Raw genomic sequence first — 288,358 nt, 5'->3', positions numbered from 1 at the left:
TACACTGCACACACTGATACATACACTGCACACACTGATACATACACTACACACACTCATACAGAGACTACACACACTGATACATACACTACACACACTGATGCACACACTGATACATAGACTGCACACACTGATACATACACTACACACACTGATGCACACACTACACACACTGATACACACACTGATACACACACTACACACACTGATACATAGACTGCACACACTGATACATACACTACACACACTGATACATACACTGCACACACTGATACATACACTACACACACTGATACACACACTACACACACTGATACACACACTGATACACACACTGCACACACTGATACATACACTGCACACACTGATACATACACTGCACACACTGATACATAGACTACACACACTGATACATACACTGCACACACTGATACATACACTGCACACACTGATACATACACTGCACACACTGATACATACACTGCACACACTGATACATAGACTACACACACTGATACACACACTGCACACACTGATGCATACACTGCACACACTGATACATAGACTACACACACTGATACACACACTGCACACACTGATACATACACTGCACACACTGATACACTGCACACACTGATACACTACACACACTGATACACACACTGCACACACTGATACATACACTGCACACACTGATATATACACTACATACACTGCACACACTGATACATACACTGCACACACTGATACATACACTGCACACACTGATACATAGACTACACACACTGATACACAGACTGCACACACTGATACATACACTACACACACTGATACATAGACTGCACACACTGATACACACACTGCTCACACTGATACACACACTGCACACACTGATACACTGCACACACTGATACATACACTACACACACTGATACATACACTGCACACACTGATACACACACTACACACACTGATACACACACTGCACACACTGATACATACACTGCACACACTGATACATAGATCACACACACTGATACATACACTGCACACACTGATACATACACTGCACACACTGATACATAGACTACACACACTGATACACAGACAGCACACACTGATACATACACTACACACACTGATACACACACTGCTCACACTGATACACACACTGCACACACTGATACACTGCACACACTGATACATACACTGCACACACTGATACATACACTGCACACACTGATACACACACTACACATACTGATACACACACTACACACACTGATACATACACTGCACACACTGATACATACACTACACACACTGATACACACATTACACACACTGATACATACACTACACACACTGATACATACACTACACACACTGATACATGCACTACACACACTGAAACACACACTACACACACTGATACATACACTGCACACACTGATACACACACTACACACACTGATACACACACTGCACACACTGATACATACACTGCACACACTGATACATAGATCACACACACTGATACATACACTGCACACACTGATACATAGATCACACACACTGATACACACACTACACACACTGATACACACACTGCACACACTGATACATACACTGCACACACTGATACATACACTACACACACTGATACATACACTGCACACACTGATACACACACTACACACACTGATACACACACTGCACACACTGATACATACACTGCACACACTGATACATAGATCACACACACTGATACATACACTGCACACACTGATACATACACTGCACACACTGATACATAGACTACACACACTGATACATAGACTGCAAACACTGATACATACACTACACACACTGATACACACACTGCTCACACTGATACACACACTGCACACACTGATACGCTGCACACACTGATACATACACTACACACACTGATACATACACTGCACACACTGATACACACACTACACACACTGATACACACACTGCACACACTGATACATACACTGCACACACTGATACATACACTGCACACACTGATACATAGACTGCACACACTGATACATACACTACACACACTGATACACACATTACACACACTGATACATACACTACACACCATGATACATACACTACACACACTGATACATGCACTACACACACTGAAACACACACTACACACACTGATACACACACTGCACACACTGATACACACACTGCACACACTGATACATAGACTACACACACTGATACATAGACTGCACAAACTGATACATAGACTGCACACACTGATACATACACTACACACACTGATACATACACTGCACACACTGATACATACACTGCACACACTGATACATAGACTACACACACTGATACATACACTACACACACTGATACACACACTGCACACACTGAAACACACACTGCACACACTGATACATACACTGCACACACTGATACATAGACTACACACACTGATACATACACTACACACACTGATACACACACTGCACACACTGATACACACACTGCACACACTGATACATAGACTGCACACACTGATACATACACTACACACACTGATACACACACTGCACTCACTACTGCACACACTGATACACACACTGCACACACTGATACATACACTACACACACTGATACACACACTACACACACTGATACATACACTGCACACACTGATACATACACTGCACAGACTGATACATACACTGCACACACTGATACATACACTACACACACTGATACATACACTGCACACACTGATACACTACACACACTGATACATACACTGCACACACTGATACATACACTGCACATACTGATACATACACTGCACACACTGATACACACACTGCACACACTGATACATAGACTACACACACTGATACATAGACTGCACACACTGATACATACACTACACACACTGATACATACACTACACACACTGAAACATACACTGCACACACTGATACATACACTGCACACACTGATACATAGACTACACACACTGATACATACACTACACACACTGATACACACACTGCACTCACTGATACACACACTGCACACACTGATACATAGACTGCACACACTGATACATACACTACACACACTGATACACACACTGCACTCACTACTGCACACACTGATTCACACACTGCACACATTGATACATACACTACACACACTGATACACACACTACACACACTGATACATACACTGCACACACTGATACATACACTGCACAGACTGATACATACACTGCACACACTGATACATACACTACACACACTGATACACACACTACACACACTGATACATACACTGCACACACTGATACATACACTGCACAGACTGATACATACACTGCACACACTGATACATACACTGCACACACTGATACATACACTGCACACACTGATACATACACTGCACACACTGATACACTACACACACTGATACATACACTACACACACTGATACACACACTGCACACACTGATACATACACTGCACACACTGATACACTACACACACTGATACATACACTGCACACACTGATACATACACTGCACACACTGATACACTACACACACTGATACACACACTACACACACTGATACATACACTGATACACACACTGCACACACTGATACATACACTGCACACACTGATACATACAGTGCACACACTGATACATAGACTACACACACTGATACACACACTGCACACACTGATGCATACACTGCACACACTGATACACTGCACACACTGATACACTACACACACTGATACACACACTGCACACACTGATACATACACTGCACACACTGATACATACACTACACACACTGATACATACACTGCACACACTGATACATAGATCACACACACTGATACATACACTGCACACACTGATACATACACTGCACACACTGATACATACACTGCACACACTGATACATAGACTACACACACTGATACACAGACTGCACACACCGATACATACACTACACACACTGATACATAGACTGCACACACTGATACATACACTACACACACTGATACACACACTGCACACACTGATACACACACTGCACACACTGATACACACACTGCACACACTGATACATACACTGCACACACTGATACATACACTGCACACACTGATACACACACTGCACACACTGATACATACACTGCACACACTGATACATACACTGCACACACTGATACACACACTGCACACACTGATACACACACTGCACACACTGATACATACACTGCACACACTGATACATACACTACACACACTGATACACACACTGCACACACTGATACACACACTGCACACACTGATACATACACTGCACACACTGATACACACACTGCACACACTGATACACACACTGCACACACTGATACGCTGCACACACTGATACATACACTGCACACACTGATACATACACTGCACACACTGATACACTACACACACTGATACATACACTGCACACACTGATACACTACACACACTGATACATACACTGCACACACTGATACATACACTGCACACACTGATACACACACTGCACACATTGATACACACACTGCACACACTGATACATACACTGCACACACTGATACATACACTGCACACACTGATACACACACTGCACACACTGATACATACACTGCACACACTGATACATACACTGCACACACTGATACACACACTGCACACACTGATACACACACTGCACACACTGATACATACACTGCACACACTGATACATACACTACACACACTGATACATACACTGCACACACTGATACACACACTGCACACACTGATACACACACTGCACACACTGATACATACACTGCACACACTGATACACACACTGCACACACTGATACACACACTGCACACACTGATACGCTGCACACACTGATACATACACTGCGCACACTGATACATACACTGCACACACTGATACACTACACACACTGATACATACACTGCACACACTGATACACACACTGCACACACTGATAAACTACACACACTGATACATACACTACACACACTGATACATACACTGCACACACTGATACATAGACTACACACACTGCACACACTGATACACACACTGCACACACTGATACACACACTGCACACACTGATACATACACTGCACACACTGATACACACACTGCACACACTGATACACACACTGATACATACACTGCACACACTGATACATACACTAAACACACTGATACATACACTACACACACTGATACACACACTGCACACACTGATACACACACTGCACACACTGATACATACACTGCACATACTGATACATACACTACACACACTGATACATACACTGCACACACTGATACACACACTACACACACTGATACAAACACTACACACACTGATACATACACTACACACACTGATACACACACTGCACACACTGATACACACACTGCACACACTGATACATACACTGCACATACTGATACATACACTACACACACTGATACATACACTGCACACACTGATACACACACTACACACACTGATACACACACTGCACACACTGATACATACACTGCACACACTGATACATACACTGCACACACTGATACACACACTGCACACACTGATACACACACTGCACACACTGATACACTGCACACACTGATACATACACTACACACACTGATACATACACTGCACACACTGATACACACACTACACACACTGCACACACTGATACATACACTGCACACACTGATACATACACTACACACACTGATACACACACTACACACACTGATACATACACTGCACACACTGATACATACACTGCACACACTGATACATAGACTGCACACACTGATACACACACTGCACACACTGATACACACACTGCACACACTGATACATACACTGCACACACTGATACATACACTGCACACACTGATACACTACACACACTGATACATACACTGCACACACTGATACATACACTGCACACACTGATACACACACAACACACACTGATACACACACTACACACACTGATACATACACTGCACACACTGATACATACACTGCACACACTGATACATAGACTGCACACACTGATACACACACTGCACACACTGATACACACACTGCACAAACTGATACACTACACACACTGATACATACACTGCACACACTGATACATACACTGCACACACTGATACACACACTACACACACTGATACATACACTACACACACTGATACACAGACTGCACACACTGATACATACACTGCACACACTGATACACACACTGCACACACTGATACATACACTGCACACACTGATACACTACACACACTGATACATACACTACACACACTGATACATACACTGCACACACTGATACACTACACACACTGATACATACACTGCACACACTGATACATACACTACACACACTGATACATACACTACACACACTGATACATACACTGCACACACTGATACACTACACACACTGATACATACACTGCACACACTGATACATAGACTGCACACACTGATACACACACTACACACACTGATACACACACTGCACACACTGATACATACACTGCACACACTGATACACTACACACACTGATACATACACTGCACACACTGATACACAGACTGCACACACTGATACATACACTACACACACTGATACACACACTGCACACACTGATACATAGACTGCGTACACTGATACATACACTACACACACTGATACACACACTGCACACACTGATACACACACTGCACTCACTGATACACACACTGATACACACTGATACACACACTGCACACACTGATACATACACTGCACACACTGATACATACACTGCACACACTGATACACACACTGCACACACTGATACATACACTGCACACACTGATACATACACTGCACACACTGATACACACACTGCACACACTGATACACACACTGCACACACTGATACATACACTGCACACACTGATACATACACTACACACACTGATACACACACTGCACACACTGATACACACACTGCACACACTGATACATACACTGCACACACTGATACACACACTGCACACACTGATACACACACTGCACACACTGATACGCTGCACACACTGATACATACACTGCACACACTGATACATACACTGCACACACTGATACACTACACACACTGATACATACACTGCACACACTGATACACTACACACACTGATACATACACTGCACACACTGATACATACACTGCACACACTGATACACACACTGCACACATTGATACACACACTGCACACACTGATACATACACTGCACACACTGATACATACACTGCACACACTGATACACACACTGCACACACTGATACATACACTGCACACACTGATACATACACTGCACACACTGATACACACACTGCACACACTGATACACACACTGCACACACTGATACATACACTGCACACACTGATACATACACTACACACACTGATACATACACTGCACACACTGATACACACACTGCACACACTGATACACACACTGCACACACTGATACATACACTGCACACACTGATACACACACTGCACACACTGATACACACACTGCACACACTGATACGCTGCACACACTGATACATACACTGCGCACACTGATACATACACTGCACACACTGATACACTACACACACTGATACATACACTGCACACACTGATACATACACTGCACACACTGATACATACACTACACACACTGATACATACACTACACACACTGATACACAGACTGCACACACTGATACATACACTGCACACACTGATACACACAATGCACACACTGATACATACACTGCACACACTGATACACTACACACACTGATACATACACTACACACACTGATACATACACTGCACACACTGATACATACACTGCTCACACTGATACACACACTACACACACTGATACATACACTACACACACTGATACATACACTACACACACTGATACATACACTGCACACACTGATACACACACTGCACACACTGATACATACACTGCACACACTGATACACTACACACACTGATACATACACTGCACACACTGATACATACACTGCACATACTGATACATACACTGCACACACTGATACATACACTGCACACACTGATACATAGACTACACACACTGATACACAGACTGCACACACTGATACATAGACTACACACACTGATACATACACTACACACACTGCACACACTGATACACACACTGCACACACTGATACATACACTGCACACACTGATACATACACTACACACACTGATACATACACTGCACACACTGATACACTACACACACTGATACATACACTACACACACTGATACATACACTGCACACACTGATACATAGACTACACACACTGCACACACTGATACACACACTGCACACACTGATACACACACTGCACACACTGATACATACACTGCACACACTGATACATACACTACACACACTGATACATACACTTTACACACTGATACATACACTACACACACTGATACATACACTACACACACTGATACATACACTACACACACTGATACACACACTACACACACTGATACACACACTGCACACACTGATACATACACTGCACACACTGATACATACACTACACACACTGATACATACACTACACACACTGATACATACACTACACGCACTGATACATACACTGCACACACTGATACATAGACTACACACACTGATACATACACTGCACACACTGATACACTACACACACTGATACATACACTACACACACTGATACATACACTGCACACACTGATACATAGACTACACACACTGCACACACTGATACACACACTGCACACACTGATACACACACTGCACACACTGATACATACACTGCACACACTGATACATACACTACACACACTGATACATACACTGCACACACTGATACACTACACACACTGATACATACACTACACACACTGATACATACACTGCTCACACTGATACACACACTGCACACACTGATACACTGCACACACTGATACATACACTACACACACTGATACATACACTGCACACACTGATACATACACTACACACACTGATACATACACTTCACACACTGATACATACACTACACACACTGATACACACACTACACACACTGATACACACACTGCACACACTGATACATACACTGCACACACTGATACATACACTGCACACACTGATACATACACTACACACACTGATACATACACTACACACACTGATACATACACTACACACACTGATACATACACTACACACACTGATACATACACTGCACACACTGATACACACACTGATACTCACACTGCACACACTGATACATCCACTACACACACTGATACACACACTGCACACACTGATACATAGACTACACACACTGATACATACACTACACACACTGATACATACACTACACACACTGATACATACACTGCACACACTAATACACGCACTACACACACTGATACACACACTGCACACACTGATACATAGACTACACACACTGATACATACACTACACACACTGATACATACACTACACACACTGATACATACACTGCACACACTGATACATAGACTACACACACTGATACATACACTACACACACTGATACACAGACTGCACACACTGATACACACACTGCACACACTGGTACATAAACTGCACACACTGATACACTACACACACTGATACATACACTGCACACACAGATACATACACTACACACACTGATACATACACTACAGTCATGGCCAAAAGTATTGAGAATGAGACAAATAGTAATATTTCCAAAGTTTACTGCTTCATTTTTTGTAATGCCAATTTGCATATACTCCTGAATGTCAAAGAGTGATCAGCTTAACAGCAATTACTGTACTTGCAAAGTCAATATATGCCCAGAAAATGAACTTTAACCCCCAAAACACATTTCAACATCATTGCAGTCCTGCCTTAAAAGGAGCAGTTAACATTGTTTTAGTGATTGATCCATTAACACAGGTGTGGGTGTTAATGAGGACAGGGCTGGCGATCAATCAGTCATGATTAAGTAAGAATGACATCACTGGACACTTTAAAAGGAGGCTGGTTCTTGGTATCATTGTTTCTCTTCAGTTAACCATGGTTATCTCTAAAGAAACACGTGCAGCCATCATTGCACAGAACAAAAATGGCCTAACAGGGAAGAGTATCGCAGCTACAAAGATTGCACCTCAGTCAACAATCTATCGCATCATCAAGAACTTCAAGGAGAGAGCTTCCATTGTTGTCAAAAAGGCTCCAGGGCGCCCAAGAAAGACCAGCAAGCGCCAGGACCGTATCTTAAAACTGTTTCAGCTGCGGGATCGGACTACCAGCAGTGCCGAGCTTGCTCAGGAATGGCAGCAGGCTGGTGTGAGTGCTTCTACACGCACTGTGAGGCGGAGACTCTTTGAGCAAGGGCTGGTTTCACGGAGGGCAGCAAAGAAGCCACTTCTCTCCAGAAAAAACATCAGGGACCGACTGATATTTTGCAAAAGGTACAGGGAGTGGACTGCTGAGGACTGGGGCAAAGTCATTTTCTCTGATGAATCCCCTTTTCGATTGTTTGGGACATCTGGAAAACAGCTTATTCGGAGAAGAAGAGGTGAGCGCTACCACCAGTCTTGTCTCATGCCAACTGTAAAGCATCCTGAAACCATTCATGTGTGGGGTTGCTTCTCAGCCAAGGGAATCGGCTCACTCACAGTCTTGCCTAAAAACACAGCCATGAATAAAGAATGGTACCAGAATGTCCTCCAAGAGCAACTTCTCCCAACCGTCCAAGAGCAGTTTGGCGCCCAACAATGCCTTTTCCAGCATGATGGAGCACCTTGCCATAAAGCAAAGGTGATAACTAAATGGCTCATGGAACAAAACATAGAGATTTTGGGTCCATGGCCTGGAAACTCCCCAGATCTTAATCCCATTGAGAACTTGTGGTCAATCATCAAGAGACGGGTGGACAAACAAAAACCAACAAATTCTGGCAAAATGCAGGCATTGATTATGCAAGAATGGACTGCTATCAGTCAGGATTTGGTCCAAAAGTTGATTGAGAGCATGCCAGGGAGAATTACAGAGGTCTTGAAGAAGAAGGGGCAACACTGCAAATATTGACTTGCTGCATTAACTCATTCTAACTGTCAATATAACCTATTGGTACTCATAATATGATTGCAATTATATTTCTGTATGTGATATAAACATCAGACAAACACTAATAAAAACCAGAGGCCAGCAGATCATGGGAAAATTTAATTTTGGTGTCATTCTCAAAACTTTTGGCCATGACTGTACACACACTGATACATACACTACACACACTGATACATACACTGCACACACTGATACATACACTGCACACACTGATACACACACTGCACACACTGATACACACACTGCACACACTGATACATACACTGCACACACTGATACACACACTACACACACTGATACATACACTGCTCACACTGATACACACACTACACACACTGATACATACATTACACACACTGATCCATACACTGCACACACTGATACATAGACTACACACACTGATACATACACTGCACACACTGATACATACACTGCACACACTGATACATACACTGCTCACACTGATACACACACTACACACACTGGTACATAAACTGCACACACTGATACACTACACACACTGATACATACACTACACACACTGATACATACACTACACACACTGATACATACACTGCACACATTGATACATACACTGCACACACTGATACACTACACACACTGATACATACACTGCACACACTGATACATACACTGCACACACTGATACATACACTGCACACACTGATACATACACTGCACACACTGATACATACACTGCACACACTGATACATAGACTACACACACTGATACATACACTACACACACTGATACATACACTGCACACACTGATACACACACTGCACACACTGATACATACACTGCACACACTGATACACACACTGCACACACTGATACATACACTACACACACTGATACACACACTGCACACACTGATACATACTCTGCACACACTGATACATACACTACACACACTGATACACACACTGCACACACACTGATACATACACTGCACACACTGATACACACACTGATACATACACTGCACAAACTGATACATACACTACACACACTGATACATACACTGCACACACTGATACATACACTGCACACACTGATACATACACTGCACACACTGATACACACACTGCACTCACTGATACACACACTGCACACACTGATACACACACTGTACACACTGATACACACACTACACACACTGATACACACACTGCACTCACTGATACACACACTGCACACACTGATACACACACTGCACACACTGATACACACACTGCACACACACTGATACATACACTGCACACACTGATACACACACTGATACATACACTGCACACACTGATACATACACTACACACACTGATACATACACTGCACACACTGATACATACACTGCACACACTGATACATACACTACACACACTGATACATACACTGCACACACTGATACATACACTGCACACACTGATACATACACTACACACACTGATACATACACTGCACACACTGATACATACACTGCACACACTGATACACACATTACACACACTGATACACACACTGCACACACTGATACATACACTACACACTGATACACAGACTACACACACTGATACATACACTGCACACACTGATACATACACTGCACACACTGATACACTGCACACACTGATACATACACTGCACACACTGATACACACACTGCACACACTGATACACTACACACACTGATACATACACTGCACACACTGATACACACACTGCACACACTGATACACTACACACACTGATACATACACTGCACACACTGATACACTACACACACTGATACATACACTACACACACTGATACACACACTGCACACACTGATACATACACTACACACTGATACACACACTGCACACACTGATACATACACTACACACTGATACACAGACTACACACACTGATACATACACTGTACACACTGATACATACACTGCACACACTGATACACACACTGCACACACTGATACATACACTGCACACACTGATACACACACTGCACACACTGATACATACACTGCACACACTGATACACACACTGCACACACTGATACACACACTACACACACTGATACATACACTGCACACACTGATACACACACTGCACACACTGATACATACACTGCACACACTGATACACACACTGCACACACTGATACATACACTGCACACACTGATACACACACTGCACACACTGATACACACACTGCACACACTGATACATACACTACACACACTGATACACACACTGCACACACTGATACACACACTGCACTCACTGATACACACACTGCACACACTGATACACACACTGCACACACTGATACACACACTGCACACACACTGATACATACACTGCACACACTGATACACACACTGATACATACACTGCACACACTGATACATACACTACACACACTGATACATACACTGCACACACTGATACATACACTGCACACACTGATACATACACTGCACACACTGATACATACACTACACACACTGATACATACACTGCACACACTGATACATACACTGCACACACTGATACATACACTACACACACTGATACATACACTGCACACACTGATACATACACTACACACACTGATACATACACTGCACACACTGATACATACACTGCACACACCGATACACACACTGCACACACTGATACACACACTGCACACACTGATACATACACTACACACACTGATACACACACTGCACACACTGATACACACACTGCACTCACTGATACACACACTGCACACACTGATACACACACTGCACACACTGATACACACACTGCACACACACTGATACATACACTGCACACACTGATACACACACTGATACATACACTGCACACACTGATACATACACTACACACACTGATACATACACTACACACACTGATACATACACTGCACACACTGATACATACACTGCACACACTGATACATACACTACACACTGATACACAGACTACACACACTGATACATACACTGCACGCACTGATACATACACTACACACACTGATACATGCACTGCACACACTGATACATACACTGCACACACTGATACATACACTACACACTGATACACACACTGAACACACTGATACATACACTACACACTGATACACAGACTACACACACTGATACATACACTGCACACACTGATACACTACACACACTGATACATGCACTACACACACTGATACACACACTGCACACACTGATACATACACTACACACTGATACACACACTGCACACACTGATACATACACTACACACTGATACACAGACTACACACACTGATACATACACTGCACACACTGATACACTACAAACACTGATACATACACTGCACACACTGATACATACACTGCACACACTGATACACTACACACACTGATACATACACTGCACACACTGATACATACACTGCACACACTGATACATACACTGCACACACTGATACACTGCACACACTGATTCTTACACTACACACACTGATACATACACTGCACACACTGATACATAGACTACACACACTGATACATACACTGCACACACTGATACATACACTGCACACACTGATACATACACTACACACACTGATACATAGACTGCACACACTGATACATAGACTGCACACACTGATACACACACTGCACACACTGATACATAGACTGCACACACTGATACATAGACTGCACACACTGATACATACACTACACACACTGATACATAGACTGCACACACTGATACATACACTGCACACACTGATACATAGACTGCACACACTGATACACACTGCACACACTGATACATACACTACACACACTGATACATACACTACACACACTGATACATACACTGCACACACTGATACATACACTACACACACTGATACATAGACTACACACACTGATACATACACTACACACACTGATACATAGACTACACACACTGATACACAGACTGCACACACTGATACATACACTACACACACTGATACATAGACTACACACACTGATACACAGACTGCACACACTGATACATAGACTACACACACTGATACATACACTACACACACTGATACATAGACTGCACACACTGATACACTGCACACACTGATACATACACTGCACACACTGATACATACACTGCACACACTGATACATAGACTGCACACACTGATACATACACTACACACACTGATACATACACTGCACACACTGATACACACACTTCACACACTGATACACTGCACACACTGATACATACACTGCACACACTGATACATACACTACACACACTGATACACACACTGCACACACTGATACACTACACACACTGATACATACACTGCACACACTGATACACACACTGCACACACTGATACATACACTACACACACTGATACATACACTGCACACACTGATACACACACTGCACACACTGATACATACACTACACACTGATACACAGACTGCACACTCTGATACATACACTGCACACACTGATACACTACACACACTGATACATACACTGCACACACTGATACATACACTGCACACACTGATACATACACTGCAAACACTGATACATACACTACACACACTGATACATAGACTGCACACACTGATACATACACTGCACACACTGATACATACACTGCACACACTGATACATACACTACACACACTGATACATAGACTGCACACACTGATACATACACTACACACACTGATACATAGACTACACACACTGATACATACACTACACACACTGATACACACACTGCACACACTGATACACAGACTGCACACACTGATACATACACTGCACACACTGATACATACACTACACACACTGATACATAGACTGCACACACTGATACATAGACTGCACACACTGATACATACACTACTCACACTGATACATACACTGCACACACTGATACATACACTACACACTGATACACACACTGCACACACTGATACATACACTACACACTGATACACAGACTACACACACTGATACATTTACTGCACACACTGATACACTACACACACTGATACATACACTGCACACACTGATACATAGACTACACACACTGATACATACACTGCACACACTGATACATACACTGCACACACTGATACATACACTACACACACTGATACATACACTACACACACTGATACATACACTGCACACACTGATACATACACTGCACACACTGATACATACACTGCACACACTGATACATACACTGCACACACTGATACATACACTGCACACACTGATACATAGACTGCACACACTGATACATACACTGCACACACTGATACATAGACTACACACACTGATACATACACTGCACACACTGATACATACACTGCACACACTGATACATAGACTACACACACTGATACATACACTGCACACACTGATACATACACTGCACACACTGATACATACACTGCACACACTGATACATACACTGCACACACTGATACATACACTGCACACACTGATACATAGACTGCACACACTGATACATACACTGCACACACTGATACATAGACTACACACACTGATACACAGACTGCACACACTGATACATACACTACACACACTGATACATAGACTACACACACTGATACATACACTGGACACACTGATACATACACTACACACACTGATACATACACTACACACACTGATACATAGACTACACACACTGATACATACACTGCACACACTGATACATACACTACACACTGATACACAGACTACACACACTGATACATTTACTGCACACACTGATACACTACACACACTGATACATACACTGCACACACTGATACATACACTGCACACACTGATACATAGACTGCACACACTGATACATACACTGCACACACTGATACATACACTACACACACTGATACATAGACTGCACACACTGATACATACACTGCACACACTGATACATACACTACACACACTGATACATAGACTGCACACACTGATACATACACTGCACACACTGATACATACACTGCACACACTGATACATACACTGCACACACTGATACATACATTACACACACTGATACATACACTGCACACACTGATACATAGACTGCACACACTGATACATACACTGCACACACTGATACATACACTGCACACACTGATACATACACTGCACACACTGATACATACACTGCACACACTGATACATACACTACACACACTGATACATAGACTGCACACACTGCTACATAGACTGCACACACTGATACATACACTACACACACTGATACGTACACTGCACACACTGATACATACACCACACACTGATACACACACTGCACACACTGATACATACACTACACACTGATACACAGACTACACACACTGATACATACACTGCACACACTGATACACTACACACACTGATACATACACTGCACACACTGATACATACACTGCACACACTGATACATACACTGCACACACTGATACATACACTACACACACTGATACATAGACTGCGCACACTGATACATAGACTGCACACACTGATACACACACTGCACACACTGATACATACACTGCACACACTGATACATACACTACACACACTGATACATACACTGCACACACTGATACATAGACTGCACACACTGATACATACACTACACACACTGATACACACACTGCACACACTGATACACACACTGCACACACTGATACATACACTACACACTGATACACAGACTACACACACTGATACATACACTGCACACACTGATACATACACTGCACACACTGATACATACACTGCACACACTGATACATACACTACACACACTGATACATAGACTGCGCACACTGATACATAGACTGCACACACTGATACACACACTGCACACACTGATACATACACTGCACACACTGATACATACACTACACACACTGATACATACACTACACACACTGATACATACACTGCACACACTGATACATAGACTGCACACACTGATACATACACTACACACACTGATACATACACTGCACACACTGATACATACACTGCACACACTGATACATAGACTGCACACACTGATACATACACTGCACACACTGATACATACACTGCACACACTGATACATACACTGCACACACTGATACATACATTACACACACTGATACATACACTGCACACACTGATACATAGACTGCACACACTGATACATACACTGCACCCACTGATACATACACTGCACACACTGATACATACACTGCACACACTGATACATACACTACACACACTGATACATACACTGCACACACTGATACATACACTACACACACTGATACATACACTGCACACACTGATACATACACTGCACACACTGATACATACACTACACACTGATACATACACTACACACTGATACACAGACTACACACACTGATACATACACTGCACACACTGATACACTACACACACTGATACATACACTGCACACACTGATACATACACTGCACACACTGATACACACACTACACACCCTGATACATAGACTGCGCACACTGATACATAGACTGCACACACTGATACACACACTGCACACACTGATACACTACACACACTGATACACACACTGCACACACTGATACATACACTACACACACTGATACATACACTACACACACTGATACATACACTACACACACTGATACATACACTGCACACACTGATACATACACTACACACACTGATACATAGACTGCACACACTGATACATACACTACACACACTGATACATACACTACACACACTGATACATACACTACACACACTGATACATACACTACACACACTGATACATACACTGCACACACTGATACATACACTGCACACACTGATACATACACTACACACACTGATACATACACTACACACACTGATACATACACTACACACACTGATACATAGACTGCACACACTGATACATACACTACACACACTGATACATAGACTAAACACACTGATACACACTGCACACACTGATACATACACTGCACACACTGATACACACACTGCACACACTGATACACACACTGCACACACTGATACATACACTACACACACTGATACACACACTGCACGCACTGATACATACACTACACACACTGATACACACACTGCACTCACTGATACATACACTACACACACTGATACACACACTGCACGCACTGATACATACACTACACACACTGATACACACTGCACACACTGATACACACTGCACACACTGATACATACACTGCACACACTGATACATACATATTAAATAGGGATAAACCGTAGAGATAAAAGCAGAAAAAGCAATGGAAAGGTAGTAAGGAAAACACCAAACTATACTCTTGTGTTACACTATGATATTGTGTGTAACTATGTACTTGTGCAGCCTCTTCCGTACTTGTGCAGCCTCCTCCGTACTTGTGCAGCCTCCTCTGTACTTGTGCAGCCTCCTCTGTACTTGTGCAGCCTCTTCCGTACTTGTGCAGCCTCTTCCGTACTTGTGCAGCCTCCCCCGTACTTGTGCAGCCTCCTCTGTACTTGTGCAGCCTCCTCTGTACTTGTGCAGCCTCCTCTGTACTTGTGCAGCCTCTTCCGTACTTGTGCAGCCTCTTCCGTTCTTGTGCAGCCTCCTCCGTACTTGTGCAGCCTCTTCCGTACTTGTGCAGCCTCCTCTGTACTTGTGCAGCCTCCTCTGTACTTGTGCAGCCTCCTCCGTACTTGTGCAGCCTCTTCCGTACTTGTGCAGCCTCCTCCGTACTTGTGCAGCCTCTTCCGTACTTGTGCAGCCTCTTCCGTACTTGTGCAGCCTCCTCCGTACTTGTGCAGCCTCCTCCGTACTTGTGCAGCCTCCTCCGTATTTGTGCAGCCTCCTCTGTACTTTTGCAGCCTCCTCCGTACTTGTGCAGCCTCTTCCGTACTTGTGCAGCCTCTTCCGTACTTGTGCAGCCTCCTCCGTACTTGTGCAGCCTCCTCCGTATTTGTGCAGCCTCCTCCGTACTTGTGCAGCCTCCTCCGTACTTGTGCTGCCTCCTCCGTACTTGTGCTGCCTCCTCCGTACTTGTGCAGCCTCCTCCGTACTTGTGCAGCCTCCTCTGTACTTGTGCAGCCTCCTCTGTACTTGTACAGCCTCCTCTGTACTTGTGCAGCCTCTTCCATACTTGTGCAGCCTCTTCCGTACTTGTGCAGCCTCCTCTGTACTTGTGCAGCCTCTTCCGTACTTGTGCAGCCTCCTCTGTACTTGTGCAGCCTCTTCCGTACTTGTGCAGCCTCTTCCGTACTTGTGCTGCCTCCTCCGTACTTGTGCTGCCTCCTCCGTACTTGTGCAGCCTCCTCCGTACTTGTGCAGCCTCCTCCGTACTTGTGCAGCCTCCTCTGTACTTGTACAGCCTCCTCTGTACTTGTGCAGCCTCTTCCATACTTGTGCAGCCTCTTCCGTACTTGTGCAGCCTCCTCTGTACTTGTGCAGCCTCTTCCGTACTTGTGCAGCCTCCTCTGTACTTGTGCAGCCTCTTCCGTACTTGTGCAGCCTCTTCCGTACTTGTGCTGCCTCCTCCGTACTTGTGCAGCCTCCTCTGTACTTGGGCAGCCTCCTCCGTACTTGTGCTGCCTCCTCCGTACACTAACAAATTTCTTTTGTCTGTTAGTAACGTTATACGGCAGGCCATATCTTACCTTGTCATTTAGTGTCGCTGAAATTCAGGTGTGTGCTGAACTATTGCACAGAAAAAAATGTATTTTTCTTTAGTTAATTGCGTGATCCTACCACTGTATCTGACCAACATGAGTGGGAAAAAGAAAGGTCGTGGTGGAAGGGGGAATAGGCTTGGTGTTCAAGGTGTACGTGGGGTACGTGGTAATGTTAGTGAAAGCACTAGTGAACCAACACAAACCTGTCCTATCCAAAGACAACTGACAACTTCTGTTACTGTACGGGCTACTCCATTCCCTTCCTTTGGCAGCCGCACAGTGATATGCCTTGTTGATAAGGCCGAGAAAGAGCAGGTGTTCCAGTGGATGGCAAGCTCTGCTTCCAGTGCCCTCTCCTCTTCTTCCTCCACCTCCACATCACACGCAGTACAGTCCACAGAGGTGGCACCCCAATTACCCATGCTTCCCCCTCGTCACTACTGGCCAACTGCCCAACTGACTGTAGCGAACCACAGATGGGCGAGTCTGTAGAACTCTTCACCCATTCTACACCATGGGCATCAGAAGTGTACTCCAAACAGCCACAGAGTCAAGGGGAGAATGAAAGCATCTGCACCGATGGCCAAAATTTTTTTAGCTTGGATTCGGGGCAGGACGGAGTAGGGTCAGAGCAGGTTCCTGACCCTCGTCACCAGACGGTAACCGCAGGGGAAGGAGGTGATCCCGATGAGACTCAGATATCTGAGGCTCTTGCGGACTGTACTATGCTGTCAGGGCAACAAGAGGAGAGGGGTCACTCTTAGGGCGAGGAATGGGTTAACACATTGGATGATGACGAGGTTTAAGATCCTACTTGGTGGGAACCCAGAGTCACGCAGCAGAGTAGTTCATCGGAGGAGGTGGACAAGGAAGACGAGGAGGTAACATTTTGCCCTACGGCACAGACACGGAGTGATGCAAGCACGAGGAGCACTGCATCCTTAGCCACAACCGAGGCTGTGGCCAGCAGCGGTCACGGGTCTGCTGCTCGCTGGGTTGCCTAGCATGGGCCTTTTATGTCACTGCAAAGGATGAGCCAACGCACGTTATCTGCAAACTTTGCGATAAAAAATTCAGTAGAGGGAAAAGCTGCAATAATTTACTACATGCATGAACGCTCACATGCTCAAACAACATTCTTTACGCTGGAAATCTTACCACGCTGAAATGCGGACCGGCGGACCTCAACAACCATCAGTCGCCCCATCAAACACCTCTGCTGCTTCTTCCTCCTCCTCTGTTACCGTGCCAAGTATTGTCACGCAGGTGTCCGACAGAACCAGCTGTATACCCGCTGCTGTTAGGCTGAGTGACAGCCCGTCAGCTGTAAGTGAAGCGGACATGTCTGCTGTGTTAGTTTCCCTGAGCACACCACACGTTTCTCAATCCACCGTAACATCTCCACCAGCCCCTCACGCCCATTTCACCGTACTCTGCCCTCTCCCAGCACTGCAGCCAGCCCTCAATCCCACTGTTGTGGTCACGTAAAAGATTGTTTCATCCTACACATGACAAAGCTAAGAGGTTGAACGCCACCATCTCCAATCTGTTGGCCACGGAAATGGTGGTCTTAGGCCCTAAGTTTTAAAATGTAAACACTTCCGATTGAGTCTGCATCTCCTGGGTTGGCTGTAGTGGGACAGGTATGGGTCTGTGTTAAACTACTTGTAGTCTGATGACATTGATGCCACTTTGGTGGTGTTGGGCCCTCATTTAGGGCAATTTGAACACTCCTGGTTAGGTCTCCATCTCCTGGGCTGTCTGTACTGGAAGAGATGTGGGTCTTATTTACACTATTTCTACTGTAGTGAAATTGATGCCACTTTGCTGGCGTCTGCCACAAATTTTTTTAAATGTGGGGAATCCTGATTGGGTCACATCTATTGGGGTGGCTGTAGTGAAACCTTCCAGAAAGGGGCTGGAAGCAAGGGAAGCTGGATGGAAGCCCCACATGACCGGGATGGGCCACGAGGGTGGAATTTTTTTTGAGATAAAGGATCAGGATTGGGTATTAGAGCTGAGGGGCGGGCAGTTGGTGGTGGGAGGGTGAGTATATCAAGAAAAAGTGCGGGAAATTAGTCAGTCCGGCAGGGAAGTTACAGGAGAAAGTTCACCAAAAAAAAAAAAAATTTTAATATCTGCTCACCCATTGTTCTGGACACTGACCGGGCGTAATGGAGACCGTGGAATCTCTGTTTAGCAGACTGTGGGATGCGGCTCGATCCAGGCGTGGAGGGTGGCTGGAGGCAAAGCTTTAAGGGTTGCTGCATGGCTCATCCGAGGAATCGGCGGCGGGGTCAGGAAGAAGGGCAAGGAGAACGCGGCCCCCCGAGAGGCTTTTGCCAGAGACTCCCACGTGCTGCAGACGCAGGCTGCGGAGCCCCTCATGGGACCCTGAGCCAGGTGAGCCCGGCGGCGGAACCCCCCTGCCGCTGCGCCCGCCGCTGCAGGAATCCGCCCAGCCGGCCTGTGGGCGCTTCCGTCAGCGGATCGCTAGCAGGGTCTGGACCGAGGGCCCCACCGGAAGTGCGGCCTGCTCCGGCGGCGCGCCGCAGTAATAGAGCCCGGGCCGCGCCGGAAGCAAGGCCCGCACTAGAGCCGCGTCACCAGTCCGGGGGCGTGGCTTCGCCGGAAGTTCGGCCCGCGTCACTTCCTGTACACGTGACCGGGCCGGACAGGAAGTTGTGGGGCAGCGATGACGCTGGCCCCCGTAAACAGGGCCAGCAGCGGTTCACGGCCGTTATAAAAAAAAAAAAAAAAAGAAGGGCCAGGAGGAGCAGCAGCGCGGCAGGCACACCTGGCGATGTACCAGTCGGGGTGCCTGCCAGTCAAATTGACAGTGGAGGACAGTATGGCGTTTTTCGGGCAGGCAGCGGCAGTTTGGAGACCTGTTGCCTGGCCCCAGTCACCGGAGTCACGGTAGCAGAGCGGCGGGGAGCAGCATGGAGCTGCCTGGCAGCCCCCCCCCCCCCCCCACGGATCAGCACAGACTGGGCTGGGGGGCCCAGGTCCAGAGGTCTTGCTGGATCACGGACGGCAGGAAGGATCGGTGCAGAAACGTGCAGTGGACGAGCTGCGGGGGCATCGGCACGTGCTCAGGTCCCCCGTGGTGACGAGGAGGCCAGGGGCGCGGGCGTTGAGCAACAGCGAGAGGGAGGATCGGAATACGGAGAGGATCAGGACGACCCAAGGAATTGGCAGGACTCAGGACGTACGGCTGGCGGGGACACAGCACCTGCGCAGCTCCGTGAGTATGCGTCTATGTTTGTTTTGTCACCCACTGGGTCTGTAGCGGATGGGGTAGGGGATAGGCAGTTGGCAGGGCCCTGTGGTGTAAATGTTAGGGGGAGGCGTGGTTAGATGTCGTGGGGCTCAGGGATAATTTGGCAAACATGTCACAAATTCTGGCTAGTTTAGGCACTGGTGGAGCCAGTGAGGCAGGGTTATCTCCGATGGGGGCTTGGTTACCCGGTCGACGCGTGGCGTCGCAGGTGGGGAGTGAATCGGCAAGGGCGGCGGTGTGTACTGAGGGGGACTTTAGGGGGTATCGGTTTCTGTACAGACAGAAAAGGATAAAGCGGATGCCGTAAAACTGGATGATAGGGAGAAAGGGGAGGTATACGTGTGCTTTGAGGGGCAGCTGGGCACATTTAAAAAAAAATAAATAAATAAAGAGGTTAAAGAAAAAATTGGGTGGGATGAATTTGTAGAAATTTTTTCCCTACTTTCTCTTGAAAAGTTTAATTTGGACAAGGGAGAAAAGGACGACAGCAAAAAAAAAATAAATAAATAAATAAATAAATAAAAAATAATAATAATAATAATAATAAAATGGAGGAAGAAAAGCGTAGGTGGAGGTTCATTCCTCAGACGTTTTGGTAATTGGTTGCAAGCTTTTGCAATAATGGCTAGTGTCATTGGGAAAAAAGCTCCGGATAATTCCTCAGGCTTATTTTGCTACCTGGATGCTATAGGGGAGGCTCATCGCACATAGGGGGGCCAGACATGGTTACGATACGACTATTAATATCGGCAGAGGAAGGCAGTCCGCCCGGAGATTAGATGGGATCAAAGGACATCGGGTTGTGGCTGAAAGTTGTGACTCCGGTGAGGTATGGGCAGTCCTTTCACGGGAGCAGCGGTAGTGGGAACTAATCGGCAGGACACGGGGGAAGTAGTCAGAGTGCACAAAGAAGGAAGCGGGATCTTGCTGGCAATTTAATGATGGCCAGTGTAAGTACGAGAACTCCTGCAAATTTAAACATGTGTGCTCCCATTGCAACGGTATTTCACACGGAGCATCTAAATGCTTTAAGAAGGGTAATGGAAAAATGCCAATGGGTACCGGTCAAGGGGGTGACTCCGGTGAGGGTTCACGAGATGGCCCCCTTTCGAAGTAGGTATCCAGATCAGTTGAAGGCTAAGGCCATTTCAGATGGTCTTTTTTGGAAGGTTTTAGAATTCCTCCTCCTGATCATGAGGTCCCATTTTCTCTTAAAAAAGTGATGTCGGCTTCCCTTCATCCGGAAGTGGTTAGCTTGAAACTGGCAAAGGAGGTGGAATTGGGCAGGATGGCTGGTCCGTTTCAGGATTTACCTAGCAGCAGGGTGATTGTTTCGCCGTTGGGGGTCGTGCCCAAAAAGAGGCTAATAAGTTTCATTTGATTCAGCATTTGTCATACCCTAAGGGGTTTTTTCGGTGAATGATGGCATTGCTCAGGAATTATGTTAGGTGGATTATTCAGCATTCGATGCGGCGGTGGGATGGGTGTGGAGATATGGGCCAGGATCGTTGCTAGCTAAAACTGATATGGAATCGGCATTTGGATTGCTGTCAGTACATCCGGATAGCTTCCCATTGTTAGGTTGTTTTTGGAAAGGGGAATACTACGTGGACAGGTGTTTGCATATGGGCTACGCAATTACGTGTTCCCAGTTTGAAACGTTTAGTACCTTTTTGGAATGGGTGGTGAGGGACCTGGCATCAGTTCAGTCGGTCATTCATTATTTGGATGACATTTTGTTTATAGGCCCTCAGCAATCGTTGTTGTGTAGGACTTTGTTAGGAACTATGGTGTGGGTAGCGGAGCATTTTTGGCATACCTTTGGCAGGAAATTAAAAAAAAAAAAACAGAGGGACCTTGCACCTTGTTAATTTTTTTTTGGGCATCCTAATTGATACGGAGAGGATGGAGTGTCGGTTACCTGATGATAAATTGAGTTTGCTCAAGCAGGAGGTCGATAGAGTCAGGAGGTTGCGTAAGGTGACGCTGAAGGAGCTCCAATCCCTGTTAGGTCATTTGAATTTCGCATGCAGCATTATGCCAATGGGCAGGATATTTTGTCGCGGGTTGGCAAGGGCGACAGCAGGAGTGCGCGCCCTCCATCATTTCATTCGTTTAAATAAGGATCACAAGGAGGATTTGAAGGTTTGGAAAATGTTTTTTTGGAAAATTATAATGGCAGGTCGTTAATTCAGCACGAGTTTTTGAGCAGTCGTGATTGTGAGATTTTTTACAGATACTGCAGGAGGTGCTGGTGTAAAATTTCCATCGCAGATGCCTTGTCTCGTTTTCAGTGGGATCGTTTTCGGGCGCTAGCACCAGAGGCAGAGGACGTGGGACAGGAATGCCCTTCGCATTTGTGGCAGCTGGTTATGGAGGAGTGGGGACGTTTAATACGAGAGTCCATTACGAGGCAGACCTGGTCCTCATACGAGGCATCGTGGCGAGTATGGAAATGTTGGATAATGCAGTGGGGTTTGGTGGAGAATGTCGGTGATGGGGAGACGGCGGTGTTCTTTCTTGTAGGTAGGGCAGCGGAGATTGGATGGTCTGTTTCAAAAGTGGGGATAAGAGATGTTACAAAGTCCTTTTTAGTGTAGCAAGCACTTAGGGGCTTTAGGAGAGGAGATAAGGTGCTGGATAAAAGAAGACCGGTGACTTTTAACATCTTGGAACGTTTGGGTTTAGTGTTAGACGAAACTTGTTGTTCAGTTGTGAAGCTACATTGTTTAGGTTAACCTTTTCGTTAGCGTTTTTTGGTGCGCTGAGATTGTCTGAATCGGTGGCACCAAGTAGACTGGCAATTTTGGCCTGGGCGAGTGGGTTCCTTATTATGTCATGAAAATGGGGACTTTTCTTAAATAGCAGTATTTAAGAAAGGAGTTTGGGAGTTGGGGCTTTCGCCCGGAGGTGTACGGGTCACATTCTTTTAGAATTGGCGCGGCGTCAGAAGCCAATGGCTTGGGCTTAGGCAAGGATGTGACAAAGCGGATAGGGAGGTGGAGTTCTGATCGTTATTTGTCCTTTGTGCGGCATTAGGTACAGGGGGCTGAGGTTTGTTTTTCATCTTGTTAAGTATTGAATACATTGTGGTTGTTTGTTGCAGATGGCGTCCCATTGTTAGCGTGGATTCTGGGACATTCCTTCGTCCACTGGGGGTGTTGCGAGCGGACGGGAGGCCAGACGGTAGGCAGTTGGGTTTTAGGAGAGAGCAAGTTGTGGTTCGGTGGCTCGTCTCCAGAGGCATGGTATGGAGAAGGGTGCTGCCTGAATTTCATAAGGCAGCCCGTTTGGTTCGGACGCTGGATATTTTGGTGGTGCATATGGGGGGGTATGACTTAGGGGCTCGCCCGGTCAGGGAACTGATGAGGGACATTCGATTTAATTTTTTAAGGTTATGGACATCCTTTCCTGTGGTGTTGACGGTCTGGTCTGACATTGTGCCAAAAAAAAAAAAAAAAAAGGTGGAGGGAGGCTAGATCTTTGAAGGGGATTAACAGGGTGAGAGTGAGGTTAAATAGAGCCATATCAGCCTTTGTGTCCAGGAACGGGGGAGTAAGCGTTCGACATTTTGAACTCGAGGCGGGAGTTGGAAATTTTTGGGCAAATGATGGTGTACATTTGAATTACATTGGTACCGATTTGTGGGCATTGGTTATACAGGAGGGGAATGAGAGGGCTTTGGCGATTTTTTGGGGCACTCACGAGCCTGAGGTGGTCAGGGCTGTTCGTTTGTGGCGGGGGGTGGGGTTCTTGGAGTTGGCACAGAAGTGTCGGTGGGAATAATTTGGTTAAAATACAGCCAATTGGTTAATTGAGCGGGGTGATCTGGCATTTGGTTTTTGGGCTCTGGACGGGGTTTTACCCTGGGAGCTTTTGGTGCCCTTGAGCTGGTGATGGACGGCTGAGGGTAATATGGTGGTTCCAGTTCGGTTTAATTTACGCCAGATCTAATTTTTAACTCCAAGAACCCTCCCTTCTTATTTATTTATAACACTGTTAATACGTTAATGTTGTTTGTTAATAAAATGGCCGCTGTGGCCAAATTTATCCAAAGAAATTACAGGTGCAGTGTTTTTATTTGTGGGAAAAGGTGAGTGCTGGAAAATGGGAGGAACAGGTTAAACGGTGGAACCCGGGTTGGCCGTACACGGTCATGTTGTGAAGTCTAAGTTGTGTAAGGTTGCATACCAGTCCTTGCTGCACTCCTGATACGGACTCTGCCTGCAGCACTCCTGATACAGACTCTGCCTGCTGTACTCCTGATACAGTCTCTGCCTGCTGCACTCCTGATACAGACTCTGCCTGCTACACTCCTGATACAGTCTCTGCCTGCTGCACTCCTGATACAGACTCTGCCTGCTGCACTCTGATACAGACTCTGCCTGCTGCACTCCTGATACAGACTCTGCCTGCTGCACTCCTGATACAGACTCTGCCTGCTGTACTCCTGATACAGACTCTGCCTGCTGTACTCCTGATACAGACTCTGCCTGCTGTACTCCTGATACAGACTCTACCTGCTATACTCCTGATACAGACTCTACCTGCTGTACTCCTGATACAGACTCTACCTGCTGTACTCCTGATACAGACTCTGCCTGCTGCACTCCTGATACGGACTCTGCCAGCTGCACTCCTGATACAGACTCTGACTGCTGCACTCCTGATACAGACTCTGCCTGCTGCACTCCTGATACAGACTCTGCCTACTGCACTCCTGATACAGACTCTGCCTGCTGTACTCCTGATACAGACTCTGCCTGCTGTACTCCTGATACAGACTCTGCCTGCTGCCCTCCTGATACAGACTCTGCCTGCTGCACTCCTGATACAGACTCTGCCTGCTGTACTCCTGATACAGACTCTGCCTGCTGTACTCCTGATACAGACTCTGCCTGCTGCCCTCCTGATACAGACTCTGCCTGCTGCACTCCTGATACAGACTCTGCCTGCTGTACTCCTGATACGGACTCTGCCTGCTGTACTCCTGATACAGACTCTGCCTGCTGCCCTCCTGATACAGACTCTGCCTGCTGCACTCCTGATACAGACTCTGCCTGCTGTACTCCTGATACAGACTCTGCCTGCTGCACTCCTGATACGGACTCTGCCTGCTGCACTACTGATACAGACTCTGCCTGCTGCACTCCTGATACAGACTCTGCCTGCTGTACTCCTGATACGGACTCTGCCTGCTGCACTCCTGATGCAGACTGTAACGGGTCTGGGAGGCGGAACCTCTGGGCTACTATACAAGGGAGCGGTCCTTGTAAGGGAGCGGGTGGCGACCAGGCAGGCAGTCACAGCAGGTGACCGGGACAGTCTCTGGGTGTACGGGCAGGAGGTCACGGCAAGTGATCAGGGCAGTCTCTGGAAGAACGGGCTGGAGGTCACGGCAAGTGACCGGGGCAGTCTCTGGAAGAACAGGCTGGAGGTCACGGCAAGTGACCGGGGCAGTCTCTAGGTAAAGGGTAGGTACGACCTGTGATGGCTGAACCTCCAGGTAGGCTAGCAAGGCAGATGGAGGATGTGTGCTCCCAGGTGAGCAAGCGAGAGTCTCTGGAATAGCAGGTGGTCACAGCACGTGACGGAGGAGCCTCCAGGTAGGCAAGCAGGCAGGTAGCGGAGAAGCGCTCCCAGGTGAGCGGGCAAGAGTCTCTGGAATAGCTGGTGGTCACAGCACGTGACAGCGGAGCCTCCGGGCAGGCAAGCAGGCAGGTAGCGGAGAAGCGCTCCCAGGTGAGCGGGCAAGCTGGTCCATAGACAGACTGACCGGAGTTGTAAGGCAGACCGTCGGACCTCAGGCAAGCAGGCAGGTAGCTGATGTGCGCTCCCAGGTGAGCGGGCAAGTTGGTCCTTAGACAGACTGACCGGAGTTGTAAGGCAGACCGTCGGACCTCAGGCAGGCAGGTAACAGGAAATCAGGCAGGATTAGGACAGCAAGCTGGCAGGAATCTGGCAGGTAACTGGCAGGTAACTGGCAACGGGACCTGAGGGCTGAAGCAGAGTAGAACGGTGCAACAACATTGCTCGGGCACCTCCATTTTGGAGGAGGTGCCTTATATATGGTAAAGTCCTCCGGCCATTGGCCGGGGACTCCTTAGGACGGCGCGCGCGGCCCCTTTAAGAGGGAGGGAGGGCGCGCACAGTGGCCGGGAAGGAGCGCGCGCTGCCAGCAGAGCGGGAGAGGGACGCCGGGCACGGAGCAGAGCGGTGAGGGGAACAGCGTCCCTGCCTAGCAGAGGGCAGGGACGCCGGCACTACAGTACCCCCCCCTTTAGGCCCCCCCTTTTTTAGGCCAGATAGAAATTTAGCTAGGATGAGAGGGGCATGGATGTTCTCCCGGGGCTCCCACGTTCTCTCTTCAGGACCAAACCCCTTCCAATCTACCAGAAAAAAGGTCTTTCCTCTTACCCTTTTGGTGGCAAGAATGTTCTCTACCTCAAACTCGTCCTCAGCAGAAACCGGAGCAGGAGGCGTACCTGTAGACTTGGAAAAAGAGTTAAGCACCACGGGTTTGAGGAGAGATACATGGAAGGAGTTAGGGATCCGTAAGTTGGCCGGGAGTTTCAATTTATAGGCCACCGGGTTGATCTGACTGATGACCTCCAGAGGACCGATGAACCGAGGCCCTAACTTGTAAGAAGGTATCTTGAGTCGAACATATTTAGATGAGAGCCAGACTTTATCTCCTGGACGAAATTGTGGAGGATCCAGGCGTTTTTTCTCAGCGTGTCTTTTCATACGCTCGGATGACAGAAGGAGTGCGGACCGGGTACTCTCCCATATGGAGGAAAATTTGCTAACGAGAGATTCCGCAGCCGGGTTGTCCACAGAGGTGGAGACAGGAAAAGGAATCCGAGGATGCTGACCAAAGACTACAAAAAACGGGGATTTGGAGGAGGATTCGCTCTCGTGATTATTATAAGAGAACTCGGCCCATGGTAGGAGATCCACCCAGTCAGAATGGTGGGCATTAACGAAGTGCCGGAGGTAACTGGTCAGGTTCTGATTGATCCGCTCCACTTGACCATTGGACTGTGGGTGGTAAGCGGAAGAGAAGTCCAGGGTGACGTCTAGCAGTTTACAAGTGGCTCTCCAGAAACGTGAGGTGAACTGTACCCCACGATCCGACACGATGTGGAGGGGCAGGCCATGAAGACGGAAGATGTGGCGGATAAAGTCTTTAGCCAGCTCGGGTGCAGACGGAAGGCCTGGCAGGGGAATAAAGTGAGCCATCTTGGAAAAGCGGTCAGCGACCACCCAAATGACCGTACAACCGGCAGAGACGGGGAGATCAGTTATAAAGTCCATTGCTATATGCTGCCAGGGGGCAGCAGGTACAGGAAGCGGAAGGAGGCGTCCGGCTGGCAGATGTCTCGGGACTTTGTTGCAGGCGCAGGACACACAGGCAGAAACAAAGTCTATTATGTCCTTGTGCAGGGTAGGCCACCAATAGTGCCGGGCAATAAGCTGGAGGGTCTTTTTCTGACCGGCGTGGCCAGCTAGTTTAGACGAATGGCCCCAGTGTAGGATCTTCTCCCGATCAGGTACTGAAACAAACGTCTTACCGGGAGGGAGACGATTTAGACTCACGGGAGCCACCTGCATTACTCTGGCGGGATCGATGATATGTTTAGGTTCTTCCTCGAGATCGGACACCAGAAAGGATCGGGACAAGGCGTCCGCTTTGACGTTTTTGTCAGCCGGGCGAAAATGAAGAACAAAATCAAAGCGAGCAAAAAACAAGGACCACCGGGCTTGGCGCGGGTTAAGTCTCTGGGCATGCTGGAGGTAAGCCAAGTTCTTGTGGTCAGTGTAAATTATTACCGGATGAAGAGCCCCCTCGAGTAGGTAACGCCACTCCTCCAACGCCAGCTTGATGGCCAATAACTCTCGGTCTCCTATGGAATAGTTGCGCTCAGAAGAGGAGAAGAGTTTGGAGAAGAAGCCACAAGTTACCATTCTCCCGGAAGATGATTTTTGAGTAAGTACCGCTCCGGCTCCAGAGGAGGAGGCGTCAACTTCCAGGAAGAACTGCTTGTTGCCGTCCGGGCGATGCAGCACCGGGGCGGAAGAGAAGGCCTGTTTTAGGGAAAGAAAGGCCTCCTCTGCTTCGGGCGGCCACTCTTTGGGATTAGTACCCTTACGGGTGAGCGCGGAAATTGGGGCAGTCCGGGAAGAGAAGTGCGGGATGAAGAGGCGGTAATAGTTGGCGAAGCCCAGGAACCGTTGAATAGCCTTCAACCCCTCTGGTCGGGGCCATTTCTCGATGGCAGACAGTTTCTCAGGATCCATTTGTAGGCCGGTCTGAGAGATAATGTAGCCCAGAAACGGAAGCGAGGTCTGCTCAAAGAGGCACTTCTCATATTTAGCGTAGAGATGGTTCTGCCTGAGCCTGAGCAGGACCTGACGAACATCCCTCCGGTGAGTCTGGAGATCCGGAGAGAAGACCAAGATGTCGTCCAGGTACACCACTACGCAGGAGTAGAGAAGGTCCCGGAAGATGTCATTGACCAACTCTTGAAAGACGGCAGGAGCGTTACAGAGGCCAAAGGGCATTACCAGATATTCATAGTGGCCGTCCCGGGTATTGAATGCCGTCTTCCATTCATCCCCCTGACGGATACGAACCAGGTTGTACGCCCCACGGAGGTCCAGTTTGGTGAAGATTCTAGCCCCCCTCAGACGATCAAATAACTCCGGAATGAGCGGAAGGGGGTACTTATTCTTCACCGTGATCTGGTTAAGGCCTCTATAGTCTATACAGGGACGAAGAGAGCCGTCCTTCTTTTTGACGAAAAAGAAGCCTGCTCCCGCCGGGGAGGTAGATTTCCGGATGAATCCCCTGGCCAGATTCTCCTCAATATATTCGGACATCGACCGGGTCTCAGCAGCGGATAATGGATAAATACGCCCACGGGGAGGAGAAGTACCAGGTAACAGGTCGATAGGGCAGTCGTATGGTCTATGAGGGGGTAGTGTCTCTGCCTCCTTTTTATTAAAGACATCAGCATAAGACCAATAAGGAACCGGAAGTCCAGGTAGATTAGCTGGGGTAGGAGAAGGACGGACGGGATGAACGGGAACCAGACAGGTCTTATGGCAGCCCTGTCCCCAGCGAAGGACTTCTCCGGTCTGCCAGTCAAGAACGGGTGCATGTTTCTGGAGCCAAGGTAGGCCTAGCAAGAGGGCGTGAGAGAGTCCAGGCAGAACATGGAAGGAGATACTTTCAGAATGCAGCATTCCCACCTGCAGAGTAACGGATTCGGTGATGAGTTGGATGGGGCGTGGTAAGAGCCCCCCATCCACGGCAGCAACAGACAAGGGTACAGCCAGAGGTTTGGTGGGGATGCGGTATTTCTCTACCAGGGACTGTGAAATAAGATTCCCGGCTGCTCCAGAGTCCAGTTGGGCTAGTTCGAAATAACGGTTCTCCCCGTAGACGATTGAAACTGACAACAGCAGGGATGGAGAGGATTTATTCTTGTCTAGGTGGACCTCTCTGAGCGAACCTAGACACAGGCGTTTCCCGACCTCTCCGGGCAAGCACGGATCTGGTGCTCCTTACTGCCACAGTAGAAGCAGGTCCCCTCGGCACGGCGTAAGTCCTGACGGGTCTTGACCATCTTGGTCTGGTCGACCTGCATAGGCTCAGGAGGGTGTACCTGGTTAGAGACAGAAGGAGTGACGGGTTTCTGAAAAGTAGGAGCTAGACGTGGTAACCTCCTCTCACGGGTGACCTCTCTGGCACGCTCCTGGAACCGTAGGTCAATCCGGGTGGCAAGAGTTATTAAGTCATCGAGAGTGGTAGGAATGTCCCGACCGGCAAGTTCATCTTTAATACGGCCGGACAGACCCTCCCAGAAGACGGAAACCAGAGCGTCGTTATCCCAGGCCAGCTCCGAGGCAAGGGTACGGAACCGTATGGCATATTGGCCCTCGGTGAGACTTTCCTGACGGAGGCGTAGCAACGATGATGCGGATGAGGTCTTCCGTCCGGGTTCGTCGAAGACTTTCCGGAAAGCCGTGAGAAAAGCAGGCAAGTTGGACACCAGGGAGTCTCCCCTCTCCCATAGAGGATTTAGCCAGGCCAGGGCCTCCCCGGTGAGATGGGACATGATGAATGCAATTTTGGCTCGGTCGGAGTTAAACTGGTGGGACAATAGTTCAAAGTGCAGGGTGCACTGATTTATGAAGCCCCGAGCCTGGGCTGAGTCGCCTCCGAAGCGAGGAGGTGCAGAAAGCCGAGGTCCGGGGTAGGATATCATGGTGTTAGTGGACAGCGGAGCTGCCGGATTGCGAGACATGGCACTGGCGGAGGTTGTTGGTGGAGCAGTCAGAGTGTCCAGGCGAGTATTGACATTCCGCAGGTGACCCAGGATGGACTCCTGTTGGGACCTTTGACGGGACAGTTCATGACACAGGTCCGAGAGCGAGGGAGCTTGGGTGCCACCGGGTTCCATGGCCCGAGCAAACTGTAACGGGTCTGGGAGGCGGAACCTCTGGGCTACTATACAAGGGAGCGGTCCTTGTAAGGGAGCGGGTGGCGACCAGGCAGGCAGTCACAGCAGGTGACCGGGACAGTCTCTGGGTGTACGGGCAGGAGGTCACGGCAAGTGATCAGGGCAGTCTCTGGAAGAACGGGCTGGAGGTCACGGCAAGTGACCGGGGCAGTCTCTGGAAGAACAGGCTGGAGGTCACGGCAAGTGACCGGGGCAGTCTCTAGGTAAAGGGTAGGTACGACCTGTGATGGCTGAACCTCCAGGTAGGCTAGCAAGGCAGATGGAGGATGTGTGCTCCCAGGTGAGCAAGCGAGAGTCTCTGGAATAGCAGGTGGTCACAGCACGTGACAGCGGAGCCTCCGGGCAGGCAAGCAGGCAGGTAGCGGAGAAGCGCTCCCAGGTGAGCGGGCAAGCTGGTCCATAGACAGACTGACCGGAGTTGTAAGGCAGACCGTCGGACCTCAGGCAAGCAGGCAGGTAGCTGATGTGCGCTCCCAGGTGAGCGGGCAAGTTGGTCCTTAGACAGACTGACCGGAGTTGTAAGGCAGACCGTCGGACCTCAGGCAGGCAGGCAGGTAACAGGAACTCAGGCAGGATTAGGACAGCAAGCTGGCAGGAATCTGGCAGGTAACGGGCAACGGGACCTGAGGGCTGAAGCAGAGTAGAACGGTGCAACAACATTGCTCGGGCACCTCCATTTTGGAGGAGGTGCCTTATATATGGTAAAGTCCTCCGGCCATTGGCCGGGGACTCCTTAGGACGGCGCGCGCGGCCCCTTTAAGAGGGAGGGAGGGCGCGCGCGCGCGCCCTAAGCACAGTGGCCGGGAAGGAGCGCGCGCTGCCAGCAGAGCGGGAGAGGGACGCCGGGCACGGAGCAGAGCGGTGAGGGGAACAGCGTCCCTGCCTAGCAGAGGGCAGGGACGCCGGCACTACACAGACTCTGCCTGCTGCACTTCTGATACAGACTCTGCCTGCTGCACTCCTGATACAGACTCTGCCTGCTGCACTCTGATACTGACTCTGCCTGCTGCACTCCTGATACTGACTCTACCTGCTGCACTCCTGATACAGACTCTGCCTGCTGCACTCCTGATACAGACTCTGCCTGCTGCACTCCTGATACAGACTCTGCCTGCTGCACTCCTGATACAGACTCTGCCTGCGGCACTCCTGATACAGACTCTGCCTGCGGCACTCCTGATACAGACTCTGCCTGCGGCACTCCTGATACAGACTCTGCCTGCGGCACTCCTGATACAGACTCTGCCTGCGGCACTCCTGATACAGACTCTGCCTGCGGCACTCCTGATACAGACTCTGCCTGCGGCACTCCTGATACAGACTCTGCCTGCGGCACTCCTGATACAGACTCTGCCTGCTGCACTCCTGATACAGACTCTGCCTGCTGTACTCCTGATACAGACTCTGCCTGCGGCACTCCTGATACAGACTCTGCCTGCTGCACTCCTGATACAGACTCTGCCTGCTGCACTCCTGATACAGACTCTGCCTGCTGCACTCCTGATACAGACTCTGCCTGCTGCACTCCTGATACAGACTCTGCCTGCTGCACTCTGATACAGACTCTGCCTGCTGCACTCCTGATACTGACTCTACCTGCTGCACTCCTGATACAGACTCTGCCTGCTGCACTCCTGATACAGACTCTGCCTGCTGCACTCCTGATACAGACTCTGCCTGCTGCACTCCTGATACAGACTCTGCCTGCTGCACTCCTGATACAGACTCTGCCTGCTGCACTCCTGATACAGACTCTGCCTGCTGCACCCCTGATACAGACTCTGCCTGCTGCACTCCTGATACAGACTCTGCCTGCGGCACTCCTGATACAGACTCTGCCTGCAGCACTCCTGATACAGACTCTGCCTGCTGCACTCCTGATACAGACTCTGCCTGCTGCACTCCTGATACAGACTCTGCCTGCTGCACTCCTGATACAGACTCTGCCTGCTGCACCCCTGATACAGACTCTGCCTGCTGCACTCCTGATACAGACTCTGCCTGCTGCACTCCTGATACAGACCCCGCCTGCGGCACTCCTGATACAGACTCTGCCCTGCTGCACTCTGATACAGACTCTGCCTGCTGCACTCTGATACAGACTCTGCGTGCTACACTCCTGATACAGACTCTGCCTGCTGCACTCCTGATACAGACTCTGCCTGCTGCACTCCTGATACAGACTCTGCCTGCTGCACTCCTGATACAGACTCTGCCTGCTGCACTCCTGATGCAGACTCTGCCTGCTGCACTCCTGATGCAGACTCTGCCTGCTGCACTCCTGATACTGACTCTACCTGCTGCACTCTGATGCAAACTCTGCCTGCTGCACTCCTGATACAGACTCTGCCTGCTGTACTCCTGATACAGACTCTGCCTGCTGCACTCCTGATACAGACTCTGCCTGCTGCACTCTGATACAGACTCTGCCTGCTGCACTCCTGATACTGACTCTACCTGCTGCACTCCTGATACTGACTCTGCCTGCTGCACTCCTGATACAGACTCTGCCTGCTGCACTCCTGATACAGACTCTGCCTGCTGCACTCCTGATACAGACTCTGCCTGCTGCACTCCTGATACAGACTCTGCCTGCTGCACTCCTGATACAGACTCTGCCTGCTGCACTCCTGATACAGACTCTGCCTGCTGCACCCCTGATACAGACTCTGCCTGCTGCACTCCTGATACAGACTCTGCCTGCTGCACCCCTGATACAGACTCTGCCTGCTGCACTCCTGATACAGACTCTGCCTGCTGCACTCCTGATACAGACCCCGCCTGCGGCACTCCTGATACAGACTCTGCCCTGCTGCACTCTGATACAGACTCTGCCTGCTGCACTCTGATACAGACTCTGCGTGCTACACTCCTGATACAGACTCTGCCTGCTGCACTCCTGATACAGACTCTGCCTGCTGCACTCCTGATACAGACTCTGCCTGCTGCACTCCTGATGCAGACTCTGCCTGCTGCACTCCTGATGCAGACTCTGCCTGCTGCACTCCTGATACTGACTCTACCTGCTGCACTCTGATGCAAACTCTGCCTGCTGCACTCCTGATACAGACTCTGCCTGCTGCACTCCTGATACAGACTCTGCCTGCGGCACTCCTGATACAGACTCTGCCTGCAGCACTCCTGATACAGACTCTGCCTGCTGCACTCCTGATACAGACTCTGCCTGCTGCACTCCTGATACAGACTCTGCCTGCTGCACCCCTGATACAGACTCTGCCTGCTGCACTCCTGATACAGACTCTGCCTGCTGCACTCCTGATACAGACCCCGCCTGCGGCACTCCTGATACAGACTCTGCCCTGCTGCACTCTGATACAGACTCTGCCTGCTGCACTCTGATACAGACTCTGCGTGCTACACTCCTGATACAGACTCTGCCTGCTGCACTCCTGATACAGACTCTGCCTGCTGCACTCCTGATACAGACTCTGCCTGCTGCACTCCTGATGCAGACTCTGCCTGCTGCACTCCTGATGCAGACTCTGCCTGCTGCACTCCTGATACTGACTCTACCTGCTGCACTCTGATGCAAACTCTGCCTGCTGCACTCCTGATACAGACTCTGCCTGCTGCACTCCTGATACAGACTCTGCTTGCGGCACTCCTGATACAGACTCTGCCTGCTGCACTCCTGATACAGACTCTGCTTGCGGCACTCCTGATACAGACTCTGCTTGCTGCACTCCTGATACAGACTCTGCCTGCTGCACTCCTGATACAGACTCTGCCTGCTGCACTCCTGATACAGACTCTGCCTGCTGCACTCCTGATACAGACTCTGCCTGCTGCACTCCTGATACAGACTCTGCCTGCTGCACTCCTGATACAGACTCTGCCTGCTGCACTCCTGATACAGACTCTGCCTGCTGCACTCCTGATACAGACTCTGCCTGCTGCACTCCTGATACAGACTCTGCCTGCTGCACTCCTGATACAGACTCTGCCTGCGGCACTCCTGATACAGTCTCTGCCTGCGGCACTCCTGATACAGTCTCTGCCTGCTGCACTCCTGATACAGACTCTGCCTGCTGCACTCCTGATACAGACTCTGCCTGCTGCACCCCTGATACAGACTCTGCCTGCTGCACTCCTGATACAGACCCCGCCTGCGGCACTCCTGATACAGACTCTGCCCTGCTGCACTCTGATACAGACTCTGCCTGCTGCACTCCTGATATAGACTCTGCGTGCTACACTCCTGATACAGACTCTGCCTGCTGCACTCCTGATACAGACTCTGCCTGCTGCACTCCTGATACAGACTCTGCCTGCTGCACTCCTGATACAGACTCTGCCTGCTGCACTCCTGATGCAGACTCTGCCTGCTGCACTCCTGATGCAGACTCTGCCTGCTGCACTCCTGATACTGACTCTGCCTGCTGCACTCTGATGCAAACTCTGCCTGCTGCACTCCTGATACAGACTCTGCCTGCTGTACTCCTGATACAGACTCTGCCTGCTGCACTCCTGATACAGACTCTGCCTGCTGCACTCTGATACAGACTCTGCCTGCTGCACTCCTGATACTGACTCTACCTGCTGCACTCCTGATACTGACTCTGCCTGCTGCACTCCTGATACAGACTCTGCCTGCTGCACTCCTGATACAGACTCTGCCTGCTGCACTCCTGATACAGACTCTGCCTGCTGCACTCCTGATACAGACTCTGCCTGCTGCACTCCTGATACAGACTCTGCCTGCTGCACTCCTGATACAGACTCTGCCTGCTGCACTCCTGATACAGACTCTGCCTGCTGCACCCCTGATACAGACTCTGCCTGCTGCACTCCTGATACAGACTCTGCCTGCGGCACTCCTGATACAGACTCTGCCTGCTGCACTCCTGATACAGACTCTGCCTGCTGCACTCCTGATACAGACTCTGCCTGCTGCACTCCTGATACAGACTCTGCCTGCTGCACCCCTGATACAGACTCTGCCTGCTGCACTCCTGATACAGACTCTGCCTGCTGCACTCCTGATACAGACCCCGCCTGCGGCACTCCTGATACAGACTCTGCCCTGCTGCACTCTGATACAGACTCTGCCTGCTGCACTCTGATACAGACTCTGCGTGCTACACTCCTGATACAGACTCTGCCTGCTGCACTCCTGATACAGACTCTGCCTGCTGCACTCCTGATACAGACTCTGCCTGCTGCACTCCTGATGCAGACTCTGCCTGCTGCACTCCTGATGCAGACTCTGCCTGCTGCACTCCTGATACTGACTCTACCTGCTGCACTCTGATGCAAACTCTGCCTGCTGCACTCCTGATACAGACTCTGCCTGCTGCACTCCTGATACAGACTCTGCCTGCGGCACTCCTGATACAGACTCTGCCTGCAGCACTCCTGATACAGACTCTGCCTGCTGCACTCCTGATACAGACTCTGCCTGCTGCACTCCTGATACAGACTCTGCCTGCTGCACCCCTGATACAGACTCTGCCTGCTGCACTCCTGATACAGACTCTGCCTGCTGCACTCCTGATACAGACCCCGCCTGCGGCACTCCTGATACAGACTCTGCCCTGCTGCACTCTGATACAGACTCTGCCTGCTGCACTCTGATACAGACTCTGCGTGCTACACTCCTGATACAGACTCTGCCTGCTGCACTCCTGATACAGACTCTGCCTGCTGCACTCCTGATACAGACTCTGCCTGCTGCACTCCTGATGCAGACTCTGCCTGCTGCACTCCTGATGCAGACTCTGCCTGCTGCACTCCTGATACTGACTCTACCTGCTGCACTCTGATGCAAACTCTGCCTGCTGCACTCCTGATACAGACTCTGCCTGCTGCACTCCTGATACAGACTCTGCTTGCGGCACTCCTGATACAGACTCTGCCTGCTGCACTCCTGATACAGACTCTGCTTGCGGCACTCCTGATACAGACTCTGCTTGCTGCACTCCTGATACAGACTCTGCCTGCTGCACTCCTGATACAGACTCTGCCTGCTGCACTCCTGATACAGACTCTGCCTGCTGCACTCCTGATACAGACTCTGACTGCTGCACTCCTGATACAGACTCTGCCTGCTGCACTCCTGATACAGACTCTGCCTGCTGCACTCCTGATACAGACTCTGCCTGCTGCACTCCTGATACAGACTCTGCCTGCTGCACTCCTGATACAGACTCTGCCTGCTGCACTCCTGATACAGACTCTGCCTGCTGCACTCCTGATACAGACTCTGCCTGCGGCACTCCTGATACAGTCTCTGCCTGCGGCACTCCTGATACAGTCTCTGCCTGCTGCACTCCTGATACAGACTCTGCCTGCTGCACCCCTGATACAGACTCTGCCTGCTGCACTCTGATACAGACTCTGCCTGCTGCACTCCTGCTACAGACTCTGCCTGCTGCACTCTGATACAGACTCTGCCTGCTGCACTCCTGCTACAGACTCTGCCTGCTGCCCTCCTGATACAGACTCTGCCTGCTGCCCTCCTGATACAGACTCTGCCTGCTGCACTCTGATACAGACTCTGCCTGCTGCACTCTGATACAGACTCTGCCTGCTGCACTCTGATACAGACTCTGCCTGCTGCACTCTGATACAGACTCTGCGTGCTACACTCCTGATACAGACTCTGCCTGCTGCACTCCTGATACAGACTCTGCCTGCTGCACTCCTGATACAGACTCTGCCTGCTGCACTCCTGATACAGACTCTGCCTGCTGCACTCCTGATACAGACTCTGCCTGCTGCCCTCCTGATACAGACTCTGCCTGCTGCACTCCTGATACAGACTCTGCCTGCTGCACTCTGATACAGACTCTGCCTGCTGCACTCCTGATACAGACTCTGCCTGCTGCACTCCTGATACAGACTCTGCCTGCTGCACTCTGATACAGACTCTGCCTGCTGCACTCCTGATACAGACTCTGCCTGCTGCACTCTGATACAGACTCTGCCTGCTGCACTCCTGATACAGACTCTGCCTGCTGCTCCATCTAGTCTGTCCTACTGGGTAAAGCTGCTGCGCGTCCGTTGGTCTGTCCTGGAGTGGCACCTGGCGTTCATTGGGAGCTAAGTCTAACCTCCCCATCAGAGGCTCTAGTGATCAGTCCGGTGCTCGCTTAGTCGCGCCCCTCTAGGCTCTCCGGGGTCCGTGGCACAGTGATTCCACAAACCACGTCCGTGACAGTGCGCCCTCGCAGGCAGGGTCCTCTCTCCTGTTGTACCAGTCGGTGACCCCTTCTGACATGTAAAGCGCAACTGAATAAATGTCGCTGTCACAGTAATAATAATAATAGTACTTGTACTCTGGGTCAATTGATGGCACTTCCCTGGTGTCTACACAACGCATAATTTGATGTGTTTTGGCAGCTTTTGGTCCCGTTTCTAGGTGTTGTATATGCATTTTTTTGGTCCCCCCATTGACTCCTATGGGATTCGGAAATGTTCGACGAACATTCGGCGAATAAATTCGGCGATCATCAATTTGTTTGACGAATTTTTTCTAACCGAACATTGAAATGTTCGCTCATGCCTATTAATAAGCATGGAGTCACTATTTTCTCTGCAGCGTTTGTGCCTTCCCAAATACTAAACATACTTCCCTGATGACTTCTCCAAAAGGAGAAAGAAACGCGTTGGGAGATTTCCTCATGTGATAAGCAACGTGGATTCCCATAGAAATGAATTTGTTTTCAGGACAGAGTTCCTTTATACTGGATCCGATCGTTTACTTCAGCACAGATGTGAGTGTGACAGGACGGAGGATCACTCCCATTAGACTATGATATACCAAACTTATGGGACGGAGGATCACTCCCATCAGATTATGATATACTGAACTGACGGGACGGATGATCACTCCCATCAGACGATGATATACTGAACTGATGGGACGGAGGATCACTCCCATTAGACTATGATATACCAAACTTATGGGACGGAGGATCACTCCCATCAGATTATGATATACTGAACTGACGGGACGGATGATCACTCCCATTAGACTATGATATACCAAACTTATGGGACGGAGGATCACTCCCATTAGACTATGATATACCAAACTTATGGGACGGAGGATCACTCCCATCAGATTATGATATACTGAACTGACGTGATGGAGGATCACTCCTGTGACGACACCGTCCAAAGGGCTCCACAACCGGGGAGGCATGTAGACAGACCCAGCAGACCATAGGTGAGGCATACACAGCGGGTTTCAGATGCTACCATGTCCAACCTCACCAGCCCAGCGTTGGGAGGAGGACCGGAGAGGATATACAGCAGCAACAAGAAACGGCAACTACAGGAGCTGTGCCAACTTCAACGGATTGAATTCCAGGTGTGAAAAGTCACTGGTAAAGTGCTGGAGGGGAGATATGTTTCCCTGAGGCTGTTAGCCTCAGTGAACTAAAACCATTAAGTTTCCTCCAGCATGTTATTTGTTGAGAGGGGTTAAGTCCATTTGTAAAAGGGAGTGTTTTTTGTGAATGCCATTGTAAAGGGTGGGTGGTCATTCACCATATATCCGCTTCAAAGTGTGGTCTGGGGGGTTTAAATACTCGGCCAGCTGAGGCTTTCAAAGTTCACTATCTGGAGAAGTAAGTTCCAGAAGGGAGCTTGTGTTTGTTCCTGAACCATGTGGAGTTGCTGTACTCTCAGCAGTAGTGTTGAGCGATACCTTCCGATATCAGGAAATATCGTATCGGATTGGATCGGGCCGATACTCAAAAAGTATTGGGTATCGCCGATTCCGATACCGGAAACCAATGCAAGTCAATGGGACAGAAATATCGGAATAAAAAGAAACCCTTTCTTTCCTTGTAGGTTAATTCTACATGAAGGAAAACAACTAAGAATAATGTAGAATGACATGAAAAGCCGTCAATTCATTAAATAATTTAAAAAAAATTGACGTGGGGCTTCGCACTATATTTGTGTCCAGCCAGGTACAGCAGGCAGGAACGGGCTGCCCCCAACCACCAGCTGCCTATTTGTACCTAGCCGGACACAACAATATAGGGAAGCCCTTTTTTTCTTTATTATTTCATGAATTTCATGAAATAATTTAAAAAAAAAATACGTGGAGCTTCTCCCTATTTTTGTGTCCAGCCAGGTACAACTAGACAAATTGCAGTCCGCAGCCGCCCCGGAAAATGGCGCGTTCATAGAAGCTGGATGCTGTACCTGCTGGCATACAAAAATATAGCAAAGCCCACGTCAAAATTTTTGGGAAAAATTAATTCAAAAATAAATAATAATTTAGGGACTGCATCTTTATTAACTCCTCAAATGTCATTTAGTGTTAAAATAAAGGATTTATTTAAAAAAAAAATTGGCGTGGGATCCCCCATAATTTTAGTCTCTAGCGGAGGTTAAGCAGACGGCTGGGGCAGATGTTTGAAGCCTGGGAAGGGGGTAATACCCACGGAGCTTCCCAGGCTACTAATATCAGCCCCCAGCTGAATACCTAGCCTTTACTAGCTATTAAAATGGGGGACCCCCCAAAAAAAATGACGTGGGGTCCCCCCTATTTTAATAGCTAGCAAAGGCTAGGCAGACAGCTGGGGGCTGATATTAATAGCCCAGGAAGGGTGCCATGAATATTGGCCCCCTCCCAGGCTAGAAACACCAGCCGTCAGCCGCCCCAGAAATGGCGCATCCATAGGATGTGCCAATTCTGGCACTTAGCCTCGCTCTTCCACGCTGCCCTGGTGCGGTGGCAGGGGGTAATAGGGTTGGGGTTCATGTCAGCGCCAGCTGCCATGAAGCCCAGGTTAGTAATGAGGGGCGTCTATAAGACACCCCCATTACTAACCTACAAAGTGTTAAAAAGAAAAAACACACTACACCCAGAAAAAAATAATTTATTTGAAATAAACCACACAATTTTATTTAATTCTTAGTTTACTAAAAAAAAAAAATAGTTACCTGTCCACGTTCCTGTGCTGATCTCCCATGCACAGCTGTCACATCTGGAGATGGTGACAGCTGTGCATGGCTGCTGTAAGCTCACACTACCGGGAACACGTCCGCTCCCGGCAGCGGGAGCCACTGACTGAGGTCACCGGAGTGCATTCAGGCAGCGCAGCTCCGGAGACCTCCTTTACGGCACTGCTGTACCGTGGGAATTTCTCACGATACAGCAGGGCCGTAAAGCAGCTAACCGGAGCAGCGCTGCCTGAACTCCGGCGAACCCGCTTATGCAATGACGGGGCTGCTTTACGGCCCCGTCATTCTAGCGGCGGCAGCGGTTTAGAGCGGTCACATTTTATGTGGCTGCTCTGAACTGGAGATCTTCGTGGGACACTCGTGGACTACTACGGAGGGGTAAGGATAAGGTTGTGGTTTATTATTTTATATTTTATTACAGGAGATCGATGGCTTCGGGGAATTAGGTGTCTAGGTGAGTATAGGTGTAGTTTTTTTTTTTTTACTTTATTTTAGGTGGCGATCGGCGGGGACAGGTAATGTATGAACTAATTTATTGTAGGCAACCACTTGCCACCAATGACATGTATTTAAAATTTATTGGGGACACAGTAGGGCAATTTATATAGCAGGATCAGGCTGATGGGAACTACTGCTCCCATCGAGCTGATCCTGCTGGCACGAGTGGACGGGGGACAGACATAGGCCGATGGGAGTAGTAATGTCACATCGGCCTATGTCTGCCTGCACGCACACACCCGCACACATCGCACAGACACCCGCACACACTAATCATGACGGGCTGATGGTCTGGGAGGTGTGGCTGACCTGTGTGGCCGTGGGAAAGTTCATGTGAGTTCATGCAATGCAGTCAAGCATGAACTCACATGAACCCTCTGAGGGCACCGCGGCTACTTCAAAAGAACAGCTGATCAGCATCACCTGATACCTCAGCTGTTCATTTGAAATAACCGGCGGGAAAGCGCAGCACAGAACGGGAAAGCCGGCGGTGAAGTCTTTTCACTGCCGGCTTCCCCGCCCGGTTCCTTCGCTCCCCGCTCCTTGGTGCTGTGCTCCCCGCCCGGTCCTAACTTACGATTGGGATTGGAGGTGGCGAGGGGAGCGGAGGATCGGGGTGGGAGGCTGCGGGGCAGCAGTATGGGGCTGTGTGATTGTTTAAAAGCCGGCGGCTTTTTACCGCCCGCCGGCTTTTAAACAATCAGGAGAATTCTCCCACGCTGGGATGGCATTCTGATGACAGGCTGGATCTCAGCTGAGCGCTGCCACCCAGCTTGTCATCGTTCAGAGACACTGCAGAGCTCAGGCATTATGGGAACTTCCGATTCCGGTATTTGATATTGTAAAAGTATCGGAATTAAGTATCGGAATTCCGATACCGCGAATATCGGCCGATACCCGATATTTCAGTATCGGAATGCTCAACACTACTCAGCAGACGAATCCCTGCTACTACAAGGACTGTGGTCTTTGTGTGACCGTTTTTGCTTTGCTTTCCTGTTTTGCCCAGCCGGCTGTGTTTATTTTCACGGACTAAATGTTGGTTTATGCCACATTACAAAAAACCAACCAAAGATTTAAAGAGACAGCGTACCTGTGTTTACCTCCGTGCGCAGCCGGGTGAGTGATCTACCACAGGTGCCGGTAGAAGTGTGGGCAAGATCTCCAGGAAACAGCGACAGACAACATGGAGGACTTGATCAAGCACCTGGTGAAAGCTCAGCAGGAGACAAGCAAGCTGCTTTTACAAGAGATCCACCAACAGCAGCAACAAGACCAGATCCGACAACAGCAGCAGCAGATGGAATTGCTCGCAGAGCCAGTTCGTGTGAGGCCAGCAGCCCCTTCCCCAACTCCAGGTGATGACTTATACGTCCAGAAAGTGGTAAGATGAGCCATGCAAAAAAATGACCCCAGGTGATGATGTGGAAGCATTTTTGACTGTGTTGGAGCAGGTGGCAGAGTAGGAGAAGCTACCGCCGGAGTAGTGGTTGGAGGTACTGGCCCCCTATCTGACTGGTGAGCCCCAGAAGGCTTATTATGACCTGGCCTTGCAAGATGCCCAGGAGTATATTAAACTTAAAACTGAGATAGTGGCACGTGCTGGAGTGACTATGTCAGTGAAAGCCCAAAGGGTCCACCACTGGGCATATTGCGGTGATAAACCCCCTCTCTCCCAAATGTTCAATCTCCTCCATCTTGTACAGAAGTGGATGAAGCCAGAGTTCTCCACCACAGCCCAGATGGTAGAACGGGTCATGTTGGACAGGTTTATTCACTCCCTACCTAGGCCGGTGCAGACCTGGGTTGCCCAGGGAGACCCCCAGAATGCGGATGACCTGCTCAGCCTCGTAGAAAGATACCAGGTGGTCGAGAGGTCCCTTCTTAAAAAGGTCGTGGAGAAGGATGGCCGAGACTGGGAATGCCTACTCCCCTACCTGCTATTCTCCATTAGAGAAGTCCCACAGGCCTCTACGGGGTTCTCACCCTTTGAGTTACTATATGGACAGCACCCTTGGGGACTTTTGGACATTGCAAAAGAGACCTGGGAAGCCGAGGCCACACCACACCGGAGCGTCATCTAGCATGTGGCCCAAATGCAAGAACGGATCGTGAGGGTGATGACAATTGTAAAGGAAAGCCTCCTACATACAAAAGAGGCTCAGGCAAGGGTCTACAATCGATCGGCGAGCCTGAGACAGTTCAGCCCTGGAGACCGAGTGTTGGTGTTGATCCCAACGATGGAGAGTAAATTCCTAGCCAAGTGGCAAGGGCCATATGAGCTGGTCGAAATGTTGAGTGACGTCAACTACAAGGTCCACTAATCAGGAAGAAGAAAGCCGCATCAGGTATACCACGTTAATCTGCTCAAACCTTGGCGAGACAGGGAGCCGGTGGAAGCTACTTGCCTGGGAACCCATCCTCAAGAATGAACCGAGGATGTCACATTGGCGGAGACACTGTCATCAGCCCAGAAGCAACAGTGCCGAGAGCTGCTTCAGCGGAAACGGGACCTGTTTTCAGAGCTGCCAGCTTGTATGCAGGTGGTCGAACATGAAATCCTGACAGAGCCACATATGAGGGTGAATCAAAGGCTGTATCGGATTCCTGAAGCCCCTCCCCGAGGTGATCTCCAAAGAGGTGAGGAGAATGTTGAGCCTGGGCGTCATCGAGGAGTCAAAGAGCGGTTGGTCCAGCCCCATTGTCCTGGTGCCGAAGCCAGATGGAGAATGGCGGCTCTGTATTGACTACTGGAAGCTGAATGAGGTGTCAAAATTCGACGCGCATCTGATGCCCCACGTCGAAAAGCTTATTGAGAGGCTAGTGACAGCCAGATATATCATTACCTTGGACCCAACGAAGGGTACTGGCAGATTCTCTTGTCCCCAAGTGCCAAGGAGAATACGGCCTTCTCGACTCCTGATGGGTGCTTTCAGTACACCTGGATGCCGTTCAGTCTGCAGGGAGCCTCAGCTACCTTCCAGAGGGCCATGGACCAGATACTAGCCTCTCACAAGAAGTACGCCGCAGCTTACCTGGATGACATCATAATATTCAGCCCAGATTGGGGAAGTCATTTACAGAAGGTCCAGCCGGTACTGGATGCGCTAAGGAAAGCAGAGTTTAAGATAAGCAAGTTCGTGCGTTTCTGGGAATTGTGGGGTATTATTGGCGATTTATCCCAAATTTTGCCATGACAGCCGCCACCCTGAATGATCTTCTTAAGGGCACGAAGACATTGATGGCCAAGTGGTCCCCTGAAGCGGAGATGCCATTCCAGGAGTTGAAGCTCGCCCTTTGTGGACAGCAGGTTTTAGTCTCGTCTGACTTCACTAAGGAGTTTGTGGTGCAGGCGGACGCCTCCGAGGTCATTTTGGGAGCTGTGTTGTCCCAGGAAATGGATGGGGATGAACATCCAGTCCTGTTCCTGACTAGGAAACGCTCTTCCTGTGAAAAGAACTATACCATCGTGGGGAGAAGGAGTGCTTGGCCATCAAATGGGCAATTGAGACCCTAAGATATGCACCTAGCAGCATTTATGCGGGGTGCATTTATGCATATTTTATCGAAGTACCATATTTTTTCAAAGTGCCTCGGCACTTAGATATGGCAGTTGGACAGGGCAGGAGACAGGAAAGACATGCAAGACAATTAAACAAACTTGCTTCCAGGTCATCTGATTTGCAAACTGTGTTCATCATTTGTATTTGTGCCATTTACGTTCTGGCTGCTACAATCATCCACTTTCACCGTTCTCCCACAAACGCTGAACATTTCATCCATATTAACCCCTCTCTCCTCTCTTCTCCTATGTACAGCTGTCATGGTCTCTTCACAATGTTATACCACACAGACCCATTCATTCCCACCATACACAAGAAACGCTCTCACAAATCACTCAACCATCTGCTCACTATCTTCCTTCTTTTACTCGTAGGTATTTCTCCTAATCCAGGACCTTCTTGTAATAATAAGACTAACCCTTTCCCTGCTACATTCAGAAACCCTGCTAATCTCATTAATATTCCCTGCATGGCTTCAGTCTCTTTCAATTGTGCCCTTTGGAATGTGCAGTCAGCATGTAATAAACTCTCCTACATCCATGACTTTTTCCTCTCAAATTCCCTCAACCTTCTGGCTCTCACTGAAACATGGATCAAACAGTCGGACACCACCACCGCTGCTGCTCTCATATGGTGGCCTACACTTCTCTCATACCCCGAGACCTGACAACAGATCAGGTGGAAGTGTTGTTCTGCTCCTTTCAACAAAATGCACTTTTCAGGTTATCCCCCAGTACCCTCCCTTATCTTCTCTTCTTTTGAGGCTTACACTGTTAGACTCTACCGGCCCTTCTTCCTGCGAGTGGCGGTTGTGTATCGCCCTCCAGGCTCTTCCCGTCAGTTGCTAGATCACTTTGCCACCTGGCTTCCAAATTTTCTATCCTGCGACATTCCCACTCTCATCATGGGGGACTTTAACATCCCAATTAGCAATGCCTTTTCCCCATCTGCCGCTCCTCTTTTATCGCTAACCTCTTCCTTCGGCCCTTCACAGCTTACTAATTCTCCTATACATGAAGATGGAATACTCTGGACCTGGTCTTCTCCCGGCTCTGTTCAACACACGACTTTACTAACTCTCCTCTTCTGCTCTCTGACCACAACCTTCTTTCATTCTCTGTCAAGAACTGTGACCCTACTCAAGACACCCACACTTTCCACACTTATAGAAATATACGTGCCATTAACACCCAGAAATTTCTGAAAACGTTGCAATCATCATTGGCCCCCAATCTCCTCCCTATCACGTCCTGACTCTGCACTGAAGCATTATAACAAAACATTGCAATGCGCCCTGGATGAAGCTGCACCTCCTACACATAGAACAACTCGGCATAGACGGCGACCACCCTGGCACACACCGCAAATACGTTTTCTCCAGTGGTGCTCTAGGTGCGCTGAACAGCTGTGGAGAAAACCTAATCTGGCAGATGATTTCATCCATTATAAATGTATGCTTAAAACATATAACTCTGCCATTCACCTCTCCAAACAAACCTACTTTAACAACCTCATCATCTCACTATCTGTCAGGGTTCCACAGGGACGACACCGGGGAGATCACGCAATATCTCGCTGTTGCCGTCACTCTGTCAGTATTTCGTCCGGAATCGCGAGCACACGATCCAGACTACTCACTCCTTAGGTATCGGCAAGTGACCAGTGAGTGTATGGCGTCACACCTCTGGATTCCAACGCATGGAATCCATGTTTACACCCCCGTACTGTCACTGTCAGCTTCATGATAGCCCGATTAATAATATTATTCTCTGCCACTACCATCCAGATTTGAAATATAATACAGGCCTGGACGGACGCCTGCGTTTTGGTAGCGTATATGGCTTCAGGGGGGGAACGATTACAGGACAAAAGAAACAGCACTATTAAATTTTATATTTAATCCAAAAGAGAGGCAGTGTTTAGGAAAAATATATACAAGGATGTTACAAGGGAGACATTAAAATACATAAGCAGTTACCTAAAATAAACAGGATTAAAGAGGAAACTTAAGCTATACAGTTCACAGGAACAAATCAGCATAGGTGGAGGATGGGTTCCCCAGTTTGATTTGATCGTTATCGAACGCGACCCATTGCTTATAGTCCTTATACCCCCCCTGGCAATGACTGCTCCTCTATTCTCCATGGATTCTCTTATACCTAAGGGGAGAGCTGCCCACACACCTCTTGTGGTGACATCATGTGGGCTGGTCTCAAGCCTGTACATTTTTATTAAAAACGCTAGCTTCTGCAATAACTTATCGCTCGTTGATCGCAGAAGCTTGCAAACTATGCCATTTTTACCGTTCTGATTTTACCTTCATTTACAGACCACGCATGACATATTTGCGACCCGTCATTCTGGTGCTTTTACGCTACGGCTCCACGCAGGCTTTTACAGTGACAGGGGAATATGCATACTGCTCCTTGGCTGATTCTGCCACTAAAAATATAGGTCCCGTTATTATCGGAGTTATGGGACTTACAATATTCCATATTCCGTATCGGAGTCTGTGTGTCTATAGATTTTCTTTTGAAGCTCGGGAAGCAGCCTCAACAGTTACGCGCAAATTATTGCAATCCTGCAACTAATCACCCCCTGCGTCTGCCAGGGAGAAATAGATTTGCGTTTTAATTAGGCTGGTAGCACTTCTTGGCTGGCATCTGCCTACAAGGCATTTCTCAGGCGTGTGTTAATTGCATACAGACAGAGCTCTCAGCTCTCTTCTTGTGGCAAATGGTGGATAAGGGAGGGGTGGAGGGGCTTGGGAGAAATGGTCAATATTCTCGTAATATCTCCCTGACATCAATATCTCCCTGACGCTATCCAATAATCCTAAACGCCTCTTTGACACTTTTCACTCTCTCCTTAATCAAACACCACAGACCCGACCACTGACCTCAGCGCTGACGATCTGGCCAATTATTTCACAGACAAAATTGACCATATCAGACAGGAAATTTTCTCCCAATCCCCAAATGTTACACATGCTCCTCCCTCCCACATTGTATCTTGCTCACTTTTTGACTTTGAACCAGTCACAGAAGAAGAAGTGATCAGGCTCCTTGAATCTTCTCGCCCTTCCACCTGCACCAGTGAACCTATTCCCTCACATCTCCTTCAGTCCCTTGCTCCAGCTGTCACCTCTCACCTAACTAAAATATTCAACCTCTCCCTCTCACCTGGTATTTTTCCCTCCTCTTTTAAACACGCCAGCATACATCCATTACTTTAAAAAAAATCCCTCGACCAAAACTGTGCTGTTAACTACAGACCTGTTTCCAATCTTCTTTTCATCTCTAAACTCCTGGAACGCCTGGTCCATTCCCGCCTAATCCGCTATCTCTCAGATAATTCTCTTCTTGACCCTTTACAATCTGGTTTCCGCTCTTTACATTCTACTGAAACTGCCCTCACTAAAGTCTCTAATGATCTACTAACAGCTAAATCTAATGGTCACTGCTCCCTGCTGATTCACTGTGTCTTTTGCTGGCTCCTCCTCCTCTCTCCTTCCTCTTACTATCGGGGTTCCTCAAGGATCAGTCCTAGGCCCCCTTCTTTTCTCCTTATACACCGCTCCTTTTGGACAAACAATCAGCAGATTCGGTTTTCAGTACCATCTCTATGCTGATGACACCCAATTATACATCTCTGCTCCGGACATCACTCCTGCATTACTACAAAATACCAGTGATTGTCTGTCTGCTGACTCTAACATTATGTCCTCCCTCTATCTAAAACTGAATCTGTCAAAAACTGAACTACTCATATTTCCTCCCTCCACTAACCTACCTGTGCCCGATATTGCCATTCCCACTTGTGGCTCCACCATTACTCCCCAGCAACAAGCCCGCTGTCTTGGTGTCGTATTTGATTCAGATCTTTCTTTCACTCCTCACATCAAATCATTCGCTCGTTGATGTCATCTACACCTCAAAAACATCTCAAGAATCAGGACTTTTCTCACCTTTGACTCGGTAAAAACTCTTATTCATTCTCGTCTGGACTATTGCAACTCTTTACTAATCGGTCTCCCTCTTACCAAACTTTCCCCTCTCCAATCCGTCCTGAACGCAGCAGCCAGGATCATATTCCTCTCCAACCGATACACCGATGCCTCCACCCTGTGCCAGTCATTGCACTGGTTACCCATGCAATACAGAGTTCAGTATAAACTTATCATTCTTACCCACAAAGCGCCCCTTGCTTCAGCACCCCCCTACATCTCCTCCCTTGTCTCAGTCTACCACCCTACCCGTGTCCTCCATTCTGCCAAATGACTTAAAACTAAAATCCTCCATAATCTGAACTTCCCACTCCCGTCTCCAAGATTCTGACGTGCTGCGCCAAGTCTTTGGAATGCACTACCCAGGACAATTTGATTAATTCCCAATACCCACAGCTTTATGCATGCCCTAAAAACCCACTTCTTTAGACTGGCCTATCACCTCAACACACTTATCTAACTGTCCTAGTTGGCCCATATTAAAATTTTCTTCAAATTCATGTTCATTCCATCCATGCACTGATTAGCCTCTGTCTGTACTGTACACATACTGGCTGCGACCAGTTCATGTAGTGTTAAGTACTTACCCTATTTAGTATATTATGGGCTGTATTATACAACATATGTACATGTTACCTTTTGTGTCCCCCCTATTTCCTCATAGACTGTAAGCTTGCGAGCAGCCGGACCCTCACTCCGTTTGATGAGTTATGCTGATTCTGTATTATCTGTTTAAGTCCCCCCTAAAATTGTAAAGTACTGCGAAATATGTTGGCGCAATAAAAATTATTATTAGTTAGGGCGAAAATTCTGGCTAGTGTCAGACCATGCCCCCCAGAGATGGATGAGGGAAAGAATTCCCGGGTAACTAGGTGGTTTCTAGCACTCCAAAACTTAAATTTTCATGAAGGGCACAGGCCCGGGAACCTACATGGAAATGCAGATGCCCTGTCCAGACTTCCCTGTTTAGCTAGTGAAGGTGCCAAAACCTCCGGCTTTGGGCAGGGGCGGGGGATATGTGACAAAGTCACGAGTAAAGTGCTGGAGGAGAGATATGTTTCCCTGAGGCTGTTAGCCTCAGTGAACTAAAACCATTAAGTTTCCTCCAGCATGTTATTTGTGAAAGGGGTTAAGTCCATTTGTAAAAAGGAGTGGTTTTTGTGAATGACCATTGTGAAGGGTGGGAGGTCATTCACCATATCTCCAACTCAGGGTGTGGTCTGGGGAGTTTAAATACTCGGCCTGCTGAGGCAGAGTTCAATGTCCAGAGAAGTAAGCTCCAGAAGGGAGCTTGTGTTTGATCCTGAACCATGTGGAGTTGCTGTACTCTCAGCAGGCGGATCCTTACTTCTACAAGGACTGTGTTCTTTGTGTGAACAAATAAAGTAGCACACTGTAACACTGAGTATATAGATATGAAATATGAAATATGAATAGCTTAACTGCTGTAGAAAATAGAAATAAATGAAAAAAATTTTTTTTTTTTTTTTTCATTTTTTTCATTTTTTTTCATTTATTTCTATTTTTTTCATTTATTTCTATTTTTTTCATTTTTTTTTTTTCATTTTTTTCATTTTTTTCATTTTTTTCATTTTTTTTTCATTTTTTTCATTTTTTTCATTTTTTTCATTTATTTCTATTTTTTTCATTTTTTTCAAATTTTTTTCATTTTTTTCATTTTTTTCATTTTTTTCATTTTTTTCATTTTTTTCATTTTTTTCATTTTTTTTTCATTTTTTTCATTTTTTTCATTTTTTTCATTTTTTTCATTTATTTCTATTTTTTTCATTTTTTTCAAATTTTTTTCATTTTTTTTTCATTTTTTTCATTTTTTTCATTTTTTTCATTTTTTTTCATTTTTTTTCATTTATTTCTATTTTCTACAGCAGTTAAGCTATTCATATTTCATATTTCATATCTATATACTCAGTGTTACAGTGTGCTACTTTATTTGTTCATTATATATGGAGGTAGCTGCTCTTAGTAAGCACCTGTTCACACCTAGTTTTTGTAGTGGAAGTGCCGTCATTTTCTTTGTGTTCTTTGTGTGACCGTTTTTGTTTTGTTTTCCTGTTTTGCCCAGCGGGTGTTATGATCTGCAACATGTACTAAGGAAAGAAGGGGAAAGCTGTCCCTACAGTAAGACTAAGCTGATCCCCAAGATGTAGCGGGCTGCCTGTTCCTAGCGAACAGACCCGCCTAAGTCCTCGGCTAGTCTGAACGAAGACCTATAACGTAAGGGGAGGAGTCCCTAAAAGAACTAAGGACTGGAACAAAAAGGGGACACCTCCTAAACAAAGAAGTTGCTGCAGAAAACAAAAGACAAACTGACAAAAAGGTACTAAAGGTCCCAGAAGGACCAAGCGAACTGACAGAGATAGGCACCGAAGCACCTGGCTAGAGAAACAGTCAAACAACACTGAAGTCCAGCAAAGCCAAAAGGGTGGAGCTGGAATATAAAGGCAGATGGTCAAGTGACCGCAAAACACAAGAAGAAAAAAACAAACAGGAGGGTTCTAACAGCGGGCTGTGTTTCTTTTCACAGACTAAATATTGGTTTATGCCACATTACAATAAACCAACCAAAGATTTAAAGGGACAGTATACCTGTGTCTACCTCTGTGTGCAGCCGAGTGAGCGATCTACCACACAGGCCACCAGCACTCATCGGATTTAATTCAGAAACCACAGCTTGCAAAGGACTGCATGTGTGGATCCAATGGATACCGGTCTGTTTTTGTCAACTACGTGGGAGTTTATTCACAAGGAAGACATGGAATATGCTCTGAGGAAACTGGATGATGCAAAGTTTTGTTCTCGAGAAGGTGTGACCTCGTACATTCGTGTCTGTGCTTAAAGACATGATGAGAAGAATGATTGGGATCCAATCATGTCTGGCTGATTAAGACTGGGGGAGCAATGTGATGATACAGAGTAAAATCTTAATCAGCCAGACAATTAGATTTGTTAAGCCAAGAAAAATACACTATTGTGTTTGTGTTGACTTGTAAATGTATGTGCATTTCTGTGGCTGGTAAAGAAGGTCATACTATTTGTCTAAAACTGAATGTTGATTTCTCTTCATTTGGAAACAATGATGTTTGTTACAATGCTAATGACATATTGCACTAAGCTAGCTAGATGTTTATTTACAAGAGCAGGAAAGATACAAACTATGTAAATAGATCAGCTCAAACAATGAAACCTGAGCCCTGTGGGTAAGCCCTCCCTAATCTCTTACCTGTGAATGTGTACTTGAAAGGACAACTGTACCTATCTTACGGGACATGTGCTTCTGTAGCAGAGAGACTTGAAACATAAATTGGAGAGAAACTTTACAAAGAGAGTCAAGGTTCAGACTCTCTGAGACCATCTGCTTGGTAGCATGGCTTTAACCAAACAGACACAGATTTGGATTCTACATGATTCCGGCCTAAGGGTATACGGCCCTTACTGGACAGATACGGATCTGCTCCATTGACAATCAGATAGCCCATGGATACATTTGGGGAGACCAGGTTGGGACAATAAAGTCACCTGGCCCCATGGATATGTTGTTTGGGGTTGCCAGGTGGGACCCTCCGGTCTCCTGGAGCCCATGGAGACATTCAGAGAAGCCAGATTGGGAACAGTCAGTCATCTGGCCCCATGGAAACTCTCGGAGAGGCCAGGGTGGGACCCTCGGGTCTCCTGTCCTTGTACCTCGATGGACTGTCAGCTTCCTAAGCTTGCCGCCATCTCCCCTCTGTGGGGGCCTGCCAGAAGCAGGGGGCCACTGGTTGAGATAGTTGGCCCTGGAAGTCTCCAAAGTCGCAGCTCTTCTATCCCAGGCGGGCCAGCGGAAGGGTGAGACTGTGTAATGTTGCACCATCTTGGGTATTTGCTGGAACTGTTCTATGTGTTTATTACCCGCTTTGTGGTTCAATAAAAGTATTGCCACGCTGTTTTACCCTCACCCTGTGTTGTCTGAGTAGCGTTACGCCCACCGAAGACCCCGGGACTTTACAACTCCCATCAGACGATGTTATACAGGAATTCATCTGCAGAACTGACAGGGAGTGACTGAGAAAGGAAGGGAGAGTCAGCGACAATGAAAGTGAAAGCGTCCTGTAAGGAGGCAAAGACTACAGCACCAGGAGGAAGAGAGGGGAGAACGCCAGGATCAAGGTGGGTCCTCACTGCAGATCATCTCACCCTGATAATGCTTTGTATACTCTGCAGATCATCTCACTCTGATTGTGCCCTCTATGCTCTGCAAATCATCTCACCCTGACTGTGCCCTCTATGCTCTGCAGATCATCTCACCCTGACACTGCCCTCTATATACTGCAGATGATCTCACTAAGACCATGCACACTATGCACACTACACCCTGCAGATCATCTCACCCTGACTGTGCCCTCTATATACTGCAGATCATCTCACTAAGACCATGCACACTACACCCTGCAGATCATCTTACAGCCCAATAAACACCTGAGTGACCACAGAACTAGATTTTCTCTTTAGACCTAAGACGACAAATGAAGGCAGAGTTGGCGGAGGCCTGAACGTCGCCCTCATCGGTGAGAGCCTCGCTGATCCCCGTATCCCCATCCACATTATTTTTAAATGTGGTTAAATTGGAACCTCGCTGTAAAACTTATCTGTAGGTGTGAACAGTGACCATCAGTGCAGCCTGGTTATTAATCGCTGACCACCACTGCCAACCCCTCACCGGACTGCTCCGTATTACACCTCCTAATGAAAAGTCTAAGGCTATGTTCACACATCTTGTTTTTTTCAGAGTTTTTTGATGCTGATTTTTATGCAAATTGTCAGCTGCCTTTTGCAGTACCAGCAAAGTCTATGAGAAACCAGAATTCTCTGTTCACACATCATGGTTCTTTTGTTCTGTATTTTGTGCCTTGGTTGGTTTTTTGGAAATGATCCTAGTTACTTGCCGGGAACGGGATTTTGCAGAGCCCATGACAGCACCACCTGAGAGAGGGATCCACCCAGGGACAGGAAACTTACTGAATAAAGGGGCGGCACCTCTCCTCCGCATCAGTTTTGCTTCAGAGCATGAGAGGACCTCCAGAAAATATGTTAGTACGCAGCAACCACCAAAACATTTCTTATTAACACCCTTAAAAGTGCTCACCATAAGTGATAAAGGGGAGGGAATTACTAGGGTGCTGTCATGGGCTCTGTAAAATCCCGTTACCGGTAAGTAACTAGGATCTTTTCCCCTTCTCCCGTGACAGCACCACCTGAGAGATTTAGATAGATCAGACACCAGAGGGAGGGATCACCGCTTGCAACACCTTCCTCCCAAAGGACAGATCGGAAGATGAGGAAAGGTCGAGACGATAATGGTTATAGAAGGTAGAGGGTGATGACCATGTTGCTGCCTTAAATTTTTTGTCAATGGACACCTCCGCCTTCTCAGCCCAAGAAGCAGCTACTGCCCTGGTGGATTGGGCCTTCAGGTTCTCTGGAACTGGCACATTGCTAGAGGAATAATCTAAGCTAATGGTGTCCCTGATCCATCTAGCTATAGTTCCCCTAGTAACCTTAAACCTCTTCCTGGCACCCTGGAAGCAGATAAATAAGGCCTCACTCTTTCTCCAAGGCCTTGTTACTTCCAGATACTTAACTAAAACTTGAAGGACCAGATTTAGATCACATGGAGGCATCTTCGGGTGATAATGGGTCTAGATCTATTGCATGCTTTAATGAACCTAATGACCTAACTATTAGCAGCCAAGTTATAGTTATAGAGTGCCCCCAAGGCCGACACCTGCACTTTAAGGGTACTGGTGGCTAACCCCATATCTAAGCCCCTCTGAAGAAGCTCCAGGATGGCCCCGATAGGAATCCTACCCTTAGCCAACTGCCCCGAGGTAGACCGGAATTTTGCCCATATCTGACCGTAGTTCTTGGTAGTCACCGGTTTCCTGCTTCTAAGCAGAGTAGAGACTAGACCTGAGGAGAAACCTTTCATGGGGCATGGAGCGACACCCCGTGCGTGCGCAGCCCCGGCAGCGGATCCTGGTGCACTCCACTGGAGGAACCAGCCTGAGCAGCGTCCGACAACATCCAGGCCCACGGGTCCCTCCAATGTGCGCAGCCCAGGATACGTGCAGGATGGAGACATATTTGAGAGGCCCCATCCGAACGCTACTCCCCACAGCCTCCAGGCCGCCAGGGAGACATCGAACCAGGGATCCAGGATCCGGACCCCCCGCCAGGTAACATGGCACCACCTTGTTCAGAGTCTCCCATCAAGGACAGGAAACCAAACTGATGCGGAGGAGAGGTACTGCCTTTTTATCAGTAGGTTTCCTCTCTCAGGTGGTGCTGTCAGGGGAGAAGGGGAAAATAGAACATGTCACTTCTTTCAGTGTTTTTTCACCCGTAGGAAGTAATGGGTGGTGAAAAAACCGCTGAAAAAAACGCACCAAAATTTGCATCAACGTTTTTCAGTGTTTTCATTTGCAAAATAGAATAGGGTTCTTTTTTTTTCACAGAACTTTATATACATGCATAAATAGAGACAGAAGGACAGTGAAAAAAACTCTGAAAAAACGCACAAAAAACGTATCAAAAAACGCAGCAAAACTGCAAGAAAAATACTGAACAAATGCCCCTGAAGATAAAGTTTTGCTGCAGATTTATGACGCAAAAAAAAAACCATGATGTGTGAACATAGCCTAAAGCCCTACGCTCAAGAAAATTGTCATAAAAGAAAATACCCGAAGGGGAAAAAGTATTAGCGGAAATCACTTCACTTCTGCTCGAGGCTGCGAAAAACGTGACCCCAAAATAATGGTCCTCAATAACAACACTTCAAAACTTAGACTGATCTTATTCAGAAGCCGTAATGTCAGTAAGTAACTGGGCGCCGGTGACCCTGATTAACCCTTCAAAGCCTTAGAAGAAACTGATCACCGACTTTACATCAGACATTTTCTGAAAAAGCGAAATGCGGTGGAGCGTCCGAGCGACTGTGGAGTGAGAATACCCGAATCAATCAGAAGGGAATAAAGGTGCAGAACGATTTCACATCAGAACACCGAGCGCTCCGCCATCAATCACTACGATCACCGCGTGGATGAACTAGAAACCACCGTCATCAGGTCCTAGAAGTCCGGGGCCGGGATGTCCCGCTCCTACACCAACTCCTCAAGAAGTCTCCATCTAAGACTGGATGAACCCGGGAATACGTGTCGCCTTCACCAACTATTAAGCTCCAGGCAGCAGGAACCTCGGGGCTGAGAAGCTTCTATCCATAATGCTCAATAACCAAACAACACCCCAATATTGTCAGAATGCAAGCCAGTCCTCTTCCTAAAACATTGCCCCCACGTTACCACAGCTTTGTACTAACTATAAGTAATCATTCAGTAAAGCACGGCTCAGCCCATAATAGACCAGACGCAGCCACTACCGGAGCAGTGACCGGCCGGAACTCTGCACAGGGACAAGACAACATTGCGAACAAATTCATCTTCAATGCTATGACCACTAAATCCCTTTAAGAAAGAAGCACATGATAAATGCTTGGCCTGAAGTGGGATGTTTAGGAGACACACAGAGACACACACAGAGACACAGAGACAGACACAGAGACACACAGGCACAGAGACACACAGGCACAGAGACAGACACAGAGACACACAGGCACAGAGACACACACAGAGACAGAGACACACAGGCACAGAGACACACAGGCACAGAGACACACAGGCACAGAGACAGACACAGAGACACACAGGCACAGAGACACACACAGAGACAGAGACACACAGGCACAGAGACACACAGGCACAGAGACACACACAGAGACACAGAGACAGACACAGAGACACACAGGCACAGAGACACACAGGCACAGAGACACAGACAGACACACAGGCACAGAGAGAGACACAGAGACACACAGGCACAGAGACACACAGGCACAGAGACACACAGGCACAGAGATACACACAGAGACACACACAGAGACAGAGACACAGAGAGAGACACAGAGACACACAGGCACAGAGACACACACAGAGACACACAGGCACAGAGACACACACAGAGACACAGAGACAGACACAGAGACACACAGGCACAGAGACACACAGGCACAGAGACACAGACAGACACACAGGCACAGAGACAGACACAGAGACACACAGGCACAGAGAGAGACACAGAGACACACAGGCACAGAGACACACAGGCACAGAGACACACACAGAGACAGAGACACAGAGAGAGACACAGAGACACACAGGCACAGAGACACACACAGAGACAGACACAGAGACACACAGGCACAGAGACAGACACAGAGACACACAGAGACACACAGAGACAGACACAGAGACACACAGGCACAGAGACACAGAGACAGACACAGGCACAGAGACACACAGGCACAGAGACACAGAGACAGACACAGGCACAGAGACACACAGGCACAGAGACACAGAGACACACAGGCACAGAGACACACACAGAGACACAGAGACAGGCACAGAGACACACAGGCACAGAGACACACACAGAGACACATAGGCACAGAGACAGACACAGGCACAGAGACACACACAGAGACACATAGGCACAGAGACAGACACAGGCACAGAGACACACAGGCACAGAGACAGACACAGGCACAGAGACACACAGGCACAGAGACACACACAGAGACACATAGGCACAGAGACACACACAGAGATACACACAGAGATACATAGACACACAGGCACAGAGACACACAGACACACAGAGAGACAGAGACACACAGAGACAGACACAGAGACACACACAGACACAGATACACACAGAGACACACACAGAGACAGAGACACACAGGCACAGAGATACACACAGGCACAGAGATACACACAGGCACAGAGACACACACAGGCACAGAGACACACAGGCACAGAGACACACACAGAGACAGAGAGACACACAGAGACACACACAGACACAGAGACACACACAGAGAAACACAGACACAGAGACACACAGGCACAGAGACACACAGGCACAGAGATACACACAGGCACAGAGACACACAGGCACAGAGACACACACAGAGACAGAGACACACAAAGAGACACACAGACACAGAGATACACACAGAGAAACACAGACAAAGAGACACACAGGCACAGAGACACACAGGCACAGAGACACACAGACACAGAGACACACAGACACACAGAGACACACACAGAGACACACAGGCACAGAGACACAAACAAAGACACACAGGCACAGAGATACACACAGAGAAACACACAGAGACACACAGGCACAGAGACACACACAGACACAGAGACACACAGGCACAGAGACACACAGGCACAGAGACACACACAGAGACACACAGGCACAGAGACACACACATAGACACAGAGATACACAGGCACAGAGATACACACACAGGCACAGAGACACACAGGCACAGAGATACACACAGAGACACACAGGCACAGAGACACACACATAGACACAGAGATACACACAGAGACACACAGACACAGAGACACACAGAGACGCACACATAGACACAGAGAAGCACACATACACAGAGACACAGACACAGAGATACACAGGCACAGAGACACACACAGAGACACAGACACAGAGAGACAGACAGACACAGAGAAACAGACACAGAGAGACACACAGACACAAAGAGACAGACACACACAGACACAGAGACACACACATAGACACAGAGACACACAGGCACAGAGACACACAGGCACAGAGAGACAGACAGACACACACAGAGACACATAGACACAGAGACACATAGACACAGAGACACACACAGAGACACACAGACACAGAGATACACAGGCACAGAGACACAGAGACACACACATAGACACAGAGACACAGAGACACACACAGAGACACACAGACACAGAGATACACAGACACAGAGATACACAGACACAGAGACACACACATAGACACAGAGACACACAGACAGAGACACACAGACACAGAGACACACAGACAGACACACAGAGACACACAGGCACAGAGACAGACACAGAGATACACAGACACAGAGACACACAGACACAGAGACACACACAGAGACACACAGACACAGAGATACACAGACACAGAGACACACACATAGACACAGAGACACACAGACAGAGACACACAGACAGAGACACACAGACAGACACACAGAGACACACAGGCACAGAGACAGACACAGAGACACACAGGCACAGAGATACACAGACACAGAGACACACACATAGACACAGAGACACACAGGCACAGAGATACACACAGGCACAGAGATACACACAGGCACAGAGATACACACAGGCACAGAGACACACAGGCACAGAGACACACAGACACAGAGACACACAGACACACAGAGACACACAGGCACAGAGACAGAGAGACACACACAGAGACACACACAGACACAGAGACACACACAGAGAAACACAGACACAGAGACACACAGGCACAGAGACACACAGGCACAGAGATACACACAGGCACAGAGACACACAGGCACAGAGACACACAGGCACAGAGACACACACAGAGACACACAGGCACAGAGACACACAGACACAGAGACACACAGACACACAGAGACACACAGGCACAGAGACACAAACAAAGACACACAGGCACAGAGATACACACAGAGAAACACACAGAGACACACAGGCACAGAGATACACACAGAGAAACACACAGAGACAGACAGGCACAGAGACACACACAGACACAGAGACACACAGGCACAGAGACACACACAGAGGCACACAGGCACACAGAGACACACATAGAGACACACAGGCACAGAGACACACACAGAGACACACAGGCACAGAGATACACACAGAGACACACAGGCACAGAGACACACACAGACACAGAGATACACACAGAGACACACAGACACAGAGACACACAGAGACGCACACATAGACACAGAGAAGCACACATACACAGAGACACAGACACAGAGATACACAGGCACAGAGACACACACAGAGAAACAGACACAGAGAGACACACAGACACAAAGAGACAGACACACACAGACACAGAGACACACACATAGACACAGAGACACACAGGCACAGAGACACACAGGCACAGAGAGACAGACAGACACAGAGAAACAGACACAGAGAGACACACAGACACAGACACAAAGAGACAGACACACACAGAGAAACAGACACAGAGAGACACACAGATACAGACACAAAGAGACAGACACACACAGACACACAGAGACACATAGACACAGAGACACACAGGCACAGAGACACACAGACACAGAGACACACACATAGACACACAGACACAGAGATACACAGACACAGAGACACACAGGCACAGAGACACACAGACACAGAGACACACAGACACAGAGACACACAGACAGACACACAGAGACACACAGGCACAGAGACAGACACAGAGACACACAGGCACAGAGATACACACAGAGAAACACAGACACAAAGACACACACAGAGATACATAGACACACAGACACAGAGACTCACAGGCACAGAGACACACAGGCACAGAGACACACAGGCACAGAGACTCACAGGCACAGAGACACACAGACACAGAGATACATAGACACAGAGACTCACAGGCACAGAGACAGACACAGAGATACATAGACACACAGGCACAGAGACACACAGACACACACAGAGACAGAGACACACAGAGACAGACACAGAGACACACAGAGACACACACAGAGACACACAGAGACACACAGACACAGAGAGACACACAGAGAAACACAGACACAGAGACACACAGGCACAGAGACACACACAGACACACACACAGACGCAGAGACACACACAGAGACACAGACACAGATACACACAGAGAAACACAGACACAGACACACAGGCACAGAGATACACACAGGCTCAGAGACACACAGGCACAGAGACACACACAGGCACAGAGACACACACAGAGACAGAGACACACACAGAGACACAGACACAGAGAAACACAGACACAGAGACACACAGACACAGAGACACACAGGCACAGAGACACACAGGCACAGAGACACACACACACACAGAGACACACACAGACACAGAGACACACAGGCACAGAGACACACACACACAGACACAGAGACACACACAGAGACAGAGACACACACAGAGACACAGACACAGAGAAACACAGACACAGAGACACACAGACACAGAGACACACAGGCACAGAGACACACACAGACACAGAGACACACACAGACACAGAGACACACAGGCACAGAGACACACACACAGACACAGAGACACACACAGAGACAGAGACACACACAGAGACACAGACACAGAGATACACACAGAGAAACACAGACACAGAGACACACAGGCACAGAGACACACAGGCACAGAGACACACAGGCACAGAGACACACAGGCACAGAGATACACACAGGCTCAGAGACACACAGGCACAGAGACACACAGGCACAGAGACACACACAGAGACACACACACACACAGAGACACACACAGACACAGAGACACACACAGACACAGAGACACAGAGACACAGACACAGAGATACACAGGCACAGAGACACACAGGCACAGAGAGACAGACAGACACAGAGAAACAGACACAGAGAGACACACAGACACAGACACAAAGAGACAGACACACACAGAGAAACAGACACAGAGAGACACACAGATACAGACACAAAGAGACAGACACACACAGACACACAGAGACACATAGACACAGAGACACACACAGACACAGAGAAACACAGGCACAGAGACACACAGACACAGAGACACACACATAGACACAGAGACACACAGGCACAGAGACACACACATAGACACAGAGACACACACAGAGACAGAGACACACACAGAGACACAGACACAGAGATACACACAGAGAAACACAGACACAGAGACACACAGGCACAGAGACACACAGGCACAGAGACACACAGGCACAGAGATACACACAGACACAGAGACACACAGACACAGAGACACACACATAGACACACAGACACAGAGATACACAGACACAGAGACACACACATAGACACAGAGACACACACAGAGACACAGACACAGAGATACACACAGAGAAACACAGACACAGAGACACACAGGCACAGAGACACACACAGACACAGAGACACACAGGCACAGAGACACACAGACACAGAGAGAAACACAGAGACACACAGGCACAGAGACACACACAGACACAGACACACATAGGCACAGAGACACACAGGCACAAAAAGACACACATAGAGACACACAGAGACACACAGGCACAGAGACACACACAAAGACACACAGGCACAGAGACACACAGGCACAGAGGCACACACAGAGGCACACAGGCACACAGAGACACACATAGAGACACACAGGCACAGAGACACACAGGCACAGAGACACACAGGCACAGAGACACACACAGAGACACACAGGCACAGAGATACACACACAGGCACAGAGATACACAGACAGACACACAGAGACACACAGGCACAGAGACAGACACAGAGACACACAGGCACAGAGATACACACAGAGAAACACAGACACAGAGACAGACAGGCACAGAGACACACACAGACACAGAGACACACAGGCACAGACACACACAGGCACAGAGATACACACAGAGACACACAGGCACAGAGACACACAGGCACAGAGACACACAGGCACAGAGACACACAGGCACAGAGACACACACACAGGCACAGAGACACACAGGCACAGAGACACACAGGCACAGAGACACACACAGGCACAGAGACACAGACAGACACACACAGAGAAACAGACACAGAGAGACACACAGACAGACACACACAGACACACAGAGACACACAGACACAGAGAGACACACAGGCACAGAGACACACACAGACACAGAGACACACAGGCACAGAGACACAGACAGACACACACAGACACAGAGACAGACACACAGAGACACACAGACACAGAGAGACACACATAGACACAGAGACACACAGGCACAGAGACACACAGACACAGAGACACACAGAGACACACACAGAGACACACACATAGACACAGAGACACACAGACACAGAGACACACACAGAGACACACAGGCACACAGAGACACACATAGAGACACACAGGCACAGAGACACACAGGCACAGAGATACACACAGAGACACACAGACACAGAGACACACAGACACACACACAGACACAGAGACACACAGGCACAGAGACACACAGGCACAGAGACACACACAGAGACAGAGAGACACACAGAGACAGAGAGACACACAGAGACAGAGAGACACACAGACACAGAGATGCACACAGAGACAGAGATGCACACAGAGACAGATACAGATACACACACAGACACAGAGATACACAGACACAGATACACACAGGCACAGAGACACACAGGCACAGAGACACACACATAGACACACAGACACAGAGATACACAGACACAGAGACACACAGGCACAGAGACACACAGACACAGAGACACACAGACACAGAGACACACAGACAGACACACAGAGACACACAGGCACAGAGACAGACACAGAGACAAACAGGCACAGAGATACACACAGAGAAACACAGACACAAAGACACACACAGAGATACATAGACACACAGACACAGAGACTCACAGGCACAGAGACACACAGGCACAGAGACACACAGGCACAGAGACTCACAGGCACAGAGACACACAGACACAGAGATACATAGACACAGAGACTCACAGGCACAGAGACAGACACAGAGATACATAGACACACAGGCACAGAGACACACAGACACACACAGAGACAGAGACACACAGAGACAGACACAGAGACACACAGAGACACACACAGAGACACACAGAGACACACAGACACAGAGAGACACACAGAGAAACACAGACACAGAGACACACAGGCACAGAGACACACACAGACACACACACAGACGCAGAGACACACACAGAGACACAGACACAGATACACACAGAGAAACACAGACACAGAGACACACAGGCACAGAGATACACACAGGCTCAGAGACACACAGGCACAGAGACACACACAGGCACAGAGACACACACAGGCACAGAGACACACACACACAGACACAGAGACACACACAGAGACAGAGACACACACAGAGACACAGACACAGAGAAACACAGACACAGAGACACACAGACACAGAGACACACAGGCACAGAGACACACAGGCACAGAGACACACAGGCACAGAGACACACACACACACAGAGACACACACAGACACAGAGACACACAGGCACAGAGACACACAGGCACAGAGACACACAGGCACAGAGATACACACAGACACAGAGACACACAGACACAGAGACACACACATAGACACACAGACACAGAGATACACAGACACAGAGACACACACATAGACACAGAGACACACACAGAGACACAGACACAGAGATACACACAGAGAAACACAGACACAGAGACACACAGGCACAGAGACACACAGGCACAGAGACACACAGACACACACAGAGACACACAGACACAGAGAGAAACACAGAGACACACAGGCACAGAGACACACACAGACACACATAGGCACAGAGACACACAGGCACACAAAGACACACATAGAGACACACAGAGACACACAGGCACAGAGACACACACAAAGACACATAGGCACAGAGACACACAGGCACAGAGGCACACACAGAGGCACACAGGCACACAGAGACACACATAGAGACACACAGGCACAGAGACACACAGGCACAGAGACACACAGGCACAGAGACACACACAGAGACACACAGGCACAGAGATACACACACAGGCACAGAGACACACAGGCACAGAGATACACAGACACACAGGCACAGAGACACACACATAGACACAGAGATACACACAGAGACACACAGGCACAGAGACACACAGGCACAGAGACACACAGAGACGCACACATACACAGAGAGACAGACACAGAGATACACAGGCACAGAGAGACAGACAGACACAGAGAAACAGACACAGAGACACACAGAGAAACAGACACAGAGAGACACACAGACACAGACACAAAGAGACAGACACACACAGAGAAACAGACACAGAGAGACACACAGACACAGTCACAAAGAGACAGACACACACACAGAGACACACACATAGACACAGAGACAGACACAGAGATACACAGACACAGAGACACACACATAGACACAGACACACAGACACAGAGATACACAGACAGACACACAGAGACACACAGGCACAGAGACACACACAGGCACAGACACAGAGACACACAGGCACAGAGATACACACAGACACAGAGACACACAGGCACAGACACACACAGGCACAGAGATACACACAGAGACACACAGGCACAGAGACACACAGGCACAGAGACACACACACAGGCACAGAGACACACAGGCACAGAGACACACAGGCACAGAGACACACACAGGCACAGAGACACAGACAGACACACACAGAGAAACAGACACAGAGAGACACACAGACAGACACACACAGACACACAGAGACACACAGACACAGAGAGACACACAGGCACAGAGACACACACAGACACAGAGACACAGACAGACACACACAGAGAAACAGACACAGAGAGACACACAGACAGACACACACAGACACACAGAGACACACAGACACAGAGAGACACACAGGCACAGAGACACACACAGACACAGAGACACAGACAGACACACACAGAGACAGACACAGAGACACAGAGACACACAGACACAGAGACACACACAGAGACACACAGGCACAGAGACACACAGGCACAGAGATACACACAGAGACACACAGACACAGAGACACACAGACACACACACAGACACAGAGACACACAGGCACAGAGACACACAGGCAAAGAGACACACACAGAGACAGAGAGACACACAGAGACAGAGAGACACACAGAGACAGAGAGACACACAGACACAGAGATGCACACAGAGACAGAGATGCACACAGAGACAGATACAGATACACACACAGACACAGAGATACACAGACACAGATACACACACAGGCACAGAGACACACAGCCACAGAGACACACAGGCACAGAGATACACACAGGCTCAGAGACACACAGGCACAGAGATGCACACAGACACAGAGAGACACACAGAGACACACAGGCACAGAGACACACAGGCACAGAGATACACAGGCACAGAGATACACAGGCACAGAGACACACAGACACAGAGACACACACAGAGACACACAGGCACAGATACACACAGAGACCGACAGGCACAGAGAGGCACACACAGACAGACACAGAGATACACAGACACAGAGACACACTGGCAAAGAGACACACACAGACGTAGAGACACACACACACAGAGACACACAGACACAGAGACACACACAGACGTAGAGACACACACACACAGAGACACACACAGAGATATACACAGAGACACACAGGCACAGAGACACACACAGACGCACAGACACAGAGAGACACAAAGAGACACACAGACAGACAGAGACACACATACACAGAGACACACAGAGAGACACACAGACAGAGAGACAGACACAGGGACATAGACAGACCCACAGACACAGATACACAGACAGACCCACAGACACACACAGAGACACAGACACACAAAGAGACACAGACAGACACACACAGACACAGAGACAGACACACAGAGACACACAGACACAGAGAGACACAGGCACAGAGACACACAGACACAGAGACACACACAGACACACACAGAGACACACAGACACAGAGACACAGACACAAAGAGACAGACACAAAGAGACAGACACAAAGAGACAGACACACAGACACAGAGAGACACACAGGCACAGAGACACACACAAAGACACACAGACACAGAGACACACAGGCACAGAGACACAGACAGACACACACAGACACAGAGACAGACACACAGAGACACAGACACAGACACAGAGATACACAGGCACAGAGACACACACAGACAGAGAGACACAGACACAGACAGACACACACAGAGAAACAGACACAGAGAGACACACAGACACAAAGAGACACACAGGCACAGAGACACACACAGAGACACACAGACACAGAGACACAGACAGACACACACAGACACAGAGACAGACACACAGAGACACACAGACACAGAGAGACACATATAGGCACAGAGACACACAGACACAGAGACACAGAGACACACACAGAGACACACAGGCACACAGAGACACACAGGCACAGAGACACACAGGCACAGAGACAGAGAGACACACAGACACAGAGAGACACACAGACACAGAGATGCACACAGACACAGAGATACACATAGAGACACACAGACACAGATACACACAGAGACACACAGACACAGAGAGACACACAGACACAGATACACACACAGACACACAGGCACAGAGATACACAGACACAGAGACACACACAGACACAGAGATGCACACAGACACAGAGATACACATAGAGACACACAGACACAGATACACACAGAGACACACAGACACAGAGAGACACACAGACACAGATACACACACAGACACACAGGCACAGAGATACACAGACACAGAGACACACACAGAGACAGAGAGACACAGACAGACACAGAGAGACACACAGGCACAGAGACACACAGGCACAGAGATACACACAGGCTCAGAGACACACAGACACAGAGACACACACAGACACAGAGAGACACACAGGCACAGAGACAGACACAGAGACACACACAGATACACACAGAGACACACAGACACAGAGAGACACACAGGCACAGAGACACACACAGAGACACACAGACACAGATACACACAGAGACACACAGGCACAGAGACACACAGGCACAGAGACACACAGACACAGACACACAGACACAGAGACACACAGACACAGAGACACACAGACACAGACAGACACACAGACACAGAGACACACACAATGTCACGCTGTCTCTGTATACTGGAGGTAGGGGGCCTAAGCTGACCCTAAGCTGGGGCCCTGACTAATCCCTCTACCTGGAGGTACTGTTAAAGGTACAGAGGTCCAGGCCGCCAGCGTAACCCCTACCTCCTGAGGATCCCTGCACCTAAGTAATCTAGTCCTGAGAAGGACCCCGATCACAACAAAAGGGGACAGGTAATAATATGCCCACACACAGTACTTAGACGAATGAGACAGTACAAGGGTAAAACCAAAACCACCTTGCATACAAAAACTACACAACTACAACAGAGGGAACACCAACGGGAAAGGAGATAAATGATAAAGCGAGGAAGGGAAAAAACACTCCGAATACACTTAGCTCTGAAACTCCAAATACCACGATCCGCTCTGTTAGTCTGCATGAAATGCTTTCACCGACACTTCCCTAACAGACCAGCAGGCATTTGAAGGAGTCTCACTACAGCAGCATTGATTGCAGCTGGGCGAGGCTGGACCTTGTCTAGCACAGAGAGAGAGAGAGTTAACTCCCTCACTGCCGAAAAACACAAAGCACCAAAAACTCAGCTGCGAGAAGTCAGGCTGTGTAATCGTGACGATCTTCGTGGCGACACACCCGTGACAGTACCCCCCCTTCTACGAGGGGCCTCCGGACCCTCAGGGCCAGGTTTATCCGGGTGAGTCGTGTGGAAGGCCCGAACTAATCGGTCTGCGTTAATATCCGACGCAGGAACCCACATCCTCTCCTCAGGACCATACCCCTTCCAATGAACCAGGTACTGAAGGGACCGGCGATTAAAGCGTGAATCGATGACCCTCGATACCTGGAACTCCAAGTTACCATTGACCACCACTGGAGGGGGAGGTAAAGGTGACGGTACCACCGGCGCCACATACCTCTTAAGCAACGATCTGTGGAACACGTTGTGAATTTTAAACGTAGGGGGGAGGTCAAGACGGAATGCCACCGGATTAATTATAGAACTGATCCTGTATGGCCCGATGAACCTGGGACCCAGTTTCCAGGAGGGAACCTTAAGTTTTATATTCCTGGTAGACAACCATACCCGATCGTTCACACTTAGGTCCTGACCAGACACTCTCCTCCTATCAGCCATACGTTTGTATCGATTCCCCATAGTATTCAGATTCTTCAGCACCCCTCTCCATACTGAAGCGAGTGATGAGGAAAATCGTTCCTCCTCAGGAACCCCCGAAGAGCCCCCCCTACTGAAAGTACAAAACTGGGGGTGAAAACCATATGCCCCAAAAAACGGGGACTTTCCAGTGGACTCGCTCCGCCTATTATTAAGAGCAAACTCTGCCAGAGGTAAGAAAGAAGCCCAGTCCTCCTGGTTCTCTGACACAAAACACCGGAGATATGTCTCCAAGCTCTGGTTCATACGTTCCGTCTGACCATTGGTCTGAGGATGAAAAGCCGATGAGAACGATAAATGCATCCCCCGCCGTGTACAAAACGCCTTCCAGAATTTGGACACAAACTGAGACCCCCGATCTGACACCACCTCGGAGGGTACCCCGTGAAGCCTCACAATCTCCCCAATGAACACCTGTGCAAGAGTTTTAGCATTAGGAAGAGCAGGAAGAGCGATAAAATGTGCCATCTTGCTGAACCTGTCCACTACAACGAGTATGACCGTTTTACCCGAAGACGGAGGGAGGTCCGTAATAAAGTCCATAGACAGATGAGTCCAAGGACGCTCCGGGATCTTCAAAGGTAAGAGGGCCCCAGACGGACGGGTATGTGAGGTCTTAGAGCGCGCACAAACCCCACAGGACGCGACAAAAGTTACCACCTCCTTATGTAAGTTAGGCCACCAAAACCGACGCGAGAGGAGATCCACAGTTGCTTTACTCCCCGGGTGTCCTGCAAAAACTGAGTTATGGTGTGCCTCGATCACCTTTTGTCGCAACTGATCTGGAACAAACAGTCTCCCCGGAGGTCCAACAGGGGCGTTCCCCTGAGCCTCCAATACCTCCTCCTCCAGCTCAGAGCATACTGCCGAAACCACCACCCCCTCCTGAAGGATAGGAATCGGGTCGTCCGTATTCCCGGCCCCAGGGAAACTACGAGATAAGGCATCCGCCTTTACATTTTTTGACCCAGGACGATATGTAACGACAAAATTAAACCTGGTTAAAAACAATGACCACCTAGCTTGTCTGGGATTCAGACGTTTCGTGGACTCCAGATATAGCAGGTTCTTGTGATCGGTGATGACGGTGACCGGATGGACTGCCCCCTCTAAAAAATGGCGCCACTCCTCAAAAGCTAACTTAATGGCCAAGAGTTCCCTATTGCCGACATCGTAATTCCTCTCAGCGGACGACAATTTTTTAGAGAAAAAGGCGCACGGATGCCACTTACCAGGGGACGAACCTTGTGACAATACTGCTCCCACCCCTACCTCGGAAGCGTCTACCTCTACAATGAATGGCTGTGACGCATCAGGTTGAATGAGTATGGGTGCCGAGGCAAAACATTTTTTCAAGGAGGAGAATGCTTGACAAGCCTTGTCAGACCACCTAGAAAAATCCGTCCCCTTTTTAGTCATGTCTGTGAGAGGCTTAACCATGGACGAGAAATTACGAATGAACTTCCGGTAATAATTAGCAAACCACAGGAAACGTTGTAGTGCCTTAAGATTCTCTGGCCGATCCCACTCAAGAACTGCCCGCACTTTCCCAGGGTCCATACGAAAACCGGACGCTGAAACCAGGAAGCCTAAAAACTGGAGTTCCTGTACGGCGAACACACACTTTTCCCATTTGGCATACAGTTTATTATCCCGCAAGAGCTGTATCACCTGCCTAACGTGCTCCTGATGAGACACCAGATCCGGCGAGTAAATTAAGATATCATCCAGATATATGACAACAAACTGTCCCACCAGGCGGCGAAAAATATCATTAACAAAGTGTTGGAACACCGCCGGGGCATTAGTCAGACCGAATGGCATGACAAGGTTCTCATAATGCCCCTCCGGAGTGTTAAATGCCGTCTTCCACTCATCCCCCTCCTTCATCCTAATCAGATTGTACGCCCCCCTGAGATCCAACTTAGAGAACCATTTGGCGCCCACGATCTGATTAAAGAGATCGGGAATAAGTGGGAGCGGATACGGATCTCGGACTGTAATCCGATTAAGTTCACGGAAATCCAGGCAAGGGCGTAGGCCTCCATCTTTCTTCTTAACAAAGAAGAACCCCGCGGCCACCGGTGAAGATGAAGGTCTAATATGCCCCTTAGCCAGACTTTCTGAAATATAATCCTTCATGGCCTGCCTCTCAGGACCAGAAAGGTTATACAACCTAGCTTTAGGTAACTTGGCCTCAGGGAGCAGTTTTACAGAACAGTCATACTCGCGATGAGGAGGTAGTTCCTGACACCCTTTCTCTGAGAATACATCCTCAAAGTCCGCCAGAAATGGAGGTAAGACCCTAGGAGTAACCGCACCGATGACCGTATTCATGCAGTTTTTATTACAGAATTTACTCCATTGGCTTATCTCTCTGGATTGCCAATTAATAACCGGGTTATGCTTAGTTAACCAAGTAAGGCCCAACACTATAGGAGTGGGAAGACCCTCCAACACGTAGCAAGACAACAGTTCTTTATGTATCGCCCCCACTTGAAGTTTTACGTTATGCACAGCTTGCAAAAAACTTCCCTGACTGAGAGGCCTGGCATCGATCGAGAATATGGGGATGGGTTTAGCCAACTCACTCAATCGCATACCTTGAACCCGGGCAAACTGTGCGTCCACCAGATTAGCCCCGGCCCCACTATCCAGAAGAACAGATATCCTCTCAGTTCTCGTACCCACCACCACCTCCGCCGGTACGAGAAACTGAGACGAACCTAGGGACGAAATACCTACTCCCAGATTGCCGTCCACCACACAACCTGGGATCAACAGTTTTCCGACGACTCTTCACTCTGCAAGGGACGGGATGGACACCTCCCAATAAAATGTCCCTTTCTCCCGCAGAAGAAACACCTTCCTGTCTTATGGCGCACCACCGGTCCCCTCCCCCGAAATGATGTCCCTCCTAATTGCTTAGGCTCCTCTGGACTGACCAGGGGAACCACCATATGAGGGGACCTTGTAGGAGGTGGAGTCATCACAGGGGGTGGAGTTATCCCGCACCTCTCCCGAAGCCGTCTGTCAATGCGAATAGCAAGGGCCATAGCGGCTTCCAGTGACGCGGGAGAGTCATACTGTGCCAACACATCCTGTAATTTGTCGGATAAACCTTGACAAAACTGGCTCCTAAGAGCCGGGTCATTCCACTGGGTGTCAGTGGCCCACCTACGGAACTCCGAACAGAATTCCTCCGCCGGACGATCTCCCTGCTGGATCCTACGTAACTTAGATTCAGCAAGGGAGATCCGATCCGGGTCATCATATACAAGACCCAGAGCAGCAAAAAACCTATCCACTGACTGGAGAGCCGGGGAGCCCGGGGGAAGAGAGAACGCCCAAGATTGTGGGTCCCCTTGTAGGAGCGAGATGACAATTCCCACCCTTTGTTCTTCACTCCCCGATGACCGAGGCCGCAGCCGAAAGTACAACTTGCATGCCTCCCGGAAAACAAAAAACTTGTCCCGCCCCCCAGTGAACCTGTCAGGGAGAGCTACTTTAGGTTCTGGTCCGGCTTGCTCCTGAGGATACAAAACCTTGGACCTAACGTCCGCCAGCTCCATGGACAAACTCTGCAACTGCCGAGCTAGACCGGCTACTGGATCCATGGTAGCTGGAGAAAATCTAAGTGGTCGGTGAAAATGTCACGCTGTCTCTGTGTACTGGAGGTAGGGGGCCTAAGCTGACCCTAAGCTGGGGCCCTGACTAATCCCTCTACCTGGAGGTACTGTTAAAGGTACAGAGGTCCAGGCCGCCAGCGTAACCCCTACCTCCTGAGGATCCCTGCACCTAAGTAATCTAGTCCTGAGAAGGACCCCGATCACAACAAAAGGGGACAGGTAATAATATGCCAACACTCAGTACTTAGACGAACGAGACAGTACAAGGGTAAAACCAAAACCACCTTGCATACAAAAACTACACAACTACAACAGAGGGAACACCAACGGGAAAGGAGATAAATGATAAAGCGAGGAAGGGAAAAAACACTCCGAATACACTTAGCTCTGAAACTCCAAATACCACGATCCGCTCTGTTAGTCTGCATGAAATGCTTTCACCGACACTTCCCTAACAGACCGGCAGGCATTTGAAGGAGTCCCACTACAGCAGCATTGATTGCAGCTGGGCAAGGCTGGACCTCGTCTAGCACAGAGAGAGAGAGAGTTAACTCCCTCACTGCCGAAAAACACAAAGCACCAAAAACTCAGCTGCGAGAAGTCAGGCTGTGTAATCGTGACGATCTTCGTGGCGACACACCCGTGACACACATAGACACAGAGACACACACAGAGACACACAGACACAGAGAGACACAGACAGACACAGAGAGACACACAGAGACACACAGAGACACACAGGCACAGAGACACACACAGAGACACACAGGCACAGAGACACACACAGACACAGAGATGCACACAGAGACAGAGCTACACATAGAGACACACAGACACAGATACACACAGAGACAGACAGGCACAGAGAGGCACACACAGACAGACACACAGACACAGAGATACACAGACACAGAGACACACTGGCACAGAGACACACACAGACGTAGAGACACACACACAGAGACACACAGACACAGAGACACACACAGAGACACACAGACACAGAGACACACACAGAGACAGAGAGACACAGAGAAACACAGACACAGAAAGACACAGACACACACAGACACAGAGATACACAGACAGACACAGACGCACAGAGACACACACGGACAGACACAGAGATACACACACACAGAGACACACACAGACACAGAGATATACACAGAGACACACAGGCACAGAGACACACACAGGCACAGAGATACACACAGACGCACAGACACAGAGAGACACAAAGAGACACACAGACAGACAGAGACACACATACACAGAGACACACAGAGAGACACACAGACAGAGAGACAGACACAGGGACATAGACAGACCCACAGACACAGATACACAGACAGACCCACAGACACACACAGAGACACAGACACACAAAGAGACACAGACAGACACACACAGAGACAGACACACAGAGACACACAGACACAGAGAGACACAGGCACAGAGACACACAGACACAGAGACACACACAGGCAGACAGAGACACAGACACACACAGAGAGACACAGACACAGAGAAACACAGACGCAGAGAGACACAGAGACACACACAAACACAGAGACACAGACAGACACAGAGAGAGACAGAGACACAGACAGACACACAGAGACAGAGGGAGACACAGACAGACACAGGGACATAGACAGACCCACAGACACAGGGACACAGACAGACACACAGATACACAGACAGACCCACAGACACACAAAGAGACACAGACACAGAGACACACAGAGGCAGACAGACACAGAGACACACACAGGCAGACAGAGACACAGACACAGAGAAACAGACGCAGAGAGACACAGAGACACACACAAACACAGAGACACAGACAGACACAGAGAGAGACAGAGACACAGACAGACACACAGAGACAGAGGGAGACACAGACAGACACACAGATACACAGACAGACCCACAGACACACAAAGAGACACAGACACACAAAGAGACACAGACAGACACAGAGACACAGACACAGAGACACACACAAACACAGAGACACAGACAGACACAGAGAGAGACAGAGACACAGACAGACACACAGAGACAGAGGGAGACACAGACAGACACAGGGACATAGACAGACCCACAGACACAGGGACACAGACAGACACACAGATACACAGACAGACCCACAGACACACAAAGAGACACAGACACACAAAGAGACACAGACAGACACACACAGACACAGAGACACACACAGGCAGACAGAGACACAGATACACACAGAGACACACACAGACAGACACAGAGAGACACAGACACAGAAACACACACAGACAAACACAGAAACAGAGACACTGACAAACACAGAGACACAGACAGGCATAGAGACAGACACAGAGAGAGACAGAGACACAGACAGACACACAGAGACAGAGAGACACAGAGTGACACAGAGTCAGAGAGAGACACAGACACAGAGACACACACAGGCACAGAGATACACACAGATGCACAGACACAGAGAGACACAAAGAGACACACAGACAGACAGAGACACACATACACAGAGACACACAGAGGCACAGAGAGACACACAGACAGAGACACAGACAGACACAGGGACATAGACAGACCCACAGACACAGATACACAGACAGACCCACAGACACACACAGAGACACAGACACACAAAGAGACACAGACACAGAGACACACACAGGCAGACAGACACAGAGACACACACAGGCAGACAGAGACACAGAGACACACACAGGCAGACAGAGACACAGACACACACAGAGAGACACAGACACAGAGAAACACAGACACAGAGAGACACAGAGACACACACAAACACAGAGACACAGACAGACACAGAGAGAGACAGAGACACAGACAGACACACAGAGACAGAGGGAGACACAGACAGACACAGGGACACAGACAGACACACAGATACACAGACAGACCCACAGACACACAAAGAGACACAGACAGACACAGAGACACAGACACAGAGACACACACAGGCAGACAGAGACACAGATACACACAGAGACACACACAGACAGACACAGACACAGAAACACAGGCACAGAGAAACACAGACACAGAGACACACACAGACAAACACAGAAACAGAGACACTGACAAACACAGAGACACAGACAGACACACAGAGACAGAGAGACACAGAGTGACACAGAGTCAGAGAGAGACACAGACACAGAGACACACACAGAGACAAACAGACAGCCACAGACAAACAGAGACACAGACAGACACACACAGACCGAGAAACACACACACACAGAGACAGACAGACACAGAGCGACATAGAGTCACAGCGACAGAGAGTGACACAGACAGACACAGACAAACATAGAGACACAGACAGACACACAGAAACAGAGACACCGAGACACAGACACAGACAGACACAGAGACACAGACACAGAGACAGAGACAAAGACACAGAGACACAGACAGACACAGACTCAGAGAGACACAGACGCAGAGAGACACAGAGACTCAAAGAGACACAGAAAGACACAGACACAGAGAGACACAGAGAGACCCAGTCAAATAGAGACACAGAGAGACACAGACACACACAGAGACAGACAGACACAGAGACAGAGACACAGAGCGGCACAGAGAGACACAGACACACACAGAGACACAGACAGACAGACATAGACACACAGGAACAGAGACACCGAGACACAGACACAAGAGAGACACAGACAGAGAAACACACAGACAGAGACATAGACACAGACACAGATGGACACACACAGAGACGCAGACACGGACAGACACAGAGACGCAGACAGACACACAGACTCAGACTCAGGCAGACACAAAGACATAGAGACGCAGACACAGAGAGGCAGACAGATACAGACACAGAGACACAGAGATACATAGACAGACAGAGATACAGACAGGCAGATACAGAGACACAGAGACAAAGACACTGACACACACAGAGACACAGACAGGCAGACAGACACAGAGACCTAGACAAACACAGAGACAGAGACACAGAGAGAGACACACACAGAGAGACAGACAGACACACAGACACAGTGTCAGGGAAATATTAATATCAGGAAAATGTTCGTCCATATCTGCCTGACATAGATGTTCACCCCCCTCCCTTATTCCCCTTCTGCTCAGTACAAAAGCCCCAATTAGCACACGCCAGAGAAATAGCTAATGCAAACAGGGCCAGCCAAGGAGTGTTATAACTTTGTTAGGAAGCAAGCATCTAGTCTCTGAAAGACACAGGGGGTAATTAAAACACAGACCTGAGATAGATTGACACCTCCTCCCAGGCCAGAGTTTGTAGGAAAGAGGAAATGGTTCTGTTATAGCAGAAGATGAGGCCCCTTCAAATTCAAAGACCCCATCTATGCTATATAAGTCTGAAAGTTACTTTAGGTCAAAATAACACCAGCAGTGAATGTCCCTTCTTGAATCAATAATGCGTCCTTGCTAGTCATCAGAATGTATCTGATTAAATGTGTCTAATAAAATGTGTCCGAATAAATGTTTCAACACAAGCATAGACATCACAAGAATAGAAACTAGTCTTTGTGTGCTGAAATTGTATAATCAAACCATATATGGTAAATCCGTTTCCTGCCTTCAGAGTGGATATAAACCCATGCTTTGTAATAAAGTTTAGAGCTTGTTTGACACACATCCTGTCCTGTGTCTCAGTCTCTCCGAGCTCGTAATCCAAAGGATAGAAGACTCAGAATGCAGTGACCACAGTTCGTTAAGTTCAAAGACACTCACAACAATTCCCGGCCACCAGCCATAGCCAGATCGACTCCGATATGAAATATGAAATCTTGTGAGTTCCATAGGTCCGACAGTAACGGGACCCATATGTGTAGTGACCAAATCAGTCCAGGAATGTATAGGTAGTTTTCCAGGGCTGTTACCAAAATCAGGGAGCTGCAGCGCAAAAACACCAGAATAGCAGACTGCAGCTATGTGATGTGTGATATCTAAATAAAGATAAAATCGTAAGGTGGAAAAATGGCGTAGTTTGCATGCTTCTGCGATCAACGAGCGATGAGTAATCGCAGAAGTTAGCGGTTTTAATAAAAATGTACAGGCTGGAGACTGGCCCACATGATGTCACCTCAAGGGGCGTGTGGGCAGATCTCCCCTTATGTATAAGAGAACTCATGGACAGTACAGGAGCACTCATTGCCAGGGGGGAATAAGAATTATAAGCAACGGGTCCTGTTCAATAACAGCATATTCCATCTGGAGAGCCCCTCCTCCACCTATATTGAATCTTCTCAGCGATCGTATAGTGTAAGTAAAGTTGTCTTCTTTCCTCCTGTTTATTTTATGTAACTGCGTATGTATTTTAATGTCTCCCTTGTAACATCCTTGTATATATTTTTCATAAACACTGCCTCCCTTTTGGATTAAATATAAAATTTAATAGTCCTGTTTCTTTTGTTCTGTAATCGTTCCCTTCCCCGAAGCCATATACGCTACCAAAACGCAGTCGTCCGCCCAGGGCTGTATTATATTTAAAACTCGGCCAGTGGTGGCAGAGAGTATTAATAATTGGGCTATCGTGAAGCTGACAGTGACTGTATGGAGGACGTTAAACACGGCTTCCAGGCTGTGGAACCCAGGGTGTTGCGCCATACGCTCACTGGTCGTTTACCGATACATACATACACTGTGTGCAGAATTATTAGGCAAGTTGTATTTTAGAGGATTATTTTTATTATTGATCAACAACTATGTTCTCAGTCAGCCCAAAAGAGTCATAAATATCTAAGCTTAATATTTTTGGATGTTGGAGTGGGATTTTTTTAGATTTGGCTATCTTAGGAGGATATCTGTTTGTGCAGGTAACTATTACTGTGCAGAATTATTAGGCAACTTAATAAAAATTAAATATAATCCCATCTCACTTGTTTATTTTCACCAGGTAAACCAATATCAGTGCACAAAATTTAGAAATAAACATTTCTGACATGCAAAAACAAAAACCAAAAAAATTAGTGATCAGTATAGCCACCTTTCTTTATGATGACACTCAACAGACTTCCATCCATAGATTCTGTCAGTTGCTTGATCTGTTTTCGATCAACATTGCGTGCAGCAGCCACCACAGCCTCCCAGACACTGTTCCGAGAGGTGTACTGTTTTCCCTCCCTGTAGATCTCACATTTTATGATGGACCATAGGTTCTCTATGGGGTTCAGATCAGGTGAACAAGGGGGCCATGTCATTATTTTTTCTTCTTTTAGACCTTTACTGGCCAGCCACGCTGTGGAGTAGTTGGACGCATGTGCTGGAGCATTGTCCTGCATGAAAATCATGTTTTTCTTGAACGATGCCGACTTCTTCCTGTACCACTGCTTGAAGAAGTTGTCTTCCAGAAACTGGCAGTAGGTCTGGGAGTTGAGCTTCACTCCATCCTCAACCTGAAAAGGTCCCACAAGTTCATCTTTGATGATACCAGCCCATACCAGTACCCCACCTCCACCTTGCTGGCGTCTGAGTCGGAATGGAGCTCTCTGCCCTTTACTGATCCAGCCTCTGGCCCATCAAGAGTCACTCTCATTTCATCAGTCCATAAAACCTTTGAAAAATCAGTCTTAAGATATTTCTTGGCCCATTCTTGACGTTTTATCTTACGTTTCTTGTTCAGAGGTGGTGGTTTTTCAGTCTTCCTTACCTTGGCCATGTCCCTGAGTATCGCACACCTTGTGCTTTTTGATACTCCAGTAACGTTGCAGCTCTGAAATATGGTAAAACTGGTGGTGAATGGCATCTTGGCAGCTTCACGCTTGATTTTCCTCAATTTATGGGCAGTTATTTTGCGCCTTTTTTGGCCAACACGCTTCTTGCGACCCTGTTGGCTATTTGCCATGAAACGCTTGATTGTTCGGTGATCACGCTTCAAAAGTTTGGAAATTTCAAGACTGCTGCCTCCCTCTGCAAGACATCTCACAATTTTGGACTTTTCAGAGCCATCAAATCTCTCTTCTGACCCATTTTGCCAAAGGAAAGGAAGTTGCCTAATAATTAAGCACACCTTATATAGGGTGTTGATGTCATTAGTCAACACCCCTCCTCATTACAGAGATGAACATCACCAGATTTACTTCATTGGTAGTTGGCTCTGAAGCCTATGCCGCTTGGAGTAGGACAACATGTATGAAAAGTATCATGTGATCAAAATACTCATTTACCTAATAATTCTGCACGCGGTGTAGAGAGTAGTCTGGATCGCGTGCTCGCGACTCCGGACAAAATACGGAGACAGTGACGGCACGGTGAGATATTGCGTGATCTCCCGGTGTTGTCCCTCTGTGTGTGTTGGAATTCCTGACCCACAGACTCAGACAGACACACACAGACACAGACAGAGACACAGACATAGACACAGAGTGACACACACAGAGACACAGACAAACAGAGAGACAGAGACAGACACACAGAGACACACACACAAACAGAGACACAGAGAGACAGACAGACACAGAGAGACAGACTCAGACAGACAAACAGAGACACAGAGAGACACAGAGGCACAAACAGACACAGAGACACAGACAGACACAGAGGCACAAACAGACACAGAGACACAGACAGACACAGAGGCACAAACAGACACAGAGACACAGGCACAGACACACAGAGACAGACAGAGACTCAGACAAACAGAGAGACAGACACAGAGACAGACACACAGAGACACACACACAAACAGACACAGAGAGACAGACAGACACAGAGACACAGACTCAGACAGACAAACAGAGACACAGAGAGACACAGAGGCACAAACAGACACAGACACAGAGACACAGACAGACACAGAGGCACAAACAGACACAGACAGAGACACAGGCACAGACACACAGAGACAGACAGAGACTCAGACAAACAGAGAGACAGAGACAGACACAGAGACAGACACACAGAGACACACACACACAAACAGAGACACAGAGAGACAGACAGACACAGAGACACAGAGAGACACAGAGGCACAAACAGACACAGAGACACCGACAGACACAGAGGCACAAACAGACACAGAGACACACAGAGACACAGGCACAGACACACAGAGACAGACAGAGACTCAGACAGAGAGACACAGACAGAGACATAGACAGACACACACAGACACAGAGCGACACAGAGACACAGACACACACAGACACAGAGACACACAGACACAGAGCGACACAGACAAACAGAGAGAGAGAAACACACAGACACAGAGAGATAGATACACACACAGAGACACAGAGACACAGATAGAAACACAGACACAGACAGACCCAGAGACACAGAAACACAGACAGACATAGACAGACAGACACAGTGACACAGACTCACACAGAGAGACAGACAGATACACAGACACAAATACACAGACACATAGACAGACACAGAAACAGACACATAGACAGACACAGACAGACTGACAGACAGAGACACAGACAGACACAGACAAACTCAGACACACAGACACAGAGACATAGAGACGCAGACACAGAGATGCAGACAGACACACAGACAAACAGACACAAACAGACAGAGACACAGACAGACGCAGAGACAAAGACAAAGACACAGAGACACAGGCAGACAGACAGACACAGACAGATACAGAGACACAGACACAGACCGAGACACAGATAGACACCGAGACACAGACAGACACAGACAGACTGGCAGATATAGATACAGAAAGACACACAGACACCGAGAAACAGACAGAGACACAGATAGACAGACACAGACAGACAGAGACACAGAAAGACACACAAAGACGCAGGCACACAGACACACACAGAGACGCAGGCACACAGATACACACAGAGACGCAGGCACACAGACACACACAGAGAGACAGACAGATGCAGAGACACAGACAGACACAGAGACATAGAGACGCAGACACAGAAACACAGACAGACACACAGAGACACATACAGACACACACACAGGCACAGAGACACACAGAGACAGACAGACACAGAGACAGAGCGACACAGAGACAGAGAGACACAGAGTGACACACACAGAGACACAGACAGACACAGAGACACAGACAAACAGAGAGACAGAGACAACACAGAGACACAGACACAGAGACAGACACACACAGAGACACAGACAGACAGAGTCACAGACACACAGAGACACACACAGACAGAGACACAGACACACACAGAGATACAGACAGACACAGAGACATAGACAGAGAGTGACACACACAGAGACACAGACAGACAGACACACAGACAACACAGAGAGACACAGACACAGAGACACACACAGACAGAGACACAGACACACACAGAGACACACACAGACAGACACAGAGACACAGACACACACAGAGATACAGACAGACACAGAGACATAGACAGAGAGTGACACACACAGAGACACAGACAGACAGACACACAGACAACACAGAGAGACACAGACACAGAGACACACACAGACAGAGACACAGACACACACAGAGACACACACAGACAGACACAGAGACAGAGAGACACAGACAGACAAACACACAGACACACAAACAAACACAGAGACACCGAGAGAGACACAGACACACAGACACAGAGAGACACAGACACAGAAAGACACAGAGACACACACAGAGACACACACAGAGACTCACACAGAGACTCACACAGACAAACAGAGAGACACAAACAGACACACACAGACACAGACCGAGAAACACACAGACACAGACCGAGAAACACACAGACACAGACAGACACAGAGAGACACACAGACATAGAGTCACAGCGACACAGAGTGACACAGACACAGCGGCACAGAGAGACACAGACGGAGAGAGACACAAACACACACAGAGACACAGACAGAGAAACACACAGACAGACACAGGGACACAGAAACACACAGAGACACAGACAGAGAAACACACACAGGCACAGAGAAACACACAGAGAGACACAGACACAGAGACACAGACACAGAGACACCGATACACAGACACTGAGCGACACAGACACTGAGCGACACAGACACTGAGCGACACAGACACTGAGCGACACAGACACTGAGAGACACAGACACTGAGCGACACAGACACTGAGCGACACAGACACTGAGCGACACAGACACTGAGCGACAAAGACACTGAGCGACACAGACACTGAGCGACACAGACAGAGAGACACAGACACTGAGCGACAAAGACACTGAGCGACAAAGACACTGAGCGACAAAGACACTGAGCGACACAGACACTGAGCGACAAAGACACTGAGCGACACAGACACTGAGCGACAAAGACACTGAGCGACACAGACACTGAGCGACACAGACAGAGAGACACAGACACTGAGCGACACAGACACTGAGCGACACAGACACTGAGCGACACAGACACTGAGCGACACAGACACTGAGAGACACAGACACTGAGCGACACAGACACTGAGCGACACAGACACTGAGCGACACAGACACTGAGCGACAAAGACACTGAGCGACACAGACACTGAGCGACACAGACACTGAGCGACACAGACACTGAGCGACACAGACACTGAGCGACACAGACACTGAGAGACACAGACACTGAGCGACACAGACACTGAGCGACACAGACACTGAGCGACACAGACACTGAGCGACACAGACACTGAGCGACACAGACACTGAGCGACACAGACAGAGAGACACAGACACTGAGCGACAAAGACACTGAGCGACAAAGACACTGAGCGACAAAGACACTGAGCGACACAGACACTGAGCGACACAGACACTGAGCGACCCAGACACTGAGCGACACAGACACTGAGCGACACAGACACTGAGCGACACAGACACTGAGCGACACAGACACTGAGCGACACAGACACAGAGAGACACAGACACAGAGCGACACTGAGCGACACAGACACTGAGCGACACAGACACTGAGCGACACAGACACAGAGAGACACAGACACAGAGCGACACTGAGCGACACAGACACTGAGCGACACAGACACAGAGCGACACAGACACAGAGCGACACAGACACAAAGCGACACAGAGAAACACAGACACTGAGCGACACAGACACTGAGCGACAAAGACACTGAGCGACAAAGACACTGAGCGACAAAGACACTGAGCGACACAGACACTGAGCGACACAGACACTGAGCGACACAGACACTGAGCGACACAGACACTGAGCGACACAGACACAGAGCGACACAGAGAAACACAGACACTGAGCGACACAGACACTGAGCGACACAGAGCGACACAGAGAAACACAGACACTGAGCGACACAGACACTGAGCGACAAAGACACTGAGCGACAAAGACACTGAGCGACAAAGACACTGAGCGACACAGACACTGAGCGACACAGACACTGAGCGACACAGACACTGAGCGACACAGACACTGAGCGACACAGACACTGAGCGACACAGACACTGAGCGACACAGACACAGAGCGACACAGACACAGAGAGACACAGACACTGAGCGACACAGACACTGAGCGACACAGACACTGAGCGACACAGAGAGACACAGAGCGACACTGAGCGACACAGACACTGAGCGACACAGACACAGAGAGACACAGACACAGAGCGACACTGAGCGACACAGACACTGAGCGACACAGACACAGAGAGACACAGACACTGAGCGACACAAACACTGAGCGACACAGACACTGAGCGACACAGACACTGAGCGACAAAGACACTGAGCGACACAGACACAGAGCGACACAGAGAAACACAGACACTGAGCGACACAGACACTGAGCGACAAAGACACTGAGCGACAAAGACACTGAGCGACAAAGACACTGAGCGACACAGACACTGAGCGACACAGACACTGAGCGACACAGACACTGAGCGACACAGACACTGAGCGACACAGACACTGAGCGATACAGACACTGAGCGACACAGACACTGAGCGACACAGACACTGAGCGACACAGACACTGAGCGACACAGACACAGAGCGACACAGACACAGAGAGACACAGACACAGAGAGACACAGACACAGAGCGACACTGAGCGACACAGACACTGAGCGACACAGACACTGAGCGACACAGACACAGAGAGACACAGACACAGAGCGACACTGAGCGACACAGACACTGAGCGACACAGACACAGAGAGACACAGACACAGAGCGACACTGAGCGACACAGACACTGAGCGACACAGACACAGAGAGACACAGACACTGAGAGACACAGACACTGAGAGACACAGACACTGAGAGACACAGACACTGAGCGACACAGACACAGAGCGACACAGACACAGAGCGACACAGACACAGAGCGACACAGACACAGAGCGACACAGACACAGAGCGACACAGACACAGAGCGACACAGACACTGAGCGACACAGACACTGAGCGACACAGACACTGAGCGACACAGACACAGAGCGACACAGACACTGAGCGACACAGACACTGAGCGACACAGACACTGAGCGACACAGACACTGAGCGACACAGACACTGAGCGACACAGACACTGAGAGACACAGACACTGAGCGACACAGACACTGAGCGACACAGACACTGAGCGACACAGACACTGAGCGAAACAGACACAGAGCGACACAGACACAGAGCGACACAGACACAGAGCGACACAGACACAGAGCGACACAGACACAGAGCGACACAGACACAGAGCGACACAGACACAGAGCGACACAGAGCGACACTGAGCGACACAGACACTGAGCGACACAGACACTGAGCGACACAGACACTGAGCGACACAGACACTGAGCGACACAGACACTGAGCGACACAGACACTGAGCGACACAGACACTGAGCGACACAGACACTGAGCGACACAGACACTGAGCGACACAGACACAGAGAGACACAGACACAGAGCGACACTGAGCGACACAGACACTGAGCGACACAGACACTGAGCGACACAGACACAGAGAGACACAGACACAGAGCGACACTGAGCGACACAGACACTGAGCGACACAGACACTGAGCGACACAGACACAGAGAGACACAGACACAGAGCGACACTGAGCGACACAGACACTGAGCGACACAGACACAGAGCGACACAGACACAGAGCGACACAGACACAAAGCGACACAGAGAAACACAGACACTGAGCGACACAGACACTGAGCGACACAGACACTGAGCGACAAAGACACTGAGCGACAAAGACACTGAGCGACAAAGACACTGAGCGACACAGACACTGAGCGACACAGACACTGAGCGACACAGACACTGAGCGACACAGACACTGAGCGACACAGACACTGTGCGACACAGACACAGAGCGACACAGAGAAACACAGACACTGAGCGACACAGACACTGAGCGACACAGACACTGAGCGACACAGAGAAACACAGACACTGAGCGACACAGACACTGAGCGACAAAGACACTGAGCGACAAAGACACTGAGCGACAAAGACACTGAGCGACACAGACACTGAGCGACACAGACACTGAGCGACACAGACACTGAGCGACACAGACACTGAGCGACACAGACACTGAGCGACACAGACACTGAGCGACACAGACACTGAGCGACACAGACACTGAGCGACACAGACACAGAGCGACACAGACACAGAGAGACACAGACACAGAGCGACACTGAGCGACACAGACACTGAGCGACACAGACACTGAGCGACACAGAGAGACACAGAGCGACACTGAGCGACACAGACACTGAGCGACACAGACACAGAGAGACACAGACACAGAGCGACACTGAGCGACACAGACACTGAGCGACACAGACACAGAGAGACACAGACACTGAGCGACACAAACACTGAGCGACACAGACACTGAGCGACACAGACACTGAGCGACAAAGACACTGAGCGACACAGACACAGAGCGACACAGAGAAACACAGACACTGAGCGACACAGACACTGAGCGACAAAGACACTGAGCGACAAAGACACTGAGCGACAAAGACACTGAGCGACACAGACACTGAGCGACACAGACACTGAGCGACACAGACACTGAGCGACACAGACACTGAGCGACACAGACACTGAGCGATACAGACACTGAGCGACACAGACACTGAGCGACACAGACACTGAGCGACACAGACACAGAGCGACACAGACACAGAGAGACACAGACACAGAGAGACACAGACACAGAGCGACACTGAGCGACACAGACACTGAGCGACACAGACACTGAGCGACACAGACACAGAGAGACACAGACACAGAGCGACACTGAGCGACACAGACACTGAGCGACACAGACACAGAGAGACACAGACACAGAGCGACACTGAGCGACACAGACACTGAGCGACACAGACACAGAGAGACACAGACACTGAGAGACACAGACACTGAGAGACACAGACACTGAGAGACACAGACACTGAGCGACACAGACACAGAGCGACACAGACACAGAGCGACACAGACACAGAGCGACACAGACACAGAGCGACACAGACACAGAGCGACACAGACACTGAGCGACACAGACACTGAGCGACACAGACACTGAGCGACACAGACACTGAGCGACACAGACACAGAGCGACACAGACACTGAGCGACACAGACACTGAGCGACACAGACACTGAGCGACACAGACACTGAGCGACACAGACACTGAGAGACACAGACACTGAGCGACACAGACACTGAGCGACACAGACACTGAGCGACACAGACACTGAGCGAAACAGACACAGAGCGACACAGACACAGAGCGACACAGACACAGAGCGACACAGACACAGAGCGACACAGACACAGAGCGACACTGAGCGACACAGACACTGAGCGACACAGACACTGAGCGACACAGACACTGAGCGACACAGACACTGAGCGACACAGACACTGAGCGACACAGACACTGAGCGACACAGACACAGAGCGACACAGACACAGAGCGACACAGACACTGAGAGACACAGACACTGAGCGACACAGACACTGAGCGACACAGACACTGAGAGACACAGACACTGAGAGACACAGACACAGAGAGACACAGACACAGAGCGACACAGACACAGAGCGACACAGAGCGACACAGACACAGAGCGACACAGACACAGAGCGACACAGACACAGAGCGACACTGAGCGACACAGACACTGAGCGACACAGACACTGAGCGACACAGACACTGAGCGACACAGACACTGAGCGACACAGACACTGAGCGACACAGACACTGAGCGACACAGACACAGAGCGACACAGACACTGAGCGACACAGACACTGAGCGACACAGACACTGAGCGACACAGACACTGAGAGACACAGACACAGAGAGACACAGACACAGAGAGACACAGAGAGACACAGACACTGAGCGACACAGAGACACAGACAGACACAGAGCGACACAGACACAGAGCGACACTGAGCGACACAGACACTGAGCGACACAGACACAGAGAGACACAGACACAGAGCGACACTGAGCGACACAGACACTGAGCGACACAGACACAGAGAGACACAGACACAGAGCGACACTGAGCGACACAGACACTGAGCGACACAGACACTGAGCGACACAGAGAGACACTGAGCGACACAGACACTGAGCGACACAGACACAGAGAGACACAGACACAGAGCGACACTGAGCGACACAGACACAGAGAGACACAGACACTGAGCGACACAAACACTGAGCGACACAGACACTGAGCGACACAGACACTGAGCGACAAAGACACTGAGCGACACAGACACAGAGCGACACAGAGAAACACAGACACTGAGCGACACAGACACTGAGCGACACAGACACTGAGCGACACAGACACTGAGCGACACAGACACTGAGCGACACAGACACTGAGCGACACAGACAGAGAGACACAGACACTGAGCGACAAAGACACTGAGCGACAAAGACACTGAGCGACAAAGACACTGAGCGACACAGACACTGAGCGACACAGACACTGAGCGACCCAGACACTGAGCGACACAGACACTGAGCGACACAGACACTGAGCGACACAGACACTGAGCGACACAGACACTGAGCGACACAGACACAGAGAGACACAGACACAGAGCGACACTGAGCGACACAGACACTGAGCGACACAGACACTGAGCGACACAGACACAGAGAGACACAGACACAGAGCGACACTGAGCGACACAGACACTGAGCGACACAGACACAGAGCGACACAGACACAGAGCGACACAGACACAAAGCGACACAGAGAAACACAGACACTGAGCGACACAGACACTGAGCGACACAGACACTGAGCGACAAAGACACTGAGCGACAAAGACACTGAGCGACAAAGACACTGAGCGACACAGACACTGAGCGACACAGACACTGAGCGACACAGACACTGAGCGACACAGACACTGAGCGACACAGACACAGAGCGACACAGAGAAACACAGACACTGAGCGACACAGACACTGAGCGACACAGACACAGAGCGACACAGAGAAACACAGACACTGAGCGACACAGACACTGAGCGACAAAGACACTGAGCGACAAAGACACTGAGCGACAAAGACACTGAGCGACACAGACACTGAGCGACACAGACACTGAGCGACACAGACACTGAGCGACACAGACACTGAGCGACACAGACACTGAGCGACACAGACACTGAGCGACACAGACACAGAGCGACACAGACACAGAGAGACACAGACACTGAGCGACACAGACACTGAGCGACACAGACACTGAGCGACACAGAGAGACACAGAGCGACACTGAGCGACACAGACACTGAGCGACACAGACACAGAGAGACACAGACACAGAGCGACACTGAGCGACACAGACACTGAGCGACACAGACACAGAGAGACACAGACACTGAGCGACACAAACACTGAGCGACACAGACACTGAGCGACACAGACACTGAGCGACAAAGACACTGAGCGACACAGACACAGAGCGACACAGAGAAACACAGACACTGAGCGACACAGACACTGAGCGACAAAGACACTGAGCGACAAAGACACTGAGCGACAAAGACACTGAGCGACACAGACACTGAGCGACACAGACACTGAGCGACACAGACACTGAGCGACACAGACACTGAGCGACACAGACACTGAGCGATACAGACACTGAGCGACACAGACACTGAGCGACACAGACACTGAGCGACACAGACACTGAGCGACACAGACACAGAGCGACACAGACACAGAGAGACACAGACACAGAGAGACACAGACACAGAGCGACACTGAGCGACACAGACACTGAGCGACACAGACACTGAGCGACACAGACACAGAGAGACACAGACACAGAGCGACACTGAGCGACACAGACACTGAGCGACACAGACACAGAGAGACACAGACACAGAGCGACACTGAGCGACACAGACACTGAGCGACACAGACACAGAGAGACACAGACACTGAGAGACACAGACACTGAGAGACACAGACACTGAGCGACACAGACACAGAGCGACACAGACACAGAGCGACACAGACACAGAGCGACACAGACACAGAGCGACACAGACACTGAGCGACACAGACACTGAGCGACACAGACACTGAGCGACACAGACACAGAGCGACACAGACACAGAGCGACACAGACACTGAGCGACACAGACACTGAGCGACACAGACACTGAGCGACACAGACACTGAGCGACACAGACACTGAGCGACACAGACACTGAGAGACACAGACACTGAGCGACACAGACACTGAGCGACACAGACACAGAGCGACACAGACACAGAGCGACACAGACACAGAGCGACACAGACACAGAGCGACACTGAGCGACACAGACACTGAGCGACACAGACACTGAGCGACACAGACACTGAGCGACACAGACACTGAGCGACACAGACACTGAGCGACACAGACACTGAGCGACACAGACACAGAGCGACACAGACACAGAGCGACACAGACACAGAGCGACACAGAGCGACACTGAGCGACACAGACACTGAGCGACACAGACACTGAGCGACACAGACACTGAGCGACACAGACACTGAGCGACACAGACACTGAGCGACACAGACACTGAGCGACACAGACACTGAGCGACACAGACACAGAGAGACACAGACACAGAGCGACACTGAGCGACACAGACACTGAGCGACACAGACACTGAGCGACACAGACACAGAGAGACACAGACACAGAGCGACACTGAGCGACACAGACACTGAGCGACACAGACACTGAGCGACACAGACACAGAGAGACACAGACACAGAGCGACACTGAGCGACACAGACACTGAGCGACACAGACACAGAGCGACACAGACACAGAGCGACACAGACACAAAGCGACACAGAGAAACACAGACACTGAGCGACACAGACACTGAGCGACACAGACACTGAGCGACAAAGACACTGAGCGACAAAGACACTGAGCGACAAAGACACTGAGCGACACAGACACTGAGCGACACAGACACTGAGCGACACAGACACTGAGCGACACAGACACTGAGCGACACAGACACTGAGCGACACAGACACTGAGCGACACAGACACTGAGCGACACAGACACAGAGCGACACAGACACTGAGCGACACAGACACTGAGCGACACAGACACTGAGCGACACAGACACTGAGCGACACAGACACTGAGCGACACAGACACTGAGAGACACAGACACTGAGCGACACAGACACTGAGCGACACAGACACTGAGCGACACAGACACTGAGCGAAACAGACACAGAGCGACACAGACACAGAGCGACACAGACACAGAGCGACACAGACACAGAGCGACACAGACACAGAGCGACACAGACACAGAGCGACACAGACACAGAGCGACACAGAGCGACACTGAGCGACACAGACACTGAGCGACACAGACACTGAGCGACACAAGCACTGAGCGACACAGACACTGAGCGACACAGACACTGAGCGACACAGACACTGAGCGACACAGACACTGAGCGACACAGACACAGAGAGACACAGACACAGAGCGACACTGAGCGACACAGACACTGAGCGACACAGACACTGAGCGACACAGACACAGAGAGACACAGACACAGAGCGACACTGAGCGACACAGACACTGAGCGACACAGACACTGAGCGACACAGACACAGAGAGACACAGACACAGAGCGACACTGAGCAACACAGACACTGAGCGACACAGACACAGAGCGACACAGACACAGAGCGACACAGACACAAAGCAACACAGAGAAACACAGACACTGAGCGACACAGACACTGAGCGACACAGACACTGAGCGACAAAGACACTGAGCGACAAAGACACTGAGCGACAAAGACACTGAGCGACACAGACACTGAGCGACACAGACACTGAGCGACACAGACACTGAGCGACACAGACACTGAGCGACACAGACACTGTGCGACACAGACACAGAGCGACACAGAGAAACACAGACACTGAGCGACACAGACACTGAGCGACAAAGACACTGAGCGACAAAGACACTGAGCGACAAAGACACTGAGCGACACAGACACTGAGCGACACAGACACTGAGCGACACAGACACTGAGCGACACAGACACTGAGCGACACAGACACTGAGCGACACAGACACTGAGCGACACAGACACTGAGCGACACAGACACTGAGCGACACAGACACTGAGCGACACAGACACAGAGCGACACAGACACAGAGCGACACTGAGCGACACAGACACTGAGCGACACAGACACTGAGCGACACAGAGAGACACAGAGCGACACTGAGCGACACAGACACTGAGCGACACAGACACAGAGAGACACAGACACAGAGCGACACTGAGCGACACAGACACTGAGCGACACAGACACAGAGAGACACAGACACTGAGCGACACAAACACTGAGCGACACAGACACTGAGCGACACAGACACTGAGCGACAAAGACACTGAGCGACACAGACACAGAGCGACACAGAGAAACACAGACACTGAGCGACACAGACACTGAGCGACAAAGACACTGAGCGACAAAGACACTGAGCGACAAAGACACTGAGCGACACAGACACTGAGCGACACAGACACTGAGCGACACAGACACTGAGCGACACAGACACTGAGCGACACAGACACTGAGCGATACAGACACTGAGCGACACAGACACTGAGCGACACAGACACTGAGCGACACAGACACAGAGCGACACAGACACAGAGAGACACAGACACAGAGAGACACAGACACAGAGCGACACTGAGCGACACAGACACTGAGCGACACAGACACTGAGCGACACAGACACAGAGAGACACAGACACAGAGCGACACTGAGCGACACAGACACTGAGCGACACAGACACAGAGAGACACAGACACAGAGCGACACTGAGCGACACAGACACTGAGCGACACAGACACAGAGAGACACAGACACTGAGAGACACAGACACTGAGAGACACAGACACTGAGAGACACAGACACTGAGCGACACAGACACAGAGCGACACAGACACAGAGCGACACAGACACAGAGCGACACAGACACAGAGCGACACAGACACAGAGCGACACAGACACTGAGCGACACAGACACTGAGCGACACAGACACTGAGCGACACAGACACTGAGCGACACAGACACAGAGCGACACAGACACTGAGCGACACAGACACTGAGCGACACAGACACTGAGCGACACAGACACTGAGCGACACAGACACTGAGAGACACAGACACTGAGCGACACAGACACTGAGCGACACAGACACTGAGCGACACAGACACTGAGCGAAACAGACACAGAGCGACACAGACACAGAGCGACACAGACACAGAGCGACACAGACACAGAGCGACACAGACACAGAGCGACACTGAGCGACACAGACACTGAGCGACACAGACACTGAGCGACACAGACACTGAGCGACACAGACACTGAGCGACACAGACACTGAGCGACACAGACACTGAGCGACACAGACACTGAGCGACACAGACACAGAGCGACACAGACACAGAGCGACACAGACACTGAGAGACACAGACACTGAGCGACACAGACACTGAGCGACACAGACACTGAGAGACACAGACACTGAGAGACACAGACACAGAGAGACACAGACACAGAGCGACACAGACACAGAGCGACACAGAGCGACACAGACACAGAGCGACACAGACACAGAGCGACACAGACACAGAGCGACACTGAGCGACACAGACACTGAGCGACACAGACACTGAGCGACACAGACACTGAGCGACACAGACACTGAGCGACACAGACACTGAGCGACACAGACACAGAGCGACACAGACACTGAGCGACACAGACACTGAGCGACACAGACACTGAGCGACACAGACACTGAGAGACACAGACACAGAGAGACACAGACACAGAGAGACACAGAGAGACACAGACACTGAGCGACACAGACACAGAGAGACACAGACACAGAGCGACACTGAGCGACACAGACACTGAGCGACACAGACACTGAGCGACACAGAGAGACACTGAGCGACACAGACACTGAGCGACACAGACACAGAGAGACACAGACACAGAGCGACACTGAGCGACACAGACACAGAGAGACACAGACACTGAGCGACACAAACACTGAGCGACACAGACACTGAGCGACACAGACACTGAGCGACAAAGACACTGAGCGACACAGACACAGAGCGACACAGAGAAACACAGACACTGAGCGACACAGACACTGAGCGACACAGACACTGAGCGACACAGACACTGAGCGACACAGACACTGAGCGACACAGACAGAGAGACACAGACACTGAGCGACAAAGACACTGAGCGACAAAGACACTGAGCGACAAAGACACTGAGCGACACAGACACTGAGCGACACAGACACTGAGCGACCCAGACACTGAGCGACACAGACACTGAGCGACACAGACACTGAGCGACACAGACACTGAGCGACACAGACACTGAGCGACACAGACACAGAGAGACACAGACACAGAGCGACACTGAGCGACACAGACACTGAGCGACACAGACACTGAGCGACACAGACACAGAGAGACACAGACACAGAGCGACACTGAGCGACACAGACACTGAGCGACACAGACACAGAGCGACACAGACACAGAGCGACACAGACACAAAGCGACACAGAGAAACACAGACACTGAGCGACACAGACACTGAGCGACACAGACACTGAGCGACAAAGACACTGAGCGACAAAGACACTGAGCGACAAAGACACTGAGCGACACAGACACTGAGCGACACAGACACTGAGCGACACAGACACTGAGCGACACAGACACTGAGCGACACAGACACAGAGCGACACAGAGAAACACAGACACTGAGCGACACAGACACTGAGCGACACAGACACAGAGCGACACAGAGAAACACAGACACTGAGCGACACAGACACTGAGCGACAAAGACACTGAGCGACAAAGACACTGAGCGACAAAGACACTGAGCGACACAGACACTGAGCGACACAGACACTGAGCGACACAGACACTGAGCGACACAGACACTGAGCGACACAGACACTGAGCGACACAGACACTGAGCGACACAGACACAGAGCGACACAGACACAGAGAGACACAGACACTGAGCGACACAGACACTGAGCGACACAGACACTGAGCGACACAGAGAGACACAGAGCGACACTGAGCGACACAGACACTGAGCGACACAGACACAGAGAGACACAGACACAGAGCGACACTGAGCGACACAGACACTGAGCGACACAGACACAGAGAGACACAGACACTGAGCGACACAAACACTGAGCGACACAGACACTGAGCGACACAGACACTGAGCGACAAAGACACTGAGCGACACAGACACAGAGCGACACAGAGAAACACAGACACTGAGCGACACAGACACTGAGCGACAAAGACACTGAGCGACAAAGACACTGAGCGACAAAGACACTGAGCGACACAGACACTGAGCGACACAGACACTGAGCGACACAGACACTGAGCGACACAGACACTGAGCGACACAGACACTGAGCGATACAGACACTGAGCGACACAGACACTGAGCGACACAGACACTGAGCGACACAGACACTGAGCGACACAGACACAGAGCGACACAGACACAGAGAGACACAGACACAGAGAGACACAGACACAGAGCGACACTGAGCGACACAGACACTGAGCGACACAGACACTGAGCGACACAGACACAGAGAGACACAGACACAGAGCGACACTGAGCGACACAGACACTGAGCGACACAGACACAGAGAGACACAGACACAGAGCGACACTGAGCGACACAGACACTGAGCGACACAGACACAGAGAGACACAGACACTGAGAGACACAGACACTGAGAGACACAGACACTGAGCGACACAGACACAGAGCGACACAGACACAGAGCGACACAGACACAGAGCGACACAGACACTGAGCGACACAGACACTGAGCGACACAGACACTGAGCGACACAGACACTGAGCGACACAGACACAGAGCGACACAGACACTGAGCGACACAGACACTGAGCGACACAGACACTGAGCGACACAGACACTGAGCGACACAGACACTGAGCGACACAGACACTGAGAGACACAGACACTGAGCGACACAGACACTGAGCGACACAGACACAGAGCGACACAGACACAGAGCGACACAGACACAGAGCGACACAGACACAGAGCGACACTGAGCGACACAGACACTGAGCGACACAGACACTGAGCGACACAGACACTGAGCGACACAGACACTGAGCGACACAGACACTGAGCGACACAGACACAGAGCGACACAGACACAGAGCGACACAGACACAGAGCGACACAGACACAGAGCGACACAGAGCGACGCTGAGCGACACAGACACTGAGCGACACAGACACTGAGCGACACAGACACTGAGCGACACAGACACTGAGCGACACAGACACTGAGCGACACAGACACTGAGCGACACAGACACTGAGCGACACAGACACAGAGAGACACAGACACAGAGCGACACTGAGCGACACAGACACTGAGCTACACAGACACTGAGCGACACAGACACAGAGAGACACAGACACAGAGCGACACTGAGCGACACAGACACTGAGCGACACAGACACTGAGCGACACAGACACAGAGCGACACAGACACAAAGCGACACAGAGAAACACAGACACTGAGCGACACAGACACTGAGCGACACAGACACTGAGCGACAAAGACACTGAGCGACAAAGACACTGAGCGACAAAGACACTGAGCGACACAGACACTGAGCGACACAGACACTGAGCGACACAGACACTGAGCGACACAGACACTGAGCGACACAGACACTGAGCGACACAGACACTGAGCGACACAGACACAGAGCGACACAGAGAAACACAGACACTGAGCGACACAGACACTGAGCGACACAGACACAGAGCGACACAGAGAAACACAGACACTGAGCGACACAGACACTGAGCGACAAAGACACTGAGCGACAAAGACACTGAGCGACAAAGACACTGAGCGACACAGACACTGAGCGACACAGACACTGAGCGACACAGACACTGAGCGACACAGACACTGAGCGACACAGACACTGAGCGACACAGACACTGAGCGACACAGACACTGAGCGACACAGACACTGAGCGACACAGACACTGAGCGACACAGACACAGAGCGACACAGACACAGAGAGACACAGACACAGAGCGACACTGAGCGACACAGACACTGAGCGACACAGACACTGAGCGACACAGAGAGACACAGAGCGACACTGAGCGACACAGACACTGAGCGACACAGACACAGAGAGACACAGACACTGAGCGACACTGAGCGACACAGACACTGAGCGACACAGACACAGAGAGACACAGACACTGAGCGACACAAACACTGAGCGACACAGACACTGAGCGACACAGACACTGAGCGACAAAGACACTGAGCGACACAGACACAGAGCGACACAGAGAAACACAGACACTGAGCGACACAGACACTGAGCGACAAAGACACTGAGCGACACAGACACTGAGCGACACAGACACTGAGCGACACAGACACTGAGCGACACAGACACTGAGCGACACAGACACTGAGCGATACAGACACTGAGCGACACAGACACTGAGCGACACAGACACTGAGCGACACAGACACAGAGCGACACAGACACAGAGAGACACAGACACAGAGAGACACAGACACAGAGCGACACTGAGCAACACAGACACTGAGCGACACAGACACTGAGCGACACAGACACAGAGAGACACAGACACAGAGCGACACTGAGCGACACAGACACTGAGCGACACAGACACAGAGAGACACAGACACAGAGCGACACTGAGCGACACAGACACTGAGCGACACAGACACAGAGAGACACAGACACTGAGAGACACAGACACTGAGAGACACAGACACTGAGCGACACAGACACAGAGCGACACAGACACAGAGCGACACAGACACAGAGCGACACAGACACAGAGCGACACAGACACAGAGCGACACAGACACAGAGCGACACAGACACTGAGCGACACAGACACTGAGCGACACAGACACTGAGCGACACAGACACTGAGCGACACAGACACAGAGCGACACAGACACTGAGCGACACAGACACTGAGCGACACAGACACTGAGCGACACAGACACTGAGCGACACAGACACTGAGCGACACAGACACTGAGCGACACAGACACTGAGAGACACAGACACTGAGCGACACAGACACTGAGCGACACAGACACTGAGCGACACAGACACTGAGCGAAACAGACACAGAGCGACACAGACACAGAGCGACACAGACACAGAGCGACACAGACACAGAGCGACACAGACACAGAGCGACACTGAGCGACACAGACACTGAGCGACACAGACACTGAGCGACACAGACACTGAGCGACACAGACACTGAGCGACACAGACACTGAGCGACACAGACACTGAGCGACACAGACACTGAGCGACACAGACACTGAGCGACACAGACACTGAGCGACACAGACACTGAGCGACACAGACACTGAGCGACACAGACACAGAGCGACACAGACACAGAGCGACACAGACACTGAGCGACACAGACACTGAGCGACACAGACACTGAGCGACACAGACACTGAGAGACACAGACACTGAGAGACACAGACACAGAGAGACACAGACACAGAGCGACACAGACACAGAGCGACACAGAGCGACACAGACACAGAGCGACACAGACACAGAGCGACACAGACACAGAGCGACACTGAGCGACACAGACACTGAGCGACACAGACACTGAGCGACACAGACACTGAGCGACACAGACACTGAGCGACACAGACACTGAGCGACACAGACACTGAGCGACACAGACACTGAGCGACACAGACACAGAGCGACACAGACACTGAGCGACACAGACACTGAGCGACACAGACACTGAGCGACACAGACACTGAGCGACACAGACACTGAGAGACACAGACACAGAGAGACACAGACACAGAGAGACACAGAGAGACACAGACACTGAGCGACACAGAGACACAGACAGACACAGAGCGACACAGACACAGAGCGACACTGAGCGACACAGACACTGAGCGACACAGACACAGAGAGACACAGACACAGAGCGACACTGAGCGACACAGACACTGAGCGACACAGACACAGAGAGACACAGACACTGAGAGACACAGACACTGAGAGACACAGACACTGAGAGACACAGACACTGAGCGACACAGACACTGAGCGACACAGACACTGAGCGACACAGACACTGAGCGACACAGACACTGAGCGACACAGACACTGAGCGACACAGACACAGAGCGACACAGACACAGAGCGACACAGACACAGAGCGACACAGACACAGAGCGACACAGACACTGAGCGACACAGACACTGAGCGACACAGACACTGAGCGACACAGACACTGAGCGACACAGACACTGAGCGACACAGACACTGAGAGACACAGACACTGAGCGACACAGACACTGAGCGACACAGACACTGAGCGACACAGACACTGAGCGAAACAGACACTGAGCGACACAGAGAGACACAGACACACAGACACTGAGCGACACAGACGCAGAGCGACAGAGAAACACACAGACAGACACAGAGACACAGACAGACACAGAGAGACACACAGAAACAGAGACACTGTGAGCTTACTGACCTCTAGTGGTGAAGCATACTTACTCTATTCACTGTGAGCTTACTGACCCCTAGTGGAGAAGCATACTTACTCTATTCACTGTGAGCTTACTGACCCCTAGTGGTGATGCATACTTAGCCTATTCACTGTGAGCTTACTGACCCCTAGTGGTGAAGCAAATTTACTCTATTCACTGTGAGCTTACTGACCTCTAGTGGTGATGCATACTTACTCTATTCACTGTGAGCTTACTGCCCTCTAGTGGTGAAGCATACTTACTCTATTCACTGTGAGCTTACTGACCCCTAGTGGTGAAGCATACTTACTCTATTCACTGTGAGCTTACTGACCCCTAGTGGTGAAGCATACTTACTCTATTCACTGTGAGCTTACTGACCTCTAGTGGTGAAGCATAATTACTCTATTCACTGTGAGCTTACTGACCTCTAGTGGTGAAGCATACTTACTCTATTCACTGTGAGCTTACTGACCCCTAGTGGTGATGCATACTTAGCCTATTCACTGTGAGCTTACTGACCCCTAGTGGTGAAGCAAATTTACTCTATTCACTGTGAGCTTACAGACCCCTAGTGGTGAAGAATGCTTACTCTATTCACTGTGAGCTTACTGACCCCTAGTGGTGAAGCATAATTACTCTATTCACTGTGAGCTTACTGACCTCTAGTGGTGAAGCATACTTACTATATTCACTGTGAGCTTACTGACCTCTAGTGGTGAAGCATACTTACTATATTCACTGTGAGCTTACTGACCCCTAGTGGTGAAGCATTCTTACTCTTTTCACTGTGAGCTTACTGACCCCTAGTGGTGAAGCATACTTACTCTATTCACTCTGAGCTTACTGACCTCTAGTGGTGAAGCATACTTACTCTATTCACTGTGAGCTTACTGACCTCTAGTGGTGAAGCATACTTACTCTATTCACTCTGAGCTTACTGACCTCTAGTGGTGAAGCATACTTACTCTATTCACTCTGAGCTTACTGACCTCTAGTGGTGAAGCATACTTACTCTATTCACTGTGAGCTTACTTCCCTCTAGTGGTGAAGCATACTTATTCTATTCACTGTGAGCTTACTGACCCCTAGTGGTGAAGCATACTTACTCTATTCACTGTGAGCTTACTGACTTCTAGTGGTGAAGCATACTTACTCTATTCACTGTGAGCTTACTGACCTCTAGTGGTGAAGCATACTTACTCTATTCACTCTGAGCTTACTGACCTCTAGTGGTGAAGCATACTTACTCTATTCACTCTGAGCTTACTGACCTCTAGTGGTGAAGCATACTTACTCTATTCACTGTGAGCTTACTTCCCTCTAGTGGTGAAGCATACTTACTCTATTCACTGTGAGCTTACTGACCCCTAGTGGTGAAGCATACTTACTCTATTCACTGTGAGCTTACTGACTTCTAGTGGTGAAGCATACTTACTCTATTCACTGTGAGCTTACTGACCTGTAGTGGTGAAGCTTTTTTACTATATTCACTGTGAGATTACTGACCTCTAGTGGTGAAGCATACTTACTCAATTCTTTGTGAGCTTACTGACCCCTAGTGGTGAAGCATACTTACTCTATTCACTGTGAGCTTACTGACCCCTAGTGATGAAGCATACTTACTCTATTCACTGTGAGCTTACTGACCCCTAGTGGTGAAGCATACTTACTCTATTCGCTGTGAGCTTACTGACCCCTAGTGATGAAGCATACTTACTCTATTCACTGTGAGCTTACTGACCCCTAGTGGTGAAGAATACTTACTCTATTCACTCTGAGCTTACTGACCTCTAGTGATGAAGCATACTTACTCTATTCACTGTGAGCTTACTGACCTCTAGTGGTGAAGCATAATTACTCTATTCACTGTGAGCTTACTGACCTCTAGTGGTGAAGCATACTTACTCTATTCACTGTGAGCTTACTGACCCCTAGTGGTGAAGCATACTTACTCTATTCACTGTGAGCTTACTGACCCCTAGTGGTGAAGCATACTTACTCTATTCACTGTGAGCTTACTGACCTGTAGTGGTGAAGCATACTTACTCTATTTACTGTGAGCTTACTGACCCCTAGTGGTGAAGCATACTTACTCTATTCACTGTGAGCTTACTGACCCCTAGTGGTGAAGCATACTTACTCTATTCACTCTGAGCTTACTGATCTCTAGTGGTGAAGCATACTTACTCTATTCACTGTGAGCTTACTGACCTCTTACTCTATTCACTCTCAGCTTACTGACCTCTAGTGGTGAAGCATACTTACTCTATTCACTGTGAGCTTACTTCCCTCTAGTGGTGAAGCATACTTACTCTATTCACTGTGAGCTTACTGATCTGTAGTGGTGAAGCATACTTACTCTATTCACTGTGAGCTTACTGACCCCTAGTGGTGAAGCATACTTACTCTATTCACTGTGAGCTTAGTGACATCTAGTGGTGAAGCATACTTACTCTATTCACTGTGAGCTTACTGACCTCTAGTGGTGAAGCATACTTACTCTATTTACTGTGAGCTTACTGACCCCTAGTGGTGAAGCATACTTACTCTATTCACTGTGAGCTTACGGACCCCTAGTGGTGAAGCATACTTACTCTATTCACTGTGAGCTTACTGACCCCTAGTGGTGAAGAATACTTACTCTATTCACTGTGAGCTTACTGACCTCTAGTGATGAAGCATACTTACTCTATTCACTGTGAGCTTACTGACCCCTAGTGGTGAAGCATACTTACTCTATTCACTGTGAGCTTACTGACCCCTAGTGGTGAAGAATGCTTACTCTATTCACTCTGAGCTTACTGACCTCTAGTGATGAAGCATGCTTACTCTATTCACAGTGAGCTTACTGACCCCTAGTGGTGAAGCATACTTACTCTATTCACTGTGAGCTTACTGACCCCTAGTGGTGAAGCATGCTTACTCTATTCACTGTGAGCTTACTGACCCCTAGTGGTGAAGAATACTTACTCTATTCACTCTGAGCTTACTGACCTCTAGTGGTGAAGCATACTTACTCTATTCACTGTGAGCTTACTGACCCCAAGTGGTGAAGCATAATTACTCTATTCACTGTGAGCTTACTGACCTCTAGTGGTGAAGCATACTTACTATATTCACTGTGAGCTTACTGACCTCTAGTGGTGAAGCATACTTACTATATTCACTGTGAGCTTACTGACCCCTAGTGGTGAAGCATTCCTGCTCTATTCACTGTGAGCTTACTGACCCCTAGTGGTGAAGCATACTTACTCTATTCACTCTGAGCTTACTGACCTCTAGTGGTGAAGCATACTTACTCTATTCACTGTGAGCTTACTGACCTCTAGTGTTGAAGCATACTTACTCTATTCACTCTCAGCTTACTGACCTCTAGTGGTGAAGCATACTTACTCTATTCACTGTGAGCTTACTGACCCCTAGTGGTGAAGCATACTTACTCTATTCACTGTGAGCTTACTGACCTGTAGTGGTGAAGCATACTTACTCTATTCACTGTGAGCTTACTGACCTCTAGTGGTGAAGCATACTTACTCTATTCACTGTGAGCTTACTGACCTCTAGTGGTGAAGCATACTTACTCAATTCACTGTGAGCTTACTGACCCCTAGTGGTGAAGCATACTTACTCTATTCACTGTGAGCTTACTGACCCCTAGTGGTGAAGCATACTTACTCTATTCACTGTGAGCTTACTGACCTGTAGTGGTGAAGCATACTTACTCTATTCACTGTGAGCTTACTGACCTCTAGTGGTGAAGCATATTTACTATATTCACTGTGAGCTTACTGACCCCTAGTGGTGAAGCATACTTACTCTATTCACTGTGAGCTTACTGACCCCTAGTGGTGAAGCATACTTACTCTATTCACTGTGAGCTTACTGACCCCTAGTGGTGAAGCATTCTTACTCTATTCACTGTGAGCTTACTGACCTGTAGTGGTGAAGCATACTTACTCTATTCACTGTGAGCTTACTGACCTCTAGTGGTGAAGCATACTTACTCAATTCTTTGTGAGCTTACTGACCCCTAGTGGTGAAGCATACTTACTCTACTCACTGTGAGCTTACTGACCCCTAGTGATGAAGCATACTTACTCTATTCACTGTGAGCTTACTGACCCCTAGTGGTGAAGCATACTTACTCTATTCACTCTGAGCTTACTGACCTCTAGTGGTGAAGCATACTTACTCTATTCACTGTGAGCTTACTGACCCCTAGAGGTGAAGCATACTTGCTCTATTCACTGTGAGCTTACTGACCTCTAGTGGTGAAGCATACTTACTCTATTCACTGTGAGCTTACGGACCCCTAGAGGTGAAGCATACTTGCTCTATTCACTGTGAGCTTACTGACCCCTAGTGGTGAAGAATACTTACTCTATTCACTCTGAGCTTACTGACCTCTATTGATGAAGCATACTTACTCTATTCACTGTGAGCTTACTGACCTCTAGTGGTGAAGCATACTTACTCTATTAACTGTGAGCTTACTGATCTCTAGTGGTGAAGCATACTTACTCTATTCACTGTGAGCTTACGGACCCCTAGAGGTGAAGCATACTTACTCTATTCACTGTGAGCTTAATGACCTCTAGTGGTGAAGCATACTTGCTCTATTCACTGTGAGCTTAATGACCTCTAGTGGTGAAGCATACTTACTCTATTCACTGTGAGCTTACTGACCCCTAGAGGTGAAGCATACTTGCTCTATTCACTGTGAGCTTACTGACCCCTAGTGGTGAAGAATACTTACTCTATTCACTCTGAGCTTACTGACCTCTATTGATGAAGCATACTTACTCTATTCACTGTGAGCTTACTGACCCCTAGTGGTGAAGCATACTTACTCTATTCACTGTGAGCTTACTGACCCCTAGTGGTGAAGAATACTTACTCTATTCACTCTGAGCTTACTGACCTCTAGTGATGAAGCATACTTACTCTATTCACTGTGAGCTTACTGACCCCTAGTGGTGAAGCATACTTACTCTATTCACTGTGAGCTTACTGACCCCTAGTGGTGAAGCATACTTACTCTATTCACTGTGAGCTTACTGACCCCTAGTGGTGAAGAATACTTACTCTATTCACTCTGAGCTTACTGACCTCTAGTGGTGAAGCATACTTACTCTATTCACTGTAAGCTTACTGACCCCTAGTGGTGAAGCATAATTACTCTATTCACTGTGAGCTTACTGACCTCTAGTGGTGAAGCATACTTACTATATTCACTGTGAGCTTACTGACCTCTAGTGGTGAAGCATACTTACTATATTCACTGTGAGCTTACTGACCCCTAGTGGTGAAGCATTCCTACTCTATTCACTGTGAGCTTACTGACCCCTAGTGGTGAAGCATACTTACTCTATTCACTCTGAGCTTACTGACCTCTAGTGGTGAAGCATACTTACTCTATTCACTGTGAGCTTACTGACCTCTAGTGGTGAAGCATACTTACTCTATTCACTCTCAGCTTACTGACCTCTAGTGGTGAAGCATACTTACTCTATTCACTGTGAGTTTACTATCCTGTAGTGGTGAAGCATACTTACTCTATTCACTCTGAGCTTACTGACCTCTAGTGGTGAAGCATACTTACTCTATTCACTGTGACCTTACTTCCCTCTAGTGGTGAAGCATACTTACTCTATTCACTGTGAGCTTACTGACCCCTAGTGGTGAAGCATACTTACTCTATTCACTGTGAGCTTACTGACCCCTAGTGGTGAAGCATACTTACTCTATTCACTGTGAGCTTAGTGACATCTAGTGGTGAAGCATACTTACTCTATTCACTGTGAGCTTACTGACCCCTAGTGGTGAAGAATACTTACTCTATTCACTGTGAGCTTACTGACCTCTAGTGATGAAGCATACTTACTCTATTCACTGTGAGCTTACTGACCCCTAGTGGTGAAGCATACTTACTCTATTCACTGTGAGCTTACTGACCCCTAGTGGTGAAGCATACTTACTCTATTCACTGTGATCTTACTGACCCCTAGTGGTGAAGAATATTTACTCTATTCACTCTGAGCTTACTGACCTCTAGTGGTGAAGCATACTTACTCTATTCACTGTGATCTTACTGACCCCTAGTGGTGAAGAATATTTACTCTATTCACTCTGAGCTTACTGACCTCTAGTGGTGAAGCATACTTACTCTATTCACTGTGAGCTTACTGACCTCTAGTGGTGAAGCATACTTACTATATTCACTGTGAGCTTACTGACCCCTAGTGGTGAAGCATTCCTACTCTATTCACTGTGAGCTTACTGACCCCTAGTGGTGAAGCATACTTACTCTATTCACTCTGAGCTTACTGACCTTTAGTGGTGAAGCATACTTACTCTATTCACTGTGAGCTTACTTCCCTCTAGTGGTGAAGCATACTTACTCTATTCACTGTGAGCTTACTGACCCCTAGTGGTGAAGCATACTTTCTCTATTCACTGTGAGCTTACTGACCTCTAGTGGTGAAGCATACTTACTCTATTCACTGTGAGCTTACTGACCCCTAGTGGTGAAGCATACTTACTCTATTCACTGTGAGCTTACTGACCCCTAGTGGTGAAGCATACTTACTCTATTCACTGTGAGCTTAGTGACATCTAGTGGTGAAGCATACTTACTCTATTCACTGTGAGCTTACTGACCCCTAGTGGTGAAGAATACTTACTCTATTCACTGTGAGCTTACTGACCTCTAGTGATGAAGCATACTTACTCTATTCACTGTGAGCTTACTGACCCCTAGTGGTGAAGCATACTTACTCTATTCACTGTGAGCTTACTGACCCCTAGTGGTGAAGCATACTTACTCTATTCACTGTGATCTTACTGACCCCTAGTGGTGAAGAATATTTACTCTATTCACTCTGAGCTTACTGACCTCTAGTGGTGAAGCATACTTACTCTATTCACTGTGATCTTACTGACCCCTAGTGGTGAAGAATATTTACTCTATTCACTCTGAGCTTACTGACCTCTAGTGGTGAAGCATACTTACTCTATTCACTGTGAGCTTACAGACCTCTAGTGGTGAAGCATACTTACTATATTCACTGTGAGCTTACTGACCCCTAGTGGTGAAGCATTCCTACTCTATTCACTGTGAGCTTACTGACCCCTAGTGGTGAAGCATACTTACTCTATTCACTCTGAGCTTACTGACCTTTAGTGGTGAAGCATACTTACTCTATTCACTGTGAGCTTACTTCCCTCTAGTGGTGAAGCATACTTACTCTATTCACTGTGAGCTTACTGACCCCTAGTGGTGAAGCATACTTTCTCTATTCACTGTGAGCTTACTGACCTCTAGTGGTGAAGCATACTTACTCTATTCACTGTGAGCTTACTGACCCCTAGTGGTGAAGCATACTTACTCTATTCACTGTGAGCTTACTGACATCTAGTGGTGAAGCATACTTACTCTATTCACTGTGAGCTTACTTCCCTCTAGTGGTGAAGCATACTTACTTTATTCACTGTGAGCTTACTGACCTGTAGTGGTGAAGCATACTTACTCTATTCACTGTGAGCTTACTGACCCCTAGTGGTGAAGCATACTTACTCTATTCACTGTGAGGTTAGTGACATCTAGTGGTGAAGCATACTTACTCTATTCACTGTGAGCTTACTGACCTCTAGTGGTGAAGCATACTTACTCTATTAACGGTGAGCTTACTGACCCCTAGTGGTGAAGCAGACTTACTCTATTCACTGTGAGTTTACTGACCTGTAGTGGTGAAGCATACTTACTCTATTCACTGTGAGCTTACTGACCCCTAGTGGTGAAGCATACTTACTCTATTCACTGTGAGCTTACTTCCCTCTAGTGGTGAAGCATACTTACTTTATTCACTGTGAGCTTACTGACCTGTAGTGGTGAAGCATACTTACGCTACTCACTGTGAGCTTACTAACCCCTAGTGGTGAAGCATACTTACTCTATTCACTGTGAGCTTAGTGACATCTAGTGGTGAAGCATACTTACTCTATTCCATGTGAGCTTACTGACCTCTAGTGGTGAAGCATACTTACTCTATTCACTGTGAGCTTACTGACCCCTAGTGGTGAAGCATACTTACTCTATTCACTGTGAGCTTACTGACCCCTAGTGGTGAAGCATACTTACTCTATTCACTGTGAGCTTACTGACCTCTAGTGGTGAAGCATACTTACTCTATTCACTGTGAGCTTACTGACCTCTAGTGGTGAAGCATACTTACTCTATTCACTCTCAGCTTACTGACCTCTAGTGGTGAAGCATACTTACTCTATTCACTGCGAGCTTACTTTCCTCTAGTGGTGAAGCATACTTACTCTATTCACTGTGAGTTTACTGACCTCTAGTGGTGAAGCATACTTACCCTATTCACTGTGAGCTTACTGACCCCTAGTGGTGAAGAATACTTACTCTATTCACTCTGAGCTTACTGATCTCTATTGATGAAGCATACTTACTCTATTCACTGTGAGCTTACTGACCTCTAGTGGTGAAGCATACTTACTCTATTCACTGTGAGCTTACTGATCTCTAGTGGTGAAGCATACTTACTCTATTCACTGTGAGCTTACGGACCCCTAGAGGTGAAGCATACTTACTCTATTCACTGTGAGCTTAATGACCTCTAGTGGTGAAGCATACTTACTCTATTCACTGTGAGCTTACTGACCCCTAGAGGTGAAGCATACTTGCTCTATTCACTGTGAGCTTACTGACCCCTAGTGGTGAAGAATACTTACTCTATTCACTCTGAGCTTACTGACCTCTATTGATGAAGCATACTTACTCTATTCACTGTGAGCTTACTGACCCCTAGTGGTGAAGCATACTTACTCTATTCACTGTGAGCTTACTGACCCCTAGTGGTGAAGAATACTTACTCTATTCACTCTGAGCTTACTGACCTCTAGTGATGAAGCATACTTACTCTATTCACTGTGAGCTTACTGACCCCTAGTGGTGAAGCATACTTACTCTATTCACTGTGAGCTTACTGACCCCTAGTGGTGAAGCATACTTACTCTATTCACTGTGAGCTTACTGACCCCTAGTGGTGAAGAATACTTACTCTATTCACTCTGAGCTTACTGACCTCTAGTGGTGAAGCATACTTACTCTATTCACTGTAAGCTTACTGACCCCTAGTGGTGAAGCATAATTACTCTATTCACTGTGAGCTTACTGACCTCTAGTGGTGAAGCATACTTACTATATTCACTGTGAGCTTACTGACCTCTAGTGGTGAAGCATACTTACTATATTCACTGTGAGCTTACTGACCCCTAGTGGTGAAGCATTCCTACTCTATTCACTGTGAGCTTACTGACCCCTAGTGGTGAAGCATACTTACTCTATTCACTCTGAGCTTACTGACCTCTAGTGGTGAAGCATACTTACTCTATTCACTGTGAGCTTACTGACCTCTAGTGGTGAAGCATACTTACTCTATTCACTCTCAGCTTACTGACCTCTAGTGGTGAAGCATACTTACTGTATTCACTGTGAGCTTACTTCCCTCTAGTGGTGAAGCATACTTACTCTATTCACTGTGAGTTTACTATCCTGTAGTGGTGAAGCATACTTACTCTATTCACTCTGAGCTTACTGACCTCTAGTGGTGAAGCATACTTACTCTATTCACTATGACCTTACTTCCCTCTAGTGGTGAAGCATACTTACTCTATTCACTGTGAGCTTACTGACCCCTAGTGGTGAAGCATACTTACTCTATTCACTGTGAGCTTACTGACCCCTAGTGGTGAAGCATACTTACTCTATTCACTGTGAGCTTAGTGACATCTAGTGGTGAAGCATACTTACTCTATTCACTGTGAGCTTACTGACCCCTAGTGGTGAAGAATACTTACTCTATTCACTGTGAGCTTACTGACCTCTAGTGATGAAGCATACTTACTCTATTCACTGTGAGCTTACTGACCCCTAGTGGTGAAGCATACTTACTCTATTCACTGTGAGCTTACTGACCCCTAGTGGTGAAGCATACTTACTCTATTCACTGTGATCTTACTGACCCCTAGTGGTGAAGAATATTTACTCTATTCACTCTGAGCTTACTGACCTCTAGTGGTGAAGCATACTTACTCTATTCACTGTGATCTTACTGACCCCTAGTGGTGAAGAATATTTACTCTATTCACTCTGAGCTTACTGACCTCTAGTGGTGAAGCATACTTACTCTATTCACTGTGAGCTTACTGACCTCTAGTGGTGAAGCATACTTACTATATTCACTGTGAGCTTACTGACCCCTAGTGGTGAAGCATTCCTACTCTATTCACTGTGAGCTTACTGACCCCTAGTGGTGAAGCATACTTACTCTATTCACTCTGAGCTTACTGACCTTTAGTGGTGAAGCATACTTACTCTATTCACTGTGAGCTTACTTCCCTCTAGTGGTGAAGCATACTTACTCTATTCACTGTGAGCTTACTGACCCCTAGTGGTGAAGCATACTTTCTCTATTCACTGTGAGCTTACTGACCTCTAGTGGTGAAGCATACTTACTCTATTCACTGTGAGCTTACTGACCCCTAGTGGTGAAGCATACTTACTCTATTCACTGTGAGCTTACTGACCCCTAGTGGTGAAGCATACTTACTCTATTCACTGTGAGCTTAGTGACATCTAGTGGTGAAGCATACTTACTCTATTCACTGTGAGCTTACTGACCCCTAGTGGTGAAGAATACTTACTCTATTCACTGTGAGCTTACTGACCTCTAGTGATGAAGCATACTTACTCTATTCACTGTGAGCTTACTGACCCCTAGTGGTGAAGCATACTTACTCTATTCACTGTGAGCTTACTGACCCCTAGTGGTGAAGCATACTTACTCTATTCACTGTGATCTTACTGACCCCTAGTGGTGAAGAATATTTACTCTATTCACTCTGAGCTTACTGACCTCTAGTGGTGAAGCATACTTACTCTATTCACTGTGATCTTACTGACCCCTAGTGGTGAAGAATATTTACTCTATTCACTCTGAGCTTACTGACCTCTAGTGGTGAAGCATACTTACTCTATTCACTGTGAGCTTACTGACCTCTAGTGGTGAAGCATACTTACTATATTCACTGTGAGCTTACTGACCCCTAGTGGTGAAGCATTCCTACTCTATTCACTGTGAGCTTACTGACCCCTAGTGGTGAAGCATACTTACTCTATTCACTCTGAGCTTACTGACCTTTAGTGGTGAAGCATACTTACTCTATTCACTGTGAGCTTACTTCCCTCTAGTGGTGAAGCATACTTACTCTATTCACTGTGAGCTTACTGACCCCTAGTGGTGAAGCATTCTTTCTCTATTCACTGTGAGCTTACTGACCTCTAGTGGTGAAGCATACTTACTCTATTCACTGTGAGCTTACTGACCCCTAGTGGTGAAGCATACTTACTCTATTCACTGTGAGCTTACTGACATCTAGTGGTGAAGCATACTTACTCTATTCACTGTGAGCTTACTTCCCTCTAGTGGTGAAGCATACTTACTTTATTCACTGTGAGCTTACTGACCTGTAGTGGTGAAGCATACTTACTCTATTCACTGTGAGCTTACTGACCCCTAGTGGTGAAGCATACTTACTCTATTCACTGTGAGGTTAGTGACATCTAGTGGTGAAGCATACTTACTCTATTCACTGTGAGCTTACTGACCTCTAGTGGTGAAGCATACTTACTCTATTAACGGTGAGCTTACTGACCCCTAGTGGTGAAGCAGACTTACTCTATTCACTGTGAGTTTACTGACCTGTAGTGGTGAAGCATACTTACTCTATTCACTGTGAGCTTACTGACCCCTAGTGGTGAAGCATACTTACTCTATTCACTGTGAGCTTACTTCCCTCTAGTGGTGAAGCATACTTACTTTATTCACTGTGAGCTTACTGACCTGTAGTGGTGAAGCATACTTATGCTATTCACTGTGAGCTTACTAACCCCTAGTGGTGAAGCATACTTACTCTATTCACTGTGAGCTTAGTGACATCTAGTGGTGAAGCATACTTACTCTATTCCATGTGAGCTTACTGACCTCTAGTGGTGAAGCATACTTACTCTATTCACTGTGAGCTTACTGACCCCTAGTGGTGAAGCATACTTACTCTATTCACTGTGAGCTTACTGACCCCTAGTGGTGAAGCATACTTACTCTATTCACTGTGAGCTTACTGACCTCTAGTGGTGAAGCATACTTACTCTATTCACTGTGAGCTTACTGACCTCTAGTGGTGAAGCATACTTACTCTATTCACTCTCAGCTTACTGACCTCTAGTGGTGAAGCATACTTACTCTATTCACTGCGAGCTTACTTTCCTCTAGTGGTGAAGCATACTTACTCTATTCACTGTGAGTTTACTGACCTCTAGTGGTGAAGCATACTTACCCTATTCACTGTGAGCTTACTGACCCCTAGTGGTGAAGCATACTTACTCTATTCACTGTGAGCTTACTGACATCTAGTGGTGAAGCATACTTACTCTATTCACTGTGAGCTTACTGACCTCTAGTGGTGAAGCATACTTACTCAATTCACTGTGAGCTTACTGACCCCTAGTGGTGAAGCATACTTACTCTATTCACTGTGATCTTACTGACCCCTAGTGGTGAAGCATACTTACTCTATTCGCTGTGAGCTTACTGACCTGTAGTGGTGAAGCATACTTACTCTATTCACTGTGAGCTTACTGACCTCTAGTGGTGAAGCATATTTACTATATTCACTGTGAGCTTACTGACCTCTAGTGGTGAAGCATACTTACTCAATTCTTTGTGAGCTTACTGACCCCTAGTGGTGAAGCATACTTACTCTACTCACTGTGAGCTTACTGACCCCTAGTGATGAAGCATACTTACTCTATTCACTGTGAGCTTACTGACCCCTAGTGGTGAAGCATACTTACTCTATTCACTCTGAGCTTACTGACCTCTAGTGGTGAAGCATACTTACTCTATTCACTGTGAGCTTACTGACCCCTAGAGGTGAAGCATACTTGCTCTATTCACTGTGAGCTTACTGATCTCTAGTGGTGAAGCATACTTACTCTATTCACTGTGAGCTTACGGACCCCTAGAGGTGAAGCATACTTGCTCTATTCACTGTGAGCTTACTGACCCCTAGTGGTGAAGAATACTTACTCTATTGACTCTGAGCTTACTGACCTCTATTGATGAAGCATACTTACTCTATTCACTGTGAGCTTACGGACCCCTAGAGGTGAAGCATACTTGCTCTATTCACTGTGAGCTTAATGACCTCTAGTGGTGAAGCATACTTACTCTATTCACTGTGAGCTTACTGACCCCTAGAGGTGAAGCATACTTGCTCTATTCACTGTGAGCTTACTGACCCCTAGTGGTGAAGAATACTTACTCTATTCACTCTGAGCTTACTGACCTCTATTGATGAAGCATACTTACTCTATTCACTCTGAGCTTACTGACCTCTAGTGATGAAGCATACTTACTCTATTCACTGTGAGCTTACTGACCCCTAGTGGTGAAGCATACTTACTCTATTCACTGTGAGCTTACTGACCCCTAGTGGTGAAGCATACTTACTCTATTCACTGTGAGCTTACTGACCCCTAGTGGTGAAGAATACTTACTCTATTCACTCTGAGCTTACTGACCTCTAGTGATGAAGCATACTTACTCTATTCACTGTGACCTTACTGACCCCTAGTGGTGAAGCATACTTACTCTATTCACTGTGAGCTTACTGACCCCTAGTGGTGAAGCATACTTACTCTATTCACTGTGAGCTTACTGACCCCTAGTGGTGAAAAATACTTACTCTATTCACTCTGAGCTTACTGACCTCTAGTGGTGAAGCATACTTACTCTATTCACTGTAAGCTTACTGACCCCTAGTGGTGAAGCATAATTACTCTATTCACTGTGAGCTTACTGCCCTCTAGTGGTGAAGCATACTTACTTTATTCACTGTGAGCTTACTGACCTGTAGTGGTGAAGCATACTTACTCTATTCACTGTGAGCTTACTGACCCCTAGTGGTGAAGCATACTTACTCTATTCACTGTGAGGTTAGTGACATCTAGTGGTGAAGCATACTTACTCTATTCACTGTGAGCTTACTGACCTCTAGTGGTGAAGCATACTTACTCTATTAACGGTGAACTTACTGACCCCTAGTGGTGAAGCATACTTACTCTATTCACTGTGAGCTTACTGACATCTAGTGGTGAAGCATACTTACTCTATTCACTGTGAGCTTACTGACCTCTAGTGGTGAAGCATACTTACTCTATTCACTGTGAGTTTACTGACCTCTAGTGGTGAAGCATACTTACTCTATTCACTGTGAGCTTACTGACCTCTAGTGGTGAAGCATACTTACTCTATTAACGGTGAGCTTACTGACCCCTAGTGGTAAAGCATACTTACTCTATTCACTGTGAGTTTACTGACCTCTAGTGGTGAAGCATACTTACTCTATTCACTGTGAGCTTACTGACCTCTAGTGGTGAAGCATACTTACTCTATTAACGGTGAGCTTACTGACCCCTAGTGGTAAAGCATACTTACTCTATTCACTGTGAGTTTACTGACCACTAGTGGTGAAGCATACTTACTCTATTCACTGTGAGCTTACTGACCTCTAGTGGTGAAGCATACTTACTCTATTAACGGTGAGCTTACTGACCCCTAGTGGTAAAGCATACTTACTCTATTCACTGTGAGTTTACTGACCTGTAGTGGTGAAGCATACTTACTCTATTCACTGTGAGCTTACTGACCCCTAGTGGTGAAGCATACTTACTCTATTCACTGTGAGCTTACTGACATCTAGTGGTGAAGCATACTTACTCTATTCACTGTGAGCTTACTTCCCTCTAGTGGTGAAGCATACTTACTTTATTCACTGTGAGCTTACTGACCTGTAGTGGTGAAGCATACTTACGCTATTCACTGTGAGCTTACTGACCCCTAGTGGTGAAGCATACTTACTCTATTCACTGTGAGCTTACTGACCCCTAGTGGTGAAGCATACTTACTCTATTCACTGTGAGCTTACTGACCCCTAGTGGTGAAAAATACTTACTCTATTCACTCTGAGCTTACTGACTTCTATTGATGAAGCATACTTACTCTATTCACTCTGAGCTTACTGACCTCTAGTGATGAAGCATACTTACTCTATTCACTGTGAGCTTACTGACCCCTAGTGGTGAAGCATACTTACTCTATTCACTGTGAGCTTACTGACCCCTAGTGGTGAAGCATACTTACTCTATTCACTGTGAGCTTACTGACCCCTAGTGGTGAAGAATACTTACTCTATTCACTCTGAGCTTACTGACCTCTAGTGATGAAGCATACTTACTCTATTCACTGTGACCTTACTGACCCCTAGTGGTGAAGCATACTTACTCTATTCACTGTGAGCTTACTGACCCCTAGTGGTGAAGCATACTTACTCTATTCACTGTGAGCTTACTGACCCCTAGTGGTGAAAAATACTTACTCTATTCACTCTGAGCTTACTGACCTCTAGTGGTGAAGCATACTTACTCTATTCACTGTAAGCTTACTGACCCCTAGTGGTGAAGCATAATTACTCTATTCACTGTGAGCTTACTGACCTCTAGTGGTGAAGCATACTTACTATATTCACTGTGAGCTTACTGACCTCTAGTGGTGAAGCATACTTACTATATTCACTGTGAGCTTACTGACCCCTAGTGGTGAAGCATTCCTACTCTATTCACTGTGAGCTTACTGACCCCTAGTGGTGAAGCATACTTACTCTATTCACTCTGAGCTTACTGACCTCTAGTGGTGAAGCATACTTACTCTATTCACTGTGAGCTTACTGACCTCTAGTGGTGAAGCATAATTACTCTATTCACTCTCAGCTTACTGACCTCTAGTGGTGAAGCATACTTACTCTATTCACTGTGAGCATACTTCCCTCTAGTGGTGAAGCATACTTACTCTATTCACTGTGAGTTTACTGTCCTGTAGTGGTGAAGCATACTTACTCTATTCACTGTGAGCTTACTGACCCCTAGTGGTGAAGCATACTTACTCTATTCACTGTGAGCTTACTGACCTGTAGTGGTGAAGCATACTTACTCTATTCACTGTGAGCTTACTGACCTGTAGTGGTGAAGCATACTTATTCTATTCACTGTGAGCTTACTGACCCCTAGCGGTGAAGCATACTTACTCTATTCACTGTGAGCTTACTGACATCTAGTGGTGAAGCATACTTACTCTATTCACTGTGACCTTACTTCCCTCTAGTGGTGAAGCATACTTACTCTATTCACTGTGAGCTTACTGACCCCTAGTGGTGAAGCATACTTACTCTATTCACTGTGAGCTTACTGACCCCTAGTGGTGAAGCATACTTACTCTATTCACTGTGAGCTTAGTGACCTCTAGTGGTGAAGCATACTTACTCTATTCACTGTGAGCTTACTGACCCCTAGTGGTGAAGCATACTTACTCTATTCACTGTGAGCTTACTGACCCCTAGTGGTGAAGCATACTTACTCTATTCACTGTGAGCTTACTGACCCCTAGTGGTGAAGAATACTTACTCTATTCACTCTGAGCTTACTCACCTCTAGTGGTGAAGCATACTTACTCTATTCACTGTGAGCTTACTGACCCCTAGTGGTGAAGCATAATTACTCTATTCACTGTGAGCTTACTGACCTCTAGTGGTGAAGCATACTTACTATATTCACTGTGAGCTTACTGACCTCTAGTGGTGAAGCATACTTACTATATTCACTGTGAGCTTACTAACCCCTAGTGGTGAAGCATTCCTACTCTATTCACTGTGAGCTTACTGACCCCTAGTGGTGAAGCATACTTACTCTATTCACTCTGAGCTTACTGACCTCTAGTGGTGAAGCATACTTACTCTATTCACTGTGAGCTTACTGACCTCTAGTGGTGAAGCATACTTACTCTATTCACTCTCAGCTTACTGACCTCTAGTGGTGAAGCATACTTACTCTATTCACTGTGAGCTTACTTCCCTCTAGTGGTGAAGCATACTTACTCTATTCACTGTGAGTTTACTGACCTGTAGTGGTGAAGCACACTTTCTCTATTCACTGTGAGCTTACTGACCTCTAGTGGTGAAGCATACTTACTCTATTCACTGTGAGCTTACTGACCCCTAGTGGTGAAGCATACTTACTCTATTCACTGTGAGCTTACTGACATCTAGTGGTGAAGCATACTTACTCTATTCACTGTGAGCTTACTTCCCTCTAGTGGTGAAGCATACTTACTTTATTCACTGTGAGCTTACTGACCTGTAGTGGTGAAGCATACTTACTCTATTCACTGTGAGCTTACTGACCCCTAGTGGTGAAGCATACTTACTCTATTCACTGTGAGGTTAGTGACATCTAGTGGTGAAGCATACTTACTCTATTCACTGTGAGCTTACTGACCTCTAGTGGTGAAGCATACTTACTCTATTAACGGTGAACTTACTGACCCCTAGTGGTGAAGCATACTTACTCTATTCACTGTGAGCTTACTGACATCTAGTGGTGAAGCATACTTACTCTATTCACTGTGAGCTTACTGACCTCTAGTGGTGAAGCATACTTACTCTATTCACTGTGAGTTTACTGACCTCTAGTGGTGAAGCATACTTACTCTATTCACTGTGAGCTTACTGACCTCTAGTGGTGAAGCATACTTACTCTATTAACGGTGAGCTTACTGACCCCTAGTGGTAAAGCATACTTACTCTATTCACTGTGAGTTTACTGACCTCTAGTGGTGAAGCATACTTACTCTATTCACTGTGAGCTTACTGACCTCTAGTGGTGAAGCATACTTACTCTATTAACGGTGAGCTTACTGACCCCTAGTGGTAAAGCATACTTACTCTATTCACTGTGAGTTTACTGACCACTAGTGGTGAAGCATACTTACTCTATTCACTGTGAGCTTACTGACCTCTAGTGGTGAAGCATACTTACTCTATTAACGGTGAGCTTACTGACCCCTAGTGGTAAAGCATACTTACTCTATTCACTGTGAGTTTACTGACCTGTAGTGGTGAAGCATACTTACTCTATTCACTGTGAGCTTACTGACCCCTAGTGGTGAAGCATACTTACTCTATTCACTGTGAGCTTACTGACATCTAGTGGTGAAGCATACTTACTCTATTCACTGTGAGCTTACTTCCCTCTAGTGGTGAAGCATACTTACTTTATTCACTGTGAGCTTACTGACCTGTAGTGGTGAAGCATACTTACGCTATTCACTGTGAGCTTACTGACCCCTAGTGGTGAAGCATACTTACTCTATTCACTGTGAGCTTAGTGACATCTAGTGGTGAAGCATACTTACTCTATTCCATGTGAGCTTACTGACCTCTAGTGGTGAAGCATACTTACTCTATTCACTCTGAGCTTACTGACCTCTAGTGGTGAAGCATACTTACTCTATTCACTGTGAGCTTACTGACCTCTAGTGGTGAAGCATACTTACTCTATTCACTCTCAGCTTACTGACCTCTAGTGGTGAAGCATACTTACTCTATTCACTGTGAGCTTACTTCCCTCTAGTGGTGAAGCATACTTACTCTATTCACTGTGAGTTTACTGACCTGTAGTGGTGAAGCATACTTTCTCTATTCACTGTGAGCTTACTGACCTCTAGTGGTGAAGCATACTTACTCTATTCACTGTGAGCTTACTGACCCCTAGTGGTGAAGCATACTTACTCTATTCACTGTGAGCTTACTGACATCTAGTGGTGAAGCATACTTACTCTATTCACTGTGAGCTTACTTCCCTCTAGTGGTGAAGCATACTTACTTTATTCACTGTGAGCTTACTGACCTGTAGTGGTGAAGCATACTTACTCTATTCACTGTGAGCTTACTGACCCCTAGTGGTGAAGCATACTTACTCTATTCACTGTGAGGTTAGTGACATCTAGTGGTGAAGCATACTTACTCTATTCACTGTGAGCTTACTGACCTCTAGTGGTGAAGCATACTTACTCTATTAACGGTGAGCTTACTGACCCCTAGTGGTGAAGCAGACTTACTCTATTCACTGTGAGTTTACTGACCTCTAGTGGTGAAGCATACTTACTCTATTCACTGTGAGCTTACTGACCCCTAGTGGTGAAGCATACTTACTCTATTCACTGTGAGCTTACTGACATCTAGTGGTGAAGCATACTTACTCTATTCACTGTGAGCTTACTTCCCTCTAGTGGTGAAGCATACTTACTTTATTCACTGTGAGCTTACTGACCTGTAGTGGTGAAGCATACTTACGCTATTCACTGTGAGCTTACTGACCCCTAGTGGTGAAGCATACTTACTCTATTCACTGTGAGCTTAGTGACATCTAGTGGTGAAGCATACTTACTTTATTCCATGTGAGCTTACTGACCTCTAGTGGTGAAGCATACTTACTCTATTCACTGTGAGCTTACTGACCCCTAGTGGTGAAGCATACTTACTCTATTCACTCTCAGCTTACTGACCTCTAGTGGTGAAGCATACTTACTCTATTCACTGCGAGCTTACTTTCCTCTAGTGGTGAAGCATACTTACTCTATTCACTGTGAGTTTACTGACCTCTAGTGGTGAAGCATACTTACCCTATTCACTGTGAGCTTACTGACCCCTAGTGGTGAAGCATACTTACTCTATTCACTGTGAGCTTACTGACATCTAGTGGTGAAGCATACTTACTCTATTCACTGTGAGCTTACTTCCCTCTAGTGGTGAAGCATACTTACTCTATTCACTGTGAGCTTACTGACCTCTAGTGGTGAAGCATACTTACTCAATTCACTGTGAGCTTACTGACCCCTAGTGGTGAAGCATACTTACTCTATTCACTGTGAGCTTACTGACCCCTAGTGGTGAAGAATACTTACTCTATTCACTCTGAGCTTACTGACCTCTAGTGGTGAAGCATACTTACTCTATTCACTGTGAGCTTACTGACCCCTAGTGGTGAAGCATACTTACTCTATTCACTGTGAGCTTACTGACCCCTAGTGGTGAAGAATACTTACTCTATTCACTCTGAGCTTACTGACCTCTAGTGGTGAAGCATACTTACTCTATTCACTGTAAGCTTACTGACCCCTAGTGGTGAAGCATAATTACTCTATTCACTGTGAGCTTACTGACCTCTAGTGGTGAAGCATACTTACTATATTCACTGTGAGCTTACTGACCTCTAGTGGTGAAGCATACTTACTATATTCACTGTGAGCTTACTGACCCCTAGTGGTGAAGCATTCCTACTCTATTCACTGTGAGCTTACTGACCCCTAGTGGTGAAGCATACTTACTCTATTCACTCTGAGCTTACTGACCTCTAGTGGTGAAGCATACTTACTCTATTCACTGTGAGCTTACTGACCTCTAGTGGTGAAGCATAATTACTCTATTCACTCTCAGCTTACTGACCTCTAGTGGTGAAGCATACTTACTCTATTCACTGTGAGCATACTTCCCTCTAGTGGTGAAGCATACTTACTCTATTCACTGTGAGTTTACTGTCCTGTAGTGGTGAAGCATACTTACTCTATTCACTGTGAGCTTACTGACCCCTAGTGGTGAAGCATACTTACTCTATTCACTGTGAGCTTACTGACCTGTAGTGGTGAAGCATACTTACTCTATTCACTGTGAGCTTACTGACCCCTAGCGGTGAAGCATACTTACTCTATTCACTGTGAGCTTACTGACATCTAGTGGTGAAGCATACTTACTCTATTCACTGTGACCTTACTTCCCTCTAGTGGTGAAGCATACTTACTCTATTCACTGTGAGCTTACTGACCCCTAGTGGCGAAGCATACTTACTCTATTCACTGTGAGCTTACTGACCCCTAGTGGTGAAGCATACTTACTCTATTCACTGTGAGCTTAGTGACCTCTAGTGGTGAAGCATACTTACTCTATTCACTGTGAGCTTACTGACCCCTAGTGGTGAAGCATACTTACTCTATTCACTGTGAGCTTACTGACCCCTAGTGGTGAAGCATACTTACTCTATTCACTGTGAGCTTACTGACCCCTAGTGGTGAAGAATACTTACTCTATTCACTCTGAGCTTACTCACCTCTAGTGGTGAAGCATACTTACTCTATTCACTGTGAGCTTACTGACCCCTAGTGGTGAAGCATAATTACTCTATTCACTGTGAGCTTACTGACCTCTAGTGGTGAAGCATACTTACTATATTCACTGTGAGCTTACTGACCTCTAGTGGTGAAGCATACTTACTATATTCACTGTGAGCTTACTAACCCCTAGTGGTGAAGCATTCCTACTCTATTCACTGTGAGCTTACTGACCCCTAGTGGTGAAGCATACTTACTCTATTCACTCTGAGCTTACTGACCTCTAGTGGTGAAGCATACTTACTCTATTCACTGTGAGCTTACTGACCTCTAGTGGTGAAGCATACTTACTCTATTCACTCTCAGCTTACTGACCTCTAGTGGTGAAGCATACTTACTCTATTCACTGTGAGCTTACTTCCCTCTAGTGGTGAAGCATACTTACTCTATTCACTGTGAGTTTACTGACCTGTAGTGGTGAAGCATACTTTCTCTATTCACTGTGAGCTTACTGACCTCTAGTGGTGAAGCATACTTACTCTATTCACTGTGAGCTTACTGACCCCTAGTGGTGAAGCATACTTACTCTATTCACTGTGACCTTACTGACATCTAGTGGTGAAGCATACTTACTCTATTCACTGTGAGCTTACTTCCCTCTAGTGGTGAAGCATACTTACTTTATTCACTGTGAGCTTACTGACCTGTAGTGGTGAAGCATACTTACTCTATTCACTGTGAGCTTACTGACCCCTAGTGGTGAAGCATACTTACTCTATTCACTGTGAGGTTAGTGACATCTAGTGGTGAAGCATACTTACTCTATTCACTGTGAGCTTACTGACCTCTAGTGGTGAAGCATACTTACTCTATTAACGGTGAACTTACTGACCCCTAGTGGTGAAGCATACTTACTCTATTCACTGTGAGCTTACTGACATCTAGTGGTGAAGCATACTTACTCTATTCACTGTGAGCTTACTGACCTCTAGTGGTGAAGCATACTTACTCTATTCACTGTGAGTTTACTGACCTCTAGTGGTGAAGCATACTTACTCTATTCACTGTGAGCTTACTGACCTCTAGTGGTGAAGCATACTTACTCTATTAACGGTGAGCTTACTGACCCCTAGTGGTAAAGCATACTTACTCTATTCACTGTGAGTTTACTGACCTCTAGTGGTGAAGCATACTTACTCTATTCACTGTGAGCTTACTGACCTCTAGTGGTGAAGCATACTTACTCTATTAACGGTGAGCTTACTGACCCCTAGTGGTAAAGCATACTTACTCTATTCACTGTGAGTTTACTGACCTCTAGTGGTGAAGCATACTTACTCTATTCACTGTGAGCTTACTGACCTCTAGTGGTGAAGCATACTTACTCTATTAACGGTGAGCTTACTGACCCCTAGTGGTAAAGCATACTTACTCTATTCACTGTGAGTTTACTGACCTGTAGTGGTGAAGCATACTTACTCTATTCACTGTGAGCTTACTGACCCCTAGTGGTGAAGCATACTTACTCTATTCACTGTGAGCTTACTGACATCTAGTGGTGAAGCATACTTACTCTATTCACTGTGAGCTTACTTCCCTCTAGTGGTGAAGCATACTTACTTTATTCACTGTGAGCTTACTGACCTGTAGTGGTGAAGCATACTTACGCTATTCACTGTGAGCTTACTGACCCCTAGTGGTGAAGCATACTTACTCTATTCACTGTGAGCTTAGTGACATCTAGTGGTGAAGCATACTTACTCTATTCCATGTGAGCTTACTGACCTCTAGTGGTGAAGCATACTTACTCTATTCACTCTGAGCTTACTGACCTCTAGTGGTGAAGCATACTTACTCTATTCACTGTGAGCTTACTGACCTCTAGTGGTGAAGCATACTTACTCTATTCACTCTCAGCTTACTGACCTCTAGTGGTGAAGCATACTTACTCTATTCACTGTGAGCTTACTTCCCTCTAGTGGTGAAGCATACTTACTCTATTCACTGTGAGTTTACTGACCTGTAGTGGTGAAGCATACTTTCTCTATTCACTGTGAGCTTACTGACCTCTAGTGGTGAAGCATACTTACTCTATTCACTGTGAGCTTACTGACCCCTAGTGGTGAAGCATACTTACTCTATTCACTGTGAGCTTACTGACATCTAGTGGTGAAGCATACTTACTCTATTCACTGTGAGCTTACTTCCCTCTAGTGGTGAAGCATACTTACTTTATTCACTGTGAGCTTACTGACCTGTAGTGGTGAAGCATACTTACTCTATTCACTGTGAGCTTACTGACCCCTAGTGGTGAAGCATACTTACTCTATTCACTGTGAGGTTAGTGACATCTAGTGGTGAAGCATACTTACTCTATTCACTGTGAGCTTACTGACCTCTAGTGGTGAAGCATACTTACTCTGTTAACGGTGAGCTTACTGACCCCTAGTGGTGAAGCAGACTTACTCTATTCACTGTGAGTTTACTGACCTGTAGTGGTGAAGCATACTTACTCTATTCACTGTGAGCTTACTGACCCCTAGTGGTGAAGCATACTTACTCTATTCACTGTGAGCTTACTGACATCTAGTGGTGAAGCATACTTACTCTATTCACTGTGAGCTTACTTCCCTCTAGTGGTGAAGCATACTTACTTTATTCACTGTGAGCTTACTGACCTGTAGTGGTGAAGCATACTTACGCTATTCACTGTGAGCTTACTGACCCCTAGTGGTGAAGCATACTTACTCTATTCACTGTGAGCTTAGTGACATCTAGTGGTGAAGCATACTTACTTTATTCCATGTGAGCTTACTGACCTCTAGTGGTGAAGCATACTTACTCTATTCACTGTGAGCTTACTGACCCCTAGTGGTGAAGCATACTTACTCTATTCACTCTCAGCTTACTGACCTCTAGTGGTGAAGCATACTTACTCTATTCACTGCGAGCTTACTTTCCTCTAGTGGTGAAGCATACTTACTCTATTCACTGTGAGTTTACTGACCTCTAGTGGTGAAGCATACTTACCCTATTCACTGTGAGCTTACTGACCCCTAGTGGTGAAGCATACTTACTCTATTCACTGTGAGCTTACTGACATCTAGTGGTGAAGCATACTTACTCTATTCACTGTGAGCTTACTTCCCTCTAGTGGTGAAGCATACTTACTCTATTCACTGTGAGCTTACTGACCTCTAGTGGTGAAGCATACTTACTCAATTCACTGTGAGCTTACTGACCTGTAGTGGTGAAGCATACTTACTCTATTCACTGTGAGCTTACTGACCTCTAGTGGTGAAGCATATTTACTATATTCACTGTGAGCTTACTGACCCCTAGTGGTGAAGCATACTTACTCTACTCACTGTGAGCTTACTGACCCCTAGTGATGAAGCATACTTACTCTATTCACTGTGAGCTTACTGACCCCTAGTGGTGAAGCATACTTACTCTATTCACTCTGAGCTTACTGACCTCTAGTGGTGAAGCATACTTACTCTATTCACTGTGAGCTTACTGACCCCTAGAGGTGAAGCATACTTGCTCTATTCACTGTGAGCTTACTGATCTCTAGTGTTGAAGCATACTTACTCTATTCACTGTGAGCTTACGGACCCCTAGAGGTGAAGCATACTTGCTCTATTCACTGTGAGCTTACTGACCCCTAGTGGTGAAGAATACTTACTCTATTCACTCTGAGCTTACTGACCTCTATTGATGAAGCATACTTACTCTATTCACTGTGAGCTTACTGACCCCTAGTGGTGAAGAATACTTACTCTATTCACTGTGAGCTTACTGACCTGTAGTGGTGAAGCATACTTACTCTATTCACTGTGAGCTTACTGACCTGTAGTGGTGAAGCATACTTACTCTATTCACTGTGAGCTTACTGATCTCTAGTGGTGAAGCATACTTACTCTATTCACTCTGAGCTTACGGACCCCTAGAGGTGAAGCATACTTGCTCTATTCACTGTGAGCTTAATGACCTCTAGTGGTGAAGCATACTTACTCTATTCACTGTGAGCTTACTGACCCCTAGAGGTGAAGCATACTTGCTCTATTCACTGTGAGCTTACTGACCCCTAGTGGTGAAGAATACTTACTCTATTCACTCTGAGCTTACTGACCTCTATTGATGAAGCATACTTACTCTATTCACTCTGAGCTTACTGACCGCTAGTGATGAAGCATACTTACTCTATTCACTGTGAGCTTACTGACCCCTAGTGGTGAAGCATACTTACTCTATTCACTGTGAGCTTACTGACCCCTAGTGGTGAAGCATACTTACTCTATTCACTGTGAGCTTACTGACCCCTAGTGGTGAAGAATACTTACTCTATTCACTGTAAGCTTACTGACCCCTAGTGGTGAAGCATAATTACTCTATTCACTGTGAGCTTACTGACCTCTAGTGGTGAAGCATACTTACTATATTCACTGTGAGCTTACTGACCTCTAGTGGTGAAGCATACTTACTATATTCACTGTGAGCTTACTGACCCCTAGTGGTGAAGCATTCCTACTCTATTCACTGTGAGTTTACTGACCCCTAGTGGTGAAGCATACTTACTCTATTCACTCTGAGCTTACTGACCTCTAGTGGTGAAGCATACTTACTCTATTCACTGTGAGCTTACTGACCTCTAGTGGTGAAGCATACTTACTCTATTCACTCTCAGCTTACTGACCTCTAGTGGTGAAGCATACTTACTCTATTCACTGTGAGCATACTTCCCTCTAGTGGTGAAGCATACCTACTCTATTCACTGTGAGTTTACTGTCCTGTAGTGGTGAAGCATACTTACTCTATTCACTGTGAGCTTACTGACATCTAGTGGTGAAGCATACTTACTCTATTCACTGTGACCTTACTTCCCTCTAGTGGTGAAGCATACTTACTCTATTCACTGTGAGCTTACTGACCCCTAGTGGTGAAGCATACTTACTCTATTCACTGTGAGCTTACTGACCCCTAGTGGTGAAGCATACTTACTCTATTCACTGTGAGCTTAGTGACCTCTAGTGGTGAAGCATATTTACTATATTCACTGTGAGCTTACTGACCCCTAGTGGTGAAGCATACTTACTCTACTCACTGTGAGCTTACTGACCCCTAGTGATGAAGCATACTTACTCTATTCACTGTGAGCTTACTGACCTGTAGTGGTGAAGCATACTTACTCTATTCACTGTGAGCATACTGACCCCTAGTGGTGAAGCATACTTACTCTATTCACTGTGAGCTTACTGACCCCTAGTGGTGAAGCATACTTACTCTATTCACTGTGAGCTTACTGACCCCTAGTGGTGAAGAATACTTACTCTATTCACTCTGAGCTTACTGACCGCTAGTGGTGAAGCATAATTACTCTATTCACTGTGAGCTTACTGACCTCTAGTGGTGAAGCATACTTACTATATTCACTGTGAGCTTACTGACCTCTAGTGGTGAAGCATACTTACTATATTCACTGTGAGCTTACTGACCCCTAGTGGTGAAGCATTCCTACTCTATTCACTGTGAGCTTACTGACCCCTAGTGGTGAAGCATACTTACTCTATTCACTCTGAGCTTACTGACCTCTAGTGGTGAAGCATACTTACTCTATTCACTGTGAGCTTACTGACCTCTAGTGGTGAAGCATACTTACTCTATTCACTCTCAGCTTACTGACCTCTAGTGGTGAAGCATACTTACTCTATTCACTGTGAGCTTACTTCCCTCTAGTGGTGAAGCATACTTACTCTATTCACTGTGAGTTTACTGTCCTGTAGTGGTGAAGCATACTTACTCTATTCACTGTGAGCTTACTGACCCCTAGTGGTGAAGCATACTTACTCTATTCACTGTGAGCTTACTGACATCTAGTGGTGAAGCATACTTACTGTATTCACTGTGACCTTACTTCCCTCTAGTGGTGAAGCATACTTACTCTATTCACTGTGAGCTTACTGACCCCTAGTGGTGAAGCATACTTACTCTATTCACTGTGAGCTTACTGACCCCTAGTGGTGAAGCATACTTACTCTATTCACTGTGAGCTTAGTGACATCTAGTGGTGAAGCATACTTACTCTATTCACTGTGAGCTTACTGACCCCTAGTGGTGAAGAATACTTACTCTATTCACTGTGAGCTTACTGACCTCTAGTGATGAAGCATACTTACTCTATTCACTGTGAGCTTACTGACCCCTAGTGGTGAAGCATACTTACTCTATTCACTGTGAGCTTACTGACCCCTAGTGGTGAAGCATACTTACTCTATTCACTGTGATCTTACTGACCCCTAGTGGTGAAGAATATTTACTCTATTCACTCTGAGCTTACTGACCTCTAGTGGTGAAGCATACTTACTCTATTCACTGTGAGCTTACTGACCCCTAGTGGTGAAGCATAATTACTCTATTCACTGTGAGCTTACTGACCTCTAGTGGTGAAGCATACTTACTATATTCACTGTGAGCTTACTGACCTCTAGTGGTGAAGCATACTTACTATATTCACTGTGAGCTTACTGACCCCTAGTGGTGAAGCATTCCTACTCTATTCACTGTGAGCTTACTGACCCCTAGTGGTGAAGCATACTTACTCTATTCACTCTGAGCTTACTGACCTCTAGTGGTGAAGCATACTTACTCTATTCACTGTGAGCTTACTGACCTCTAGTGGTGAAGCATACTTACTCTATTCACTCTCAGCTTACTGACCTCTAGTGGTGAAGCATACTTACTCTATTCACTGTGAGCTTACTGACATCTAGTGGTGAAGCATACTTACTCTATTCACTGTGAGCTTACTTCCCTCTAGTGGTGAAGCATACTTACTTTATTCACTGTGAGCTTACTGACCTGTAGTGGTGAAGCATACTTACTCTATTCACTGTGAGCTTACTGACCCCTATTGGTGAAGCATACTTACTCTATTAACGGTGAGCTTACTGACCCCTAGTGGTGAAGCTGACTTACTCTATTCACTGTGAGTTTACTGACCTGTAGTGGTGAAGCATACTTACTCTATTCACTGTGAGCTTACTGACCCCTAGTGGTGAAGCATACTTACTCTATTCACTGTGAGCTTACTGACATCTAGTGGTGAAGCATACTTACTCTATTCACTGTGAGCTTACTTCCCTCTAGTGGTGAAGCATACTTACTTTATTCACTGTGAGCTTACTGACCTGTAGTGGTGAAGCATACTTACGCTATTCACTGTGAGCTTACTGACCCCTAGTGGTGAAGCGTACTTACTCTATTCACTGTGAGCTTAGTGACATCTAGTGGTGAAGCATACTTACTCTATTCCATGTGAGCTTACTGACCTCTAGTGGTGAAGCATACTTACTCTATTCACTGTGAGCTTACTGACCCCTAGTGGTGAAGCATACTTACTCTATTCACTGTGAGCTTACTGACCCCTAGTGGTGAAGCATACTTACTCTATTCACTGTGAGCTTACTGACCTCTAGTGGTGAAGCATACTTACTCTATTCACTGTGAGCTTACTGACCCCTAGTGGTGAAGAATACTTACTCTATTCACTCTGAGCTTACTGACCTCTAGTGGTGAAGCATACTTACTCTATTCACTGTAAGCTTACTGACCCCTAGTGGTGAAGCATAATTACTCTATTCACTGTGAGCTTACTGACCTCTAGTGGTGAAGCATACTTACTATATTCACTGTGAGCTTACTGACCTCTAGTGGTGAAGCATACTTACTATATTCACTGTGAGCTTACTGACCCCTAGTGGTGAAGCATTCCTACTCTATTCACTGTGAGCTTACTGACCCCTAGTGGTGAAGCATACTTACTCTATTCACTCTGAGCTTACTGACCTCTAGTGGTGAAGCATACTTACTCTATTCACTGTGAGCTTACTGACCTCTAGTGGTGAAGCATACTTACTCTATTCACTCTCAGCTTACTGACCTCTAGTGGTGAAGCATACTTACTCTATTCACTGTGAGCATACTTCCCTCTAGTGGTGAAGCATACTTACTCTATTCACTGTGAGTTTACTGTCCTGTAGTGGTGAAGCATACTTACTCTATTCACTGTGAGCTTACTGACCCCTAGTGGTGAAGCATACTTACTCTATTCACTGTGAGCTTACTGACATCTAATGGTGAAGCATACTTACTCTATTCACTGTGACCTTACTTCCCTCTAGTGGTGAAGCATACTTACTCTATTCACTGTGAGCTTACTGACCCCTAGTGGTGAAGCATACTTACTCTATTCACTGTGAGTTTACTGACCCCTAGTGGTGAAGCATACTTACTCTATTCACTGTGAGCTTAGTGACCTCTAGTGGTGAAGCATACTTACTCTATTCACTGTGAGCTTACTGACCCCTAGTGGTGAAGAATACTTACTCTATTCACTGTGAGCTTACTGACCCCTAGTGGTGAAGCATACTTACTCTATTCACTGTGAGCTTACTGATCTCTAGTGGTGAAGCATACTTACTCTATTCACTGTGAGCTTACTGACCCCTAGTGGTGAAGAATACTTACTGTATTCACTGTGAGCTTACTGACCTCTAGTGGTGAAGCATACTTACTCTATTCACTGTGAGCTTACTGACCCCTAGTGGTGAAGCATACTTACTCTATTCACTGTGAGCTTACTGACCCCTAGTGGTGAAGAATACTTACTCTATTCACTCTGAGCTTACTGACCTCTAGTGGTGAAGCATACTTACTCTATTCACTGTAAGCTTACTGACCCCTAGTGGTGAAGCATAATTACTCTATTCACTGTGAGCTTACTGACCTCTAGTGGTGAAGCATACTTACTATATTCACTGTGAGCTTACTGACCTCTGGTGGTGAAGCATACTTACTATATTCACTGTGAGCTTACTGACCCCTAGTGGTGAAGCATTCCTACTCTATTCACTGTGAGTTTACTGACCCCTAGTGGTGAAGCATACTTACTCTATTCACTCTGAGCTTACTGACCTCTAGTGGTGAAGCATACTTACTCTATTCACTGTGAGCTTACTGACCTCTAGTGGTGAAGCATACTTACTCTATTCACTCTCAGCTTACTGACCTCTAGTGGTGAAGCATACTTACTCTATTCACTGTGAGTTTACTGTCCTGTAGTGGTGAAGCATACTTACTCTATTCACTGTGAGCTTACTGACCCCTAGTGGTGAAGCATACTTACTCTATTCACTGTGAGCTTACTGACATCTAGTGGTGAAGCATACTTACTCTATTCACTGTGACCTTACTTCCCTCTAGTGGTGAAGCATACTTACTCTATTCACTGTGAGCTTACTGACCCCTAGTGGTGAAGCATACTTACTCTATTCACTGTGAGCTTACTGACCCCTAGTGGTGAAGCATACTTACTCTATTCACTGTGAGCTTAGTGACATCTAGTGGTGAAGCATACTTACTCTATTCACTGTGAGCTTACTGACCCCTAGTGGTGAAGCATACTTACTCTATTCACTGTGAGGTTAGTGACATCTAGTGGTGAAGCATACTTACTCTATTCACTGTGAGCTTACTGACCTCTAGTGGTGAAGCATACTTACTCTATTAACGGTGAGCTTACTGACCCCTAGTGGTGAAGCAGACTTACTCTATTCACTGTGAGTTTACTGACCTGTAGTGGTGAAGCATACTTACTCTATTCACTGTGAGCTTACTGACCCCTAGTGGTGAAGCATACTTACTCTATTCACTGTGAGCTTACTGACATCTAGTGGTGAAGCATACTTACTCTATTCACTGTGAGCTTACTTCCCTCTAGTGGTGAAGCATACTTACTTTATTCACTGTGAGCTTACTGACCTGTAGTGGTGAAGCATACTTACGCTATTCACTGTGAGCTTACTGACCCCTAGTGGTGAAGCATACTTACTCTATTCACTGTGAGCTTAGTGACATCTAGTGGTGAAGCATACTTACTCTATTCCATGTGAGCTTACTGACCTCTAGTGGTGAAGCATACTTACTCTATTCACTGTGAGCTTACTGACCCCTAGTGGTGAAGCATACTTACTCTATTCACTCTCAGCTTACTGACCTCTAGTGGTGAAGCATACTTACTCTATTCACTGCGAGCTTACTTTCCTCTAGTGGTGAAGCATACTTACTCTATTCACTGTGAGTTTACTGACCTCTAGTGGTGAAGCATACTTACTCTATTCACTGTGAGCTTACTTCCCTCTAGTGGTGAAGCATACTTACTCTATTCACTGTGAGCTTACTGACCTCTAGTGGTGAAGCATACTTACTCAATTCACTGTGAGCTTACTGACCTGTAGTGGTGAAGCATACTTACTCTATTCACTGTGAGCTTACTGACCTCTAGTGGTGAAGCATATTTACTATATTCACTGTGAGCTTACTGACCCCTAGTGGTGAAGCATACTTACTCTACTCACTGTGAGCTTACTGACCCCTAGTGATGAAGCATACTTACTCTATTCACTGTGAGCTTACTGACCCCTAGTGGTGAAGCATACTTACTCTATTCACTCTGAGCTTACTGACCTCTAGTGGTGAAGCATACTTACTCTATTCACTGTGAGCTTACTGACCCCTAGAGGTGAAGCATACTTGCTCTATTCACTGTGAGCTTACTGATCTCTAGTGTTGAAGCATACTTACTCTATTCACTGTGAGCTTACGGACCCCTAGAGGTGAAGCATACTTGCTCTATTCACTGTGAGCTTACTGACCCCTAGTGGTGAAGAATACTTACTCTATTCACTCTGAGCTTACTGACCTCTATTGATGAAGCATACTTACTCTATTCACTGTGAGCTTACTGACCCCTAGTGGTGAAGAATACTTACTCTATTCACTGTGAGCTTACTGACCTCTAGTGGTGAAGCATACTTACTCTATTCACTGTGAGCTTACTGACCTGTAGTGGTGAAGCATACTTACTCTATTCACTGTGAGCTTACTGATCTCTAGTGGTGAAGCATACTTACTCTATTCACTGTGAGCTTACGGACCCCTAGAGGTGAAGCATACTTGCTCTATTCACTGTGAGCTTAATGACCTCTAGTGGTGAAGCATACTTACTCTATTCACTGTGAGCTTACTGACCCCTAGAGGTGAAGCATACTTGCTCTATTCACTGTGAGCTTACTGACCCCTAGTGGTGAAGAATACTTACTCTATTCACTCTGAGCTTACTGACCTCTATTGATGAAGCATACTTACTCTATTCACTCTGAGCTTACTGACCGCTAGTGATGAAGCATACTTACTCTATTCACTGTGAGCTTACTGACCCCTAGTGGTGAAGCATACTTACTCTATTCACTGTGAGCTTACTGACCCCTAGTGGTGAAGCATACTTACTCTATTCACTGTGAGCTTACTGACCCCTAGTGGTGATGAATACTTACTCTATTCACTCTGAGCTTACTGACCTCTAGTGGTGAAGCATACTTACTCTATTCACTGTAAGCTTACTGACCCCTAGTGGTGAAGCATAATTACTCTATTCACTGTGAGCTTACTGACCTCTATTGGTGAAGCATACTTACTATATTCACTGTGAGCTTACTGACCTCTAGTGGTGAAGCATACTTACTATATTCACTGTGAGCTTACTGACCCCTAGTGGTGAAGCATTCCTACTCTATTCACTGTGAGCTTACTGACCCCTAGTGGTGAAGCATACTTACTCTATTCACTCTGAGCTTACTGACCTCTAGTGGTGAAGCATACTTACTCTATTCACTGTGAGCTTACTGACCTCTAGTGGTGAAGCATACTTACTCTATTCACTCTCAGCTTACTGACCTCTAGTGGTGAAGCATACTTACTCTATTCACTGTGAGCATACTTCCCTCTAGTGGTGAAGCATACTTACTCTATTCACTGTGAGTTTACTGTCCTGTAGTGGTGAAGCATACTTACTCTATTTACTGTGAGCTTACTGACCCCTAGTGGTGAAGCATACTTACTCTATTCACTGTGAGCTTACTGACATCTAGTGGTGAAGCATACTTACTCTATTCACTGTGACCTTACTTCCCTCTAGTGGTGAAGCATACTTACTCTATTCACTGTGAGCTTACTGACCCCTAGTGGTGAAGCATACTTACTCTATTCACTGTGAGCTTAGTGACCTCTAGTGGTGAAGCATACTTACTCTATTCACTGTGAGCTTACTGACCCCTAGTGGTGAAGCATACTTACTCTATTCACTGTGAGCTTACTGATCCCTAGTGGTGAAGCATACTTACTCTATTCACTGTGAGCTTACTGACCCCTAGTGGTGAAGAATACTTACTCTATTCACTCTGAGCTTACTGACCTCTAGTGGTGAAGCATACTTACTCTATTCACTGTAAGCTTACTGACCCCTAGTGGTGAAGCATAATTACTCTATTCACTGTGAGCTTACTGACCTCTAGTGGTGAAGCATACTTACTATATTCACTGTGAGCTTACTGACCTCTAGTGGTGAAGCATACTTACTATATTCACTGTGAGCTTACTGACCCCTAGTGGTGAAGCATTCCTACTCTATTCACTGTGAGCTTACTGACCTCTAGTGGTGAAGCATACTTACTCTATTCACTCTCAGCTTACTGACCTCTAGTGGTGAAGCATACTTACTCTATTCACTGTGAGCTTACTTCCCTCTAGTGGTGAAGCATACTTACTCTATTCACTGTGAGTTTACTGTCCTGTAGTGGTGAAGCATACTTACTCTATTCACTGTGAGCTTACTGACCGCTAGTGGTGAAGCATACTTACTCTATTCACTGTGAGCTTACTGACATCTAGTGGTGAAGCATACTTACTCTATTCACTGTGACCTTACTTCCCTCTAGTGGTGAAGCATACTTACTCTATTCACTGTGAGCTTACTGACCCCTAGTGGTGAAGCATACTTACTCTATTCACTGTGAGCTTACTGACCCCTAGTGGTGAAGCATACTTACTCTATTCACTGTGAGCTTAGTGACATCTAGTGGTGAAGCATAATTACTCTATTCACTGTGAGCTTACTGACCCCTAGTGGTGAAGAATACTTACTCTATTCACTGTGAGCTTACTGACCTCTAGTGATGAAGCATACTTACTCTATTCACTGTGAGCTTACTGACCCCTAGTGGTGAAGCATACTTACTCTATTCACTGTGAGCTTACTGACCCCTAGTGGTGAAGCATACTTACTCTATTCACTGTGATCTTACTGACCCCTAGTGGTGAAGAATATTTACTCTATTCACTCTGACCTTACTGACCTCTAGTGGTGAAGCATACTTACTCTATTCACTGTGAGCTTACTGACCCCTAGTGGTGAAGCATAATTACTCTATTCACTGTGAGCTTACTGACCTCTAGTGGTGAAGCATACTTACTATATTCACTGTGAGCTTACTGACCTCTAGTGGTGAAGCATACTTACTATATTCACTGTGAGCTTACTGACCCCTAGTGGTGAAGCATTCCTACTCTATTCACTGTGAGCTTACTGACCCCTAGTGGTGAAGCATACTTACTCTATTCACTCTGAGCTTACTGACCTCTAGTGGTGAAGCATACTTACTCTATTCACTGTGAGCTTACTGACCTCTAGTGGTGAAGCATACTTACTCTATTCACTGTGAGCTTACTGACCTCTAGTGGTGAAGCATACTTACTCTATTCACTCTCAGCTTACTGACCTCTAGTGGTGAAGCATACTTACTCTATTCACTGTGAGCTTACTGACATCTAGTGGTGAAGCATACTTACTCTATTCACTGTGAGCTTACTTCCCTCTAGTGGTGAAGCATACTTACTTTATTCACTGTGAGCTTACTGACCTGTAGTGGTGAAGCATACTTACTCTATTCACTGTGAGCTTACTGACCTCTAGTGGTGAAGCATACTTACTCTATTAACGGTGAGCTTACTGACCCCTAGTGGTGAAGCAGACTTACTCTATTCACTGTGAGTTTACTGACCTGTAGTGGTGAAGCATACTTACTCTATTCACTGTGAGCTTACTGACCCCTAGTGGTGAAGCATACTTACTCTATTCACTGTGAGCTTACTGACATCTAGTGGTGAAGCATACTTACTCTATTCACTGTGAGCTTACTTCCCTCTAGTGGTGAAGCATACTTACTTTATTCACTGTGAGCTTACTGACCTGTAGTGGTGAAGCATACTTACGCTATTCACTGTGAGCTTACTGACCCCTAGTGGTGAAGCATACTTACTCTATTCACTGTGAGCTTAGTGACATCTAGTGGTGAAGCATACTTACTCTATTCCATGTGAGCTTACTGACCTCTAGTGGTGAAGCATACTTACTCTATTCACTGTGAGCTTACTGACCCCTAGTGGTGAAGCATACTTACTCTATTCACTGTGAGCTTACTGACCCCTAGTGGTGAAGCATACTTACTCTATTCACTGTGAGCTTACTGACCTCTAGTGGTGAAGCATACTTACTCTATTCACTGTGAGCTTACTGACCCCTAGTGGTGAAGAATACTTACTCTATTCACTCTGAGCTTACTGACCTCTAGTGGTGAAGCATACTTACTCTATTCACTGTAAGCTTACTGACCCCTAGTGCTGAAGCATAATTACTCTATTCACTGTGAGCTTACTGACCTCTAGTGGTGAAGCATACTTACTATATTCACTGTGAGCTTACTGACCTCTAGTGGTGAAGCATACTTACTATATTCACTGTGAGCTTACTGACCCCTAGTGGTGAAGCATTCCTACTCTATTCACTGTGAGCTTACTGACCCCTAGTGGTGAAGCATACTTACTCTATTCACTCTGAGCTTACTGACCTCTAGTGGTGAAGGATACTTACTCTATTCACTGTGAGCTTACTGACCTCTAGTGGTGAAGCATACTTACTCTATTCACTCTCAGCTTAGTGACCTCTAGTGGTGAAGCATACTTACTCTATTCACTGTGAGCATACTTCCCTCTAGTGGTGAAGCATACTTACTCTATTCACTGTGAGTTTACTGTCCTGTAGTGGTGAAGCATACTTACTCTATTCACTGTGAGCTTACTGACCCCTAGTGGTGAAGCATACTTACTCTATTCACTGTGAGCTTACTGACATCTAGTGGTGAAGCATACTTACTCTATTCACTGTGACCTTACTTCCCTCTAGTGGTGAAGCATACTTACTCTATTCACTGTGAGCTTACTGACCCCTAGTGGTGAAGCATACTTACTCTATTCACTGTGAGTTTACTGACCCCTAGTGGTGAAGCATACTTACTCTATTCACTGTGAGCTTAGTGACCTCTAGTGGTGAAGCATACTTACTCTATTCACTGTGAGCTTACTGACCCCTAGTGGTGAAGAATACTTACTCTATTCACTGTGAGCTTACTGACCCCTAGTGGTGAAGCATACTTACTCTATTCACTGTGAGCTTACTGACCTCTAGTGGTGAAGCATACTTACTCTATTCACTGTGAGCTTACTGACCCCTAGTGGTGAAGAATACTTACTCTATTCACTGTGAGCTTACTGACCTCTAGTGGTGAAGCATACTTACTCTATTCACTGTGAGCTTACTGACCCCTAGTGGTGAAGCATACTTACTCTATTCACTGTGAGCTTACTGACCCCTAGTGGTGAAGAATACTTACTCTATTCACTCTGAGCTTACTGACCTCTAGTGGTGAAGCATACTTACTCTATTCACTGTAAGCTTACTGACCCCTAGTGGTGAAGCATAATTACTCTATTCACTGTGAGCTTACTGACCTCTAGTGGTGAAGCATACTTACTATATTCACTGTGAGCTTACTGACCTCTAGTGGTGAAGCATACTTACTATATTCACTGTGAGCTTACTGACCCCTAGTGGTGAAGCATTCCTACTCTATTCACTGTGAGCTTACTGACCCCTAGTGGTGAAGCATACTTACTCTATTCACTCTGAGCTTACTGACCTCTAGTGGTGAAGCATACTTACTCTATTCACTGTGAGCTTACTGACCTCTAGTGGTGAAGCATACTTACTCTATTCACTCTCAGCTTACTGACCTCTAGTGGTGAAGCATATTTACTCTATTCACTGTGAGCTTACTTCCCTCTAGTGGTGAAGCATACTTACTCTATTCACTGTGAGTTTACTGTCCTGTAGTGGTGAAGCATACTTACTCTATTCACTGTGAGCTTACTGACCTCTAGTGGTGAAGCATACTTACTCTATTCACTGTGAGCTTACTGACCCCTAGTGGTGAAGCATACTTACTCTATTCACTGTGAGCTTACTGACATCTAGTGGTGAAGCATACTTACTCTATTCACTGTGACCTTACTTCCCTCTAGTGGTGAAGCATACTTACTCTATTCACTGTGAGCTTACTGACCCCTAGTGGTGAAGCATACTTACTCTATTCACTGTGAGCTTACTGACCCCTAGTGGTGAAGCATACTTACTCTATTCACTGTGAGCTTAGTGACATCTAGTGGTGAAGCATACTTACTCTATTCACTGTGAGCTTACTGACCCCTAGTGGTGAAGAATACTTACTCTATTCACTGTGAGCTTACTGACCTCTAGTGATGAAGCATACTTACTCTATTCACTGTGAGCTTACTGACCCCTAGTGGTGAAGCGTACTTACTCTATTCACTGTGAGCTTACTGACCCCTAGTGGTGAAGCATACTTACTCTATTCACTGTGATCTTACTGACCCCTAGTGGTGAAGAATATTTACTCTATTCACTCTGAGTTTACTGACCTCTAGTGGTGAAGCATACTTACTCTATTCACTGTGAGCTTACTGACCCCTAGTGGTGAAGCATAATTACTCTATTCACTGTGAGCTTACTGACCTCTAGTGGTGAAGCATACTTACTATATTCACTGTGAGCTTACTGACCTCTAGTGGTGAAGCATACTTACTATATTCACTGTGAGCTTACTGACCCCTAGTGGTGAAGCATTCCTACTCTATTCACTGTGAGCTTACTGACCCCTAGTGGTGAAGCATACTTACTCTATTCACTCTGAGCTTACTGACCTCTAGTGGTGAAGCATACTTACTCTATTCACTGTGAGCTTACTGACCTCTAGTGGTGAAGAATACTTACTCTATTCACTGTGAGCTTACTGACCCCTAGTGGTGAAGCATTCCTACTCTATTCACTGTGAGCTTACTGACCCCTAGTGGTGAAGCATACTTACTCTATTCACTCTGAGCTTACTGACCTCTAGTGGTGAAGCATACTTACTCTATTCACTCTCAGCTTACTGACCTCTAGTGGTGAAGCATACTTACTCTATTCACTGTGAGCTTACTGACATCTAGTGGTGAAGCATACTTACTCTATTCACTGTGAGCTTACTGACCCCTAGTGGAGAAGCATACTTACTCTATTCACTGTGAGCTTACTGACCCCTAGTGGTGATGCATACTTAGCCTATTCACTGTGAGCTTACTGACCCCTAGTGGTGAAGCAAATTTACTCTATTCACTGTGAGCTTACTGACCCCTAGTGGTGAAGAATGCTTACTCTATTCACTGTGAGCTTACTGACCCCTACTGGTGAAGCATAATTACTCTATTCACTGTGAGATTACTGACCTCTAGTGGTGATGCATACTTACTCTATTCACTGTGAGCTTACTGACCTCTAGTGGTGAAGCATACTTACTCTATTCACTGTGAGCTTACTGACCCCTAGTGGTGAAGCATACTTACTCTATTCACTGTGAGCTTACTGACCTCTAGTGGTGAAGCATACTTACTCTATTCACTGTGAGCTTACTGACCCCTAGTGGTGAAGAATACTTACTCTATTCACTCTGAGCTTACTGACCTCTAGTGGTGAAGCATACTTACTCTATTCACTGTAAGCTTACTGACCCCTAGTGGTGAAGCATAATTACTCTATTCACTGTGAGCTTACTGACCTCTAGTGGTGAAGCATACTTACTATATTCACTGTGAGCTTACTGACCTCTAGTGGTGAAGCATACTTACTATATTCACTGTGAGCTTACTGACCCCTAGTGGTGAAGCATTCCTACTCTATTCACTGTGAGCTTACTGACCCCTAGTGGTGAAGCATACTTACTCTATTCACTCTGAGCTTACTGACCTCTAGTGGTGAAGCATACTTACTCTATTCACTGTGAGCTTACTGACCTCTAGTGGTGAAGCATACTTACTCTATTCACTCTCAGCTTACTGACCTCTAGTGGTGAAGCATACTTACTCTATTCACTGTGAGCTTACTTCCCTCTAGTGGTGAAGCATACTTACTCTATTCACTGTGAGTTTACTGTCCTGTAGTGGTGAAGCATACTTACTCTATTCACTGTGAGCTTACTGACCTCTAGTGGTGAAGCATACTTACTCTATTCACTGTGAGCTTACTGACCCCTAGTGGTGAAGCATACTTACTCTATTCACTGTGAGCTTACTGACATCTAGTGGTGAAGCATACTTACTCTATTCACTGTGACCTTACTTCCCTCTAGTGGTGAAGCATACTTACTCTATTCACTGTGAGCTTACTGACCCCTAGTGGTGAAGCATACTTACTCTATTCACTGTGAGCTTACTGACCCCTAGTGGTGAAGCATACTTACTCTATTCACTGTGAGCTTAGTGACATCTAGTGGTGAAGCATACTTACTCTATTCACTGTGAGCTTACTGACCCCTAGTGGTGAAGAATACTTACTCTATTCACTGTGAGCTTACTGACCTCTAGTGATGAAGCATACTTACTCTATTCACTGTGAGCTTACTGACCCCTAGTGGTGAAGCGTACTTACTCTATTCACTGTGAGCTTACTGACCCCTAGTGGTGAAGCATACTTACTCTATTCACTGTGATCTTACTGACCCCTAGTGGTGAAGAATATTTACTCTATTCACTCTGAGTTTACTGACCTCTAGTGGTGAAGCATACTTACTCTATTCACTGTGAGCTTACTGACCCCTAGTGGTGAAGCATAATTACTCTATTCACTGTGAGCTTACTGACCTCTAGTGGTGAAGCATACTTACTATATTCACTGTGAGCTTACTGACCTCTAGTGGTGAAGCATACTTACTATATTCACTGTGAGCTTACTGACCCCTAGTGGTGAAGCATTCCTACTCTATTCACTGTGAGCTTACTGACCCCTAGTGGTGAAGCATACTTACTCTATTCACTCTGAGCTTACTGACCTCTAGTGGTGAAGCATACTTACTCTATTCACTGTGAGCTTACTGACCTCTAGTGGTGAAGAATACTTACTCTATTCACTGTGAGCTTACTGACCCCTAGTGGTGAAGCATTCCTACTCTATTCACTGTGAGCTTACTGACCCCTAGTGGTGAAGCATACTTACTCTATTCACTCTGAGCTTACTGACCTCTAGTGGTGAAGCATACTTACTCTATTCACTCTCAGCTTACTGACCTCTAGTGGTGAAGCATACTTACTCTATTCACTGTGAGCTTACTGACATCTAGTGGTGAAGCATACTTACTCTATTCACTGTGAGCTTACTGACCCCTAGTGGAGAAGCATACTTACTCTATTCACTGTGAGCTTACTGACCCCTAGTGGTGATGCATACTTAGCCTATTCACTGTGAGCTTACTGACCCCTAGTGGTGAAGCAAATTTACTCTATTCACTGTGAGCTTACTGACCCCTAGTGGTGAAGAATGCTTACTCTATTCACTGTGAGCTTACTGACCCCTACTGGTGAAGCATAATTACTCTATTCACTGTGAGATTACTGACCTCTAGTGGTGATGCATACTTACTCTATTCACTGTGAGCTTACTGACCTCTAGTGGTGAAGCATACTTACTCTATTCACTGTGAGCTTACTGACCCCTAGTGGTGAAGCATACTTACTCTATTCACTGTGAGCTTACTGACCCCTAGTGGTGAAGCATACTTACTCTATTCACTGTGAGCTTACTGACCTCTAGTGGTGAAGCATAATTACTCTATTCACTGTGAGCTTACTGACCTCTAGTGGTGAAGCATACTTACTCTATTCACTGTGAGCTTACTGACCCCTAGTGGTGATGCATACTTAGCCTATTCACTGTGAGCTTACTGACCCCTAGTGGTGAAGCAAATTTACTCTATTCACTGTGAGCTTACAGACCCCTAGTTGTGAAGAATGCTTACTCTATTCACTGTGGGCTTACTGACCCCTAGTGGTGAAGCATAATTACTATATTCACTGTGAGCTTACTGACCTCTAGTGGTGAAGCATACTTACTATATTCACTGTGAGCTTACTGACCCCTAGTGGTGAAGCATTCTTACTCTTTTCACTGTGAGCTTACTGACCCCTAGTGGTGAAGCATACTTACTCTATTCACTCTGAGCTTACTGACCTCTAGTGGTGAAGCATACTTACTCTATTCACTGTGAGCTTACTGACCTCTAGTGGTGAAGCATACTTACTCTATTCACTCTGAGCTTACTGACCTCTAGTGGTGAAGCATACTTACTCTATTCACTGTGAGCTTACTGACCTCTAGTGGTGAAGCATACTTACTCTATTCACTGTGAGCTTACTTCCCTCTAGTGGTGAAGCATACTTATTCTATTCACTGTGAGCTTACTGACCCCTAGTGGTGAAGCATACTTACTCTATTCACTGTGAGCTTACTGACTTCTAGTGGTGAAGCATACTTACTCTATTCACTGTGAGCTTACTGACCTGTAGTGGTGAAGCATACTTACTCTATTCACTCTGAGCTTACTGACCTCTAGTGGTGAAGCATACTTACTATATTCACTGTGAGCTTACTGACCCCTAGTGGTGAAGCATTCCTACTCTATTCACTGTGAGCTTACTGACCCCTAGTGGTGAAGCATACTTACTCTATTCACTCTGAGCTTACTGACCTCTAGTGGTGAAGCATACTTACTCTATTCACTGTGAGCTTACTGACCTCTAGTGGTGAAGCATACTTACTCTATTCACTCTCAGCTTACTGACCTCTAGTGGTGAAGCATACTTACTCTATTCACTGTGAGCATACTTCCCTCTAGTGGTGAAGCATACTTACTCTATTCACTGTGAGTTTACTGTCCTGTAGTGGTGAAGCATACTTACTCTATTTACTGTGAGCTTACTGACCCCTAGTGGTGAAGCATACTTACTCTATTCACTGTGAGCTTACTGACATCTAGTGGTGAAGCATACTTACTCTATTCACTGTGACCTTACTTCCCTCTAGTGGTGAAGCATACTTACTCTATTCACTGTGAGCTTACTAACCCCTAGTGGTGAAGCATACTTACTCTATTCACTGTGAGCTTAGTGACCTCTAGTGGTGAAGCATACTTACTCTATTCACTGTGAGCTTACTGACCCCTAGTGGTGAAGCATACTTACTCTATTCACTGTGAGCTTACTGATCCCTAGTGGTGAAGCATACTTACTCTATTCACTGTGAGCTTACTGACCCCTAGTGGTGAAGAATACTTACTCTATTCACTCTGAGCTTACTGACCTCTAGTGGTGAAGCATACTTACTCTATTCACTGTAAGCTTACTGACCCCTAGTGGTGAAGCATAATTACTCTATTCACTGTGAGCTTACTGACCTCTAGTGGTGAAGCATACTTACTATATTCACTGTGAGCTTACTGACCTCTAGTGGTGAAGCATACTTACTATATTCACTGTGAGCTTACTGACCCCTAGTGGTGAAGCATTCCTACTCTATTCACTGTGAGCTTACTGACCTCTAGTGGTGAAGCATACTTACTCTATTCACTCTCAGCTTACTGACCTCTAGTGGTGAAGCATACTTACTCTATTCACTGTGAGCTTACTTCCCTCTAGTGGTGAAGCATACTTACTCTATTCACTGTGAGTTTACTGTCCTGTAGTGGTGAAGCATACTTACTCTATTCACTGTGAGCTTACTGACCGCTAGTGGTGAAGCATACTTACTCTATTCACTGTGAGCTTACTGACATCTAGTGGTGAAGCATACTTACTCTATTCACTGTGACCTTACTTCCCTCTAGTGGTGAAGCATACTTACTCTATTCACTGTGAGCTTACTGACCCCTAGTGGTGAAGCATACTTACTCTATTCACTGTGAGCTTACTGACCCCTAGTGGTGAAGCATACTTACTCTATTCACTGTGAGCTTAGTGACATCTAGTGGTGAAGCATAATTACTCTATTCACTGTGAGCTTACTGACCCCTAGTGGTGAAGAATACTTACTCTATTCACTGTGAGCTTACTGACCTCTAGTGATGAAGCATACTTACTCTATTCACTGTGAGCTTACTGACCCCTAGTGGTGAAGCATACTTACTCTATTCACTGTGAGCTTACTGACCCCTAGTGGTGAAGCATACTTACTCTATTCACTGTGATCTTACTGACCCCTAGTGGTGAAGAATATTTACTCTATTCACTCTGACCTTACTGACCTCTAGTGGTGAAGCATACTTACTCTATTCACTGTGAGCTTACTGACCCCTAGTGGTGAAGCATAATTACTCTATTCACTGTGAGCTTACTGACCTCTAGTGGTGAAGCATACTTACTATATTCACTGTGAGCTTACTGACCTCTAGTGGTGAAGCATACTTACTATATTCACTGTGAGCTTACTGACCCCTAGTGGTGAAGCATTCCTACTCTATTCACTGTGAGCTTACTGACCCCTAGTGGTGAAGCATACTTACTCTATTCACTCTGAGCTTACTGACCTCTAGTGGTGAAGCATACTTACTCTATTCACTGTGAGCTTACTGACCTCTAGTGGTGAAGCATACTTACTCTATTCACTGTGAGCTTACTGACCTCTAGTGGTGAAGCATACTTACTCTATTCACTCTCAGCTTACTGACCTCTAGTGGTGAAGCATACTTACTCTATTCACTGTGAGCTTACTGACATCTAGTGGTGAAGCATACTTACTCTATTCACTGTGAGCTTACTTCCCTCTAGTGGTGAAGCATACTTACTTTATTCACTGTGAGCTTACTGACCTGTAGTGGTGAAGCATACTTACTCTATTCACTGTGAGCTTACTGACCTCTAGTGGTGAAGCATACTTACTCTATTAACGGTGAGCTTACTGACCCCTAGTGGTGAAGCAGACTTACTCTATTCACTGTGAGTTTACTGACCTGTAGTGGTGAAGCATACTTACTCTATTCACTGTGAGCTTACTGACCCCTAGTGGTGAAGCATACTTACTCTATTCACTGTGAGCTTACTGACATCTAGTGGTGAAGCATACTTACTCTATTCACTGTGAGCTTACTTCCCTCTAGTGGTGAAGCATACTTACTTTATTCACTGTGAGCTTACTGACCTGTAGTGGTGAAGCATACTTACGCTATTCACTGTGAGCTTACTGACCCCTAGTGGTGAAGCATACTTACTCTATTCACTGTGAGCTTAGTGACATCTAGTGGTGAAGCATACTTACTCTATTCCATGTGAGCTTACTGACCTCTAGTGGTGAAGCATACTTACTCTATTCACTGTGAGCTTACTGACCCCTAGTGGTGAAGCATACTTACTCTATTCACTGTGAGCTTACTGACCCCTAGTGGTGAAGCATACTTACTCTATTCACTGTGAGCTTACTGACCCCTAGTGGTGAAGAATACTTACTCTATTCACTCTGAGCTTACTGACCTCTAGTGGTGAAGCATACTTACTCTATTCACTGTAAGCTTACTGACCCCTAGTGCTGAAGCATAATTACTCTATTCACTGTGAGCTTACTGACCTCTAGTGGTGAAGCATACTTACTATATTCACTGTGAGCTTACTGACCTCTAGTGGTGAAGCATACTTACTATATTCACTGTGAGCTTACTGACCCCTAGTGGTGAAGCATTCCTACTCTATTCACTGTGAGCTTACTGACCCCTAGTGGTGAAGCATACTTACTCTATTCACTCTGAGCTTACTGACCTCTAGTGGTGAAGGATACTTACTCTATTCACTGTGAGCTTACTGACCTCTAGTGGTGAAGCATACTTACTCTATTCACTCTCAGCTTAGTGACCTCTAGTGGTGAAGCATACTTACTCTATTCACTGTGAGCATACTTCCCTCTAGTGGTGAAGCATACTTACTCTATTCACTGTGAGTTTACTGTCCTGTAGTGGTGAAGCATACTTACTCTATTCACTGTGAGCTTACTGACCCCTAGTGGTGAAGCATACTTACTCTATTCACTGTGAGCTTACTGACATCTAGTGGTGAAGCATACTTACTCTATTCACTGTGACCTTACTTCCCTCTAGTGGTGAAGCATACTTACTCTATTCACTGTGAGCTTACTGACCCCTAGTGGTGAAGCATACTTACTCTATTCACTGTGAGTTTACTGACCCCTAGTGGTGAAGCATACTTACTCTATTCACTGTGAGCTTAGTGACCTCTAGTGGTGAAGCATACTTACTCTATTCACTGTGAGCTTACTGACCCCTAGTGGTGAAGAATACTTACTCTATTCACTGTGAGCTTACTGACCCCTAGTGGTGAAGCATACTTACTCTATTCACTGTGAGCTTACTGACCTCTAGTGGTGAAGCATACTTACTCTATTCACTGTGAGCTTACTGACCCCTAGTGGTGAAGAATACTTACTCTATTCACTGTGAGCTTACTGACCTCTAGTGGTGAAGCATACTTACTCTATTCACTGTGAGCTTACTGACCCCTAGTGGTGAAGCATACTTACTCTATTCACTGTGAGCTTACTGACCCCTAGTGGTGAAGAATACTTACTCTATTCACTCTGAGCTTACTGACCTCTAGTGGTGAAGCATACTTACTCTATTCACTGTAAGCTTACTGACCCCTAGTGGTGAAGCATAATTACTCTATTCACTGTGAGCTTACTGACCTCTAGTGGTGAAGCATACTTACTATATTCACTGTGAGCTTACTGACCTCTAGTGGTGAAGCATACTTACTATATTCACTGTGAGCTTACTGACCCCTAGTGGTGAAGCATTCCTACTCTATTCACTGTGAGCTTACTGACCCCTAGTGGTGAAGCATACTTACTCTATTCACTCTGAGCTTACTGACCTCTAGTGGTGAAGCATACTTACTCTATTCACTGTGAGCTTACTGACCTCTAGTGGTGAAGCATACTTACTCTATTCACTCTCAGCTTACTGACCTCTAGTGGTGAAGCATACTTACTCTATTCACTGTGAGCTTACTTCCCTCTAGTGGTGAAGCATACTTACTCTATTCACTGTGAGTTTACTGTCCTGTAGTGGTGAAGCATACTTACTCTATTCACTGTGAGCTTACTGACCTCTAGTGGTGAAGCATACTTACTCTATTCACTGTGAGCTTACTGACCCCTAGTGGTGAAGCATACTTACTCTATTCACTGTGAGCTTACTGACATCTAGTGGTGAAGCATACTTACTCTATTCACTGTGACCTTACTTCCCTCTAGTGGTGAAGCATACTTACTCTATTCACTGTGAGCTTACTGACCCCTAGTGGTGAAGCATACTTACTCTATTCACTGTGAGCTTACTGACCCCTAGTGGTGAAGCATACTTACTCTATTCACTGTGAGCTTAGTGACATCTAGTGGTGAAGCATACTTACTCTATTCACTGTGAGCTTACTGACCCCTAGTGGTGAAGAATACTTACTCTATTCACTGTGAGCTTACTGACCTCTAGTGATGAAGCATACTTACTCTATTCACTGTGAGCTTACTGACCCCTAGTGGTGAAGCGTACTTACTCTATTCACTGTGAGCTTACTGACCCCTAGTGGTGAAGCATACTTACTCTATTCACTGTGATCTTACTGACCCCTAGTGGTGAAGAATATTTACTCTATTCACTCTGAGTTTACTGACCTCTAGTGGTGAAGCATACTTACTCTATTCACTGTGAGCTTACTGACCCCTAGTGGTGAAGCATAATTACTCTATTCACTGTGAGCTTACTGACCTCTAGTGGTGAAGCATACTTACTATATTCACTGTGAGCTTACTGACCTCTAGTGGTGAAGCATACTTACTATATTCACTGTGAGCTTACTGACCCCTAGTGGTGAAGCATTCCTACTCTATTCACTGTGAGCTTACTGACCCCTAGTGGTGAAGCATACTTACTCTATTCACTCTGAGCTTACTGACCTCTAGTGGTGAAGCATACTTACTCTATTCACTGTGAGCTTACTGACCTCTAGTGGTGAAGAATACTTACTCTATTCACTGTGAGCTTACTGACCCCTAGTGGTGAAGCATTCCTACTCTATTCACTGTGAGCTTACTGACCCCTAGTGGTGAAGCATACTTACTCTATTCACTCTGAGCTTACTGACCTCTAGTGGTGAAGCATACTTACTCTATTCACTCTCAGCTTACTGACCTCTAGTGGTGAAGCATACTTACTCTATTCACTGTGAGCTTACTGACATCTAGTGGTGAAGCATACTTACTCTATTCACTGTGAGCTTACTGACCCCTAGTGGAGAAGCATACTTACTCTATTCACTGTGAGCTTACTGACCCCTAGTGGTGATGCATACTTAGCCTATTCACTGTGAGCTTACTGACCCCTAGTGGTGAAGCAAATTTACTCTATTCACTGTGAGCTTACTGACCCCTAGTGGTGAAGAATGCTTACTCTATTCACTGTGAGCTTACTGACCCCTACTGGTGAAGCATAATTACTCTATTCACTGTGAGATTACTGACCTCTAGTGGTGATGCATACTTACTCTATTCACTGTGAGCTTACTGACCTCTAGTGGTGAAGCATACTTACTCTATTCACTGTGAGCTTACTGACCCCTAGTGGTGAAGCATACTTACTCTATTCACTGTGAGCTTACTGACCCCTAGTGGTGAAGCATACTTACTCTATTCACTGTGAGCTTACTGACCTCTAGTGGTGAAGCATAATTACTCTATTCACTGTGAGCTTACTGACCTCTAGTGGTGAAGCATACTTACTCTATTCACTGTGAGCTTACTGACCCCTAGTGGTGATGCATACTTAGCCTATTCACTGTGAGCTTACTGACCCCTAGTGGTGAAGCAAATTTACTCTATTCACTGTGAGCTTACAGACCCCTAGTTGTGAAGAATGCTTACTCTATTCACTGTGGGCTTACTGACCCCTAGTGGTGAAGCATAATTACTATATTCACTGTGAGCTTACTGACCTCTAGTGGTGAAGCATACTTACTATATTCACTGTGAGCTTACTGACCCCTAGTGGTGAAGCATTCTTACTCTTTTCACTGTGAGCTTACTGACCCCTAGTGGTGAAGCATACTTACTCTATTCACTCTGAGCTTACTGACCTCTAGTGGTGAAGCATACTTACTCTATTCACTGTGAGCTTACTGACCTCTAGTGGTGAAGCATACTTACTCTATTCACTCTGAGCTTACTGACCTCTAGTGGTGAAGCATACTTACTCTATTCACTGTGAGCTTACTGACCTCTAGTGGTGAAGCATACTTACTCTATTCACTGTGAGCTTACTTCCCTCTAGTGGTGAAGCATACTTATTCTATTCACTGTGAGCTTACTGACCTGTAGTGGTGAAGCATATTTACTATATTCACTGTGAGATTACTGACCTCTAGTGGTGAAGCATACTTACTCAATTCTTTGTGAGCTTACTGACCCCTAGTGGTGAAGCATACTTACTCTATTCACTGTGAGCTTACTGACCCCTAGTGATGAAGCATACTTACTCTATTCACTGTGAGCTTACTGACCCCTAGTGGTGAAGCATACTTACTCTATTCGCTGTGAGCTTACTGACCCCTAGTGATGAAGCATACTTACTCTATTCACTGTGAGCTTACTGACCCCTAGTGGTGAAGAATACTTACTCTATTCACTCTGAGCTTACTGACCTCTAGTGATGAAGCATACTTACTCTATTCACTGTGAGCTTACTGACCTCTAGTGGTGAAGCATAATTACTCTATTCACTGTGTGCTTACTGACCTCTAGTGGTGAAGCATACTTACTCTATTCACTGTGAGCTTACTGACCCCTAGTGGTGAAGCATACTTACTCTATTCACTGTGAGCTTACTGACCCCTAGTGGTGAAGCATACTTACTCTATTCACTGTGAGCTTACTGACCTGTAGTGGTGAAGCATACTTACTCTATTTACTGTGAGCTTACTGACCCCTAGTGGTGAAGCATACTTACTCTATTCACTGTGAGCTTACTGACCCCTAGTGGTGAAGCATACTTACTCTATTCACTCTGAGCTTACTGATCTCTAGTGGTGAAGCATACTTACTCTATTCACTGTGAGCTTACTGACCTCTAGTGGTGAAGCATACTTACTCTATTCACTCTCAGCTTACTGACCTCTAGTGGTGAAGCATGCTTACTCTATTCACTGTGAGCTTACTTCCCTCTAGTGGTGAAGCATACTTACTCTATTCACTGTGAGCTTTCTTCCCTCTAGTGGTGAAGCATACTTACTTTATTCACTGTGAGCTTACTGACCTGTAGTGGTGAAGCATACTTACTCTATTCACTGTGAGCTTACTGACCCCTAGTGGTGAAGCATACTTACTCTATTCACTGTGAGCTTAGTGACATCTAGTGGTGAAGCATACTTACTCTATTCACTGTGAGCTTACTGACCTCTAGTGGTGAAGCATACTTACTCTATTTACTGTGAGCTTACTGACCCCTAGTGGTGAAGCATACTTACTCTATTCACTGTGAGCTTACTGACCCCTAGTGGTGAAGCATACTTACTCTATTCACTGTGAGCTTACTGACCCCTAGTGGTGAAGAATACTTACTCTATTCACTGTGAGCTTACTGACCTCTAGTGATGAAGCATACTTACTCTATTCACTGTGAGCTTACTGACCCCTAGTGGTGAAGCATACTTACTCTATTCACTGTGAGCTTACTGACCCCTAGTGGTGAAGAATGCTTACTCTATTCACTCTGAGCTTACTGACCTCTAGTGATGAAGCATGCTTACTCTATTCACAGTGAGCTTACTGACCCCTAGTGGTGAAGCATACTTACTCTATTCACTGTGAGCTTACTGACCCCTAGTGGTGAAGCATACTTACTCTATTCACTGTGAGCTTACTGACCCCTAGTGGTGAAGAATACTTACTCTATTCACTCTGAGCTTACTGACCTCTAGTGGTGAAGCATACTTACTCTATTCACTGTGAGCTTACTGACCCCAAGTGGTGAAGCATAATTACTCTATTCACTGTGAGCTTACTGACCTCTAGTGGTGAAGCATACTTACTATATTCACTGTGAGCTTACTGACCTCTAGTGGTGAAGCATACTTATTATATTCACTGTGAGCTTACTGACCCCTAGTGGTGAAGCATTCCTGCTCTATTCACTGTGAGCTTACTGACCCCTAGTGGTGAAGCATACTTACTCTATTCACTCTGAGCTTACTGACCTCTAGTGGTGAAGCATACTTACTCTATTCACTGTGAGCTGACTGACCTCTAGTGTTGAAGCATACTTACTCTATTCACTCTCAGCTTACTGACCTCTAGTGGTGAAGCATACTTACTCTATTCACTGTGAGCTTACTTCCCTCTAGTGGTGAAGCATACTTACTCTATTCACTGTGAGCTTACTGACCTCTAGTGGTGAAGCATACTTACTCAATTCACTGTGAGCTTACTGACCCCTAGTGGTGAAGCATACTTACTCTATTCACTGTGAGCTTACTGACCCCTAGTGGTGAAGCATACTTACTCTATTCACTGTGAGCTTACTGACCTGTAGTGGTGAAGCATACTTACTCTATTCACTGTGAGCTTACTGATCTCTAGTGGTGAAGCATACTTACTCTATTCACTGTGAGCTTACGGACCCCTAGAGGTGAAGCATACTTACTCTATTCACTGTGAGCTTACTGACCTCTAGTGGTGAAGCATATTTACTATATTCACTGTGAGCTTACTGACCTCTAGTGGTGAAGCATACTTACTCAATTCTTTGTGAGCTTACTGACCCCTAGTGGTGAAGCATACTTACTCTACTCACTGTGAGCTTACTGACCCCTAGTGATGAAGCATACTTACTCTATTCACTGTGAGCTTACTGACCCCTAGTGGTGAAGCATACTTACTCTATTCACTCTGAGCTTACTGACCTCTAGTGGTGAAGCATACTTACTCTATTCACTGTGAGCTTACTGACCCCTAGAGGTGAAGCATACTTGCTCTATTCACTGTGAGCTTACTGATCTCTAGTGGTGAAGCATACTTACTCTATTCACTGTGAGCTTACGGACCCCTAGAGGTGAAGCATACTTGCTCTATTCACTGTGAGCTTACTGACCCCTAGTGGTGAAGAATACTTACTCTATTCACTCTGAGCTTACTGACCTCTATTGATGAAGCATACTTACTCTATTCACTGTGAGCTTACTGACCTCTAGTGGTGAAGCATACTTACTCTATTCACTGTGAGCTTACTGATCTCTAGTGGTGAAGCATACTTACTCTATTCACTGTGAGCTTACGGACCCCTAGAGGTGAAGCATACTTACTCTATTCACTGTGAGCTTAATGACCTCTAGTGGTGAAGCATACTTGCTCTATTCACTGTGAGCTTAATGACCTCTAGTGGTGAAGCATACTTACTCTATTCACTGTGAGCTTACTGACCCCTAGAGGTGAAGCATACTTGCTCTATTCACTGTGAGCTTACTGACCCCTAGTGGTGAAGAATACTTACTCTATTCACTCTGAGCTTACTGACCTCTATTGATGAAGCATACTTACTCTATTCACTGTGAGCTTACTGACCCCTAGTGGTGAAGCATACTTACTCTATTCACTGTGAGCTTACTGACCCCTAGTGGTGAAGAATACTTACTCTATTCACTCTGAGCTTACTGACCTCTAGTGATGAAGCATACTTACTCTATTCACTGTGAGCTTACTGACCCCTAGTGGTGAAGCATACTTACTCTATTCACTGTGAGCTTACTGACCCCTAGTGGTGAAGCATACTTACTCTATTCACTGTGAGCTTACTGACCCCTAGTGGTGAAGAATACTTACTCTATTCACTCTGAGCTTACTGACCTCTAGTGGTGAAGCATACTTACTCTATTCACTGTAAGCTTACTGACCCCTAGTGGTGAAGCATAATTACTCTATTCACTGTGAGCTTACTGACCTCTAGTGGTGAAGCATACTTACTATATTCACTGTGAGCTTACTGACCTCTAGTGGTGAAGCATACTTACTATATTCACTGTGAGCTTACTGACCCCTAGTGGTGAAGCATTCCTACTCTATTCACTGTGAGCTTACTGACCCCTAGTGGTGAAGCATACTTACTCTATTCACTCTGAGCTTACTGACCTCTAGTGGTGAAGCATACTTACTCTATTCACTGTGAGCTTACTGACCTCTAGCGGTGAAGCATACTTACTCTATTCACTGTGAGCTTACTTCCCTCTAGTGGTGAAGCATACTTACTCTATTCACTGTGAGCTTACTGACCTCTAGTGGTGAAGCATACTTACTCTATTCACTGTGAGCTTACTGACCTCTAGTGGTGAAGCATACTTACTCTATTCACTCTCAGCTTACTGACCTCTAGTGGTGAAGCATACTTACTCTATTCACTGTGAGCTTACTGACCTCTAGTGGTGAAGCATACTTACTCTATTCACTGTGAGCTTACTGACCTCTAGTGGTGAAGCATACTTACTCTATTCACTGTGAGTTTACTATCCTGTAGTGGTGAAGCATACTTACTCTATTCACTGTGAGCTTACTGACCCCTAGTGGTGAAGCATACTTACTCTATTCACTGTGACCTTACTTCCCTCTAGTGGTGAAGCATACTTACTCTATTCACTGTGAGCTTACTGACCTCTAGTGGTGAAGCATACTTACTCTATTCACTCTCAGCTTACTGACCTCTAGTGGTGAAGCATACTTACTCTATTCACTGTGAGCTTACTTCCCTCTAGTGGTGAAGCATACTTACTCTATTCACTGTGAGTTTACTATCCTGTAGTGGTGAAGCATACTTACTCTATTCACTGTGAGCTTACTGACCTCTAGTGGTGAAGCATACTTACTGTATTCACTGTGAGCTTACTTCCCTCTAGTGGTGAAGCATACTTACTCTATTCACTGTGAGCTTACTGACCTCTAGTGGTGAAGCATACTTACTCTATTCACTGTGAGCTTACTGACCTCTAGTGGTGAAGCATACTTACTCTATTCACTCTCAGCTTACTGACCTCTAGTGGTGAAGCATACTTACTCTATTCACTGTGAGCTTACTGACCTCTAGTGGTGAAGCATACTTACTCTATTCACTGTGAGCTTACTGACCTCTAGTGGTGAAGCATACTTACTCTATTCACTGTGAGTTTACTATCCTGTAGTGGTGAAGCATACTTACTCTATTCACTGTGAGCTTACTTCCCTCTAGTGGTGAAGCATACTTACTCTATTCACTGTGATTTTACTATCCTGTAGTGGTGAAGCATACTTACTCTATTCACTGTGAGCTTACTGACATCTAGTGGTGAACCATACTTACTCTATTCACTGTGACCTTACTTCCCTCTAGTGGTGAAGCATACTTACTCTATTCACTGTGAGCTTACTGACCCCTAGTGGTGAAGCATACTTACTCTATTCACTGTGAGCTTACTGACCCCTAGTGGTGAAGCATACTTACTCTATTCACTGTGAGCTTAGTGACATCTAGTGGTGAAGCATACTTACTCTATTCACTGTGAGCTTACTGACCCCTAGTGGTGAAGAATACTTACTCTATTCACTGTGAGCTTACTGACCTCTAGTGATGAAGCATACTTACTCTATTCACTGTGAGCTTACTGACCCCTAGTGGTGAAGCATACTTACTCTATTCACTGTGAGCTTACTGACCCCTAGTGGTGAAGCATACTTACTCTATTCACTGTGCGCTTACTGACCCCTAGTGGTGAAGCATACTTACTCTATTCACTGTGAGCTTACTGACCTCTAGTGGTGAAGCATAATTACTCTATTCACTGTGAGCTTACTGACCTCTAGTGGTGAAGCATACTTACTCTATTCACTGTGAGCTTACTGACCCCTAGTGGTGATGCATACTTAGCCTATTCACTGTGAGCTTACTGACCCCTAGTGGTGAAGCAAATTTACTCTATTCACTGTGAGCTTACAGACCCCTAGTGGTGAAGAATGCTTACTCTATTCACTGTGAGCTTACTGACCCCTAGTGGTGAAGCATAATTACTCTATTCACTGTGAGCTTACTGACCTCTAGTGGTGAAGCATACTTACTATATTCACTGTGAGCTTACTGACCTCTAGTGATGAAGCATACTTACTATATTCACTGTGAGCTTACTGACCCCTAGTGGTGAAGCATTCTTACTCTTTTCACTGTGAGCTTACTGACCCCTAGTGGTGAAGCATACTTACTCTATTCACTCTGAGCTTACTGACCTCTAGTGGTGAAGCATACTTACTCTATTCACTGTGAGCTTACTGACCTCTAGTGGTGAAGCATACTTACTCTATTCACTCTGAGCTTACTGACCTCTAGTGGTGAAGCATACTTACTCTATTCACTCTGAGCTTACTGACCTCTAGTGGTGAAGCATACTTACTCTATTCACTGTGAGCTTACTTCCCTCTAGTGGTGAAGCATACTTATTCTATTCACTGTGAGCTTACTGACCCCTAGTGGTGAAGCATACTTACTCTATTCACTGTGAGCTTACTGACTTCTAGTGGTGAAGCATACTTACTCTATTCACTGTGAGCTTACTGACCTGTAGTGGTGAAGCATACTTACTCTATTCACTCTGAGCTTACTGACCTCTAGTGGTGAAGCATACTTACTCTATTCACTCTGAGCTTACTGACCTCTAGTGGTGAAGCATACTTACTCTATTCACTGTGAGCTTACTTCCCTCTAGTGGTGAAGCATACTTACTCTATTCACTGTGAGCTTACTGACTTCTAGTGGTGAAGCATACTTACTCTATTCACTGTGAGCTTACTGACCTGTAGTGGTGAAGCATATTTACTATATTCACTGTGAGATTACTGACCTCTAGTGGTGAAGCATACTTACTCAATTCTTTGTGAGCTTACTGACCCCTAGTGGTGAAGCATACTTACTCTATTCACTGTGAGCTTACTGACCCCTAGTGATGAAGCATACTTACTCTATTCACTGTGAGCTTACTGACCCCTAGTGGTGAAGCAAACTTACTCTATTCACTGTGAGCTTACTGACCCCTAGTGGTGAAGCATACTTACTCTATTCACTGTGAGCTTACTGACCCCTAGTGGTGAAGCATACTTACTCTATTCACTGTGAGCTTACTGACCTGTAGTGGTGAAGCATACTTACTCTATTTACTGTGAGCTTACTGACCCCTAGTGGTGAAGCATACTTACTCTATTCACTGTGAGCTTACTGACCCCTAGTGGTGAAGCATACTTACTCTATTCACTCTGAGCTTACTGATCTCTAGTGGTGAAGCATACTTACTCTATTCACTGTGAGCTTACTGACCTCTAGTGGTGAAGCATACTTACTCTATTCACTCTCAGCTTACTGACCTCTAGTGGTGAAGCATACTTACTCTATTCACTGTGAGCTTACTTCCCTCTAGTGGTGAAGCATACTTACTCTATTCACTGTGAGCTTTCTTCCCTCTAGTGGTGAAGCATACTTACTTTATTCACTGTGAGCTTACTGACCTGTAGTGGTGAAGCATACTTACTCTATTCACTGTGAGCTTACTGACCCCTAGTGGTGAAGCATACTTACTCTATTCACTGTGAGCTTACTGACCCCTAGTGGTGAAGCATACTTACTCTATTCACTGTGAGCTTAGTGACATCTACTGGTGAAGCATACTTACTCTATTCACTGTGAGCTTACTGACCTCTAGTGGTGAAGCATACTTACTCTATTTACTGTGAGCTTACTGACCCCTAGTGGTGAAGCATACTTACTCTATTCACTGTGAGCTTACTGACCCCTAGTGGTGAAGCATACTTACTCTATTCACTGTGAGCTTACTGACCCCTAGTGGTGAAGAATACTTACTCTATTCACTGTGAGCTTACTGACCTCTAGTGATGAAGCATACTTACTCTATTCACTGTGAGCTTACTGACCCCTAGTGGTGAAGCATACTTACTCTATTCACTGTGAGCTTACTGACCCCTAGTGGTGAAGAATGCTTACTCTATTCACTCTGAGCTTACTGACCTCTAGTGATGAAGCATGCTTACTCTATTCACAGTGAGCTTACTGACCCCTAGTGGTGAAGCATACTTACTCTATTCACTGTGAGCTTACTGACCCCTAGTGGTGAAGCATACTTACTCTATTCACTGTGAGCTTACTGACCCCTAGTGGTGAAGAATACTTACTCTATTCACTCTGAGCTTACTGACCTCTAGTGGTGAAGCATACTTACTCTATTCACTGTGAGCTTACTGACCCCAAGTGGTGAAGCATAATTACTCTATTCACTGTGAGCTTACTGACCTCTAGTGGTGAAGCATACTTACTATATTCACTGTGAGCTTACTGACCTCTAGTGGTGAAGCATACTTACTATATTCACTGTGAGCTTACTGACCCCTAGTGGTGAAGCATTCCTGCTCTATTCACTGTGAGCTTACTGACCCCTAGTGGTGAAGCATACTTACTCTATTCACTCTGAGCTTACTGACCTCTAGTGGTGAAGCATACTTACTCTATTCACTGTGAGCTTACTGACCTCTAGTGTTGAAGCATACTTACTCTATTCACTCTCAGCTTACTGACCTCTAGTGGTGAAGCATACTTACTCTATTCACTGCGAGCTTACTTTCCTCTAGTGGTGAAGCATACTTACTCTATTCACTGTGAGTTTACTGACCTCTAGTGGTGAAGCATACTTACCCTATTCACTGTGAGCTTACTGACCCCTAGTGGTGAAGCATACTTACTCTATTCACTGTGAGCTTACTGACATCTAGTGGTGAAGCATACTTACTCTATTCACTGTGAGCTTACTTCCCTCTAGTGGTGAAGCATACTTACTCTATTCACTGTGAGCTTACTGACCTCTAGTGGTGAAGCATACTTACTCAATTCACTGTGAGCTTACTGACCCCTAGTGGTGAAGCATACTTACTCTATTCACTGTGAGCTTACTGACACCTAGTGGTGAAGCATACTTACTCTATTCACTGTGAGCTTACTGACCTGTAGTGGTGAAGCATACTTACTCTATTCACTGTGAGCTTACTGACCTCTAGTGGTGAAGCATACTTACTCTATTCACTGTGAGCTTACTGACCCCTAGAGGTGAAGCATACTTGCTCTATTCACTGTGAGCTTACTGATCTCTCGTGGTGAAGCATACTTACTCTATTCACTGTGAGCTTACGGACCCCTAGAGGTGAAGCATACTTGCTCTATTCACTGTGAGCTTACTGACCCCTAGTGGTGAAGAATACTTACTCTATTCACTCTGAGCTTACTGACCTCTATTGATGAAGCATACTTACTCTATTCACTGTGAGCTTACTGACCTCTAGTGGTGAAGCATACTTACTCTATTCACTGTGAGCTTACTGATCTCTAGTGGTGAAGCATACTTACTCTATTCACTGTGAGCTTACGGACCCCTAGAGGTGAAGCATACTTACTCTATTCACTGTGAGCTTAATGACCTCTAGTGGTGAAGCATACTTGCTCTATTCACTGTGAGCTTAATGACCTCTAGTGGTGAAGCATACTTACTCTATTCACTGTGAGCTTACTGACCCCTAGAGGTGAAGCATACTTGCTCTATTCACTGTGAGCTTACTGACACCTAGTGGTGAAGAATACTTACTCTATTCACTCTGAGCTTACTGACCTCTATTGATGAAGCATACTTACTCTATTCACTGTGAGCTTACTGACCCCTAGTGGTGAAGCATACTTACTCTATTCACTGTGAGCTTACTGACCCCTAGTGGTGAAGAATACTTACTCTATTCACTCTGAGCTTACTGACCTCTAGTGATGAAGCATACTTACTCTATTCACTGTGAGCTTACTGACCCCTAGTGGTGAAGCATACTTACTCTATTCACTGTGAGCTTACTGACCCCTAGTGGTGAAGCATACTTACTCTATTCACTGTGAGCTTACTGACCCCTAGTGGTGAAGAATACTTACTCTATTCACTCTGAGCTTACTGACCTCTAGTGGTGAAGCATACTTACTCTATTCACTGTAAGCTTACTGACCCCTAGTGGTGAAGCATAATTACTCTATTCACTGTGAGCTTACTGACCTCTAGTGGTGAAGCATACTTACTATATTCACTGTGAGCTTACTGACCTCTAGTGGTGAAGCATACTTACTATATTCACTGTGAGCTTACTGACCCCTAGTGGTGAAGCATTCCTACTCTATTCACTGTGAGCTTACTGATCCCTAGTGGTGAAGCATACTTACTCTATTCACTCTGAGCTTACTGACCTCTAGTGGTGAAGCATACTTACTCTATTCACTGTGAGCTTACTGACCTCTAGTGGTGAAGCATACTTACTCTATTCACTCTCAGCTTACTGACCTCTAGTGGTGAAGCATACTTACTCTATTCACTGTGAGTTTACTATCCTGTAGTGGAGAAGCATACTTACTCTATTCACTGTGAGCTTACTGACCCCTAGTGGTGAAGCATACTTACTCTATTCACTGTGAGCTTACTGACATCTAGTGGTGAAGCATACTTACTCTATTCACTGTGACCTTACTTCCCTCTAGTGGTGAAGCATACTTACTCTATTCACTGTGAGCTTACTGACCCCTAGTGGTGAAGCATACTTACTCTATTCACTGTGAGCTTACTGACCCCTAGTGGTGAAGCATACTTACTCTATTCACTGTGAGCTTAGTGACATCTAGTGGTGAAGCATACTTACTCTATTCACTGTGAGCTTACTGACCCCTAGTGGTGAAGAATACTTACTCTATTCACTGTGAGCTTACTGACCTCTAGTGATGAAGCATACTTACTCTATTCACTGTGAGCTTACTGACCCCTAGTGGTGAAGCATACTTACTCTATTCACTGTGAGCTTACTGACCCCTAGTGGTGAAGCATACTTACTCTATTCACTGTGATCTTACTGACCCCTAGTGGTGAAGAATATTTACTCTATTCACTCTGAGCTTACTGACCTCTAGTGGTGAAGCATACTTACTCTATTCACTGTGATCTTACTGACCCCTAGTGGTGAAGAATATTTACTCTATTCACTCTGAGCTTACTGACCTCTAGTGGTGAAGCATACTTACTCTATTCACTGTGAGCTTACTGACCTCTAGTGGTGAAGCATACTTACTATATTCACTGTGAGCTTACTGACCCCTAGTGGTGAAGCATTCCTACTCTATTCACTGTGAGCTTACTGACCCCTAGTGGTGAAGCATACTTACTCTATTCACTCTGAGCTTACTGACCTCTAGTGGTGAAGCATACTTACTCTATTCACTGTGAGCTTACTTCCCTCTAGTGGTGAAGCATACTTACTCTATTCACTGTGAGCTTACTGACCCCTAGTGGTGAAGCATACTTTCTCTATTCACTGTGAGCTTACTGACCTCTAGTGGTGAAGCATACTTACTCTATTCACTGTGAGCTTACTGACCCCTAGTGGTGAAGCATACTTACTCTATTCACTGTGAGCTTACTGACATCTAGTGGTGAAGCATACTTACTCTATTCACTGTGAGCTTACTGACCTGTAGTGGTGAAGCATACTTACTCTATTCACTGTGAGCTTACTGACCCCTAGTGGTGAAGCATACTTACTCTATTCACTGGGAGGTTAGTGACATCTAGTGGTGAAGCATACTTACTCTATTCACTGTGAGCTTACTGACCTCTAGTGGTGAAGCATACTTACTCTATTAACGGTGAGCTTACTGACCCCTAGTGGTGAAGCAGACTTACTCTATTCACTGTGAGTTTACTGACCTGTAGTGGTGAAGCATACTTACTCGATTCACTGTGAGCTTACTGACCCCTAGTGGTGAAGCATACTTACTCTATTCACTGTGAGATTACTTCCCTCTAGTGGTGAAGCATACTTACTTTATTCACTGTGAGCTTACTGACCTGTAGTGGTGAAGCATACTTACGCTATTCACTGTGAGCTTACTAACCCCTAGTGGTGAAGCATACTTACTCTATTCACTGTGAGCTTAGTGACATCTAGTGGTGAAGCATACTTACTCTATTCCATGTGAGCTTACTGACCTCTAGTGGTGAAGCATACTTACTCTATTCACTGTGAGCTTACTGACCCCTAGTGGTGAAGCATACTTACTCTATTCACTGTGAGCTTACTGACCCCTAGTGGTGAAGCATACTTACTCTATTCACTGTGAGCTTACTGACCTCTAGTGGTGAAGCATACTTACTCTATTCACTGTGAGCTTACTGACCTCTAGTGGTGAAGCATACTTACTCTATTCACTCTCAGCTTACTGACCTCTAGTGGTGAAGCATACTTACTCTATTCACTGCGAGCTTACTTTCCTCTAGTGGTGAAGCATACTTACTCTATTCACTGTGAGTTTACTGACCTCTAGTGGTGAAGCATACTTACCCTATTCACTGTGAGCTTACTGACCCCTAGTGGTGAAGCATACTTACTCTATTCACTGTGAGCTTACTGACATCTAGTGGTGAAGCATACTTACTCTATTCACTGTGAGCTTACTTCCCTCTAGTGGTGAAGCATACTTACTCTATTCACTGTGAGCTTACTGACCTCTAGTGGTGAAGCATACTTACTCAATTCACTGTGAGCTTACTGACCCCTAGTGGTGAAGCATACTTACTCTATTCACTGTGATCTTACTGACCCCTAGTGGTGAAGCATACTTACTCTATTCACTGTGAGCTTACTGACCTGTAGTGGTGAAGCATACTTACTCTATTCACTGTGAGCTTACTGACCTCTAGTGGTGAAGCATATTTACTATATTCACTGTGAGCTTACTGACCTCTAGTGGTGAAGCATACTTACTCAATTCTTTGTGAGCTTACTGACCCCTAGTGGTGAAGCATACTTACTCTACTCACTGTGAGCTTACTGACCCCTAGTGATGAAGCATTCTTACTCTATTCACTGTGAGCTTACTGACCCCTAGTGGTGAAGCATACTTACTCTATTCACTCTGAGCTTACTGACCTCTAGTGGTGAAGCATACTTACTCTATTCACTGTGAGCTTACTGACCCCTAGAGGTGAAGCATACTTGCTCTATTCACTGTGAGCTTACTGATCTCTAGTGGTGAAGCATACTTACTCTATTCACTGTGAGCTTACGGACCCCTAGAGGTGAAGCATACTTGCTCTATTCACTGTGAGCTTACTGACCCCTAGTGGTGAAGAATACTTACTCTATTCACTCTGAGCTTACTGACCTCTATTGATGAAGCATACTTACTCTATTCACTGTGAGCTTACTGACCTCTAGTGGTGAAGCATACTTACTCTATTCACTGTGAGCTTACTGATCTCTAGTGGTGAAGCATACTTACTCTATTCACTGTGAGCTTACGGACCCCTAGAGGTGAAGCATACTTACTCTACTCACTGTGAGCTTACTGACCCCTAGTGGTGAAGCATACTTACTCTATTCACTGTGAGCTTACTGACCTCTAGTGGTGAAGAATACTTACTCTATTCACTCTGAGCTTACTGACCTCTATTGATGAAGCATACTTACTCTATTCACTCTGAGCTTACTGACCTCTATTGATGAAGCATACTTACTCTATTCACTGTGAGCTTAATGACTTCTAGTGGTGAAGCATACTTACTCTATTCACTCTGAGCTTACTGACCCCTTGAGGTGAAGCATACTTGCTCTATTCACTGTGAGCTTACTGACCCCTAGTGGTGAAGAATACTTACTCTATTCACTCTGAGCTTACTGACCTCTATTGATGAAGCATACTTACTCTATTCACTCTGAGCTTACTGACCTCTAGTGATGAAGCATACTTACTCTATTCACTGTGAGCTTACTGACCCCTAGTGGTGAAGCATACTTACTCTATTCACTGTGAGCTTACTGACCCCTAGTGGTGAAGAATACTTACTCTATTCACTCTGAGCTTACTGACCTCTAGTGATGAAGCATACTTACTCTATTCACTGTGAGCTTACTGACCCCTAGTGGTGAAGCATACTTACTCTATTCACTGTGAGCTTACTGACCCCTAGTGGTGAAGCATACTTACTCTATTCACTGTGAGCTTACTGACCCCTAGTGGTGAAGAATACTTTCTCTATTCACTCTGAGCTTACTGACCTCTAGTGGTGAAGCATACTTACTCTATTCACTGTAAGCTTACTGACCCCTAGTGGTGAAGCATAATTACTCTATTCACTGTGAGCTTACTGACCTCTAGTGGTGAAGCATACTTACTATATTCACTGTGAGCTTACTGACCTCTAGTGGTGAAGCATACTTACTATATTCACTGTGAGCTTACTGACCCCTAGTGGTGAAGCATTCCTACTCTATTCACTGTGAGCTTACTGACCCCTAGTGGTGAAGCATACTTACTCTATTCACTCTGAGCTTACTGACCTCTAGTGGTGAAGCATACTTACTCTATTCACTGTGAGCTTACTGACCTCTAGTGGTGAAGCATAATTACTCTATTCACTCTCAGCTTACTGACCTCTAGTGGTGAAGCATACTTACTCTATTCACTGTGAGCATACTTCCCTCTAGTGGTGAAGCATACTTACTCTATTCACTGTGAGTTTACTGTCCTGTAGTGGTGAAGCATACTTACTCTATTCACTGTGAGCTTACTGACCCCTAGTGGTGAAGCATACTTACTCTATTCACTATGAGCTTACTGACCTGTAGTGGTGAAGCATACTTACTCTATTCACTGTGAGCTTACTGACCCCTAGCGGTGAAGCATACTTACTCTATTCACTGTGAGCTTACTGACATCTAGTGGTGAAGCATACTTACTCTATTCACTGTGACCTTACTTCCCTCTAGTGGTGAAGCATACTTACTCTATTCACTGTGAGCTTACTGACCCCTAGTGGTGAAGCATACTTACTCTATTCACTGTGAGCTTACTGACCCCTAGTGGTGAAGCATACTTACTCTATTCACTGTGAGCTTAGTGACCTCTAGTGGTGAAGCATACTTACTCTATTCACTGTGAGCTTACTGACCCCTAGTGGTGAAGCATACTTACTCTATTCACTGTGAGCTTACTGACCCCTAGTGGTGAAGCATACTTACTCTATTCACTGTGAGCTTACTGACCCCTAGTGGTGAAGAATACTTACTCTATTCACTCTGAGCTTACTCACCTCTAGTGGTGAAGCATACTTACTCTATTCACTGTGAGCTTACTGACCCCTAGTGGTGAAGCATAATTACTCTATTCACTGTGAGCTTACTGACCTCTAGTGGTGAAGCATACTTACTATATTCACTGTGAGCTTACTGACCTCTAGTGGTGAAGCATACTTACTATATTCACTGTGAGCTTACTAACCCCTAGTGGTGAAGCATTCCTACTCTATTCACTGTGAGCTTACTGACCCCTAGTGGTGAAGCATACTTACTCTATTCACTCTGAGCTTACTGACCTCTAGTGGTGAAGCATACTTACTCTATTCACTGTGAGCTTACTGACCTCTAGTGGTGAAGCATACTTACTCTATTCACTCTCAGCTTACTGACCTCTAGTGGTGAAGCATACTTACTCTATTCACTGTGAGCTTACTTCCCTCTAGTGGTGAAGCATACTTACTCTATTCACTGTGAGTTTACTGACCTGTAGTGGTGAAGCATACTTTCTCTATTCACTGTGAGCTTACTGACCTCTAGTGGTGAAGCATACTTACTCTATTCACCGTGAGCTTACTGACCCCTAGTGGTGAAGCATACTTACTCTATTCACTGTGAGCTTACTGACATCTAGTGGTGAAGCATACTTACTCTATTCACTGTGAGCTTACTTCCCTCTAGTGGTGAAGCATACTTACTTTATTCACTGTGAGCTTACTGACCTGTAGTGGTGAAGCATACTTACTCTATTCACTGTGAGCTTACTGACCCCTAGTGGTGAAGCATACTTACTCTATTCACTGTGAGGTTAGTGACATCTAGTGGTGAAGCATACTTACTCTATTCACTGTGAGCTTACTGACCTCTAGTGGTGAAGCATACTTACTCTATTAACGGTGAGCTTACTGACCCCTAGTGGTGAAGCAGACTTACTCTATTCACTGTGAGTTTACTGACCTGTAGTGGTGAAGCATACTTACTCTATTCACTGTGAGCTTACTGACCCCTAGTGGTGAAGCATACTTACTCTATTCACTGTGAGCTTACTGACATCTAGTGGTGAAGCATACTTACTCTATTCACTGTGAGCTTACTTCCCTCTAGTGGTGAAGCATACTTACTTTATTCACTGTGAGCTTACTGACCTGTAGTGGTGAAGCATACTTACGCTATTCACTGTGAGCTTACTGACCCCTAGTGGTGAAGCATACTTACTCTATTCACTGTGAGCTTAGTGACATCTAGTGGTGAAGCATACTTACTCTATTCCATGTGAGCTTACTGACCTCTAGTGGTGAAGCATACTTACTCTATTCACTGTGAGCTTACTGACCCCTAGTGGTGAAGCATACTTACTCTATTCACTGTGAGCTTACTGACCCCTAGTGGTGAAGCATACTTACTCTATTCACTGTGAGCTTACTGACCTCTAGTGGTGAAGCATACTTACTCTATTCACTGCGAGCTTACTGACCTCTAGTGGTGAAGCATACTTACTCTAATCACTCTCAGCTTACTGACCTCTAGTGGTGAAGCATACTTACTCTATTCACTGCGAGCTTACTTTCCTCTAGTGGTGAAGCATACTTACTCTATTCACTGTGAGTTTACTGACCTCTAGTGGTGAAGCATACTTACCCTATTCACTGTGAGCTTACTGACCCCTAGTGGTGAAGCATACTTACTCTATTCACTGTGAGCTTACTGACCCATAGCGGTGAAGCATACTTACTCTATTCACTGTGAGCTTACTGACATCTAGTGGTGAAGCATACTTACTCTATTCACTGTGACCTTACTTCCCTCTAGTGGTGAAGCATACTTACTCTATTCACTGTGAGCTTACTGACCCCTAGTGGTGAAGCATAGTTACTCTATTCACTGTGAGCTTACTGACATCTAGTGGTGAAGCATACTTACTCTATTCACTGTGACCTTACTTCCCTCTAGTGGTGAAGCATACTTACCCTATTCACTGTGAGCTTACTGACCCCTAGTGGTGAAGCATACTTACTCTAATCACTGTGAGCTTACTGACCCATAGCGGTGAAGCATACTTACTCTATTCACTGTGAGCTTACTGACATCTAGTGGTGAAGCATACTTACTCTATTCACTGTGACCTTACTTCCCTCTAGTGGTGAAGCATACTTACTCTATTCACTGTGAGCTTACTGACCCCTAGTGGTGAAGCATACTTACTCTATTCACTGTGAGCTTACTGACCCCTAGTGGTGAAGCATACTTACTCTATTCACTGTGAGCTTAGTGACCTCTAGTGGTGAAGCATACTTACTCTATTCACTGTGAGCTTACTGACCCCTAGTGGTGAAGCATACTTACTCTATTCACTGTGAGCTTACTGACCCCTAGTGGTGAAGCATACTTACTCTATTCACTATGAGCTTACTGACCCCTAGTGGTGAAGAATACTTACTCTATTCACTCTGAGCTTACTCACCTCTAGTGGTGAAGCATACTTACTCTATTCACTGTGAGCTTACTGACCCCTAGTGGTGAAGCATAATTACTCTATTCACTGTGAGCTTACTGACCTCTAGTGGTGAAGCATACTTACTATATTCACTGTGAGCTTACTGACCTCTAGTGGTGAAGCATACTTACTATATTCACTGTGAGCTTACTAACCCCTAGTGGTGAAGCATTCCTACTCTATTCACTGTGAGCTTACTGACCCCTAGTGGTGAAGCATACTTACTCTATTCACTCTGAGCTTACTGACCTCTAGTGGTGAAGCATACTTACTCTATTCACTGTGAGCTTACTGACCTCTAGTGGTGAAGCATACTTACTCTATTCACTCTCAGCTTACTGACCTCTAGTGGTGAAGCATACTTACTCTATTCACTGTGAGCTTACTTCCCTCTAGTGGTGAAGCATACTTACTCTATTCACTGTGAGTTTACTGACCTGTAGTGGTGAAGCATACTTTCTCTATTCACTGTGAGCTTACTGACCTCTAGTGGTGAAGCATACTTACTCTATTCACTGTGAGCTTACTGACCCCTAGTGGTGAAGCATACTTACTCTATTCACTGTGAGCTTACTGACATCTAGTGGTGAAGCATACTTACTCTATTCACTGTGAGCTTACTGACCTCTAGTGGTGAAGCATACTTACTCTATTAACGGTGAGCTTACTGACCCCTAGTGGTGAAGCATACTTACTATATTCACTGTGAGCTTACTGACCTGTAGTGGTGAAGCATACTTACTTTATTCACTGTGAGCTTACTGACCTGTAGTGGTGAAGCATACTTACTCTATTCACTGTGAGCTTACTGACCCCTAGTGGTGAAGCATACTTACTCTATTCACTGTGAGGTTAGTGACATCTAGTGGTGAAGCATACTTACTCTATTCACTGTGAGCTTACTGACCTCTAGTGGTGAAGCATACTTACTCTATTAACGGTGAGCTTACTGACCCCTAGTGGTGAAGCAGACTTACTCTATTCACTGTGAGTTTACTGACCTGTAGTGGTGAAGCATACTTACTCTATTCACTGTGAGCTTACTGACCCCTAGTGGTGAAGCATACTTACTCTATTCACTGTGAGCTTACTGACATCTAGTGGTGAAGCATACTTACTCTATTCACTGTGAGCTTACTTCCCTCTAGTGGTGAAGCATACTTACTTTATTCACTGTGAGCTTACTGACCTGTAGTGGTGAAGCATACTTACGCTATTCACTGTGAGCTTACTGACCCCTAGTGGTGAAGCATAGTTACTCTATTCACTGTGAGCTTAGTGACATCTAGTGGTGAAGCATACTTACTCTATTCCATGTGAGCTTACTGACCTCTAGTGGTGAAGCATACTTACTCTATTCACTGTGAGCTTACTTCCCTCTAGTGGTGAAGCATACTTACTTTATTCACTGTGAGCTTACTGACCTGTAGTGGTGAAGCATACTTACGCTATTCACTGTGAGCTTACTGACCCCTAGTGGTGAAGCATACTTACTCTATTCACTGTGAGCTTAGTGACATCTAGTGGTGAAGCATACTTACTCTATTCACTGTGAGCTTACTGACCCCTAGTGGTGAAGCATACTTACTCTATTCACTGTGAGCTTACTGACCCCTAGTGGTGAAGCATACTTACTCTATTCACTGTGAGCTTACTGACCTCTAGTGGTGAAGCATACTTACTCTATTCACTGCGAGCTTACTGACCTCTAGTGGTGAAGCATACTTACTCTATTCACTCTCAGCTTACTGACCTCTAGTGGTGAAGCATACTTACTCTATTCACTGCGAGCTTACTTTCCTCTAGTGGTGAAGCATACTTACTCTATTCACTGTGAGTTTACTGACCCCTAGTGGTGAAGCATACTTACCCTATTCACTGTGAGCTTACTGACCCCTAGTGGTGAAGCATACTTACTCTATTCACTGTGAGCTTACTGACCCATAGTGGTGAAGCATACTTACTCTATTCACTGTGAGCTTACTTCCCTCTAGTGGTGAAGCATACTTACTCTATTCACTGTGAGCTTACTGACCTCTAGTGGTGAAGCATACTTACTCAATTCACTGTGAGCTTACTGACCTGTAGTGGTGAAGCATACTTACTCTATTCACTGTGAGCTTACTGACCTCTAGTGGTGAAGCATATTTACTATATTCACTGTGAGCTTACTGACCCCTAGTGGTGAAGCATACTTACTCTACTCACTGTGAGCTTACTGACCCCTAGTGATGAAGCATACTTACTCTATTCACTGTGAGCTTACTGACCCCTAGTGGTGAAGCATACTTACTCTATTCACTCTGAGCTTACTGACCTCTAGTGGTGAAGCATACTTACTCTATTCACTGTGAGCTTACTGACCCCTAGAGGTGAAGCATACTTACTCTATTCACTGTGAGCTTACGGACCCCTAGAGGTGAAGCATACTTGCTCTATTCACTGTGAGCTTACTGACCCCTAGTGGTGAAGAATACTTACTCTATTCACTCTGAGCTTACTGACCTCTATTGATGAAGCATACTTACTCTATTCACTGTGAGCTTACTGACCTCTAGTGGTGAAGCATACTTACTCTATTCACTGTGAGCTTACTGACCTGTAGTGGTGAAGCATACTTACTCTATTCACTGTGAGCTTACTGATCTCTAGTGTTGAAGCATACTTACTCTATTCACTGTGAGCTTACGGACCCCTAGAGGTGAAGCATACTTGCTCTATTCACTGTGAGCTTAATGACCTCTAGTGGTGAAGCATACTTACTCTATTCACTGTGAGCTTACTGACCCCTAGAGGTGAAGCATACTTGCTCTATTCACTGTGAGCTTACTGACCCCTAGTGGTGAAGAATACTTACTCTATTCACTCTGAGCTTACTGACCTCTATTGATGAAGCATACTTACTCTATTCACTCTGAGCTTACTGACCGCTAGTGATGAAGCATACTTACTCTATTCACTGTGAGCTTACTGACCCCTAGTGGTGAAGCATACTTACTCTATTCACTGTGAGCTTACTGACCCCTAGTGGTGAAGCATACTTACTCTATTCACTCTGAGCTTACTGACCCCTAGTGGTGAAGAATACTTACTCTATTCACTCTGAGCTTACTGACCTCTAGTGGTGAAGCATACTTACTCTATTCACTGAAAGCTTACTGACCCCTAGTGGTGAAGCATAATTACTCTATTCACTGTGAGCTTACTGACCTCTAGTGGTGAAGCATACTTACTATATTCACTGTGAGCTTACTGACCTCTAGTGGTGAAGCATACTTACTATATTCACTGTGAGCTTACTGACCCCTAGTGGTGAAGCATTCCTACTCTATTCACTGTGAGCTTACTGACCCCTAGTGGTGAAGCATACTTACTCTATTCACTCTGAGCTTACTGACCTCTAGTGGTGAAGCATACTTACTCTATTCACTGTGAGCTTACTGACCTCTAGTGGTGAAGCATACTTACTCTATTCACTCTCAGCTTACTGACCTCTAGTGGTGAAGCATACTTACTCTATTCACTGTGAGCATACTTCCCTCTAGTGGTGAAGCATACTTACTCTATTCACTGTGAGTTTACTGTCCTGTAGTGGTGAAGCATACTTACTCTATTCACTGTGAGCTTACGGACCCCTAGTGGTGAAGCATACTTACTCTATTCACTGTGAGCTTACTGACATCTAGTGGTGAAGCATACTTACTCTATTCACTGTGACCTTACTTCCCTCTAGTGGTGAAGCATACTTACTCTATTCACTGTGAGCTTACTGACCCCTAGTGGTGAAGCATACTTACTCTATTCACTGTGAGCTTACTGACCCCTAGTGGTGAAGCATACTTACTCTATTCACTGTGAGCTTACTGACCCCTAGTGGTGAAGCATACTTACTCTATTCACTGTGAGCTTACTGACCCCTAGTGGTGAAGCATACTTACTCTATTCACTATGAGCTTACTGACCCCTAGTGGTGAAGAATACTTACTCTATTCACTCTGAGCTTACTGACCTCTAGTGGTGAAGCATACTTACTCTATTCACTGTAAGCTTACTGACCCCTAGTGGTGAAGCATAATTACTCTATTCACTGTGAGCTTACTGACCTCTAGTGGTGAAGCATACTTACTATATTCACTGTGAGCTTACTGACCTCTAGTGGTGAAGCATACTTACTATATTCACTGTGAGCTTACTGACCCCTAGTGGTGAAGCATTCCTACTCTATTCACTGTGAGCTTACTGACCCCTAGTGTTGAAGCATACTTACTCTATTCACTGTGAGCTTACTGACCTCTAGTGGTGAAGCATACTTACTCTATTCACTGTGAGCTTACTGACCTCTAGTGGTGAAGCATACTTACTCTATTCACTCTCAGCTTACTGACCTCTAGTGGTGAAGCATACTTACTCTATTCACTGTGAGTTTACTGTCCTGTAGTGGTGAAGCATACTTACTCTATTCACTGTGAGCTTACTGACCCCTAGTGGTGAAGCATACTTACTCTATTCACTGTGAGCTTACTGACAACTACAGTCATGGCCAAAAGTTTTGAGAATGACACCAAAATTATATTTTCACATGATCTGCTGGCCTCTGGTTTTTATTAGTGTTTGTCTGATGTTTATATCACATACAGAAATATAATTGCAATCATATTATGAGTACCAATAGGTTATATTGACAGTTAGAATGAGTTAATGCAGCAAGTCAATATTTGCAGTGTTGCCCCCTCTTCTTCAAGACCTCTGTAATTCTCCCTGGCTGCTCTCAATCAACTTTTGGACCAAATCCTGACTGATAGCAGTCCATTCTTGCATAATCAATGCTTGCATTTTGCCAGAATTTGTTGGTTTTTGTTTGTCCACCCGTCTCTTGATGATTGACCACAAGTTCTCAATGGGATTAAGATCTGGGGAGTTTCCAGGCCATGGACCCAATATCTCTATGTTTTGTTCCATGAGCCATTTAGTTATCACCTTTGCTTTATGGCAAGGTGCTCCATCATGCTGGAAAAGGCATTGTTGGGCGCCAAACTGCTCTTGGACGGTTGGGAGAAGTTGCTCTTGGAGGACATTCTGGTACCATTCTTTATTCATGGCTGTGTTTTTAGGCAAGACTGTGAGTTAGCCGATTCCCTTGGCTGAGAAGCAACCCCACACATGAATGGTTTCAGGATGCTTTACAGTTGGCATGAGACAAGACTGGTGGTAGCGCTCACCTCTTCTTCTCCGAATAAGCTGTTTTCCAGATGTCCCAAACAATCGAAAAGGGGATTCATCAGAGAAAATGACTTTGCCCCAGTCCTCAGCAGTCCACTCCCTGTACCTTTTGCATAATATCAGTCGGTCCCTGATGTTTTTTCTGGAGAGAAGTGGCTTCTTTGCTGCCCTCCTTGAAACCAGCCCTTGCTCAAAGAGTCTCCGCCTCAAAGTGCGTGCAGAAGCACTCACACCAGCCTGCTGCCTTTCCTGAGCAAGCTCAGCACTGCTGGTAGTCCGATCCCGCAGCTGAAGCAGTTTTAAGATACAGTCCTGGCGCTTGCTGGTCTTTCTTGGGCGCCCTGGAGCCTTTTTGACAACAATGGAAGCTCTCTCCTTGAAGTTCTTGATGATGCGATAGATTGTTGACTGAGGTGCAATCTTTGTAGCTGCGATACTCTTCCCTGTTAGGCCATTTTTGTGCAGTGCAATGATGGCTGCATGTGTTTCTTTAGAGATAACCATGGTTAACTGAAGAGAAACAATGATACCAAGAACCAGCCTCCTTTTAAAGTGTCCAGTGATGTCATTCTTACTTAATCATGACTGATTGATCGCCAGCCCTGTCCTCATCAACACCCACACCTGTGTTAATGGATCAATCACTAAAACGATGTTAGCTGCTCCTTTTAAGGCAGGACTGCAATGATGTTGAAATGTGTTTTAGGGGTTAAAGTTCATTTTCTGGGCAAATATTGACTTTGCAAGTATAGTAATTGCTGTTAAGCTGATCACTCTTTGACATTCAGGAGTATATGCAAATTGCCATTACAAAAAATGAAGCAGTAAACTTTGGAAAAATTACTATTTGTCTCATTCTCAATACTTTTGGCCATGACTGTAGTGGTGAAGCATACTTACTCTATTCACTGTGACCTTACTTCCCTCTAGTGGTGAAGCATACTTACTCTATTCACTGTGAGCTTACTGACCCCTAGTGGTGAAGCATACTTACTCTATTCACTGTGAGCTTACTGACCCCTAGTGGTGAAGCATACTTACTCTATTCACTGTGAGCTTAGTGACATCTAGTGGTGAAGCATACTTACTCTATTCACTGTGAGCTTACTGACCCCTAGTGGTGAAGAATACTTACTCTATTCACTGTGAGCTTACTGACCTCTAGTGATGAAGCATACTTACTCTATTCACTGTGAGCTTACTGACCCCTAGTGGTGAAGCATACTTACTCTATTCACTGTGAGCTTACTGACAACTAGTGGTGAAGCATACTTACTCTATTCACTGTGATCTTACTGACCCCTAGTGGTGAAGAATATTTACTCTATTCACTCTGAGCTTACTGACCTCTAGTGGTGAAGCATACTTACTGTATTCACTGTGAGCTTACTGACCCCTAGTGGTGAAGCATTCCTACTCTATTCACTGTGAGCTTACTGACCCCTAGTGGTGAAGCATACTTACTCTATTCACTCTGAGCTTACTGACCTCTAGTGGTGAAGCATACTTACTCTATTCACTGTGAGCTTACTGACCTCTAGTGGTGAAGCATACTTACTCTATTCACTCTCAGCTTACTGACCTCTAGTGGTGAAGCATACTTACTCTATTCACTGTGAGCTTACTGACATCTAGTGGTGAAGCATACTTACTCTATTCACTGTGAGCTTACTTCCCTCTAGTGGTGAAGCATACTTACTTTATTCACTGTGAGCTTACTGACCTGTAGTGGTGAAGCATACTTACTCTATTCACTGTGAGCTTACTGACCCCTATTGGTGAAGCATACTTACTCTATTCACTGTGAGGTTAGTGACATCTAGTGGTGAAGCATACTTACTCTATTCACTGTGAGCTTACTGACCTCTAGTGGTGAAGCATACTTACTCTATTAACGGTGAGCTTACTGACCCCTATTGGTGAAGCATACTTACTCTATTCACTGTGAGGTTAGTGACATCTAGTGGTGAAGCATACTTACTCTATTCACTGTGAGCTTACTGACCTCTAGTGGTGAAGCATACTTACTCTATTAACGGTGAGCTTACTGACCCCTAGTGGTGAAGCATACTTACTCTATTCACTGTGAGCTTACTGACCTCTAGTGGTGAAGCATACTTACTCTATTCACTGTGAGCTTACTGACCTCTAGTGGTGAAGCATACTTACTCTATTCACTGTGAGCTTACTGACCTCTAGTGGTGAAGCATACTTACTCTATTCACTGTGAGCTTACTGACATCTAGTGGTGAAGCATACTTACTCTATTCACTGTGAGCTTACTTCCCTCTAGTGGTGAAGCATACTTACTTTATTCACTGTGAGCTTACTGACCTGTAGTGGTGAAGCATACTTACTCTATTCACTGTGAGCTTACTGACCCCTAGTGGTGAAGCATACTTACTCTATTCACTGTGAGCTTACTGACATCTAGTGGTGAAGCATACTTACTCTATTCACTGTGAGCTTACTTCCCTCTAGTGGTGAAGCATACTTACTTTATTCACTGTGAGCTTACTGACCTGTAGTGGTGAAGCATACTTACGCTATTCACTGTGAGCTTACTGACCCCTAGTGGTGAAGCATACTTACTCTATTCACTGTGAGCTTAGTGACATCTAGTGGTGAAGCATACTTACTCTATTCCATGTGAGCTTACTGACCTCTAGTGGTGAAGCATACTTACTCTATTCACTGTGAGCTTACTGACCCCTAGTGGTGAAGCATACTTACTCTATTCACTGTGAGCTTACTGACCACTAGTGGTGAAGCATACTTACTCTATTCACTGTGAGCTTACTGACCTCTAGTGGTGAAGCATACTTACTCTATTCACTGTGAGCTTACTGACCCCTAGTGGTGAAGAATACTTACTCTATTCACTCTGAGCTTACTGACCTCTAGTGGTGAAGCATACTTACTCTATTCACTGAAAGCTTACTGACCCCTAGTGGTGAAGCATAATTACTCTATTCACTGTGAGCTTACTGACCTCTAGTGGTGAAGCATACTTACTATATTCACTGTGAGCTTACTGACCTCTAGTGGTGAAGCATACTTACTATATTCACTGTGAGCTTACTGACCCCTAGTGGTGAAGCATTCCTACTCTATTCACTGTGAGCTTACTGACCCCTAGTGGTGAAGCATACTTACTCTATTCACTCTGAGCTTACTGACCTCTAGTGGTGAAGCATACTTACTCTATTCACTGTGAGCTTACTGACCTCTAGTGGTGAAGCATACTTACTCTATTCACTCTCAGCTTACTGACCTCTAGTGGTGAAGCATACTTACTCTATTCACTGTGAGCTTACTGACATCTAGTGGTGAAGCATACTTACTCTATTCACTGTGAGCTTACTTCCCTCTAGTGGTGAAGCATACTTACTTTATTCACTGTGAGCTTACTGACCTGTAGTGGTGAAGCATACTTACTCTATTCACTGTGAGCTTACTGACCCCTATTGGTGAAGCATACTTACTCTATTCACTGTGAGGTTAGTGACATCTAGTGGTGAAGCATACTTACTCTATTCACTGTGAGCTTACTGACCTCTAGTGGTGAAGCATACTTACTCTATTAACGGTGAGCTTACTGACCCCTATTGGTGAAGCATACTTACTCTATTCACTGTGAGGTTAGTGACATCTAGTGGTGAAGCATACTTACTCTATTCACTGTGAGCTTACTGACCTCTAGTGGTGAAGCATACTTACTCTATTAACGGTGAGCTTACTGACCCCTAGTGGTGAAGCATACTTACTCTATTCACTGTGAGCTTACTGACCTCTAGTGGTGAAGCATACTTACTCTATTCACTGTGAGCTTACTGACCTCTAGTGGTGAAGCATACTTACTCTATTCACTGTGAGCTTACTGACCTCTAGTGGTGAAGCATACTTACTCTATTCACTGTGAGCTTACTGACATCTAGTGGTGAAGCATACTTACTCTATTCACTGTGAGCTTACTTCCCTCTAGTGGTGAAGCATACTTACTTTATTCACTGTGAGCTTACTGACCTGTAGTGGTGAAGCATACTTACTCTATTCACTGTGAGCTTACTGACCCCTAGTGGTGAAGCATACTTACTCTATTCACTGTGAGCTTACTGACATCTAGTGGTGAAGCATACTTACTCTATTCACTGTGAGCTTACTTCCCTCTAGTGGTGAAGCATACTTACTTTATTCACTGTGAGCTTACTGACCTGTAGTGGTGAAGCATACTTACGCTATTCACTGTGAGCTTACTGACCCCTAGTGGTGAAGCATACTTACTCTATTCACTGTGAGCTTAGTGACATCTAGTGGTGAAGCATACTTACTCTATTCCATGTGAGCTTACTGACCTCTAGTGGTGAAGCATACTTACTCTATTCACTGTGAGCTTACTGACCCCTAGTGGTGAAGCATACTTACTCTATTCACTGTGAGCTTACTGACCACTAGTGGTGAAGCATACTTACTCTATTCACTGTGAGCTTACTGACCTCTAGTGGTGAAGCATACTTACTCTATTCACTGTGAGCTTACTGACCCCTAGTGGTGAAGAATACTTACTCTATTCACTCTGAGCTTACTGACCTCTAGTGGTGAAGCATACTTACTCTATTCACTGAAAGCTTACTGACCCCTAGTGGTGAAGCATAATTACTCTATTCACTGTGAGCTTACTGACCTCTAGTGGTGAAGCATACTTACTATATTCACTGTGAGCTTACTGACCTCTAGTGGTGAAGCATACTTACTATATTCACTGTGAGCTTACTGACCTGTAGTGGTGAAGCATACTTACTCTATTCACTGTGAGCTTACTGACCCCTATTGGTGAAGCATACTTACTCTATTCACTGTGAGGTTAGTGACATCTAGTGGTGAAGCATACTTACTCTATTCACTGTGAGCTTACTGACCTCTAGTGGTGAAGCATACTTACTCTATTAACGGTGAGCTTACTGACCCCTATTGGTGAAGCATACTTACTCTATTCACTGTGAGGTTAGTGACATCTAGTGGTGAAGCATACTTACTCTATTCACTGTGAGCTTACTGACCTCTAGTGGTGAAGCATACTTACTCTATTAACGGTGAGCTTACTGACCCCTAGTGGTGAAGCATACTTACTCTATTCACTGTGAGCTTACTGACCTCTAGTGGTGAAGCATACTTACTCTATTCACTGTGAGCTTACTGACCTCTAGTGGTGAAGCATACTTACTCTATTCACTGTGAGCTTACTGACCTCTAGTGGTGAAGCATACTTACTCTATTCACTGTGAGCTTACTGACATCTAGTGGTGAAGCATACTTACTCTATTCACTGTGAGCTTACTTCCCTCTAGTGGTGAAGCATACTTACTTTATTCACTGTGAGCTTACTGACCTGTAGTGGTGAAGCATACTTACTCTATTCACTGTGAGCTTACTGACCCCTAGTGGTGAAGCATACTTACTCTATTCACTGTGAGCTTACTGACATCTAGTGGTGAAGCATACTTACTCTATTCACTGTGAGCTTACTTCCCTCTAGTGGTGAAGCATACTTACTTTATTCACTGTGAGCTTACTGACCTGTAGTGGTGAAGCATACTTACTTTATTCACTGTGAGCTTACTGACCTGTAGTGGTGAAGCATACTTACGCTATTCACTGTGAGCTTACTGACCCCTAGTGGTGAAGCATACTTACTCTATTCACTGTGAGCTTAGTGACATCTAGTGGTGAAGCATACTTACTCTATTCCATGTGAGCTTACTGACCTCTAGTGGTGAAGCATACTTACTCTATTCACTGTGAGCTTACTGACCCCTAGTGGTGAAGCATACTTACTCTATTCACTGTGAGCTTACTGACCACTAGTGGTGAAGCATACTTACTCTATTCACTGTGAGCTTACTGACCTCTAGTGGTGAAGCATACTTACTCTATTCACTGTGAGCTTACTGACCCCTAGTGGTGAAGAATACTTACTCTATTCACTCTGAGCTTACTGACCTCTAGTGGTGAAGCATACTTACTCTATTCACTGAAAGCTTACTGACCCCTAGTGGTGAAGCATAATTACTCTATTCACTGTGAGCTTACTGACCTCTAGTGGTGAAGCATACTTACTATATTCACTGTGAGCTTACTGACCTCTAGTGGTGAAGCATACTTACTATATTCACTGTGAGCTTACTGACCCCTAGTGGTGAAGCATTCCTACTCTATTCACTGTGAGCTTACTGACCCCTAGTGGTGAAGCATACTTACTCTATTCACTCTGAGCTTACTGACCTCTAGTGGTGAAGCATACTTACTCTATTCACTGTGAGCTTACTGACCTCTAGTGGTGAAGCATACTTACTCTATTCACTCTCAGCTTACTGACCTCTAGTGGTGAAGCATACTTACTCTATTCACTGTGAGCATACTTCCCTCTAGTGGTGAAGCATACTTACTCTATTCACTGTGAGTTTACTGTCCTGTAGTGGTGAAGCATACTTACTCTATTCACTGTGAGCTTACTGACCCCTAGTGGTGAAGCATACTTACTCTATTCACTGTGAGCTTACTGACATCTAGTGGTGAAGCATACTTACTCTATTCACTGTGACCTTACTTCCCTCTAGTGGTGAAGCATACTTACTCTATTCACTGTGAGCTTACTGACCCCTAGTGGTGAAGAATACTTACTCTATTCACTGTGAGCTTACTGACCCCTAGTGGTGAAGCATACTTACTCTATTCACTGTGAGCTTACTGACCTCTAGTGGTGAAGCATACTTACTCTATTCTCTGTGAGCTTACTGACCCCTAGTGGTGAAGAATACTTACTCTATTCACTGTGAGCTTACTGACCTCTAGTGGTGAAGCATACTTACTCTATTCACTGTGAGCTTACTGACCCCTAGTGGTGAAGCATACTTACTCTATTCACTGTGAGCTTACTGACCCCTAGTGGTGAAGAATACTTACTCTATTCACTCTGAGCTTACTGACCTCTAGTGGTGAAGCATACTTACTCTATTCACTGTAAGCTTACTGACCCCTAGTGGTGAAGCATAATTACTCTATTCACTGTGAGCTTACTGACCTCTAGTGGTGAAGCATACTTACTATATTCACTGTGAGCTTACTGACCTCTAGTGGTGAAGCATACTTACTATATTCACTGTGAGCTTACTGACCCCTAGTGGTGAAGCATTCCTACTCTATTCACTGTGAGCTTACTGACCCCTAGTGATGAAGCATACTTACTCTATTCACTCTGAGCTTACTGACCTCTAGTGGTGAAGCATACTTACTCTATTCACTGTGAGCTTACTGACCTCTAGTGGTGAAGCATACTTACTCTATTCACTCTCAGCTTACTGACCTCTAGTGGTGAAGCATACTTACTCTATTCACTGTGAGCTTACTGACATCTAGTGGTGAAGCATACTTACTCTATTCACTGTGAGCTTACTTCCCTCTAGTGGTGAAGCATACTTACTTTATTCACTGTGAGCTTACTGACCTGTAGTGGTGAAGCATACTTACTCTATTCACTGTGAGCTTAGTGACATCTAGTGGTGAAGCATACTTACTATATTCACTGTGAGCTTACTGACCTCTAGTGATGAAGCATACTTACTCTATTCACTGTGAGCTTACTGACCCCTAGTGGTGAAGCATACTTACTCTATTCACTGTGAGCTTACTGACCCCTAGTGGTGAAGCATACTTACTCTATTCACTGTGAGTTTACTGACCTGTAGTGGTGAAGCATACTTACTCTATTCACTGTGAGCTTACTGACCCCTAGTGGTGAAGCATACTTACTCTATTGACTGTGAGCTTACTGACATCTAGTGGTGAAGCATACTTACTCTATTCACTGTGAGCTTACTTCCCTCTAGTGGTGAAGCATACTTACTTTATTCACTGTGAGCTTACTGACCTGTAGTGGTGAAGCATACTTACTCTATTCACTGTGAGCTTAGTGACATCTAGTGGTGAAGCATACTTACTCTATTCACTGTGAGCTTACTGACCTCTAGTGGTGAAGCATACTTACTCTATTCACTGTGAGCTTACTGACCCCTAGTGGTGAAGCATACTTACTCTATTCACTGTGAGCTTACTGACCTGTAGTGGTGAACCATATTTACTATATTCACTGTGAGATTACTGACCTCTAGTGGTGAAGCATACTTACTCAATTCTTTGTGAGCTTACTGACCCCTAGTGGTGAAGCATACTTACTCTACTCACTGTGAGCTTACTGACCCCTAGTGATGAAGCATACTTACTCTATTCACTGTGAGCTTACTTCCCTCTAGTGGTGAAGCATACTTACTATATTCACTGTGAGTTTACTGACCTGTAGTGGTGAAGCATACTTACTCTACTCACTGTGAGCTTACTGACCATTAGTGGTGAAGCATACTTACTCTACTCACTGTGAGCTTACTGACCTCTAGTGGTGAAGCATACTTACTCTATTCACTCTGAGCTTACTGACCTCTAGTGGTGAAGCATACTTACTCTATTCACTGTGAGCTTACTGACCTCTAGTGGTGAAGCATACTTACTCTATTCACTGTGAGCTTACTGACCCCTAGTGGTGAAACATACTTACTCTATTCACTGTGAGTTTACTGACATCTAGTGGTGAAGCTTACTTACTCTATTCACTGTGAGCTTACTTCCCTCTAGTGGTGAAGCATACTTACTTTATTCACTGTGAGCTTACTGACCTCTAGTGGTGAAGCATACTTACTCTATTCACTGTGAGCTTACTGACCCCTAGTGGTGAAGCATACTTACTCTATTCACTGTGAGCTTACTGACCCCTAGTGGTGAAGCATACTTACTCTATTCACTGTGAGCTTAGTGACATCTAGTGGTGAAGCATACTTACTCTATTCACTGTGAGCTTACTGACCTCTAGTGATGAAGCATACTTACTCTATTCACTGTGAGCTTACTGACCCCTAGTGGTGAAGCATACTTACTCTATTCACTGTGAGCTTACTGACCCCTAGTGGTGAAGCATACTTACTCTATTCACTGTGAGTTTACTGACCTGTAGTGGTGAAGCATACTTACTCTATTCACTGTGAGCTTACTGACCCCTAGTGGTGAAGCATACTTACTCTATTCACTGTGAGCTTACTGACATCTAGTGGTGAAGCATACTTACTCTATTCACTGTGAGCTTACTTCCCTCTAGTGGTGAAGCATACTTACTTTATTCACTGTGAGCTTACTGACCTGTAGTGGTGAAGCATACTTACTCTATTCACTGTGAGCTTACTGACCCCTAGTGGTGAAGCATACTTACTCTATTCACTGTGAGCTTACTGACCTCTAGTGGTGAAGCATACTTCCTGTATTCACTGTGAGCTTACTGTCCCCTAGTGGTGAAGCATACTTGCTCTATTCACTGTGAGCTTAGTGACATCTAGTGGTGAAGCATACTTACTCTATTCACTGTGAGCTTACTGACCTCTAGTGGTGAAGCATACTTACTCTATTCACTGTGAGCTTACTGACCCCTAGTGGTGAAGCATACTTACTCTATTCACTGTGAGCTTACTGACCCCTAGTGGTGAAGCATACTTACTCTATTCACTTTGAGCTTACTGACCTGTAGTGGTGAAGCATATTTACTATATTCACTGTGAGATTACTGACCTCTAGTGGTGAAGCATACTTACTCAATTCTTTGTGAGCTTACTGACCCCTAGTGGTGAAGCATACTTACTCTACTCACTGTGAGCTTACTGACCCCTAGTGATGAAGCATACTTACTCTATTCACTGTGAGCTTACTGACCCCTAGTGGTGAAGTATACTTAGTCTATTCACTGTGAGCTTACGGACCCCTAGAGGTGAAGCATACTTGCTCTATTCACTGTGAGCTTACTGACCTCTAGTGGTGAAGCATACTTACTCTATTCACTGTGAGCTTACTGACCCCTAGAGGTGAAGCATACTTGCTCTATTCACTGTGAGCTTACTGACCCCAAGTGGTGAAGAATACTTACTCTATTCACTCTGAGCTTACTGACCTCTAGTGATGAAGCATACTTACTCTATTCACTGTGAGCTTACTGACCTCTAGTGGTGAAGCATACTTACTCTATTCACTGTGAGCTTACTGACCCCTAGTGGTGAAGAATACTTACTCTATTCACTCTGAGCTTACTGACCTCTAGTGATGAAGCATACTTACTCTATTCACTGTGAGCTTACTGACCCCTAGTGGTAAAGCATACTTACTCTATTCACTATGAGCTTACTGACCCCTAGTGGTGAAGCATACTTACTCAATTCACTGTGAGCTTACTGACCCCTAGTGGTGAAGAATACTTACTCTATTCACTCTGAGCTTACTGACCTCTACTGGTGAAGCATACTTACTCTATTCACTGTGAGCTTACTGACCCCTAGTGGTGAAGCATAATTATTCTATTCACTGTGAGCTTACTGACCTCTAGTGGTGAAGCATACTTACTATATTCACTGTGAGCTTACTGACCTCTAGTGGTGAAGCATACTTACTCTATTCACTGTGAGCTTACTGACCCCTAGTGGTGAAGCATACTTACTCTATTCACTGTGAGCTTACTGACCTCTAGTGGTGAAGCATACTTACTCTATTCACTGTGAGCTTACTGACCTCTAGTGGTGAAGCATACTTACTCTATTCACTCTCAGCTTACTGACCTCTAGTGGTGAAGCATACTTACTCTATTCACTGTGAGCTTACTTGCCTCTAGTGGTGAAGCATACTTACTCTATTCACTGCGAGTTTACTGACCTGTAGTGGTGAAGCATACTTACTCTATTCACTGTGAGCTTACTGACCTCTAGTGGTGAAGCATACTTACTCTATTCACTGTGAGCTTACTGACATCTAGTGGTGAAGCATACTTACTCTATTCACTGTGAGCTTACTTCCCTCTAGTGGTGAAGCATACTTACTTTATTCACTGTGAGCTTACTGACCCCTAGTGGTGAAGCATACTTACTCAATTCTTTGTGAGCTTACTGACCCCTAGTGGTGAAGCATACTTACTCTACTCACTGTGAGCTTACTGACCGCTAGTGATAAAGCATACTTACTCTATTCACTGTGAGCTTACTGACCCCTAGTGGTGAAGCATACTTACTCTATTCACTGTGAGCTTACTGACCCCTAGTGGTAAAGCATACTTACTCTATTCACTGTGAGCTTACTGACCCCTAGTGGTGAAGAATACTTACTCTATTCACTCTGAGCTTACTGACCTCTAGTGATGAAGCATACTTACTCTATTCACTGTGAGCTTACTGACCTCTAGTGGTGAAGCATACTTACTCTATTCACTGTGAGCTTACTGACCTCTAGTGGTGAAGCATAATTACTCTATTCACTGTGAGCTTACTGACCACTAGTGGTGAAGCATACTTACTCTATTCACTGTGAGCTTACTGACCCCTAGTGGTGAAGCATACTTACTCTATTCACTGTGAGCTTACTGATCCCCTAGTGGTGAAGCATACTTACTCTATTCACTGTGAGCTTACTGATTCCTAGTGGTGAAGCATACTTACTCTATTCACTGTGAGCTTACTGACCTCTAGTGGTGAAGCATACTTCCTGTATTCACTGTGAGCTTACTGTCCCCTAGTGGTGAAGCATACTTGCTCTATTCACTGTGAGCTTACTGACCTCTAGTGCTGAAGCATACTTACTCTATTCACTGTGAGCTTACTGACCTCTAGTGGTGAAGCATACTTACTCTATTCACTGTGATCTTACTGACCCCTAGTGGTGAAGAATATTTACTCTATTCACTCTGAGCTTACTGACCTCTAGTGGTGAAGCATACTTACTCTATTCACTGTGAGCTTACTGACCCCTAGTGGTGAAGCATAATTACTCTATTCACTGTGAGCTTACTGACCTCTAGTGGTGAAGCATACTTACTATATTCACTGTGAGCTTACTGACCCCTAGTGGTGAAGCATTCCTACTCTATTCACTGTGAGCTTACTGACCCCTAGTGGTGAAGCATACTTACTCTATTCACTCTGAGCTTACTGACCTCTAGTGGTGAAGCATACTTACTCTATTCACTGTGAGCTTACTGACCTCTAGTGGTGAAGCATACTTACTCTATTCACTCTCAGCTTACTGACCTCTAGTGGTGAAGCATACTTACTCTATTCACTGTGAGCTTACTGACATCTAGTGGTGAAGCATACTTACTCTATTCACTGTGAGCTTACTTCCCTCTAGTGGTGAAGCATACTTACTTTATTCACTGTGAGCTTACTGACCTGTAGTGGTGAAGCATACTTACTCTATTCACTGTGAGCTTACTGACCCCTATTGGTGAAGCATACTTACTCTATTCACTGTGAGGTTAGTGACATCTAGTGGTGAAGCATACTTACTCTATTCACTGTGAGCTTACTGACCTCTAGTGGTGAAGCATACTTACTCTATTAACGGTGAGCTTACTGACCCCTAGTGGTGAAGCGGACTTACTCTATTCACTGTGAGTTTACTGACCTGTAGTGGTGAAGCATACTTACTCTATTGACTGTGAGCTTACTGACCCCTAGAGGTGAAGCATACTTACTCTATTCACTGTGAGCTTACTGACATCTAGTGGTGAAGCATACTTACTCTATTCACTGTGAGCTTACTTCCCTCTAGTGGTGAAGCATACTTACTTTATTCACTGTGAGCTTACTGACCTGTAGTGGTGAAGCATACTTACGCTATTCACTGTGAGCTTAGTGACATCTAGTGGTGAAGCATACTTACTCTACTCCATGTGAGCTTACTGACCTCTAGTGGTGAAGCATACTTACTCTATTCACTGTGAGCTTACTGACCCCTAGTGGTGAAGCATACTTACTCTATTCACTGTGAGCTTACTGACCCCTAGTGGTGAAGCATACTTACTCTATTCACTGTGAGCTTACTGACCTCTAGTGGTGAAGCATACTTACTCTATTCACTGTGAGCTTACTGACACCTAGTGGTGAAGAATACTTACTCTATTCACTCTGAGCTTACTGACCTCTAGTGGTGAAGCATACTTACTCTATTCACTGTAAGCTTACTGACCCCTAGTGGTGAAGCATAATTACTCTATTCACTGTGAGCTTACTGACCTCTAGTGGTGAAGCATACTTACTATATTCACTGTGAGCTTACTGACCTCTAGTGGTGAAGCATACTTACTATATTCACTGTGAGCTTACTGACCCCTAGTGGTGAAGCATTCCTACTCTATTCACTGTGAGCTTACTGACCCCTAGTGGTGAAGCATACTTACTCTATTCACTCTGAGCTTACTGACCTCTAGTGGTGAAGCATACTTACTCTATTCACTGTGAGCTTACTGACCTCTAGTGGTGAAGCATACTTACTCTATTCACTCTCAGCTTACTGACCTCTAGTGGTGAAGCATACTTACTCTATTCACTGTGAGCATACTTCCCTCTAGTGGTGAAGCATACTTACTCTATTCACTGTGAGTTTACTGTCCTGTAGTGGTGAAGCATACTTACTCTATTCACTGTGAGCTTACTGACCCCTAGTGGTGAAGCATACTTACTCTATTCACTGTGAGCTTACTGACATCTAGTGGTGAAGCATACTTACTCTATTCACTGTGACCTTACTTCCCTCTAGTGGTGAAGCATACTTACTCTATTCACTGTGAGCTTACTAACCCCTAGTGGTGAAGCATACTTACTCTATTCACTGTGAGTTTACTGACCCCTAGTGGTGAAGCATACTTACTCTATTCACTGTGAGCTTAGTGACCTCTAGTGGTGAAGCATACTTGCTCTATTCACTGTGAGCTTACTGACTCCTAGTGGTGAAGAATACTTACTCTATTCACTGTGAGCTTACTGACCCCTAGTGGTGAAGCATACTTACTCTATTCACTGTGAGCTTACTGACCTCTAGTGGTGAAGCATACTTACTCTATTCACTGTGAGCTTACTGACCCCTAGTGGTGAAGAATACTTACTCTATTCACTGTGAGCTTACTGACCTCTAGTGGTGAAGCATACTTACTCTATTCACTGTGAGCTTACTGACCCCTAGTGGTGAAGCATACTTACTCTATTCACTGTGAGCTTACTGACCCCTAGTGGTGAAGAATACTTACTCTATTCACTCTGAGCTTACTGACCTCTAGTGGTGAAGCATACTTACTCTATTCACTGTAAGCTTACTGACCCCTAGTGGTGAAGCATAATTACTCTATTCACTGTGAGCTTACTGACCTCTAGTGGTGAAGCATACTTACTATATTCACTGTGAGCTTACTGACCTCTAGTGGTGAAGCATACTTACTATATTCACTGTGAGCTTACTGACCCCTAGTGGTGAAGCATTCCTACTCTATTTACTGTGAGCTTACTGACCCCTAGTGGTGAAGCATACTTACTCTATTCACTCTGAGCTTACTGACCTCTAGTGGTGAAGCATACTTACTCTATTCACTGTGAGCTTACTGACCTCTAGTGGTGAAGCATACTTACTCTATTCACTCTCAGCTTACTGACCTCTAGTGGTGAAGCATACTTACTCTATTCACTGTGAGCATACTTCCCTCTAGTGGTGAAGCATACTTACTCTATTCACTGTGAGTTTACTGTCCTGTAGTGGTGAAGCATACTTACTCTATTCACTGTGAGCTTACTGACCCCTAGTGGTGAAGCATACTTACTCTATTCACTGTGAGCTTACTGACATCTAGTGGTGAAGCATACTTACTCTATTCACTGTGACCTTACTTCCCTCTAGTGGTGAAGCATACTTACTCTATTCACTGTGAGCTTACTGACCCCTAGTGGTGAAGCATACTTACTCTATTCACTGTAAGCTTACTGACCCCTAGTGGTGAAGCATACTTACTCTATTCACTGTGAGCTTAGTGACATCTAGTGGTGAAGCATACTTACTCTATTCACTGTGAGCTTACTGACCCCTAGTGGTGAAGAATACTTACTCTATTCACTGTGAGCTTACTGACCTCTAGTGATGAAGCATACTTACTCTATTCACTGTGAGCTTACTGACCCCTAGTGGTGAAGCATACTTACTCTATTCACTGTGAGCTTACTGACCCCTAGTGGTGAAGCATACTTACTCTATTCACTGTGATCTTACTGACCCCTAGTGGTGAAGAATATTTACTCTATTCACTCTGAGCTTACTGACCTCTAGTGGTGAAGCATACTTACTCTATTCACTGTGAGCTTACTGACCCCTAGTGGTGAAGCATAATTACTCTATTCACTGTGAGCTTACTGACCTCTAGTGGTGAAGCATACTTACTATATTCACTGTGAGCTTACTGACCTCTAGTGGTGAAGCATACTTACTATATTCACTGTGAGCTTACTGACCCCTAGTGGTGAAGCATTCCTACTCTATTCACTGTGAGCTTACTGACCCCTAGTGGTGAAGCATACTTACTCTATTCACTCTGAGCTTACTGACCTCTAGTGGTGAAGCATACTTACTCTATTCACTCTCAGCTTACTGACCTCTAGTGGTGAAGCATACTTACTCTATTCACTGTGAGCTTACTGACATCTAGTGGTGAAGCATACTTACTCTATTCACTGTGAGCTTACTTCCCTCTAGTGGTGAAGCATACTTACTTTATTCACTGTGAGCTTACTGACCTGTAGTGGTGAAGCATACTTACTCTATTCACTGTGAGCTTACTGACCCCTATTGGTAAAGCATACTTACTCTATTCACTGTGAGGTTAGTGACATCTAGTGGTGAAGCATACTTACTCTATTCACTGTGAGCTTACTGAGCTCTAGTGGTGAAGCATACTTACTCTATTAACGGTGAGCTTACTGACCCCTAGTGGTGAAGCAGACTTACTCTATTCACTGTGAGTTTACTGACCTGTAGTGGTGAAGCATACTTACTCTATTCACTGTGAGCTTACTGACCCCTAGTGGTGAAGCATACTTACTCTATTCACTGTGAGCTTACTGACATCTAGTGGTGAAGCATACTTACTCTATTCACTGTGAGCTTACTTCCCTCTAGTGGTGAAGCATACTTACTTTATTCACTGTGAGCTTACTGACCTGTAGTGGTGAAGCATACTTACGCTATTCACTGTGAGCTTACTGACCCCTAGTGGTGAAGCATACTTACTCTATTCACTGTGAGCTTAGTGACATCTAGTGGTGAAGCATACTTACTCTATTCCATGTGAGCTTACTGACCTCTAGTGGTGAAGCATACTTACTCTATTCACTGTGAGCTTACTGACCCCTAGTGGTGAAGCATACTTACTCTATTCACTGTGAGCTTACTGACCCCTAGTGGTGAAGCATACTTACTCTATTCACTGTGAGCTTACTGACCTCTAGTGGTGAAGCATACTTACTCTATTCACTGTGAGCTTACTGACCTCTAGTGGTGAAGCATACTTACTCTATTCACTGTGAGCTTACTTCCCTCTAGTGGTGAAGCATACTTACTCTATTCACTGCGAGCTTACTTTCCTCTAGTGGTGAAGCATACTTACTCTATTCACTGTGAGTTTACTGACCTCTAGTGGTGAAGCATACTTACCCTATTCACTGTGAGCTTACTGACCCCTAGTGGTGAAGCATACTTACTCTATTCACTGTGAGCTTACTGACATCTAGTGGTGAAGCATACTTACTCTATTCACTGTGATCTTACTTCCCTCTAGTGGTGAAGCATACTTACTCTATTCACTGTGAGCTTACTGACCTCTAGTGGTGAAGCATACTTACTCTATTCACTGTGAGCTTACTGACCCCTAGTGGTGAAGCATACTTACTCTATTCACTGTGAGCTTACTGACCCCTAGTGGTGAAGCATACTTACTCTATTCACTGTGAGCTTACTGACCTGTAGTGGTGAAGCATACTTACTCTATTCACTGTGAGCTTACTGACCTCTAGTGGTGAAGCATATTTACTATATTCACTGTGAGCTTACTGACCTCTAGTGGTGAAGCATACTTACTCAATTCTTTGTGAGCTTACTGACCCCTAGTGGTGAAGCATACTTACTCTACTCACTGTGAGCTTACTGACCCCTAGTGATGAAGCATACTTACTCTATTCACTGTGAGCTTACTGACCCCTAGTGGTGAAGCATACTTACTCTATTCACTCTGAGCTTACTGACCTCTAGTGGTGAAGCATACTTACTCTATTCACTGTGAGCTTACTGACCCCTAGAGGTGAAGCATACTTGCTCTATTCACTGTGAGCTTACTGATCTCTAGTGGTGAAGCATACTTACTCTATTCACTGTGAGCTTACGGACCCCTAGAGGTGAAGCATACTTGCTCTATTCACTGTGAGCTTACTGACCCCTAGTGGTGAAGAATACTTACTCTATTCACTCTGAGCTTACTGACCTCTATTGATGAAGCATACTTACTCTATTCACTGTGAGCTTACTGACCTCTAGTGGTGAAGCATACTTACTCTATTCACTGTGAGCTTACTGATCTCTAGTGGTGAAGCATACTTACTCTATTCACTGTGAGCTTACTGACCCCTAGAGGTGAAGCATACTTGCTCTATTCACTGTGAGCTTAATGACCTCTAGTGGTGAAGCATACTTACTCTATTCACTGTGAGCTTACTGACCCCTAGAGGTGAAGCATACTTGCTCTATTCACTGTGAGCTTACTGACCCCTAGTGGTGAAGAATACTTACTCTATTCACTGTGAGCTTACTGATCTCTAGTGGTGAAGCATACTTACTCTATTCACTGTGAGCTTAATGACCCCTAGAGGTGAAGCATACTTGCTCTATTCACTGTGAGCTTAATGACCTCTAGTGGTGAAGCATACTTACTCTATTCACTGTGAGCTTACTGACCCCTAGAGGTGAAGCATACTTGCTCTATTCACTGTGAGCTTACTGACCCCTAGTGGTGAAGAATACTTACTCTATTCACTCTGAGCTTACTGACCTCTATTGATGAAGCATACTTACTCTATTCACTGTGAGCTTACTGACCCCTAGTGGTGAAGCATACTTACTCTATTCACTGTGAGGTTAGTGACATCTAGTGGTGAAGCATACTTACTCTATTCACTGTGAGCTTACTGACCTCTAGTGGTGAAGCATACTTACTCTATTCACTGTGAGCTTACTGATCTCCAGTGGTGAAGCATACTTACTCTATTCACTGTGAGCTTACGGACCCCTAGAGGTGAAGCATACTTGCTCTATTCACTGTGAGCTTAATGACCTCTATTGATGAAGCATACTTACTCTATTCACTGTGAGCTTACTGACCCCTAGTGGTGAAGCATACTTACTCTATTCACTGTGAGCTTACTGACCCCTAGTGGTGAAGAATACTTACTCTATTCACTCTGAGCTTACTGACCCCTAGTGGTGAAGAATACTTACTCTATTCACTGTGAGCTTACTGACCCCTAGTGGTGAAGCATACTTACTCTATTCACTGTGAGCTTACTGACCCCTAGTGGTGAAGCATACTTACTCTATTCACTGTGAGAGACTTTATCTGTCCAATCCATCCAGTTATGTCTACCTTCTATAGTCTCCCAAAGGTACATAAGGGCCTGAATCCACTGAAAGGACGACCCATAATATCGGGAATTAACAACCTAACGCAAAATTTGGGAATATATTTGGAGAAGGTACTTAAACCCTTTGTTGTAAGCTTGAACTCATTTGTCGGTGACACCAATGACCTGCTTCGAAAACTAGAAGGTATGACAGTTGACAAAGACGTGACTTTGGCTAGCATTGATGTGGAGTCATTATACTCCTCAATTCCCCATGATAGGGGTCTGGAGGCGATACGTTTTTTCCTTATGGGGAGAGGCAAACAATTTGAGCGACACAATCACTTTGTGATGAAGGCCCTTCAGTTTTGCCTGACAAAAAATGTATTTCTTTTTGGTGGGAAGTACTTCCACCAGCTCAGGGGTACTGCGATGGGGAGCCCTTGCGCCCCATCGTATGCCAATTTATACCTGGGTTGGTGGGAGGAAACCGTGGTTTTTGGAGACATCCCTATTGAAGGTGGTGAAAACATTTTGCTATGGGTTCGATATATCGACGACGTCCTAGTTCTGTGGAATGGGGACAAAACATCCTTTGGAAACCTTGTAGAAAGGCTTAATCATAATGACCTTAACCTACACTTCACTTTTGAGTTTGGCCCCCAGGAGTTGCCCTTTCTGGACATCTTGATACGGATAGGAAAGGATGGGGAGATAGAGACCAGTACATATAGGAAAAAAACTGCCTCGAACTCTCTCCTCAGGTGGGAGAGTAACCATCCAGCCCCACTTAAGAGGGGCATACCGAAGGGGCAATTCATGAGGGTCCGGAGGAACTGCTCGGACGATGCCACTTTTAGAGCCCAGGCCACCGATCTCTGTCAGAGATTTCATGAGAGGGGTTACCCAAAGAAGGTGATAGCTGAGGCCTATGGGGGGACTCTGGCCAGGGACCGCTCCTCCTTTTTACACTCATCCCCAAATGTGGATAAGGACAACACCTTCTGCAGACTCATCACTACTTTCACTAATCAGTCGTATACAGTCCGTAGGATATTACAAAAACATTGGCCGATTCTATTAATGGACGAGGATATTGGTAACATGGTTGACTCAAGACCTATGATTACATATAAAAAGGGCAGATCCCTTAGGGACAGATTGGTCCACAGTCACTATATGGGCCATATGGGGAACAAAAAGCTGAAAAGCTCCATAACTGGCTGTTTTAGATGTAGTGGATGCGTATCATGCAAAGTTATTACGCAAGGGAAAGACTTCATAAGTAATGTCACCGGAAAAACATTTGTTGTCAAACATTTCATTAATTGTAGATCGAAGGGAATTATCTATATGGCTAAATGTGTCTGCGGAATGGAATATATAGGGAAGACAAAGAGAGAATTGAGAAGAAGAATAGGAGAGCACCAAAGAGATATCGCCCTGAAAAGAGATACCCCCCTGGCAAAACACGTGAATAACGTACATCCGAACAGTAGGGATATAATACGCTATATGGGAATTGACAAAGTTACGGCCCCACCAAGAGGGGGCGACTGGGACAAACTGATCCTGCAAAGAGAGACGAAGTGGATCTTCAGAATGCGGACAACGGCTCCCTACGGCCTCAATGAGCAGCTGTCTTATAGGCCGTTCCTATAGATATAGGGTGAATTAGGGAGAGGAGTGTAGGGACAGCCGTCGAGGAGTGGGGGCGCCATTTGCGCAGGTTTATAGGGTGCCAACCTCCACTGTCAGGTAGGGATATTACTTCAGGTGCTGAATAGGGATGTTTATAGGTCCCCTGGCTCCCTACATACATTCCTCTAACTCTCCAACTCTATGAGGTGCGGTCCCTCTCCATTGTTCCCTCATATCCCTTCATACCCCTCTCCTTCCTTTTTTTATATATTTTTCTGTTTCTGTTTTTGTCATTTTTCTTTCATCACTATTTTGGGTTTAAAGTGCGCTCCTGGGGTTGGGCCGTAGCTTCACTGTGCGATTCTGGACCTATGAAGCATTTCCAGCCTTCTAACCACTGGGGTAAAATGAACGCGTGTTTTATATATACCGCGGTACATATGGTATGTTGCCAGGATAAGTGCCAGTTATTATATGTTCTGGACACTTTCCATGGCTTGGGATATTCATGGATGAGACTCCTTTTATGGTGACATCCAAAGCAGGATGCCGGCTGGTGATCCTGCGTGTCCCCTAGCTATCGCTCCGTTATGTGCGATTTTTCCTTGTCTATGACGCGCATACCGGAAGTGACGTCTGCGTGTCACGGCCGGCATCTGCGTTCCACATACCGGATGTCAGGTGACCGGAACCGGAAGTGACACGATTATGAACAGAGCGCGATTAGGATTCAAAAGAGGATCTAATAGAGCATGAAGTAGCGCTGTCTGGTGAATGAGCTGCGCGACTTTGGGCAGCGTGCATACCGCATGTCCTCTTTTTTCTTTCCCCTGATGAATAGCTAAGGCTAAGAAACGCGTCGGGAGCGGCATCTGGGGAGCGGTATTTGGTTGGTGACCTTATGAATTTCGGTTCACCACCATCATATGGAGCCCCCTCTGAGATCCGAGAGCATGGACAGTCATCAAAATTGGTGAGGATGTTCCATTTCTATATAGCAGAGTTAAATGGTCACCATTGATGGGGCGAGTGTTTTCATGTTCCCATATCTCAGGGTGAATGCCTTCATGTTCCCACATATTGGGGTACAATAAGTTGATATAGTGTACTGTGGGCTTCATTATCTTTTTTCCTATTTGCCATTCCTTCCCTGGTTTGTGTTAGAGATGTAATATGCTTATATGACATATATCTATATCTCTGGAAGTAACAATATATGGAAGTTCTCTTGGTTATTATATACCACAGGCAGTCAAACTGTGTGTTTTTAGGTCCTTGCATTTGGCATATATTTTATCTAATGGTATTAAACGTTAAGTTTTAAGTTTCTATAGAACTACACCTGCTGGTATCTATACCTGACCTCTAGTGGTGAAGCATACTTACTCTATTCACTGTGAGATTACTGACCTCTAGTGGTGAAGCATACTTACTCTATTCACTCTGAGCTTACTGACCTCTATTGATGAAGCATACTTACTCTATTCACTGTGAGCTTACTGACCCCTAGAGGTGAAGCATACTTGCTCTATTCACTGTGAGCTTACTGACCTCTAGTGGTGAAGCATACTTACTCTATTCACTGTGAGCTTACTGACCCCTAGTGGTGAAGAATACTTACTCTATTCACTCTGAGCTTACTGACCCCTAGTGGTGAAGAATACTTACTCTATTCACTCTGAGCTTACTGACCTCTATTGATGAAGCATACTTACTCTATTCACTGTGAGCTTACTGACCCCTAGTGGTGAAACATACTTACTCTATTCACTGTGAGCTTACTGACCCCTAGTGGTGAAGCATACTTACTCTATTCACTGTGAGCTTACTGACCCCTAGTGGTGAAGAATACTTACTCTATTCACTCTGAGCTTACTGACCTCTAGTGGTGAAGCATACTTACTCTATTCACTGTAAGCTTACTGACCCCTAGTGGTGAAGCATAATTACTCTATTCACTGTGAGCTTACTGACCTCTAGTGGTGAAGCATACCTACTATATTCACTGTGAGCTTACTGACCTCTAGTGGTGAAGCATACTTACTATATTCACTGTGAGCTTACTGACCCCTAGTGGTGAAGCATTCCTACTCTATTCACTGTGAGCTTACTGACCCCTAGTGGTGAAGCATACTTACTCTATTCACTCTGAGCTTACTGACCTCTAGTGGTGAAGCATACTTACTCTATTCACTGTGAGCTTACTGACCTCTAGTGGTGAAGCATACTTACTCTATTCACTCTGAGCTTACTGACCTCTAGTGGTGAAGCATACTTACTCTATTCACTGTGAGCTTACTTCCCTCTAGTGGTGAAGCATACTTACTCTATTCACTGTGAGTTTACTGTCCTGTAGTGGTGAAGCATACTTACTCTATTCACTGTGAGCTTACTGACCCCTAGTGGTGAAGCATACTTACTCTATTCACTGTGAGCTTACTGACATCTAGTGGTGAAGCATACTTACTCTATTCACTGTGACCTTACTTCCCTCTAGTGGTGAAGCATACTTACTCTATTCACTGTGAGCTTACTGACCCCTAGTGGTGAAGCATAATTACTCTATTCACTGTGAGCTTACTGACCCCTAGTGGTGAAGCATACTTACTCTATTCACTGTGAGCTTAGTGACATCTAGTGGTGAAGCATACTTACTCTATTCACTGTGAGCTTACTGACCCCTAGTGGTGAACAATACTTACTCTATTCACTGTGAGCTTACTGACCTCTAGTGATGAAGCATACTTACTCTATTCACTGTGAGCTTACTGACCCCTAGTGGTGAAGCATACTTACTCTATTCACTGTGAGCTTACTGACCCCTAGTGGTGAAGCATACTTACTCTATTCACTGTGAGCTTACTGACCCCTAGTGGTGAAGCATACTTACTCAATTCACTGTGAGCTTACTGACCCCTAGTGGTGAAGAATACTTACTCTATTCACTGTGAGCTTACTGACATCTAGTGGTGAAGCATACTTACTCTATTCACTGTGAGCTTACTGACCTCTAGTGGTGAAGCATACTTACTCTATTCACTGTGAGCTTACTGACCCCTAGTGGTGAAGCATACTTACTCTATTCACTGTGAGCTTACTGACCTGTAGTGGTGAAGCATACTTACTCTATTCACTCTGAGCTTACTGACCTTTAGTGATGAAGTATACTTACTCTATTCACTGTGAGCTTACTGACCTGTAGTGGTGAAGCATACTTACTCTATTCACTGTGAGCTTACTGACCTGTAGTGGTGAAGCATACTTACTCTATTCACTGTGAGCTTACTGCCCCCTAGTGGTGAAGCATATTTACTATATTCACTGTGAGATTACTGACTTGTAGTGGTGAAGCATACTTACTATATTCACTGTGAGCTTACTGACCCCTAGTGGTGTAGCATACTTACTCTATTCACTGTGAGCTTACTGACCTCTAGTGGTGAAGCATACTTACTCAATTCTTTGTGAGCTTACTGACCCCTAGTGGTGAAGCATACTTACTCTACTCACTGTGAGCTTACTGACCCCTAGTGATAAAGCATACTTACTCTATTCACTGTGAGCTTACTGACCCCTAGTGGTGAAGCATACTTACTCTATTCACTGTGAGCTTACTGACCCCTAGTGGTAAAGCATACTTACTCTATTCACTGTGAGCTTACTGACCCCTAGTGGTGAAGAATACTTACTCTATTCACTCTGAGCTTACTGACCTCTAGTGATGAAGCATACTTACTCTATTCACTGTGAGCTTACTGACCTCTAGTGGTGAAGCATACTTACTCTATTCACTGTGAGCTTACTGACCTCTAGTGGTGAAGCATAATTACTCTATTCACTGTGAGCTTACTGACCACTAGTGGTGAAGCATACTTACTCTATTCACTGTGAGCTTACTGACCCCTAGTGGTGAAGCATACTTACTTTATTCACTGTGAGCTTACTGACCCCTAGTGGTGAAGCATACTTACTCTATTCACTGTGAGCTTACTGATTCCTAGTGGTGAAGCATACTTACTCTATTCACTGTGAGCTTACTGACCTCTAGTGGTGAAGCATACTTCCTGTATTCACTGTGAGCTTACTGTCCCCTAGTGGTGAAGCATACTTGCTCTATTCACTGTGAGCTTACTGACCTCTAGTGGTGAAGCATACTTACTCTATTCACTGTGAGCTTACTGACCTCTAGTGGTGAAGCATACTTACTCTATTCACTGTGAGCTTACTGTCCCCTAGTGGTGAAACATACTTGCTCTATTCACTGTGAGCTTACTGACCTCTAGTGGTGAAGCTTACTTACTCTATTCACTGTGAGCTTACTGACCTCTAGTGGTGAAGCATACTTACTCTATTCACTGTGAGCTTACTGTCCCCTAGTGGTGAAGCATACTTACTCTATTCACTGTGAGCTTACTGACCCCTAGTGGTGAAGCATACTTACTCTATTCACTGTGAGCTTACTGACCCCTAGTGGTGAAGAATATTTACTCTATTCACTCTGAGCTTACTGACCTCTAGTGGTGAAGCATACTTACTCTATTCACTGTGAGCTTACTGACCCCTAGTGGTGAAGCATAATTACTCTATTCACTGTGAGCTTCCTGACCTCTAGTGGTGAAGCATACTTACTATATTCACTGTGAGCTTACTGACCTCTAGTGGTGAAGCATACTTACTATATTCACTGTGAGCTTACTGACCCCTAGTGGTGAAGCATTCCTACTCTATTCACTGTGAGCTTACTGACCCCTAGTGGTGAAGCATACTTACTCTATTCACTCTGAGCTTACTGACCTCTAGTGGTGAAGCATACTTACTCTATTCACTGTGAGCTTACTGACCTCTAGTGGTGAAGCATACTTACTCTATTCACTCTCAGCTTACTGACCTCTAGTGGTGAAGCATACTTACTCTATTCACTGTGAGCTTACTGACCCCTAGTGGTGAAGCATACTTACTCTATTCACTGTGAGCTTACTGACCCCTAGTGGTGAAGCATACTTACTCAATTCACTGTGAGCTTACTGACCCCTAGTGGTGAAGAATACTTACTCTATTCACTCTGAGCTTACTGACCTCTACTGGTGAAGCATACTTACTCTATTCACTGTGAGCTTACTGACATCTAGTGGTGAAGCATACTTACTCTATTCACTGTGAGCTTACTGACCTCTAGTGGTGAAGCATACTTACTCTATTCACTGTGAGCTTACTGACCCCTAGTGGTGAAGCATACTTACTCTATTCACTGTGAGCTTACTGACCTGTAGTGGTGAAGCATACTTACTCTATTCACTCTGAGCTTACTGACCTTTAGTGATGAAGTATACTTACTCTATTCACTGTGAGCTTACTGACCTGTAGTGGTGAAGCATACTTACTCTATTCACTGTGAGCTTACTGACCTGTAGTGGTGAAGCATACTTACTCTATTCACTGTGAGCTTACTGCCCCCTAGTGGTGAAGCATATTTACTATATTCACTGTGAGATTACTGACTTGTAGTGGTGAAGCATACTTACTATATTCACTGTGAGCTTACTGACCCCTAGTGGTGTAGCATACTTACTCTATTCACTGTGAGCTTACTGACCTCTAGTGGTGAAGCATACTTACTCAATTCTTTGTGAGCTTACTGACCCCTAGTGGTGAAGCATACTTACTCTACTCACTGTGAGCTTACTGACCCCTAGTGATAAAGCATACTTACTCTATTCACTGTGAGCTTACTGACCCCTAGTGGTGAAGCATACTTACTCTATTCACTGTGAGCTTACTGACCCCTAGTGGTAAAGCATACTTAATCTATTCACTGTGAGCTTACTGACCCCTAGTGGTGAAGAATACTTACTCTATTCACTCTGAGCTTACTGACCTCTAGTGATGAAGCATACTTACTCTATTCACTGTGAGCTTACTGACCTCTAGTGGTGAAGCATACTTACTCTATTCACTGTGAGCTTACTGACCTCTAGTGGTGAAGCATAATTACTCTATTCACTGTGAGCTTACTGACCACTAGTGGTGAAGCATACTTACTCTATTCACTGTGAGCTTACTGACCCCTAGTCTTGAAGCATACTTACTTTATTCACTGTGAGCTTACTGATCCCCTAGTGGTGAAGCATACTTACTCTATTCACTGTGAGCTTACTGATTCCTAGTGGTGAAGCATACTTACTCTATTCACTGTGAGCTTACTGACCTCTAGTGCTGAAGCATACTTCCTGTATTCACTGTGAGCTTACTGTCCCCTAGTGGTGAAGCATACTTGCTCTATTCACTGTGAGCTTACTGACCTCTAGTGGTGAAGCATACTTACTCTATTCACTGTGAGCTTACTGACCTCTAGTGGTGAAGCATACTTACTCTATTCACTGTGAGCTTACAGTCCCCTAGTGGTGAAACATACTTGCTCTATTCACTGTGAGCTTACTGACCTCTAGTGGTGAAGCTTACTTACTCTATTCACTGTGAGCTTACTGACCTCTAGTGGTGAAGCATACTTACTCTATTCACTGTGAGCTTACTGTCCCCTAGTGGTGAAGCATACTTGCTCTATTCACTGTGAGCTTACTGACCTCTAGTGGTGAAGCATACTTACTCTATTCACTGTGAGCTTACTGATTCCTAGTGGTGAAGCATACTTACTCTATTCACTGTGAGCTTACTGACCCCTAGTGGTGAAGCATACTTACTCTATTCACTGTGAGCTTACTGACCCCTAGTGGTGAAGAATATTTACTCTATTCACTCTGAGCTTACTGACCTCTAGTGGTGAAGCATACTTACTCTATTCACTGTGAGCTTACTGACCCCTAGTGGTGAAGCATAATTACTCTATTCACTGTGAGCTTCCTGACCTCTAGTGGTGAAGCATACTTACTATATTCACTGTGAGCTTACTGACCTCTAGTGGTGAAGCATACTTACTATATTCACTGTGAGCTTACTGACCCCTAGTGGCGAAGCATTCCTACTCTATTCACTGTGAGCTTACTGACCCCTAGTGGTGAAGCATACTTACTCTATTCACTCTGAGCTTACTGACCTCTAGTGGTGAAGCATACTTACTCTATTCACTGTGAGCTTACTGACCTCTAGTGGTGAAGCATACTTACTCTATTCACTCTCAGCTTACTGACCTCTAGTGGTGAAGCATACTTACTCTATTCACTGTGAGCTTACTTCCCTCTAGTGGTGAAGCATACTTACTCTATTCACTGTGAGTTTACTGACCTGTAGTGGTGAAGCATACTTACTCTATTCACTGTGAGCTTACTGACCTCTAGTGGTGAAGCATACTTACTCTATTCACTGTGAGCTTACTGACCCCTAGTGGTGAAGCATACTTACTCTATTCACTGTGAGCTTACTGACATCTAGTGGTGAAGCATACTTACTCTATTCACTGTGAGCTTACTTCCCTCTAGTGGTGAAGCATACTTACTTTATTCACTGTGAGCTTACTGACCTGTAGTGGTGAACCATACTTACGCTATTCACTGTGAGCTTACTGACCCCTAGTGGTGAAGCATACTTACTCTACTCACTGTGAGCTTACTGACCCCTAGTGATAAAGCATACTTACTCTATTCACTGTGAGCTTACTGACCCCTAGTGGTGAAGCATACTTACTCTATTCACTGTGAGCTTACTGACCCCTAGTGGTAAAGCATACTTAATCTATTCACTGTGAGCTTACTGACCCCTAGTGGTGAAGAATACTTACTCTATTCACTCTGAGCTTACTGACCTCTAGTGATGAAGCATACTTACTCTATTCACTGTGAGCTTACTGACCTCTAGTGGTGAAGCATACTTACTCTATTCACTGTGAGCTTACTGACCTCTAGTGGTGAAGCATAATTACTCTATTCACTGTGAGCTTACTGACCACTAGTGGTGAAGCATACTTACTCTATTCACTGTGAGCTTACTGACCCCTAGTCTTGAAGCATACTTACTTTATTCACTGTGAGCTTACTGATCCCCTAGTGGTGAAGCATACTTACTCTATTCACTGTGAGCTTACTGATTCCTAGTGGTGAAGCATACTTACTCTATTCACTGTGAGCTTACTGACCTCTAGTGCTGAAGCATACTTCCTGTATTCACTGTGAGCTTACTGTCCCCTAGTGGTGAAGCATACTTGCTCTATTCACTGTGAGCTTACTGACCTCTAGTGGTGAAGCATACTTACTCTATTCACTGTGAGCTTACTGACCTCTAGTGGTGAAGCATACTTACTCTATTCACTGTGAGCTTACAGTCCCCTAGTGGTGAAACATACTTGCTCTATTCACTGTGAGCTTACTGACCTCTAGTGGTGAAGCTTACTTACTCTATTCACTGTGAGCTTACTGACCTCTAGTGGTGAAGCATACTTACTCTATTCACTGTGAGCTTACTGTCCCCTAGTGGTGAAGCATACTTGCTCTATTCACTGTGAGCTTACTGACCTCTAGTGGTGAAGCATACTTACTCTATTCACTGTGAGCTTACTGATTCCTAGTGGTGAAGCATACTTACTCTATTCACTGTGAGCTTACTGACCCCTAGTGGTGAAGCATACTTACTCTATTCACTGTGAGCTTACTGACCCCTAGTGGTGAAGAATATTTACTCTATTCACTCTGAGCTTACTGACCTCTAGTGGTGAAGCATACTTACTCTATTCACTGTGAGCTTACTGACCCCTAGTGGTGAAGCATAATTACTCTATTCACTGTGAGCTTCCTGACCTCTAGTGGTGAAGCATACTTACTATATTCACTGTGAGCTTACTGACCTCTAGTGGTGAAGCATACTTACTATATTCACTGTGAGCTTACTGACCCCTAGTGGCGAAGCATTCCTACTCTATTCACTGTGAGCTTACTGACCCCTAGTGGTGAAGCATACTTACTCTATTCACTCTGAGCTTACTGACCTCTAGTGGTGAAGCATACTTACTCTATTCACTGTGAGCTTACTGACCTCTAGTGGTGAAGCATACTTACTCTATTCACTCTCAGCTTACTGACCTCTAGTGGTGAAGCATACTTACTCTATTCACTGTGAGCTTACTTCCCTCTAGTGGTGAAGCATACTTACTCTATTCACTGTGAGTTTACTGACCTGTAGTGGTGAAGCATACTTACTCTATTCACTGTGAGCTTACTGACCTCTAGTGGTGAAGCATACTTACTCTATTCACTGTGAGCTTACTGACCCCTAGTGGTGAAGCATACTTACTCTATTCACTGTGAGCTTACTGACATCTAGTGGTGAAGCATACTTACTCTATTCACTGTGAGCTTACTTCCCTCTAGTGGTGAAGCATACTTACTTTATTCACTGTGAGCTTACTGACCTGTAGTGGTGAACCATACTTACGCTATTCACTGTGAGCTTACTGACCCCTAGTGGTGAAGCATACTTACTCTATTCACTGTGAGCTTAGTGACATCTAGTGGTGAAGCATACTTACTCTATTCCATGTGAGCTTACTGACCTCTAGTGGTGAAGCATACTTACTCTATTCACTGTGAGCTTACTGACACCTAGTGGTGAAGCATACTTACTCTATTCACTGTGAGCTTACTGACCCCTAGTGGTACAGCATACTTACTCTATTCACTGTGAACTTACTGACCCCTAGTGATGAAGCATACTTACTCTATTCACTGTGAGCTTACTGACCCCTAGTGGTGAAGCATACTTACTCTATTCACTGTGAGCTTACTGACCCCTAGTGGTACAGCATACTTACTCTATTCACTGTGAGCTTACTGACCCCTAGTGATGAAGCATACTTACTCTATTCACTGTGAGCTTACTGACCCCTAGTGGTGAAGCATACTTAGTCTATTCACTGTGAGTTTACGGACCCCTAGAGGTGAAGCATACATGCTCTATTCACTGTGAGCTTACTGACCTCTAGTGGTGAAGCATACTTACTCTATTCACTGTGAGCTTACTGACCTGTAGTGGTGAAGCATATTTACTATATTCACTGTGAGATTACTGACCTCTAGTGGTGAAGCATACTTACTCAATTCTTTGTGAGCTTACTGACCCCTAGTGGTGAAGCATACTTACTCTACTCACTGTGAGCTTACTGACCCCTAGTGATGAAGCATACTTACTCTATTCACTGTGAGCTTACTGACCCCTAGTGGTGAAGCATACTTAGTCTATTCACTGTGAGCTTACGGACCCCTAGAGGTGAAGCATACATGCTCTATTCACTGTGAGCTTACTGACCTCTAGTGGTGAAGCATACTTACTCTATTCACTGTGAGCTTACTGACCCCTAGAGGTGAAGCATACTTGCTCTATTCACTGTGAGCTTACTGACCCCTAGTGGTGAAGAATACTTACTCTATTCACTCTGAGCTTACTGACCTCTAGTGATGAAGCATACTTACTCTATTCACTGAGAGCTTACTGGCCCCTAGTGGTGAAGCATACTTCCTCTATTCACTGTGAGCTTACTGACCCCTAGTGGTGAAGAATACTTACTCTATTCACTCTGAGCTTACTGACCTCTAGTGATGAAGCATACTTACTCTATTCACTGTGAGCTTACTGACCTCTAGTGGTGAAGCATACTTACTCTATTCACTGTGAGCTTACTTCCCTCTAGTGGTGAAGCATACTTACTCTATTCACTGTGAGCTTACTTCCCTCTAGTGGTGAAGCATACTTACTCTATTCACTGTGAGTTTACTGACCTGTAGTGGTGAAGCATACTTACTCTACTCACTGTGAGCTTACTGACCCCTAGTGGTGAAGCATACTTACTCTACTCACTTGTGAGCTTACTGACCTCTAGTGGTGAAGCATACTTACTCTATTCACTGTGAGCTTACTGACCCCTAGTGGTGAAACATACTTACTCTATTCACTGTGAGCTTACTGACATCTAGTGGTGAAGCTTACTTACTCTATTCACTGTGAGCTTACTTCCCTCTCGTGGTGAAGCATACTTACTTTATTCACTGTGAGCTTACTGACCTGTAGTGGTGAAGCATACTTACTCTATTCACTGTGAGCTTACTGACCTCTAGTGGTGAAGCATACTTACTCTATTCACTGTGAGCTTACTGACCCCTAGTGGTGAAGCATACTTACTCTATTCACTGTGAGCTTAGTGACATCTAGTGTTGAAGCATACTTACTCTATTCACTGTGAGCTTACTGACCTCTAGTGATGAAGCCTACTTACTCTATTCACTGTGAGCTTACTGACCCCTAGTGGTGAAGCATACTTACTCTATTCACTGTGAGTTTACTGACCTGTAGTGGTGAAGCATACTTACTCTATTCACTGTGAGCTTACTGACCCCTAGTGGTGAAGCATACTTACTCTATTTACTGTGAGCTTACTGACATCTAGTGGTGAAGCATACTTACTCTATTCACTGTGAGCTTACTTCCCTCTAGTGGTGAAGCATACTTACTTTATTCACTGTGAGCTTACTGACCTGTAGTGGTGAAGCATACTTACTCTATTCACTGTGAGCTTACTGACCCCTAGTGGTGAAGCATACTTACTCTATTCACTGTGAGCTTAGTGACATCTAGTGGTGAAGCATACTTACTCTATTCACTGTGAGCTTACTGACCTCTAGTGGTGAAGCATACTTACTCTATTCACTGTGAGCTTACTGACCCCTAGTGGTGAAGCATACTTACTCTATTCACTGTGAGCTTACTGACCCCTAGTGGTGAAGCATACTTACTCTATTCACTTTGAGCTTACTGACCTTTAGTGGTGAAGCATATTTACTATATTCACTGTGAGATTACTGACCTCTAGTGGTGAAGCATACTTACTCAATTCTTTGTGAGCTTACTGACCCCTAGTGGTGAAGCATACTTACTCTACTCACTGTGAGCTTACTGACCCCTAGTGATGAAGCATACTTACTCTATTCACTGTGAGCTTACTGACCCCTAGTGGTGAAGTATACTTAGTCTATTCACTGTGAGCTTACGGACCCCTAGAGGTGAAGCATACTTGCTCTATTCACTGTGAGCTTACTGACCTCTAGTGGTGAAGCATACTTGCTCTATTCACTGTGAGCTTACTGACCCCAAGTGGTGAAGAATACTTACTCTATTCACTCTGAGCTTACTGACCTCTAGTGATGAAGCATACTTACTCTATTCACTGTGAGCTTACTGACCCCTAGTGGTGAAGTATACTTAGTCTATTCACTGTGAGCTTACGGACCCCTAGAGGTGAAGCATACTTACTCTATTCACTGTGAGCTTACTGACCCCTAGAGGTGAAGCATACTTGCTCTATTCACTGTGAGCTTACTGACCCCAAGTGGTGAAGAATACTTACTCTATTCACACTGAGCTTACTGACCTCTAGTGATGAAGCATACTTACTCTATTCACTGTGAGCTTACTGACCTCTAGTGGTGAAGCATACTTACTCTATTCACTGTGAGCTTACTGACCCCTAGTGGTGAAGAATACTTACTCTATTCACTCTGAGCTTACTGACCTCTAGTGATGAAGCATACTTACTCTATTCACTGTGAGCTTACTGACCCCTAGTGGTGAAGAATACTTACTCTATTCACTCTGAGCTTACTGACCTCTAGTGATGAAGCATACTTACTCTATTCACTGTGAGCTTACTGACCCCTAGTGGTACAGCATACTTACTCTATTCACTGTGAGCTTACTGACACCTAGTAGTGAAGAATACTTACTCTATTCACTCTGAGCTTACTGACCTCTACTGGTGAAGCATACTTACTCTATTCACTGTGAGCTTACTGACCCCTAGTGGTGAAGCATAATTACTCTATTCACTGTGAGCTTACTGACCTCTAGTGGTGAAGCATACTTACTATATTCACTGTGAGCTTACTGACCTCTAGTGGTGAAGCATACTTACTCTATTCACTGTGAGCTTACTGACCCCTAGTGGTGAAGCATACTTACTTTATTCACTCTGAGCTTACTGACCTCTAGTGGTGAAGCATACTTACTTTATTCACTGTGAGCTTACTGACCTCTAGTGGTGAAGCATACTTACTCTATTCACTCTCAGCTTACTGACCTCTAGTGGTGAAGCATACTTACTCTATTCATTGTGAGCTTACTTCCCTCTAGTGGTGAAGCATACTTACTCTATTCACTGTGAGCTTACTTCCCTCTAGTGGTGAAGCATACTTACTCTATTCACTGCGAGTTTACTGACCTGTAGTGGTGAAGCATACTTACTCTATTCACTGTGAGCTTACTGACCTCTAGTGGTGAAGCATACTTACTCTATTCACTGTGAGCTTACTGACATCTAGTGGTGAAGCATACTTACTCTATTCACTGTGAGCTTACTTCCCTCTAGTGGTGAAGCATACTTACTTTATTCACTGTGAGCTTACTGACCCCTAGTGGTGAAGCATACTTACTCTATTCACTGTGAGCTTACTGACCCCTAGTGGTGAAGCATACTTACTCTATTCACTGTGAGCTTACTGACATCTAGTGGTGAAGCATACTTACTCTATTCACTGTGAGCTTACTGACCTCTAGTGGTGAAGCATACTTACTCTATTCACTGTGAGCTTACTGACCCCTAGTGGTGAAGCATACTTACTCTATTCACTGTGAGCTTACTGACCTGTAGTGGTGAAGCATACTTAATCTATTCACTCTGAGCTTACTGACCCCTAGTGGTGAAGCATATTTACTATATTCACTGTGAGCTTACTGACCTTTAGTGATGAAGTATACTTACTCTATTCACTGTGAGCTTACTGACCTGTAGTGGTGAAGCATACTTACTCTATTCACTGTGAGCTTACTGACCTCTAGTGGTGAAGCATACTTACTCTATTCACTGTGAGCTTACTGATCCCCTAGTGGTGAAGCATACTTACTCTATTCACTGTGAGCTTACTGATTCCTAGTGGTGAAGCATACTTACTCTATTCACTGTGAGCTTACTGACCTCTAGTGGTGAAGCATACTTCCTGTATTCACTGTGAGCTTACTGTCCCCTAGTGGTGAAGCATACTTGCTCTATTCACTGTGAGCTTACTGACCTCTAGTGGTGAAGCATACTTACTCTATTCACTGTGAGCTTACTGACCTCTAGTGGTGAAGCATACTTACTCTATTCACTGTGAGCTTACTGACCTCTAGTGGTGAAGCATACTTACTCTATTCACTGTGAGCTTACTGACCCCTAGTGGTGAAGAATACTTACTCTATTCACTCTGAGCTTACTGACCTCTAGTGATGAAGCATACTTACTCTATTCACTGTGAGCTTACTGACCCCTAGTGGTAAAGCATACTTACTCTATTCACTGTGAGCTTACTGACCCCTAGTGGTGAAGCATACTTACTCAATTCACTGTGAGCTTACTGACCCCTAGTGGTGAAGAATACTTACTCTATTCACTCTGAGCTTACTGACCTCTACTGGTGAAGCATACTTACTCTATTCACTGTGAGCTTACTGACCCCTAGTGGTGAAGCATAATTACTCTATTCACTGTGAGCTTACTGACCTCTAGTGGTGAAGCATACTTACTATATTCACTGTGAGCTTACTGACCTCTAGTGGTGAAGCATACTTACTCTATTCACTGTGAGCTTACTGACCTCTAGTGGTGAAGCATACTTACTCTATTCACTCTGAGCTTACTGACCTCTAGTGGTGAAGCATACTTACTCTATTCACTGTGAGCTTACTGACCTCTAGTGGTGAAGCATACTTACTCTATTCACTCTCAGCTTACTGACCTCTAGTGGTGAAGCATACTTACTCTATTCACTGTGAGCTTATTTCCCTCTAGTGGTGAAGCATACTTACTCTATTCACTGCGAGTTTACTGACCTGTAGTGGTGAAGCATACTTACTCTATTCACTGTGAGCTTACTGACCTCTAGTGGTGAAGCATACTTACTCTATTCACTGTGAGCTTACTGACATCTAGTGGTGAAGCATACTTACTCTATTCACTGTGAGCTTACTTCCCTCTAGTGGTGAAGCATACTTACTTTATTCACTGTGAGCTTACTGACCCCTAGTGGTGAAGCATACTTACTCAATTCTTTGTGAGCTTACTGACCCCTAGTGGTGAAGCATACTTACTCTACTCACTGTGAGCTTACTGACCCCTAGTGATAAAGCATACTTACTCTATTCACTGTGAGCTTACTGACCCCTAGTGGTGAAGCATACTTACTCTATTCACTGTGAGCTTACTGACCCCTAGTGGTAAAGCATACTTACTCTATTCACTGTGAGCTTACTGACCCCTAGTGGTGAAGAATACTTACTCTATTCACTCTGAGCTTACTGACCTCTAGTGATCAAGCATACTTACTCTATTCACTGTGAGCTTACTGACCTCTAGTGGTGAAGCATACTTACTCTATTCACTGTGAGCTTACTGACCTCTAGTGGTGAAGCATAATTACTCTATTCACTGTGAGCTTACTGACCACTAGTGGTGAAGCATACTTACTCTATTCACTGTGAGCTTACTGACCCCTAGTGGTGAAGCATACTTACTCTATTCACTGTGAGCTTACTGATCCCCTAGTGGTGAAGCATACTTACTCTATTCACTGTGAGCTTACTGATTCCTAGTGGTGAAGCATACTTACTCTATTCACTGTGAGCTTACTGACCTCTAGTGGTGAAGCATACTTCCTGTATTCACTGTGAGCTTACTGTCCCCTAGTGGTGAAGCATACTTGCTCTATTCACTGTGAGCTTACTGACCTCTAGTGGTGAAGCATACTTACTCTATTCACTGTGAGCTTACTGACCTCTAGTGGTGAAGCATACTTACTTTATTCACTGTGAGCTTACTGTCCCCTAGTGGTGAAACATACTTCCTCTATTCACTGTGAGCTTACTGACCTCTATTGGTGAAGCTTACTTACTCTATTCACTGTGAGCTTACTGACCTCTAGTGGTGAAGCATACTTACTCTATTCACTGTGAGCTTACTGTCCCCTAGTGGTGAAGCATACTTGCTCTATTCACTGTGAGCTTACTGACCTCTAGTGGTGAAGCATACTTACTCTCTTCACTGTGAGCTTACTGATTCCTAGTGGTGAAGCATACTTACTCTATTCACTGTGAGCTTACTGACCCCTAGTGGTGAAGAATGCTTACTCTATTCACTGTGAGCTTACTAACCCCTAGTGGTGAAGCATACTTACTCTATTCACTGTGAGCTTACTGACCCCTAGTGGTGAAGCATACTTACTCTATTCACTGTGAGCTTACTGACCTGTAGTGGTGAAGCATACTTACTCTATTCACTGTGAGCTTACTGACTTCTAGTGGTGAAGCATACTTACTCTATTCACTGTGAGCTTACTGACCCCTAGTGGTGAAGCATACTTACTCTATTCACTGTGAGCTTACTGACCTGTAGTGGTGAAGCATACTTACTCTATTCACTGTGAGCTTACTGACTTCTAGTGGTGAAGCATACTTACTCTATTCACTGTGAGCTTACTGACCCCTAGTGGTGAAGCATACTTACTCTATTCACTGTGAGGTTAGTGACAGCTAGTGGTGAAGCATACTTACTCTATTCACTGTGAGCTTACTGACCTGTAGTGGTGAAGCATATTTACTATATTCACTGTGAGATTACTGACCTCTAGTGGTGAAGCATACTTACTCAATTCTTTGTGAGCTTACTGACCCCTAGTGGTGAAGCATACTTACTCTACTGACTGTGAGCTTACTGACCCCTAGTGATGAAGCATACTTACTCTATTCACTGTGAGCTTACTTCCCTCTAGTGGTGAAGCATACTTACTCTATTCACTGCGAGTTTACTGACCTGTAGTGGTGAAGCATACTTACTCTATTCACTGTGAGCTTACTGACCTCTAGTGGTGAAGCATACTTACTCTATTCACTGTGAGCTTACTGACATCTAGTGGTGAAGCATACTTACTCTATTCACTGTGAGCTTACTTCCCTCTAGTGGTGAAGCATACTTACTTTATTCACTGTGAGCTTACTGTCCCCTAGTGGTGAAGCATACTTGCTCTATTCTTTGTGAGCTTACTGACCCCTAGTGGTGAAGCATACTTACTCTACTCACTGTGAGCTTACTGACCCCTAGTGATAAAGCATACTTACTCTATTCACTGTGAGCTTACTGACCCCTAGTGGTGAAGCATACTTACTCTATTCACTGTGAGCTTACTGACCTCTAGTGGTGAAGCATACTTGCTCTATTCTTTGTGAGCTTACTGACCCCTAGTGCTGAAGCATACTTACTCTACTCACTGTGAGCTTACTGACCTCTAGTGATGAAGCATACTTACTCTATTCACTGTGAGCTTACTGACCCCTAGTGATAAAGCATACTTACTCTATTCACTGTGAGCTTACTGACCCCTAGTGGTGAAGCATACTTACTCTATTCACTGTGAGCTTACTGACCCCTAGTGGTGAAGCATACTTACTCTATTCACTGTGAGCTTATTGACCCCTAGTGGTGAAGCATACTTACTCTATTCACTCTGAGCTTACTGACCTCTAGTGATGAAGCATACTTATTCTATTCACTGTGAGCTTACTGACCTCTAGTGGTGAAGCATACTTACTCTATTCACTGTGAGCTTACTGACCTCTAGTGGTGAAGCATAATTACTCTATTCACTGTGAGCTTACTGACCACTAGTGGTGAAGCATACTTACTCTATTCACTGTGAGCTTACTGACCCCTAGTGGTGAAGCATACTTACTCTATTCACTGTGAGCTTACTGATTCCTAGTGGTGAAGCATACTTACTCTATTCACTGTGAGCTTACTGACCTCTAGTGGTGAAGCATACTTCCTGTATTCACTGTGAGCTTACAGTCCCCTAGTGGTGAAGCATACTTGCTCTATTCACTGTGAGCTTACTGACCTCTAGTGGTGAAGCATACTTACTCTATTCACTGTGAGCTTACTGACCTCTAGTGGTGAAGCATACTTACTTTATTCATTGTGAGCTTACTGACCTCTAGTGGTGAAGCATACTTACTCTATTCACTGTGAGCTTACTGTCCCCTAGTGGTGAAGCATACTTGCTCTATTCACTGTGAGCTTACTGACCTCTAGTGGTGAAGCATACTTACTCTATTCACTGTGAGCTTACTGACCCCTAGTGGTGAAGAATGCTTACTCTATTCACTGTGAGCTTACTAACCCCTAGTGGTGAAGCATACTTACTCTATTCACTGTGAGCTTACTGACCCCTAGTGGTGAAGCATACTTACTCTATTCACTGTGAGCTTACTGACCTGTAGTGGTGAAGCATACTTACTCTATTCACTGTGAGCTTACTGACTTCTAGTGGTGAAGCATACTTACTCTATTCACTGTGAGCTTACTGACCCCTAGTGGTGAAGCATACTTACTCTATTCACTGTGAGGTTAGTGACAGCTAGTGGTGAAGCATACTTACTCTATTCACTGTGAGCTTACTGACCTGTAGTGGTGAAGCATATTTACTATATTCACTGTGAGATTACTGACCTCTAGTGGTGAAGCATACTTACTCAATTCTTTGTGAGCTTACTGACCCCTAGTGGTGAAGCATACTTACTCTACTGACTGTGAGCTTACTGACCCCTAGTGATGAAGCATACTTACTCTATTCACTGTGAGCTTACTGACCCCTAGTGGTGAAGCATACTTAGTCTATTCACTGTGAGCTTACGGACCCCTAGAGGTGAAGCATACTTGCTCTATTCACTGTGAGCTTACTGACCTCTAGTGGTGAAGCATACTTACTCTATTCACTGTGAGCTTACTGACCCCTAGAGGTGAAGCATACTTGCTCTATTCACTGTGAGCTTACTGACCCCTAGTGGTGAAGAATACTTACTCTATTCACTCTGAGCTTACTGACCTCTAGTGATGAAGCATACTTACTCTATTCACTGTGAGCTTACTGGCCCCTAGTGGTGAAGCATACTTACTCTATTCACTGTGAGCTTACTGACCCCTAGTGGTGAAGAATACTTACTCTATTCACTCTGAGCTTACTGACCTCTAGTGATGAAGCATACTTACTCTATTCACTGTGAGCTTACTGAACTCTAGTGGTGAAGCACACTTACTCTATTCACTCTCAGCTTACTGACCTCTAGTGGTGAAGCATACTTACTCTATTCACTGTGAGCTTACTTCCCTCTAGTGGTGCAGCATACTTACTCTATTCACTGTGAGTTTACTGACCTGTAGTGGTGAAGCATACTTACTCTATTCACTGTGAGCTTACTGACCTCTAGTGGTGAAGCATACTTACTCTATTCCCTGTGAGCTTACTGACCCCTAGTGGTGAAGCATACTTACTCTATTCACTGTGAGCTTACTGACATCTAGTGGTGAAGCTTACTTACTCTATTCACTGTGAGCTTACTTCCCTCTAGTGGTGAAGCATACTTACTTTATTCACTGTGAGCTTACTGACCTGTAGTGGTGAAGCATACTTACTCTATTCACTGTGAGCTTACTGACCCCTAGTGGTGAAGCATACTTACTCTATTCACTGTGAGCTTAGTGACATCTAGTGGTGAAGCATACTTACTCTATTCACTGTGAGCTTACTGACCTGTAGTGGTGAAGCATATTTACTATATTCACTGTGAGATTACTGACCTCTAGTGGTGAAGCATACTTACTCAATTCTTTGTGAGCTTACTGACCCCTAGTGGTGAAGCATACTTACTCTACTGACTGTGAGCTTACTGACCCCTAGTGATGAAGCATACTTACTCTATTCACTGTGAGCTTACTGACCCCTAGTGGTGAAGCATACTTAGTCTATTCACTGTGAGCTTACGGACCCCTAGAGGTGAAGCATACTTGCTCTATTCACTGTGAGCTTACTGACCTCTAGTGGTGAAGCATACTTACTCTATTCACTGTGAGCTTACTGACCCCTAGAGGTGAAGCATACTTGCTCTATTCACTGTGAGCTTACTGACCCCTAGTGGTGAAGAATACTTACTCTATTCACTCTGAGCTTACTGACCTCTAGTGATGAAGCATACTTACTCTATTCACTGTGAGCTTACTGGCCCCTAGTGGTGAAGCATACTTACTCTATTCACTGTGAGCTTACTGACCCCTAGTGGTGAAGAATACTTACTCTATTCACTCTGAGCTTACTGACCTCTAGTGATGAAGCATACTTACTCTATTCACTGTGAGCTTACTGACCTCTAGTGGTGAAGCACACTTACTCTATTCACTCTCAGCTTACTGACCTCTAGTGGTGAAGCATACTTACTCTATTCACTGTGAGCTTACTTCCCTCTAGTGGTGCAGCATACTTACTCTATTCACTGTGAGTTTACTGACCTGTAGTGGTGAAGCATACTTACTCTATTCACTGTGAGCTTACTGACCTCTAGTGGTGAAGCATACTTACTCTATTCCCTGTGAGCTTACTGACCCCTAGTGGTGAAGCATACTTACGCTATTCACTGTGAGCTTACTGACATCTAGTGGTGAAGCTTACTTACTCTATTCACTGTGAGCTTACTTCCCTCTAGTGGTGAAGCATACTTACTTTATTCACTGTGAGCTTACTGACCTGTAGTGGTGAAGCATACTTACTCTATTCACTGTGAGCTTACTGACCCCTAGTGGTGAAGCATACTTACTCTATTCACTATGAGCTTAGTGACATCTAGTGGTGAAGCATACTTACTCTATTCACTGTGAGCTTACTGACCTCTAGTGGTGAAGCATACTTACTCTATTCACTGTGAGCTTACTGACCTGTAGTGGTGAAGCATACTTACTCTATTCACTGTGAGCTTACTGACCCCTAGTGGTGAAGCATACTTACTCTATTCACTATGAGCTTAGTGACATCTAGTGGTGAAGCATACTTACTCTATTCACTGTGAGCTTACTGACCTGTAGTGGTGAACCATATTTACTATATTCACTGTGAGATTACTGACCTCTAGTGGTGAAGCATACTTACTCAATTCTTTGTGAGCTTACTGACCCCTAGTGGTGAAGCATACTTACTCTACTCACTGTGAGCTTACTGACCCCTAGTGATGAAGCATACTTACTCTATTCACTGTGAGCTTACTGACCCCTAGTGGTGAAGCATACTTAGTCTATTCACTGTGAGCTTACGGACCCCTAGAGGTGAAGCATACTTACTCTATTCACTGTGAGCTTACTGACCTGTAGTGGTGAACCATATTTACTATATTCACTGTGAGATTACTGACCTCTAGTGGTGAAGCATACTTACTCAATTCTTTGTGAGCTTACTGACCCCTAGTGGTGAAGCATACTTACTCTACTCACTGTGAGCTTACTGACCCCTAGTGATGAAGCATACTTACTCTATTCACTGTGAGCTTACTGACCCCTAGTGATGAAGCATACTTACTCTATTCACTGTGAGCTTACTGACCCCTAGTGATGAAGCATACTTACTCTATTCACTGTGAGCTTACTGACCCCTAGTGGTGAAGCATACTTAGTCTATTCACTGTGAGCTTACTGACCTCTAGTGGTGAAGCATACTTACTCTATTCACTGTGAGCTTACTGACCCCTAGAGGTGAAGCATACTTGCTCTATTCACTGTGAGCTTACTGACCCCAAGTGGTGAAGAATACTTACTCTATTCACTGTGAGCTTACTGACCTCTAGTGATGAAGCATACTTACTCTATTCACTGTGAGCTTACTGACCCCTAGTGGTGAAGCATACTTACTCTATTCACTGTGAGCTTACTGACCTCTAGTGGTGAAGCATACTTACTCTATTCACTGTGAGATTACTGACCCCTAGTGGTGAAGCATACTTACTCAATTCACTGTGAGCTTACTGACCCCTAGTGGTGAAGAATACTTACTCTATTCACTCTGAGCTTACTGACCTCTACTGGTGAAGCATACTTACTCTATTCACTGTGAGCTTACTGACCCCTAGTGGTGAAGCATAATTACTCTATTCACTGTGAGCTTACTGACCTCTAGTGGTGAAGCATACTTACTATATTCACTGTGAGCTTACTGACCTCTAGTGGTGAAGCATACTTACTCTATTCACTGTGAGCTTACTGACCCCTAGTGGTGAAGCATACTTACCCTATTCACTCTGAGCTTACTGACCTCTAGTGGTGAAGCATACTTACTCTATTCACTCTCAGCTTACTGACCCCTAGTGGTGAAGCATACTTACTCTATTCACTGTGAACTTACTGACATCTAGTGGTGAAGCATACTTACTCTATTCACTGTGAGCTTACTTCCCTCTAGTGGTGAAGCATACTTACTTTATTCACTGTGAGCTTACTGACCTGTAGTGGTGAAGCATACTTACTCTATTCACTGTGAGCTTACTGACCCCTAGTGGTGAAGCATACTTACTCTATTCACTGTGAGCTTAGTGACATCTAGTGGTGAAGCATACTTACTCTATTCACTGTGAGCTTACTGACCTCTAGTGGTGAAGCATACTTACTCTATTCACTGTGAGCTTACTGACTCCTAGTGGTGAAGCATACTTACTCTATTCACTGTGAGCTTACTGACCCCTAGTGGTGAAGCAAACTTACTCTATTCACTGTGAGCTTACTGACCTGTAGTGGTGAAGCATACTTACTCTATTCACTCTGAGCTTACTGACCTTTAGTGATGAAGTATACTTACTCTATTCACTGTGAGCTTACTGATCTGTAGTGGTGAAGCATACTTACTCTATTCACTGTGAGCTTACTGACCTGTAGTGGTGAAGCATACTTACTCTATTCACTGTGATCTTACTGCCCCCTAGTGGTGAAGCATATTTACTATATTCACTGTGAGATTACTGACCCCTAGTGGTGAAGCATACTTACTCTATTCACTGTGAGCTTACTGACCCCTAGTGGTGTAGCATACTTACTCTATTCACTGTGAGCTTACTGACCTCTAGTGGTGAAGCATACTTACTCAATTCTTTGTGAGCTTACTGACCCCTAGTGGTGAAGCATACTTACTCTACTCACTGTGAGCTTACTGACCCCTAGTGATGAAGCATACTTACTCTATTCACTGTGAGCTTACTGACCCCTAGTGGTGAAGCATACTTACTCTATTCACTGTGAGCTTACTGACCCCTAGTGGTAAAGCATACTTACTCTATTCACTGTGAGCTTACTGACCCCTAGTGGTGAAGAATACTTACTCTATTCACTCTGAGCTTACTGACCTCTAGTGATGAAGCATACTTACTCTATTCACTGTGAGCTTACTGACCTCTAGTGGTGAAGCATACTTACTCTATTCACTGTGAGCTTACTGACCTCTAGTGGTGAAGCATAATTACTCTATTCACTGTGAGCTTACTGACCACTAGTGGTGAAGCATACTTACTCTATTCACTGTGAGCTTACTGACCCCTAGTGGTGAAGCATACTTACTCTATTCACTGTGAGCTTACTGATCCCCTAGTGGTGAAGCATACTTACTCTATTCACTGTGAGCTTACTGATTCCTAGTGGTGAAGCATACTTACTCTATTCACTGTGAGCTTACTGACCTCTAGTGGTGAAGCATACTTCCTGTATTCACTGTGAGCTTACTGTCCCCTAGTGGTGAAGCATACTTGCTCTATTCACTGTGAGCTTACTGACCTCTAGTGGTGAAGCATACTTACTCTATTCACTGTGAGCTTACTGACCTCTAGTGGTGAAGCATACTTACTCTATTCACTGTGAGCTTACTGTCCCCTAGTGGTGAAACATACTTGCTCTATTCACTGTGAGCTTACTGACCTCTAGTGGTGAAGCTTACTTACTCTATTCACTGTGAGCTTACTGACCTCTAGTGCTGAAGCATACTTACTCTATTCACTGTGAGCTTACTGATTCCTAGTGGTGAAGCATACTTACTCTATTCACTGTGAGCTTACTGACCTCTAGTGGTGAAGCATACTTACTCTATTCACTGTGAGCTTACTGTCCCCTAGTGGTGAAGCATACTTGCTCTATTCACTGTGAGCTTACTGACCTCTAGTGGTGAAGCATACTTACTCTATTCACTGTGAGCTTACTGATTCCTAGTGGTGAAGCATACTTACTCTATTCACTGTGAGCTTACTGACCCCTAGTGGTGAAGAATGCTTACTCTATTCACTGTGAGCTTACTGACCCCTAGTGGTGAAGCATACTTACTCTATTCACTGTGAGCTTACTGACCCCTAGTGGTGAAGCATACTTACTCTATTCACTGTGAGCTTACTGACCTGTAGTGGTGAAGCATACTTACTCTATTCACTGTGAGCTTACTGACTTCTAGTGGTGAAGCATACTTACTCTATTCACTGTGAGGTTAGTGACAGCTAGTGGTGAAGCATACTTACTCTATTCACTGTGAGCTTACTTCCCTCTAGTGGTGAAGCATACTTACTTTATTCACTGTGAGCTTACTGACCTGTAGTGGTGAAGCATACTTACTCTATTCACTGTGAGCTTACTGAACCCTAGTGGTGAAGCATACTTACTCTATTCACTGTGAGGTTAGTGACATCTAGTGGTGAAGCATACTTACTCTATTCAATGTGAGCTTACTGACCTCTAGTGGTGAAGCATACTTACTCTATTCACTGTGAGCTTACTGACCCCTAGTGGTGAAGCATACTTACTCTATTCACTGTGAGCTTACTGACCCCTAGTGGTGAAGCATACTTACTCTATTCACTGTGAGTTTACTGACCTGTAGTGGTGAAGCATACTTACTCTATTCACTGTGAGCTTACTGACCCCTAGTGGTGAAGCATACTTACTCTATTCACTGTGAGCTTACTGACATCTAGTGGTGAAGCATACTTACTCTATTCACTGTGAGCTTACTTCCCTCTAGTGGTGAAGCATACTTACTTTAGTCACTGTGCGCTTACTGACCTGTAGTGGTGAAGCATACTTACTCTATTCACTGTGAGCTTACTGACCCCTAGTGGTGAAGCATACTTACTCTATTCACTGTGAGCTTAGTGACATCTAGTGGTGAAGCATACTTACTCTATTCACTGTGAGCTTACTGACCTCTAGTGGTGAAGCATACTTACTCTATTCACTGTGAGCTTACTGACCCCTAGTGGTGAAGCATACTTACTCTATTCACTGTGAGCTTACTGACCCCTAGTGGTGAAGCATACTTACTCTATTCACTGTGAGCTTACTGACCTGTAGTGGTGAAGCATATTTACTATATTCACTGTGAGATTACTGACCTCTAGTGGTGAAGCATACTTACTCAATTCTTTGTGAGCTTACTGACCCCTAGTGGTGAAGCATACTTACTCTACTCACTGTGAGCTTACTGACCCCTAGTGATGAAGCATACTTACTCTATTCACTCTGAGCTTACTGACCCCTAGTGGTGAAGCATACTTAGTCTATTCACTGTGAGCTTACGGACCCCTAGAGGTGAAGCATACTTGCTCTATTCACTGTGAGCTTACTGACCTCTAGTGGTGAAGCATACTTACTCTATTCACTGTGAGCTTACTGACCCCTAGAGGTGAAGCATACTTGCTCTATTCACTGTGAGCTTACTGACCCCTAGTGGTGAAGAATACTTACTCTATTCACTCTGAGCTTACTGACCTCTAGTGATGAAGCATACTTACTCTATTTACTGTGAGCTTACTGACCTCTAGTGATGAAGCATACTTACTCTATTCACTGTGAGCTTACTTGACCCCTAGTGGTGAAGAATACTTACTCTATTCACTCTGAGCTTACTGACCCCTAGTGGTGAAGCATACTTACTCTATTCACTGTGAGTTTACTGACCTGTAGTGGTGAAGCATACTTACTCTATTCACCGTGAGCTTACTGACCCCTAGTGGTGAAGCATACTTACTCTATTCACTGTGAGCTTACTGACATCTAGTGGTGAAGCATACTTACTCTATTCACTGTGAGCTTACTTCCCTCTAGTGGTGAAGCATACTTACTTTATTCACTGTGAGCTTACTGACCTGTAGTGGTGAAGCATACTTACTCTATTCACTGTGAGCTTACTGACCCCTAGTGGTGAAGCATACTTACTCTATTCACTGTGAGCTTACTGACCACTAGTGGTGAAGCATACTTACTCTATTCACTGTGAGCTTACTGACCCCTAGTGGTGAAGCATACTTACTCTATTCACTGTGAGCTTACTGACCCCTAGTGGTGAAGCATACTTACTCTATTCACTGTGAGCTTACTGACCCATAGTGGTGAAGCATACTTACTCTATTCACTGTGAGCTTACTGATCCCTAGTGGTGAAGCATATCTACTTTATTCACTGTGAGCTTACTGACCCCTAGTGGTGAAGCATACTTACTCTATTCACTGTGAGCTTACTGACCCCTAGTGGTGAAGCATAATTACTTTATTCACTGTGAGCTTACTGACCTCTAGTGGTGAAGCATACTTACTATATTCACTGTGAGCTTACTGACCTCTAGTGGTGAAGCATACTTACTATATTCACTGTGAGCTTACTGACCCCTAGTGGTGAAGCATTCTTACTCTATTCACTGTGAGCTTACTGACCTCTAGTGGTGAAGCATACTTACTCTATTCACTCTCAGCTTACTGACCTCTAGTGTTGAAGCATGCTTACTCTATTCACTGTGAGCTTACTGACCTGTAGTGGTGAAGCATACTTACTCTATTCACTGTGAGCTTACTGACCCCTAGCGGTGAAGCATACTTACTCTATTCACTGTGAGCTTACTGACCTCTAGTGGTGAAGCATACTTACTCTATTCACTCTCAGCTTACTGACCTCTAGTGTTGAAGCATGCTTACTCTATTCACTGTGAGCTTACTGACCTGTAGTGGTGAAGCATACTTACTCTATTCACTGTGAGCTTACTGACCCCTAGCGGTGAAGCATACTTACTCTATTCACTGTGAGCTTACTGACCCCTAGTGGTGAAGCATACTTACTCTATTCACTGTGAGCTTACTGACCTGTAGTGGTGAAGCATACTTACTCTATTCACTGTGAGCTTACTGACCTCTAGTGGTGAAGCATACTTACTCTATTCACTGTGAGCTTACTGACCTCTAGTGGTGAAGTATACTTACTCTATTCACTGTGAGCTTACTGACCTCTACAGGTGAAGCATACTTACTCTATTCACTGTGAGCTTACTGACCTCTAGTGGTGAAGCATACTTACTCTATTCACTGTGAGCTTACTGATTCCTAGTGGTGAAGCATACTTACTCCATTCACTGTGAGCTTACTGACCTCTACAGGTGAAGCATACTTACTCTATTCACTGTGAGCTTACTGATTCCTAGTGGTGAAGCATACTTACTCTATTCACTGTGAGCTTACTGACCTCTAGTGGTGAAGCATACTTACTCTATTCACTGTGAGCTTACTGTCCCCTAGTGGTGAAGCATACTTGCTCTATTCACTGTGAGCTTACTGACCTCTAGTGGTGAAGCATATTAACTCTATTCACTGTGAGCTTACTGACCCCTAGTTGTGAAGCAAATTTACTCTATTCACTGTGAGCTTATTGACCCCTAGTGGTGAAGAATGCTTACTCTATTCACTGTGAGCTTACTGACCCCTAGTGGTGAAGCATACTTACTCTATTCACTGTGAGCTTACTGACCCCTAGTGGTGAAGCATACTTACTCTATTCACTGTGAGCTTACTGACCTGTAGTGGTGAAGCATACTTACTCTATTCACTGTGAGCTTACTGACTTCTAGTGGTGAAGCATACTTACTCTGTTCACTGTGAGCTTACTGACCCCTAGTGGTGAAGCATATTTCCTCTATTCACTGTGAGCTTACTGACCTCTAGTGGTGAAGCCTATTTACTATATTCACTGTGAGATTACTGACCTCTAGTGGTGAAGCATACTTACTCTTTTCACTGTGAGCTTACTTGTCAGGGTAAGAAAGAATATATATTTTTCCACTTTTATACTTTTATACGCTTTGCTTATGTACTAACCACCATTTTGTGTCCTATAACAATAAGCTTTCCTTGCTACGTGTTACTTAGATCGAAATTTATTCTAAGATGGTGCCAGTATCAGCCAAGCACCTGTTTCAGAGAAATGAAACCAAAACATCAACTGACTGTTGTCTGCCCAGAGACTGAGTTAAGGAGTCGTGGACTAATCAGGAGTGGCTGGATACCAGACATTTATGGCTTACCCCGCCCCGAACAACCCCTTTCCCCTCCCCATTATGTAGTGTATTTAGGTTTGTGCATGCGGAAATAAAGACAGAACATTGCTGAGATCGTGGCTTGCCAGTAGCCTTCTGAGCATGCTCTGAGTTTGAACCAGCTTGTTGTCTGACTCATTCTTTGAATGGTTGACCCATGCTCATAGCCTTAATTTGGAGTGACTGGAGGACGAGTGGAATGTCGCTACGACCCCGACAAATGGCGCCCAACGTGGGGCGTGGCTAGCGGTACGCCGCCCTCCCGGACCCATATTGCTGACTTCCCTGGTGGTGACCGCGGCGGCTGAATTTGAGGCCTGATCAACCTCCATCGAATACGGTAAGTCAATATGTATTTTATATGTCTCACTTGCCTGTGTGTCAGCCGCAGCGGTTCCTGTGGGATTATCAGTTTGGATCTGGGTGGGTGACCGGTCTAGTGTTGAGACCTTGGGCGTCCCGCGCCACGTCCCGTACCAGCAACTGTGAGACTGAGTGACGTCGCATGCCTGCGCGTGCTCGTGTGAACACCACCTCCTCCTCCCCCGGTCACTGTTCTTTTCTTAGATAGCTGCCTCCCGTGACTGATAGTCGATTCCAAGCCATCCCTAGATTGTAGTGTAAGGAAGAAAGAATCTGTGACGAATTGAGGAGTGCTCTTCGTCTACCACAGAGACTGCTGTAAAGTCAAGGTTAGGAAAGGAGATAGATTGAGGTGTCTCTCTATCTCATCAGTGTATTGAGGAGTGCTCTACACTGACGGGTGGTGACCTGTAATCAGGGTGCCGTGGTGAGTCGCACTGTAAAGTCACCATTCAAGGTTAGGGAAGGGGATAGATTGAGGTGTCTCTCTATCTCACCAGTGTATTGAGGAGTGCTCTACACTGACCGGTGGCGACCTGTGGACTGCATCAGTGATCTGAGTCGCGACAGATCATTGCATTCTATAAGAAAATGTTGCGTATGTTCAAATCTGAAAGACCTGGCAAGTTGCCGGATGGTGCTGTGGGAGTTATCCAGCTACTAAAGTCACGGGAAAGCAAGGAGGCTGTTAAGAATGTTAGGAATCTGTATTAAATGATAAGACTACCCAGTACGGGCAGACTTCAGCCTTCAGTGTAGAAGGAATGCGTTATACAAAATAAGGGAAGTTGAGTGATGAAGGACACCTGCACCAGAAGTAGATGGTGCGGGGGGGGGGGGACAGAGAATGCCGAGCCTTTGTTCGGATACATGAAAGCTGCAGAATGTGATTTGTTATGTGACCCTAAATTGGTCGTAACCCCGTTGATGCCTGTCACTACACCGAGCCCTCAGCCACCACCCTATAATGGCGCCGACGCTAAATCATCGGAAGGATGGACGTGTCGTATGTGCTGAGAGCAGAACCCGCCCTGGGCGAAGTTCTGCTGTGTCTGTGGGGTGGGGCCGCCCATGGCATGATGCCCAGCCTGCCCTCAAGAACAATCCCACCCCCACTCCAACTCCTCCCTCCAACGGCCATCTTACTACACCTTTCCCTGCCCCCAAGAACAATCCCACTCCCACTCCAACTCCTCCCTCCAACGGCCATCTTACTACACCTTGTACTTGTTGTGGGAGGCCTGGGAAACCCCAATCCGGCCTATATCCACTACTAGATCCGTCCGGTGCTTATTACCAGCCGCCAGCACGGGTGGAAAAGCCCGCAGTCCCAGAGCACCCATCTGAAACTAATGTGATACCCTCTGCTCCAGTCCACGATGCTGAGGCGCTCCCTCTGTTCCCCATAGGGGTCGCCCATAACCCTGGGGATATCCTCCTCAACTCCCCAGAATTTCAGGCCAGACTGCTCTCCCTCCGCCAACATACTGTTACTCAAGACGATACGGAGCCAGATGAGGGATGGGCTCAAGATACTCCAGCCCCCCCCCCCCTTTACCCCATACGTCTCCTATGGCATCCTCCACCCCACATTCATGACCCATACTCCGGCCCTTGCTCCAAGCAACTGCTGAAAGAGCACCACCCCCCAGCCCCTCAGAAGTCTGGGACCCCTGCCGCTCCCGGAACCTAGTAGACCCATCAGGACGCCCTGTTACTCTGTCAATAGGCTATGGTGACATCCTTACACATCGGGTGGGGACCATAGTCAACCCTGCAAACACCCGTATGAGCCATGTTGGAGGATTGGCTCGTAAAATTGCCCTTGCTGCTGGTTCCACTCTGGCTGCAGAATGCCAGGCTCACTTAGCCGAAAACGGAGAGCTTTCAAAAGGCCAGACCTTAGTCACCCGTGCGGGTAGACTGCCCGTTGATGTTATCATACATGCAGTGGGTCCTATTTATGACCCCCAGAACCCCGAAGAGTCACGTTCCACTCTCACATCTACCATCCGTTCAGTACTCCTTCATGCAGGAAAATTGAGTCATCAGGATATGCCCAGACGCACTTTAGCGATACCACTTATATCTTCTGGAATTTTCGGCTACCCACTCGGGCCGTGCATGGAGGAACACGTACTAGCCCTCAAGGAAGGCATGGAGACTCTCCCCCATGGATTGGACTCAATACGCATTGTATGTGTCCGTAGTCCAGCAGTTCATGCTGATATGCCTTTGGCCCTTAAGGTACTAGTGGCAACCTCCTCCCCAACACCGATACCTAATGCGGTTCTGTTGCCTGAAGAATCCTCCCTAACTGCCACCCCAAACACCACCAAGGAACATGCGACGCTGCCCGGTCCTCAACAAGTTCCTGGACCTTTAGGGATGATCAAATATCAACCCTTTACCCCAGTACAAGTAGACACTCTGGTCTCAAAGCTTCCTGATCCCGATAAATCTCCCATGCAGTATGCTAGACGCTTGGACACAACCAGAGCCATTTATGGTGCAACCTGGGCTGATTTGGCAGGTATCACATCTGTGAAGGCCAAGGAATATTTCTTGCCTACTATCGAAAAGGCCATGGATTCCACAAAAGCAGGATCCCTTAGTACGTATGAATCCGGCCTAGAATACATGAAACAGTTAAAAGCCTGGGCTCAGGATCGCTTGTCAGATCAAGCTGGGTCTGTACAAGATGTTCAACAAGACCCTGATGAATCTGTGGAAAGATATGCTGCAAGACTCAGCATGCATTTTGAGGATCTCGGATACAGTCCTCACGTCAAGACGCAGGCCGCCCTGTTGGTTCAGGCCCTAGTAGATGGCCTACAAGACGCCCTCAGAGATGAGGTTCTGAGGGTACGCCCCGAGATCCGTTCTTCTTCTTTTAACGACGCGGTGGACATTGTCAAAGCTTTCCAAAAAGCCATGCTAAAAATGGAAAAGGATACTAAGCCAAAGAAGAAAGCCGCTCCTGCCATGGTATATCAAGCTCAAGAAAGCTACCCACCCCCTGGCAACCAACATGGAATCAAGTGGGTAATGGTTAAAGGCACAGGTGATGATACTCCTCCCACATATAGAAAATAAGACAGAAGAAATGACAGGGGGCCACCTAGAGACAATCTCGTGATTCTGAAGGACGCATACTGTGTTGGGAATGTGGTAGCCCTAATCACCTTCTCAGAGACTGTCCAACCCTGCCACTTTGCTTCCACCTTCTGGGGGGGAAGACGAACAGGGTGAAGGTCCATTGGTGGAACCTCATGATTGTATAAAAATTTTGCAGGAAGAGACTTCTGCTCCAGAGAATATGGTGGCACATCCGCTCGCACACCCTGCCTTGCACCTATGGACTGATGGATCCCGTTTCGCAGACCCTCAAGGGAAGTTCCACACGGGATATGTAGCACCCTGAGGATTCGGCTGCTACAGGGGTATTGCACCTCAACCCAGAGGTGTGATATTCCACTCCCGGGTAAGGATGGAGTGTGGAACTGAGCTCGGTAGGCTGCATGCACTACACACATCCCATTTCCGAGGAGCAGACCGACGGTACTCCCACTTAGAAATGTGCAGGTACGACCGAGTCTGTTCCTGGCTGGAGTGGGAGGGGGGTGGTACATCCCAAGTAGTGTAGGGGCAGATAGGGGGAGCAGCCTGGGTAAAGTTAGGAGCTCATTGGGTGCTGGTCACCTGAGCTCACACATAGAGGGTGTATATAAGGTGGGCACCAACTAAGAACAGGGTCAGATGCAGAGAGAAAGTCAGGAGCAGAGGAGAAGGAGAGACCCAGAGTGAGAGAGGAGAGAGAGAGACCCAGAGGCACAGAAGAAAAGGACTCTAAGATCCCAAATTAAAACCCCGGGTGAAGAGTCGGCATCAGGGTACCGGAACCCAAGCTGGTGGGGGTAAAAACATTCCCCAGCCAGAGACCGGAGACCGTGGGCAGCGTTTGCCACGGTCACCCACCACATCCACCCCGAAGGCACACCACATGAAGGGTCAGGGAACCCAAGGCCAAGGGTGTCCCAACAGAAGGCCCGAGGGAGCTGGACCTAGGTGGATCACTGGTGGGGACGGCCAGAGAACGGGACAGAAGGAGAGCTCAGGGCCACGCTCCGGACTTGTTTGGGGGTTGGCTGGATCCAGGACCTGGTGGACGCAGCACGGCTCGGGTGGTCACTCGAAGCTGGAGTGACCAGTACAACATCTGCAGTAAGTAAACACCCTTAACTGCACAACCCGACTCTGTCTTCACTGCCGTCTGCACTGCACCACCACAACCCCCATCCTCTGCACCTGTCCCCCCTGAGGCTATACCCCACCCGTTGGGGGTTATACCATCTCAAGCTGCACCTGCACCATCAGCCTCAGCGGACCCTGCTGCAGCGGCGGCCACAGTGACCGCATCACAACGGGTGGCGTAGTCGACACAAAAGAACTCTTAATAACATCTGTAGGACTGCCACATAACACTGAGCTTGACGCCCTGGGCACGGGCCGGGTCACAGCCGCTCGGAGACTACAACCCCCCATCTGATCCGGTGCCGGGTATTCCCCTCAAAAAGGAATATGTCCCAGGGGGCGCGTCAACTTTGGCGTAGTCGGCAGGATTACGTGCCCACAACACCCGGGTACTGCGTGCCTGAAGAAAAGTGCAAGTTTACCTCAGAAAGAAGTCTCCCGCCGGTTCCGGAGGGTCCACGCCATCGGACCCCATCACAGGTCGTTTCCCGCCGATTGTCCGCCATTTCCAGCTTGTTCCCGCCATCTGCAGAGTTTCCCGCCACTGGGCGACGCTTCCCGCCAAATCCGAAGATTTCCCGCCTTGGAAGAGCAGCGGACGCCATTATGGGCGTGCCAAAGGAGGGCAAGAGGCCACCTCCCATCGTGGGCCAGGACCGAAAATGGCGCCAAAAGTGGAAACCGCCCCCACCAACAGAGACTGTGATGCTGGAGGTGTCTGTCAGCGTGAAAGAACTACCCCTGGAGCTGACAGTCACCGAGTTGCCCCGGGACCGCCCTCGAAGTGGGAGGAGACGAGAGAAAAGAACGAAGATGGGTGCCGCCTGGAGCAGTCTGGAGCGAGCGCACCCGGAGGCAAGAAGCCTGGAGAGGAGTAGCAGAGAAGCTCACCCGGAGATGTCCAGAGAGCAGAGCAGCACCGGCCCGCTGGCCAGGAGCCTGCTGGAAGAAGAGCAGAGCAGCACCGACCCGTTGGTCAGGAGCCTGCTAGACACCACGACCCCACTAGGCCTAGTGGAGGTCCTTGCACAGCTCCCCCGAGACCGGGAGTGTGCACAGACTGCCCTGGAGGGCCTCGCACGGAGGATGGCCCGGGTACAGCGCGAGATATTGGCGGAATGGAGCCGGGAGATGGCCCAGCAAGCTGAAACCAAGACCCGGAGCACGCCAGCCAAGATGAGGAGACAGACCGCCTCTGAGGATGGCGCGGGAGGACCAAAGGCCGGAGACGGCGCCGAGAAGGGAGCCGAACGCATGGAGGCAGGTAAAGGGGACGCCTATACCCCAAGCCGGGACACCGCCCACCTGCCCCAGCTCCCCGTCGCAGAGCCCGAAAGTCCCCCTGCTGTGCCCGAAAACGCCATGTCACCGACGCAGACTAGGCCCCAACCGGAAGCCGCCGCCGCGACCCCTGTGACGTCACACGCCTCGACCCCGAGCGTGACCAAGCAGGAAGTACCACCAGCCAGGTCGCAAGGCCTAGTACCCCCGGGCGCCGCAATACCAACAGCGCCCCCTACCTCCGCGGAGCCTCCGGCCTGGTCGCAAGGCCAGGTAGCCCAGGGCGCCGCCGTATTAACGGTGCCCTTCACCTTCCAGGTGCCCCAGGCCTGGCCGCAAGGCCTGGGCAACCCGGGCGCCACCACCACCGCGCCCGCACCCGTAAAACCAAGGGTGCCGCGTCTGGGAGAGGACTTGTTTGCCCAGCACACGTGGCCGGACGGGCAGCCTTTCATCTGGCCCCAGAAATATTATGAACTGGAGCACCAGAGGAGAGTTGGGGCCATGTGTGCACCCCTGATTCCGGCTCCGAAGCCCGTGATAAGGATCTCGCCTCCTCTGAAAGAAGCCCAATTTGAGTGGGACCCCACCGGAGAAGACCTAATGGGGTTCACTCAGGAAACCAGGGCAGCTGCAGCAGAGCGTGCTGAGTGTTGCCGACAGCAGCTCGAGGAGTTTGCGAGGGAGCGGAGAGAGAGGCGGGTCCGGGAACAACAGGCCCAAGTGCGGAGCGCCGAGCAGAAGAGCCGAACCAGGAGAAACCCCCGTGCAGCGCACAGTCCCCGCACCACCGGGACTGTAATTAAGTTCAATATGCAGCATGGGTGGGGCTTCATCAGAGACCACAACACCCCCGGCGACGTCTTTGTCACGCGCAGAGATGTGGAGTCCCATCTGCCGGAGGGGCACAGAGGTCGTGACCTTTATATCGGGGACGAGGTCACCTTTACCCGGCACAAGTGTGCCAAAGGACCTTACGCCCTCCATGTGCATCGCCTGACAGAGGAGGAGCTGCGATGTGAGGAGGAAGAGCAAGAGGATCCGGACGGGTCTGAAGCTGAGATCCCCAAAGCAAGAGCAGGAGGACGCCGTTGTTGAGTACAGCGGAGCAGGTGCTGTAAATAGTTACCCGATCGGGGTATAAAGAAACTGAAACTGTTGTTGCTAATATAGTCCCCGTTGGGACCAGCTGAGTGAACTGTTCACCCGTTTAACCCCTAAATCCCACAGGCTGAGGACTGTGAGCAGCCATTCCCTTTCCCTCCTTAACTGGCCGAGGACTGAGAGCGGCCACTATCCCTATATATAGTTGCGCGTCCTAAAGCGCCCCCTACCGGTTTTATAGGAAAACCAGTTTTTCTAAGAGACTGTCGCACTTTTCCCGGACACACGTTGCACAGTGTCCGGAGGAGGAGGAACCAGGAGCCTGAGACGACGAGAAAGTTTTATCTGCTAAGATATGTTATTTATATAATGTTTTTTATATGTTTTATATGTTCATATGAAAAATTTGTATGTTTTGGTGATGTTTTATGTCTTACAGCCCGAGGACGTGCTGTGATTTACCAGCGGGGAATGTAGCACCCTGAGGATTCGGCTGCTACAGGGGTATTGCACCTCAACCCAGAGGTGTGATATTCCACTCCCGGGTAAGGATGGAGTGTGGAACTGAGCTCGGTAGGCTGCATGCACTACACACATCCCATTTCCGAGGAGCAGACCGACGGTACTCCCACTTAGAAATGTGCAGGTACGACCGAGTCTGTTCCTGGCTGGAGTGGGAGGGGGGTGGTACATCCCAAGTAGTGTAGGGGCAGATAGGGGGAGCAGCCTGGGTAAAGTTAGGAGCTCATTGGGTGCTGGTCACCTGAGCTCACACATAGAGGGTGTATATAAGGTGGGCACCAACTAAGAACAGGGTCAGATGCAGAGAGAAAGTCAGGAGCAGAGGAGAAGGAGAGACCCAGAGTGAGAGAGGAGAGAGAGAGACCCAGAGGCACAGAAGAAAAGGACTCTAAGATCCCAAATTAAAACCCCGGGTGAAGAGTCGGCATCAGGGTACCGGAACCCAAGCTGGTGGGGGTAAAAACATTCCCCAGCCAGAGACCGGAGACCGTGGGCAGCGTTTGCCACGGTCACCCACCACATCCACCCCGAAGGCACACCACATGAAGGGTCAGGGAACCCAAGGCCAAGGGTGTCCCAACAGAAGGCCCGAGGGAGCTGGACCTAGGTGGATCACTGGTGGGGACGGCCAGAGAACGGGACAGAAGGAGAGCTCAGGGCCACGCTCCGGACTTGTTTGGGGGTTGGCTGGATCCAGGACCTGGTGGACGCAGCACGGCTCGGGTGGTCACTCGAAGCTGGAGTGACCAGTACAACATCTGCAGTAAGTAAACACCCTTAACTGCACAACCCGACTCTGTCTTCACTGCCGTCTGCACTGCACCACCACAACCCCCATCCTCTGCACCTGTCCCCCCTGAGGCTATACCCCACCCGTTGGGGGTTATACCATCTCAAGCTGCACCTGCACCATCAGCCTCAGCGGACCCTGCTGCAGCGGCGGCCACAGTGACCGCATCACAACGGGTGGCGTAGTCGACACAAAAGAACTCTTAATAACATCTGTAGGATTGCCACATAACACTGAGCTTGACGCCCTGGGCACGGGCCGGGTCACAGCCGCTCGGAGACTACAACCCCCCATCTGATCCGGTGCCGGGTATTCCCCTCAAAAAGGAATATGTCCCAGGGGGCGCGTCAGATATGCTGTCACAACAGACCTAACAGTCCTCAAGGCTGAAGCTCTACCACCATACATGTCTGCACAAGAAGCTGAACTTGTAGCTCTCACAGAAGCCTGCCACCTGGCAGCTGGAACAACGGCAAACATATATACCGATTCTAGGTATGGACATGGAATATGCAATGATTTTGGACTCTTGTGGAAGTCTAGAGGATTCATCACAGCTGCAGGTACACCAGTGAAACATGCCTCATGGATTAAGGCCCTAATGAAGGCCCTGGAACTACCCATTCAGGTTGCTGTTATGAAGGTCAAGGCTCATGGAAGACTAGATTCCAGGGAAGACAGGGGCAACCACCTAGTTGACCAAGCAGCCAAGACTGCAGCAGTGGAGAATGTGTCATCAAAGTGGCAGGAAAAGGAAGAAGACATGGGGGAGACCCTGCAAACCGTAGCTGTGGTGCTCACTAGAGCAAGGGCCAAAGAACAGCCGGCGGAAGACCATACAAGTCCAGCGGAGAGACGAGTGGAATCCAGGGGGGTCAGGATGCCTGAAGAAAAATTGTGTGAAGAACAAAGGAAGATCCCCACTGAAGAAGTCAAGCAATGGAAAGCGGCGGGAGCCGTGCTGGCAGGTCGTAAAGATTTAAAGGTCGACTCAGCTCTTTATCAAGTGGACGGAAAACCTTGCTTGCCCAGGCGCATGTACTCAGCCGTGGCAGCATGGGCTCACGGGCCTACACACAGAGGAAAGAATCAAGCCTTGGCATGTATCAAGAAACTGTACTTTGCACCCGGAATCTCTTCCACTGTGACTGCGTACTCAAAATCCTGCTCTGTCTGCGCTACCTGCAACCCAACGTGTGCGGCACGGGTCCCTCTCCAACACCTGGCTAAACCAGACTATCCTTGGCAAAGAATACAAGTCGACCATATCCAAATGCCTAAAGCAGGAAAATATGAGTACGTTTTGGTAGCCGTGGATATGTTCTCAGCCTGGCCCGAGGCCTACCCGCTTGTCAACATGACTGCTAAAGTCACAGCCAAGAAACTGATCACTGAAGTTGCCTGCAGATTTGGAGTTCCCCAAGTCATAGAATCGGATCAAGGACCAGCTTTCACAGCAAATATCTACAAAGAACTTTGGAACATGTTGGGAACAGATTTGGGCCTCCACACTCCATACCATCCTGCCAGTTCAGGCAAAGTGGAGAGGATGAATTCCACACTCAAGACCCAGCTCTTGAAAATGACCCAAGATCATCCCCTCCCCTGGCCCGACCTACTCCCTATAGTATTGTATCATATCAGACACACCCCACAAGCTAAACATGGGCTAACTCCCTATGAAATTTTGTTCGGGACCCCACCCAAGATAGGAGAGATTAGGCCCCAAGAGTTGTCTGAAACACATGATAGAGTAGTAAAATTTGTGATTGCCTTGTCTAGAGAATTGACTAACACCCGCTCTCCAGTATCTGCTTCTCTCCCAGAATCTACAGGTGATGCAGTACATGATTTCATCCCAGGCGATCTAGTGTATGTGAAGAAGTTTGTCCGGAAAGACTGCCTCCAGCCGCGGTTCGAGGGACCGTACACTGTGCTTCTCACCACCCCGACGGCCCTGAAGCTTGAGGGCAAGAGCACCTGGATTCACGCCTCCCACTGCAAGAGAGACAGAACGAGTCTATAAAAGATGACTACCTTCTTCTATATCCTTTCCATATGCTTACTGTCTGTCCCAGGGTGGACAGCTACCACACAGGGGTAGATACTCACGCAAAAATCCAGACGTATCGATTTGATTACTGTGACATAGTGAATTGCGCAGGAACGACATGGTATGCTGCATAGTCCCCTCATACAGGAAAGCTATAAACAATGCTGTTCCAACCCCCCATGACAGAGTCCAATTGAGAGATCTAGTTTAGGATCAGTTGGGAGAACTCCATGTGTCATTTAGGGTAGGGCTCGATTGTCTGGGGGCGTCCCATAAGGGGGCAGCTTCTAAGATGATTGGGTGAAGAAATCCACCTCCCCTCTCCCCACACATGGACAGTCTCAAAGGCCCCGAAGCAAAGGAAAGCTTAGTGTTTAGGGGGGAATGTCGGGGTAAGAAAGAATATATATTTTTCCACTTTTATACTTTTATACGCTTTGCTTATGTACTAACCACCATTTTGTGTCTTATAACAATAAGCTTTCCTTGCTACGTGTTACTTAGATCGAAACTTATGCTAAGATGGCGCCGGTATCAGCCAGCACCTGTTTCAGAGAAATGAAACCAAAACATCAACTGACTGTTGTCTGCCCAGAGACTGAGTTAAGGAGTCGTGGACTAATCAGGAGTGGCTGGATACCAGACATTTATGGCTTACCCCGCCCCGAACAACCCCTTTCCCCTCCCCATTATGTAGTGTATTTAGGTTTGTGCATGCGGAAATAAAGACAGAACATTGCTGAGATCGTGGCTTGCCAGTAGCCTTCTGAGCATGCTCTGAGCTTGAACCAGCTTGTTGTCTGACTCATTCTTTGAATGGTTGACCCATCCTCATAGCCTTAATTTGGAGTGACTGGAGGACGAGTGGAATGTCGCTACGACCCCGACATACTGACCCCTAGTGATGAAGCATACTTACTCTATTCATTGTGAGCTTACTGACCCCTAGTGATGAAGCATACTTACTCTATTCATTGTGAGCTTACTGACCCCTAGAGGTGGAGCATACTTACTCTATTCACTGTGAGCTTAGTGACCTGTAGTGGTGAAGCATACTTACTCTATTCACTGTGAGCTTAGTGACCTGTAGTGGTGAAGCATACTTACTCTATTCAATGTGAGCTTACTGACCTCTAGTGGTGAAGCATACTTATTCTATTCACTGTGAGCTTACTGACCCCTAGAGGTGGAGCATACTTACTCTATTCACTGTGAGCTTACTGACATCTAGTGGTGAAGCATACTTACTCTATTCACTGTGAGCTTACTGACCCCTAGAGGTGGAGCATACTTACTCTATTCACTGTCAGCTTACTGACCTCTAGTGGTGAAGCATACTTACTCTATTCACTGTGAGCTTAGTGACCTGTAGTGGTGAAGCATACTTACTCTTTTCACTGTGAGCTTACTGACCTCTAGTGGTGAAGCATACTTACTCTATTCACTGTGAGCTTACTGACCCCTAGAGGTGAACCATACTTACTCTATTCAATGTGAGCTTACTGACCTCTAGTGGTGAAGCATACTTATTCTATTCACTGTGAGCTTACTGACCCCTAGAGGTGGAGCATACTTACTCTATTCACTGTCAGCTTACTGACCTCTAGTGGTGAAGCATACTTACTCTATTCACTGTGAGCTTAGTGACCTGTAGTGGTGAAGCATACTTACTCTATTCACTGAGAGCTTACTGACCTCTAGTGGTGAAGCATACTTACTCTATTCACTGTGAGCTTACTGACCCCTAGAGGTGAACCATACTTACTCTATTCAATGTGAGCTTACTGACCTCTAGTGGTGAAGCATACTTATTCTATTCACTGTGAGCTTACTGACCCCTAGAGGTGGAGCATACTTACTCTATTCACTGTCAGCTTACTGACCTCTAGTGGTGAAGCATACTTACTCTATTCACTGTGAGCTTAGTGACCTGTAGTGGTGAAGCATACTTACTCTATTCACTGAGAGCTTACTGACCCCTAGAGGTGAAGCATACTTACTCTATTCAATGTGAGCTTACTGACCTCTAGTGGTGAAGCATACTTATTCTATTCACTGTGAGCTTACTGACCCCTAGAGGTGGAGCATACTTACTCTATTCACTGTGAGCTTACTGACATCTAGTGGTGAAGCATACTTACTCTATTCACTGTGAGCTTACTGACCCCTAGAGGTGGAGCATACTTACTCTATTCACTGTCAGCTTACTGACCTCTAGTGGTGAAGCATACTTACTCTATTCACTGTGAGCTTAGTGACCTGTAGTGGTGAAGCATACTTACTCTTTTCACTGTGAGCTTACTGACCTCTAGTGGTGAAGCATACTTACTCTATTCAATGTGAGCTTACTGACCTCTAGTGGTGAAGCATACTTATTCTATTCACTGTGAGCTTACTGACTTCTAGTGGTGAAGCATACTTACTCTGTTCACTGTGAGCTTACTGACCCCTAGTGGTGAAGCTTACTTACTTTATTCACTGTGAGCTTAATGACCCCTAGTGGTGAAGCATACTTACTCTATTCATTATGAGCTTACTGACCCCTAGTGGAGAAGCATACTTACTCTATTCACTGTGAGCTTACTGACCCCTAGTGGTGAAGCATACTTACTCTATTCACTGTGAGCTTACTGACCCCTAGTGGTGAAGCATAATTACTCTATTCACTGTTAGCTTACTGACCCCTAGTGGTGAAGCATACTTACTCTATTCACTGTGAGCTTACTGACCCCTAGTGGTGAAACATACTTACTCTATTCACTGTGAGATTACTGACCCCTAGTGGTGAAGCATACTTACTCTATTCACTGTGAGCTTACTGACCCCTAGTGGTGAAGCATACTTACTCTATTCACTTTGAGCTTACTGACCCCTAGTGGTGAAACATACTTACTCTATTCACTGTGAACTTACTGACCTCTAGTGGTGAAGCATACTTACTCTATTCACTGTGAGCTTACGGACCCCTAGAGGTGAAGCATACTTGCTCTATTCACTGTGAGCTTACTGACCTCTAGTGGTGAAGCATACTTACTCTATTCACTGTGAGCTTACTGACCTCTAGAGGTGAAGCATACTTACTCTATTCACTGTGAGCTTACTGACCCCTAGTGGTGAAGCATACTTACTCTATTCACTGTGAACTTACTGACCTGTAGTGGTGAAGCATACTTACTCTATTCACTGTGAGCTTACTGACCCCTAGTGGTGAAGCATACTTACTCTATTCACTGTGAGATTACTGACCCCTAGTGGTGAAGCATACTTACTCTATTCACTGTGAGCTTACTGACCTGTAGTGGTGAAGCATACTTACCCTATTCACTGTGAGCTTACTGACCTCTAGTGGTGAAGCATACTTACTCTATTCACTGTGAGCTTACTGACCCGTAGTGGTGAAGCATACTTACTCTTTTCACTGTGAGCTTACTGACCTCTAGTGGTGAAGCATACTTACTCTATTCACTGTGAGCTTACTGACCCCTAGAGGTGAAGCATACTTACTCTATTCACTGTGAGCTTACTGACCTGTAGTGGTGAAGCATACTTACTCTTTTCACTGTGAGCTTACTGACCCCTAGAGGTGGAGCATACTTACTCTATTCACTGTTAGCTTAGTGACCTGTAGTGGTGAAGCATACTTACTCTTTTCACTGTGAGCTTACTGACCCCTAGAGGTGAAGCATACTTACTCTATTCAATGTGAGCTTACTGACCTCTAGTGGTGAAGCATACTTATTCTATTCACTGTGAGCTTACTGACTTCTAGTGGTGAAGCATACTTACTCTGTTCACTGTGAGCTTACTGACCCCTAGTGGTGAAGCTTACTTACTTTATTCACTGTGAGCTTAATGACCCCTAGTGGTGAAGCATACTTACTCTATTCATTATGAGCTTACTGACCCCTAGTGGAGAAGCATACTTACTCTATTCACTGTGAGCTTACTGACCCCTAGTGGTGAAGCATACTTACTCTATTCACTGTGAGCTTACTGACCCCTAGTGGTGAAGCATAATTACTCTATTCACTGTTAGCTTACTGACCCCTAGTGGTGAAGCATACTTACTCTATTCACTGTGAGCTTACTGACCCCTAGTGGTGAAACATACTTACTCTATTCACTGTAAGATTACTGACCCCTAGTGGTGAAGCATACTTACTCTATTCACTGTGAGCTTACTGACCCCTAGTGGTGAAGCATACTTACTCTATTCACTTTGAGCTTACTGACCCCTAGTGGTGAAACATACTTACTCTATTCACTGTGAACTTACTGACCTCTAGTGGTGAAGCATACTTACTCTATTCACTGTGAGCTTACGGACCCCTAGAGGTGAAGCATACTTGCTCTATTCACTGTGAGCTTACTGACCTCTAGTGGTGAAGCATACTTACTCTATTCACTGTGAGCTTACTGACCTCTAGAGGTGAAGCATACTTACTCTATTCACTGTGAGCTTACTGACCCCTAGTGGTGAAGCATACTTACTCTATTCACTGTGAGCTTACTGACATCTAGTGGTGAAGCATACTTACTCTATTCACTGTGAGCTTACTGACCTCTAGTGGTGAAGCATACTTACTCTATTCACTGTGAGCTTAATGACCTCTAGTGGTGAAGCATACTTACTCCATTCACTGTGAGCTTACTGTCCCCTAGTGGTGAAGCATACTTGCTCTATTCACTGTGAGCTTACTGACCTCTAGTGGTGAAGCATACTTACTCTATTCACTGTGAGCTTACTGACCTCTAGTGGTGAAGCATACTTACTCTATTCACTGTGAGCTTACTGACCCCTAGTGGTGAAGCATACTTGCTCTATTCACTGTGAGCTTACTGACCTCTAGTGGTGAAGCATACTTACTCTATTCACTGTGAGCTTACTGACCCCTAGAGGTGAAGCATACTTACTCTATTCACTGTGAGCTTACTGACCCCTAGTGGTGAAACATACTTACTCTATTCACTGTGAGCTTACTGACATCTAGTGGTGAAGCATACTTACTCTATTCACTGTGAGCTTACTGACCCCTAGTGGTGAAGCATACTTGCTCTATTCACTGTGAGCTTACTGACATCTAGTGGTGAAGTATACTTACTCTATTCACTGTGAGCTTACTGACCTCTAGAGGTGAAGCATACTTACTCTATTCACTGTGAGCTTACTGACCCCTAGTGGTGAAACATACTTACTCTATTCACTGTGAGCTTACTGACATCTAGTGGTGAAGCATACTTACTCTATTCACTGTGAGCTTACTGACCTCTAGTGGTGAAGCATACTTACTCTATTCACTGTGAGCTTAATGACCTCTAGTGGTGAAGCATACTTACTCTATTCACTGTGAGCTTACTGACCTCTAGTGGTGAAGCATACTTACTCCATTCACTGTGAGCTTACTGTCCCCTAGTGGTGAAGCATACTTGCTCTATTCACTGTGAGCTTACTGACCTCTAGTGGTGAAGCATACTTACTCTATTCACTGTGAGCTTACTGACCCGTAGTGGTGAAGCATACTTACTCTATTCACTGTGAGCTTACTGACCTCTAGTGGTGAAGCATGCTTACTCTATTCACTGTGAGCTTACTGACCCGTAGTGGTGAAGCATACTTACTCTATTCACTGTGAGCTTACTGACCCCTAGTGGTGAAGCATACTTACTCTATTCACTGTGAGCTTACTGACCTGTAGTGGTGAAGCATACTTACTCTATTCACTGTGAGCTTACTGACCTCTAGTGGTGAAGCATACTTACTCTATTCACTGTGAACTTACTGACCCGTAGTGGTGAAGCATACTTACTCTATTCACTGTGAGCTTACTGACCCCTAGTGGTGAAGCATACTTACTCTATTCACTGTGAGCTTACTGACCCGTAGTGGTGAAGCATACTTACTCTATTCACTGTGAGCTTACTGACCCCTAGAGGTGGAGCATACTTACTCTATTCACTGTGAGCTTAGTGACCTGTAGTGGTGAAGCATACTTACTCTTTTCACTGTGAGCTTACTGACCCCTAGAGGTGAAGCACACTTACTCTATTCAATGTGAGCTTACTGACCTCTAGTGGTGAAGCATACTTATTCTATTCACTGTGAGCTTACTGACTTCTAGTGGTGAAGCATACTTACTCTGTTCACTGTGAGCTTACTGACCCCTAGTGGTGAAGCTTACTTACTTTATTCACTGTGAGCTTAATGACCCCTAGTGGTGAAGCATACTTACTCTATTCACTATGAGCTTACTGACCCCTAGTGGAGAAGCATACTTACTCTATTCACTGTGAGCTTACTGACCCCTAGTGGTGAAGCATACTTACTCTATTCACTGTGAGCTTACTGACCCCTAGTGGTGAAGCATAATTACTCTATTCACTGTTAGCTTACTGACCTCTAGTGGTGAAGCATACTTATTATATTCACTGTGAGCTTACTGACCTCTAGTGGTGAAGCATACTTACTATATTCACTGTGAGCTTACTGACCCCTAGTGGTGAAGCATTCTTACTCTATTCACTGTGAGCTTACTGACCCCTAGTGGTGAAGCATACTTACTCTATTCACTGTGAGCTTACTGACCCCTAGTGGTGAAGCATTCTTACTCTATTCGATGTGAGCTTACTGACCTCTAGTGGTGAAGCATACTTACTCTATTCACTGTGAGCTTACTGACCCCTAGAGGTGAAGCATACTTGCTCTATTCACTGTGAGCTTACTGACCTCTAGTGGTGAAGCATACTTACTCTATTCACTGTGAGCTTACTGACCTCTGGAGGTGAAGCATACTTACTCTATTCACTGTGAGCTTACTGACCCCTAGTGGTGAAGCATACTTACTCTATTCACTGTGAGCTTACTGACCCCTAGTGGTGAAGCATACTTACTCTATTCAGTGTGAGCTTACTGACCTCTAGTGGTGAAGCATACTTACTCTATTCACTGTGAGCTTAATGACCTCTAGTGGTGAAGCATACTTAATCTATTCACTGTGAGCTTACTGACCTCTAGTGGTGAAGCATACTTACTCCATTCACTGTGAGCTTACTGACCTCTAGTGGTGAAGCATACTTACTCTATTCACTGTGAGCTTACTGACCTCTAGTGGTGAAGCATACTTACTCCATTCACTGTGAGCTTACTGTCCCCTAGTGGTGAAGCATACTTACTCTATTCACTGTGAGCTTACTGACCTCTAGTGGTGAAGCATACTTACTCTATTCACTGTGAGCTTACTGACCTCTAGTGGTGAAGCATACTTACTCTATTCACTGTGAGCTTACTGACCCCTAGTGGTGAAGCATACTTACTCTATTAACTGTGAGCTTACTGACGTCTAGTGGTGAATTCACTGTGAGCTTACTGACCTCTAGTGGTGAAGCATACTTACTCTATTCACTGTGAGCTTACTGACCCGTAGTGGTGAAGCATACTTACTCTATTCACTGTGAGCTTACTGACCTCTAGTGGTGAAGCATGCTTACTCTATTCACTGTGAGCTTACTGACCTCTAGTGGTGAAGCATGCTTACTCTATTCACTGTGAGCTTACTGACCTCTAGTGGTGAAGCATACTTACTCTATTCACTGTGAGCTTACTGACCCCTAGTGGTGAAGCATACTTACTCTATTCACTGTGAGCTTACTGACCTGTAGTGGTGAAGCATACTTACTCTATTCACTGTGAACTTACTGACCCGTAGTGGTGAAGCATACTTACTCTTTTCACTGTGAGCTTACTGACCCCTAGAGGTGAAGCATACTTACTCTATTCACTGTGAGCTTACTGACCTGTAGTGGTGAAGCATACTTACTCTTTTCACTGTGAGCTTACTGACCCCTAGAGGTGGAGCATACTTACTCTATTCACTGTGAGCTTAGTGACCTGTAGTGGTGAAGCATACTTACTCTTTTCACTGTGAGCTTACTGACCCCTAGAGGTGAAGCATACTTACTCTATTCAATGTGAGCTTACTGACCTCTAGTGGTGAAGCATATTTATTCTATTCACTGTGAGCTTATTGACTTCTAGTGGTGAAGCATACTTACTCTGTTCACTGTGAGCTTACTGACCCCTAGTGGTGAAGCTTACTTACTTTATTCACTGTGAGCTTAATGACCCCTAGTGGTGAAGCATACTTACTCTATTCACTATGAGCTTACTGACCCCTAGTGGAGAAGCATACTTACTCTATTCACTGTGAGCTTACTGACCCCTAGTGGTGAAGCATACTTACTCTATTCACTGTGAGCTTACTGACCCCTAGTGGTGAAGCATAACTACTCTATTCACTGTTAGCTTACTGACCTCTAGTGGTGAAGCATACTTATTATATTCACTGTGAGCTTACTGACCTCTAGTGGTGAAGCATACTTACTGTATTCACTGTGAGCTTACTGACCCCTAGTGGTGAAGCATTCTTACTCTATTCACTGTGAGCTTACTGACCCCTAGTGGTGAAGCATACTTACTCTATTCACTGTGAGCTTACTGACCCCTACTGGTGAAGCATTCTTACTCTATTCGATGTGAGCTTACTGACCTCTAGTGGTGAAGCATACTTACTCTATTCACTGTGAGCTTACTGACCTCTAGTGGTGAAGCATACTTACTCTATTCACTGTGAGCTTACTGACCTCTAGTGGTGAAGCATACTTACTCTATTCACTGTGAGCTTACTGACCCCTAGTGGTGAAGCATACTTACTCTATTCACTGTGAGCTTACTGACCTCTAGTGGTGAAGCATACTTACTCTATTCACTGTGAGCTTACTGATCTCTAGTGGTGAAGCATACTTGCTCTATTCACTGTGAGCTTACTGTCCCCTAGTGGTGAAGCATACTTGCTCTATTCACTGTGAGCTTACTGACCTCTAGTGGTGAAGCATACTTACTCTATTCACTGTGAGCTTACTGACCTCTAGTGGTGAAGCATACTTACTCTATTCACTGTGAGCTTACTGTCCCCTAGTGGTGAAGCATACTTACTCTATTCACTGTGAGATTACTGACCCCTAGTGGTGAAGCATACCTACTATATTCACTGTGAGCTTACTGACCCCTAGTGGTGTAGCATACTTACTCTATTCACTGTGAGCTTACTGACCCCCAGTGGAGAAGCATACTTACTCTATTCACTGTGAGCTTACTGACCCATAGTGGTGAAGCATACTTACTGTATTCACTGTGAGCTTACTGACCTCCAGTGGTGAAGCATACTTACTCTATTCACTGTGAGCTTACTGACCTCCAGTGGTGAAGCATACTTACTCTACTCACTGTGAGCTTACTGACCCGTAGTGGTGAAGCTTACTTACTCTATTCACTGTGAGCTTACTGACCTCTAGTGGTGAAGCATGCTTACTCTATTCACTGTGAGCTTACTGACCTCTAGTGGTGAAGCATACTTGCTCTATTCACTGTGAGCTTACTGACCTCTAGTGGTGAAGCATACTTACTCTATTCACTGTGAGCTTACTGACCTCTAGTGGTGAAGCATACTTACTCTATTCACTGTGAGCTTACTGTCCCCTAGTGGTGAAGCATACTTACTCTATTCACTGTGAGATTACTGACCCCTAGTGGTGAAGCATACTTACTATATTCACTGTGAGCTTACTGACCCCTAGTGGTGTAGCATACTTACTCTATTCACTGTGAGCTTACTGACCCCCAGTGGAGAAGCATACTTACTCTATTCACTGTGAGCTTACTGACCCCTAGTGGTGAAGCATATTTACTATATTCACTGTGAGCTTACTGACCTCTAGTGGTGAAGCATACTTACTCTATTCACTGTGAGCTTACTGACCTCTAGTGGTGAAGCATACTTACTCTATTCACTGTGAGCTTACTGACCTCCAGTGGTGAAGCATACTTACTCTATTCACTGTGAGCTTACTGACCTCTAGTGGTGAAGCATACTTACTCTACTCACTGTGAGCTTACTGACCCGTAGTGGTGAAGCATACTTACTGTATTCACTGTGAGCTTACTGACCTCCAGTGGTGAAGCATACTTACTCTATTCACTGTGAGCTTACTGACCTCCAGTGGTGAAGCATACTTACTCTACTCACTGTGAGCTTACTGACCCGTAGTGGTGAAGCTTACTTACTCTATTCACTGTGTGCTTACTGACCTCTAGTGGTGAAGCATGCTTACTCTATTCACTGTGAGCTTACTGACCTCTAGTGGTGAAGCATAGTTACTCTTTTCACTGTGAGCTTACTGACCTCTAGTGGTGAAGCATACTTACTCTATTCAATGTGAGCTTACTGACCTCTAGTGGTGAAGCATGCTTACTCTATTCACTGTGAGCTTACTGACCTCTAGAGGTGAAGCATACTTACTCTATTCACTGTGAGCCTACTGACCCGTAGTGGTGAAGCATACTTACTATATTCACTGTGAGCTTACTGACCTCTAGTGGTGAAGCATACTTACTCTATTCACTGTGAGCTTACTGACCTCTAGTGGTGAAGCATACTTACTCTATTCACTGTGAGCTTACTGACCCCTAGTGGTGAAGCATACTTACTCTATTCACTGTGAGCTTACTGACCTGTAGTGGTGAAGCATACTTACTCTACTCACTGTGAGCTTACTGACCCGTAGTGGTGAAGCTTACTTACTCTATTCACTGTGAGCTTACTGACCTCTAGTGGTGAAGCATAGTTACTCTATTCACTGTGAGCTTACTGACCTCTAGTGGTGAAGCATACTTACTCTATTCAATGTGAGCTTACTGACCTCTAGTGGTGAAGCATGCTTACTCTATTCACTGTGAGCTTACTGACCTCTAGTCGTGAAGCATAGTTACTCTATTCACTGTGAGCTTACTGACCCGTAGTGGTGAAGCATACTTACTATATTCACTGTGAGCTTACTGACCTCTAGTGGTGAAGCATACTTACTCTATTCACTGTGAGCTTACTGACCTCTAGTGGTGAAGCATACTTACTCTATTCACTGTGAGCTTACTGACCTCTAGTGGTGAAGCATACTTACTCTATTCACTGTGAGCTTACTGACCCCTAGTGGTGAAGCATACTTACTCTATTCACTGTGAGCTTACTGACCTGTAGTGGTGAAGCATACTTACTCTATTCACTGTGAGCTTACTGATCTCTAGTGGTGAAGCATACTTACTCTATTCACTGTGAGCTTACTGACCTCCAGTGGTGAAGCATAGTTACTCTATTCACTGTGAGCTTACTGACCTGTAGTGGTGAAGCATACTTACTCTATTCACTGTGAGCTTACTGATCTCTAGTGGTGAAGCATACTTACTCTATTCACTGTGAGCTTACTGATCTCTAGTGGTGAAGCATACTTACTCTATTCACTGTGAGCTTACTGACCTCTAGTGGTGAAGCATACTTACTCTATTCACTGTGAGCTTACTGACCTCCAGTGGTGAAGCATACTTACTCTACTCACTGTGAGCTTACTGACCCGTAGTGGTGAAGCTTACTTACTCTATTCACTGTGAGCTTACTGACCTCTAGTGGTGAAGCATGCTTACTCTATTCACTGTGAGCTTACTGACCTCTAGTGGTGAAGCATGCTTACTCTATTCACTGTGAGCTTACTGACCTCTAGTGGTGAAGCATAGTTACTCTTTTCACTGTGAGCTTACTGACCTCTAGTGGTGAAGCATACTTACTCTACTCACTGTGAGCTTACTGACCTCTAGTGGTGAAGCATACTTACTCTATTCAATGTGAGCTTACTGACCTCTAGTGGTGAAGCATGCTTACTCTATTCACTGTGAGCTTACTGACCTCTAGTGGTGAAGCATACTTACTCTATTCACTGTGAGCTTACTGACCTCTAGTGGTGAAGCATACTTACTCTATTCACTGTGAGCTTACTGACCCCTAGTGGTGAAGCATACTTACTCTATTCACTGTGAGCTTACTGACCTGTAGTGGTGAAGCATACTTACTCTACTCACTGTGAGCTTACTGACCCGTAGTGGTGAAGCTTACTTACTCTATTCACTGTGAGCTTACTGACCTCTAGTGGTGAAGCATGCTTACTCTATTCACTGTGAGCTTACTGACCTCTAGTGGTGAAGCATAGTTACTCTATTCACTGTGAGCTTACTGACCTCTAGTGGTGAAGCATACTTACTCTATTCAATGTGAGCTTACTGACCTCTAGTGGTGAAGCATGCTTACTCTATTCACTGTGAGCTTACTGACCTCTAGTGGTGAAGCATAGTTACTCTATTCACTGTGAGCTTACTGACCCGTAGTGGTGGAGCATACTTACTATATTCACTGTGAGCTTACTGACCTCTAGTGGTGAAGCATACTTACTCTATTCACTGTGAGCTTACTGACCTCTAGTGGTGAAGCATACTTACTCTATTCACTGTGAGCTTACTGTCCCCTAGTGGTGAAGCATACTTACTCTATTCACTGTGAGCTTACTGACCTCTAGTGGTGAAGCATACTTACTCTATTCACTGTGAGCTTACTGACCCCTAGTGGTGTAGCATACTTACTCTATTCACTGTGAGCTTACTGACCCCCAGTGGAGAAGCATACTTACTCTATTCACTGTGAGCTTACTGACCCCTAGTGGTGAAGCATATTTACTATATTCACTGTGAGCTTACTGACCTCTAGTGGTGAAGCATACTTACTCTATTCACTGTGAGCTTACTGACCTGTAGTGGTGAAGCATACTTACTCTATTCACTGTGAGCTTACTGACCTCCAGTGGTGAAGCATACTTACTCTATTCACTGTGAGCTTACTGACCTCTAGTGGTGAAGCATACTTACTCTACTCACTGTGAGCTTACTGACCCGTAGTGGTGAAGCATACTTACTGTATTCACTGTGAGCTTACTGACCTCCAGTGGTGAAGCATACTTACTCTATTCACTGTGAGATTACTGACCTCTAGTTGTGAAGCATACTTACTCTATTCACTGTGAGATTACTGACCTCTAGTGGTGAAGCATACTTACTCTATTCAATGTGAGCTTACTGACCTCTAGTGGTGAAGCATGCTTACTCTATTCAATGTGAGCTTACTGACCTCTAGTGGTGAAGCATGCTTACTCTATTCACTGTGAGCTTACTGACCTCCAGTGGTGAAGCATACTTACTCTATTCACTGTGAGCTTACTGACCCCTACTGGTGAAGCATAATTACTCTATTCACTGTGAGATTACTGACCTCTAGTGGTGAAGCATACTTACTCTATTCAATGTGAGCTTACTGACCTCTAGTGGTGAAGCATGCTTACTCTATTCACTGTGAGCTTACTGACCTCTAGAGGTGAAGCATACTTACTCTATTCACTGTGAGCTTACTGACCCGTAGTGGTGAAGCATACTTACTATATTCACTGTGAGCTTACTGACCTCTAGTGGTGAAGCATACTTACTCTATTCACTGTGAGCTTACTGACCTCTAGTGGTGAAGCATACTTACTCTATTCACTGTGAGCTTACTGACCCCTAGTGGTGAAGCATACTTACTCTATTCACTGTGAGCTTACTGACCTGTAGTGGTGAAGCATACTTACTCTACTCACTGTGAGCTTACTGACCCGTAGTGGTGAAGCTTACTTACTCTATTCACTGTGAGCTTACTGACCTCTAGTGGTGAAGCATAGTTACTCTATTCACTGTGAGCTTACTGACCTCTAGTGGTGAAGCATACTTACTCTATTCAATGTGAGCTTACTGACCTCTAGTGGTGAAGCATGCTTACTCTATTCACTGTGAGCTTACTGACCTCTAGTGGTGAAGCATAGTTACTCTATTCACTGTGAGCTTACTGACCAGTAGTGGTGAAGCATACTTACTATATTCACTGTGAGCTTACTGACCTCTAGTGGTGAAGCATACTTACTCTATTCACTGTGAGCTTACTGACCTCTAGTGGTGAAGCATACTTACTCTATTCACTGTGAGCTTACTGACCCCTAGTGGTGAAGCATACTTACTCTATTCACTGTGAGCTTACTGACCTGTAGTGGTGAAGCATACTTACTGTATTCACTGTGAGCTTACTGATCTCTAGTGGTGAAGCATACTTACTCTATTCACTGTGAGCTTACTGACCTCCAGTGGTGAAGCATACTTACTCTATTCACTGTGAGCTTACTGACCTCCAGTGGTGAAGCTTACTTACTCTATTCACTGTGAGCTTACTGTTCTCTAGTGGTGAAGCATGCTTACTCTATTCACTGTGAGCTTACTGACCTCTAGTGGTGAAGCATAGTTACTCTTTTCACTGTGAGCTTACTGACCTCTAGTGGTGAAGCATACTTACTCTGTTCACTGTGAGCTTACTGACCTCTAGTGGTGAAGCATACTTACTCTGTTCACTGTGAGCTTACTGACCTCTAGTGGTGAAACATACTTACTCTATTCAATGTGAGCTTACTGACCTCTAGTGGTGAAGCATGCTTACTCTATTCACTGTGAGCTTACTGACCTCTAGTGGTGAAGCATACTTACTCTATTCACTGTGAGCTTACTGACCTCTAGTGGTGAAGCATACTTACTCTATTCACTGTGAGCTTACTGACCCCTAGTGGTGAAGCATACTTACTCTATTCACTGTGAGCTTACTGACCTGTAGTGGTGAAGCATACTTACTCTACTCACTGTGAGCTTACTGACCCGTAGTGGTGAAGCTTACTTACTCTATTCACTGTGAGCTTACTGACCTCTAGTGGTGAAGCATGCTTACTCTATTCACTGTGAGCTTACTGACCTCTAGTGGTGAAGCATAGTTACTCTATTCACTGTGAGCTTACTGACCTCTAGTGGTGAAGCATACTTACTCTATTCAATGTGAGCTTACTGACCTCTAGTGGTGAAGCATGCTTACTCTATTCACTGTGAGCTTACTGACCTCTAGTGGTGAAGCATAGTTACTCTATTCACTGTGAGCTTACTGACCCGTAGTGGTGGAGCATACTTACTATATTCACTGTGAGCTTACTGACCTCTAGTGGTGAAGCATACTTACTCTATTCACTGTGAGCTTACTGACCTCTAGTGGTGAAGCATACTTACTCTATTCACTGTGAGCTTACTGTCCCCTAGTGGTGAAGCATACTTACTCTATTCACTGTGAGCTTACTGACCTCTAGTGGTGAAGCATACTTACTCTATTCACTGTGAGCTTACTGACCCCTAGTGGTGTAGCATACTTACTCTATTCACTGTGAGCTTACTGACCCCCAGTGGAGAAGCATACTTACTCTATTCACTGTGAGCTTACTGACCCCTAGTGGTGAAGCATATTTACTATATTCACTGTGAGCTTACTGACCTCTAGTGGTGAAGCATACTTACTCTATTCACTGTGAGCTTACTGACCTGTAGTGGTGAAGCATACTTACTCTATTCACTGTGAGCTTACTGACCTCCAGTGGTGAAGCATACTTACTCTATTCACTGTGAGCTTACTGACCTCTAGTGGTGAAGCATACTTACTCTACTCACTGTGAGCTTACTGACCCGTAGTGGTGAAGCATACTTACTGTATTCACTGTGAGCTTACTGACCTCCAGTGGTGAAGCATACTTACTCTATTCACTGTGAGATTACTGACCTCTAGTTGTGAAGCATACTTACTCTATTCACTGTGAGATTACTGACCTCTAGTGGTGAAGCATACTTACTCTATTCAATGTGAGCTTACTGACCTCTAGTGGTGAAGCATGCTTACTCTATTCAATGTGAGCTTACTGACCTCTAGTGGTGAAGCATGCTTACTCTATTCACTGTGAGCTTACTGACCTCCAGTGGTGAAGCATACTTACTCTATTCACTGTGAGCTTACTGACCCCTACTGGTGAAGCATAATTACTCTATTCACTGTGAGATTACTGACCTCTAGTGGTGAAGCATACTTACTCTATTCAATGTGAGCTTACTGACCTCTAGTGGTGAAGCATGCTTACTCTATTCACTGTGAGCTTACTGACCTCTAGAGGTGAAGCATACTTACTCTATTCACTGTGAGCTTACTGACCCGTAGTGGTGAAGCATACTTACTATATTCACTGTGAGCTTACTGACCTCTAGTGGTGAAGCATACTTACTCTATTCACTGTGAGCTTACTGACCTCTAGTGGTGAAGCATACTTACTCTATTCACTGTGAGCTTACTGACCCCTAGTGGTGAAGCATACTTACTCTATTCACTGTGAGCTTACTGACCTGTAGTGGTGAAGCATACTTACTCTACTCACTGTGAGCTTACTGACCCGTAGTGGTGAAGCTTACTTACTCTATTCACTGTGAGCTTACTGACCTCTAGTGGTGAAGCATAGTTACTCTATTCACTGTGAGCTTACTGACCTCTAGTGGTGAAGCATACTTACTCTATTCAATGTGAGCTTACTGACCTCTAGTGGTGAAGCATGCTTACTCTATTCACTGTGAGCTTACTGACCTCTAGTGGTGAAGCATAGTTACTCTATTCACTGTGAGCTTACTGACCAGTAGTGGTGAAGCATACTTACTATATTCACTGTGAGCTTACTGACCTCTAGTGGTGAAGCATACTTACTCTATTCACTGTGAGCTTACTGACCTCTAGTGGTGAAGCATACTTACTCTATTCACTGTGAGCTTACTGACCCCTAGTGGTGAAGCATACTTACTCTATTCACTGTGAGCTTACTGACCTGTAGTGGTGAAGCATACTTACTGTATTCACTGTGAGCTTACTGATCTCTAGTGGTGAAGCATACTTACTCTATTCACTGTGAGCTTACTGACCTCCAGTGGTGAAGCATACTTACTCTATTCACTGTGAGCTTACTGACCTCCAGTGGTGAAGCTTACTTACTCTATTCACTGTGAGCTTACTGTTCTCTAGTGGTGAAGCATGCTTACTCTATTCACTGTGAGCTTACTGACCTCTAGTGGTGAAGCATAGTTACTCTTTTCACTGTGAGCTTACTGACCTCTAGTGGTGAAGCATACTTACTCTGTTCACTGTGAGCTTACTGACCTCTAGTGGTGAAGCATACTTACTCTGTTCACTGTGAGCTTACTGACCTCTAGTGGTGAAACATACTTACTCTATTCAATGTGAGCTTACTGACCTCTAGTGGTGAAGCATGCTTACTCTATTCACTGTGAGCTTACTGACCTCTAGTGGTGAAGCATACTTACTCTATTCACTGTGAGCTTACTGACCTCTAGTGGTGAAGCATACTTACTCTATTCACTGTGAGCTTACTGACCCCTAGTGGTGAAGCATACTTACTCTATTCACTGTGAGCTTACTGACCTGTAGTGGTGAAGCATACTTACTCTACTCACTGTGAGCTTACTGACCCGTAGTGGTGAAGCTTACTTACTCTATTCACTGTGAGCTTACTGACCTCTAGTGGTGAAGCATGCTTACTCTATTCACTGTGAGCTTACTGACCTCTAGTGGTGAAGCATAGTTACTCTATTCACTGTGAGCTTACTGACCTCTAGTGGTGAAGCATACTTACTCTATTCAATGTGAGCTTACTGACCTCTAGTGGTGAAGCATGCTTACTCTATTCACTGTGAGCTTACTGACCTCTAGTGGTGAAGCATAGTTACTCTATTCACTGTGAGCTTACTGACCCGTAGTGGTGAAGCATACTTACTATATTCACTGTGAGCTTACTGACCTCTAGTGGTGAAGCATACTTACTCTATTCACTGTGAGCTTACTGACCTCTAGTGGTGAAGCATACTTACTCTATTCACTGTGAGCTTACTGACCCCTAGTGGTGAAGCATACTTACTCTATTCACTGTGAGCTTACTGACCTGTAGTGGTGAAGCATACTTACTCTATTCACTGTGAGCTTACTGATCTCTAGTGGTGAAGCATACTTACTCTATTCACTGCGAGCTTACTGACCTGTAGTGGTGAAGCATACTTACTCTTTTCACTGTGAGCTTACTGACCTCTAGTGGTGAAGCATACTTACTCTATTCACTGTGAGCTTACTGACCCCTAGTGGTGAAGCATACTTACTCTCTTCACTGTGAGCTTACTGACCTCTAGTGGTGAAGCATACTTACTCTATTCACTGTGAGCTTACTGACCTCTAGTGGTGAAGCATACTTACTCTATTCACTGTGAGCTTACTGACCCCTAGTGGTGAAGCATACTTACTCTATTCACTGTGAGCTTACTGACCCCTAGTGGTGAAGCATACTTACTCTCTTCACTGTGAGCTTACTGACCTCTAGTGGTAAAGCATACTTACTCTATTCACTGTGAGCTTACTGACCCCTAGTGGTGAAGCATACTTACTCTATTCACTGTGAGCTTACTGACCTCTAGTGGTGAAGCATGCTTACTCTATTCACTGTGAGCTTACTGACCTCTAGTGGTGAAGCATAGTTACTCTTTTCACTGTGAGCTTACTGACCTCTAGTGGTGAAGCATACTTACTCTGTTCACTGTGAGCTTACTGACCTCTAGTGGTGAAGCATACTTACTCTGTTCACTGTGAGCTTACTGACCTCTAGTGGTGAAGCATACTTACTCTATTCAATGTGAGCTTACTGACCTCTAGTGGTGAAGCATGCTTACTCTATTCACTGTGAGCTTACTGACCTCTAGTGGTGAAGCATACTTACTCTATTCACTGTGAGCTTACTGACCTCTAGTGGTGAAGCATACTTACTCTATTCACTGTGAGCTTACTGACCCCTAGTGGTGAAGCATACTTACTCTATTCACTGTGAGCTTACTGACCTGTAGTGGTGAAGCATACTTACTCTACTCACTGTGAGCTTACTGACCCGTAGTGGTGAAGCTTACTTACTCTATTCACTGTGAGCTTACTGACCTCTAGTGGTGAAGCATGCTTACTCTATTCACTGTGAGCTTACTGACCTCTAGTGGTGAAGCATAGTTACTCTATTCACTGTGAGCTTACTGACCTCTAGTGGTGAAGCATACTTACTCTATTCAATGTGAGCTTACTGACCTCTAGTGGTGAAGCATGCTTACTCTATTCACTGTGAGCTTACTGACCTCTAGTGGTGAAGCATAGTTACTCTATTCACTGTGAGCTTACTGACCCGTAGTGGTGAAGCATACTTACTATATTCACTGTGAGCTTACTGACCTCTAGTGGTGAAGCATACTTACTCTATTCACTGTGAGCTTACTGACCTGTAGTGGTGAAGCATACTTACTCTATTCACTGTGAGCTTACTGACCTCCAGTGGTGAAGCATACTTACTCTATTCACTGTGAGCTTACTGACCTCTAGTGGTGAAGCATACTTACTCTACTCACTGTGAGCTTACTGACCCGTAGTGGTGAAGCATACTTACTGTATTCACTGTGAGCTTACTGACCTCTAGTGGTGAAGCATGCTTACTCTATTCACTGTGAGCTTACTGACCTCTAGAGGTGAAGCATACTTACTCTATTCACTGTGAGCTTACTGACCCGTAGTGGTGAAGCATACTTACTATATTCACTGTGAGCTTACTGACCTCTAGTGGTGAAGCATACTTACTCTATTCACTGTGAGCTTACTGACCTCTAGTGGTGAAGCATACTTACTCTATTCACTGTGAGCTTACTGACCCCTAGTGGTGAAGCATACTTACTCTATTCACTGTGAGCTTACTGACCTGTAGTGGTGAAGCATACTTACTCTACTCACTGTGAGCTTACTGACCCGTAGTGGTGAAGCTTACTTACTCTATTCACTGTGAGCTTACTGACCTCTAGTGGTGAAGCATAGTTACTCTATTCACTGTGAGCTTACTGACCTCTAGTGGTGAAGCATACTTACTCTATTCAATGTGAGCTTACTGACCTCTAGTGGTGAAGCATAGTTACTCTATTCACTGTGAGCTTACTGACCTCTAGTGGTGAAGCATACTTACTCTATTCACTGTGAGCTTACTGACCTCTAGTGGTGAAGCATAGTTACTCTATTCACTGTGAGCTTACTGACCCGTAGTGGTGAAGCATACTTACTCTATTCACTGTGAGCTTACTGACCCCTAGTGGTGAAGCATACTTACTCTATTCACTGTGAGCTTACTGACCTGTAGTGGTGAAGCATACTTACTCTATTCACTGTGAGCTTACTGACCTCTAGTGGTGAAGCATACTTACTCTGTTCACTGTGAGCTTACTGACCTCTAGTGGTGAAACATACTTACTCTATTCAATGTGAGCTTACTGACCTGTAGTGGTGAAGCATACTTACTCTATTCACTGTGAGCTTACTGACCCGTAGTGGTGAAGCATACTTACTCTATTCACTGTGAGCTTACTGACCCCTAGTGGTGAAGCATACTTACTCTATTCACTGTGAGCTTACTGACCTGTAGTGGTGAAGCATACTTACTCTATTCACTGTGAGCTTACTGACCTCTAGTGGTGAAGCATACTTACTCTGTTCACTGTGAGCTTACTGACCTCTAGTGGTGAAACATACTTACTCTATTCAATGTGAGCTTACTGACCCCTAGTGGTGAAGCATACTTACTCTATTCACTGTGAGCTTACTGACCTGTAGTGGTGAAGCATACTTACTCTATTCACTGTGAGCTTACTGATCTCTAGTGGTGAAGCATACTTACTCTATTCACTGTGAGCTTACTGACCTCCAGTGGTGAAGCATACTTACTCTATTCACTGTGAGCTTACTGACCTCCAGTGGTGAAGCATACTTACTCTATTCACTGTGAGCTTACTGACCCCTAGTGGTGAAGCATGCTTACTCTATTCACTGTGAGCTTACTGACCTCTAGTGGTGAAGCATAGTTACTCTTTTCACTGTGAGCTTACTGACCTCTAGTGGTGAAGCATACTTACTCTGTTCACTGTGAGCTTACTGACCTCTAGTGGTGAAGCATACTTACTCTGTTCACTGTGAGCTTACTGACCTCTAGTGGTGAAACATACTTACTCTATTCAATGTGAGCTTACTGACCTCTAGTGGTGAAGCATGCTTACTCTATTCACTGTGAGCTTACTGACCTCTAGTGGTGAAGCATACTTACTCTATTCACTGTGAGCTTACTGACCTCTAGTGGTGAAGCATACTTACTCTATTCACTGTGAGCTTACTGACCCCTAGTGGTGAAGCATACTTACTCTATTCACTGTGAGCTTACTGACCTGTAGTGGTGAAGCATACTTACTCTACTCACTGTGAGCTTACTGACCCGTAGTGGTGAAGCTTACTTACTCTATTCACTGTGAGCTTACTGACCTCTAGTGGTGAAGCATGCTTACTCTATTCACTGTGAGCTTACTGACCTCTAGTGGTGAAGCATAGTTACTCTATTCACTGTGAGCTTACTGACCTCTAGTGGTGAAGCATACTTACTCTATTCAATGTGAGCTTACTGACCTCTAGTGGTGAAGCATGCTTACTCTATTCACTGTGAGCTTACTGACCTCTAGTGGTGAAGCATAGTTACTCTATTCACTGTGAGCTTACTGACCCGTAGTGGTGAAGCATACTTACTATATTCACTGTGAGCTTACTGACCTCTAGTGGTGAAGCATACTTACTCTATTCACTGTGAGCTTACTGACCTCTAGTGGTGAAGCATACTTACTCTATTCACTGTGAGCTTACTGACCCCTAGTGGTGAAGCATACTTACTCTATTCACTGTGAGCTTACTGACCTGTAGTGGTGAAGCATACTTACTCTATTCACTGTGAGCTTACTGATCTCTAGTGGTGAAGCATACTTACTCTATTCACTGCGAGCTTACTGACCTGTAGTGGTGAAGCATACTTACTCTTTTCACTGTGAGCTTACTGACCCCTAGTGGTGAAGCATACTTACTCTATTCACTGTGAGCTTACTGACCCCTAGTGGTGAAGCATACTTACTCTCTTCACTGTGAGCTTACTGACCTCTAGTGGTGAAGCATACTTACTCTATTCACTGTGAGCTTACTGACCTCTAGTGGTGAAGCATACTTACTCTATTCACTGTGAGCTTACTGACCCCTAGTGGTGAAGCATACTTACTCTATTCACTGTGAGCTTACTGACCCCTAGTGGTGAAGCATACTTACTCTCTTCACTGTGAGCTTACTGACCTCTAGTGGTAAAGCATACTTACTCTATTCACTGTGAGCTTACTGACCCCTAGTGGTGAAGCATACTTACTCTATTCACTGTGAGCTTACTGACCTCTAGTGGTGAAGCATGCTTACTCTATTCACTGTGAGCTTACTGACCTCTAGTGGTGAAGCATAGTTACTCTTTTCACTGTGAGCTTACTGACCTCTAGTGGTGAAGCATACTTACTCTGTTCACTGTGAGCTTACTGACCTCTAGTGGTGAAGCATACTTACTCTGTTCACTGTGAGCTTACTGACCTCTAGTGGTGAAGCATACTTACTCTATTCAATGTGAGCTTACTGACCTCTAGTGGTGAAGCATGCTTACTCTATTCACTGTGAGCTTACTGACCTCTAGTGGTGAAGCATACTTACTCTATTCACTGTGAGCTTACTGACCTCTAGTGGTGAAGCATACTTACTCTATTCACTGTGAGCTTACTGACCCCTAGTGGTGAAGCATACTTACTCTATTCACTGTGAGCTTACTGACCTGTAGTGGTGAAGCATACTTACTCTACTCACTGTGAGCTTACTGACCCGTAGTGGTGAAGCTTACTTACTCTATTCACTGTGAGCTTACTGACCTCTAGTGGTGAAGCATGCTTACTCTATTCACTGTGAGCTTACTGACCTCTAGTGGTGAAGCATAGTTACTCTATTCACTGTGAGCTTACTGACCTCTAGTGGTGAAGCATACTTACTCTATTCAATGTGAGCTTACTGACCTCTAGTGGTGAAGCATGCTTACTCTATTCACTGTGAGCTTACTGACCTCTAGTGGTGAAGCATAGTTACTCTATTCACTGTGAGCTTACTGACCCGTAGTGGTGAAGCATACTTACTATATTCACTGTGAGCTTACTGACCTCTAGTGGTGAAGCATACTTACTCTATTCACTGTGAGCTTACTGACCTCTAGTGGTGAAGCATACTTACTCTATTCACTGTGAGCTTACTGTCCCCTAGTGGTGAAGCATACTTACTCTATTCACTGTGAGATTACTGACTCCTAGTGGTGAAGCATACTTACTATATTCACTGTGAGCTTACTGACCCCTAGTGGTGTAGCATACTTACTCTATTCACTGTGAGCTTACTGACCCCCAGTGGAGAAGCATACTTACTCTATTCACTGTGAGCTTACTGACCCCTAGTGGTGAAGCATATTTACTATATTCACTGTGAGCTTACTGACCTCTAGTGGTGAAGCATACTTACTCTATTCACTGTGAGCTTACTGACCTGTAGTGGTGAAGCATACTTACTCTATTCACTGTGAGCTTACTGACCTCCAGTGGTGAAGCATACTTACTCTATTCACTGTGAGCTTACTGACCTCTAGTGGTGAAGCATACTTACTCTACTCACTGTGAGCTTACTGACCCGTAGTGGTGAAGCATACTTACTGTATTCACTGTGAGCTTACTGACCTCCAGTGGTGAAGCATACTTACTCTATTCACTGTGAGCTTACTGACCTCCAGTGGTGAAGCATACTTACTCTACTCACTGTGAGCTTACTGACCCGTAGTGGTGAAGCTTACTTACTCTATTCACTGTGTGCTTACTGACCTCTAGTGGTGAAGCATGCTTACTCTATTCACTGTGAGCTTACTGACCTCTAGTGGTGAAGCATAGTTACTCTTTTCACTGTGAGCTTACTGACCTCTAGTGGTGAAGCATACTTACTCTATTCAATGTGAGCTTACTGACCTCTAGTGGTGAAGCATGCTTACTCTATTCACTGTGAGCTTACTGACCTCTAGAGGTGAAGCATACTTACTCTATTCACTGTGAGCTTACTGACCTCTAGTGGTGAAGCATACTTACTCTATTCACTGTGAGCTTACTGACCTCTAGTGGTGAAGCATACTTACTCTATTCACTGTGAGCTTACTGACCTCTAGTGGTGAAGCATACTTACTCTATTCACTGTGAGCTTACTGACCCCTAGTGGTGAAGCATACTTACTCTATTCACTGTGAGCTTACTGACCTGTAGTGGTGAAGCATACTTACTCTACTCACTGTGAGCTTACTGACCCGTAGTGGTGAAGCTTACTTACTCTATTCACTGTGAGCTTACTGACCTCTAGTGGTGAAGCATAGTTACTCTATTCACTGTGAGCTTACTGACCTCTAGTGGTGAAGCATACTTACTCTATTCAATGTGAGCTTACTGACCTCTAGTGGTGAAGCATGCTTACTCTATTCACTGTGAGCTTACTGACCTCTAGTGGTGAAGCATAGTTACTCTATTCACTGTGAGCTTACTGACCCGTAGTGGTGAAGCATACTTACTCTATTCACTGTGAGCTTACTGACCCCTAGTGGTGAAGCATACTTACTCTATTCACTGTGAGCTTACTGACCTGTAGTGGTGAAGCATACTTACTCTATTCACTGTGAGCTTACTGATCTCTAGTGGTGAAGCATACTTACTCTATTCACTGTGAGCTTACTGACCTCCAGTGGTGAAGCATACTTACTCTATTCACTGTGAGCTTACTGACCTCCAGTGGTGAAGCATACTTACTCTACTCACTGTGAGCTTACTGACCCATAGTGGTGAAGCTTACTTACTCTATTCACTGTGAGCTTACTGACCCCTAGTGGTGAAGCATGCTTACTCTATTCACTGTGAGCTTACTGACCTCTAGTGGTGAAGCATAGTTACTCTTTTCACTGTGAGCTTACTGACCTCTAGTGGTGAAGCATACTTACTCTGTTCACTGTGAGCTTACTGACCTCTAGTGGTGAAGCATACTTACTCTGTTCACTGTGAGCTTACTGACCTGTAGTGGTGAAACATACTTACTCTATTCAATGTGAGCTTACTGACCTCTAGTGGTGAAGCATGCTTACTCTATTCACTGTGAGCTTACTGACCTCTAGTGGTGAAGCATACTTACTCTATTCACTGTGAGCTTACTGACCTCTAGTGGTGAAGCATACTTACTCTATTCACTGTGAGCTTACTGACCCCTAGTGGTGAAGCATACTTACTCTATTCACTGTGAGCTTACTGACCTGTAGTGGTGAAGCATACTTACTCTACTCACTGTGAGCTTACTGACCCGTAGTGGTGAAGCTTACTTACTCTATTCACTGTGAGCTTACTGACCTCTAGTGGTGAAGCATGCTTACTCTATTCACTGTGAGCTTACTGACCTCTAGTGGTGAAGCATAGTTACTCTATTCACTGTGAGCTTACTGACCTCTAGTGGTGAAGCATACTTACTCTATTCAATGTGAGCTTACTGACCTCTAGTGGTGAAGCATGCTTACTCTATTCACTGTGAGCTTACTGACCTCTAGTTGTGAAGCATAGTTACTCTATTCACTGTGAGCTTACTGACCTCTAGTGGTGAAGCATACTTACTCTATTCACTGTGAGCTTACTGACCTCTAGTGGTGAAGCATACTTACTCTATTCACTGTGAGCTTACTGACCCCTAGTGGTGAAGCATACTTACTCTATTCACTGTGAGCTTACTGACCCCTAGTGGTGAAGCATACTTACTCTATTCACTGTGAGCTTACTGACCTCTAGTGGTGAAGCATACTTACTCTATTCACTGTGAGCTTACTGACCCCTAGTGGTGAAGCATACTTACTCTATTCACTGTGAGCTTACTGACCTGTAGTGGTGAAGCATACTTACTCTATTCACTGTGAGCTTACTGATCTCTAGTGGTGAAGCATACTTACTCTATTCACTGTGAGCTTACTGATCTCTAGTGGTGAAGCATACTTACTCTATTCACTGTGACCTTACTGACCTCTAGTGGTGAAGCATACTTACTCTATTCACTGCGAGCTTACTGACCTGTAGTGGTGAAGCATACTTACTCTTTTCACTGTGAGCTTACTGACCCCTAGTGGTGAAGCATACTTACTCTATTCACTGTGAGCTTACTGACCCCTAGTGGTGAAGCATACTTACTCTCTTCACTGTGAGCTTACTGACCTCTAGTGGTAAAGCATACTTACTCTATTCACTGTGAGCTTACTGACCTCTAGTGGTGAAGCATACTTACTCTATTCACTGTGAGCTTACTGACCCCTAGTGGTGAAGCATACTTACTCTATTCACTGTGAGCTTACTGACCCCTAGTGGTGAAGCATACTTACTCTCTTCACTGTGAGCTTACTGACCTCTAGTGGTAAAGCATACTTACTCTATTCACTGTGAGCTTACTGACCCCTAGTGGTGAAGCATACTTACTCTATTCACTGTGAGCTTACTGACCTCTAGTGGTGAAGCATACTTACTCTATTCACTGTGAGCTTACTGACCTCTAGTGGTGAAGCATACTTACTATATTCACTGTGAGCTTACTGACCCCTAGTGGTGAAGCATACTTACTCTCTTCACTGTGAGCTTACTGACCTCTAGTGGTGAAGCATACTTACTCTATTCACTGTGAGCTTACTGACCTCTAGTGGTGAAGCATGCTTACTCTATTCACTGTGAGCTTTCTGACCTCTAGTGGTGAAGCATACTTACTCTATTCACTGTGAGCTTAGTGACCTCTAGTGGTGAAGCATACTTACTCTATGCACTGTGAGCTTAGTGACCTCTAGTGGTGAAGCATACTTACTCTCTTCACTGTGAGCTTACTGACCTCTAGTGGTGAAGCATACTTACTCTATTCACTGTGAGCTTACTGACCCCTAGTGGTGAAGCATACTTACTGTCTTCACTGTGAGCTTACTGACCTCTAGTGGTGAAGCATACTTACTCTATTCACTGTGAGCTTACTGACCCCTAGTGGTCAGTACTTACTCTATTCACAGCCTCCTACACAGGATAATGGCCCCCACAGTCCCCCTACACTGTATAATGGCCTCCATATTCCCCTTACACAACGTAAGATTGCCTCCACAGTCCCCCAACATCGTATGATGGCCCCCACAGTCAGCCAACAACTTATAGTGTAATAGCCCCCACAAAGCCCCCCACACAGTATAATGGCTCCCACATAGCCCCTCACACATTTTGATGGCCTGCACACAACATTATCACCCCAACAGCACCTCCTCCACAGTCGTATGAAGCCTCCACAGTCCGCCACACAGTGTGGGGGTCGTGATGACATTCCACTCATCCTCCAGTCACTCCAAATTCAAACTATGAGCATGGGTCAACCATTCAAAGAATGAGTCAGACAACAAGCTGGTTCAAGCTCAGAGCATGCTCAGAAGGCTACTACAGACAACGTCCTCAGCAATGTTCTGTGTTTATTTTTTACATGCACAAACCTAAATACACTACATAATGGGAGGGGAAAGGAGTTGTCCGGAGCGGGGTAAGCCATGAAAGTCCAGTGTCTGACCACTCCTGATTGGTCCACATCTCCTTATCTCAGTCTCTGGGCAGATATTGCAGCCGTCAGCTTATAATCTTGTTTCGTTTCTCTGAAATAAGTCTTGGCAATACTGGAACTGTCTTAGTTTAAGTTTCGATTTGAGTAATACGTAGCAAGGAAAGCTTATTGTTATAAGACACAAAATGGTGGTTAGTACATTAGCAAAAAAAGCGTATAAAAGTTACAAAAGTATAAAAGTTACAAATATATATATTCTCTTTTACCCCGACATTCCCCCCTAAACACTAAGCTTTCCTTTGCTTCGGGGCCTTTGAGACTGTCCATGTGTGGGGAGAGGGGAGGTGGATTTCTTTACCCAGTCATCTTAGAAGCTGCCCCCTTATGGGACGCCCCCAGACAATTGAGCCCTACCCTAAATGACACATGGAGTTCTCCCAACTGATCCTAAACTAAATCTTTCAATTGAACTTTGTTATGGGGGGCTGGTCAGACTTGTTCAAAGGAGTATATTTCTCTATATAAGGGGACTATGCAGCACAGGACCACCAGGCCCAATACTAGTAGGCCTCCCATTACTAGACAAACTTGTTGGAAGAATCCCTTGAGCCCTCCCAACCAACTTGAGAAGAAGGAGGTATCTACCCCTGTGTGGTAGCTGTCCACTCTGGGACAGACAGTAAGCATATGGAAAGGATATAGAAGAAGGTAGTCATCTTTTATAGACTCGTTCTGTCTCTCGTGCAGTGGGAGGCGTGAATCCAGGTGCTCTTGCCCTCAAGCTTCAGAGCCGTCGGGGTGGTGAGAAGCACAGTGTACGGTCCCTCGAACCGCGGCTGGAGGCAGTCTTTCCGGACAAACTTCTTCACATACACTAGATCGCCTGGGATGAAATCATGTACTGCATCACCTGTAGATTCTGGGAGAGAAGCAGATACTGGAGAGCGGGTGTTAGTCAATTCTCTAGACAAGGCAATCACAAATTTTACCACTCTATCATGTGTTTCAGACAACTCTTGGGGCCTAATCTCTCCTATCTTGGGTGGGGTCCCAAACAAAATTCTATAGGGAGTCAGCCCATGTTTGGCCTGAGAAGTGTGTGTGATGTGATGCAATACTATGGGGAGTGGGTCGGGCCAGGGGAGGGGATGATCTTGGGTCATTTTCAAGAGCTGGGTCTTGAGTGTGGAATTCATCCTTTCCACTTTGCCTGAACTGGCAGGATGGTATGGAGTGTGGAGGCCCAAATCTGTTCCCAACATGTTCCAGAGTTCTTCGTAGATATTTGCTGTGAAAGCTGGTTCTTGATCCGATTCTATGACTTGGGGAACTCCAAATCTGCAGGCAATTTCGGTGATCAGTTTCTTGGCTGTGACTTTAGCAGTCATGTTGACAACCGGGTAGGCCTCGGGCCAGGCTGAGAACATATCCACGGCTACCAAAACGTACTCCTATTTTCCTGCTTTAGGCATTTGGATATGGTCGACTTGTATTCTCTGCCAAGGGTAGTCTGGTTTAGCCAGGTGTTGGAGAGGGACCCGTGCCGTACACGTTGGGTTGCAGGTAGCGCAGACAGAGCAGAATTTTGAGTATGCAGTCACAGTGGAAGAGATTCCGGGTGCAAAGTACAGTTTCTTGATACATGCCAAGGCTTGATTCTTTCCTCTGTGTGTAGGCCCGTGAGCCCATGCTGCCACAGCTGAGTACATGCGTCTAGGCAAGCAAGGCTTCCCATCCACTTGGTAAAGAGTCGAGTTGACCTTTGAATCTTTGCGACCTGCCAGCACGGCTCCTGCCGCTTTCCATTGCTTGACTTCTTCAGTGGGGGTCTTCCTTTGTTCCTCACACAATTTTTCTTTAGGCATCCTGACCCCCCTGGATTCCACTCGTGTCTCCGCTGGACTTGTATGGTCTTCCGCCGGCTGTTCCTTGGCTCTTGCTCTAGTGAGCGCCACAGCTACGGTTTGCAGAGTCTCTCCCATCTCTTCTTCCTTTTCCTGCCACTTTGATGACACATTCTCCACTGCTGCAGTCTTGGCTGCTTGGTCAGCTAGGTGATTGCCCCTGGCTTCTCTGGATTCTAGTCTTCCATGAGCCTTGACCTTCATAACAGCAACCTAAATGGGTAGTTCCAGGGCCTTCATTAGGGCCTTAATCCATGAGACATGTTTCACTGGTGTACCTGCAGCTGTGATGAATCCTCTAGACTTCCACAAGAGTCCAGAATCATTGCAAATTCCATGTCCATACCTGGAATCGGTATATACATATTCGCCTTTGTTCCTGCTGCCAGGTGGCAGGCCTCTGTGAGAGCCACAAGTTCAGCTTCTTGTGCAGACATGTATGGTGGTAGAGCTTCAGCCTTGAGGACTGTTAGGTCTGTTGTGACAGCATATCCCGTGTGGAACCTCCCTTGAGGGTCTGCGAAACGGGATCCATCAGTCCATAGGTGCAAGGCAGGGTCTGCGAGCGGATGTGCCACCATATTCTCTGGAGCAGAAGTCTCTTCCTGCAAAATTTTTATACAATCATGAGGTTCCACCAATGGATCTTCACCCTCTTCACCTTCCCCCCTAGAAGGTGGAAGCAAAGTGGCAGGATTGATAGTCAGACATCTGGTCAGCTGACTTGTCAAAGAGGATGTGAGCAGCGTGGACCGCCTTAAGGCACGTGGAGGCAGTTCGGGCGACAGGGTCCAGGCGGGCTGAGTAGTAGCCCAAAGGCCGATACTTATGATCATAGCGTTGTGCTAGAACTCCAGAGGCATGACCTTCCGATTTCGAGACAAAAAAGTGAAATGGCTGAGTATAGTCTGGTAAGCCCAAGGCCGGGGCAGAGACAACAGCCTGTTTAAGATGGTCAAAACATAGTCTGTGTTGATGAGAAACACGTGGATCTTCAGCATGAAGCCAAACTGAGCCTTCATCCTTGAGACAGTCGTACAGAGGTTGCATGAGCTTTGAGGCATCAGGGATCCATTGCCTGCAGTAAGTGATGAGGCCAAGGAAAGTCTGCATAGCGGAATAGGTGGTTGGGAAAGTGATATCCATGATGGCTTGTTTTCTTTCTTCAGTCAGATGTCTAGTACCTTGTGATATACAATGTCCGAGGAAAATGACCTTGGGCAGACACCATTGGATTTTGCCTTTCGAGACTTTACAGTTAGCTGAGTGAAGAAACCAGAGAAGGGATGCTGACATCTCTGGCAAATTTTCTTCAGTGCTACAGAGTAAAAGATCATCCACATACTGTAGAAGGGTGACCTGAGGGTTCTCTTGAACCCATAGCTCCAGAATAGACTTCATAGAATGAGTGAATTGGTTAGGAGAGTTCTGGGCTCTTTGCGGAGTCCTGGTCCATATAAGCTGTGCTCCTTGAAAGGTGAAGGCAGAAAGAAACCACGAATCTTCATGTAAGGGTATACTGAAGAAGGCGTTGGCCAGATCTAACACCGTAAACAAGGTGGCCGTTGGAGGCACCTGAGACAAAAGGGTGTTTGGGTTGGGTACCACTGGAGTTTCTAAAATGGTAGCTGCATTGACGGCTCTGAGATCCTGAACCAACCGGTATCTTGGAGGCTCTCCCGGAGCGGTTTTCTTTTTTACAGAAAAAAGGGGTGTATTGCATGGAGATACACATCTGACAAGGACTCCTGATTCCAGGAGGGAAGCGACTTGGGTACTCAAGCTTTGTTCTTGTGCAGCCTTGAGGGGGTATTGTGGCAACCGTGGGTACCTGTGTCCAGGCTTTAGGTGTACTCGGACCGGGGGAACCTGCAGGAGGCCGACGTCCTCTGGCCCACTGGACCACAGAGAGTGAGGTTGTATGGTCATCATCATGAGAGGGAAGGCTTTAAGAACACAGCGGTCTTCAGTCCCTTGTTCGGAATGAGGGTCCCGCAAAAGAAGCTCCATACCATGGTTTCCGAAGGTAATTGTTGCCTTCATCCGCTCTAAGAGATCGGCTCCCAACAGATTGACAGGGCAAGTTTCAGAGACCAAGAATCTTGTGAGCACTCCGGTGAACGGTCCTGCAGACACAGGGACTGTGAGTGGAGAGGAAATATGTTGGCCTTCCACCCCAACACAGGTGAGGGTATCTGGTGATAGGGATATAGAAGGAGGGAGCTGTGCAGAGGAAATGACAGATGTGGCCGCCCCAGTGTCCACCAGGAACTCCAGTGGTTGATGGTCCACCTGTAAAGTGACAGTCTCTGAGGATGTGGTCAAGGCTACCACACTCCCAACATAACATTCATCCTTCAGAATCACGAGATTGTCTTCTGTTTCTAGATGATCCCTTGTCATCTCTTCTGTCTTGTTTTCTATATGTGGGAGGAGTATCATCACCTGTGCCTTTAACCATTACCCACTTGATTCCATGTTGGTTGCCAGGGGGTGGGTAGCTTTCTTGAGCTTGATATACCATGGCAGGAGCGGCTTTCTTCTTTGGCTTAGTATCCTTTTCCATTTTTAGCATTGATTTTTGGAAAGCTTTAACGATATCCACCGCGTCGTTGAAAGAAGAAGAACGAATCTCGGGCCGTACTCTCAGGACTTCATCTCTGAGAGCGTCTTGTAGGCCATCTACTAGGGCCTGAACCAACAGAGCGGCCTGCGTCTTGACGTGAAAACTGTATCCGAGATCCTCAAAATGCATGCTGAGTTTTGCAGCATATCTTTCCACAGATTTAACAGGGTCTTGTTGAACATCTTGTACAGACCCAGCTTGATCTGACAAACGATTCTGAGCCCAGGCTTTTAACTGTTTCATGTATTCTAGGCCGGATTCATACGTACTAAGGGGTCCTGCTTTTGTGGAAACCATGGCCTTTTGAAAGCTCTCCGTTTTCGGCTAAGTGAGCCTGGCATTCTGCAGCCAGAGTAGAACCAACAGCAAGGGAAATTTTGCGAGCCAATCCTCCAACATGGCTCATACAGGTGTTTGCAGGGTTGACTATGGCCCCCACCCGATGTGTAAGGATGTCACTATAGCCTATTGACAGAGTGACAGGGCGTCCTGATGGGTCTACTAGATTACGGGAGCGGCAGGGGTCCCAGACTTCTGAGGGGCTGAGGGGTGGTGCTCTTTCAGCAGTTGCTTGGAGCAAGGGCCGGAGTACGGGTAATGGATATGGGGTGGAGGATGCCATAGGAGACGTATGGGGTAAAGGAGGGGGGGGGCTGGAGTATCTTGAGCCCATCCCTCATCTGGCTCCGTATCGTCTTGAGTAACAGTATGTTGGCGGAGGGAGAGCAGTCTGGCCTGAAATTCTGGGGAGTTGAGGAGGATATCCCCAGGGTTGTGGGTGACTCCCATAGGAAACAGGGGAAGCGTCTCAGCATCGTGGACTGGAGCAGAGGGTGTCACATTAGTTTCAGATGGGTGCTCTGGGACTGCGGGCTTTTCCACCTGTGCTGGTGGCTGGTAATATGCACCGGACGGATCTAGTAGTGGATATAGGCTGGATTGGGGCTTTCCGGGCCTCCCACAACAAGTAAGAGGTGTAGCAAGATGGCTGTGGGAGGGAGGAGTTGGAATGGAAATGGGATAGTTCTTGGAAGCAGGAAAAGGTGTAGTAAGATGGCCGTTGGAGGGAGGAGGGGGGAGTGGGGGTGGGATTGTTCTTGGGGGCAGGCTGGGCATCGTGCCATGGGCGGCCCCCCCCCCACAGACACAGCAGAACTTCGGGTTCTGCTGTCAGCACATACGACACATCCATCCTTCCGATGATTTAGCGTCGGCGCCATTATAGGGTGGTGGCTGAGGGCTCGGTGTAGTGACAGGCATCAACGGGGTTACGGCCAATTTAGGGTCACATAACAAATCACATTCTGCAGCTTTCATGTATCCGAGCAAAGGCTCGGCATTCTCTGTTCCCCCCTGCACCATCTACTCTAAGATGTGCTTGCAGAAATCCTCACCCAACTTTCCCAACTTGTGTGTAACACATTCTTTCTAAACTGAAGACTAAAGCCTGCCTGTACTGGATAAGCTTATCATATTCTACAAATTCCTAACATTCTTCTTGCCTTCTTGCCTTCCCGTAACTCCACTAATTGGCTTAACTCCCACAGCAGCATTCCACAACTTACGAGATCTTTCAAATTTGAATATACTCAACATTTTCTTATAGAATGCAATGATCTGTCGCGACTCAGATCACTGGTGCAGTCCACAGGTCGCCATTCCTCAGTGTAGAGCACACCTCAATACACTGATGAGATAGAGAGACACCTCAATCTAACTCCTTTCCTAGCCTTGAATGGCGACTTTACAGTGCGACTCACCACGGCACCCTGACTACAGGTCACCACCCGTCAGTGTAGAGACACCTCGATACACTGATGAGATAGAGAGACACCTCAATCTATCTCCTTTCCTACCACGGTACCACCCGACAGTGTAGAGACACCTCGATACACTGTTTAGATAGAGAGACACCTCAATCTATCTGCTTTCCTACCACGGTACCACCCGACAGTGTAGAGACACCTCGATACACTGTTTAGATAGAGAGACACCTCAATCTATCTGCTTTCCTACCACGGTACCACCCGACAGTGTAGAGACACCTCAATACACTGTTTCCTAACCTTGACTTTACAGCAGTCTCTGTGTTAGACGAAGAGCACACCTCAATTCGTCACAGATTCTTTCTCCCTTACACTACAATTCAGGAATGCTTTGTAACCTTGACTATCAGTTACGGGAGGCAGCTATCTAAGAAAAGTACAGTGACCGGGGGAGGAGGAGGTGGTGTGCACACGAGCACGCGCAGGCATGCGACGTCACTCGTTTTAACACTTGCTGGTTCAGGACGTGGTGCGGGACGCCCAAGGTCTCACCACTCGACCGGTCACCCACCCAGATCCAACCTGACAACCCAACAGGAACCGCTGCGGCTGACACACAGGCAAGTGAGACATATAAAATACATCTCAACTTACCGTGTTCGATGGAGGTTGATCAGGCCTCAAATTCAGCCACCGCGGTCACCACCAGGGAAATCAGCAATATGGGTCCGGGAGGGCGGCGTACCGCTAGCCACGCCCCACGTTGGGCGCCATTTGTGGGGGTCGTGATGACATTCCACTCGTCCTCCAGTCACTCCAAATTCAAACTATGAGCATGGGTCAACCATTCAAAGAATGAGTCAGACAACAAGCTGGTTCAAGCTCAGAGCATGCTCAGAAGGCTACTACAGACAACGTCCTCAGCAATGTTCTGTGTTTATTTTTTACATGCACAAACCTAAATACACTACATAATGGGAGGGGAAAGGAGTTGTCCGGAGCGGGGTAAGCCATGAAAGTCCAGTGTCTGACCACTCCTGATTGGTCCACATCTCCTTATCTCAGTCTCTGGGCAGATATTGCAGCCGTCAGCTTATAATCTTGTTTCGTTTCTCTGAAATAAGTCTTGGCAATACTGGAACTGTCTTAGTTTAAGTTTCGATTTGAGTAATACGTAGCAAGGAAAGCTTATTGTTATAAGACACAAAATGGTGGTTAGTACATTAGCAAAAAAAGCGTATAAAAGTTACAAAAGTATAAAAGTTACAAATATATATATTCTCTTTTACCCCGACAACAGTATAATGTCCTTTACACAGTATAATGGTCCCCACACAGTATGATCACCCCCACAGCACCACTGCCCCTTTCACAGTATTATGGCCTTCGAAGCTCCACACCCAATTTGCTTACCCCCGCAGTCCCACCCACATGCATCTGATGGCCTGCAAAGCTCCCCATACTTTATGATCGGCCCACAGTATATCCCCATACATGTATTCATTGATGAAGAAAGCAAACTACTCACCTCTCCTTGTTCACCCACCACTCCAGTCTCTGCAGCTTGTGTTCTGAAGCTCCGGGCAGCAAGCGCAATAACATCATTGTAACATACCTGGCGGCGCCCTTGCATGGTGGTCCATCTCCCACTGTGCAAGAGCGCGCACTTGATCTCCAGTCCAGAATGTCTCTCTGGCTTCCCTCCATGCTGTCTGTTTGTGTCTGTTTCTGCTGCTTAAGGGCGGCGCCCGATCACTTCCTGCTTTTTGTACCTGCTGCAGGCACACCCCTTGTGCGTCTGTCACCTGGTATTTAACCCAGCTGCTCCAATCAATCCCTGCCTGAGCAGAGCATTGTGTTTCATTCAGTGTGTGCTTGCACTCTGAAGGTGCCAGGTCCTGTTCTGTGTTCTCTTGTCTGCCTTTCCTGGAGGCTGTATTTCCAGGCCTGTCTGAACACGCTCCTAGCCTGTTTCTCCCGCCTTCTAGGGGCCGATTACCTAGACCCGCTCCTGTATCTTGTCTGTCCTGTCTGAACATGCTCCTTGCCTGTTCGTCCCGCCTCTCTGGGGGCCTTATTCCCAGACCCGCTCCTGTATCCCACTGCAGTGTCGGTCTCTTCCGTACACTCAGTTCCAGTCTGAACTCTCTCCTATCCTTTACCTGTTTTGCCTCTATGTCCGTTCCTTTCCTTTTTCCGCAGAGTCTGAACTTGTACCTAACTCCTGCTTGTTGTCTCTGTACTCCCGTTTGTGAGTTTGTGGTCCACTCGCTACTTGACTGCAAGTACCTTGTGGGTATCTGGCTCTGCCTTTCCCTTCCTGTCTGTTCCGTGTGAACAGAGCCCTGTCCCCCCTGCTCAGTCTCGCTCCGCTCTGACTCCTTTGCTCACTGCTGCGGCAGTCTCGCTCCGCTCTGACTCCTTTGCTCACTGCTCCGGCAGTCTCGTCCTGCTCTGCTCTTGCTCACCGCTCCTGGCGGCCTCGTCCTGCTCTGCTCTTGCTCACTGCTTCAGGCGGCCTCATCCTGCTCTGCTCTTGCTCACCGCTTCAGGCGGCCTCGTCCTGCTCTGCTCTTGCTCACCGCTTCAGGCGGCCTCGTCCTGCTCTGCTCTTGCTCACCGCTTCAGGCGGCCTCGTCCTGCTCTGCTCTTGCTCGCCGCTTCAGGCGGCCTCGTCCTGCTCTGCTCTTGCTCGCCGCTTCAGGCGGCCTCGTCCTGCTCTGCTCTTGCTCGCCGCTTCAGGCGGCCTCGTCCTGCTCTGCTTTTGCTCGCCGCTTCAGGCGGCCTCGTCCTGCTCTGCTCTTGCTCGCCGCTTCAGGCGGCCTCGTCCTGCTCTGCTCTTGCTCGCCGCTTCAGGTGGCCTCGTCCTGCTCTGCTCTTGCTCGCCGCTTCAGGCGGCCTCGTCCTGCTCTGCTCTTGCTCACCGCTCCAGGCGGTCTCGTCCTGCTCTGCTCTTGCTCACCGCTCCAGGCGGTCTCGTCCTGCTCTGCTCTTGCTCACCGCTCCAGGCGGTCTCGTCCTGCTCTGCTCTTGCTCACCGCTCCAGGCGGTCTCGTCCTGCTCTGCTCTTGCTCACCGCTCCAGGCGGTCTCGTCCTGCTCTGCTCTTGCTCCCCGCTCCAGGCGGTCTCGTCCTGCTCTGCTCTTGCTCACCGCTCCAGGCGGTCTCGTCCTGCTCTGCTCTTGCTCACCGCTCCAGGCGGTCTCGTCCTGCTCTGCTCTTGCTCACCGCTCCAGGCGGTCTCGTCCTGCTCTGCTCTTGCTCACCGCTCCAGGCGGTCTCGTCCTGCTCTGCTCTTGCTCACCGCTCCAGGCGGTCTCGTCCTGCTCTGCTCTTGCTCACCGCTCCAGGCGGTCTCGTCCTGCTCTGCTCTTGCTCACCGCTCCAGGCGGTCTCGTCCTGCTCTGCTCTTGCTTACCGCTCCGGGCGGTCTCGTCCTGCCCTGCTCTCGCTCACCTCTCTGGGCAGCCTCACTCTGCTGTATTTGTCTGCCACATCTGCGGTTCTGTTCCAGAGTCCCAGTATGTACTGGGTCCTATCCCGCCTGTGTTCCTACCTGCTAGTGCCTCCCTGTCTGCACTCTAGCCGTGCTTGCCTGTACCCCCCTGCCTGCATACCCGGCTGCCCGCATACCAGTCGTGCCTGCCTATTCCCACCAGTCTGTGTGCCAGCCTAACCAGTCTGTTCCTGTATTCCCCTGTGTGGGTCAACAGCCGTGTCCGGGGTCTGTCCTGGAGTAGCACCTGGTCCCTCTGCTCGGTTCCTCCTGGGTGCACTGGCGTCGTATGCCGTCGTGCGACCCTGGTCGGATCGGGAGAATACCTAGTTGCGCCCCTCCAGGCATTCACTCTCCGGCACGGTCCAGTGGAATCACACGCACACGCCGCTCAGCCCGGGCGTGTGCATTACAGCATGCTCAGGCCATGGTTCCCATTGAGCCCCACGGCCTTCGCTCTCTGAGACGTTTTCCAGCGAATACATGCATTAAAAATAAATAAATACAATTTTTTTTTCTCTAGCTGAGTTCCTGGCGAATTACGCACCCGTCCAGATGGATCTATCTGCTCTCGTTCCTGCGGATCCGCCACGTTACTATGGGGATCCAAGACAGAGTCGTGCATTTGTGGAGCAATGCTTGCTGCATTTCAAGTTCTACCCTCTATGTTTTCCCACCGATCGGGTTAAGGTGGCATTCATTATGTCTAACCTAGCGGGTGATGCCTTGGAATGGATCAACCCCCTATGGGAAACACAGGATCCTATCGTCCTGGACATAATGGCCTTCCTGGTGGCCTTTCTAATGGTCTTCGATGATCCTAACCCGGAGGCTCCTGCTGAAGCTTCACTTCCCAATATCCCGGAGCAGCCCCGATGGGTAATGTGTGTGGGTAGCGCAATAGTCCTCCAGCCCAATGAGACTACTGCCCACCCAGAATCCTCACAGGGTGACTACGCTCTCCGGAATACTTCTCCCAACCTCAAGAGGCAGTCCAGACGTGCTAGACGTAGAGGCAAGCCGTCACGCCAGGGTCTGTCCTGCCTGAGACCTCCTGACCCCAACCTTGAAGTCCCTACTGAAGCTTCATCTCCCTGTATCCCGGAGAAGCCCCAACGGTTAATGTGCGTGGGTAGTGCACCAGTTCTCCTGCCCGAAGAGACTACTGCCCATCCAGACTCCACACAGGAGAACTTCCTGCACCCGGCATCAGATGCTTCTTTCTCTTTAACCGGTGTGCATGTCCAAGGATGCTCCGAAGCTGTGATTACCTCAGAGTCTGTGCACCTCTACTACCTGGCGGAGGACCTCCAGTTGCCTCCTGAATCCTCCGGGATACCACTCAATGACAAATGGAGAGAGACTTCTCTACACCTGGTACTCGATACTTTGTCCGCTCCGTCCTGTGAGCCTGACAATGGGTACCCCAAAGTGGTAGTTACCCCCGAGTCTCTACACCCCTCCGACCAGGCGGAGGACCTCCAGTTGTCTCCAGAACCCTTCGGGGTGCTACCTGGTAGCGAAAGGACAGAGACTCTTCTATACTCTGTACCTGATACCTCGCTCGCTTTGTCCAGTGAGTCCAACCTAGTGTACTCTGAAGCAGGGGTTACCCATGAGTCTCTACACCCCTCCGACCATGCGGAGGACCTCCAGTTGTCTCCATGACCCTTCGGGGTGCTACCTGGTAGCGAAAGGACAGAGACTCTCCTATACTCTGTACCTGATACCTCGCTCGCTTCGTCCAGTAAGTCCAACCTAGTGTACTCCGAAGCAGAGGTTACTCCCGAGTCTCTACACCCCTCCGACCGGGCGGAGGACCTCCAGTTGTCTCCAGAACCCTTCGGGGTGCGACCTGGTGGTGAATGGATAGAGACTTTCCTATACTCGGTACCCGATACCTCGCCTGCTTCGTCCAGTGAGTCCGACCTAGTGTACTCTGAAGCAGATGTTTTCTCCGAGCCTCTGCACTCTTCTGACCCGGCGGAGGACGTCCAGTTGTTTCCTGAATCCTCCGGGGTACCACCAGATAACAAAGAGACAGTGATTTTTCCTCATCCTGTACCTGATAATCCGTCTATTTCTTCCTGTGAGCTTGACAAGATGTACCTCGAAGCAGAGTTTACCCCCAAGTCCCTGCTCCCCTCCAACCCGGTGGAGGACTTCCAGTTGTCTCCTGTACCCTCTGGGGTGCCACCTGAAAATATGTGGAGAGAGACTTCCTTGTGTGCTGTTCCTGGTACTCCACCCGTTTCGTCTGTTGCTGAGGATGGCTGGATAGGAGGTAGCATCCTAGCTAACCAGATGAGACCAGTTTTTCCTGTGGACAGTGGGAGTGATCTCCTTTAAAGTGAAGGATTGGCCCTCGAATTCCCTGCGGAAGATTCTGGCAGGCCTGAAGAAGAGGGGGCGTAAGGGGGGGGTACTGTAACATACCTGGCGGCGCCCTTGCATGGTGGTCCATCTCCCACTGTGCAAGAGCGCGCACTTGATCTCCAGTCCAGAATGTCTCTCTGGCTTCCCTCCATGCTGTCTGTTTGTGTCTGTTTCTGCTGCTTAAGGGCGGCGCCCGATCACTTCCTGCTTTTTGTACCTGCTGTGGGTCACACCCCTTGTGCGTCCTCAGCCTATTGCTGTCTGTCACCTGGTATATAACCCAGCTGCTCCAATCAATCCCTGCCTGAGCATTGTGTTTCATTCAGTGTGTGCTTGCACTCTGAAGGTGCCAGGTCCCGTTCTGTGTTCTCTTGTCTGCCTTTCCTGGAGGCTGTATTTCCAGGCCTGTCTGAACACGCTCCTAGCCTGTTCCTCCCGCCTTCTAGGGGCCGATTACCTAGACCCGCTCCTGTATCTTGTCTGTCCTATCTGAACTCGCTCCTAGCCTGTTCCTCCCGCCTTCTAGGGGCCGATTACCTAGACCCGCTCCTGTATCTTGTCTGTCCTGTCTGAACACACTCCTTGCCTGTTTGTCCCGCCTCTCTGGGGGCCGTATTCCCAGACCCGCTCCTGTATCCGCTGCAGTGTCGGTCTCTTCCGTACACTCAGTTCCAGTCTGAACTCTCTCCTATCCTTTACCTGTTTTGCCTCTATGTCCGTTCCTTTCCTTTTTCCGCAGAGTCTGAACTTGTACCTAACTCCTGCTTGTTGTCTCTGTACTCCCGTTTGTGTGTTTGTGGTCCACTCGCTACTTCACTGCAAGTACTTTGTGGGTATCTGGCTCTGCCTTTCCCTTCCTGTCTGTTCCGTGTGAACAGAGCCCTGTCCCCCCTGCTCAGTCTCGCTCCGCTCTGACTCCTTTGCTCACTGCTCCGGCAGTCTCGCTCCACTCTGACTCCTTTGCTCACTGCTCCGGCAGTCTCGTCCTGCTCTGCTCTTGCTCACCGCTCCAGGCGGTCTCGTCCTGCTCTGCTCTTGCTCACCGCTCCAGGCGGTCTCGCCCTGCTCTGCTCTTGCTCACCGCTCCAGGCGGTCTCGTCCTGCTCTGCTCTTGCTCACCGCTCCAGGCGGTCTCGTCCTGCTCTGCTCTTGCTCACCGCTCCAGGCGGTCTCGTCCTGCTCTGCTCTTGCTCACCGCTCCAGGCGGTCTCGTCCTGCTCTGCTCTTGCTCACCGCTCCAGGCGGTCTCGTCCTGCTCTGCTCTTGCTCGCCGCTCCAGGCGGTCTCGTCCTGCTCTGCTCTTGCTCGCCGCTCCAGGCGGTCTCGTCCTGCTCTGCTCTTGCTCGCCGCTCTGCTCTTGCTCGCCGCTCCAGGCGGTCTCGTCCTGCTCTGCTCTTGCTCGCCGCTCCAGGCGGTCTCGTCCTGCTCTGCTCTTGCTCACCGCTCCAGGCGGTCTCGTCCTGCTCTGCTCTCGCTCGCCGCTCTGGGCGGCCTCACTCTGCTGTGTTTGTCTGCCACATCTGCGGTTCTGTTCCAGAGTCCCAGTGTGTACTGGGTCCTATCCCACCTGTGTTCCTACCTGCTAGTGCCTCCCTGTTTGCACTCTAGCCGTGCTTGCCTGTACCCCCCTGCCTGCATACCCGCCTGCCTGCATACCAGTCGTGCCTGCCTATACCCACCAGTCTGTGTGCCAGCCTAACCTGTCTGTTCCTGTATTCCCCTGTGTGGGTCAACAGCCGTGTCCGGGGTCTGTCCTGGAGTAGCACCTGGTCCCTCTGCTCGGTTCCTCCTGGGTGCACTGGCGTCGTATGCCGTCGTGCGACCCTGGTCGGATCGGGTGAATACCTAGTTGCGCCCCTCCAGGCATTCACTCTCCGGCACGGTCCAGTGGAATCACACGCACACGCCGCTCAGCCCGGGCGTGTGCATTACAATCATGCCCACTGCGCTGAGATGTCAGCTCATGACCTCTAAATACAGTCATGTCTATGTGACTCGCACATGTCTAGGGGCCCTAGAAAAATCACTGACAGCGCATGGATCCAATCCGTGTTCTGCCAGTTTTCACCAATGGGGTGTGTAGGAGAAGCTCTGGAATTGTTCTCACACCAAACGCTGATGAGGATTTGTATCAAAACACTGATGATAGTTAGACGGTTTTTTTTTTACGGATATGAAAAATCACTGATTCCTAAATGAGGCCAAAGGCTGAACATAAGATACACATTAATTTGTTGGGTCGTCTAGAAATCAGTGTCTGAAGAAGACTTTTCCCTTCTGTGGATGATAAGCTTTAGGTGTGAATAAAGATCACTGCTGGTAAGGAAGTCTGAGGCCGCTGCATGGTTGGTCCGTATCTCATCTTTCCGAGCACACGAGTCTCTTCATAATCACATCTATATTGTCACAACTCTGTTGTCAGGTATCCCAGGGCCAGGGGCTCCTTCCCTGTCCCTAACGCTATGGGCGCCCTAGGTGGCCCTGTTCCCCAGATTACTTCTGTAGGTGAAGACGCCGGGGCCACATACCTTGTCTGAGCTCCTCAATCCACCCTCAGTCTGTTCCCTTCCCCCACCCAGGGAAGAGGGGAGTAGTAGTGAATGGCAGTACACCAACCAGACTAACAAGGAAATGCAAACAGGGATGAAAGAAAATACCAACATACAAATAAATGCACACAAACAACAGATGTTAACACCGGGAAGTGGAGGATGGGGAACAAACCAAAATAGAAGAAGAGGATTACACACAAACTAAACGGCGCAACAGTCTTAGTTTAAATCCTCCAAATGCCTTCTCAAACAACCAGCTCTCCGCCACACTCCTAGCACAATGCAGCATAAGCTAGCTCTGGCAATGACTCCAAGCCAAAGCCCAGAATATAGAGAAGCTGGCAGTGGCTAACACTGGACAGCTGAGAGCCTTAATGCAGCTAAGCTTCCAGTAATAATAATCATTTTTATATAGCACTAACATATTCTGCGGCGCTTTACATACATTATTGTCATTGTCCCCATCGGGGCTCACAATCTAGATTCCCTATCAGTATGTCTTTTGAGTGTGGGAGGAAACCGGAGAAAACCCACGCAAACACGGGGAGAACATACAAACTCCTTGCAGATGTCGTCCTTGGTGGGATTTGAATCCAGGACCCCAGTGCTGCAAGGCTGCTGTGCTAACCACTGAGCCACCATGCCGCCCTAGTAGCTCACAACTGAGCAGATTAACCCCTGCACTGCTGAAAGAAACCTGCACCATTTATTATGAAGGTGAAAGGCTTCTAGTGAGTGCAGGAGTAGGAGGAAATCAGACATTGTCGTCTTCTGGCTCCTCTCTGTTGCGGTAAATCCGTGACATATATGTTTTATACCCACACAATCTATAGGATTTAAAGTCTAAAAAAAAGCCTCAGTGGCCAGTGTGAAAATTACAATTGTGATATGGAAAAAAAACATTCCCAAATTGAAAAAAAATAAATAAATTTAACACAAAAAAATGATTTAAACAAATAGGTATTTTTCTGATGACACATTCCCTTTAAGAAAGTAGAGTCACTTGATCAATAGAAAAATAAATATATTTACTTCTACTTAGGCTATTAATGCTGAAGAAAGTATAATAAAATGCTAAATCTTGAACTGAAACATTCACAACTTCATCAAAGTGTGAAATCTTGTATAAAGTAAGATCGCATTTAATATCATATCACTAATGTTTGCAGGTTTGTTATAATCTAATATGTAAGGACAGAAGTCACTGTGCACTATTAAGACAAGATTTTCTGTGTCTTACAGCTATGGCCGAGGCTCACCATGCGGAGGAGAGAGATGAAGACTCCACCAACCTCACCCTCACCAAAAGACTGAAAGATGTGGGGCTCAAGCCAGAAAAATGGATTCCACTCTTCTGTAGAGATCTGGGAGTGGAAAGTACACAAAGTTTGGAAAATTTGGGTCCTGAGGATTACCAGAAGATAGAGAAGTATGCAGAGTTTCCTTGGGAAAAACAAGCCCTTACAAAGATGCTCAATATCAATCATCCTCAAACTTCACTGAAAGAAATCCAAGATGAAGAAGTCAGAAAAAGAAATAACAATGAGCTAAAAGGGAAAACACAACTGGATGAAGTGAAAAACATGAAGCTGAATGCCAAAGAAAATATTAAGACAGTTAAGATAGAAGCAGAAGCTTTGAAGAAAGCCAAAGACAAGACAACGAGACCCTTCCAGTCTTTAACAGAGTCTCTGGAGGTAAAGATGGACAAGTACGACCTGACTGTAAAGCGTCTACCCAGCAGTGAGGAGCTATGTGACACGGAGGTTCTGTTGCAGGCCTCTGGAGGACTTGCCCTGGAAGGAATATATCTGACAATGAATCGAGAAGATATTCTACAAAAACGTGACCATCTTCTCTCCATTCCAAGTGGCATTTCTCTCACTGGTCCACAACAAAGGCCTGTGCTAGAGCAAAAGGAATTCTCATCCTCCGAAGCTGAGACTACATTCCATAAATCTATGGAGAAGTTGGGTTTTAGTATTGCCACCTCAGCTAAAGTGGGCTTCTGGGGTATCCAGGCCGAGGGCAGTGTATGCTACAGTTCAGATAGCACATCAAAACAAAAGATAGAGACTCACGAAGAACATGCCTATATTTCAACCACTAAGTTCTGCTACATCCCTCTAGCGTCCTCTTTTATACAGAAGCATCAGCTCTGGCTCTCCCCTGCAGCCCTTGAGGAGCTTAGATCAATTGACGAGCTTGTAGAGTTTTGCGATGAGGCAGAAAAAACAAACATATTAATAGAAAAATATGGAAAATTCTTCAGTCGGTTTGGCTCCCATGCCAATCAGGGGCCCCTTCACTTTGGAGGGATATTCTGGTGGACAGCTACTTCCAAGGGATTTAAGAAAGAAATGCTGAAGAAAGTTAAAAAAGAAACTCAGGAGGTACTAGATTCTTCTGTAAGTGTCAGCTACTCTGGTATTCGATCTGCATCTGTCAGCAATGACATAACAAAAACAGACACAAATCAGTCCTCTAATAAAAAAGACAGAAAGAAGGCTCAAAAAGACATCCAACTTACGGTGACTAAAACCGGAGGACCACTGACTGTAGATTCCCTCAACGAGTGGAAGGCTGAACTGGAGGCCAACAATAAGACCTGGAGTGTGATAGACCGAGGCTTTTACCTTACTCCAGTTTGGGAAATTCTACTGACTGGGCACAAAGAGAGTTTTAGAGACATTTACCAAACGGCTAAGGATCTAAGGAACATTTATGCAGCCATCACCGGCCAACAACCGAATTTGCCACTTGCGGAAAACATCTCCACAGCCATGTACGATGCCAATTTACTCCTCTCTAAAGTCCCTTCTTGGACCGTGGAACCGGCACAGGAACAGTTGCAGAAATTGATTGATTTCAGACAAGATCTTAATGACAAGGCTGGAAATTATAATGTCTGGTTAAATGTTTGCCTCTCTCACGAGGCACTTCACACTTTCTTACAGAAGGTTATGGAATCCTACAAACAGAACCCGAAAGCAGATGAGCCTGTCATCCGGTCTTTATTAAAATGCCTTCTCCATAACCTTGAATTTGCAAATAAAAACTTAGACTCTTATTCTGCTATAACCAGGTGGTTATATCCAGAGAAGAAAGATAAACCTATTTGTAACATTTCAGATTTTCCTACATTACTTAATTTCTTATTGAAGGCAAAGAATGATCTCCTACAGCTCAGTTCGGATGACGACTCCGAGGGCGGAAACTGGGACAAACAAGTTGAAATCAATGTCCTTATAACTTCTAACTTTAGTTCGTTTTTGAAAAATTTGAGAATCATGGGGCAAAAAGAGGAAGAGATGATTGTTCTGTGCGCTGCTAGCTGTGTAGGTTATTTAGCCCATAAAGATTACTTCCTTCAACGACTTGGGTGGCTCGAGGTCAACTTCATGGTTGATGAGATGCAACATTTATTGAGAGAATATAACACTCTCAAAGATCTGGGAGTGTGCAGAGGTCAAGCTTTCTTACTGGAGGCAGCACTAACAGTAGGTGATGAAACTCGCCCCAGATCACCTGAGCAGAAGAGGAAACTTTTACAACTTATGGTGAAAGTTTTGGAGTCTTGTCTTGAGCAAGAAATTGTTAGTGCTCTTCAAAAGCATGAAGACCTAAGTGACTTACAGGCTTTAATTAAGGATTTCAAACATTTGCGTTTAGGAGATTATGAAGCCATGAATATGGTTAATCTAGCCGAAGAAATAAAGAAAGTTTGCCATTCAACTAACAAAAGTATTACTACTGAATCTCTACCGACCAGCAGTGCAGAGAACAACTTAATGACTTTTAAGCAAGATGTCGTGAATCTGATGAAGAGTCTGCAACTTGAGCAATACTTTCCTAAAGGTTTGACAAGGAAAAACTTTCACGTGGTCTACACATCTTTGGTGAACATCCCAGACAATGCGAGAGATCTTCCGCTACATTTTATACAGATGTTGATGAAATTAGATTATCGATTCAGATACTTAATTCATGAAGACAACAACAAAACCAACAACTCTAACAATGCCTGTGGCTCTGAAGTCGAGGTCAACACAATCTGTACAGTTGACGATTTACTAAATTTCTGCTCTGAGGAGGAGATACCAACCATCTCAGAAAGGAAGGAGAACATACATCCCATGGATCTCTTGATGGCTATGTATCACTGTGCAGATGACTTCATGAGACAATACATGTTTACAAAATTGTCCTTCTGCCAGTTTGCGCTGCCTTTTCTAGTACCAAGGCCTTATGACTTCGAGATAGAGCTTCCTCTATGGGCATTTAGGCAGGTGCAAAAAAGTATTCTAGACTTTAACCTCTCTGAAACAGGAATACTTAAAGAGAAATTCATATGTCAAGTGGATGTCCCAATAATTTCCTTCACCAGGTTTGGATCATATCAATTCTCTAAATCTCAACTCTTAACCAACCTGTTAAGTAAGCACAAACATGACGTCTTCTACCATAGGAACTGCAAAGGCAGTGTGAAAACCCGTGCACTGATTGATGGTATGGCAGAAATCTTTTGGTTTAGCCCCAGTGGGAAGGACACAGACCAATTTCCTCAGTGCGCAGCTTTTGTTAACTTGAGGGGCGATGTCCTGGAACATAAGAAACAATGCGAATTTTTGCACAAAATATCTTCAATCAATGTCATTGTTTATTCTAAGTCAAACTCTAGCAGTGAAATGTCTGGAGAGAACTTGAAAAATAAACCCCTGATAATAATCTCCCCAGACAGAGAAGCATCTCTAAATGTTAACACCAATAGCAAGCAAGTCATAATTGGTCTTAAAAACCAGAATGAAGCAAAAGTTCTGGAAGAACTAACCATCTCTCTCAGACGTTTGTTGGCTTCATCTCCGCAGTCTCGCAGTCTTGAAACGTGTGCAGAAATAGGGAGACAATTTGGGTTCCATGTAGATGAAGACAGTAAGGAATGTCTAGAGGGTAGAGTTAAAGCAGAGGAAATGATGGACCTCTTGAAAAGAAATGATCTCATGACAGCCAAGGAGGAGCTATTACCTCTATCGGGACATCTTTGGCACTCTTGGTGCAAAAAAGATCGAGAGCTCACTCAACTTCAAAACAAGATGAATCAGAGCATTGAGCATCACCGCAGTCAGACAGAGAAAGACAAAAACTCTGTACGAGAAGAGCAGCTAAAGAAAGCAAGCCAAAATCAGTTCATGAAGGACTTCATTGCTTTACAGACGTCTTTGCCTATGACACCCAAACAGTACTTTCTGCAGTGGTTTAAAATATTGCTCGATGACCACTCCTATGACCTCATGTCCAGCCTGCGCTATGAGTATAACCGGGCATGGACTCTTCTGCAGACAGTGCAACCACACGACAAGGATCTAATACAAAAAATACAAGATGACCTGGATTCTCTCTCAACACAAATGAATGCAAGTAATTTTGGTCTTGAGCACATCCTGAGAGAGATTGGACAAACTTACGAGGCTTTGCGTGACCTGCAGCATAAAGATAAATGTTTTGATGAACTGCCAAAAATTGCTGCCGATATGATGATTTATTATGGATACCATATAGAGCTCATGGATGGAGATGCTTGCTATGTGCCAATCAACTGGATAAAAGCTGTCCTGAGAGAAGTCATTAAGATTATAGGGGATCAGAAGATATTTGTGCTTTCTGTGCTTGGGGTCCAGAGTTCAGGCAAGTCAACTGTCCTTAACACCATGTTTGGTCTTCAGTTTGGTGTGAGCGCTGGCAGATGCACGAGAGGAGCATTTATGCAACTGATGGAAATTGCAGAGGAATTCAAGGATGAGCTTGGCTTTGATTACATGCTTGCTATTGATACTGAAGGTCTCAGGGCCATGGAGCTGTCAAATCAATCAACAATAAATCACGATAACGAATTGGCAACTTTTGTAATTGGTGTCGGCAACATGACATTGATCAACGTCTTTGGTGAAAACCCCTCTGAGATAAAGGATATTCTGCAGATAGCCGTCCAGGCATTTCTAAGGATGAAGCAGGTGAAGCTTTCTACAAGCTGCCTCTTTGTGCACCAAAACGTAGGGGAAGTAACCGCACATGATAAAAATGCAGACGGGCGAAGAAATCTCCAGGCAGAGTTGGATAAGATGACCGCCCTCGCTGCCGATCAAGAAATGTGCCATGTCCAGCGCTTCAGTGACGTCATCAGTTTTCATGCAAATCGCCACATTTATTATTTTTCTCACTTGTGGGAAGGTAATCCACCGATGGCACCACCTAATCCCCATTATAGCGAGAACACCCAGAAAGTGAAAGATATGATACTCCTGTCCAGAAAGGCAGACTCCAGGTGCCTCCTAAACATTTCTGCTGTTAGTGTCCGCATACAGGACCTATGGACTGCGCTCAAAACTGAAAACTTTGTTTTTAGCTTTAAAAATACCTTAGAAATTTCTGCTTACAGAAAAGTTGAAAGCGAATATAGAAAGCTGACTTGGCAGCTGAGACGACATTTTCTCAAGCTTCAGGCTACATTGAACAACAGAATCAAGAAAGGTGAAATTAACTCCGTGAGCCGTAGCTGTATTGAGATGGAGACAAAGGAAAGGTTTGAGTCCATCAAGGCAGAGTTTGAAACTTTCTTTAACGAGGAGAAGGATAAAGAGATATTGATCCAGTGGAAAGCCAACATTCAATACAGGTTAGAAAGTCTACAGAGGGACCTGGTGGATGAAACCAAGAGGCAAGCAGCAAAGCATATACAGCTGAAAAACAGTCAGAACCAAGTCAATCGGCGGCAGCTGGGCTATGAAGAAGAACTCCGCAGGAAGAGTAAGCAGCTAGCCCTCCACCTGAAGGACAAAGGTCTAGAGGAATCCGAGCTGAAAGATCAATTCAATTTCCTGTGGCAAAAGTGGGTTACAGAGATCAGCAATACCTCTCCCAATCATGAGGAGCCCCAGATCATCAGAGACGCTGAAGACGTCTTGCTCGAATACTACAGAGAAGAAAGCAGTAGGAGCAAGAAGCTGAATGACTTCTCACGGTGGAAACCATTCCGTTTTGATGTTTCTAAGCATGTAGCAATGAAGAAACTATATTATTTTTTGTCCTTTGGGGATTCTGAGGAGAAAAGCATTGAGCAACTTCTTATGAATCTAAAGCTAGTTATAACCCGATACTTCGAAGATAAGCAGAGGAAGAAGGTGGACTATACAAAGGACTTCTTCTATGAAATAATACAGGAAGTATCCGATCAAATAAATGAAAAGAATTTCCAAAAGTTCACATTAAAGAAGAAGTTTAACTTCCATGTCAGTCTGCACTTCTGTGGAATGATTGTTCCCATCTTTCAGTCAATGCACAGAGACTTTCAGCTCGCCAATGACCCTGTGGTTATCCTGGAGACTAAACGGGAGGAGTTTTTCAATTGTTATGAAATATCTTGTCAAGGAGCCGCCTCGCTTAAGATGTTTGCAGATTTCTTGTGTAAAAAGATCCTTCAGGCAATGCAACCAGCTCTGTATGTCAGGACGGGGATGGCAATTGTGGATGAGATGACAAGCAACTACCCGCCATTCGCCAGTAATCGATCCAGGCTGGAAACATACATCTTGATTTACCTGGCCGAACAGGAAGACTTTGAGAAATACCGGCAATATCTTCATTCTCCAAAGACTTTTTTCCAAGACTTCATCAAAACAAGTGTTAACAATTACTACACAGAGGGACAGTCTCATAGACTAAAGGACGTCTTACACATTAGCCTGGACCATTTCCAGAAACTCATTCTTTTGAGCATTGGCAGGTCCACCAGGGCTGTCAAAGATAAAAATGGCAAAGTGACCGAATGGCTTGATGACTTCTATACGAGGATTGGAGACCTTGTGACCTTCACGAGAGCCGACCTGAAGAACATCGAACACCAGGAGATTCAGGACATCGAGTTTATCCAGGAAGTCATGTGTGCTTCTTGGAGCGACGCTATAGAGGATTTCAAGAAAGTCTTAAGTACAAACACTTTTGACTCCTTTGAGACCAAACCACACGAAATACTAGTCAAACAGCTGTGCAGATGCTGGGAGCAGTGCCCCTTCTGTGGAGCAATTTGTACCCACACCATTGCTAACCATGACGGTGACCATTCTGTATCATTTCACCGCCCTCAGGCCATCACTGGAATCTCATGGATCGGTTCTGATGAATTTGTCATAGAAATATGTTCTAACCTTGTGAGCTCCAACAACTGTTTGGTGATTGACGAATCAACTCAGGTCCCATACAGAAACTACAGGACTACTGGACCAAACTACGCCAACTGCAGCATCACACCGGACAACTCCTTCCAGCCGTACTGGAAGTGGTTCGTGTCTCACTTCCGGCAAAACCTGGAAGCAGATTATAAGCTTAAATTTAAGAATAGAGGAGCGATCCTGGATCAGTGGACACAAATAGACAAGAAGGAAATGATGGCCAAAATGAGAGAAGAACTATAAGTGCAAGCCAATATAATTACAAAACATTGGCCCCTGCAGGGAGCTGTAGACAAAGCTGCAGGGGCCAAATTAATGATGCCTTTGCCTTCAGCTTGTGGGAGCCACTGAGAAGTCTTAAAGGGTTATCCCCAAAATTACAATGTAGTCTTATAAACATGTACACATATTTATTCTGCTTTGCCAATATAACTAATTTTTAAATCTGACCCATTTTGCACCTATCACTCCACCTCCTTCAAGCTCCATCTAACATCTGGTTTCCAGTGGAACCGTCCAGTAGTTGTTTTAGTGCTCAAGGTTGATCATGTGCAGTGCAATCTCTGTCTGCTGCCTTCCCGACAGCAGAGCTGTTCTCTGGGATGTGTCTAGAAGGATGAGGTCACAGAACGGGGAAAAACCTATTGCATTACAGTGCGGAAGCTAAAACCAGGAAGGAGCGGTGTACATGTGCTAGTAACCTAGAGGAGCGATGTACTGCAGGATGGGGCTCTGTATAGAGTGGCAAAAAGGAGAGATGTACTGCAGGATGGTCTGTATACAGATGACAATAAAGTGCAATATATTGCAGTATGGGGTTGTGTATAGGGAGCTGAGAGGAGAGATATACTACAGGATGGGGCTCTGTATAGAGTGGCAAAAAGGAGAGATGTACTGCAGGATAGTCTGTATATGTTAGAACCCTCCTGTTAGTTTTTTCTATCTTGTGTTTTGCGGTCACGTGACCAGCTGCCTATATATTCCAGCTCCGCCCTTCTGGCTGTGCTGGACTTCAGTGTTTTTTGACTGTCTCTCTAGCCAGGTGCTTCAGTGCCTTTCTCTGTCTAGTTCGCTTGGTCTTCTGGGACCTCTAGTACTTTTTGTCAGTTTGTCTTTTGGCGTTCTGCAACAACTTCTCTGTTTAGGAGGTGTCCCATTTTTGTCCCAATCCTTAGATAATTTAGGGACCCCTCCCTTTATTCTATAGGTCTCCGTTCAGACTAGCAGAGGACGAAGGCGGGTCTGTTCACAAGGAACAGGCTGCCCGCTACAACGTAGGGACTCAGCTTAGTCTTACTGTAGGGACAGCTCTCCCCATTCTTTCCTTAGTTTTTGTTGCAGATCATAACAGTATACAGATGACAATGAGCAATATATTGCAGTATTGGGTTGTGTATAGGGAGTTGAGAGGAGAGATATACTACAGGATGGGGCTCTGTATAGTGTGGCAAAAAGGAGAGATGTACTGCAGGATGGTCTGTATACAGATGACAATAAGGAGCAATATATTGCAGTATGGGGTTGTGTATAGGGAGCTGAGAGGAGAGATATACTACAGGATGGGGCTCTGTATAGAGTGGAAAAAAGGAGAGATGTACTGCAGGATGGTCTGTATACAGATGACAATAAGGAGCAATATATTTCAGTATGGGGTTGTGTATAGGGAGCTGAGAGGAGAGATATACTACAGGATGGGGCTCTGTATAGTGTGGCAAAAAGGAGAGATGTACTGCAGGATGGTCTGTATACAGATGACAATAAGGAGCAATATATTGCAGTATGGGGTTGTGTATAGGGAGCTGAGAGGAGAGATATACTACAGGATGGGGCTCTGTATAGAGTGGAAAAAAGGAGAGATGTACTGCAGGATGGTCTGTATACAGATGACAATAAGGAGCAATATATTTCAGTATGGGGTTGTGTATAGGGAGCTGAGAGGAGAGATATACTACAGGATGGGGCTCTGTATAGAGTGGCAAAAAGGAGAGATGTACTGCAGGATGGTCTGTATACAGATGACAATAAGGTGCAATATATTGCAGTTTGGAGTTGTGTATAGGGAGCTGAGAGGAGAGATATACTACAGGATGGGGCTCTGTATAGAGTGGCAGAAAGGAGAGATGTACTGCAGGATGGAGCTGTATATAAAGGCTAAGAGGAGAGATTTTGCAGGATGGGGCTCTGTATAGAAGGGGTGAAACAGATATACTGCAGGAGGGAGATCTATATAGAGAGGCAGAAAGAAACAATGTACTGCAGGATGGGAGTCTGTACAGAGGGTCTGAAAAAAGCATTGTACTGCAGGATGGGGCTTTGTATACAGGGGACAGAAAAGAGAGAAATACTGCAGGATGAAGCTCTGTATAGAGAGTCTGAAAGGAGACATATGCTGCAGAAGGGAGCTCTCTATAGATTAGTTGAAAGAAATGATGTACTGCATGATGGGGCTTGGTATAGAGGAACTAAGAGGATATACAGCAGGATGAGGCTGTATACAGGGACTGGGAATAGTTGAGCTGTGTTTGTTGCCTGCTGCTGAGAGACCAGTAATGTGAAACTTAAAATGCCACTCTATTGATACCTATAAGAGGACTGTTTTCTGACATATGCATCAACAGAGCAGCATGTGCAATCTCTAAAACTGAACTGTCAGCAGCAGACAACAAGCACAACTCTGCACTGCCATTTAGGAGGATTGCAGGAGAGTTGAGCTCTGCTAAAACCAGCTGCAGCTGACAATGCTGTAAACCACACTGCAACTATACTGACACAGATGGCAAAAGACACAAATCCTCAAGCGGGGTACTGTGCAGAAGCAGACAGTGCACAGAAGCATAAAATGAATTCTACACTTAGATGACCTTGATGATAACGCATAGAGCTTGTTCTGGTCAGAAGCACAGAGGAGAGGGGCACCTCTGCTGCACTGAGGGGACGCCAGCGCCCCAGGCCAATGCAGTTCAGGCAAAGAAGAATAGGACCGGCCATTCATCTCTGTGTGCAAAAAAAGGCACAAGTACAAGAAAGAAACCTCATGTTGTGCATGTTGACAATGTCTGCATTTATTGCGTTCGGTGAAAAATAATGCATTTCTGAGAATAACTCTTCAAGGAGTGCAGCACAGCAGCTGACCCTTCACTGCGGGGACAATGGGCAGCGATTATCAGAAGACCTGAAGACGAGTCTGGGCTGCCGCACAGGATGTGGAAGGGCTGCCGCATGGCGATGCGGAAGGGCTGCCGCACGGCGATGCGGAAGGGCTGCCGCACAGCGATGCGGAAGGGCTGCCACACTGCGATGCGGAAGGGCTGCCGCACGGCGATGCGGAAGGGCTGCCGCACGGCGATGGGGAAGGGCTGCCGCGCGGCGATGTGGAAGGGTTGCCACTCGGCGATGTGGAAGGGCTGCCGCACGGCGATGTGAAAGGGCTGCCGCACGGCGATGCGGAAGGGCTGCCGCACGGCGATGCGGAAGGGTTGCCGCTCGGCGATGCGGAAGGGCTGCCGCACTGCGATGCGGAAGGGCTGCCGCACTGCGATGCGGAAGGGCTGCCGCACGGCGATGCGGAAGGGCTGCCGCACGGCGATGCGGAAGGGCTGCCGCACGGCGATGCGGAAGGGTTGCCTCTCGGCGATGCGGAAGGGCTGCCGCACGGCGATGCGGAAGGGCTGCCGCACGGCGATGCGGAAGGGCTGCCGCACGGCGATGCGGAAGGGTTGCCGCTCGGCGATGTGGAAGGGCTGCCGCACGGCGATGTTG

General features: G+C 46.2%; 1 protein-coding gene across 1 annotated transcript; it reads left to right on the top strand.

Moving 5' to 3' along the window:
* The first annotated feature begins 57,145 nt into the window (after window positions 1-57,145).
* Window positions 57,146-287,862, top strand: LOC141153413 (interferon-induced very large GTPase 1-like). The gene is made up of 2 exons (XM_073638163.1): window positions 57,146-57,227; window positions 277,617-287,862. The coding sequence occupies exon 2, from the start codon at window positions 277,619-277,621 to the stop codon at window positions 284,840-284,842; it is 7,224 nt and encodes a 2,407-aa protein (XP_073494264.1). The 5' UTR covers window positions 57,146-57,227; window positions 277,617-277,618; the 3' UTR covers window positions 284,843-287,862.
* The last annotated feature ends 496 nt before the right edge of the window (window positions 287,863-288,358 follow it).

This window comes from Phyllobates terribilis, unplaced genomic scaffold (genome assembly GCF_046119375.1).
Source record: "Phyllobates terribilis strain yellow unplaced genomic scaffold, ASM4611937v1 Scaffold_7__3_contigs__length_470593459, whole genome shotgun sequence".
In the NCBI taxonomy this organism is placed as follows: Eukaryota; Metazoa; Chordata; class Amphibia; order Anura; family Dendrobatidae; genus Phyllobates; species Phyllobates terribilis.
Note: the sequence above shows the minus strand (reverse complement) of the source record. Positions and strands in the feature narration are given on the sequence as shown.

Bases quoted from the DNA above. Each gene is read 5' to 3' on its own strand.
- LOC141153413 (XM_073638163.1), top strand. From the start codon at position 277,619: ATGGCCGAGGCTCACCATGCGGAGGAGAGAGATGAAGACTCCACCAAC.